The sequence below is a fragment of the Mesoplodon densirostris genome, chromosome 16 (assembly GCF_025265405.1).
Source record: "Mesoplodon densirostris isolate mMesDen1 chromosome 16, mMesDen1 primary haplotype, whole genome shotgun sequence".
NCBI classification, from domain to species: Eukaryota; Metazoa; Chordata; class Mammalia; order Artiodactyla; family Ziphiidae; genus Mesoplodon; species Mesoplodon densirostris.
Window position 1 is genome coordinate 76,996,318 of NC_082676.1, and position 288,358 is coordinate 77,284,675.

Genomic DNA, 288,358 nt, shown 5'->3' on the forward strand with positions numbered 1-288,358 from the left:
AGTATGTGGTGGTTGGTTTTGCAGCAATAGGTAATTGATACACAGAGATTTCCCATGAATGAAATTTTGCTGCCTGATATCAGCAATTCGCTACATTTTTTAATCTTGGGACTGAAACCTAGATAAATGTATGCAACAAAATGAACATGTCAAAGGAGAATTGCAGGCCTGGACTCCATTTCTAATGGAGCTCTCTCATTAGCTCCCTGCAGGACCTTGGACAAGCCCCGATATGTCTTTGGCCTCTGATTTTTCATCTGTTAAAACATGGGGCTGATGTGGACAACTAGAGGGTACTGTCCAGCCAAGTTTTTTGGTCTCTCTTTTCTCATATACTAAACTTCCATGGTTATATTCCACTTCCACAATAGATAACAATGAGAGATTTGTTCATTTTGACATTTTATACTGCAGTTATAGGAAGAAAAAGGTCTCAGCCCACAGGGTGATTAATCATTATACATTTTGATAAGAAAGAACAAATTCTCAGCAATTAAATTCCAAGCTAAGATTTAAGCAAATTGTTTAAAATATTCTAAACTGATCAGGAAGCACCTTTCACTCAGAAAGCATGTTGTCAATCCTTTTTTAAATGTTCTGCTTTGGACAATTACCTGTCACTAATGATTTCCCCTCTACCTTTCTGAAGCTGAGGATGATTTAAATCAAGCTCTGTAATTTCTAAGTCTAAGCTTTCAAAGTTACGAAGCTAAATAAATTTCTGTACTTTTGGCTTTTTATACTCCTCTATATGTAATTTGACCCCTACACACCTTACACAAAAATCAGTTCCAAATGGATTGTAGATCTAAGTATGAAAAGTAAATTAATAAAGCTCTAAAAAAACCATAGAACATCTTCATGACTTTGGGTAGGCAAATTAAAAAATAATAATAATAACAGAATACAAAATACCATAATGGAAAGAAGTGATTAAATTGGACTATATTAAAACCACAAACTTCTGTTCATCAAAAGCCACCAAAAAGGGAATTAAAACACAACCCACAGAAAGAACATTTGCAATACATATATCCAACAAAAGACTTTTATCCAGAATATGTAAAGAACTCCTACAAATCAACAAGAAAAAAAATGGCAATGTGATAGAAATAGGCAAAAGACTTGAACAGATATCTTATCAAAAGAGAATATCTAAAGGGCCAATACACATTTGAAAAGGTGCTCAATTTTATTATTCATTAGTGAAATGCAAATTAAAACCACACACAAATTAAAATCCACCAGAATAACTAATTAAAGGCAGAAAATATCAAATGTTGGGTAGGATGTGGAATAACTGGATCTTTCATGTGGTTAGTTGTGAGTCGCCCTGGCTTTATCTGCTAATGCTGACTATGAGCATACATGTTTCAGCAGTTCCACTCCTAGTTATATACCCCAAAGAAATTCATACATATGTTCACCAAATGACATGTACAAGAATGTTCTTAGCAGCATTATTCATAATAGCCAAAACCTGGAAACAACTCAAATGTCCATCAACAGAAGAATGGATAATAAATAAGTTGTGATCTATTTAGACAACACAATACAAAAATAGCAACAAAAATGAAATATCTATAAATTCACAAAACAACATGGATGAACCTCACAAACGCAATGGTGGGTGAAAGAGGATAGGCATGAATACTGCTTACTGACAGTATGCTGTCCATTGAAGCAAATTTAGAGATAATCACTAAGGTATTTACCTATTACCCATGAAGGGAATCAGGACATGCCAACCCAAAATATGCCGCTAAGGCATATTGATTATTTTGAGCTAAAGGCATTTGAGAAACAGGTGCAGGAAGGGCTCTCTGAATTCTCTTTCTACTTAAACACACTTCATAACATTTCCCACGAGAAAGGTTCCCTCTCTGTACCAGGAAGAGAAGAACATTCTTATCACTGGAGACAGATTTGATGCCAAAATGGATCTGTATAAGACAACCCTACTAAAATAACCCTTATCTCCCATTAGTTTCCCCCATATATTTCCTTGCTCTCCATCCTGGGATACTCAGGCAAATCACTTATCCTCTATGATTCAGTTTTCTTATCCATATTATTATTTGGTGGCGGGGGAGCATGGAACGCGGCCTGTGGGATCTCAGTTCCCTTACCGGTGATTGAACCCTGAGCCACGGCAGTGAAAGCCCGGAATTCTAACCATTAGGCCACCAGGGACCTCCCCCCCATATATTTCCTAGTCCCTTTCCCATAATTTACTACCCCAGCCCAACCCCCTTTGTCTTGTTACTTCTCCAAAAATTTATCATTTCTTTGTTTTAAAAAAGTATTTAAGCTCTTGGTCCTAATTGCTTCTTTGTGTCTTCATTTTTCTTCTGAAGATTCCTGTGTGCACATAAAATTATTAAATAAAATTTGTATGCTTTTCTCCTATGAAAAAAAGTATGATCCCGGGGGCTTCCCTGGTGGCACAGTGGTTAAGGATCCGCCTGCCAATGCAAGGGACACGGTGTTCATGCCCTGGCCTGGGAAGATCCCACATGCCGCGGAGCAACTAAGCCCGTGCACCACAACTACTGAGCCTGAGCTCTAGAACCCACAAGCCACAACTACTGAAGCCTGCACGCCTAGAGCCCATGCTCTGCAACAAGAGAAGCCAAGACAATGAGAAGCCTGTGCACCGCTATGAAGAGTAGCCCCTGCTCACCGCAACTAGAGAAAGCCCACGCACAGCAATGAAGACCCAACACAGCCAAAAATAAATAAATAATAAAATGAATAAATTTATTTAAAAAAAAAGTATGATCCCGTTTATGTAAAGTACAAAAAACAGGTGAAACTCGTCTATGTGTTAGAAGTCAGGATAGTGGTTTCTCTTAGGAGCACGTAGTGACTGAAGGGGACGTAAAGGAGAAGTGTCCTGTTTCTTGATCTGGGTGCTGGTGACATATGGATGTTCAGCTTGCAAATGTTCATCAGTTGTATATTTATGTGCACGTTTCTCTATGTATGTTGCAGTTCAATAAAGAATAAAACAAAACAACAAAAACACTCTCCAATCTTTTACAAAACTGCACCTCAGAATGTAATTAGAGTTATTCTATCTGATGGCTGTGTTCTTAAAAATAATAGAGCTAACTGGATTATTTATTTTAAGTGCTCAAGTGGAAGCAGTTCTCCTAAAGAAGGCTGAGGTGAATCCTTTGGTAACATGAATAATTATGGTTGGTGGCATTTCAGAGTTCAGATGTTCTCCAAGTGAGACTTTTCTAAAATCCCTTTTCACATTCAATTCTCCAATCAATAGGTGCAAAAATAAAATTAAATTTTGTTCTCTTGGGAACCTAATCATATTAAGACCTTTTGAAGATTTCTCCATCATGACTCCACTTTTTAATGTTTATTTCCACCTGCATTGGGCCAGTATGGCTAGAAATATTCTTTTAAACTTCATAAATTATAAAAGCACTTAGACGAGAAGTTTAAATGTATGCTCTGTAAGTATTTTCACGTCAAATATATTATCAGAAATGTGGGAGAATTAACATGGCATTCAGTAATTTAAAAGAAAAAAAGGTTTGAAATTGTTAGGACTTATATAAACTGTTACTGCTCTTCTTGTGACAGCAAAAATATATATATATATGGTATATATTTATGGTATAAATATATATATTAGGTATATACCATATATATATATGGTATATACACACACCATATCTTATTTATCCATTCATCTATTCATGGGCACTTAGGTGCTCAGTGGTGAGTGAAGCCAGGTCCTGCAGCTATTGCCAGCCCACTGGTGGGCAGAGCTGTGCCCTGGGGTCTCTGGCTGCAGTGCCCTGGAAGTCCTGCAGTTGCTGTTGGCCTGCTGGTGGGCAGTGCTGGAACCCAGGTGGTCCCAGGGCTGGTGCTCTCCCACTGGTGGGTGAAGCTTGTCTCGAGGTTGTTGCCATCACACAGATAGTAAGGACTGAGTGCTAGAATCTCTGGCTGTGGGACCAAGGGGTCCCAGAGCTATTGTCAGCTCTCTAATGGGTGGGTCTGGATTCTGGGCCCTCTGGTGGATGGGAGCTGGTCCCCCTGTGACTGGTGGCTCAGGGAGCCCTATGGCAGCTATTCTGCTGGTGGGTGGGACTGTGTCCCCACCCGGCTAGCTGCTTGGCCTGAGGGGTTCCTAGTACTAATGCTTACAGGCTAGCGAGTGGGTCCAAGTCCCAGGGTTAATAAGCTAGAAATAGCCCTTGCCAGCACCAATGTCTTTGTGGTAGAATGAGCTCCCCAAAGTGGCTGCCACCAGTGTCTGTGTCTCCAGAGTGAGTTCCAGTTGCCTCCTGTCTCTTCAAGATCAGTAGGTGGGTCTGACCCAGACTCCTTTCAGATTACTGCTTCTGCCATGGGTCTTGGAGTATGTGAGATTTTGTGTGTGCCCTTTAATAGTGGAGTCTCTATTTCCTACAGCCCTCTGGTGTTCCCCAAAGTATGGCCTGCTGGCCTTCAAAGCCAAAGGTTCTGGAGACTTGTCTTCCTGGCAAAGGACCCCTAGGCTGGGGAGCCTGATGGGGGGTTCAGACCCCTTGCTCCTTGGAGAGAACTTCTGTGACTGTAATTATTCTCCTGTTTGTGGGTCACCCACCGAGAGGTATGGGTCTTGATTATAAGATGTTTCCACCCCTCCCACCTGTCTTGTTGTGGCTCCTTCTTTATATCTTTGGTTGTAGAAGACCTTTTCTGCTGGTCTTCAGGTCATTCTCATCAGTAGTTGCTCTGTAAATAGTTGTAATTCTGGTGTGTCCATGGGAGGAGGTGAGCTCGGGATCTTTCTACTCTGCCATCTTAGCCACTTGCCCTAATAAGTTGTCATTATCTATAGACGGGACATGTGAAAATCATCATAGTTTTATTCATTTTGATATTAAACGTCTATAAAAATTACGCAGTTAGGGGCTTCCCTGGTGGCGCAGTGGTTGGGGGTCCGCCTACCGATGCAGCGGACATGGGTTTGTGCCCCGGTCGGGGAAGATCTCACATGCCGCGGAGCAGCTGGGCCAGTGAGCCATGGCCACGGAGCCTGCGCGTCCGGAGCCTGTGCTCCGCAACGGGAGAGGCCACAGCAGTGAAAGGCCCGCGTACCGCAAAAAAAAAAAAAAAAAAAAAAAAAAAAAAAAAAAAAAAAATTAAGCAGTTTTTCAGACATGTCTGACAATCCTAGGTCAATCAACTGTTTTGCAGATTAATAATGATATATATGTTCTTCATTGATCAGCCTGGTTGACTATATCCTGAATTCATAGCTGCACAATGGTTGTTTAATGTACCTTAGGTAGATTTATTTTTGTAGCAACTGGAAATACAAAAGAAAGACAAAGGCAGTGCTTTCCACTTCACTGTAAATAAAAGCAATATTTATTTTAAGAATAGCGCTCACTAAACTTTACATTATTCTATTTAGATGGCAAGCTGTTGTTAACAGGAAGCAAAATGCTCTTCGCAACACATGCTATAGGGTCATCATTAACTGTGCAAGACTATCATTTTTGTAGCCTTTTAGACATACATGCACTTTAGTTTAGCTTGGCTGTCCCTATTGTTTTCTATGTTTGCTTGATATATTTTAGGATGTAGATCTCCAATGGGAAAACCAAAAAGATCTTGTTTGGAATTGTCATGTCCATGTTATTTCAATAAATTTTTTGAAAATCAATTTAAACAGTAAAACTTAATCTGTTGAGATAGAATAATAATGATGATAAAGCCTATAAACTACATTATTTTATATATTACTCATTTTCAATGTTAATTCAAGCATTTGGGGACACTGTTGAATGATATAACCTTCCCTGTTTCAACATCCCAAAAGGTATATTTCTCATTGACTAGGGAAGGGTATAAACTTGTAAAACTTGGAACATCACAAAAGAAAAGTTCTTTAACTTTAAAAAGTTCTAACTATCCCTCTTACTATTCAAATAGTACTGACAGTCCAAGCCAATGCAGTGAGACCAGAAAAAGGAAAAAAAAAGGGATAAAACTGTTATTGTTTGCTGGTAATATAACTGTTTATCTCCAAAGACCAAGAGGGTCAACTAACTTTTTAGAACTAGTAAGGAAGTTCAGTAAGGAAATTGAATTAAAGTGTAACATACAAAAACCAATGCCGTTCCTGCAGGTTTGTTTTAACCAATTGAGAAATGTGACATACAGATTTCATTCCCTGTAATAAAAAACTTATAAAATATCTAAGAAAAATGAAAGACATATAATGAAACAAAAAACTATAAAGTATGAGAGAACTAAATCAAAGTTAAGTTGGGAGATATACCATTTTTCAGGATAACCAACCTAAATATTACATAGGTGCCAATTACATGCAAATAATGAAATCCCACTTAAAATCCCAAAGAATTGTCATGGGCCTTGTCAAGCTGATTCTAAACTTTATCTGAATCCCCAGAATCTAGAACAGTACCTGGCATATAGTGGCAGTGTGACAAATGTGTGGTGATTGAATAATCAGTGAATGAACAGCTTTTATAACTACCTATATGCAAATTACTCACATATTTAGATTTCTACCCCAGATTCATCCTCTGAGCTTCAGACTTGTACATCTGCCTTTTTAATCTCTTCACTTGATTAGCAAGAAAGCAATTTAGCCTCATTATGTTCAGAACAAAACTACTGTCTCTTGCAAATCCTATCTTATACTAGTCATCAAGATGAGTAAACTAAAAGCAGGGAGTTATATTTAACCATCCAAGTTTCCGTCTGTGATTATCCAAATCATCACAATTCTGTTGAGTTTATGTGCTGAATATTTCTTGAATCTTTCTGTGTCTCTCACCTATACTGCCACCATCACCTGCCATAATTTCTTCCCTATTCTAGTGAATGACTTCCTAACTAATTTCCCCTCCTTGAACTCACTACTTCTCCCTCCCACCTCAATTTAAAGCAGTGTCAGAATTTGCATTGCTTTTGGGATTAATTCCAAACTCTTTGCAATGACTTACAAAGTTTGGCCTGGTCCAGCCTCCACCTATGTCTTCTGAGTCATCTTGCATGGCATTTGCCCTCACTCTATAAGCTTTGGTCACGATGACCTTTCAATTCTTCAAATATGATTTGCTCCCTCCTGCCACAGGGTCTTTGTATATGTTATTCTTTCCACCTGGAATCATCTCATTCTTCCTTATCCAAATTAACTTTAATCCTCCTTAAAATCTCATTTCAATCATCTTGTCCTTATGTAAGAACCTCCTAATTCCCACTATACTCTCTTATATCTCCCTCCTTCAGAGATCAGATTAAGTTTACTCTTATGTGAATGATTTTCAGACTTTAGGCTTAATCAGAACAGACACAATGTCTTTTCATATTTATTATGGTATCCCTAGCTATGGTGCTAGGTAATGAATAAATGGGTGGAAAAATGAAGCTAGATAGGAAAAACATGTGTGACTTGATATGGTCAGACAATCAGTAGGTCTTCATTGAATGAATGAGGAGAAACTTAATTTGGTTTTAAGAAAGTAAGAATCATGGGTCAAAAAACAAACTGCAAATGCTCTATATTTAATTTCGTATTTTGAAGTTGTTCTCACAGCAGAGTCCCAAGATTTACATCAATTCATTCATTAAGATGAAAATAAAACCAGAAAGGATTCAAATATGAGAAGAGAGATTCATCCATGCAGATAATCAGGATTTAATTTATGATAGAAAATGATGACAATATTTCTTGCAATACTCAATAAAAAAAGGAAAAATTGTATTTAAACAAGAACTCGAAATCATCTGTGTTTTAAAGACCTTGGTTTCATGTGCCATAAAGATAAAAATTTCTGTTATACTTCATCATCAAGTGTAACCTAATATGATAAAATATTCATGTATAGGAAATTCATAAGTGAAATAAATAAGAATGGTTGATACTTTCCCTTGAGAAGTTGATAGAAATTTCTGTTTTAGTTTTAATAGTTCCTTTAATTTTCATGAGTAATCTAAGAATTTTCAAGTTGCTTATATAATTGCAAAATAGATTCAAACATACTTCATATATATTTATTCATTTCTTACAGTCAAAACATATATAAATAAAAGTAAAGAGATGCAGAATAGTAGTTTTGAAAATATCTTAAGCACCATTGATAACAAGTGTTAGTAATATGTTGACAAAAATTCAATCCATTTTTCTTAAACTCAGGGAATATTAAATTCTTTTGCAATAAAACCACCTAGTCAATATTCGTAGATGTGTCTGAAGTACTGATAAAAATAATATGTAGCACATTTATCTATGTTTTTAGTGAACCAAGACTGTCAGAGGGATTTAATAAATATGCCCATTGTATGTAGTCCCTGACATAACCTAAGAGAATTAAAAATTATACAGTTACTAAGTCTACAGGAGTACTTGAAAATTAAGCAGATGATTGAATAGCCTTGTGATCACTCTTCCAAACTTTATAAATTTGTAGTTTTGCTTTATCACAATTAAATTAAAACATTTTTTTCTGAGCTTCTAAAATAATGTGGAATTATCAGCCTGTTGGAATCTATTGGAAGATTTTTCCTAGCTCCTGTTTATTGAGTACTGCTTATATGCCAGTTTCTGTGCTCTTAATTAATTATTTAATTTACTCTTCACAACAATCACATGAGGTTAAAAACTCACAAAAAGTAAGAGTTTACTCAAGTATTTAAACCAAGATCTCTCCTTCAAAACACCAGAATTCTCAAAAGCCTATGCCATGCCTCCTTCCATCTATATAGATTGCATAGATACATTTATTTCCTCAAATTCATGAAAGTCTATAAAGCACATCATCAACTTAATAGTAACTACTTTGTGAGGGGGAAAAAGACACCCATATAATGCATACTTTGATTTTAAGACACATTCCAATTTTAGAAAAGTTATATGTGAAACAGAAAAACCCATAGATCGAAAAAGTATCTGATTTATTAGCAGTGAACAGTATTCATGGTATTCCAAAAATGTAGAAATAAAATATTGGGCATTTAGTAATGGAAAATCATTCTATTCAAACTAGCAACAGAACAGTGAAATACTTAAAAATCCATATAAATCCCATCCCCTGACTTCCAAGGAGAGCAAAAGAGCTGGAGGTCCAATCAGTTGACAATGGCCAATGATTTAATCAATCATGCCTATATAGCAAAGCCTCCATAAAAGCCCAAATGGCCAGGACTCTAAGAGCTTCCTGGTTGGTGAACATGTGGCATTTGGGGAGAATAGCCCTCTCCGAGAGAGCATGAAATCCCTGTGTCCTGTCCCCATGACTTGTCATATGTATCTCTTCCATCTGGCTGTTGCTGAGTTATATGCTTTTGTAATAAACTGGTGATCTAGTAAGCAACATGTTTCACTGAGTTCTGTGAGTCACACTAGCAAATCAATCAAACCCAGGGATGGGGTCGTTGGGACCTCCAAATCTATAGGATTTATAGCCAGTTGGTCAAAAGTACAGGTGATATCCTGGGCTTGTGATAGGCGTCTGAAGTTATTTTATTTTAAAGTTTGATTACTAGTGAATTTGAGCATTTAAAATATATATTGTGACTTCTAGTTTCTCATCCAGTATGTAAAGAACTTAGGAGTCACCACTACATCCAAACAAGTAAAAAGCTCAACAAACTCCTCTTAGATCTGTGATAGGTCACTCTGATCACCAAATTTGTGTGAGCGTGTATGTGTGTGTGTGTGTGTGTGTGTGTGTGTGTGTGTGTGTGTGTTGGGGCTGGGAGAGGTCGCTTTCCCCACACCAACAAGCAGTTCTCCAGATATAAGCAGGGTCCTACAATTCAATTCAATTCTTACACTTTCTACCTGGAGAGACAGCATCAGATTCCACAGGTTCAAGGCTTAATCCTACAAGGTTGCTTCTTGTTCTAGCCATCCTTTCACCTAAGGGGAGAAAACCCTAAGAAGCACTGGTGAAGTTCACAGTCCAGGAGCAGAGGCTCACCAAAAGACCAAGACCTAATCATAGGACTATAAAATGCCACCTTTCTCCCCAGAACTTATCACTGCATCACTAAAGACCTATTTGTCACGGTCCCTTCTACACAGTACATCATGTCCGCCTTTCAACACCTGAAGGGTAGTTTATCTGTGACACCTGGGGCAGGAGAGGAAGCATGATGATGGTGCAGATAGAGAAGGGGAGTAACAGAGAATGTCAAGTGTAGGGTAATTTAAGGGGACAAAAGGGGACAAGGAGATAGTACCCTACAAAAAAGTGATTGTTAATTAAAGGACAACAATAAATGGAGACACGATTTGAAATGTTTGGTGGTAAAACCTGGCATTGGTGCTCTCTGTCCAAGGTGGACAAACTTTACTCTCTGTGCAGCTGTAGCCCTGGGGAAGAAGGATTTACATTTTGGCAGCTTTTTACTGTCTGTAATGAGTTGTATGGTGTCCCCCCAAAGCATAGGTCTAAGTCCTATGCCCCATACTGTGAATATGATCTTATTTGGAAATAGGGTCTTGGCAGATGTAATTAAGGATGTTGAGATGAGATCATCCTGAATTTAGGGTAGGCCCTGAATCCAAAGACTGGTGTCCTTATGAGAGAAAGGAGAGCGAGATTTGAGAGACAGAGGTGGGAAGGCCCTGTTAAGATAGAGGCAGAGATGGGAATGATGTGTCTACAAGCCAAGGAATGCCAAGGATTGCTGACAGCTACCAGAAACTGGGAGAGGCAAGGAATGACTGTTCCCTAGAGCCTCTGTAGGCAGCATAACCCTGCCAGCACCTTGATTTCAGACTTCTAGCTTCCAAAACTGTGAGAAAATAAATTTCTGTGAAGCCACCAAGTTTGCGGTATTTGTTATGACAGCCCTAGGAAACTACTACACCATCCCGTTTCATAGATGCTCAAAGAGTTAGATGATAGTAAAAAGTCAGAGGCTACTATTTAAAATTCATCATACTACATGGATGTTTAGTGGCTGCTTGTAAGTGACAAATCAATAGAAATGTACAAAGCTGGGCCATTAAGAAATCACCATGTTTAGCTTGGGCAAGTGAAACTCCTTTCACTTGGGCAAGTGAAATTGAGACCCTAAGAGAGGCTATGCATTTGCTTTAAAATTTTCTCTCTCTACTACATAATATCTTTAATAATCCATATGAGAAAACAAATATAAAAATAAAAATGTGTAAGAGAAAGATAAACTTACTGATAGAAAGTAAGGCTTGGAAGGCCTGTTTTAATATTTGACGAAAAAAAGGAAGACATGGCCAATGATGTATTCCTTATTAATAATTTTGAAAATGCAGATTATAAAAAGGATTTTATTTTCAGCTATTAAATTGGCAAAGATAATAACTAGTGTTGACCAAAGTTCAGAAAAATGAGAGCTTTCACACAGTATAGTTGAAATTTATTGATACTACATTTCTAGAAGACAATTAGACAATATGTTTTAATAGCCTTTCCATTTCAAATATAGCTGGACCCAGGAATCTTAATTCTATTTATTCACTCTGAGAAAATAATCAGGGATCTGGGAAAAGGATATATGCAAGATGTTTGCTGCGTTGTAGCTTATATTAACACAAAAATTGAAAACAGCCTAAAGGTATATTAATAAAAGCTCATTGACTAAATTATGATACACAGGTATGGTATACCTCAAAGATATTGAGGGTTTGATTCCAGTCCACCACAATAAAACAAGAACTGCAATAAAGTAAATTACAGTTTTTTTTTGGTTTCCCAGTGTGTATGAAAATTATGCTTACAGTATACTGTAGTCTATTAAGGGTGCAATAGAATTATGTCTAAAGAAACATTGCATATACCTTAATTAAAAAATACTTTATTGCTAAAAAATGCCAGCCATTATCTGAGCCTTCAGTGAGATGTCTTCTTTTTGCAACAGTGACATTAAAGATCACTGATCACAGATCAACACAGCAAATATAATAATAATGACAAAGCTAGAAATACTGCGAGAATTACCAAAATGTGATACATACAAAGTGAGCAAATGTGGTTGGAAAAGTGGGGCCAATAGAATTGCTCGATGCAGAGTTGCCACAAACTTTGAATTTATGAAAAAACATAATATCTGTGAAGTGCACTAAAGTGAAGGACCATCAAAGAAGGTATGCCTGTAATCTCTACAACTGAAATTTCTTTAGGTATTAAAACTGATGTAATAGAAGAATGTGTAATTATTATACAGGATTATGATGTTCATGACATATTAAGTAAAAAGAATAAATTATAAAACAACATCCTATATGATCACATTTTTGGAAAACTGTACACAGAGGACAAACCAAAAAGATGCATATAAAATGTAAACAGTGGTCATCTCTGGGCAGTAGGACTACTCTTGACTTTGTTTTTGTTTTGTGTGTGTTTGTCAGAGTCATATTTTCCAAATTTTCTACTGTTACAAAATGTTATGAAAGAAGAAAGGAAAATAATACTTAAAAAATATGTCTTGCCGGCCAGATGATCAACTCCTTGAAGTCAGGGATTGTGAACAAATCTTTTTTTTTTTAATCTTCAACACCATTGACTTTTGTGTCTGGCAAACAGAAAGAAATCAATTGACATTTCTCAAAATGAAGTCACAATGCTTCAAACAAAAGCTACAGGGCTAAATAAAATAGGATGTTTATTATAAAGATTTCCCCAATGTGAATTCTTAATAGAATATTGTCAAGTTGCTTCATTTCCCTCTTAAGTCACAATTTATTACAGATAATGGTATTCCACTGCTTTTAATACATCTAGTCTACTAATTCTCCAACAAACGGGTTGATCTACATATACAAATAGTTTTCAGAGATTGCATTCTCTTTTATATGAGTATTACTATATTCTTAATAAAGAAACATATAAATCTACTTGTAATCCAAAAATACAGGCTAACATTGGGTTTAGATGCATCTAAACTCAAATTTTGTAGGTGAATGGCAGACATTTCCAAGGATTATGGGATACTACAGTTACTAAGTTGAAACACTTAACTAATGAAAAAAAATTATAAAGATATCAGATGTTCAAACTTGCCTTTTCCTTCAGATTAAGAGATAGATTTATTTATACAATACAGCTGAAACAGGGACCTATAAGACATGTTTAGTCTCCTTGACTATTCCCCAAAGATCATCAGAAATGATGATTGGATGTTTTGACAGGCCCTGCATTGATTATGAGAGTGATTTTTGTACATGATACTCTTAAATAGTAACCTATATAATTTATGTGACTATAAAAAATATTGTTTTATTTTAAAGTTATACAAAAAACTGTTCAACAATGTAAGAATACAGAATATGCTGGGTCTTATGAGGGTACTTAAAAGTCCTCTTCTATCATGTGAATGCCCCAAAAGTTTTGATTATACAAACTGAGTTCAAGAGTACCTATGATAATAAAAAAAAACTACTACTAATAATTTAAATATCCTGTGGAAAATACTCCACTCTAACAGTTGATTTAAATGTCAAACATATAAAGATTCTCTAATATAAGTATAAATGGAAGAATTAAGGAATTGGGTATTTATAAGATTAAATGAGTATTTTGACTTAAAATGTCTTTTAATTTGTGTTAATTCTCCATTTTTTTTCTATGCTGCCAAAATCCTAACCTCTTTTGATTAAAAAGATGCTAATCCTATGGTTCAAGAAACCTTACTAATTAATAATAATAATAATAATAAAACATGAGACGAGTCCTGTGAGTCCCACAAAAGTATTGAGCAGTGCTGACTTCATTCTTTTCTGCATGACTCTCCTTTTCCTTTTTTTGTAGCTATCAGGGCTCCCTGTTCTGTTGCCCGAAGAAACATAATGCAATATTCAGACTTCAATCTTACTTTGTCAGCAAACAATGCCCAAGGCTTAACTTAGTTGCTATTTTGTTGTTGTTGTTGTTTATTTCTGTCAAAATGAGCTCCTCTGAAATTATTTTCATCAAGAATTTTCATCTCGTATTTTACCATCTGAGTTTGAATGATGATTTTCTTGAACTATTAAGACAGTTTTTTTTTTCCAGTGTTTTCTACTAAGGATTGTATACAACTTCAGGAAACATGAATTTATAAAAATATTTCAACAAATTTATGACATACTCAAAATGAGAGCACTGGTATTTCACCAAGGAATATAATTGAATTTTAAGGCAAAGTTAAAAATGACAAAGCTAAAAATGGCTATCCTGAGAAGTGGAGACCCTTAACTTGTAAGGTCAATTTGAGAGGTTTGCTGTAGCCTCCCTTCTTGGAGTAACTTGGAAATGCAGTAGAGGGCCAAGGAGACCCAGGATAATTCCCATATTTCTATGTGACACCCTTTCTTAAGTGAATATAAAAACCCCATTGTAAACATGTGTGATGAACCCTGCTTTTATGTTTGGAGTGATGGCGAAAATGCAAAGGCATGGCATCAAGAGTGCTTTTTTCCACTTGTGTGATCAAATTTTCAGTCTGTAATTATAAATAAGCTTTACTCTTGCCTTTATTAGGTGTTCACTGCTGCATAACAAATAACATCCAAAACTTGACTTAAAGTTTATTATCTCACAGACTTTGTGGGTCAGGAAATCAATCTAGGAGTGGCTTATCTAGATCCTCTGCTTTAGGGCGTCTCATGAGGCTGCAATGATATAGAGGCTAAACTCATCTTGATGCCTATTAGGGAGGAACTGCTTCCAAATTCACTCTTGTGTTTGTTGCTAGGATTCAGTTCCTTGTGGGCTGCTGGCTGGAGCCTCCCTCAGTCCCTTGCCACGTGGGCCTCTCCTGAGGGTAGCTCCCAACCTGGCAGCTTGTTTCCGTCACAGTGAGCGAGTGTCAGATAAGGAGAGAAGCCTGTGTTTTGACAACCCAATATCGGAAGTGACAGCCCATCACTTCTGCTGTATTCTACTCATTAAGAGCTAGTCATCTGGTCCCAGCCACACCCGAAGTGTGTACGCCAAGAGGCAGGACCATCTTGGAGGCTGCCCGTCCCACACAAGATACATTCACACCTTCCCAGATCCCCCAAATTCTCATGGCGTTACATCAGCTCAAAGTCCAGAATCTCATTACTGAAGTCAGGTCAGGGTGGGTGAGGCTCCCTGTGTGTGATGCTTTAGGTGTAGCTCCTGGAGCACAGTTCCTCTCCACCTGTAGACCCATGAAGACAAGTTATGTCCCAATATACAGTGATAGATCAGGGACAGGATAACTGCCCTAAGACACTCTTGTTCACCAAGTGAGAACTGGAAAACTCAAAGGAGTCACTACATCCAGCCCACACTCAAGAGAGGGGATTAGACAAGGGCCTGAAAACTAGGAGGCAGTGGGTAACTGGGGGCCATCTCAGAGGCTGCCTACCACTCTGTCTGACTGACCCTAATAATAAAAGATATGAAATTTTAGAGAAATATTTTATGAAGCTTGTAGTGTAGCTGATTTTTCAATATATATTGCACTGTTGTGTTTGTACTGCAATTTCTTCTTTGGTTCAGGATAAAAATTCTTTTAGATTACAAGAATACTGGAGGAAATTGCTTAAACATTCTATCTCCCTCTATCATGGCTATAGATCTGATCGTTGACTCTTAGGCTGTTTAATTTTCCCAAACTGTTCAAGATGTTTTCCTAAAGTTTAATATAACATGTTACAGCTCCATACTGATTCTTCTAGCTACATTCTGTATTTCTTCTTCAATTTATCAATACATCTTGCATTTGCATAAAATTCAAATTATATTCCTTGATATGACATGTCTTTACTTTGAATATGAGAGCTGTGCCAGTTTCTTTTTGGCACTCTTGACTAAATTAGAGAAATAGTTTTTCCACTTCTTTTCTCTGTGCTGCTTAGTTACTATATAAATCTATATTTTTCCTTGATTACACATTTCATCAAAATAACAAAAATGAAGAACTGTGATACAAACTGGCAATTGTAGGTAGACCAGCACCTACATCAATTACCCAACCAGTGAATTATATAGTCTCAGTTAAAGAACCCAGAAATTTTACTGAATGTGTAGTTTGAATACTTCTTTTGAATGAGCAGTATGTACTAGATGCTTTTGTGATACTTTGGAATCTAGTTTTAAACATATGTAATTACTATGAACTAAGAAGTATCTGTAATAAGTATATCCGAACAAGAACATAGGATTTAAAAAAATTTCTGTTATGCTCTTAGAATGATGTCAAAATAACGAGAACAGAAATACAGAACAATGTACAGTGGTATCTGTGGAAACCACTAGATAATTACCGTATCTTTAACAATGCTTCATACTTTCATTATTCTGTGGTATAATAATGTGGTATTCAAGAATCAATTCTTTTTTCCTTAAATAAGTGAATCTATACATTTATGAATCATCAATCCCAATACGCAGAACAGGTCTTTGAGAGACAACACATACACGCAATATTTTTCTTTATTGACATGTCACTAGTTTTTCTTTTTGTAATAGAAACATGCTATTCTCTTACATCAGTTTGTATCTTCAATGACATATGAAAGATCCAAAATCAAATTGGCAGTCTCCACAGCCACCTGTAGGCCACTAAGCTTTGCAGTAAAACAGTCCAAGGTCAGGTTGCCGGCTGAGTCCGTGGCTTCACATGGAAGGCAGGTTTGAGGCACAAAAGGAAGATGAGCGCTCCTTAAGAAGGACCAGCTAAGTTCTTCCTGGCTGCTGTAGAGTCCACAGCCACATCTTGAAAGCAAATCTGGCCAGTTCACAACAGAGGGAGAATCAGCCCGAACTGACCAAAAGTGTCCAAACTTCCCGTCAGTGAGAATTTCACCTCCGTCGTGTTCTAAAGAGCCAGCGAGAGATTCGAGTGCGCTGCAGAACGCTTCAGCGATGAGCTGGAGCTCTGTCTGGGTACATCCGTCACCTCTAAGAATGCCTTCTGGCTCGCTACGCGTCTAAAGAATAACAAAACCATTGAAAACACAGAACAGAGCAATTAATATGACAAAAATGTTTCTGAAAAATACTTGATCAAACCCTTATTCATAGGGGTTTGGCACAAGGCTAAAGGGCATGGATGGGCCAGCTGGTCAGGCTAATCCCTTAACCTGGTTGTTGTAGTAAAAATGCTCTCTACCAGTCATGTTATCCGAATGAATAACTCAGAATAGACCCCACCATCAACTTATTCTGAAGGACTGCCCAGTACTGCCTCCTTAATACATGAAGGACAAGGTATAATATGTGAATCACAGGCTTCTGTACATCCGGGAGGAACCTCTGGAAGACAAATGTCCCAGATGAAGTACTTATTTATACTTGGCAAATGTTTGAGATTTGTTTAAAATGCAAATACATGTATTATTATTAAGACAAAAACCATTTAAGCACGTGTCATTTTCACATTAATGTTTAAAAAATAACTATTCTTCTTTTTAAATTAATGACAAGGTTATACAACTTTGCTTCTTTTTCACCATTTTAAAAAGTTTATCCTAGAAATTTCATGATAGAAAAAGTAATATATTAGCAAACTCACACTTGAATGATAGTTAAAAACCCATATCCTAACTACTTAAAAACAGTGACCACTTTTTTCTTATTCTTTCCCCATATTTTCAGTGCTATACTGTTTCTTTAAAATCCTACTCAAAACACCGTCCTTCTCCAAAAGATTTATTCTAGTTTACTCAGTCCCATTTGCAAACCATGTTATTGTCCATTCAGCATCAACAGACTGGCAATGGTTTTGTTTTTCATAATGTAAATTCCAATAACTTTTCATGAATGGGCTTTATCCTCAAACAGATTTTAAATTATTTGGGGAAGCAGTGCAAGGCATGTCTATGAAAAACGTTTACACCCAATCCCAGGCATCCCAGGGAGCTCTGCACTCCTGACTAACCAAAGAGCCAACTGAAAATACTTGGAAAACACATACATTTTTGTATCCATTTTCAAATAGAGTAGGTCAGTGTTAATGAAATAATTAATAAGAACTACAATGCACTAAATTTACTGTCAGGAAATGGAGTTTCATAGATTAATAAAACAATTCTATATAATAGAATCAATATATCATAAATGAATACCAATTTAAAAATTATAATAGAGTCTAATAATTAGCATGCTTTAATAAATGAAATTAAGTTTTTTTCTTGAAGATCCAGAAGGTACTGAAGTATTCTATAGAATCTCAACACTTTCATCGTGAATACCAATTATTACTGTACCACAGCACTTGAGATCTCTAAGATGACAGCTCCCATTAACAGAATGCTCATTTCAACAGACAGTAGAGACAGTACTCAAAGAATGTGATCACCTGCTAAAAGGTTGGATTAATAATCATTGTGATAAAGATATTACCTTATAATTGCAAGTGTTATTTTCCTCAAGTGTTTTCAAATACAATATTTGATTTCAAGACTACTGAGAAATTAAGCATTAAAGGCTCCAGAGTATTATGATTTAGTTTATTATCTCATAAAATGAATGTTGCTGAGAATTCAGATAATTTAAGAAGGACTACCTAACCTACCTTGTGTCTGATATATGCCGCCAAATGAGTTTCAGTACAGCCACCTCCTAATAAAACACATGGTTCCTTGATTGTTAACTGCAAAGCATGCAGTGCTGCTTGACACGTGAGCTAAAAAAGAAACGAATCACCAGTATCTGACACTGACATCAGAAACACAAAGAAATATAACCACGTTTTCAAGGCAACTTAGAGAGTGGTCTCAAAGAGCCTGATTTTAGGGCTTCTCTGGTGGTGCAGTGGTTGAGAGTCTGCCTGCAGATGCAGGGGGCACGGGTTTGTGCCCCAGTGCGGGAAGATCCCACATGCCGTGGAGCGGCTGGGCCCGTGAGCCATGGCCGCTGAGCCTGCGCGTCCGGAGCCTGTGCTCGACAACGGGAGAGGCCACAATAGTGAGAGGCCCGCATACCGCAAAAAAAAAAAAAAAAAAAAAAAAAGAGCCTGATTTTAATTGCAGAAGAACAAAACTGGTGTCACTAAGGTTGTCATGTGATGAATACAATTTGGAATAATAAAGATGAAATAATAAAGAGATGAAAGAAAATACTTTAGCCAGATGTTTGTTTTCATGGTCTGGATTAATATCCTCTTTCATATACATTTAGCTCTCCAAATTGAGATTCACAAATACAATAACTGGATCAGCAAGGTATGCAAATATTTCTACCAAAAAAAATATTTCAGTCTAAATAACTTAGCTGTATAAATGCTACAGAATTTATTTCAAGTTGCTATGGAAATGATCCAACCAAGCAGTAATAAAAACACACAGACCTTGAATATTCACCAAGGATAGATCCTTGAGCATGCATTCTTCAAGTCTGTGACCAATGCCATAGGGCATCGCTTCCATTGTATAACAGCTGCATGTGTTATTGCTGTTCGTGGACAACATGCTGTTAAGAGGTGGATGATGTGTATAACTGGGGAACCTACTGCTAAGTGAATTATTCATACACATTAGCATCAACAAGTACACAATTGAAGTTAATTTCTTAAGAAAAGTCCCCATCAAGGACTTTTAGATTGCTTGTAAAATACTAGAAATAATAAGAGGCAACATGCCAAGTTTCTGTAGTATCACAGGCAATTCAGTCAGCTTACTTGTAATTTTAATTCTCACATTTTTGTTGTTTTTGCTTTCTGTACAACCTAGGGAAGTTATGAAGAAAAAAAAGCGTAGCTCACCGATGTGAAAAAAAATTATAGCACTTGTCTGAGTGATTATTTAATCCCTGCCTCAGCCCCTAGACATGGAATTCAAAGTTTATTACTTACCTTCAGTTCATCCCAGGCTGTGTCATTTCTGTTGCAGAGAAGCAAACTGCAGACAGTTGCTTCATTAGGAATAAGATGAAAAAAATGTTTGAAGCCAAATTTTGCAGTGCACAAATCTTTCACACTTCCATAACTACTGGGAGAGATTGAGTCCAAGGAACCAATAGGCCTTGTTCCTATTTTTAAAAAAAGTTTAGAAAACACAAAATGGATGAGTAAAGATGGAGCATACAATCATTTACAATTATAATATTTATTCCTAGCCAATATAAAAGTCCCACAAGCATATCATTTAAGATATGAAATATAGGATAAAGAAATAAGATGCATCATCTTAAACTTATAAGTAGTATTCTGTCATTAAAATCATATGCAAATAAAGCAGAAGTTCTTTTGGTTTACAGACTTCTTTGAACATGTTAGAAGCTATTTTGTACTCTCCAGAAAAAGACACACACAATTTTGCATACATTTTCAGGAAGTCCAGGAACCTTGGAAGCCCGTGCAGGGATCAGAGACCCCAAATTAACAACCCCACTAATCTGGAATGAGGATGAAGTGAGGAGACAGGCCATTTTTTAAAGGTGTTATGATTTTTACCTTAAAACACGCAAATTAAGCTATGCAAATAGCTGTGTAGTTGAATTCTTTTGGGGCTCCATTTAGTGAACATATAGGAATTTTTTTCTTTTTTCTTTTTGCCTAACAACTGTTTGCATGTAAACAACTACCTAAATTATGCCAAAATAAAGTATGTGACATTCTTATTTCATTTTCTTATTCTTTGATTATATTTTGACCTCCTTCCTGTACAGGTAAAGTAGTAAAATTTTACAAAACATAAATTAATAAAAATATGAATAAATGAGAAGTTAGGATGACTTGAAGGTTTCTAAAAATCTCTAAATGTAGTAGTTATGTAAGAAACAGCACAAACCTTCTATAAGGAGTAACAATACTAGTTTAAAGTCTTCAGATTAAAATTGTAACTCTTAGCAATGTACCTTCTTGGACCAGTCTCCTCTTTGAAACTAATGGGATTAAAATAATTATGTCTAAAAATACGTGCAGCTCAAAAATTTTGTAAAAACCCAGAAAATAATCATGAAAAATTTCCTTCTTTGAATACCCCTTTCTTCTTTACTTCTGAAGTCTCAAAGAATAAGGAATACTTGAGGGATCTAAAATTTAAGGAAAAAAACACAAAACTCTACATCTTGTATAATTTCAAGGGTGGAACCAACAGAGAATTTGTAAGGAGAGGATCCCCTTTCCTGCTGATCATCCTCTGATGTGGAGCAAGTCATTTAACTCTTCTGCGTGGGCTTTCCCAGAATGGGGATAATCATGTCTATTTCACAAATAAATCAAACCAAATGTTAAAAATGCTCTGTAAGCTATGACAAGCTTCATACCCACAAGTCAACCAAGCACAATAACGCCATTACTTAACCTAGATCATCAGTAAAGAGGAATTTTGCTTGAAGGGGGAAAAAGGAGGTAATGTTAACCTAGATACACCAGAGAAGATGGATTACGTCCCAAACATACTTCACCTGTTATTAGTTTACTGCAACCATCGGCCTGGTATAGTTTTTTTCCCCCTTTTCCCTTGTGTCTCAATAAGTTTCTGCTCCCGAGATCCAAGACTGCAGCCCTGGCTTTGCATAATGTTATACATACATAACTTGGGGAAGCAGGGCAGGGCGTGTCTATAAAAAACATTTACACTCTCCCCAATCCTGCTGGCTGCTCTGCAATCTCTTGATAACACTCCTTGATAACACTTGATAACACTCCAAAGAATCAACTGCAAATACTTGGAAAACACATAACTTTTCATATCCATTTTCAAATAAAATAGGTCAGTTCATGTTCTACCATGTTCTAGTTACAAATGGGATAAAATATCAATTGTGGGCTGGTGTGGAAACCCAGTGCCCACTTATAATATTGTTTCTATGGAAAAATGCTTCAGTTTAAAAACTGACTACATAATCTATAATACTCAATATTCACAACTGGAAATCACCTGACTCATGAAAAGCCAGTAAATATTGAAGGATATGGGTCTGACCAACAATATTACCAATGAGTTCCAAAGAACGATTTCTGTTATTTCTTAACAATTTCCACTTTAATGATCATTTGACAGTCTTACAGAGGCAGGGCAATAGCCCAGAGATCTTAGGGATTCAGTCCTGGCACTCATCCTTCTCCTTTTCGATGATTTACAATAAGACCAAAAATAGTTAACTTTAACAGTTTTAACAAAATTTATTAGACTTAAACTTTTAAGTCTAATAACTTACGAATTGAAATTGATCTGAATGAAATGATTGTGTTTCTGATAGCTTGTCAATGTAGTTAAAGAGATACTAAAAAGTGACTCAAATCAGGAACTTTTCAGCCTGTCATTTCTCTTTGGCTCTAGCAGGTAACTACCAACCTTCTATTTGCTTTTTGCTGAGTTTGTGAAATACAGAGAATTTCTTGCCTGTTATAATTCTGTATGTTAATAAACATATTATTGTTAATTCAACAAACATTTTAGAACCCCTACTGTGGATCAGGCTTGTTGTAAGCACTGAAAGTAAAAGATGATCCCAACTCTCAAGGAGCCTAGCTGGAAATATTTGGGATATTGGGATATTGAAGGCTAGCCTGCGGGCACACACACACACACACACACACACACATACACACCCTAAATACGAACCACCATTTAGGCAGAAGTACAGTTCTTTGTTGGAGTTAGATAAAAGTGAATATTCTAGTTGCAAAACTGCCTTCTGAATACAATGTGACTTAAGAGCTTTGTAAAACTCAAGTAGAATTTTGTTCCAAGTATGAAAGACTTCATGTGATTATGAAGATGTTAGATTTCTCAATAATCTGTAAAATGTTTGGGGGTTAATAGTTTTAGATTATGACAGACCCTGCATAATAACTCTGTACATTTTGGGGCTGGAAAATACCTAGAAAATAGTTCTCATCACTCAATTTTTAATAAGTGAACAACGCAGGATCTTTTTCAGAAACCACCTTTGCTGCCAGAAATGATACAAACACACTGTAAGGTTGGCGGCTTCTCAAATTGTTCAAGATGATAACACTGACACACACCAAGACTATCTTTGCTCAAAAGAAGTATGATTTATTAACCATAAGGGGCAAAAGCTGAGAGTGCTTTTTACCTGTGACTTTACTCAGGGGTTCCATCACAGCCACTCCAACTCTGTCTACAGCAATAACATGATGCGTTCTGAGAAATTGCTTCAAAGATGGGTGTATAACTTTTTGGCACAAGACAAGATCTACGTGATCACTAACCAGCTGCCTTCCTAGGTTAAGCAACTGTTCCAGGACTGCATTTTCAAGAGAAACTCCATAACTCACCACCACATTTCCTTCTCCAGTATCAGAAAGGTCTCCGGATAAAGACACACAAAAGAGTGCCACCTTGAAGGAATCTGATTTTTTGATAGGTAATATCTTCATCAATTGAACTTCTGATATTTCAATAAGTATTCCAGGTAACACAGTAGAATCTATAACTCTTTGAGGTTTTAAAGGGATAATTATACTCTTTCCTAAAATGATGTGGTCTTGGGCATTTTCTGGAATTATAAGCAGAAAGGCTCTCAGAATCAAAGTACTGATATGGTCGATTTCCTTTGTGGTGAGCATACAGGCAGGTTTACTTGTTAATATACTGCGCACCAAACAGAGGAGGATCTGAGTGCTACTAAAGTTGACTGGGATTCGACAACCACAGGCCTCGGATTTTAGGTAACTGGTGCAGAGGCTCAAAAGCTGCTTATTTAACTTAATGACAGTGGTGGGTGTCAAACCTATTCTCTGAACATTTTCAACTAAGTTGCAGCAAAGAATGGCTGTGAATAAGCCGCCGTCACTGAAGCAGGACACGTGATTCTGCACAGAAGTTGTCAGTATCTTTAAAATGGGATGGGTGACTGGCAGGTTGGCGAGGAGGGCTGCTGACTGGGAGGTTGTGCACACAGAGCCCCCCAGGCCGTTGTGCAGCTGCTTCAGCCTGCCTGCCGGGCCATAGCAGGATGTGACGATGCCTTTGAAGACAGAGAGGGTGGCCCGCACTCGTTCGCTTGTCAGTGGTTCACTTCTACAGAATGAGGGCTTTTTAGCTTCTAAACGAGACATCTTACTTCAGGTGGTAATTTGTGAAGACAGCTTTTATTTTGTTAACCAGAGTTTTCTATTTATTGTATTGTGGTGGGTTTCAACATTTAACAAGATTATCCTTCAGGAATGAAAGTCTGAATATACAGCGTGTGGCTATAAAATTAAATACTTAGCTCCATGCTTATGATACTAATCGGCACGTAATGGTGTAATGACATATTAGTAATTCCAAGTATTTATTTTAGTTCATTATTCAAACTCTTTTGTTGCCTTCAGGCTGAGACTTTACAGATTGTTTTGCAGCTCTCTGTATAAAATATGTTCCGAGATGGATGCCTGTGAAGGAAATCCCAGCTACAAGAAGCCAGTACTTTCTGATCCAATTGCTATTTTTCATTTCTTCTTTCAAACTCAAGCTCAGACTCAAAGCTGCTTCTTTCTATAAGAAATAAAAATAAAACATTTTAGAGAAATAATTCCAAAACATTTAATAGGTTGTAGTTTAGCAATTACTTTTAATGCCCTGCTCCTTCTTTAGAAAAAGGAACTATCCACTGGCACAAACCCCCAAAAATGAGAAATGTAAATCAACTTAGACTAAACATTCATTTCTTTTTTTTAATTTATTTTTATTTTTTTATTAGTTTCTGCTTTATAACAAAGTGAATCAGTCATACATATACATCTGTTCCCACATCCCTTCCCTCATGCATCTCCCTCCCTCCCACCCTCCCAAACATTCATTTCTTTATTCAAGGAATCCCTACAAGAAAAAGTACTGATATTTTAATCATTTTGGAATGCACAGTAACACAGCTAGAAAGCTTACAGTACAGTTATTCAAATATGATATGCTTCTAGAAGACAAATGCCATGTGAAACTCATAGAATTTGGTCTCTGAGTCCCAAATGTTTTTATTCTCTTACATCAAGATCTAGTGTTGTTTCTTCTCTAACTTTCGTTTGCTTGGAAACCTTAGGTGTGAATACAAGGGCATTTATATCAAATCCTGCTTATAAATAATTATGAAAATGAGATAACTGTTAGGATTCCTAATACAGACACTCTCTAATGTACAGTCTACATCCAGCTAGACAAATCTTCACAACACATCTACCGAAGAATAAACCATGTTTTAATTTTAAATACTTGGCTAAATTCAGAGCAGTTTTCTGTAGTTTTACCCGATCAATCAATGATTTTCAGTTTTGATGTCCTATATCTAACCATCTCCCAAATTTTGGCTAATGACAATAAATACAAAAGCCAGGGAATGTGCTGGATGACAAAGAGAAAAATAGGATCTGATTTGCAATGTGACCTCAAAGGGTGTAAATAATATAAAATGCTATCATTTACCAAGTGTGCTAGTGCTTGTACTAGTTTCCTTAATGAGGTTGGAAGAAGCGTGCCTGAGGCATAAAATTCTGATACTATAATAATATGTGGAAAGGACAAAAATCTCAGGTCACAGACCTTAACTGTTGAGGCTTGGTGCTTTGAAGGTAAAGGTTCAGCCAATTATTAGTTATTTTCAGGAATATGCTAACCACTGGACAGTGTTTAGCACAAATAAAACTAATTGAACTACTCAAACTACAGTACTACCCAGAGCTGTCTACGGCACAATATGATACAGACCAAAAAGGTGATTTGAAGATGTGCAAAGAAGATGTGAAGAGAACAAGGGAATGCTATGCAAAGTGTTCTTTTGGTTATCACTCCTCCCAATTTAGTTAAAGGGCTGTAACCATGGCAACTGGGCCCCAAAAAAGTGAAAGCAATGATGGCCAGCTTTCTCCCTGCAATGATAAAGCTATAGTCATCTCTTTTTATAGCACGAGGAGGAAAAAAAGTTTCTGTTTATCTTATGCAAGGAACAACAAAGGTACTTAAATATTATTTCAAAGGTTATTTTAGATTTGGCAAAATCTGTGAAATACATTTAAATGAAAGCTTAGTGAAGTGACTTCCATACATAAATTTGCACATTACAACACACACACACACAAACCACAAATCATAACACTGTGATTAATAAAGTGATTTCTCTAGTTACTTTTCAATACATAATAGTGACATGCGACTTTTCAAAAGTAGAATGCCAAATTGGCACCTCTAACAGTCTTGTGGTAGTGAGACCAGTAACCACATCTTTTGGCTAATATCTCTATAAAATGAGAAAGAGAGTGTTGGTGACTCCCAAATCATTTTTAGGATGTCAAAACTTGCTGACTTCTGGTCCTATGTCTAGATCTAGACAAAATAAGGTACAATCGAAAAGAAAAGAAACAAAACACAGGGCTGGCTTATAGCATAGGTTTGGAAGTGTCAGTTCAGCTATTTCTTTCTTCCTAACAATGTGACCCATTATTCCAAAAGTTACCATCACATGAATGGCCCTGACTATTCCTGGATGCACTGGCCTGGCAGATGGGCTTTCTGCAGTGATGGATAACAATTAAATAATACTAAAACCTACATGACTATATTCTAAATTCAGAGCTATAAAATATGATTTAAAGAAATATAAACACGTAAAATTTTTTCCTAAAAGGAATCAGGGCTCTTTGGAGAAGTGGCTGATTCTAGGTCTGAGGTAAGAAATAAACTAGATGAGCTGGGGACATTTTTCTGCTAAAAAGTAATAATGTTATTAAAGATCACTTGGATCATATCAAAGGGCACAGGAAAAAAAAAAAACGACACAGGAGTCAACTTGGAAGGAATCTAAGACAGGACAATTTAAGCATTAAAAAGAGTACTGACAGTAATAGACTGAGATAATTCAAATTTATTATAAAAACTGATAAAGGGAAATAAACCATTTATCTTACTTTCCTGTATAAATGCATTTTGAGGGGTAACTGAATAGTTGAGGCAAAGTTGGTCCAGCTAATAAATGGAGAAGAAACGATAGCATTTCAGCAGCATAATTTTGCAACACCTAATGAAGTAATGGACTACACCATCATAGTGGTTGGCAAATTATAGCCCATGGACCATATCCAGCCCACTGCCTATTTTGTAAATAGTTTATTGGCTCACCCTCATGTATTGGGTATGAATGATTTTGTGCTAGAACTAAAAATTAAATAGTAAGAGTTACCATTAATTTTTTCAGTGTGATAATATACTTGTGGTTGTATGTGTTTATCCTCACTGTTAAAGATACATACCAAAACCTGAGACTTGCTTAAAAGTATTCCAGCGATTAAAAAAAAGGGAGGGGATAGATAAAAAGAGATTGGTAAAATGTTGATAACTGTTAAAGTTGGGGGATGGATACTATAGAGTTGAATATACTATTCCCTCTCTATTTGGGGTTTGTTTGCAACTTTCCATAATAAAAGTAAAAAAATTTTAAAATAACAGACAGATACAGCACATACTTTTGATGTACTTCAACCACTAGGACATTATTACTCACCTGAAGGTCAAAATGGTATATTAAAATAGAAAATGTTCCACAGTTGTAGGGTCACAGTTCTCCATCTGGGGCCAAATGAGTTTCATAATTCATTATTTCTTGGATTTTAGAAATACAATATAGTGTATATTATAACACCCATACTCAAAATAATATGGTGTTTAACACCCAGAATCAATATAATCATAATATAGTATAACACTCATCATCAAATATAACAATATTTCTGCAGTGAAACTAAATATTCATATTAAGTGGAATAAAGATTAAATTGCCTCATGTCAGTTAAGATCAACTAGCTAAGGAGTTATGACAAAACCTTTTAGATTTTAGAACTTTCTGGATTTGGGAATTATTGATAGGGGTCTATAGACCTGAATTATATTACTATATGCTCTTATTTCAGTGACTCTGAAAAGTAACAAATTACTTTGAAGCTAAAATATTAGTCATTCTTTGGTAGCCATGGGGGATTCGTTACAGGACCCCCCCCCTCGGATACCAAAATCTGCAGATGCTCAAGTCCCTTATATAAAATGGAGAAGTATTTGCATATAACATAGGCATATCCTCCCAGATACTTTAAATCATCTCTAAATTACTTATAATTACTAATACAATGGAAATGCTATGTAAGTAGTTGCTTTTTGGAACTTTCTGGAATTATTTTTAAAAATATTTTTGGTCCGTGGTTCACTGAATCTGTGGATTTGGAACCTATGGGTACGGTGGGCTGACTGCAGATATTAAGGAATAAATACAATTAGTTTTATTTATCTTGGAAAAATCAGAGAACAATAATAAAGAAAAGAACCTTTTGCAGGTTACATATTTGTAAGTGTGGCATGGATTTATGGCAGGGGAAAAACTGCTCCTTTGGACACAATTATGATCCTGGTGACACTGCTAGTGAAAAGGGCAGGACAAGTAATGGACTGACTGTCCTTTCAGGCAAGTGTCAAAGCTTTCTGTGGAACCAACTTTTCTAGAAGCAACTGAAGGATAATATTTTGCCAGTGGTTCATAATAAAAACAACAGGTTAACTCACCAACTTAGGTTTTTATTGCCAGAGCCCTATACTTTCTTAAAGATTATGTTTCCCATTGTTGGAACATGCCATTTGGTTGACCACATTAAATCAAACTCACCTGAAGCTCTCAAGTCTGCTATTTCCCTGGGATGTGGTTCTTCTCAGGACTTGTGAGTGCCAGACTGCCTGGCTCAGGAAGGTCATCCTTATTAGGAATTTGGAAGACAGGGCTACTTTTGATCCTGTGCCACCCCAAATGTATGAGCCCAACTAGAGGTACCATAACAACCAGAACTTTGTAGTCTCTCCAGAACTTCTGAAAGCTCATAGTGCTTCAGCATTAGTGCACCTAAGAAAAGGCCAACAGTTAAAAGAAACAAAATTTAAAAAATCCCTCAAATTACATCTATATATACTACCACAAGCAGAATATTGCACTCTAATAAAAGCTGCCTGTTAAAAGTTTTTTAGTTACAATACATTGCAATGTTAATTAACAAAAAGAGACGTTGTAGACTTAAAGGGATGGCAGGAAATCAGGCTTGGGAAACTTATAGAGTAATACTAAACGTTTAGTCAGCAACTGTAAAGGAGCAACACTACCTGCTCGGAAAGCCACTGGAATATTTGGAAACACTCATGCATCAAGATCGTTTTCTTCAGCAGTCCCCAACCTTTTGGGCACCAGGGACCGGTTTCATGGAAGACAATTTTTCCACCGACAGGGGTGGGGGGTGGGGGGTGGGGGGTAGATGGTTTAGGAGGTAGTGCGAGCGGTGGGGAGCGGCAGGTGAAGCTTCGCTGGCTGGCCACCGCTCACCTCTTGCTGTGCGGTCCGGTTCCTAACAGGCCCGGACCAGTACTGGTCCACGGCCTGGGGGGTGGGGATCCTTGGTTTTCTTTATATAATTAATTATACTTTCTCTGAACCACAGTGAAGTTAGATTTTTCAAAAAATATATTTAGTCACAATTTTTACAGAAGAATCAAATGGCAATCCTTAAGTATGCAGTAAGAATTCAGATTCTGCATTCGGACAGGATGTGAGCGATGATGTTTCAACTGAGATTGAGTCATGCATGGTTTCCAATTGTAGCAAAAGACTTTTGGTTTGGACTCTATGAATTAATGCCATTTCCACATTTATGTGCTGAACCACTGCATTTTAGAGTGTTTACCCTTATGGCTAATAACTATACCCTGCAGGGGTTACTGTCAATCCAGTTTACATGAAGAAATTGGGGCCAGTAACTTGCCTGGAGTTTCAAAGCTCAGTAGTATTGAGAACAGTCTTTTTGCTCTATCTTTGATTTGGAAAGCATGGAGTGTAGCCCAGGAAGTCTGTTTCTGATGATCCGCTAGGTTGGGGAACTTGAGTCCGTACAACTGGACTCCTTATACTTTTTCACTTAAGGGCACTCACTAGGCTTTAGTGATTAGCTTAGAGACTTGTGATGCTATGAATGGACCTGCTCTCCAAGTTCCTTCCTGGGCACAGGAGAGTAAGGACTGCTCCTTCATCTACGGGATAAACTAAGAATTAGGTTCAACTGCATGTACATGAGTTTCAGTATCATAAAATTTCTTACAGTAATTTTGTGTGAATGCCTTTAGAAAAATGCCTAAACAGAATTTTCACTTATTCCTTCCCCTTTAAATCAAGATTAATATACAGGACTAATGAGCTAAATACCCAAATTGTCTCTGTGTTCTGTATATACATATTAGAAAAACAGAAGGCTTAGAGTTATGCCTATGTACCTATATTACTCCCAGCATTAGAAACCATTTCTCCTTGAGGTCCAAATTCACATTTAATAAGGACTTTGTTGCTAAGCTTAAATAAGTTACTAGATGGAAAAAACATGGCCTACTTTGTCACTCCAAGTATTTTATGCCCTTTTCTTTTCTAAAGTGCTTTGGCATCCTCTACACTTCTTGCAGCCTTTAGAGACCACACCTTTTATTGACATGCTCATGTTCTATCTTCGGAAAAAGTCAATCACAAATAACTGTATCATGATTACATTTCCTTGCGAAGCCCACTGTGCAAAAGCCTTTGGGACGTTTGAGATTTGAGGAAACAATAAAACCACTGGGGAAGGCACCGGGTGACTCGGAGTAAGTAATGAGGGAAGAACTACAGTAAGGATTACTGCCTAGACGGAAGGAGGGACTGAGGGCGCACCAAAGTCAACCGGCTTGTGTTGACTGATAGGTGGCATTTCTACCCATAAAATACCTTGAATTAAAGGTTTAGAAGATACGGTCCTTCACATCCAGTCTCAGTACCTAAAGTGACGTTAACACCTCCAACTCTGTCCCTCTCAACATGAGCTTATCGAGTCACAGTACTTTTCACAGATGGCATCTCTGCTCTTCACTGTTTACTTCTCATGATCGTAACATATCATCACTCATTATTTGTGACTTTTTCCTGAGTTGCAAACTTTTAGGAAAACAGCTTACAGAAAAGAGTCATTTGGATAAAAGGATTTAATAATAAAGTTGACATAACTAACTCAATAATTAAAATTCAGAACAAATTAAAGTACAGGCTATAACAGCAATGTCTGGAAAGTGTGGTACTATTCTCTCCATGTAGGTCACAGGATGAAATGTGATGTATTGAGAACCTTCCTCAGATTAGGATCAAGTTAGCTCCCTGTACTCAATACATCTTTGGGTCATCCCTGGGTTAAGGACAAAGGAGGGCATTCTATTTTATTTATGTTGTGTTTAACAGACTACTATTCTTTTTTTTTTTTTTTGCGGTACGCGGGCCTCTCACTGTTGTGGCCTCTCCAGTTGTGGAGCACAGGCTCCGGATGCGCAGCCTCAGCGGCCATGGCTCACGGGCACAGCCGCTCCACGGCATGTGGGATCTTCCCGGACTGGGGCACGAACCCATGTCCCCTGCATCAGCAGGCGGACTCTCAACCACTGCGCCACCAGGGAAGCCCCAGACTACTATTCTTTTCCACTAGAATAACTTAAAGATCTATGCATCTTTTTGTAGATTTAGGTTTAGTTAAACCTGGGAATTAGTATCTATTTTGGCTGAAAACTCGTATTTGCCAAATTACCACTGAGGCCCAGTAACAGCACGTCCTGGTTAGTAACTGATGTGGACTGATTTAATGATGAATTGCTGTAATATTTGCTCAACACCTACATGCCCCCATTTCCTCTAATTCTCCATATCTCACACATTGATTTGGCTAATGGGGGTGAGTGAGCAGGTAACTATTTTCTGATGATTATCCTGTTGTCCTTTGAGAGGCTTGGAAAACGATTAGGATCAGGATGACAAGGCTTTTTACTTTACAAAGTACTTTTACAGTCTTCACATTTAAATCCACAAAAAAACACTGAGTATCACACCATCTGCATGATAGTCCATCTCCACCAAGCAAAATGGACTATTTTTAAATGGCACAGTAACCATCACCTACTTCATTTCACTTAATAGCTTTCCAGCATTTTACATGTATTCTGTTGCTTAAATAACCCATATTCTAGGGCCAGACAAGTTAGACTTCACTAAATAAGGCTCACTGTTAGTTGTAAGAAGACAAGAAACTAGTTAGTGAAATGATACATTCCTTATTTTCTTCATATCTTCTTGTGGAGCTTTTAAATACAGTCCATATATTTTGGGGATAAAATTTTGATTTAACCCATTTTTTTTTCTTCTAAAGTCTTTTCGTGGGTTTTTTTTCTAAAATGAAAATCAGCATTACTGCCGTTTTCTAAAAAATATAATACTGTCTTACTTTTTTAAGTTAGAAAATACAGATATAAGAAAAAGAAAGCTAAAATATCTGTAATCATTTTGGTTTTCACAAAAATGTGATTAGAATATACATGCTGTTTTGTAATCTTTTCTTCCTGCAAGAATACAAATCTTCATTATGATTTTCAGTGGCTGTATAGCTTTTGATTTATGGCAATACCCTAATTTGACAGATCGCTGATTGATAGACATTTGAGATTTTTTTCAGTGCTTTATTGCTAAACATGTTAAGAATAATAAGTATTCTTGTAAATTCTCCAGAGCCCATGCTCATAGCTGCTACATGCTGCTTCTCAGGATGATACAAAGTCTTACTAGAATTCCTAATAATTAACTCATTTTTCAAATGAACTTATGAGAAGGTTTTTAAAACCTTGACTTTTACAAAGGTTCACGGTGCTGGGCAGCAGGGAGACAGGGAGCTCCAACTTGGGGGATGAAAAATGAAGCTAGATACAGCTTATCTTAGAATGGTCCTTCCCCAAAAACATTTGGCAACAAGTTATTCCAAGTGGTATGGAACTATTTTATGGACTCGAGAGATTCCTGAGTCTGAAACAAAAATTTCTCAAGAATACGCTCAACATGATCAGATTTGTTGGGCAATCAAAGGATGGTTTCTAAAATAAGTTAGTGCTTGTTGTTCATTCACTGAGCTTTTCAAGTTTGCTTGGAGTAAAGCAGCAACAGAAATAACAGCAGGAAGACTTCTTCCCTCTCTTTACCCTCCTTTAGTCTACCTGCCACTGCCCTTATCTTTCCTGAATCTTATTTAAACACACTCCTAAAAAAACCCAAATAAACAAAACCAGAAGGTATGGAACTCTTTTGATGGAGGAAACCAAGAGAAAGGAAATGAGATTAGTAAATTTTACATTAGGTAAAACAGAAAGTAGATGTTTATGGTTTTATCCATTGAAATGCCTTTTGTTTAGAAAATGTTTAGAGGCCATCAACACAGATTATGCTTTCTTATACTCTTCTTTCAAAAATGTATACTTTGCATTATTCAAAAGGTTTCATATTTTTTGTTTTGTTTTCATAGCAATTTTATGAGACCACTTTATACATGAGGAAATTCTAAATGATTGATTCCAAAATTACTGTCAGCTACTTGTGGCACTCATCTTAAATTCTGGAGTCCTAAAAGTCTTGGTTGGTATTCTTAACAGCAATTTTCAAAAGTCAAGAACTAGTATCCCAGCTTTGGCAATAAGAGTCAATCAGAATTTCCAGTGCATGATGATGGATGAGAACATTCTGGGTGCATGGTGCACACTTGTGAGGGTCACTGAAGGCAAGCATCCTGGTGTGTTACACCTGGCATGTTTTTCTTCTCATGTCAGGTACACTGGAGGTTAACAGGTCTTGTGCCACTTGGTCCAAAATGAGAGGGTAAAAAAGCCTATATCCTCCAAAAACACACTCATGATCTACTAATGGTTGAGATTAGTGGGGCTAATTTTAGTTCAGTTTTTTTAGCTTAGTTCTTGGTATGGAATGAACAGCGAGAAATTAATGAACAGAATGCAGAAAAGCTTGCTGTATCTCTGCCTCATTAAAATATCATCATCTTTTTGAGTGCATATAAAGGCCAAGAAAGGAAAACACTGAGAGATATGCTTCAGACCACAAATACTCTTTAAATTTAAGGCACTAATGTGTCTAGGACAGCAACTTTCCCTCCCCTCAATTTGTATTACAGAGATTACTAGCTCTTCAATTTCTACCATTAAGGCCTCTGACAGGCTCACTGCAACTTGTTACATTCCAAGCCAAAGGAGGGTTTCTTGGTGCTAGAACTGGTCAGTAAGGTGAAGGGCAAAGAAGGGCAAAAAAGCAGTTAAGCTCCCTAGAAAATCCTAAACAACCTGGCTCTGGCTATCAGATTACTTTCTATGGAGCATCAGGTCAATTTTAACCACCACATTTTGCTACTGATTAGGCCTACAACAACCTGGATGCAGGAAATACTCTGTGGAAGGTTCTCATTTTGCCTGCTGGGCTTGCTGGACGCCATCTGCTGGTCTTTTGGACACAGTGTAAGGTAACTTCTTTCTGTCTTCATTGCTGCTCTGCTTAAAGTATTTGGGAAAAAACAGTAATGTTTAAAAAATTTTTAAAAACTACTGAAAGTAAATTAAACATGGAGAACGCTAAACAGAACGTTCAACAATTATTTAGCCCAGCTCTTGTGACTGCCATATTCGATGAAGTTTATTGGAATTGTACAATGCCTTTTCTTTTAGCATGGCAATGTTGGTGTTAAGTATTTGAGAATTCTTCATTCCTGAGTTCCAATCAGTAACCCTGAAAATAGTTCTTTTTGTCCTCAGTTGTTAATACAGTTCACATTTTCGCAGTTTTTGTGTACACATTAGAAAGGGCTGCATGTTGTCTTCAGGCCTATTCAACTGACTGGCATGCTAAAGAGAACAATAGCTTCCTTTTTTCTTTTTCTTTTCTAACTACATCACCTAAAATAACAGCTTTGCTGAGCTTTTCCAGTCTCGTAAAAACACAAGTACCAAAAACGTTACTGTCGATTCTTGATGAACTGAATGGACTACACCTGAGTTCTAAAGTTTCCATTCTGCAAAATCCTACCCCTACCTTGACCTACAGGCAGTCGCTGGGCTGCTGACAGCACAGCCTCATCGGGAGCGGGTCAGGAGTACGCACAGAGTACGGTGAAGGTCAAGTTATGTGTAAGCATTTCATGATCTCGGTTATCCCCCACTGTTACTGTGGATTCAATGTACTTATAAATAAATAATATACAGAAAGCATCACATGTTTTATAGGGGAGCTTTACTGTCAACAGCCTAAGATGTGACAAGTGAGTGACTGATTAGCTACTAATGAGGAAGAGACAGTCAGCGTACTGGCAGGCTGTGGTTGACCAGAAAGGTCTGGAGCGTTGTTATAGAGTTTACAGAGCTGTCTGAGAATCCTTCCATCCCCTTTCACTGTCTTTACATCTGGCTGCCATTTGATGTCCAGATTGGTGGAGGAAGGGGACTGGGTACCATGCAGACAGCAGACTGTTCCAGATTAAGCGTGCAGCTGATTGGGCCCTTAGTACTGCAGCATTGACTCTATGTTCCCCTGGTCAGCTCCGAATCCTGAAAGGGTTGGTTTCTGTCTTCATCATTTCTGAGATTTCTATTTTACTCTCCACCTTCGGTTCTGCAGGTAACCTACTGGCCAGAGGAAACCGTGGCTACTGGGTAGGAGCCCCTCCACTTCCGGCTCCCACATGCCCACCTCAGCTCCCATCTTCACCTCCTTCCTCAGTGTCTCAGAGGAAGGCCTGGCACTTCTGTCATCTGTGCTCCAGCCGGCCCCACGTGCTGCTGTGTCTTCATGGTTCCTCCTCCATTAACCCCCCTCTTCTACCTTCCACCTCCCACTTGGAATTGGTCTTCCTCCTATGCAAAAGCTGACCATTTTTCTCCATTGAAAAGAACCAAAAACAAATTCCCCAATGTAGCTGCCCTTTACCAGCCTTCCTTCCAGTACTACACACTGATTCCTTTCAAATAATGCATGTGTCTAGAGCCACTGCCCACTTCCATCTTCAAACCCAAGTAATTTGCTTTTGCCCCACTCTCCATGGAAACTGCCCTGACTATAAAGCTCGCCAATCTCTCCCTTTCTCTGTGATCCCTCTGCACCACTTCTGATGAGTTTTTAAAACTCTTTACATACCTAAGACTAGTCTGATCCTTCTCAGTCTCCTTTAATGACCCTCTGGTTTCCATCCACCTACTCCCCCTTGTCAAGGCTCTGTCCTGGGCCGTCTTCCCCCAATGTTCATTTCCTGGGTGGCCTCATTCACATCCAAAGCTTCTGTTTTAACACATCCACCAATGACTCCCACATCTACATCTCCAGCTTAAACCCACTTATCCCACTGTTATTCCCCACAAGTGTCTAAACTCATCTCATATAAAGACGAATCCTCTTTCCTTCCCAAAATGCTGTTCCTCCTCTGCTTCTTCTTTTGGTTTTTTAAAAAAGGCATTATCAAAAAAATAATAAATAAAAATAAAAAAGGCATTATCTACCATGCAATTCAGTTAGAAAATCTGGATATAGTGGACTCTGCCCTGTTCCTTATACTCCCCATCAAGTCAGTCACTCAACCCTCCATTGGACATGACATTTCTTTTATGTAATTTCTCCGCACAGCTACAGGCCAGACCCTCATTATCTCATGATCTCCTCGCTTCTAGTCCAGTGGTTCTCAAAGTGTGGTCCCCTCACCACAGGCAGTAGCATCATCTGGGAATTTATCAGAAATACAAAATCGTGGGCTGCTCCTGACCTACTGCATCAGAACTCTAGGTTGGGATCCAGTAAACTGTGTTTTAACAAATTCTTTAGGTAATTCTGAAGCTTAAGTCTGAGAACAACTGTTTGAGTCTACTGCCCATTAATCCATTCTCTACCCTCTTAACACAGACATCTTGGGGAAAACGACAACAAATACAACAAATACATTCATGTTTCTGCTTTGCTTAGAAGCCTTCAGTGACATTTTTGACTAGAAGGTGAAACCTACATTTCTTAGTACAGCACAAAAAGCCCACCAGGATCTAGTTCCAGAAGGGAAAGCACAGCAAATTATTTTAGTAAGGATATATTGTTGTGTAGTGATTAAGGGGATGAGTTGTGGAATCCTACTGCCTGGGCTTTCCATCTCTGCCTTACCACTTTGCAACTGGCTGTGACCTTGGATGAGTCACTTAACCTCACAATGCCTCAGTCCCATCACCCATAAAATGAGAATAATATTGACATCCATCACGAGACTGTTGTGCAGTTATCACAATCCCTAGCACTCAGAATGGACTCTGTGACTGTTGGCTATTATTTTGATTATTTCAAAAGGTAAAAAAAAACCATTACTGGTGTCAACCTTGAGTGTAGAAAGAGAGGTCTGGAATGACTCAGGCAAGTGGGTCCATAAACTATAGGCAGTTTCAGTTAGTCTAGGTGTGAATAAAAACCCCAGATTCTCAAGAAAGAGGTTCTGAGGTCTTTGGGGCTATTTTGATTAGAGTAGGGTAGACCTGTAATCAGATTCCAGGATGTTATAGAAAAGATAACAGTCAGGGTCCTAAAGTGAGGGCCAGTAAAGCTAATCATGAAGGAAACCGGAAAACTCAAGGACAGAGTAAAATAGCAAAGACAGGGTGATAGTTTCATATTTATTTCTCTGATAACAGCTAATGAAGTTAAAGTTGCCAGTGATTAAACAAGAGAGTCCTAGTGTGATGAAGCTTTGAGTAATGATGGAAATCAAATTCTAACCTCCTGCACAAGTTACGATCTTAGGCAAATTACTTCTTTCCTGCCTCAATTTCATAGTCTGTAACATGGGACTATATAATGAGGATTCCTAAGTATATATCTATGTATTTATTGCTTAGTCCAGTGTCTAATACATGAGAAGTATTCAATGCATGGTAGTGATTATTATTACTGTATGTACAATATCTTCAATACAAATCATATATAAAAACAGGCACTTCTGGAGATTCCTGTTTGACTAAAGCTCCTGGTAGTGCTGAGACAGATGTCAGTCCCAGCACTGAGTGGATGAAGAGAGTTGAAGTTATGCCCTCCTTCCAGAGCAATGGGTATCCAATGACTGGTCACTGCAGTGGTACAAAGGCCTGGCGGTTCATCCAACTTGGGCCAACTATGAAGGCCCAACCCAGCACCAGAGTTCCTGTGAGACTGGTGGAGACCCTCCTTGGGACTACACTACAGCTCAACTTTTTCTATCCACCCAATCCTGCTTCCTTTCTTCCTTGGTAAGATCCAAAAAGTCCTCCCTAATAAAGGTCCTGCCCACAAATCTCCTTAGAGTCTGCTTCCCAGGGAACCCAACCTAGGACAATCTGGAAACATCTTGTTCATTTATCAGTGTGCTTGTTTATTGTTTCTCCTTCCATCATTGAATATATGCTCCACGTGGTCAGGGACCATGCCTGTCTTGGTCACTGCTGTATCTGCTAACTCAGCACAGTGTGACAAATACGAATATAAATTGATGACGTTAATGAAGGAAAAACTGCAGGTACAAGAGAGCCTCTGAAACAGCAACAGGATTTGTGGATGGTCCAATTTGGGAGGAAGATGCATATGACTTCAGGAGGTCTCTCTCTCAAAAAGATTTCCATCCCCGGAACGTCCAAAGCCCCGAATCCTGCTTCTGCTTTCAGAGTTGGTACTACCACGCTGTACAGAGTTCTGACATCCAGTTCCACGTCAGAGGGTGGCTCTCACCTCCCAGACAGACACAGGTGGCAGCGCAGGTGCAACTGGTGCTTTCACTGGGACACCTTTTCCTTCTACTTTACGGTGTGGCCGCGCAGATGGGAGAAGGAGAAGGGTCTATACCTGGAACTCTACCTACACCACTGGAACACCTCCTCGCCATCTACATTCCTTCCTGCAGCAAGGATTCACTGCCAACAGCTGTTTTAAAGGTAGATCTTCAGCTTTCTAAGGAACCAGCCTCCTCCTATTCCCCGCCCCCAAATATCCTTCAGTGACACCAGTGACCTTTCCGAGCGGGGAGGAGGCGCCCACAAGCCCCCCACCCCTCTCTTCGGCCGGGTAGAGTGCCGGCTTTTTCACCTGCGATCCCGTCACTCTCACCTGCGCACCCGCCGCTGCGCCACCCCGTCAGCCGCCGCCCGCAGGCCCCTGAAGCCGAGCACCAGGCCGCCGCAGCCGTCAGTCCTGGCAACTCGCGCCCCGTGTTTGGAGACGGAGCACGCGCAGCTCTGTGGTTGGCGCCGGTCCCACTCGGATTCCTCTTCTCCGGGTTTTCGTGAAGTTCTCAGCCGAGAACGCGGTGGCTGGGACCGGAAAGAACAGGGGGCGGAGCTTATTCAGGGTCACTCTCAGCAAGTTATTGAAACTGGAAAAATTAAGTAACAGATCAAATTGACTTGTTAAGGCACAGTATCTTCCTTCTGGCGCGCGCTTGAGAGGCACTTATTGAACGAAAAAGTGATCAACCGTTCTCGGCGGCTCTCAGGCCTCCCTCATTTGACCAATCACAGAGCGCCGGATTCCGTTGTTCATCGGCAACTCCCCACCTTGCTTTATGGCTGCCTGGAAAACCTGGAGAAAAGGACTCCACAGCGACCATTTCTGTGGATCGTGTTGGAGAGCGGTCATGCGCAGTGCGAGCTGGTGGCGCTCAATTAACAGCTTCTGCCCTTAGTCCGCCGTCTGGGGGCCTACGGGGAGTTCAGAAGTCCTCTGTTTCTGTGCCCTTCACCAATTAGATAATTTGCCCACTACGTCCCCATCCTGCTTTTTCGTTCGAGGACAAAAATTGTATTCCCCTGTACTATTCAAAAGAATTGTGGGAGAAATTATGTTCCTGGCTATTTTAAAATTTATCCGGCATTGTGAAAGTCACCTTTACTTTCCAACCTGTGTTTTCTATAATCTTCCCCTTCAAAGATGGGGGAGACTTTTCCCATCCTTGTGCTAGTAATTTTACGGGGTCAAGAAACACTCTGTGAATGGACTTGAGGACACGGGGAGGGGGAAGGGTAAGCTGGGGCGAAGTGAGAGAGTGGCGTGGACTTAAATATACTACCAAATGTAAAATAGATAGCTAGTGGGAAGCAGCCGCATAGCACAGGGAGATCAGCTTGGTGCTTTGTGACCACCTAGAGGGGTGGGATAGGGAGGGTGGGAGGGAGACGCAAGACGGAGGAGATATGGGGATATATGTAGGTGTATAGCTGATTCACTTTGTTATAAAGCAGAAACTAACACACCACTGTAAAGCAATTATACTCCAATAAAGATGTTTTTTTTAAAAAAAGAAGAAGAAGCACTCTGTACTACCGGAACACTGCGTTTTATTTTTCCCTCATCACCCCCGCTGTCTAGCACAGTGGGTAACTGATTCTTCATGGACCAATCATGTTCACTTCGTTCTAGGCCCCCTACATAGTCGTCCTTTGCCGCCATTTTTGTTTTGGGCTCTCGTTGAAAGCCGCGAGATCCCGCTCGGCGGCCATTTTTCTTTTGGGCAGATTCCGCGCGCTACCCGGGCCGCTCGCTTAGTATTTCGCCGCCATCTTCAATCCTGGTTGTGGCTTCAAATCCATAGTGAAGCAGCTCAGGTCATCTTGTGTTTGGGCGGTGGCAGAGTTCCTCTACGCGCCGGGAGCCTGGGGAAGCGGGAAGTAAGCCGGAAACGCGAATTCCCAAGCTTCGAAAGGTTGGCTTGAGAGCCTGCTGCACAGCCAGGTACTACTTCACCAGTTACTCTGGACAGTAACAAAATAAATAAAAGCCCGAACCCAAACCCTCTCACCATCATAGGTAAGAACTTGGAAATGCTGACAACCTAAGATATTCCTTCCCTTGAACTAAACTGTTTGCCCATCTCCTCTTCCCCTCTGGTTTTTTCCTTTGATTAGTGAACCTTTTCTGAATCCTTCTCCCTGTGCTTCCACCTCTCTCCATTGTTTTAAACATAAGGGTAAATAAATAAATAAATTTTAAAACAAAACAAAACAAAACATAAGGGTGCGGGAAGCCTGGGCTTGACAGTGGAAGTGTTGGTTTGGAAAATTATTATTATTTTTTTTTGGTGTGGGGAGGGACAAAATGGAGTACAGTGAGTGGGCCAGGTGTTTGTATTAAACACCTATATGTACTGATAGATTCCCCTTCCCAGACATTTTTTGGGTTGTGACATAAATATAGATTGTGTTTGTATATACTTATTCATTCATTTATTCACTACATTTGTTGAGTACCTAGTGTGTACTAGGCCGTGACGATTCTGTGTAAATTAAAATAAAACCCCTTTATCTCATGGGGCTTACATTCTGTCACCCTGACAGCTACTGGGTCGGGGCAAGTAACAGTATTCTATGGTTCTTAGTCCTGCTATGCTATACAAACAAGTAACAAGTATTCGCTTGCTCCTTCCTCTATTCCCCTCCTTTTATTTTCCCCCGGACTAGGAATAAACGTATTGACAGTTATTTCTTGGATCCTAGACATAACTATATTTGTAGGCCAACTGGCTAATTTTACAGCCAATATTCAAGTTACTTAAGGCCTTGTTGCTCCAGGTGTGGTCTATCTATCAGCCGCATCCGCATCACCTGGCAGCTTGTTAGGAACACAGCCTGACTCCATCCCCAGGCCCACTGAGTCAGAATCTTCCCTACGAAGTGCACCTTAAGTTCAGAGACCACTGATTCCTGCATGGACTAAAGACAAAGACTCTCTTTTCAGCTTGTGCTTCTGAAACAATATATGGTCAGTTTATTCCATGCTTTAAATGCAGTGGACATATGGCACGTTTTTTCTGTGCTTTTATCCATCAGCTTGATGTCAAGATGCCAATTTAGCATTCTAAAAAGTTGAGAATGTCAGTCCCGTGTATTGTTATGTAACTTTTGCTGTGATAATATCTCACGTACTTCGTGCATATTTTTAATTTATTTAAAGTTGAACTCAAAATCCTACAGGTAATCAGTAGTTCAATATCAACTTGGAAAATTTTGGGCCATAGTTTACCAGAGCTGTTTTGGCACCTTGCTTTCATCTGTCTTTTTAAAATGAGAACTCTAAATCTAATATGTCTTGGGGTTTCTCAACTTTGGCTGCTCATGAAAATCATGTGGGGCGCTTTAAAAAAAGACTCCAGGCCAGTATCAGTCAGAGGTTGTGATCCTGTGGATGGAATTCAGGAACTAGTAAGGTATTTGAGAAATAGTAAATGACTTTTACATTTTCCACGTTGCTGTATGTTCGGTTTTTCACCCTTACAGATTTACTTAAAATAATTAGGAATTTGAAGACAGTGAAGAGAGTTGAACTGGGAATGTGGTAAACCAACTTCCTAGTTGGTTTGACCAACCAATCAACTTGCCATTTATTCTGTGTCCTAAGCAAGTTGTCCAGCTTTTCTGTCTCTCCTTCCTCCATCTATTAATTGGGAAAAGAAGAATGAAGGTCCTGTTGTGTTTTATTTAGTCTTGTGTATGCTACAAAATGTAGTGGATATTTATATTCAGTGAATATAAGGAAGAAAAGTATTTTGCAAGTGCAATATTCATGGCTTCTGATTTTCCTATACTGTTTCTTATATTGTATATGCCAGTAAGCACAGTGGGTACAGAAACGAACTCTAGAGCCAGACTCTTTGGGTTCAAATCCTAGCTCCTCCAGCTACCAGCTGTATGACCTTGAACTGATTACTTAACCCTTCTGTGCCTCAGTTTCCTCATCTCTAAAATAGTGCTGGTATGAGGGTCAGATAAGTTAATGTAAGAAAAGTGCTTAAAATAGTGCCTGGCACATAGTCACAGCTATGTAAATATTAATTAGCTATTGTTATATTTACGTCTTTGGATTATTAAGGTTTTGTTCATGCATGCAGATCACTTAAGGGGAAAGGTATTGTAGTTTCATGACTTTTCAGGACATATAACTGCTTGGAAAAGAGGGTGGTTTAAAGACAATATACCAAGCCAGGAAGATGTGTTTGTTTTTCTTTTAAATGGTCTTTTCCCCTTTTTCAAACAACTTTATTGAGGTATGGTTGTCATACAGTAAATTGCACATGTTTAAAGTGTATAATTTGGTGTGTTTTACGTGTATACAGCCATGAAACCAGCACACCAGTCAAGATAATGAACATACCCATCATGCCCAGGCAACCACCTATCTGTTTTCTGTCACTCTAGATAAGTTTGCATTTCCTAGGACTTTATCTAAATGGAGTCTTAGAGTATGTGCTATCTTGGGGGGTGGGGTAGTGTCTGGATTCTTTCACTCATCATAATTGAGAGCCATCTTTGTTGTTGCAGGTGTCAGTGGTTCATTCCTTTGTAATTGCTGAGTAGTATTCCATTGCATGGATAGCCTAATTTGTTTGCACATTCGCCAACTGAAGGACATTTGAGTGGTTTTTATTTTCATGGTGCTCATTTTCACATTGGAAAAAAAAGTCTTAATCGTTTGGTGGCCAAGCCTTCCACATATAGAGAAAGCAAGAGGTGCCAGTGGTAAAATGTGTTTGTTTGGGACTTTGTCTTTGCCATTGTAGAGTTTATGAATTCATGTTTTCTGAATGAAACATGTAATAGCTTCTTAAAGGTGCAGAACACATGCATTGAGTTTTTAGTGGATTGCATCTCTTTTATTGAGATATAATTTATATATAACATTATATTAGTTTCAGATGTACAACATAATCGTTGGATATATGTATATATAGTTGGACAACTTGGGCATTAGGGGTGCCGACCCTTTGTGCCGTTGAAAATCTGCATATAACTTTACAGTGCACCCTCCCCTTCCCATATCTGAGGTTCCACATCCTTGGATTCAACCAACTGTGGATCTGTAATACTGTAGTATGTATTTATTGGGAAAAAAATCCAAGTGAAGTGGACTCTCACAGTTCAAACCCATGTTGTTCAAGGGTCATCTGTATACAATACTGTACATTATTATTAGTGGTCACCATACAGTACATTACATTCCCAGGACTTATTTATTTCATAACTGGAAGTTTATACCTTTTGACTCCCTTCACCTATTTCACCACCCCCTACCCCCTAACAACCACCAGTATGTTCTCTGCATTTGAGTTTGGTGTTTTGTTTTGTTTTAGATTTCACATATAAGTGAGATCATATGGTATTTGTCTTTCTCTGTCTTTTTAAAAAATTTTTTTTATTAGTTTCTGCTTTATAACAAAGTGAATCAGTCATACATATACATCTGTTCCCACATCCCTTCCCTCTTGCGTCTCCCTCCCTCCCACCCTCCCTATCCCACCCCTCCAGGCGGTCACAAAGCACCGAGCTGATCTCCCTGTGCTATGCGGCTGCTTCCCACTATCTATCTACCTTACATTTGGTACTGTATATATGTCCATGCCTCTCTTTCGCTTTGTCACAGCTTACCCTTCCCCCTCCCCATATCCTCATGTCCATTCTCAAGTAGGTCTGTGTCTTTATTCCTGTTTTACCCCTAGGTTCTTCATGACATTTTTTTTCTTAAATTCCATATATATGTGTTAGCATACGGTATTTGTCTTCCTCTTTCTGAGTTACTTCACTCTGTATGACAGACTCTAGGTCTATCCACCTCATTACAAATAGCTCAGTTTCGTTTCTTTTTATGGCTGAGTAATATTCCATTGTATATATGTGCCACATCTTCTTTATCCATTCATCCAATGTTGGACACTTAGGTTGTTTCCCTCTCCGGGCTATTGTGAATAGAGCTGTAATGAACATTTTGGTACATATCTCTTTTTGAATTATGGTTTTCTCAGGGTATATGCCTAGTAGTGGGATTGCTGGGTCATATGGTAGTTCTATTTTTAGTTTTTTAAGGAACCTCCATACTGTTCTCCATAGTGGCTGTACCAATTCACATTCCCACCAGCAGTGCAAGAGTGTTCCCTTTTCTCCACACCCTCTCCAGCATTTATTGTTTCTAGATTTCTTGATGATGGCCATTCTGACTGGTGTGAGATGATATCTCATTGTAGTTTTGATTTGCATTTCTCTAATGATTAATGATGTTCAGCATTCTTTCATGTGTTTGTTGGCAGTCTGTATATCTTCTTTGGAGAAATGTCTGTTTAGGTCTTCTGCCCATTTTTGGATTGGGTTGTTTGTTTTTTTGCTATTGAGCTGCATGAGCTGCTTATAAATTTTGGAGATTAATCCTTTGTCAGTTGCTTCATTTGCAAATATTTTCTCCCATTCTGAGGGCTGTCTTTTGGTCCTGTTTATGGTTTCCTTTGCTGTGCAAAAGCTTTTAAGTTTCATTAGGTCCCATTTGTTTATCTTTGTTTTTATTTCCATTTCTCTAGGAGGTGGGTCCAAAAGGATCTTGCTGTGATTTATGTCATAGAGCGTTCTGCCTATGTTTTCCTCTAAGAGTTTGATAGTTTCTGGCCTTAAATTTAGGTCTTTAATCCATTTTGAGCTTATTTTTGTGTATGGTGTTAGGGAATGATCTAATCTCATACTTTTACATGTCCCTGTCCAGTTTTCCCAGCACCACTTATTGAAGAGGCTGTCTTTTCTCCACTGTACATTCCTGCCTCCTTTATCAAAGATAAGGTGACCATAGGTGCGTGGGTTTATCTCTGGGCTTTCTATCCTGATCCATTGATCTATCTTTCTGTTTTTGTGCCAGTACCACACTGTCTTGATTACTGTAGCTTTGTAGTGTAGTCCGAAGTCAGGGAGCCTGATTGCTCCAGCTCCGTTTTTCGTTCTCAAGATTGCTTTGGCTATTCGGGGTCTTTTGTTTTTCCAAACAAATTTTGAAATTTTTTGTTCTAGTTCTGTGAAAAATGCCAGTGGTAGTTTGATAGGGATTGCATTGAATCTGTAGATTGCTTTGTGTAGTAGAGTCATTTTCACAATATTGCTTCTTCCAATCCAGGAGCATGGTATATCTCTCCATCTATTTGTATCATCTTTAATTTCTTTCATCAGTGTCTTATAATTTTGTGCATACAGGTCTTTTGTCTCCTTAGGTAGGTTTATTCCTAGATATTTTATTCTTTTTGTTGCAGTGGTAAATGGGAGTGTTTCCTTGATTTCACTTTCAGATTTTTCATCATTAGGGTACAGGAATGTCAGAGATTTCTGTGCATTAATTTTGTATCCTGCTACTTTACCAAATTCATTGGTTAGCTCTAGTAGTTTTCTGGTAGCATCTTTAGGATTCTCTATGTATAGTATCATGTCATCTGCAAGCAGTGACAGCTTTACTTCTTCTTTTCTGATTTGGATTCCTTTTATTTCCTTTTCTTTTCTGATTGCTGTGGCTAAAACTTCCAAAACTAAGTTGAATAAGAGTGGTGAGAGTGGGCAGCCTTGTCTTGTTCCTGATCTTAGTGGAAATGGTTTCAGTTTTTCACCATTGAGGATGATGTTGGCTGTGGGTTTGTCATATATGGCCTTTATTATGTTAAGGAAAGTTCCCTCTATGCCTACTTTCTGAAGGGTTTTTATCATAAATGGGTGTTGAATTTTGTTGAAAGCTTTCTCTGCATCTATTGAGATGATCTTCTTCAATTTCTTCTTCAATTTGTTAATATGGTGTATCACATTGATTGATTTGCATATATTGAAGAATCCTTGCATTCCTGGAATAAACCCCACTCGATCATGGTGTATGATCCTTTTAATGTGCTGTTGGATTCTGTTTGCTAGTATTTTGTTGAGGGTTTTTGCATCTATGTTCATCAGTGATATTGGCCTGTAGTTTTCTTTGTGACATCCTTGCCTGGTTTTGGTATCAAGGTGATGGTGGCCTCGTAGAATGAGTTTGGGAGTGCTCCTCCCTCTGCTATATTTTGGAAGAGTTTGAGAAGGATAGGTGTTAGCTCTTCTCTAAATGTTTGATAGAATTCGCCTGTGAAGCCATCTGGTCCTGGGCTTTTGTTTGTTGGAAGATTTTTAATCACAGTTTCAATTTCAGTGCTTGTGATTGGTCTATTCATATTTTCTATTTCTTCCTGATTCAGTCTTGGCAGGTTGTGCATTTCTAAGAATTTGTCCATTTCTTCCAGGTTGTTCATTTTATTGGCATAGAGTTTCTTGTAGTAATCTCTCATGATCTTTTGTATTTCTGCAATGTCAGTTGTTACTTCTCCTTTTTCATGTCTAATTCTATTGATTTGAGTCTTCTCTCTTTTTTTCTTGATGAGTCTAATTGTTTATGGATTTTGTTTATCTTCTCAAAGAACCAGCTTTTAGTTTTATTGATCTTTGCTATTGTTTCCCTCATTTCTTTTTCATTTATTTCTGATCTGATCTTTATGATTTCTTTCCTTCTGCTAACTTTGGGGTTTTTTTGTTCTTCTTTCTCTAATTGCTTTAGGTGCAGGGTCAGGTTGTTTACTCGAGATGTTTCCTGTTTCTTAAGGTGGGATTGTATTGCTATAAATTTACCCCTTAGAACTGCTTTTGCTGCGTCCCATAGGTTTTGGGTCATCATGTCTCCCTTGTCATTTGTTTCTAGGTATTTTTTTATTTCCTCTTTGATTTCTTCAGTGATCACTTCGTTATTGAGTAGTGTATTGTTTAGCCTCCATGTGTTTGTATTTTTTCCAGATCTTTTCCTGTAATTGATGTCTAGTCTCATAGCATTGTGGTTGGAAAAGATACTTGATACAATTTCAATTTTCTTAAATTTACCAAGGCTTGATTTGTGACCCAAGATATGATCTATCCTGGAGAATGTTCCATGAACACTTGAGAAAAATGTGTATTCTGTTGTTTTTGGATGGAATGTCCTATAAATATCAATTAAGTCCATCTTGTTTAATGTATCATTTAAAGCTTGTGTTTCCTTATTTATTTTCATTTTGGATGATCTGTCCATTGGTGAAAGTGGGGTGTTAAAGTCCCCTACTATGAGTGTGTTACTGTCGATTCCCCCTTTTATGGCTGTTAGTATTTGCCTTATGTATTGAGGTGCTCCTATGTTGGGTGCATAAATATTTACAATTGTTATATCTTCTTCTTGGATCGATCCCTTTATCATTATGTAGTGTCCTTCTTTGTCTCTTCTAATAGTCTTTATTTTAAAGTCTATTTTGTCTGATATAAGAATTGCTACTCCAGCTTTCTTTTGATTTCCATTTGCATGGAATATCTTTTTCCATCCCCTTACTTTCAATCTGTATGTGTCTCTAGGTCTGAAGTGGGTCTCTTGTAGACAGCATATATATGGGTCTTGTTTTTGTATCCATTCAGCCAGTCCGTGTCTTTTGGTGGGAGCATTTAGTCCATTTACATTTAAGGTAATTATTGATACGTATGTTCCTATTCCCATTTTCTTAATTGTTTTGGGTTCGTTATTGTAGTTCTTTTCCTTCTGTTGTGTTTCTTGCCTAGAGAAGTTCCTTTAGCATTTGTTGTAAAGCTGGTTTGGTGGTGCTGAACTCTCTCAGCTTTTGCTTGTCTGTAAAGGTTTTAATTTCTCCATCAAATTTGAATGAGATCCTTGCTGGGTAGAGCATTCTTGGTTGCAGGTTTTTCTCCTTCATCACTTTAATTATGTCCTGCCACTCTCTTCTGGCTTATAAAGTATCTGCTGAGAGATCAGCTGTTAACCTGATGGGGATTCCCTTGTGTGTTATTTGTTGTTTTTGCCTTGCTGCTTTTAATATGATTTCTTTGTGTTTAATTTTTGACAGTTTGATTAATATGTGTCTTGGCGTATTTCTCCTTGGATTTATTCTGTATGGGACTCTCTGTGCCTCCTGGACTTGATTAACTATTTCCTTTCCCATATTAGGGAAGTTTTCAACTATAATCTCTTCAAATATTTTCTCAGTCCCTTTCTTTTTCTCTTCTTCTTCTGGAGCCCCTATAATTCGAACGTTGGTGCACTTAATGTTGTCCCAGAGGTCTCTGAGACTGTCCTCTGTTCTTTTCATTCTTTTTTCTTTATTTTGCTGTGCAGCAGTTATTTCCACTATTTTATCTTCCACCTCACTTATCCGTTCTTCTGCCTCAGTTATTCTGCTATTGATCCCATCTAGAGTATTTTTTTATTTCATTTATTGTGTTTTTAATCGATGCTTGATTCGTCTTTAGTTCTTCTAGGTCCTTGTTAACTGTTTCTTGCATTTTGTCTATTCTATTTCCAAGATTTTGGATCATCTTTACCATCATTATTCTGAATTCTTTTTCAGGTAGAATGCCTATTTCCTCTTCATTTGTTAGGTCTAGTGGGTTTTTATCTTGCTCCTTCTCCTGCTGTGTGTTTTTCTGTCTTCTCATTTTGCTTATCTTACTGTGTTTGGGGTCTCCTTTTTGCAGGCTGCAGGTTCGTAGTTCCCGTTGTTTTTGGTGTCTGTCCCCAGTGGCTAAGGTTGGTTCAGTGGGTTGTGTAAGCTTCCTGGTGGAGGGGACTAGTGCCTGTGTTCTGGTGGATGAGGCTGGATCTTGTCTTTCTGGTGGACAGGTCCATGTCTGGTGGTGTATTTTGGGGTGTCTGTGGACTTTTTATGATTTTAGGCAGCCTCTCTGCTAATGGGTGGCATTGTGTTCCTATCTTGCTAGTTGTTTGGCATAGGGTGTCCAGCCCTGTAGCTTGCTGGTCGTTGAGTGAAGCTGGGTGCTGGTGTTGAGATGGAGATCTCTGGAAGATTTTCGCCGTTTGATATTATGTGGAGCTGGGAGGTCTCTTGTGGACCAGTGTCCTGAAGTTGGCTCTCCCACCTCAGAGGCACAGCACTGCCTCCTGGCTCCTCAATTTGGGATGATTCGTTGTCTATTCATGTATTCCACAGATGCAGGGTACATCAAGTTGATTGTGGAGCTTTAATCCGCTGCTTCTGAGGCTGCTGGGAGAGATTTCCCTTTCTCTTCTTTGTTCTCACAGCTCCCGGGTCTCAGCTTTGGATTTGGCCCCACCTCTCCATGTAGGTCGCCAGAGGGTGTCTGTTCTTCGTTCAGACAGGACAGGGTTAAAGGAGCAGCCACTTCGGGGACTCTGGCTTACTCAGGCCGGGGGGCAGGGAGGGGCACGAAGTGCGGGTGGAGCCTGCAGCGGCAGAGGCCGGCGTGACGTTGCACCAGCCCGAGGCGCGCCGTGCGTTCTCCCAGGGAAGCCATCCCTGGATCCCGCGACCCCCTCAGTGACGGGCTGCACAGGCTCCCCGGAAGGGGGGCGTGGACAGTGACCTGCGCTCGCACACAGGCCTCACGGCGGCGGCAGCAGCCCCAGCGTCCTACACCCGTCTCTGGGGTCCGCGCTTTCAGCCATGGCTCGCGCCTGTCTCTGGAGCTCCTCCAAGCGGCGCTCTTAATCCCCTCTCCTCGCGCACCAGGAAACAAAGAGGGAAGAAAAAGTCTCTTGCCTCTTCGACAGGTCCAAACTTTTTCCCGGACTCTCTCCCGGCTAGCTGTGGTGCATTAGCCCCTTCCGGCTGTGTTCACACCGCCAGCCTCAGTCCTCTCCCTGCGCTCCGACTGAAGCCCGAGCCTCAGCTCCCAGCACCGCTCGCCCCTGCGGGTGAGCAGACAAGCCTCTTGGGCTGGTGAGTCCCGGTTGGCACCGATCCTCTGTGCGGGAATCTCTCCGCTTTGCCCTACCCAGGTACGTGGGGAATTTCTTGCCTTTTGGGAGGTCTGAGGTCTTCTGCCAGCGTTCAGTAGGTGTTCTGTAGGAGTTGTTCCACGTGTAGATGATTTTCTGGTGTATCTGTGGGGAGGAAGGTGATCTCCGCGTCTTACTCTTCCGCCATCTTCCCCGGAAGTCTTGTCTTTCTCTGTCTTAATGCCCATTCATGTTGTCGCAAATGGCAGGGTTTCCTTCTTTTTTCATTACTGAATAATATTCCATTGTGTGTTTGTGTGTGTGTACACACACCACATTTTCTTTACCCATTCATCTATCATGGACACTGAGGATATTTCCCTGTCTTCGTTATTGTAATTAATGCTGCAGTGAACATGGAGATGCAGATACCTTTTCAAGTTAGTGTTTTCCTTTTCTTCAGATAAATACCCAGAAGTGGAATTGCTGGATCATATGATAGTTGTACTTTTAATTTTTTGAGGAACCTCCATACTGTTTTCCACAATGGCTGCACCAGTTTACATTCCCATCTACAGTGCACGAGGGCTCCCTCTTCTCCACATCCTCACCGACACTTAATGTGTTGTCTTTTTGTTGATGGCCATTCTGACAAGTGTGAGATGACATCTCACGGTGGTTTTGATTTTCGTTTCTCTGATGATGAGTGATTAGTCCATTTCATACATAAGGAAACCTGACATTTAGAGGTGCTGAGTACGCTGTCTGAAGTCACATGAAAAGGTAGGCTTTGCATGCATGTCTGTTTTACTAGAACCTGAGACCGTGACTGCCTCATGGGTCAGTGCCTATGTCCGTTTCTGACAAAGTATTAAATAAAAATTAGATGTTGTTTATTAGCGAAGCATCCCACACAGGGCCAGGTGGGGATTTTCTGTGGGCCTAGCAGGAATGGGAGGCCCAGATCTTGGGCCAGCTGACCAGGTTAAGGATATAGAGTGACTAAAAGGTAGGACTGTTCTGTGGACTTAATCTTGGTGGGAGATTTCAATATTTGACTTACATTTAAAGAAAAGGAAAAGAAAAAAAAAACACCTAATTTTTTTGGTCACTTGTATTGCCCTCCTTTTATTGTTGGCATTTCCCTGTTTGTTTTTTTTGTTTTGTTTTGTTTTTGAGCCCATTTTGGCATTCAAAGTTACCATATGAATAATAGGAAAAGCTGATTCTTTTTTTTTTTTTTTTCACTGCAGTTACCTTTTCAAGTTTTATCTAAGTTGTTGCCAGCAAGATCTTTGCTCATGTGTCATTTTTCCTTGGTATTTTGTTAAAGTTTGTGATTCCTTCCTTGATACTGTCCTTTTGCATGTGTGTGATAAAATTAGATTGGAGGAGTAGGGGCAGCAGGTTATGAAATGATTTCTCATTCTTGAATTACAGTTTTTCCTTCAGAAGTTCTAGGGCCTTTGTTGTTTCTGCTGCCATAGGTAATGAAAGTTTTTTAAGACGATAGAAGGAAGTATAATAATTTTCTTGATAAAAATTGAAATCTGAAGATTAGAAGCCTAAAGTTAATTTCTGATCTTTTTAATCTGGAGTAGTTGCTTTGGCTTGTGACACAGACCAGCAATGCTAGAAGGAAGACAAATGTGAATTTCAGAGTGCCTTGGATTTTCCCACAGAATAATCTAGAAGGTCACTGACTTTCTTTATTAGAGTTTATCTCTGCTTTGTATTTAAATGACAGGACAATCATGTGATATTATTTAATCTACTTCCATTCCCTCCCAAAATTAATTTTCTTAAGGATTTTAGGATCTTTCCCTCTCCAGTAAAGACACACATGCACACTTATTTTTGGTGGGGTCAGACGCTATCAACGTCTCCTCTTTGTGAAAGAATGCCTGTTTTCAGGTCAGAAAAAGTAGGCTCAAGAATGCAGGATATAGGATGAGATGTTATTTGTAAGACTTACATACTTCAGCTTCTCAGTATGCTTATGTAAATTATATGCTTTTAGATATTTGGAAACTTGATCTTTTTGGAGATTGTCCTGAATGTCTTAAAAACAGGGTATAAAGTAAAAATTCCACTGAATGTAGACTCAAATTGGCAGCTCTGATAGGAAGGCTTTTTAACATTTATGCTTTAAACCCTAGGCACTGAGCTTGCTGTTCCCTCTTGAAAGTAACTCTAAGAGCCTAGGAAAGTAATTTTTTAAGGTGCGTGTTTGCTTTCTAAATGTGTGTGGGCACGTCTATCTTTTAATGATCAGAAAACAAGTCCAGAAAAACCTGAAGATGTTTCCAGGGTAAAACTTAATTAATACAGAGGCTAATAATATCTTTTCCATTCAAATGAATGTTAAGATGTCAGTATTTTAAAGACAAAAACAAAAAGCACTGAAAACCTCACATTTATGGCCTTCAACCATGTGTCTGTTGCCTATTATATTCAATGTAAAACGCTTCCATCTTCTCTTTACGTTTATATGCATAAAAGGTCTCTCAACTTTGGCTGCATGGTATGTGTAACTTAAGTGTTATTTATGTATTGAAATAGGACCAGAGTGCTTTGACCTCCTTTTTAGAGGGCTTAATGTGGAATTTGGGATTTGGAGACAGTAAAGATGCATTAGATTAATAGGTATAAATCTAAAAATATAATAACATGGTCCGTAGCCACTGATTTAAGTAACATCAACAGACTCAGGTTAGCAGACTTGATGGATACCTGTGCCGTGCTCCAGGTATCAGAGAGAATGAGAATGGATCCTGTCCTCAGGAAGCTCATGGTCAGACTGAGGAGAGAGAGAGGCTTAGGACCAGACTTAGGTGTGAGAGGATAGGAGGTGTAAGAACACTGCATGTTCAAGGGCTCGTGCTGGCGTTGGCCGTGTGGAGGCCTTGAAGCTGTGAAGGTACCTGAGCTGAGAGGTGGAGGTGTGGGCAGGTGTGGTGCTGTGGGAGACCTTGGTGAAGAGCTTTGAAGAGGGCACACCTGCTCAGATACCTCTAGTGATCGTTCTGGGGATGGAGAGCTGCAAGGATGGAGACAGGAGGTACTTGACGAGGCTCTGGTTGCCGGGGACCTTCAGGATAACCAGCTCTTTGGGATCTGGGACTTCTGGCATCAGCAAGTCATGATTTTTTCTTCCTGTGAGAGGCAGACAGGACCATCTGTGACTGTAATCTGTGCTGTCCCAGACGACAGGCACTGAGAGAAGAGAGCAGTGTGTGCTGTCCCCAGATTCCCTGGCAAATGGTCTTTCTGTATTTAGACTTTAGCTGTCTCAGGTTTTATAAAAGGATAGTGAAGGACATGGCCCTCACCTCCCCAGGGTGGTTGTCAAGGCAGAGGTAATACAAGGGATCAGGAGACTCCCACCTCCACCCCCACCGCCTTGCCAGACCTGTGGAGACTTGGCTGGGAGACAGGGGAGCCTAGCTCTGGGCACCTCCTTTGCCCATTTTTCTATTGGATTGTTTTATTTTGACTACTCATCCTTTGTTTGTCATACCTCTTGCAAATATCTTCTAGTTTGTGACTCTACCGCATAACCCACCCCCATTTCTCTGTGATGTGTCTTTTAAAAAATTTATTTATTTATTTATTTATTTATTTGTGGCTGTGTTGGGTCTTTGTTGCTGCATGCGAGCTTTCTCTAGTTGTGGTGAGCAGGGGCTACTCTTTGTTGCGGTGCGTGGGCTTCTCATTGTGGTGGCTTCTCTTGCTGCAGAGCATGTCCTCTGCATCCCCACCAACATTTGGTATTATCCCTATTTTTTTAGCCATTCTGGTAAGTATGTAGTGATGTGTCATTGAGGTTTATTTTGTATTTCCCTGTTGGCTAATGATATTGAATGTCTTATTTTAATTGAAATATAGTTGGTGTACAATGTTATGTTAGTTTCAGGTTAGTTTCATAATTGTTCGACATTTGCATACGGTATGAAATGATTTGAATATCTTTTCACCTGCTTATTTACTATCTGTTTCTCCTCTTTGGTGAGATACCTGTTCACGTTTTTTGCCCACCTTTCTGCTGGATTGTTTTATATTTTACCGTTGAGTTTTGAGAGTTCTTTATATGTTCTAGTTTATAAGACATTTACTGGATGTGTGGATCGCAAATATTTTATTCCAGTCTGTAGAGAAGTTTTAATATTAATATGGTCAAATCTACGGTTCGTTTTCTTTATGTATTGTAATTTTTGTGTCTAGTTTAAGAACTCCTTCCTTCCTCTGAGTTCATGAAAACATTTTCTAAAAGATTCTAATTTTATTTCAAGTATAAATTTTATTTATTTTATTTTTTTAATTAATTTTTACTGGAGTATGGTTGCTTTATACATTTGAGTTTTTAGCTCAGCTGTAATTGATTTTTCGGTGTTGTGTGAAGTATCAGTCCAGTTTTATTTTTTTCCAAATGGATAAACAGTTGTTGGACCACAATTTGTTGAATGAATAGTCTCTTTATTTCCCACTGATCTGCAGTGCTTCTCCCATCATTCATTTGCATGAACCTGTGGGTTTGTTTCTGGTCTGTGAAGTCTGTTTCTTCGGCCTGTTTGTTTACCCCTTTGCCAGCACATTATTTGATTTACTATAGCATGGTGGTAGTTTTGCTAGAACTGGTAATACAAACTCCCTCCTTTGTTTTCCTGTCTTTTTTTTCTCTCTCTCTCTCATGTATCTTAGTCCTTTTTGCACTTCCTCAGATTCCCTGTTCAAGATTGTGACTGGGATTGCATTAAGTTTGAAGATCAATGTGGCAGGGTCTGGCACATGCCTTACTAAGTTCATTCCTAGGTATTTTATATTTGTGGAATGCTAGTTTAAATGTTATTTTCAGAAATCTACATTTTCTGCTTGTTTCAAAGAAATTGTTTTTAAGATTCATCAGTAAGCACGTTTGCTACATTTTTTTGTAGACGCCTTTTTCACGTTAAGAAATTTCTATTCTTAGATTTCTAATGTTTTTCTTTATTTTTTTCTATTTTCATGAAAATGATCATGTGCTTTTATTCTACTTCAGTTTTTAAGTATGGTCATTTTTCTAGTATTAAACCAACCTTGCACTCTTCAGAGAAACCTCACTTGGTTCTGGAGTATTTTTTGTATATTGCTTGCTTCAGATTGCCTCTGTTTGTTTAGGATTCTCGCTTCTCTGTTCAGGTAGAGAATTGGCTGTGATTTCCCTTTCTTAATCTGCCCTGGTCTGGTTTCGCTCTCAGGGCTTCATAAAATGAGTTGTGTGGTGGGAGGGGGCTCCCTCTCACGCTCTTCTCTGGAATCATTTGTACGTTGGCATTATTTGTTCCCGGAACAGCTGTTGGATTTTGGATCACAGAGGTTTAGAAATGGAGGAGACCGTAGAGGTCAGCCTGTCCAACAACAGCATTGTCCTGCTGAGGCAGAAAGAATTAAATGCTGAGGCTCAAGTCCAGAAGGCATGGTCCGCTGTAGAAAACGTAATCCTGAAGTAAAGGTAACAGCCGTTTTATTACCTAAGACAGAGGGCTTGAAGCCTTCACACCAAAGTCCACGCAAGTCCATGGAGAGACTTGGAAAATATCCCACCACCCTGACAAACTGGTCCCCGAGGTTTCTGGGGTCACTGGATTAAGTTGAAGAATCCAGAGGGGAAAGGGAGCCTGGGGAGGCAGGCCCTCTAACAGCTCATGGAAAGCCGTGGCAAACAGGCAGAGGCCTCCCTGGCTCCACCCTGAGCAGCTCTGTGTAGGCACAGCTCAGCAGGGCATTAACATATATATCGCCCATTGTGACGACAGGTGATAATTTTCATCTGGAATATCAAAGGAATATTCATTGTGTAGTATTTTTTTTTTTTTTTTTTTTTTTTGTGGTATGCGGGCCTCTCACTGTTGTGGCCTCCCCCGTCGCGGAGCACAGGCTCCGGACGCGCAGGCTCCGGACGCGCAGGCTCAGCGGCCATGGCTCACGGGCCCAGCCGCTCCGCGGCATGTGGGATCCTCCCAGACCGGGGCACGAACCCGTATCCCCTGCATCGGCAGGCGGACTCTCAACCACTTGCGCCACCAGGGAGGCCCTGTGTAGTATTTTTTATGAAAGTTGGGAAAGATTCAGTATATTTTTTGGAAAATTTCCCTAAAAACAGCCAAAATAAAATAGTCTCAGTTCCTGTTACCTGGAATATTTCTTCATCCAGCAGACTTTCTTGAGCACCTTCTATTGTTAAGCAGTGCTCGGAGGGCTGGTCACCTTTGATAACTTGCTCCTTCCAGGATGGGTAAGTGTGCTTTTACCATATTTGGAAATAAGCAAATTGGTTTGGATCATTTCAGATTTCAGTTCGTCATGTAGTTCATTTCCAGCACCTGTGCCCAGTGCTGTAATGAAGCCAAGGAAGTATGTCTTCTTTATCTAATATGACTTTAGCAAGTATGCAGGCTCAAGGTCTATGCAACTGCTGTCCAGATGTGTTATGGGCTTTATCTTGGTAGGCTTTATTTTTTATTTATGAAGAAGTGTGCCATGTCACATAGCATAATGGCAAATTAAATGAATTCCAACCATTTACCTTAGCTGTGGAGCCCCTCCCTCCCTCTTCCTTCCTCCCCCCGCCCAGCCTTTCTGTCTCTGTCTTTTCCTCTCTTTCTTTCTTTGATTAGCAGGAGAGACCCACCACTCATGTAGCTTTATTCGAAGTCATGCCCTATGTTAGGAACTTGTGACTTGGCCAGGGGCTCTGGGAGGGAGGGCACACCTACCTTGACAGCCCAGTTAGCGTTTGACCTTAGCAGGGGACAGATGGTGCTGGTTTGCGCTCAGAGAGCTGACCCGACTCTTCTCCAGCCCTTGGCCTTCAGCTGTGAGACCCTGGCCTGGTCCCCCAAGTTCTCATTAGGGGAATAGATGTCAGGCCTGGGAATAGATGGTCTGTAAGGTGTCTTTTAGTCATAAAACTGTTACTTTTTTGAGACTGCAAACACTGTAGGAACAAGTGAAAAAATTTTACATTGAGAGGCAGAATGCCACATGGTATTAAAAATGGGTTAAAAGTATGCAAAATGTATTTTACAGTTCCTTTTTTCATGCAGCCTATTTTACACTAGAGACCATTTTATTTCATCTAAAAATATGCTATTTAGTTCTAGATTCTTACAGATCATATTTTTAAGACTGGGCTTTGATGATACTTTTTGAAGAATCCAGTCCTTAAAAACAAAATGCAGGGACTTCCCTGCAGTGGTTAAGAATCCGCCTGCCAATGCAGGGGACACGGGTTCGAGCCCTGGTCCAGGAAGATCCCACATGCCACGGAGCAACTAAGCCTGTGCGCCACAACTACTGAGCCCACTCTCTAGAGCCCACAAGCCACAACTACTGAGCCCCTGTGCCACAACTACTGAAGCCCGCCTGCCTAGAGCCCGTGCACCTCAATGAAGTGTAGCCCCCACTTGCCGCAACTAGAGAAAGCCTGTGCGCAGCAACGAAGACCCAATGCAGCCAAAAATAAAATAAATAAATTTATAAAAACAAAATAAAGTGAAATGCAGCTGCTCTTGCTTTACTGATTAAAGAAAAAAAAATGAGCATTTTAAATGAGTCAACTGGAACCTTATTGTGAGTTGAAAATATACGTTCACTGTAATATGGCTCATAATCTATCTAACAGCAGATATGGTCTTAAAGCCTCACCACAGCCTTCTGTGTGGTCCACCTGTCCTTTGGGAAAGGAAGGACATATGAGAAGACCAGTGTGTAATTAAAAATAATTAGATCACACATGCTTCAGCTTTGGTTGGGTACTTGCTGGAAAACTCTCTCCCCTGTTTTTCTATCTACCTGAACCACTTAGTACCCTCTAAGTATCCCCAGAGAGGGACTCCCTAAATTCTTAGCAGAGTTATTCAAGCCTGATTTAATATATTTAAGGGGACCGACTGTTTATCAGGCTCAAATAATATAATTTTTAAGATCTAGCTAAAGTTTTCAGAACAACCGTTATGAATGTTGTTTTCAAGTACACGTTCTTGACTTTCTAGAAACTTGTTTATTCTATTTACACCTCTGTCTAAATGGGCTTGCTAAGATGAACATCATTAAAAAGTGTTATAAATCATGTGCATTACATTGTTCAGAGAATAGAGACGAATAAATTAAAATTAAATTAAAATGACTTAGGGTTTGGATAAAGATATTTTTGTCTATTAGAAAAATAGAATCAAAGGTTATCAAATTTCTTAAAAAAATCGTCTTTAACTAAGTAGTAATAACTCTTAACACTCATCCAGGGCCTACTTTTTATAAATGATGATACTGAAGGTTTTCACATGCTTAGTTCTTTCAATAATTTTGAGTTAGGTGTTACTGTTCCTGTTTTATAAATAAGGAATCTGGGGTTCAGAAATAAGTGCTTTTCTTTTTTTTTTTCTTTTCCATTATGGTTTATTACAGGATTTTTAATATAGTTCTCTGTGCTATACAGCAGGATCTTGTTGTTTCTCCATTCTATGTATACCAATTTGCATCTGCTAATCCCAAACTCCCAGTCCATCCCTCCTCCACTCTCTCTCCTGCTTGGCAACCACAGGTCTGTTCTCTATGTCTGTGAGTCTGCTTCTGTTTTGTAGATAAGTTAATTTGTGTCATATTTTAGATTCCATATATAAGTGATATATATATATATATATATATATATATATATATATATATATATATACCACATCTTCTTTATTCATTCATCTGTCAATGGACATTTAGGTTGCTTCCATGTCTTGGCTATAGTAAATAGTGCTGCTGTGAACATAGAGGTGCATGTATCTTTTTGAATTATAGTCCAGATATATACCCAGAAGTGGGATTGCTGGATCATATGGTAGTTCTATTTAAAAATTTTTGAGGAACCTCCATACTGTTTTCCATAGTGGCTGCACTGATTTACATTCCCACCAGCAGTGTAGGAGGGTTCCCTTCTTTTCACACCCTCTCCAGCATTTGTTATTTGTAGACTTTTTAATGATGGCCATTCTGACTGGTGTGAGGTGGTTACCTCATTGAAGTTTTGATTTGCATTTCTCTAGTAATTAGTGATGTTGAGCATCTTTTCATGTGCCTGTTGGCCATCTGTATGTCTTCTTTGGAGAAATGTCTATTTAGGTCTTCTGCCCATTTTTCATTTGGGTTGTTTGTTTTTTTGATATTGAGCTGCATGAGCTGTTTGTATAATAAGCGCTTTTCTTATAATAAAACCAAAACCCCTTAAACTGCACTGTCCATTACAGTTGCCACTAAGTGCAAGTGACTGTTGAGCACTTGGCACGTGGCCAGTCCAAGTTGAGGTGCTAGAAACATAAAATACATACCTGACTTGAAAACTTAGGTAAAACACCAAGAGTGTGAATATTTTTATATTGATTGCATGCTGAAATGGTAACATGATGGATTTATTGGGTTAAATAAGACATATTAGTAAAATTAATTTCACCTGTTTCTGTTTACCTTTTTATTAGATGCAGCTATTAGAAATTTTAAAATTACATCTGTGCTTTGCATTGTATTTCTGTTGGACCGTGCTGCTCTAAAAGTATCCGTACATCCGTACGCCTGATCTAAACGGCAGGTAGTTCCACGCACGAGGCTTGTGAGTTACGGCATCCTTCCCACCCTATTCCTTCCTCCACAGCAGCTCTCTCCAGCTTGCTCTTCAGGTTGGAGCAGAGTTTAGCACTTAAGAATTGGGTCCTTAACAATGGAGAACAGACTTGTGGTTGCCAAGGGGAGGGGGGAGGGGGGGAAGGGATGGAGGGGGAATCTGGGGTTAGCATATGCAAACTATTACATATAGAATGGATAAATAAGAAGGGCCTACTGTATAGCACAGGGAACTATGTTCAATACCCTGTGATAAACCATAATGGAAAAGGATATGAAAAAGAATGTATATATATGTATAACTGAATCACTTTGCTGTCCCGCAGAAATTAACACAACTTTGTAAATCAACTACAATAAAAAAAAAGAATTGGGTCCTTATCACTAAATTTCTTGCTATATTTCTGCTCTTTTACTAGTTGTGGTTGTGTAGGTTGTTGTTGTTGTTATTATTGGTTTTAGGCTTTGCTTCTAAAACATTCAATTAGCATTAAAGGGAGCTCCCTTTAACCCCTGTGTCCCTACTACGTACATACACACACATTTCCTATCCTCTTAATATTGTTGAAAACACAATATTGTTTAGGTCAATATTTAGTGTTTGTGATCATGACTATAAATGCTGAGCTGTCTATGAAATACTCTTTACTTTTTATTTTCTGCATAATTTTTGTTTATCCTGGAATCAGTAATTGCCTCGTATTATTCAGTTGCTTAGCTTTCCGTGCAGCTGTCCTAATTCAATCTCATATTCTGCACTGGTTGTCTAAAATTCATCTGCATGCATGCAGACACTTCCTGAAGAGGCCTCTCCTGGAGCCTCACAACCGGCTCTGTCCTGCACTGATGGTTCTCTGCTTGTCTAGCCCATGAGTCTCATGCAGGGATCTGCTTTCACCAGATCCTGGGGTTTCCTCTGCCTTTTGCCTATCTCAGCCTTCCTTTTTCCTGTATCTTCCCTTTTTTTTTTGGGTCAATTTCCTCCTTTTGGTGCAGCACATCTTTAGTAGCTTCCTGAGAAAGAATGCACAGGACATACATTTTTTAAGACCTTGCATGCCTAAAAATGCTTTTACCCCCGCCTCGTGTTTAAATGCATTTGGGGTTTGAAAACAATTTTCTTCAGTTTTTTTAGGCTATTTTTCCATTGCCTTTTAGATTCCAGAGTTGTTTTAGGTAGTTTGGAGCCAAATATTCTCTTACCACCACCCACTTCCCCAAACTCACCCTCCCACAGATTTTTCAAGATTCTTTTTGTCATCAGTGCCTGAAATGTTACTGTGATATACACCCTTATATGGGTCTGCTTCTATCCTGATTTTTACATGTTGGTTCTCCTGTACTGATCCTTTAATTTTTAATTTATTCTCTCTTATTTTTCATCCTCTTTATTTTTGCTGAAGTTTCTGGATGACTTACTCAATATCATCCTCTGGGCCTTCTATTAAGTTTTTTAATTTCAGCTATCATAGCTTTAATTTGTTGTTTTCTACAAGTTCCTTTTTAAAAAAAATTATGTATTGCCTTATAGATGTAGTATCTCCTATCCCACTGATACTAGTGATTGTTTCTTTAAAAATATTTATTTCTCCTTGCATAGTATAGGTTTCAGCCAAGTAGTTTTTTTCTGTTTGTTTTGTTTCCTTTCATGATAGAGTCTTTCCTTACATGCTAGGTGATTCCTGGTTGCTTAAGTGTATTTGAGAGTGGGACACTAAAGAGATGGGAGTTAGTTCTGCCACAGATGTGGAGCTTGTGGGTGTGGCCTTCACTTTAGAGCCATCTGTCTTGACTGTTTGCTTGGGGAACCCCTGATGTCAGTACTTTTAGATCCAGTTCCCTGAATGAGGAGGTTTCAGTTTCCTATTTGGAGACTAAAGCAGGATAGAGGGGTGTGTTAGTCAAGCTTCTCCAGAGAAACAGAAACGATAGAAGATACAAACACACATACACATATATGTATATGTATATGTGTATTTATGAAAAGAGTTGGCTCATGAGATTTTGGAGGCCTTGAAGTCCCATAATATACTGTTTGCAAGCTGGAGACCCAGAAAAACCAGTGGTGTGATTCAGTCCAAGTCCAAGAGTGCCAGTGTCCAAGGGCAGGAAAGAAGATGGATGTCCCAAATCAGAGAGATCTTGGATTCACCCTTCGTCTCCCTTTTTGTTCTCTTCGGGCCCTCAGTGGATTGAATGATGCTCACCCACATTGGGGAGGGCCATCTGCTTTACTCAGTTCACGAATTCAAATGCTAATCTCTTCTAGAAGCATCCTCACACACACACCTGAAATAATGTTTACTAGTTATCTGGGCATCCCTTAGCCCAGACAAGTCAACACATAAAATTAACCATCGCAAGGGGCGTGTGGGCTGCCCCTTAATTTCTCTTTTTTCAGTAGGATACCCCCCACTTTATGCTGTGCCTGGTGTTTTCCAGACCAGAGATCCTCTGTTTTACCCTCTCCAGAACATTGTTCTCTAGGCTCTGCGAGGTGGGAGAGGGCAGTTGCCTGGCGGAGCTCAGTAAAAGGGAGTATAAGAACTTGATTCCTTTTTATTGCCAGATAGTATTCCATTGTGTGTATATATCACATTTTGTTAAGTACATAGTGACACAGGCTTACCTCAGGAAACAAGAAAAATCTCAAATATCACATTTTGTTTACCCATTCATCATTTGATGGACATTTGGGTTGTCTCCACTTTTTTTGGTTATTATGTATAATGCTGCTATGAAGATTCCTGTATAAATGTTTGTGTGAACATATGTTTTTATTTTCCTTGGGTACATACCTAGGAGTGGAAATGCTAAATCATATGGCAACTCTGTGTTTACCTTTTTGAAGAGCTGCCAAACTGTTTTCCAAAGTGGCTGCAACATTTTATATTCTCACCAACCATGTGTGAGAGTTCTCATCTATCTATATCTTTGTCAACACGTGTTATTGTTTGTCTTTTGTATTTTGCCATCCTAGTGGGTGTAAAGTGGTATATCATTGTGGTTTTGATTTGTATTTCCTTGATGACTAGTAATTTTGAGCATCTCTTTATGTGCTTATTAGCCATTTGTATGTCTTCTTTGGAGAAATGTCTATTCAAATCCTTTGTTCATTTTAAAATTGGGTTATTCATCTTTTTATTGTTGTTTTAAGGTGTTCTTTATGTTTTCTGGACATGAGTCCCTTATTTGTTGTATGATTTGCAGATATTTTCTCCCATTCTGTGGGTTGTCTTTTCAAGTTCTTGATAGTGTCCTTTAAAGCACTGAAGTTTTAAATTTTGATGAAATCTGATTTGCCAATTTTTTCTTTTGTGACTTGTGCCTTTGGTATCGTGTCTAAGAAATTATTGCCTTATGCAAGTTCACAAAAATTTACGCCTATGGTTTCTTCTAAGAGTTTATAGTTTTAGCTCTTACATTTAGGTCTTTGATCCATTTTGAGTTAATTTTTGTATATAATGTGATATAGTGTTCCAGCTTTATTCTTTTGAGTGTGGATATCCAGTTGTAACAGCACCATTTGTAGAAAGAACTGTTTCCCAATTAAATTGTCACAGCACATTGGTTAAAAATCAATTGAACATAAATGTAAGGGTCTGTTTTGGGACTCTCAGTTTTATCCCATTGATCTATGTGTCTGTCTTTTATGTCGGTACCACACTGTCTTGATTACTCTAACTTTGTAGTAAGTGTTCAAATGGGGAAGTATGAATTCTTCAATTTTGTTCTTCTTTTTCAAGATTATTTTGGCTACTATAGATGTATTTTCATATGCATTTTAGGATAAGATTGTCAATTTCTATAAAGTCAGCTGGGGTTTTGATAGAGATTGTGTTATAGATCAATTTGGGGAGTATGGCTATCCTAACAAAATTAAGTGTTAATTTAATCCATGAATATGGGATAACTGTCCATTTACTTAAGTTTTTAATTTCTTTCAGTAATAATTTATGGTTTTTGGTGTATAAATCTTCTGGGGGTTTAAAAAAATTTTTTTCCTAAGTATTCTTTCTGATGTTCTTGTAAACAGAATTGTTTTCTTAAATTCATTTCAGGATTACTCATTGCCAGAATATGGAAATAGAGTTGACTTTTTAATATATTTACATCTTACAACCTTACTTTGTATACTTCATAATTCTATTAGTTTTTTTTTTTTTAATTCTTCAGGATTTTCTGCATATAAGAACATGTCATTTGTGATAGGGACAGTTTTATCGCATCCTTCCCAATCTGGATGCCATTTATTTCTTTTTCTTGCCTAATTGCCCTGGCTAGCACCTCAGTGCAGCGCATACAGTGCTGTGTGGAAGTGACAGAGCAGGTATCTCTGTTTTTTCCTCTTTGAGGAGGAGGCATTCAGTCGTTCATCATTTAGTATGGTTTTAGCTGTGGGTTTTTCTTAGTGGATTTTCTTTTCTTTTTTTTTGGCTGCACTGCGCGGCTTGTGGGATCTTAGTTCCCCGACCAGGGATTGAACCCAGGCCCTTGGCAGTGAAAGCGCCGAGTCCTTACCACTGAACCTCCAGGGAATTCCCTAGCTGTGGGTTCTTCATAGATGCTCTTTATCAGGTTGAGGATGCTTCCTTCTATTCATAGTGTGTTGGATTTTTTTTTTTTTTTAATTAAAAAAAGTGTTGGATTTTGTTAATTTTTTTCTAAATTCGAGATAATCATGTGTTTTCTCTTTTATTCTATTAATATAGTGTATTATACTGATTTTCAGATGTTAAACCAATCATATTCCTGAGATAAATCTAATGTCATGGTGTATAATCCTTTTTATATGTTGCTAGCTTTGGTTTGTAGTATTTTGTTGACTACTAGTGGGTAGTTTTTCTTTCATGTGATGTTTCTGTTTGGTATTGGTATCAGGATGTAACTGGCCTCTTAGAATGATTTGAGTTTTTCTTATGCTTCTTTTAAAGAGTCTGTGAAGGATTGGTATTAATTGTTCCTTAAACATTTGGTAGAATACATCTGGGCCTGTGCTTTTCTTTGTGGGCAGTTTGTAAACTGTTAATTCAATATAATATTTTTGTTAAGACCAGTTATAAGTGAACATTCATCTTGTGAGAATACCTGTTGATATTTGATTATTCAGCCAACCTTTCTCTTATATAATATACAAATTGAAAGAAATTTTGATATACCTACTTTTTAACTTTCTTTTTTCTTCTGTTACAGGTCTGTAATTACTCTGGAATCAGTAAGCCATGGTGTCAAAGAAATTTGCTGTTAAGGTAAGTAATGCTTAATAGCTTTCTTTAAAATGATTAATCACTTTCTAATATAACTGAGTCCTGTGTTAATTGAAAACAGTAGCCCTGAACTTTTCTTCTACTTTTCAAATTTGGGACACTACTGAAAACTTGAAGTAGGTGATTGAAAATTTGCATGTTAAGAATGAGATGGGGGGAGAAAATGAATGGTTCATATGGTCATGGGAGTTTCTTGCTTAAAGTCTTTTGTAAGATGCCTTTGGGGCATAACTTGGTCCTTAATGTTAAAAAGTATCATTCACATTGTATGTCCATGGCGTGATTTTTGATTATGACAAAGCACGTAAAAGTAAAGAAGCAGGCAGCAAATGCTGCACCTGGGTGAATGCCAGGAGCTTGTTCTCCTGCCTGGCTGCCCTCTTCTGCTTTCCTCTTGTAAGCATCTCTTCTCTATCCCTTGATGGCTGGGTCCGAGACCTTCTCAATTTTGGAGGAATGGGAGGGTCACCTGTGAGGGGTGGTGGGGAAGGAAAGGGGAAGAATTGGTAGTGAGTACAGTCGACCCTCCAGGTTCTGCATCCGAGAGTCCTGCATCCAACTAGCTGCAGATCCAGTCTCGAGAGGAACCATTGTATGAAGGATGCTTCACATATGCCTGTTCTTTAGGGCATTTTCCCTGTGCTAGTGTTTAATTAAGCAGAAATTCAAAACACCAAAACAGAGAAATCATAGTGGTTAACCAGATCAGATACTGTTTAGTGTTGTAGTCGTATCTTATCTTTACCAAGTCAGTGCTTTAGATTTACAACATATTTATACATTTCATTACTTACAATTATTTCTAGTATCTGTATATTCTGTATGTAATATTCCTCTCTGTGAGAGATTATAAGTGCTGAATATTCACAATCTGTCTGTCTAAAAATGTCTTTTGGTTTTCCTCTAGAAAGTAAAGTTTGTTTTAGAATTTTAGGTTGCACATCAGTTCCTCTCAGCACTTTAAAGGTATTTTTCCATTGTCTTTTGAAATCTCTTATTGCAACTGAGAAATGTTTTAATTATCAGTTGATGCTTAAAAACCACCTTAAAATATAGTGACTTAAAACAGAAGCCATTTTATTCTCTCTCAGGATTCTGTAGGTCACCTGGTATCAGTTGGGCGGTTTCTCCTCTTGATGTTGGCTGGGGCTGCAGTCATCTGGGGACTCAGTTCAGCCGGCACAACGAAGCTGGCTGCGCATGTGGCTGGCAGTTGATCCTGGCTGTGCTTGGAATCTCACCTGGGGCTGTTAATTGTTGCCCTCAGTTCTCATTCAGGTGGCTGCTCTGTGTGGCTTGGGCTCCTCTCCTAGCTTGGTGGCTGAGTTTTGAGGGATGGTGTCCCAGAGCAAAAGTTGCGGGAAGAAAAAAGTGTAATTTGTCCGTCCCTTGAAGGCCTGAGCTCAGAAGTCCCACGTGCGTTTCCTCTGCATTCTATTGGTCAGAGCACTCAGAGGGTCAGCTCCAGGGAAGCTGCAACTCTCCATGGGAGAAGCAGCTTGTGCTCACAGGGAGGGGGAGAATCTGGGGGTGCATCTGTGGAGACTAGTCAGCAAAGAAGTCTACTGTCAGCCCATCGTGATTTCTTTCTTTGTTATCTTGCTTATCAAGATATCTTGGTTCTCTTTGGTTGCTCTTAAGATTTTGTGTCTTTGATATTCTATAGTTTCACGGTGAAATCTTGAGATACAGACTTTTTATTTATCTGGCTTGGGATGCAACGTACATCTTCATTTGGAAGAGTCAAGTCTTTCATCAATTTTGGAAAATTTCGACCTTTTTCTCTTCAAGTACTGCTCCTCTCTGTTCTCTCTGATCTCTTCTTCTGGAGCTCTTGTACGAAGTTTGTTGAATAGTCCCACGTAACTGTTTATTATGTGCTAGAGGGTGATGTTAACTCATCCAAGACTGAGCGCCTGCAGGCTGTCTGCTCAGAAAGGGACTGGGCCTCTTGCAAAGCTTCGCCCAAACCGGCTATGGTCCATTTGGATAGACAATCCTCGTCAGCCACAAAGCTTAGACCCTAGGCTCCTAATTATGCCAGAGCTGGGTCAATTGATTTCCAAGACATACATACTGATGTGGTAAATTCTGCTACGAGATTGCCTGATCTCACAGCTGCACCAGCAAGACTTGGAACCTAACTCCCAGATCATGCCAGGTGGGGGAGTGACCCCAACCATGGGTGTCAAGCCAGCAGGTTAGGGATAGTCAAAGTTCTGACACATTATATGGAAGATGCTACACATCATGTTGTGTTGGTGTCCCTGCCTCTGTCTGATCACACAGGCAAGGAACAAGTGCTTTCCTAATCATGCAGTTTAAAAGGCCCACAACCCAAGCACTGGGATCCCATTTGGAAGGTCTGACATCCTGCCCAGCCAGATGGCTGTGCACAGCCCTAGGGTGTCATGGGCAACAGGGGACATGCACACCTGCTCTTGCTGCGGTCACCATGTGCCCGCTCTGATGAACTCTGCTTGGCCATTTTCCATTTCCTTTTTCTCTTCTCTTTATGTCTGTATGTTGCATTCAGAGTGCTTTTTATCAGATCTCTTCCAGTTTAGTAAAAGCTTGTCATCAGTATTTATTCTCCTTTTTAATCTGTATTTATTCTATTCTTTGTTTATTTTTAGTGACTGTATTTTTCATTTGAGAATTTGTGTTTTTTTAATTCAAATTCTACCTATTCTTTTTTTATATATATACTTGTCCTTTTTTTCAATATGTTTCCATATCCTTCTTTTATCTCCTTCATAATCTTAAAGTAGTTGATTTTATAGCCTCTTTTAGATTGTTCTGTTATTTCCACTGTTACTTACTAAGTGTGAAATACACGGGTGGAAAGACCTATGAGCTCAGCCCTGCAGAGCAGTGGAGCGGTTTCAAGTTTACTTCTGCTGGAGCCATTGGCATTTTGGTGGTTTTGGACCAGGTTTGTATTCATTTCAGGGCTTGGGATTCCACCACCTTGTGGGTAGTCTGACTTTGCAACCCACAACTGAGTATGGCACAAGCTTAGTGTTTTTAGTTTTTAGTTTGTAGTATTTTAGTATTTTCCTTGCTGTTCTCCCTCCCCTGCCCCCCCACCCCCCACTCCTGCCAAAGCCCTGGGTGGATGGCAGGCTTTCATGCTGCTTCCCTTGGTCAGCGAGCAGAGATTTTTTTTTGCATTTTCATGAAACCCACAGTTTCTCAAGAGGATGGAAGGAAAAGCTCTCTTGAATAGCTCCTGTTCCAAGAAATTGTGGACAAACTTACCCATACGAACCCAAAGAGTATTATATGAGGATATCTACAAATTGAGTACTTATTTCTGTGTCAAGCTTTGTCTTATGTGCTAAGCTGATACAAAGAACTGAAAGTTGAAGTTCTTCACAACTCTGGACTTAACTGGAATGAGTTTATTCCCAACTCCTCTCTCTCTCCTACCCTTTTTAGGCATTAGGATGCCAGCTCTCAGCTATCCTGGCTTCCAAATACTCTGACAACTAGGCTTGAACCTTCCAAAGGGGTGATTATTTTTTTTCCAGCTTGGTTGAAATATCATTGACATTTAACATTGTGTAAGTTTAAGGTGTACAATGTGTTGATTTGATAAATGTATAAATTGCAAAATGTTTTCCACAGTAATTTTAGTTAACACGTCCTTCACTTCACATAATTACCATTTTGTTGTTGTCATGGTGAAAACATTAGAGCTTTACTCTCAAGTATACAGTACAGTGTTGTTAACTCTAGTCACCATGCTGTACATTACATCCCCGGAACTTATTCTTCTTATAACTAAAAGTTTGTACCCTTCAACCAACATCACCCTATTTACCCCACCCCTCAGCCTCTGGCAACCACCATTCTACTCTGTTTCTATGAATTCGATGTTTTAAGATTCCACATATAAGTGAAATCGTACAGTATTTATTTGTCTTTCTCTGTCTGAGTTACTACACTTAGCATAATGTCCTCAGGGTCTATCTGTGTTGCTGCAAATGGCAGAATTTCCTTTTTATGGCTGAATAATATTCCACTGCATGTGTATGCCATATTTTCTTTATTCATTCGCCTGTCAGTGGACACTTAGGTTGTTTCCATGTCTTGGCTATTGTGAATAATGCTGCAGTGAACACGGAGTGCAGATATCTCTTCAAGATAGTGATTTCATATCCTTCAGATATATACCCAGAAGTGGGATTGCTGGATCATATGGCAGTTCTATTTTTAAATTTTTGATTAACCTCCATGCTGTTTTCTATAGTGGCTGCACCAATTTACATTCCCACCAACCATGCAGCAGGGTTCCCTTTTCTCTACAGTCTCACCAGCATTTATCTCTTGTCTTTTTCATAATAGCTATTCTAACAGGTGTGAGGTGATATCTCATTGTGGTTTTCATTTACCTTTCCAAAGGAATGATATTGATTAGTGCTGATAGGGATTTGTTATTTTTAGTAGTCTTTTCAGAGAACCAAATTCGGCTTTCATTTTATTTTCTTGTAGCATACTTGTTTTCTATTTTATTGATTTCTTTATTATTTCCTTCCTTCTACATTCTTTGAGCAAATTTGTCCTTCTTTTTTCAGCTTCTTAAGGGGGAAGCTTAAATCATTGATTTTGGAACCTTTCTTCTTTTCTAGTATATGCACTTAAAGCTATGCATTTCTCTCTAAGTACCTACTTTACTTGTATCCTCTTGTTTTGATAGAGATGCTGTTAAAGTAGGAATTTTGCTTCCATTCAAATCAAAATATTTTCTAATTTTCATTGTTTCATTTTTGATTATGGCTTATTCAGATGTATATTGTATAGTTTCTAAGTATTTGGAAATTTTCTAATAATCATTTTGTTATTAGCGTAATCATTTTGTTTAGCATAATTCCTCTATTGATATTTTGGTTAATGTTCTATAAACACTTGAAAAAAGTGTTGCTTGTCAGGTGCATTGAACTGTATATCCGACTCAGGTCAGGTTTGTTGATTCTATTGTAAAAAATGTGCTTTGTGTTTACTCATATTTTGTCCACTTGTTTGATCAGTTGAGAGAGGTGTGTTAAAATCTCCAACTATGGTTTTAGATTTGTATATTTGTCCTTTTATTGATCTTGGCTTTGTATATCTTAAGGCTATATTAACATGTATATACAAATTTATGATTGCTCTTTCTGTTGAATAGAATCTTTCATTATTATGAAATATCTCTTTTTGTTTCTAGTCATACTTAACCTACAGTCTGATATAAGTAGGGCCTGCATCTGGCATCCCCCAACCAGATATCTAAGTCCCCCACTGGATTCCTGAAGCCCAGCAGTCAGTAAGTTCCACCCATGTACAGAAACTTTCCAGTCAGAGATTTATTGTCTGTTCTTAATTATGAATGGACAAAAGTTACCACCAGAGATTTAAGGAAAACTTGAGAAACAGAAAACCAGAGAACTGAAAAAGAGAGAAAAAAGCAAATGAGCAAAACTGGAGGATCAGAGAGATTCTAGTAAGCAAGAAAATACTTTTAAAAACATTATAATTAGTATCCTCAAAGCAAAAAAGGAGACTATTATAACCATGTGACAAGTTCAGGATTTTATGAATAAGGGAAATTCCTGAAAATAGGTAAGAGCTCTTGTAAATTAAAAATATGATAGAAATAAAAATTTAGTAAAGTATGGGAAGATGGATAAGGAATACTGCCCAGAAAGTAGAGCAAAAAGGTAATAGTTAAAAAAATGGGAAGATAATACAAGAAAATTAGAGGTGTATAGTATTGATATGAAAATTTGATTTTGAAAAAAAATTGATATGAAATTGATATGAAAACGTTCTAGAAAGGAAAACAAAGAAAATGGTGGAGAGGAAAATTATGAAAGAAGTAATATGATAAAATTACTAGAAATGATGGCAAAAAGTTACTATTTGAAAGTTTCTGTGAGAGTGCACCTAAAAAAGGCAAGGAAAACAAGTTGTACTAAGGCGCATCATCCTAAAATTTCATAACACCGGGAACTCAGAGAAGATCCTAAAAGAAAATCAGATCACATACAGAGGATCAGATTCAGAACAGCCTTCCCAGCAGCTGTAGTTGTGGACAGTGGAACAATTCCTTAGATATTCTGAGGATAATAGTTTCTGATCTTGGGTGGCCTCGGCCTGCAGCAGCTTGAAGCAGGGTTTTGGTTCCCCGGCCAGAGATTGAGGCTGGGTTGCGGCAGTGAAGCACAGAAACCTAGCCACTAGACCAGTGGTCAGTGACAAGGCCCTGGCCCTTTGGCTTTGCAGAAGAGAGCTCCCACAGAGACGGAAAGTAGTGAACCAAGTAAAGTGTCTATTAGGAGAAAAAAAAAAGAGTAGAGGATGTGTGGATAGACACACGGGCGGACTCAGAGAGAGTCGCGCCCTCGTGGAAGTTTGAATCACTTTTATGGGGCATTTCTTCCAGGTTTCCTTTGGTCTATCACTTTGCTTTGCCTGGTTCTGAATCCGTATTTGGAACATCTCAGGATCCTCCCATGTGTTCACGTGCATCTCTCAGCCAAGATGGATTCCACCGAAGAGGCCTATGGGTAGTTGGCCTCTTACTGTGGGGTGGCTCCCCCCTCCCTTTTTGACCTCCAAGGAGCTTTCTAGTCGAGAAAGTTTCCTTGACTTGGAGAATGAGAAATATGTGGTCTCTTATCTTCTATCTAGGCAGGGCCCAGCCTCCTCTCTCAATTGTCCTGCTATTCTCATCTTGGAGTATCAGTTCACAGGGAACAAATCTCCAATTGCTTACCCTGGTGCGGGGGGTGGGGGGGGGGCTTGTGGCCCATCTACCTCCTGCCTCAGTTTCCAGCCCTGAATGCTATTCACAGCTCAACTTTCAATCACATGTTAAGGTGGAATAGAGGCATTTTCAGACTTGCAAAGGCTAAAAAAATTTTTCTTCTAATGTACCCTATTTTAGGAAGGATATGATTTTTCCCGGATGGGATGGTGAACAGAGAAAGGGTGAGATTGGGATCCAGGAAATAGGGAATCCAGCAGGTGAGGGCCTAAGCCAATCCTATGATGATCAATTGTGTATAATGCTTAGAGAGTAACCAGTCCAATTGGAACAGGACAGATGGTTCTATGAAAGATGTCTCCAACAAAAAAGGAAATGAATAAAATACCACATGTACTTAAATGTATTGAGGGGAGTTTCTGTAGGTCAGAGTGTGGGAATGATTTAGTGGTAGGAATATGGGAAACTATCCCTTAATTCTAAGCAAACAAAAGATTATGCAAGATAGAAAAGTAAGCATAGTATAACTACATGGCTCAGCTTTGAACACTTCATATTTTGCGATCTTATAATTTTGGAAGTCTGGGGAAGGAGACGTGTGAGCGGGTGGGTTGCAAGCATTATGTTTCCATTTTCCATGGATAGTGTTTAAATCTGAAATAATAAAAGATTACAGTATAAACAAAATATTTAGAACTATTTAGTAAATACCAGATGACATAGATGAAGTTCTCAGTGTGGTGTCTCCTAGTGAGTGAAAGTTGGGGTGAGGGGGGAGCCAGGATGGGGCGGAGGAGGACTGTTTTTGATAGGTCATTTTAGTCTGTGTATATGGATTACTATGATAAAAAAATCACATGAATAAAAGTTAAAAAGAATTAACTTATGCAAATTTTCATATAGATGCATTTACTTTTGACCATCTGGGTTGAAAAATACTTGGATAGAGCACAGTTTCCAAACTAACAGAAAAGCAGATGAATACCCAACAATTTTCCACTTGCACCTCAGTTTATTCTGAGACTTTCCTTGGAATGGTATTAATTATCCATGCAAACAGGTTATTCTTATTCAAATGAAGAAAGGTCTTCTGACCTTCCTGCTTAGAAGAGGGCTTTTTAAAAACAAAGCAAAACAAAACAAAACAAAACACTGCTGTGACCCTGGCCTTCAGCTCTTTCTTATAACTGCCTCCTAGGCCAGAATTTCAGGAAATGGCAGTGGTGTATGAGATAAGTCCTTGGAACCCCAGCTTTCAGGGTCTCTTGACTTCTGGGCCACTGCAGCCCAGGGCAGGAGGATGCGTCCTAAACTCCAGTGAAGGCTTTCTCAGCTCAAAGTAGTAGTGGCAGCAGACACATGTCTCCCCAAGGCTCTTCCGTGATCTTAATTCTAGCTCTGCACCCACCCCAGTGTTTTAGAACTTCCATGATTATAAGTTCTTTGGGGAACAAGGGGTCAGAAAGTTACATCCCACAGATGAGCTGCTTGTTTATGTAAATAAAGTTTTATTGGAACACAGACACTCCCATTTGTTTATATGTTGTGCCTGGCTGCTTTTACGCTACAATGGCAGAGTTGAATAGTTGCAACAGAGACCTTATTGCGTGCAAAGTCTGAAACATTTATATATTACATAAGCAGATTTAAGTATATAAATATATCTCTTAAGGCACATCTCAATTCGTACTGGCCATGTTTCAAGTGCTTAGAGGCACACATAGGTAGTAGTAGTAGTAGCAGCTGAATTGGACAGCATGGGTCTGAATCAGTGAATCCTTCTGTACTCCTGCTTCCTTGCACCTTGTCAGAGTAAGCTTTCAATGAAGTTTACCTTGGGTTAAACCGGCTGTAAGGGCACGGTAAATTAGGAAGGTCAAGGCAACGCCATTTCCTTTGCAAGTAGAAGCAAGAAATAGACATGGACATATAATGTATTCAAGTTTAGTAAGAAGAAAATAAATTTAAATAATAAATTATTGTGGAAAGTGTCAAATCAATATTCATGGTATCTACCTCTGAAAAGTTTATGGGTCCATCCCCCACTTCACAGGTGTTTTAAAAGTGTTGCCAGGTCTCACTCCCATGCAATTATAGTTACAATCTTATGATTTAAAATTTTCGACTTGGGTTCCAGCAGAGCAGTACTGTGTTCCTACTTCATTGTCTGTCTTTGTTTGTAGATCATTTCCTCTGCTTCCTGCATCTGTTTTCTTGGATTAGTTAGGTATTACACCAAAGTCTAGAATTCTTTTGGCTACAAAGCTTGCTCTGCTGCTTTCCCTTCCCACAGCCCACTTTATTGTGGGTGGGAAAATTTTTGTTGGGAGGGCTTGATTAATTAGAAGGGATTCATGGCTTCCCTAGCAGGAAGATTACAGAGCCTGGCTTAGTGACAGGCCAGTCGGTACTTAAGGAAAAACTCAGACCAGCCAGACTTCCCTGGAATGTGGATCTGGCTTTGTCTTCTTCCACAGGGAGTGTGTAATGACCTCCTTCCCACCCACTCCAGGAGACTTGAAGCTTTTACTTTTGCTGTTGATAGTTGTCCACTTTTTATTCCGGGGTTGGGGGGAGTGCGGTGTGCTGGATTTTTGGGGTATGAAGACTGAGTTATTTCCTAAATCTGAAGTAACAGATTTAAGATTTTATTAATGTTAACAAAGAGAGGAGAGATTTTACATTAAAAAAAAAAAAAAATCTCGCCGCATCGCTACTATCTGTTTTTCGTTCCATTCCTTTGTAGCAATTATAGTTTTATCTTCTCTGAATTTCAGTTAACCTTAGTCTCAGCATTCCTTAGAACAACCGCAAAAAGAAATATGCCCAAGAATTGACAGTAATTTCCCCTTTATAAAAAGTGAAGAGCAACTCTTTGAACTTCTAGAGAGAGAAAGTTGAATAGCAAATGGGCTTTTGTCTTGCTGGTTTGCCTCAGTGAATAACTTAAATTCTGTGCCTTAGGTTTTTCCTTTACCTAAAGGGAATGTAGCACTTTGTCATCAGCACTCATTTGGAAATAGATGCATTGATTTTGTGTTTTGAAAAAAAAGATGTATGCAAATATTTTCATATCAGTCGAGTTCTAGTTAATGACTCTATTAAATTTTGAGAAAGACTAAAACTGAAGTGTCCTAACACAATAAATCACAGAAGTTTTAAATGGTTACATTCTTTAGTAGAAATAAATCTGAAGGAAGGGTGTGCAACCTTTAACCCTGAGAATGTTTTTACAAAGGCATTTGTCTTTGTGAGACTTTCCAAGGTGAAAGAAGTAGCTCTGTATTCCTTCCCCTAGAACTTAAACTCTTCATCTTCCAGTTGCTTCTTAATTTTGTCTGTTCGTTGGGCGAGCTTGAAGTTTTAAAGACACACAGGATCCCTACAAGTTTTCCCAGTGGTCATGACACGCACACCAACTACAGTCGGTTGCTCCTCCTTCCCCACTGCATAGTATCTGTTCTGTTACGTTGCTCACGCTGGGAACTATTCAACTAAACGTGTGCTGAGTACTTGATAGATTTGGAATAAAGTTCATAAAAGTGTACCGGCCGTCACCCAGTTAAATGCTGCATCAGGCTTAAAGTTTTCAGGGACCTTCTCACTCCAGTGAGAGCATTTGTTCTGAGTGTTGATGACTTTGAAACAACATTCTTGTTGGACTTGAAATGAAACTTCCTTTTCCAAGTGTTCTCTCTGCTTCTCTGGCCAGACACCCAGTTTTCTGGGCTTTTTCCCCACTCCTTCCCCATGTGGATCATCACATCTATGCTTTTTGGGAATGATTAGAAAGTGTTTAAATACAGCCCTGGCTTCTCACCCGCTTTTCAGTTTCAACTCTCCACCTGCCTCCCTGAAGTCTCTGCCTAAACTGATCCCTAAAACTTTGCACTAAGAATTCAGCTTATCACATTTTCTTCTAAATTGGCTTTTGCTTTGAATGTCCCTGGCTGTACCCTCACATCCTGGGCTCGCCAAATTACGCTGTCTCCCTGTCTTTCCTGCATCCATTCTCAACACAGTATACTGGACTTGCATCTTCTCTCTCCTTTTCTTATAAATTCAAGCCTTTATTATCCTTGTCATTTATGTTTCTGCACTGATCTCTGGATGACCTCTCTGCCTTTCTTGTCCTGCCATTCCAGTACACCCAGACAAGGATAATGTTTTCTTAAAGCCGTTTTCACCCTGTCACTTCCTTGCTTAAGCGATCAGAGTAATTCCTTTTGTTTAATCCGACCTCATCTAAACTCTCCAGCTCGATTCAAGGCACTCTGATAACTATTCTCCCCCTTCCTCTTTAACTTTGACCCATATTTTCATCTTGGAACTTGGGAACATGGCCCACCTATTCCTATGAAAGCGATGCATTTGCATTTCCTGCAGTGATCTGGCCTGTGGTTTTCTCTCTTCCTTTTCCCTCTCACCTTTTCTTCTGTAGTCTATACTCATCAGCTTTTTCCAGGCTTGACCAAAGACTCGCTTTTGTTTTCACACAAGATCTAAACTTTTCCTGCATCGATTACCCTCTCACTTTGTTCCTTTGACTGCTACGCGCAGCTTCTGTTGTCCGTGTTATATATATTCTCCAATTATTTATATCTATATCTACCCATGCTCTTACAACATACTGTTCCCAGCCACATTTCCCAAGAAGAAGGACCTGTGCTCTGCTTGTTATGTATCTACCTTGAGTAATCCGGAGTATTTCTGAGGTGCCTGGTATCCCTCACTTTCCCTATTACAAAGATGAGAAATGTCTTTCCTCGTGGCTTATGGGAAACAGGAAAGTCACTCAAGCTTAGAGTTATTTCTTACTGGTCTTTTTTCAGTCCCAGACAAGGAATGTTGTAATCTTCAATTTGTGGTTTATTTCTTTTGTTAAAAAAAAATTGCATCTCAACCTGTTTCTCCTTTAAGGAGTCCACAGTTTCACTTTGAAAATATTTTAAGTAATTCTTTTGAAAATAGCCAAAATGACAATGTATAGAGTTTGCTTCTATTTGGCCTTCAGGAAAGTAAATTAGTCCAGTATAATGATGTTAATTCTTTGGACATCATCATATTTTAATTAACACCTTAGTGTTAGACCATGATATGCTAATTTTTTCCAACATACATACAAAGCACATGGGTGTTATTAACTTATTCTGGTGTCAAAAATAATTCTTAGTAGGAAAGTAGATTCAGGATCTCTCACAGATGCAAGAACTCAGTACGTTCCTTGGATTCTCTCTGAGGGCTGTAGAGGGCATCATTGTTCTGTGTTTTGTAAAGTACCTCTCTGCAGTGATCCAAGGAAGCACAGCAGCCAGAGTGCTTTTAAAATTGCTGGCTCATTCCTAAATCATCATGACATGCTAAATGCTGGTGTTTGCTTGCCTGGGAGTTGTGTGTGTGCCCTCACCTATAGCCTGTTAGCCTGTGGATGTTTAGATTGCTCTGTCTTATAGTTCTCCTCGCCGGGAAACACCACCGTTAACCACAGCGGAAGAAAACAGAACAACCCAAACTATCCACAGTGGCCTCAGAGGAAGCGTTGTCAGTGACACAGGATTGCCTCGGGCGTGCTTCCCTTCCAGATTCCAGAAGCGGAAGCGAGGGGCTGAGAGTGAGGGTCCCTTTGGTCCTTGCACGGCTTTGGGGCCCCAGCCCAGCCCTGGTCCTAGCAGTTAAAGGCTGGAGGGCTCGACTGGGACAAAGTCCTTGAAGTCAGTGTTATTACAGTTACTGTACTTCCTACTCACCTTTCCTAACTGTTATTGTTACTGTGAGTTTTGGGGATGCATGGTTGAGGAAGTGAGATGTAGGGTGGGGATTAACAGAGGGTCCTTGCATCCCAGAATCCCTAGGAATGGAAATGATATTTCACTGAATGGCGCACACGTGCAACAGTCCAGTCATTAGCCACGTGATGTAAGGATGCACAGTGTTCATTTATTCTTTTTTTTTTTTTTTTGCGGTACGCGGGCCTCTCACTGTTGTGGCCTCTCCCGTTGCGGAGCACAGGCTCCGGACGCGCAGGCTCAGCGGCCATGGCTCACGGGCCCAGCCGCTCCACGGCACGTGAGATCTTCCCAGACCGGGGCACGAACCCATGTCCCCTGCATCGGCAGGCGGACTTTCAACCACTGCGCCACCAGGGAAGCCCAGTGTTCATTTATTCTTATTGGCCTTTTCGATGTGTCTCTGGTAGTAACCTCTTGGAACACCCAGGATTAAGTAATATAGGAAATTAGGCCATTGCATAGGTCGCTTTGTTGCATGTGAGTAGCATGTGACAATAACATTCTGATCTTAAGACTACTAGAAACACCAAGTAAAGAATGAGTTTGTAATAGTGACCATACACAGCACACAGGCACGTGCTGTTTTGCAAGTGTGAGCTGAGATGAGGAAGAATGTTATGCTGTTTGTTTCACAAAGATGTAGTGTTATATAGATTCTGGCAAGGCATGTGCCAGGTCTGGCATCCCACTTTTCATGACCTGAAAAATTCACTGTCTCTTATGGATCAGTATTGAGATCATGTCTTGTTCTAAGTTTCTCTGATTCTCTATATTCTATTCATGTGACTCTAGGTTCTTTTATAGTACTTCTTGAAATTTAGATCCTCAGGTTTTTGAGGAAGGGATTCTAGAAGATGAAATTAGCATCAGACTTTTGATCAGGGTTCCTGATACCATGTTGTGGCTTCACTTGTGAAATGTGGATGACTGGGTGAATTGTGTTACCCCTCTGAGCATCCATTTCTTCAGCTGTGGGGTAGTGCTATTATTCCTATCTGTTTGACAGAGTTTCTTGTGGGTATCAGAGTAATAATAAAAGACAGTGCTGTCAAAGTGTTTGGGAAAAGAACACTTTATGCATGTCATGGGCCGTCAGTAATTATTTAATATTTTACAGTGACATTCTGTATAGTGTTAGAGGGACTTGGCCTGAGCTCTTATTTGTTCTTTGTCTCATAATTCTTTGGCATGAGGACTAGTCTAATTCTTTTCATATGTGAGGTGTCAGCAAATCTTCGTTTATCCCTGGCGTGCAAGGCCCTGGGTTAGGCACTAGAGACACAGACAAGGGTGATGATTGCCTGTCCCTATCCTCAGGGGGTTTGTAATGAGAAATTAATGTGTCAAAATGTAAGCAGCCATAGGTGAGGGGAACACAGAGACGGTCCTGCAGAGCTGAGGTGTGAACAAATGAGTACAGTCATTTTGTTCAGCTCTGTTTCTTTACGGGATATTGTGGCAAACCCCGAAGGTCACTCGGTCTTTGGGGTGCTCCGTTCATGTGTCAGTTTACCTGGTGGGCTACAGTAGCAGGTGGCCAGTGCTAGAATTCCAGGGGCTTAGATTTCAGTCCTTATTATTGATTCTTGACTATGGACAGGTTAGTTAACCTCATATTTCAGTTAGCTATGTAACCAGCAGTTAGCTATGTAACCAGCTAGCCCGAAACTTTTCATAATTCCATGGGTCAGAAAATCTTAGTGGGCAGTTTTTCTGCTTTACATGGCAGTGACTGGGTCACTCATTTGGATGCATTCACATACCCACTGGGCTGGAAAGCTCAAAAGAGGGTTTCACTCCCATGTTCAGTCCTCCTCCACGATGCATATCTCTCTTCACAAGGCATCTTTCATTTAGTTGTCTAGCTTGAGCTCCCTTACAGCATGGTGCTGGCTTTCCAGAGAACATGACACTGGAAGATGCTAGGTTTCCTAAGGGCTGCATCTGGAGCTGGCAGACTCTGTTTGACACCGTGTTCTATTGGTCAGCAAATCACAAGGTCAGGAGAGAAGAAATAGACTCCTCTTCTTTCTTTTTTTTTTTTTTTAAGTAAATTTATTTATTTATTTTTTGGCCGCGTTGGGTCTTTGTTGCTGCGTGCGGGCTTTCTCTAGTTGCAGTGAGCAGGGGTTACTCTTCGTTGCAGTGCACAGGCTTCTCATTGTGGTGGCTTCTCTTGTGGCAGAGCACAGACTCTAGGCACACGGGCTTCAGTAGTTGTGGCTCGCGGGCTCTAGAGCGCAGGCTCCGTAGTTGTGGCGCACGGGCTTAGTTGTTCCGCGGTGTGTGGGATCTTCCCGGACCAGGGCTCGAACCCATGTCCCCTGCATTGGCAGGCGGATTCTTAACCACTGCACCACCAGGGAAGCCCAGCTCCTCATCTTGACGGGACGAGCAGTGTGCTTAAGTGAAGGAGGGGAGGAATTGTTGGTGGCCATCTCTGGGGATTGTTTACCACATATGTTCCTATCTCTTAAATCTTATCTATTAGTATCTATTAAACGAGGTGTTGAATTAGCGCATCTCTAACGACCTGTCTAGTCCTACATTTTGATAATTCCCTAAACTTTTATTGGAGGAATTTTTTGTGTATGATATAGTGGAAAGAATTTGGGCTTTGGAGGCAGAAAAGCCTGGGTTTGAACCAGGGCATCACCATTGACCTGCACTTTGGAAAGTAATTTAAGTACCCACTTGTCAAATAGGAAATAGGGTTAATTAAGTGGTGTTAATATAAACTCCTTTCTGGGATAATCATCCGTCTCAGCACAGAGTCACCACTTAGAAAGTGTTAGCATTTTTCCCTTTTCACTGCCTTGTTACCTGATATGGGTCTTTTCAAAGCCAGTAGTAGTTGAAGACGTTAATTGCCATTCATTTTGCTTAATTCTGATAAGGATGATTAAGTATTTAATCACATTTTGCCAGTGCAAGGATATTTTTCTAGTTCAAATAAGACTGTTCATTTTGTTTATCCATTTTGGTATTATAAATTATTTCTAGAACATTGGTGCTCCTTAAAAATAAGTATTTTGAAAATGTATTTTGGTCTGTGAACAGCTGACTTATTTGGCATTTCTGGTATCTTTTGTCTGGAAGAAAGAAAAAGCCATGTGGGGTGGCCAGCATTCAGTCTGGCTGTTTTGGACTGTGGTGGTGCCTGGCCTGTGAACCAGCACTGGTGTGTGAGACTGGGACATGTGCTTCTACTACTGTCCTACCTGGGTCCAAAATGAAGCTCAGAGACAAAGGGGAGGAAGAGAAAAGACAGACCCTGTAGTCTCTAAAGCACTGGTTCTCAAAGTGTGTTCTCTGGACCAGCAGCATAAGCATAGCCTGTGCTAATTGCACTATTTTTATATTAGTGTTATTGTGAGGGTTAAATGAAATGATGCATATTAAGTGCTTAGCAAAGGTAGCCATTTTAATAAACATTAGGCATTATCTCAATAATCATCATCATAACAAATATTAATTATTGTGATTAACTTTTTTCCTCCAGCGTATTTCATGAAGTAGCTTATTTTGCAATTTTTTTTTAGAGCTACCAGAGTTCTTCATTCTTTTAAAAATTTTGTGAATGATCTGTTGGTCTAACAATACTTCGTGTTGTCAAGTAAATGAAGACTTGTTTAAGCAATGTCTGAAGGTACTTCATAATTCTGAAGAAGATAGTCTTCCGTCTAAAGCGATGTTGAGAGATCATGTAACATAGTTATGCAAATATGTTCAAAGCCTTAATGTCTGTGGGAGTCATTAATGCCACTGAATGAGTCCCCAGGCAATGTCTGAACTCTGGAGTTTGCTTTTAAAAGCTGTTCTCTCTCTAGACCCCTTTTCTTTCTTCATTTAGGTATCTGTGTCCTTAAACAAAAGTCTCTATGTGGAGGTTTTTTCCTTTTCTTTTCTTTCTTTTTTTTTTTCTTTCATTTGTGGTCAAATAAGGATCATGGTTAACCCCAAACGGAAGGCCAACAGGGCTGAGTGGGGCCTGGGTTTTGAGGGGTCTTGAGTGGTGGAGACCCCGATCCTCTACAGCTCAGCCTGCTGCCTTGGTCACTTCCTCTTTCTCCCCTTAACCACTGTGTATAAGCCAAATCCCAAAGTGAAAAGCCGTTTATTGGTCTTTGCAGCCCGCTGATTCAGAGGCATGGGTGCTCTCTGGGGTGTCACTGTCTGACCACTGAGCTGTCGACCGCAGCTCACCTCAGCCTCCCTCTGGCACCTCCGTCCAGGAGTTTGCTCTCGCTGAGGGAGCCTTGGGTTCAGGTCATGGCCATTGCTTGACTGCTGGTCTCGCCCGCGCTTCCTAGTCTCGGCTTGAGTGTGGGTCCTCATCCTCTTGTCTCTCTCCTTCTTCGGGCCAGCATGGGGGGCGGTTCACGTAAAGCTGCTTTTCCCTGGAGGATGGGATCCCAGGCAGAGCCAGGGGCCCCAGAGGACATCGTGCTCAGGGTTTCTGACAGCGTTCCCTGGGAGCACTGCCTTCCACCGGGCCTGAGCCAGATCCCTGTCCCTGCTCCAGCCCGAGTGGCTCAGCTGCCATGGGTCTGATGTATTGGGTCCTGCATAGAATTTAACTGGGGGTGGGGGAGGGAGGAGGGGGAGATGACATAAAACACATTGACAAGCACAGATGTAGTCCAGCTCCTTCACAGACAAGATGAGAATCCTCGTGGGGCACAAGGTGAGGATCTGAAAAATTGCCCAGGAGAACTTAGTGCCTTATTTAGAGAGTAAGGACTGTATCGGGCTGGCAGTAATCAAGGCTGTTTGGAGGAAGAAACAGACCTGTGGAAACTATGGGAACTGAAAAGGGTACCTCATGATAGGGGAGCAGAGTGTCTCAGAGAACCCCGGTGTCGGGCTCTGTGGCTGAGCTTTGGGAACGTCTGGAGCGCCCAGGGCAGCTCCCTGCGGGCCTCTCTCTGAGAAGTGGGGCCTTGTTCTCTGCTTCTCCTTGTTACACTCCCTCTGCCCTCCTGTGCATGGTGTAGATCATGATGGCTCCTCACCTGCCAAGGGACATCTTTTATAAGACCCCTGTGCATTCCACCCCAATAAGCCACCTTCTGGAGGTGAATTTGCACAGGCATCCACCTTTGCTCCAATGACTGTGGCGCAGGGGCAGGGTCACTTAGTGCATGCATGGCTGTCCATGCTCCTGCCTATTCTTGGGCGTGGCAGTTGTCAGGATTAAAGGCACAGACTACCCCCAAAATTGTACGGCAGCATTTATAAGGTTTAGAGACTACTATAAAGTTTCTCCTTGCACTTGCGTAGAAGGCCTTCTTACAGAACATAATGAGTACTCAAAGTGTGGAGAGAGGTCTCTGGGGCATTCAGGAGGTAGCTGGAATAATCTGACCCTTGAGAAGGTTCTCTTGGTTACCGGGGATGAGGACGATCATAATTACTGCTTTACTTCATTTTGCAACTTGCTTTATTGTTGGTGTGCGTGTTGAGGCATCTTAAGGTCGTTCACATCCTCAGTGTACATTATGACAATTAAATCGAAATATTGCAACAATCAAGAAAAGTATCAAAGAGGGTATCGTTCTACTCAAATTTTTGAATATCTACTCTATAGATGACATTCTGAGTCGGGACCCTCAGTAGTATGCATCTGGCCTTAAATCTTGAGTTCTGAAGCACTGAATGCATTCCACGGAACCCCTAGTCAGCTATGAGTCTGCACATTTGCTTCTGACTCAGCATTCCATTGTACTTCCCCCAGTGTGCCAAACTACAGAAACTGCATTGTAGCTTTAGTTTTTTTTTTTTTTCTCTGAAACGCGGGCCTCTCAGTGTCGTGGCCTCTCCCGTGGCGGAGCACAGGCTCCGGACGCGCAGGCTCAGCGGCCACGGCTCACGGGCCCAGCCGCTCCGCGGCATGTGGGATCTTCCCGGACCGGGGCACGAACCCGTGTCCCCTGCATCGGCAGGCGGACTCTCAACCACTGCGCCACCAGGGAAGCCCTAGCTTTCGTATTTTTAATTGTCACCAAGCAGTGCTGCTACCACTGTGCAGTCTCCCAACAGCTGATGAAATGCTTCCTGTTTTAAAGATGGCCTGATGGAATCCAATGGCGCTGCATCAGTTCCAATGCTTCTTGGGCCTGTTTCACTTCCCACAATGACTGATCCTCCATCTGCCATGACAGTGCATTCCTGGGCTGCTGCCCCCTTCCTGGGTTGGTGATTGGAATGTTTATTTTTAGGGAGAGTTAAAATTATCCAGAGAAGGGTATCTTCTGTAAAATTGACATGAATCAGCCTCTCCCTGCAGGGATTTTGGGAGGGGTATGTATATCTGTAGATTCTAAAAAACTTTTTCTGGAAAATTTTAAAACTATTAAAGGGGAAGGAGTATAATGAACATCGAACCCATCTTCAACGTCACAGACAGTTTTAAATTAAGTAATATTTAAGCTGAAGGCTGATTTAAGAAAAGCAAGTGGTACCATGTGACTCCAACACTCACGTGTTTAAGCTGCATTTTCCAAATTTCAGCACTGTTAGTAATTCTCCTCCACAAAACCAAAAGAGCCTTAGCTCTACCTTCAGTCTTCTGTTTAAATGCTAAGAAATAGTATGAGAAGTATAATAAGAGATCTTACTGGGGCATTAGCGTGGGTTTTCCCATGACCAAAGCAGCCACCCAAACTGCTGGTTTTGGTGACCTCGGTTCTGAAGATACCAGTATTCCTTAGATTTCTGAGTTTACTGTGAAGGGAATTCTTGTTGGGGTGTCATTGCACAATAGTCAGATGGACCCCACTGCTTTTCCTACCAGTGGGATCCTGATTCTTCCTCTCCAGTGTGGGAATAATAAATGTCAGCCTTCATAGCGTTGTCACAGAGAAAGTGTCTAATCCAGTGCCTGGCAATTAGTAAACATTCACTAAATTTAGCTCTTAGCAATGAGAGTAAAGATGCCGGCTGGAAAGCAGACCAGCTGAAAGATTATGTAGGCCCCCCCTTATCCTCTTCAAGTATTTCATTTCAAGCCACTTAAGATGTACAGTTCAAGTGGCTTGTGGTGTTTCTTGTAACAGGCTCTCTCTGGAAAGCTTCTGTGACAGCAAAGGAAGGGAGCTAACGTTTACAGACAGCCTACTGAACTGGGTATTTTTCACATATTATCCTGTGTAATGTTCACAGCACCATCAATGACACCTTAATGTTGAAGGGTCACAGAGGTGAGGGCAGTGAGGTCGAGTAATTTGCACAGGTCAGAGCTGGAAAATGGTCAAGGCAGGTTTCAAGCTTGGGGTCGCTTAGTGGAAGTCATATGCTTTGAAGAAGAAGGTGGAAACTCTTAGCTACAGTCTTGTAAAAACTTTGGCTTAGACTCCCCCTTGTCTGGTAATAATACAGCTACCTACGTTATAGTGGTTTATAATTTTTAAAGTTTTCTTAAGACATTACTTTTACTAACCATATTAAAATACGTTGTCTTGGGAAGTCAGCAGGGCAGGTGTAATTATTAAATAGGGGACCTTGGAGCCCCCGATTCTGTTTCTTTATTGCTTCTCCCTCTTAAAAAAAAAAAAAAAGTCTTTTAGGGAAAAAGATGCGTTGAAGACTGTTGGTCAAAGGTCAGTTTTGGGCCCTGTTCTCATTTGTAGACCTTAATAAGTCAGGCCACCTTTGCCAAGCCCTCCTGTGGGTAGGTGGCCCTCTCATGGGAGAGAATCTTGAGCCCCTTTGGCTTATGAAGTAGGTGGAGTGAGAGAGTATTCAAAGCGGAAAAGAGAGAAGGAGGGGGCCAGACCTCAAGAAAAAGGCATGTTACCTCCATGGTCAGGTAGAAGCAAGAGAAAACTGCCCAAGAGCTGGAATTCAGGGACATGTTGGCCAGTCCTCCCCCGACTAAGGCCTCTGCCCAGGTCCTGACCTGGTTTGGGGGAAGAAGTTAGGGAGACCTTGAGAAGTGGGTGGGATCATTGGTTTCCATCTGGAGGCCAGCAGTGACTGTGGCTACATCCCAGATGGCGAACCTGCCTCTAGGAAAGTTGAAGACAATCTGGGTAGTTAGTGTGTATAGATGCAGAATGCGAATCGATGCCATATAACTTGTAGACTCTTTGTATACTTCTTTTTTTCCTTTGAGAAATTAAAAAAAAGTCTGAAATGTATGAAGAGGAAAAATTTCCATATTCCTGCCACTCAAATTCCATGTTTCTATTGCTGTTAACATCTTGCAGTATTACCTCCCAGGCTCTTATTTAAAAACAGGCAAACAGACTTGTAGAAAAACTTGTTCTATTAAAAATGACCCATTCGCATTCTGAAGAATTCAAAGGTAGAAAAAAATCACTCTAAATCTCTTATGATACCTCTTGTTAGCATTTAGGTGAACATCATTCCAGATGGACACCGTGGGATATATATGTACAGATAGAATGATTACAGCAAGAGATAGAAGCACTTTTGTTAAATATTGGATATTATAGCTGTTATTTTCATTAAAAACATAAAATGTAATTTTACTTTAGTAATAGAAAAGGAATCTGAATTGAAACTTAAGGAATTGTTGAGCCTCAATTCTTTTTCCTTATGTAGATTTTATTTCCTAAAAGATTTAAGAATAAAATAGCTTCAAAAGGAAAGAGGTTGGGGCTTCCCTGGTGGCGCAGTGGTTGAGAGTCCGCCTGCCGATGCAGGGGACGCAGGTTCGTGCCTCGGTCCGGGAAGATCCCACATGCCATGGAGTGGCTGGGCCCGTGAGCCATGGCTGCTGAGCCTGCGCGTCCAGAGCCTGTGCTCTGCAACGGGAGAGGCCACAACAGTGAGAGGCCCGTGTACTGCAAAAAATGAAAGAGGTTTAAGTAAGGTTGTTTTTTTTTTTTTTTGGTTTGTTTCGGTTTTAGACAGAATTGATTGACCCCTGGCTGTGAGAGAGGGGACAGCGGCTCCTCCTTCATCCTCTCTCCTGTCTTCTCACCTCCCAAGTTTTGTTGTTGTTGTTATGTGTTCCCATTTTATATTATTCACATTCTTGTCCTGTGCATTTCATGTTCAGTATGGTGACTGCTAGCTGCATGTGGCTATTTAAACTTACCTTTACAGAAAATTAAAAATTTCGTTTTTCAGTCTCAATAGCTACATTTTCAGTGCTCAGTAACCAGAGGTGGCTAGGGGGATAGTGCAGGTATCACAGAAGATTCTATTGGACAAGACTGACTTTCAAGAAGCTGTTATTGATGTTTTACTTCCTGGATTCTTTCACGTTTGAGAATGTCTCTTCTTTGCCTTTGTATTTGAGTGATAGCTTGGCTTATACTTTCCCTCAGCATTTTGTAACAAAATTTTCACCAGTATCTTCTGACGTTCAATATTGCTTTAGAGAAATGTAAAGCCAGCCCAGTATTTCCCCCGCTATGTAGATGACTTGGTTTTTGTTCTTTGGGTACCTGAAAGATTTTATAAATCTCTCTCAGTGTGGAGTATTCTTGCAGCATTTTTTTTTTTTTCTGGAACATGTGCTTTTTTGATTTGCAAAGTTTATTCATTCTACATTCCAGAGAGATTCTTACATTGTCTCATATCTTGGGATCCCTTGTCTATTCCAGTTCTTAAGTTATCTTCTTCAAGGATACGTCTTCCTATTAAGTTATTTTTATTTGCTTTCCATTTTTATTAGCTTTTCTCTAATTGTTTTAATTTCTTTGTTTCTTTTATTTTTCATTCTGACTATCCAAACCGTGTCACCATAAACAACAAGGTCTTACTGTATAGCACAGGGAACTATATTCAATATCTTGTAATAAGCTGTAATGGAAAGGAATATGAAAAATAATATATATATTTAGCTGAATCACTTTGCCGCATACTGGAAACTAACACAACATTGTAAATTAACTACACTTCAATTTAAAAAAATAATAATAACAAACCATATCACCATGATTATCCAAACCTTTTTACTGTCAGTAAATCAATTTTCAGGGTTGTCAACTTCTTGATGATCTTACTTTCACTTATTTATTAATTCCATAATGATACTGATTTTTATTCTCAATTTGTTTTCTTACTTTCCCCATGTTAATTATCTATTAATGTTCACCAAATTACCCCCAGTTTAGAGATTAAAACAACAGCAAACATTTGCTGACGCATGGTTTCTGTGGAACAGGAATATAGGCATAGCTTAGCTGGGTGACTCTTGCTCAGGATCTCTTACAAGGATTCAGTCAAGATGTCAGCTGGGGCCACTGTGTTCTCAAGGCTCGACTGGTGGAGGATTTACTTCTAGGTTCCCTCATGTGATATTGGCAGGGGGTCTCAGGTACTTACTGGCTGTTGACTGGAGACATCTGTTTCTCAACACATGGGCTTCTCCATAAAGCCACTCACAACATGGCAGCTGGCTTTCCTCAGAGAGAGCAAGAGAGGGTGCCCGAGATGGAAGCCACAGTCTTTTTATGACCTTACGTCAAAGTGACATCACATCATCACCTCTGCCACATTCTGTTTGCTAGAAGCAAATCGTTAAGCCTAGCCCACGCTCCAGGGGAGGGAACCATATTGTACAGGAGCGTGAAAACCAAGAGGTGAGGATCATTGGAGGTCATCTTAGATGCTGCCTACCATACCCTCTTTTTCATTTTTTATTATATTGTATCTGTTTTCGGGCTCTTCAGTTAATGAGTTTAGCTCCTAACTCCTATTTCTCACATTGTGTTTTTTTTTTTCAATTTTTATTGGAGTATAATTGATTTACAATGTTGTGTTAGTTTCAGGTATACAGCAAAGTGATTCAGTTATACATATACATATATCCATTGTTTTTTAGATTCTTTGCTTTTATAACTCATTACAGAGTATTGAGTTCCCTGTACTATAGGTTCCCTGTACAGTAGGTCCTTATTAGTTATCTATTTTATATAGAGTAGTGTGTATATGTCAATCCCAATCTCCCAGTTTATCCCTCCCTCCCTCCCTTTCCCCCTGGTAACCATAAGATTGTTTTCTACATCTGTGACTCTATTTCTGTTTTGTAGATAAGTTCATTTGTACCACTTTTTTTAGATTCCACATATAAGTGATATCATATGATATTTGTCCTATTCTCTGTCTGACTTACTTCACCCAGTGTGACAATCTCTAGGTCCATCCATGTTGCTGCAGTCACATTGTGTTTCCTTTCAGGTTGGCCATCTACCTTTTGTTCCCCTTTTATATTGTGTTTTTGATGGAAACACACTTAAAGCCATGCCATTTATTTCAACCTTGGACTTGGGTGGCTGTGCTCAGACATTCTGTTTGCTTCAATGTGGTGTGAGTGATTATTTTATAATCTCCCCTCTGTAACTGAAGCCACTTTGATTTCCCTTCAAGCTACAGTTTGAGAACTAGGTATTTTGGCCAGTTGCTTTCATGTAGCTCTTAAGGATGGTCTCTGGAGGAAGGAAACAGTTGAGGTGAGGAGTTTAAACACCAGAATACCTGGATTCCTACTCTTTTCTGAGGTTGTGTTAATGATCCTGTGTCAGAGTTCACCCTTGGATGGGGAGGGGTTGGGCAGGGCTGGATCCTCGTCTCCTGGGATGTCCTGTTAACTCTGCTTCCAAATGGTCATTTCCCATACTTCATAGAAGGAAAGAAAAGTATATGTGCTGGAGTAGGTAAATGAGCTGGGGAACTTTGGCAGGGTGATAGAATTACTCTAAAACTAAATTATGACGACAGTTGCACAACTCTATAAATTTACTGAAACTCATCAAAGGGGAAACTTAAAACAGGTAAATTTTAAGATATGCAAATTAAACATGCTAATTTGCTACTATTGATTGGATGATATGTAAATGAAGAAGTCCTACCTGAAAATGCAAATTAGATTTTAATTACTTTCTGACTGTGAAAGAAACCACTAGGAAAAAGAAAAAAAAAAAAAGTAATGCTTTCCTAAAAGGATTCTGAGATGAGATAGCCTTTTATTTATTTAATTCTAATAGTAAGACATAGAGTCTAGTAGAGCCAAATCTTGATGGTCTCTAGATTACAAAGATAGATATAGTGTGGCTGAAGGAATTAAAAAATAACCCCCACTTCCTTCAGCAGGAGCATCATTAACATAGCTAAGGAGTATTTACTGGGGGCTCCTTACTCTGGTGATCAATTAGGAAGATACACAAAGAAATATGGCAAGCTTCGCATCAGTCAGCCTTCCAGTAAACAGATGGGCAAAGACTCCTGTGTGCTTGTTACTGTGAGATGTACTGAAATTGTGAGGTTCTTAGGGGAAGGGCTGTGTCTTATGAATTCCTTCTTATATCTGCGACTCTTTGTATATTACAGGTGCTCCGTGAATATTGAATGCATTAGTAAATGAAAGAATAACTAGGTTGTAGTCCTTATCCTCCAGAAAAGTATATTCTAGTTAGGAGACTAAGCCATGCACATATGAAACGGCCCCATATCATTCCCAAGTATCCACATAGGGCCTGAGGAAGAGGAGGAGGATGGTAGGACTGCTCAGAAAAGCCTGTGCAGTTAGTGGTACCCAGGTGTGTACACCTGAATCCCTGACAAAGAATATATTTGAATGCTGTGCACAGACAGGCTCCAAGGTAGAAATGAAGATGGCTTTTGCAGGAGACCTTGAAGAGAAAGAATTGACTCTGGTTGTAGAGGGAAGAACTGGGAAATTGAGTTGGATGGACAGAGTGGCTCTGACTGCTCAGGGGCTTTAAAGCCCCGAAGAGAGATTGGGTTTGTTTTGTTGGGCGTAAGGGAATTGGTGGGTTCTTAAGCCAAGAAGTGTTTAGATTAAAACTTAGAAACTCACTGTTACAGTTACTGATTGACCAACTGGGTAATTTGGCTGGTTTTCATATCTCTTATATGCAAGTTGCTTATATATTTAAGAAGGTTTGTGTACTTGGTTGTTGCATTTTCTTTTTTTTCCTGCAGCTTGAGCAGAATAATCATCAACTGTTCACTTTTGTTTTTTTAATTTTATCAGATAGGAATTCTAACACTGCCTTGCAAATAAGAATAAAAATGTTTTATCTGAAACATTCCGGCAGAAATTCACTGAGGGTGTGTCGTATGCAGGACGCCAGGTGCTCCATGGAGTGTTCAGATGGAGTGATTGTGTGCACAGGTGGTTTAGACCATTAGAAAGGCAGCAATGCGGTGCTGCTGGGGTTGGAGAGGGGTGGGTGCTGCTTTCTGCTTGGGAGCCAGGAAGGAGAGAGGTGTGACCCATGTGTGAGCCAGGAAGGAGAGAGGTGTGGCCCGTGTGTGAGCCAGATGCCTTCCCAAGTCTTCTTTTAATCCTTACAATGTCCTGGTAACATTTTTAATCCCTACATGCAGAGGAGAAATGAGACCGAGAGCTGATGTTTATGGACATGAGCATTTCAGGTATAGGCTTGGATGAATTTGCTGATAGAATGTTGGTAGGAAAGACAGTCAGGTGTTATAAAATAACTCAGTATTGTAACAGCTTTCCATGATCAGGCAGTGTAACCAGGGCAGCTCTATGACCCTATTTACAAAATGTTAAACTCTAACATCATAGTCCTTTAAATATTGCTTAGAATCAAGGTAGTTACACTAAGCATTCAAACCTAGCATTTCTTGGAAGGTTTAAAAATTGCCCTTTGAAAAGATCCTAGTCTGAAAAAAATTTCTCCTATTGGAACAAAGGAATGCCTGAATCTCTACATTCAAACCTTGTTTCTTTTGAATTATCAAATGAAGGGTACAATTAAGTGTTGATTGAGTTCACTTGATCATTGATTTTGATCCACTTAGCCTAGGCCTTAGTTCCTACTTAGTAAACAGAATTTTTAGATTAGAGCAGCCCCCGTGTCCTTCCAGCTCTGGACTCTCTGTCCTGTACTGTAGAAAACTATTTATTCCTCAAGGCAGTAGCTCTTTGTGGGTTAAAAACAAAAACAACAACAACAAGAAGGAAACTGGGCATCCAGTCTAATCCTGCTCTGCTTTTATTTACTGAGACATTTTTGGGAACTGTAATAACTTGTTAGATCTTGTGCGGTAAAACATAATTCCAAATTTTCCAAGGCCAGCTGTAGATCAGGATTCTAAAGGCCTTAATGGAAAAGGGCGGGTGTGTGTTTGTCAGGAGACCACTTAGGGAAATCAGTTCCATGCCATTTTTAATACAGTTCTTTGGATAGACTTTTTTATGACTCAGTGTTACAGATGTCATTAATTTATCATGGAAAATAGTGAGACAATATGACAATTATCTTCAGACTCAAGAATACTTAGGCAGCAGGGTGAGTGATGATTGAATAGTTCGAACAGAGGCTGCTATGAAATGCCACCACCAGGCACCACGCTGAAGGGTGAGCCTGGCCTCTGACCCTACTGGGTTAGCCAGCCACTCATCACTGGATAACTTGGGCGGCAGAAAGAAACTGAGTCCTATTGGAAATCCAAGACTCTCGAGGTTTCTTCTCACCAAGGGAGGTCTACATGAGTTTCCTGCTCTGGGCAGGCTGAGGTGTGTGAGAAGGGCGGTCTCGGACAAAATGGGAGAGTGGATTTAGCTTGTCTTCTTGCGTAGGCATGTGGCACACACTCATCTCCTCTGAGCAGTAGACATTTTAGAGATGAGGGCCAGCCAGCTGCAGAAATATTTCAGGCATCTTTGTGAGGGAGGAAGTTAAAATATATGGTGAACATTGAGTGACCAAAGGGGAAGATGTTTTCTCTTTGCTGGTTTTGAAGGTTTCATAGGTTTTTGCAAAATATCAGCATATTGTGGGTGACTCTGTAAGTAGCGCCTCTCATCTCTGGACCCCACAGCCTGTGCTAGTAGCAGAGAGAATCTTGTGAATAAGAAAGTAAGAAAGGCCGCTGGCCTGGAATTGGGAGACTGGGGTTCAGCTCAGCTCGTGAGCTGAGTTCCCTCTTAGTCCTTGTTATGAGTTGAATTGTGTCCCCCCAAAAAGGTATGTTGAAGTTCTAAGCCCTGGAAACAGGGTCCGTAAAGAGGTAATCCAGTTTAAATGATGTCATGAGGGTGGGCCCTAATCCGGTATATTACTGGTGCTCTTATAAAAAGGGGAAATTTGGAGGCAGTCACACGCAGAGGGAAGGCCACGTGAAGACACTGGGAGAACACCGTCTGCAAGCCCAGGAAAGCCTGCAGCCACCAGAAGCCTGGAGTGAGGCCTGGAACAGCTTCTCATCACAGCCCCCCGAGAGGAACCCACCCTGCGACACCTTCATTTCAGACTTCTAGGCCAAGAACTGTGAGACAATACATGCCTGTTGTTTTAAGCCACGCAGTTTTTGGTACTTTGCTACGGCAGCCCCAGGAAATGAATACAGCCCTGATCCCCTAGAAGGCACAGAACTGTGAGCAAGCCTCTCAGTGTCCTGGGCTTCTGCTTCCTCATTTATAAAATAACAGCCCGGGAGTACATGAACTCAGGACCTTCCTGCTCTGACATTCGGTGATTAGTTCTTCAAAAAGTGCACTCAATTTCTGTTGTTACATTTCCTAATGTAGCTAAAATATGCAAAGAATATGTATTTTTTTTCAGTTCCCGGTTTTGTTCTTTTCATTCAGGAGTCATTGGCGATACTTCCCTTTAAGCGAGATATTGGGTAAGACTGTCCCTTCCAAGTTAACACACTAGACAAATGACAGCATGTCTAGTCTGTATAGAATATATAACCAAAGGACATACCACTTAAAAGCATTTAACTATTGTTGACTGGCTGGGGGTTAGCATATGTTGAATGTCAGTTCATTAGCTTTTCCTCCTTAGATTTGAGGATTGACTTTTAGACACCCACAGGCTTATTCTAGTTTTCCCAAAGGAACCTACCACATAGATACCGGCCACTCCTTTATTTGCTAAATGCCTCACCTCAGTAAACAGTAGTGAAAGCACCATCTGCACCACGGGGTGTTCTTCATACCAAACTTTGCTGTAAGTGAAGGTCTTCTTTCTTGACTTGTCAGTGGGTTACAGTTGGGTCCACTGATGCAGCAAAATCAAGACATTGTATTTGGTGCTGTCTTAGAGGGAAATAGTCACCCGCCTCTTCACCAATAAATATCTTTCCTGATATAGTCAACAGCCAAAACCTACAAGATATGTTTGAAATAATGTTAGCTTTGGACCTTCTCCTTAGATTTTTTTTTTCTCTTTCTTTTCCTTAGTCCCTATATTACAGTGGATAATTTTTTAAAAATGTTCCTTAAACTTTTTAAGGAAAGATAAGTAATGTAAAATTATCTTCCTAGTCTAAAAAAAAAAAAAGATCATTGTGTATTAGGTTCAAAGTATCGAAAGGACACGATAAATGAAATGGTTGATACCACTTGCCCTCCTGTCTGAGGCTCTCTCAGGGTCTTCCTATTTTCCTCAGAACCCTTTTATATCTTCTTCCTCTGCTAAAATATTCCCTGTCCTCAGTCTGCTGGGACAGAAAGACCAAGGGGTCAGGTTAGGCCTAGGGAGAGAGTTTTAAAAGAGAATGGGAGTAGTCCTGGTGGGGTATGGCTGGATGGGCCTTAATGGCTCTATTTTCTTTGTACTCTTTAGTGAAAGGGATAGAGACATGGTTAATAAGGACAGTTTCACTATATTCAGCCAAATTAAAGGTAATGATTTCATTCACATGTTTAATGAAGCTTATCTGGTTCTTCAAGAATTACTGTGCTGTCTTCTGAAGTATTTTAACACATGCATGCCGTGTTTTTTATGCATTATGTCTCACTCTTGGAAATCCAGTCGATTTAAATTTTCTTCTTCATTTAATTCTACTCCACCTATTTATCTTTCATAGGTTAAAACACAGGGAAGGGCCTAAAAATGTCCTTACTGATAGTTTATATTCTAAAGAGGCTCCAGTGAATCACCTGTACGGGTTATAAAGAATGACACACCTTAGAAAAATATTATCACCTTGCGAGGCCTCAGGAAACAACTCTGCCATGTGTGTTTAAAAACTTGTGTTTTAAAATGAGTTATTTTTAATATTTAAAGTAATGAAACTTTCTTTTTTAAAAGATTAAAACTATCTTTGTAAAGTTCTGTGCACAAATTATTTATGACTATAATTTCATTTTGATCCTGAATAAAATATAATAATTAAAATATTCCACTTCTGAATCTGTGCCTGGCTCTCTCTTGGGCTTTCTCTTCATGCTGGTTCTAAGCCTCTGCTCTGCGCTGGCTTCAGCAGAGCAGTGGTAACACAGGAGATGTTCAGCTAAATTGTCCATGTGGTTTCCTGTAACACTTTCTTCTTATGGTGTCAAATGTGGATTAAAAATAAATAAACCTGCCATTTTTAGGTTAAGATTCACAGGCTCCAAGATTCTTCTGACATCACATTGTTGTGACTGGTCGCTCATTTTGTGAATTTTACCAGCTCTTTACTTCCAGTGCCTTTTTTCCTGGAGACCTAGTGTCCTGGCATTTATTTCTTCCTTTTTGCCTTTTCCAAAGGACCCAGAAAAAAAGAAAGGACTTGAGACCCCAACCGATCAGTGTTGCTGCTAGTTAACGGAGGTTGAAAAGATCTGATGGGTTTTCTGCAGTTTAACATTATTGACCAAGTAGTGACTTAGATTATCTTTTTTCATTGCTGTTCGGTCGTTTATTTTAAAGTGTCTCTGTCCGTTTCCCTTCTCCCTGTGAACATAGCTTCTCCTGGTAAGAGTCCAGTTTGCATTCATTATTCGATTTGAATGCTCTGATTCAGTGGTTCTCAACTTGTTGCTTTCTGCTGCCACACAGATGGCTTTCACATGCCTCACACACTCAGAGGGGTGTACCCAGCGTTGTGCAGAATTCCAAGCAAGCTACTTGTAATTCCACCCCTCTCTTTCCCATGCAGGATGGTGCAGTGGGAAGCGGGTGAAAGAGAACGGTTTCGTCACATGGCTCTCAGTTGGCTCCACTTCTTAATAAAGCAAATTGTTACAAACTCTGGTACTTGATTACTGTCTTCTTGCCTTAGTCATTTGTAGATTTAATGGCTTCTTAAAAACAGTTTACTTGTATTCGAAACATTTAATAAAATGAACAATGACAGAAGGGACACCTTTGTCCTCATTCTCCAATTCAAACATTTCATGACATTTTGCCAAACATAGACAGTATCTGCCACCTTCTTTTTCAGATAATGAAGGAATTAATACTTTTTCATTTCCCCCTATTTCTCCCTCAGCTTCCCTATGTTTATATTATTACTTTATGCAGCTAAGATTGTTCATGTTTATCCCCGTAATCCTACTTACAACATTGTTCTTGGTGCTTTGTGTAAAGGGCTTTCATGCTTAACTCTAGTGCCTTCTCCTTCTCTGTTTACCTCTCAGTGGGCTGGGGTTCTTCATGCTAAAGAATCTTCAAGAAGGGTTCCTGGATACCATCTTCCCTGAGGGTTTTTGTTTTTTTTCTTTTTGACATATGCCTTCCTGTCGGGTGCATTCTGGCCCAGCGACTTGGATGGGTGTATGTTCTTGTGTTTAACTTTCTTTCCCTCAGAGCTTTTGGACTTTGTACCATTGTCTTCTCCAATAACTGATGATGTGGAAAAACCCTTGGGACTGAATTTTTCTGAGTGTACCGCTGAAGAATGCCTGAGTTCTGTAACCTAAACAGCTTTTAAGCAGTGATGCTGTATCAGTTTTCCCCAAAACTTGATGTATCTTTTAGATCTGAAGGTTTATTTTTTTCTCAGTTTCATTCATAGGTGGTTTCTTCTATTGAATCTTTAAACTTTTGTATTATGTGATCAGTTGATACACACAAAAGAATACAGCCATACCTTATTTTATTGCACTTTGCAGATATTACGTTTTTTACAAATTGAAGGTTTGTGGCAATCATGTGTTGGGCAAGTCTGTAGGTGCCCTTTTTCTAACAGCGTTTGCTCACTTCGTATTTCTGTGTCACATTTTGGTAATTTTCACAGTATTTCAAACTTTTCATTATTATTATATTTGTTATGGTGATCAGTGATCTTTGATGCTACTACTGCAAAAAGATTACAACTTACTGAAGACTCAGATGATGGTTAGTATTTTTTAATTAAGGTATGTACATTGTTTTTTAGACAATGTTATTGCACACTTTATTGACTACAGTATAGTGTAAACATACCTTTTACATGCTCTGGGAAACCAAAAAATTCACGTGACTCATTTTATTGAGGTCGTCTGGAACCAAACCCACAATATCTCCAAGGTATGCCTGTGTATGTAAATGATGAAGCACTAATTTAACAAAAATCCATAAACTTGTCATCCAGCGTAATAGCTAGTACAGTGCCAGTATCATCGGGTAAAAAATAACTTAGACACTTTTGAATCCCCCTGTGTACGTCTTCTCAACCTGTAACTTTTCACTCACACAGAAATAATAATATTCTGGAATTGGTATTTATTTCTATATATGTTTTTATGCCTTTTTACAAGTGAATGTGTCCATAAACAACATATAGTATGATGGATTTGCACATTTTCAAACTTAATATCAGTGGTGTCCTGCTGTGTGTAGCTTCATCCAGTTGGTTCTACCGTTCGTTCTTATTTTGGTGATCCAGCCATGTTGGGACATGAGCTCTAGCGTTGGATCTACTCTGTATTTTTCTCTTTCTTAACTATATGCCATTTACTTACTCATTTCTCCGTTGAACATTTCAGTTTTTCCCAATTTTGTGCTATTCTTAAGAGTTTGCGATAAACATCCTTGTGTGTTTGGTGGGGATGGGGGCACTGTACACAGGTGCTCATTGCTCTAAGAAGTGCACCCAGGGGCGGAATTGCTGGGCTGCAGAGGAATGCTCATCCTTCACTAGACTCTGCAAATTGCTCTCCACACCCAAGTGCCAGTTTTCCCTCTCATCAGCAGTGGGATTCTTGGTATTGCCAGAAATTTTACTTTTACGAATCTTACAGGTGTGAAGTAATATCTCATGGTTTGTTTTTATTTCTTGTGTAGCTAGCCAGTTTATATCCTTTACTCATTTTTCTGCAGGATTGTTTGTATTTATCTTTTAATATATTCTTTATATACTGATCTTTTGTCATTTATATGTGTTATAGATACTAATCTGTGACTTGGCTTTTTGTCTCTGGTGTCTTTGGTTGAACAGACATTTTTAACTTTAATACAGCCAGATTTACCAGTCTTTTCTTTTTATGGTTTGTGCAATTTTTTAGACTGATTTTTCCACCCCTGGGTGCATTTCTTAGAGCAATATCTTTCTTTCCAACTGTTGGGCTGCACCCCACAGGCCTGCAAGGCCTGTACTTGCCCAGCTTCAAGACCAAAGAAAGAGCCCAGAGGCAGCAACAGAGACATCAGTGGTTTAATGGATAGGGGGGAGCTTACATGTCTGAAGCAGAGTCCTAGAGTGACTCCCACATCTGTGCGTGCAGATGGTTGACAGGACATGGCGGCAGTCTTCACGGGTGTGTGGCGGGATGTTGGATTACCAGGGAAACTAGCAGAGGGGCTCACCCCTCACGGCCCCTTTGATAAGAACACTCACTAGTTGGGGCCTGGGGCAAGTGTGTAGGGAGGTTAGTGTAGTGAGCAGGGTTTAGGTGTAGCAGGCACTGGTCGAGCAGGGGGGTGTACAGAGAGCAAGGGAACAGCCACTTTGAGTGGCCTGACCAGACACCAACCCAAATGTGTTTTTCAAAAATTTCAGGGTTTTGGTTTTTGTATTTATGTCTTTAATCCACCTGGTATTTAGTGGCGTCAGGTAGGTATCTACTTTTATATTATTCCTAATGGATAACCAGTAGTCCCAGACCAACTTATCCTTTTCTCACAAATCTGTAATGCTCTTTTGTCATATATTATGATTCCAAATAAACACAGATGTATTTCTGACCTATGTCTTTATCGTTTGTCTCTTCCTTTGCCAATGCCAACTGTTTTGATTGCTGTAATATTGGAAGTCTTCTGGCAGAACAAATCCTTCTACCTTTTTCATTTTCAAAATTGTCTTGGCTACTCTGGGACCTTTGACCTTCCTTAAAATTTTGGGATTTTTGATTCAAGTGACATTGAGTTTATAAATCAGTTGGAGAGCAGTTATCAGTTATCTTTATAATTCTCAGTCTTTGAACAAAGCCCTTAAAGGCCTTAAGCAGGATCTTTTATTAGGTTTATTTCTAGGCATTTTGTTTTTGTTGCTACTGTAAATAGAATCTTTTATTTTCTTATGTTTTGAAATAGATTATCACAGGGTTTAGGAGAATTATTTACTTTTATAGATTGATGTTGAAACCACCAAATGTACTGAACTCTCTTATTTCAGTAGTTTATTTAAGATAGTTTTATATTTAATAGTTTCTGTAAGATTCTTATAATTTTTTCATGTAAACAGTCATTATTCACAAATAAGGTCAGTTTTGTCTCTTTCATTCACTTCTTATATGTCCCTTTTCTATTTCTTAAATCATTGCGTTGGGTAGAGCCCTGAGTACAGTGAAAATGTAGTGTATACTTGTCTTCTGCCTGATTTTAATGGAAAGAATTTTAAAGTCTCACTATTAAGAACAGTGCTTGCTTTAGGCTTAGATAGATACTGCTTTTCAGATAAAAAAAGTTTCCTACGAGTTTGGTTTGTGACCACGTTGTGTCAGGAATCAGTGTTAGAATTTTATTGAAGATTTTTAAAAAAGCATTTATTGAATATTTTTTCCTTGAATCTTTTTATATGGTATATTATATTAGTATATGTATATAGGTATATAGTATACAGTATAGTATATGTATATAGTATATATGTTCTGATTTTGTCAATATTTTTATTCCTGGGACACACTCTGCTTTGATTTGCCAGTATTATACTTTAGGATCATTGAAACTATTTTAATAAATGAGCTTTATCTTTAATTTTCTTTCTTTTTTTTGACTTTTTTTTACTAATCTCACTAAGTGAATTGAGTAGATCACTTTTTAAAAAATATTTATTATAATTTGCATAAGATTGAGATTATCTATTTCTTGAAGACTTGGTAAAACTCTCTTCTGAAACTGCCTGGACCTGAGTTTTTGGGGTAGAGAATGGGAATATAGCCTTTTTATTATTGGTTCATTTTCTTTAATACTTACTGATTTGTACACATTTTAATATTTCTTTTAGGTTTGTTTTAGTAATTAATATTTATTAAAGAAACAGCCATTTCATCCATGTTTTCAGATATATTGATATAGAGCTGTTATAGTTTTCTCTTTTTATTTTTTAAAAAAACTCTACTCTTAAGATTATGTCATCCTTTTTATCCAATATTATTTATTTATGCAAGAAGTTTGCCTGCTTAGTTTTTCTAGTGAACCAGAATTTGGTTTTGTTAATATTTGCTATTTTTAATTTAATTTCTTTTTTTCTTTTCTTTTAAATTTATTTGTTTATTTTTTGGCTGCATTGGGTATTTGTTGCTGCGCGCGGGCTTTCTCTAATTGCAGTGAATGGGGCTACTCTTCATTGTGGTGCGTGGCCTTCTCATTGCGGTGGCTTCTCTTGTTGCAGAGCATGGGCTCTAGGTGCAGGGGCTTCAGTAGTTGCAGCATACGGGCTCAGTGGTTGTGGCTCATAGGCTCTAGAGCATAGGCTCAGTAGTTGTGGCTCACGGGCTTAGTTGCTCCGCGGCGTGTGGATCTTCCCAGAACAGGGCTCGAACCCCTGTCCCCTGCATTGTCAGGCGGACTCTCAACCACCGCGCCACCAGGGAAGCCCCTTCTGTTTAATTTCTACTTTATCTCTTTCTCACTTTCCCCCCCATATCCTGTTGCCCCCTTTCTTAGGTTTGTTCTGTTTTAAATTGAATTTATTTTAATTCATTCTTGTGTTTTAGAAAATTCAAAAATGGCTGTAAAATTACATCTCTGTATCACTTTAACTGCATATTATACATTTTGATATGTAGTACTTTCATTGTTGTTAATTTCTAAATATTTTGTGATTTTCATTGTTATTTCTTTTTAAATTCCTGGTTTACTTAGGATTACATCTTAAATTTTGCAAATAACTACTTTTAAAGAACATTTTCTATTGTCATTTTCTAATTTGCCTACATTATGGGTTAGAGGATATAGTCTGAACGATAGAAATTTGTTGGAAATTTGAGATTTCCTTTTTGACCGGGCACTTGGTCAGTTTTTGTAAATGTTCCATGTATAATTGAGAAGAATTTGCATTCTGCATTTATTAATTGCAGGATTCTATTTAAATAGCAGATCAAGTTTATTAATTTTATTGCTCAAGTATTCTGCCTGATTCCTCAGCTTCTGATAGTATCTCTCACTGTGGTTAATAGACTTGTCATTTTCTCCTTATAATTTTGTCAATTTTTGTTTTATACATTTTGAAACTGTGCTGTTAAGTATAAACAAATTCATGATTTTCTATTATCCTCACATATTTTTCAGTTTTTATTATCAAGTATTCATCTTTAGTGATATTGATGCTTTTTCTTAAGATAATATTTTATTTGGTATTCATATTTTTTAACCAGTTTTTATTTTGGTTAAATGCTGGACATTTGCTTTTCCAGCTCTTTCTTTGCACCTTCTTTTTTGTAAGCATCAATGTTTGGTTGGTTTGTTTTATTTGCTCAGTGTAATAATCTGTACCTCTGCATTGGTTACATTTATTGAAAATATTGATATATTTAGATGTATTTCAACTACAGTATATTTTGCTTACCATTTATTTTCTGTGTATCTTCCCCTTTCCTGCCTTCTGCTGAATTAATCAACACTTGTTATGTTTCCTTCCCACTTGAAGTCTCTCTTGTGGTCTGGAATACATATACAGTAATTCCGTTCCTATAGAACTTATTCTAAATTCTTTTCATTATCTAGTTAAAATAATATCCAGCTACAAGTAAGAGAAAACCAACTAGATAAGCACAAACAAGCAGGCATTATTTTTCTTACACAGCAAACAACTTGGAGGTGGACCTGCCATCACGGACCCAGCTCTGGTCCATCATCCATAACTCTGGTCCATCATCATCAGCACATCCCACTCATGGACTTTTCCTCATTCTTGCTGCTTCATGGCTGTGAGCTGCCTGCTGCACTTTGGGCATCAGCCTCTGGTGTGCCATGAGCCTCCCATAACCGGAAGGAGGCTAGAGATAAACTGAGAATGGAGTTTGAGGTCAGACCATCTATAGTGTCTCCCACACATATTTCATTCTCAAATTTTCTAACAAATTCTTTGGTCATTCAGTATTTCTGTCCTTTTTGCATATTCCACCATAACTTAGTACATTTTATTGAAACATTGAGCAACTTCCACAATGTTTTCTTAATACAAAATAAATTGGTTATCGATATTTATTTTTTTCAATCAGAGGTTAATTTTTGTGTAAATGTATATAGGTGTTTCTTTTTTAAAAATCAGTATCTAGGGGCTTCCCTGGGGGCGCAGTGGTTGAGAGTCCGCCTGCCGATGCAGGGGACACGGGTTCGCTCCCCAGTCCAGGAAGATCCCACATGCTGCGGAGCAGCTGGGCCCGTGAGCCATGGCCTCTGAGCCTGCGCGTCCAGAGCCTGTGCTCTGCAACGGGAGAGGCCACAACGGTGAGAGGCCTGCGTACCGCAAAAAAAAAAAAAAAAGAAAGAAAATCAGTATCTAGACTGATTAATTATTGCTTCCGGTATCCCATGCCTTTCCTTCAGTTGATGGACATCCTTTTATGAGAGATTGTGGGGGTCTGTGGGTGATACATTGTGTTAGTTGTTTGATGTCAAAAATGTCTTTACTTTGCATTGAATCTTGGATGGTAGTTCACAAGGGTGTAAATTTTTAGGTCAACAGTGATTTTCCCTGAGCATTTTGAAGGTATTACTCTTCCGTTGCCTGCTGATTAGAAATCTTCTGTAAGACTTCATGGTAACTTTTAAGCTTCACAACTTTCTTTTAATCTCTAGTGTTTGTGGTTTCACTATAGTGTGTCTAGGTGTGGACTCATTTTTTGCTTTGTGCCCAAAGGTGTTTTCATCTGAGGGATCACTTCCTCAATTGTGGAACATTCTTCACCATACTCTCTTTAAATATTGTTTTTCACCATTACCTCCACTTTCCTTCCCTGCAACCCTTATTCTAGCCTTAGTGCAGACTTTCAGTTTGTCTTTCATGACATGTGTGTTCTCTCATATGCATGTATTCCTCTGTTTCTCTTTCTCTTTGCTCTGTTCTAGGGAAGTTCCCCAGCACTATCTACCAGCTTACTAAAAAAAAATTTTTTTCTCAACTTACTTTAGTCTAGACTTGATGCGGTCTAAAAATTTTTCAAAATATGTTCCAAAATTTCTTACTTGTTCTTTTGGTATTTTTCATATCAGTTTTCTTTTTTTTTTTTTTTTGTCTCTTTCTGTATTATAATTTCTTCATATTTTAAATGAAAACTATTTTCCTGTATCTCTTTAAAGCTCTCAAACATACATATTTCTAAGTCTACTAGAATTTTCCAGAAAATTATTTTCCTTATTGATTTTGTTGCTCACCTTTCTAAACATTAGAATTCTGTATATATTTTGGGATTTTTGATTTGTAGGCTCACTTTGAGTAGGTGGTGGCAATGGCTGCTGCTACTGCTGTTTCTTCTCTTCCTCCTCTTTCTTCATTGTTTTATTTTCTTCTGTTGCCCTCTGTATGAAACCCTTATCCCTAACCTTGCATTTTCTAAAAAGTTGTCTCTTCTCACTGAGGACGAGCCCTCTCTTCTTGGTTCCTCCAGCATGAGGTCTAGAACCCAGTCATAGAGTATATTTCATTAGTTTCAAAGCTCACATTGTTTTCATGTTTTAAAATCTGTCAGATTGGGATGCATCTATAATTCATGGTGAATCATGATTTAGTTGGCAGCATTTTTTTCTTAGTAGTATGTAAAATAATATTATGCCTTACAATTGATGGCATCGTAGAGTTGAGGAAATAGGTAATATAATTTCAGATCATCTGTCCTGCAGTGGAATAGATGTTGTTAAGCTGAGCCAGTGGGTAGCTCTGTTGAGCTGCCAAGGCTGTGTTTGTGTTCTCCTGCCTCCCTGTGATGGCAGCATCCAGTCATGCTATTGTCTTAGGTCATCCATTAGCAGTTTTCTTCTGGGTAGTCCTTCCTCAAGCCACAGTTCCAACCTCAGGGGTTCTCTTTCCCATTACTCTGCAGGAGTGAAACTCCCCTTGCTTCTGCCTCAGGTCTCTGGCTTCTACCCTGCCCCTAGCTTATTGCACAGTCATTTCTTTCTTTTCTTTAATTTTTTTTAAATTGAAGTATAGTTGACTTACAGTGTTGTGTTAGTTTCAGGTGTACAGCAGAACGATTCAGTTATACATATATATATATATTCTTTTGCAGATTCTTTCCCCATATAGGTTATTACAAAATATTGAGTATAGCTCCCTGTGCTATACAGTAGGTCCTTGTTTATCTCTTATATATAATAGTCTGTATCTTTTAACCCCGAATTGCTAATTTATCACTCCGCCCTTTCCCTTTGGTAACCATAAGTTTGTTTTCTATGTCTGTGAGTCTGTTTCTGTTTTGTAAATAAGTTCATTTGTATCATTTTTTTAGATTTCATATGTAAGTGATATCATATGATATTTGGCTTTCTCTGTTTGATTTACTTCACTTAGTATGATAATCTCTAGGTCCATCCATGTTGCTGCCAATGGCATTATTTCATTCTTTTTTATGGCTAAGTAATATTCCATTGTGTATGTATATATACATATACGTATACATATGCATATACGTATTCATATGCATATACATATATATACACACCACATCTTCTTTATCCATTCATCTTCATGGTCATTTCTTGCCCGTGACATGCTTATCTGAGTTTTGAACTTGGCTTTCTATCTATCATTTTGATAGTTTGTGGACGGTTTAAAAAAATTGATGATTGCCACAGGGATGCCTCAAGGTGAGAACTTACTGTGTAGTCTTGATAAGAGGTTCTTTGGAACTTGTAGCAATTTTTTTTTTGGGGGGGGCAGATTCACAATTGGATCTCACAACTTGGTGTGATTGAGTCTTGGCCCTTATTCTCAGGATTTACATTTTTAGATATCCATATTAAAATTCCTTTTAAAAATCATCTAACTTTTAAAACTTCTTGCAAATTTATTTTGTGATCATATCATTCTACCCTTGAATAGGTTACAATGATTATAGCAATTATAGTCTATGATAATAGATTATAACAATGACAATTCTTATTAGCCTCTTTTCCTCTAAGTAGGAAAAAGGAACTTAAATTGGACAGCATGTTCTTTGCTGAGGGTTTAACTAGATCTAAGAGTAAATATAGCTAATTGTGATGGTGACTGCTATCAAAGATACAGATAAGCTCAGTAACTGAATCGAAGGAAATGGTACATATCACAGATGAAAAAAGAAAAGCTGTGGTTATTGTATGATTCTTAGGTGATTAATTTAAGAAACATGCACCCCTTCCTTGTTCAGGAGACCAGAAGATTATTTATAAATCCTGTCCCTTTATTAGATATTATTATCTGAGCTCTGGGGATAGGAGAGGGTCTTGCATTTATGATATTCTGTGTCAAGATTCTACATGTGGTTTTTTTCATGTGGAGGAAAAGGTAGACTTTTCTGAGGGTCTGCCATTATATTCCTTGCCCCTCCCTATGCCCTCATTTTGGGATTCTGTGTTGTAGCCAACTTTGGTTTATGGGGTAATGTTCTTGGTAAAGATGCTTCTAAACCCAGGCATCAGATTCAGGATGTGTGGTGTGAGCACAGGTTAAGGCCATGTCTGTGGGGGGACAGTGCATCAGAGCTCTCTAGAGCCAGTCAGTCTTTTCATGAGTTTATTTGGCCTGGGCTTCCTTCTCCACTGGCCTGATGATGTTTGATGAGATCAGTTGGTGGTTTTCCTTATATGAATTATGCCTGTGTAAATCAAGAACGTACCCATAGGAAATACTAATTTAGCCGTGTGTACTTGCATTGATGGTGGCTAAAATAGGTGAAACTATTGCAGTTACTATGTAGTAGAAACACTACTGCTGGTGGCAGTAGGCATAATGGTAATGGTAACTAGCATGTATATATATGAGCCCTTTCAATTATCATCCTCCAGTGAGCAAATTAGCATTTTACAGGGAGTATCTCATGTAAGAGCCACAACCAGAGCTGTCTTGTGACCTTTCACTTTTTTTGTGTTTCTCATATGAGAAACTGGGAGTGATAGTTCATTTTCTGTGTCATCTTGCCTAGCCCATAATACCCAGTTTCTGGTCAAACACCAGTCTAAGTGTTGCTGTGAAGGTATTTTTTTTAGAGGAGATTAACATGTAAATCTGTAGATGTTGAGTAATGTGATTATCCTCCATAATGTGGGTGGGTTGCATCCAGTCAGGTGAAGTCTTACAGGAAGGACTGAGGTTCCCTGAGGAAGAAAGAATTCTACTTCCAGACTGCCTTGCAGACCCAAGTTTGCCACACAAACTCCTCCCTGGGTCTCCAGACTGCCAGCTACACCAATCACATGAGCCAGTTTCTTTTTTTTTTTTTTAAACATCTTTATTGAAGTATAATTGCTTTACAATGGTGTGTTAGTTTCTGCTTTCTAACATAGTGAATCAGATATACATACACATATATCCCCATATCTCCTCCCTCTTGCGTCTCCCTCCCACCCTCCCTATCCCACCCCTCTAGGTGGTCAGAAAGCACCAAGCTGATCTCCCTGTGCTATGTGGCTTCTGCCCACTAGGTATCTATTTTACATTTGGTAGTGTATATATGTCCATGCCACTTTCTCACTTCATCCCAGCTTACCCTTCTCCCTCCCCATGTCCTCAAGTCCATTCTCTACATCTGCATCTTTATTCCTGTCCTGCCCCTATGTTCTTCAGAACCTTTTGGTATGTTTGTTTTAGATTCCATATATATGTGTTAGCATACGGTATTTGTTTTTCTCTTTCTGACTTACTTCACTCTGAATGACAGACTCTAGGTCCAACCCCCTCAGTACAAATAACTCAGTTTTGTTCCTTGTTGTGGCTGAGTAATATTCTATTGTATATATGTGCCACATCTTCTTTATCCATTCATCCGATGATGGACACTTAGGTTGCTTTCAGGTCCTGGCTACTGTAAATAGAGCTGCAGTGAACATTGTGGTACATGACTCTTTTTGAATTATGGTTTTCTCAGGATATATGCCCAGTAGTGGGATTGCTGGGTCATAGGGTAGTTCTATTTTCAGTTTTTTAAGGAACCTCCATACTGTTCTCCATAGTGGCTGTATCAATTTGCATTCCCACCAACAGTGCAAGAGGGTTCCCTTTTCTCCACACCCTCTCCAGCATTTATTGTTTGTAGATTTTTTGCTGATGGCCATTCTGACTGGTGTGAGGTGATACCTCATTGTAGTTTTGATTTGCATTTCTCTAATGATTAATGATGTTGAACATTCTTTCATGTGTTTGTTGGCAATCTATATATCTTCTTTGGAGAAATGTCTGTTTAGGTCTTCTGCCCATTTTTGGATTGGGTTGTTTGTTTTTTGATATTGAGCTGCATGATCTGCTTGTATATTTTGGAGATTAATCCTTTGTCAGTTGCTTCATTTGCAAATATTTTCTCCCATTCTGAGGGTTGTCTTTTCGTCTTGTTTATGGTTTCCTTTGCTGTGCAAAAGCTTTTAAGTTTCATTAGGTCCATTTGTTTATTTTTGTTTTTATTTCCATTTCTCTAGGAGGTGGGTCCAAAAGGATCTTGCTGTGATTTATGTCATAGAGTGTTCTGCCTATGTTTTCCTCTAAGAGTTTGATATAGTTTCTGGCCTTACATTTAGGTCTTCAATCCATTTTGAGTTTATTTTTCTGTATGGTGTTAGGGAGTGTTCTAATTTCATTCTTTTACATGTAGCTGTCTAGTTTTCCCAGCACCACTTATTGAAGAGGCTGTCTTTTCTCCACTGTATATTCTTGCCTCCTTTATCAAAAATAAGGTGACCATATGTGCGTGGATTTATCTCTGGGCTTTCTATCGTGTTCCATTGATCTATATTTCTGTTTTTGTGCCAGTACCATGCTGTCTTGATTACTGTAGCATTGTAGTATAGTCTGAAGTCAGGGAGCCTGATTCCTCCAGCTCCATTTTTCTTTCTCAAGATTGCTTTGGCTGTTTGGGGTCTTTTGTGTTTCCATACAAATTGTGAAATTTTTTGTTCTAGTTCTGTGAAAAATGCCATTGGTAGTTTGATAGGGATTGCATTGAATTTGTAGATTGCTTTGGGTAGTAGAGTCATTTTCATAATGTTGATTTTTCCAATCCAAGAACATGGTATATCTCTCCGTCTGTTTGTATCATCTTTAATTTCTTTCATCAGTGTCTTATAGTTTTCTGCATACAGGTCTTTTGTCTCCTTAGGTAGGTTTATTCCTAGGTATTTTATTCTTTTTGTTGTAGTGGTAAATGGGAGTGTTTCCTTAATTTCTCTAAGATTTTTCATCATTAGTGTATAGGAATGCAAGAGGTTTCTGTGCATTAATTTTGTATCCTGCTACTTTACCAAATTCACTAATTAGCTCTAGTAGTTTTCTGGTAGCGTCTTCAGGATTCTCTATGTATAGTATCATGTCATCTGCAAACTGTGACAGCTTTACTTCTTCTTTTCCAATTTGGATTCCTTTTATTTCATTTTCTTCTTTGATTGCTGTGTGAGCCAATTTCTTAAAATAAATCTATCCATCCATCCATCTCTGTCTCTCTCTCTTCCCCTCCCCTACACACACACACACACACACATACACACAAACACAAACACACACACACACCTACTGTTTCTGTTTCTCTGAAGAACCCTAACTAACACACTGAGACAGCTCCCTTGACATCCCAAGTTGTCTAACTCCAGAACCTGTGCTCTGAGCCAGTACAGAAAAATTTCCAGCATACGCTAATGACTCAATTTAAATTTGAATTTTATTTATTCCCCTCTCCCCCATCATTTATCCTCTCAAAAAAGATGCTAATAAGTAGAAGGAACTTGGCCTTAAAAAGAGAGCTGTCTTCATCCATAAAGTCCACCTTCACTGAAGAGTTACGTTGACTGACTGCAGTTGCCAGAAGGCTGGTAGACCCTCTCTGGGGTCCTGGAGATGATGTGCTTGTGTACCACAGCAGATACCCTTCCTTCAGGGGGGTCAGTCTAATGATAAATACTTCTCCCTCCACAGAAGGCTCCTTGCTTTACCACCTTTCCGCTGTTGCCAGTCCACTTGGTCCTTGAGTCTGGTGGGCAGGGTGGCCAAAGACCTCCCCTGTCGGAGAGCTCTAAACTTATTGCATAGCCACAAAGAGATGGCAGTCGTGCCAGGAGGCAAGTTATTCTTGCTTCTACTTACCCAGGCAGACAGAGTTAAGAAGGTCTGTTGATAAAGTGAGAATTTTTGTCACCATCAAGAAAAATTGATGTCTTCATGTATTAATTGCTTCTCATTTTCTTCTGAGACACAGACAATTTATACAACACTTTAACAATGTTTTGTTATTTTAGAAAGTGTACTTCTTCTTTGGGATGTTTTAACTGCCCGTTACATTTTATAAAATGTGTTTACAGAGTTATGATGAATAGGGTAGACCATTTCTCCTTAAATAAATATAGATGTGATCTCTGATTTGCATGTAATTTCACTTAGCAAAGAATGGGCAGGTTTTTCACTGGGTGGAGCTGAGATGACAGCTTCCTATTTTTTCTTTAGGGTAGATACTCAGAGGGGTGTTAACCAGCTGCACCACATTGCCCGGGGTTTATAAGCCTCCGTGCTAGCACAGGTGTGGCAGTTATGACAGGAGCCTCCCCCGCCCCTGCCCCCCAGCCTGCCCTCCATGGAGCAGCCTGGGTGATCTGGTTAAAGAAGCAGTCAGGTTGTGTCAGAGTCGAAGCCCTCTATGACCAGGCTGCTCTCTGCATGCACGGCCACGTGTCCCCTTGGCTCTCACTGACAGGCAGCCTTATTCTTTGAAGGCTCTTGCCCTCATGGCCTTCGCTCTGCTATCCCCCTACCTACAGTGCTCTTCCCCCAGTTATCACCTTCTCTTTGAGCTCTTTCTTGATCACCCCATTTAATCTGATAATCAGCCCCATCCCCACATTTCCTGTTCTCGTCTCTGCTTTATCCTTCTCTGCTACTCAAATCGTTAATGCTGTATATAATACTTTACTTTTTTTTTTTTTTTGGTCTGTCTCCATTACAGGCAGGGATTTTTATCTGGCTTATTCACTGCTGTATTCTTTTTTTTTTTAATTAAAAAAAATTTTTGGCCGCACCATGCAGCATGTGGGATCCTAGTTTTCCAATCAGAGATTGAACCCGCACCCCCTACATTAGGAGCACAGAGTCTCAACCACTGGGCTACCAAGGAAGTCCTTCACTGCTGTATTCTTAATGCCTAAAATACTGCCTGGTCTGCAGTAGGTGTCAGTAAATATTCGGTGAATTTGTAGTACTGCTCTACTAGTCGCCCTTCAGAACGTACCTCTAGATCTTTAGACTTGATGGTTACTACTACCTTTCTTGCTATTTGACCTTGGCATTAGTGGCCATCAGTCTGGTTCTCCTTCTATCTAGTTATAGTGCCTTGGGCTGCTGTAGGCACCCTTCCAGCATTGATACAACCAGGGGCCGTCACCGTTATGGCCTCCCCTACTATCTTTCCCCCACATTCCCTTAACTCATTTATTTAATCCATATCCCCTTAATCCATTCCCTCTGGGTATGAATGGGCCCCTCCATGTGCCAAGGTTTAGGTGGGACCTAAGGCTGCCTATGTTGCAGGCCTCTTGGCAGCTCCTAGGTCTGCAGGCCCACTGTCTTCAGAGCTCCACAGGGGTGAAGTGGCTACTGAGTCTCCTGAACAGCTGGCAGGTGACTGATGGGCGGGAGTATAGGTGGCCTAGAGGCATGGCTGGGGTGGATGGACCGTGGAAACAACCTAGAAAGTGTTGAGCCAAACATTGCCAGATGCTGAGCTGCTCCCTGAGACATAGCCATGCATGCAGTTTTGTATAAAACTACACTTTAGGCCACCTTGCTGCCACCGTGCCACAGGAGGGGCTGATGTGTACGCCCTGTGCTTTCACGTGCAGCTTTGCTTTCATCTGAAGGACAGTTGCATACACAAATGCCAGATTTCCTTTTTTAGCTCAAGACAAATTGCTCTTTGTATTAGCTTCCTGGGGCTGCTGTAACAAAGCACCACAAACTTGGTGGCTTAAAAACAACAGTTTATTGTCTCGCAGTTCTGGAGGCTTGAAGTCCAAAATCAAGGTGTTGGCAGGGCCATGCTGTCTCTCTGAAGGCTCTGGGGAGGACCCTTCTTGCCTCTTCTAGTTTCTGGTGTTTGCTGGCAGTCCTTGGAGCTCCTTCCCTCTAATCTTTCCCTCTGTCGTCACATAGTGGCCTTCTCACTCTGCGTTTCTATCTTTTCTTGTTCTTATAAGGACCTACTAACCTCATCTTAACTTGATTACATCTGCAAAGACCCTATTTCCAAATATGGTCACATTCACAGGTACAGGGAATTAAGACTTTAATATATCTTTTTTTTTTTTTTTTTGGTGGCGGGGGACACAGTTCAACCGGCAACACTCTTTTTGAGGCAGAAGAAGCAACCAGGGAGAAAGCCTGGACATTTTCTAAGGATAGAGAGCAGAGGTGACTTCTTCTGGACAGCCTCGCGATTCCCTAAATTTTTTGCCTTTATTGATCGGTTTATCCTAGGACTGGGGTCTTTCCTTTTCAGACCCTGGAGTGTGTGTGATTCAGTTAAGTGAGTCCCGTGTACCTTCTTTCTTTCTCTGGGGTCCAGGAGCCTTGGGAGTACAGATGAACTGTGAATGGCGAATTCCCTGAAAATACAGTAAGAACCATCCTCCTGTGGGTGTAGTAGCCTGGTCCCTTGTGGGGGCTTTCGGACCTCCAGTGGGGCAGTTGTGGAAGGCTGCAGCAGGACGGCGGGGTGGTGGAAAAGTGGTTGGAGCTTCTTTCATGTAAAGAGCCCCCTTCTCAAGGACTCTCCCATACCCTTTATCCTCCAAAGGTGTCCTTAGGGCTCCTCCTCTTCATCGTTGCTCGTTGCTCTGTGTCGTTATTGTGTGCCGAGTGGGAGGTGCCACAGATGCTTGGCAGGGTTGGAGAGGCAGACATCACCATGCTCCTCTCATCTGAGGCTCTGCATTTGGAGAAGTAGAACATTGGACTCATATTCCTCTCCTGGTAGTGCAGGAGCCCATTACTGACCAGATCTGTGTGGAGGAGACCCATCAGTCAGAGAGGGGCCTCTGAGAGGCTTGTGGGATTTTCCTGGCCAGAAAGATGGCGGCCACAATGGAGGGAGGCCAGTTAAATAGCCGTGATCCTCTGTCTGTGGGGAGGAGTGTGCAACGTCACACACCCAGCAGGGCTTAGGTAGCCAGAAACGTGGCAGCTCCATACCCCCAAAGTGAATTTTAAAGTTGCCTTATTTACACCATTGTCATAGCAACAGGAAAACTCTTCTGACCTATAGCTGTGGAAGACTCCATAAAAGAAACTGTAGAAGGAAAAAAAATAATGCCAGGAAAAAAAAAAAAACAACAACCCTGTAATAACGTACCATTCTTTTACTTATTCAGTCAACTGAGAATAACAGTTTGTGCATATGGCAATCAAATGGGAAATGGCATTGCATGTTATAACATGAACCTGCTTATACTAAGTGATTTTTATTTGTTTGTTTAGACACAGTGTACAGGAACCTTCAAGTGGACAGCTATTAAAAATGTGAGAACCGGCAGTGCTCACTAACCTACAGGAATGATCAATTGAAACAGCCCAGAATCTAGAAACCGTCTTGAGCATCTAACCTCTAGACTCTGGGAATGAGTGTGTGTCTTCAGTCCATCAGCTGTAGGTCATTTTTCTTTCTGTGAGGTCTCTTTTCACTTATATATTGTCTGGACAGGGTGGAGCCCCTGCTTAAAGTCTATTTCTAGCTTGCAGAAAGACTGAATTATTGTAGACCAAAGCCAGTACTACTTGGAAAATGGGAAAGGCGGAGGAAATGGGGCATGTTCTTCTCGTCTGGCCGGGCTGTGAACTTGGCTGGGACCCCTCCTTGGGTGGGTGTTCCTGGGAGGTTGCACAGGGCCTGGGTGAAGCTCCTGGGCCAAGCCTATTAACACCTCTCATCATGTATGAAGGCCAGCGCTTGGGAACTCTTTCTTAAATCTTTCTGCCACTTGACTCTGGGCTCGGCATATTTGTATGTGATCCTGACTAGAAATCTGTAGGCCAAGGACCCTGTGTGCTATTTCTGTCCTCTCTCTCGCCTGTTCTCTCTTTCTCTCTATTTAATATATATATTTTCTATATTATATGTGTGCACAGATAACGCAGTTATATCAAATTATTCTTTATCTTCAAAACTATATTAAAATGAGGTTTTTAAAGCACCCCCCCCTTCCCCGCGCCTTTTCACCAGCCCATTTCTCCCTTAGTCCTTGCATGGTAACATCTCGATTCCCAGTTTGGCGGGAGAACCACATCCACTAGTCGGTTGCATGCTGCTCCAGTCTGTATTCGTGGTTATGATATTGAAACTTCAGGACCACACACAGATAGCAAAGTCTCTGGCCACTTAAGCATGTAAACAGTCTGGCTTTTTATAAAGTGGAAAAATATTTCTTGTGCACTATTTTAACATGATCAGCATGTTGAAACTTGGTGAGCAACTGTGTCAACATTTCTTTGGCTGGAAAGAGCAAACCTGGAGAGCCTCGTGGTAACATATAAAAGTGAAGCTGCTTTGTGTACTACTGGGATTTAGGCAGCAATTACAGCCTGCAATTGACTTTCAAACTTGGGACACAGAATGAGTGAAATCATTATTTTTGCATCGTGATTAGGCTAGTTGAAATAATGATTCCTTTTCAGGCGGCTAAGATTCTTTCAGGGAATCGGAGGAAAATGGGTAGCTGAATTCCCATGAAGTCCTTTTATAGAAAAACTCACATCGGACCCGGCCTGCCAGTGTCTTCTTTGGTTTCAAATATTTACCGAACACCTCAAACGTGTCAGGTTCTCTTTTACGCACTGGGCGAGTGGATTAAACAGGATAGATAGGCTGTTGGCAGGTGGTGCTTGCTCTGGCTGTCTCAGGGGAAACCGTAAATAAGAAATCAGGTAAACAAGAAAGACGATATTCGTGATTGCTCTGAAATGGGTTTGCTCAGCGTCAGATGTTTACTGAGGGCACTTTTGAGGCTCTTAGGATACGTCAGCAGTGATCCTGGAAAGCCTCACCGAGAAGGCTTGAAGAGGTGAGGGGGTCAGCTCAGCGGTGTCTGGGGGAAGAATGTTCTAGGCCTGTGGGGACCAGAGTGTTTGGGAACAACAGGGGGCAAGCATGGCTGGAGTGGAGTGAGTAGGGGGGCGGGGGAAGGACATCCAGATACCGAGGGTGTAAGTGTGAGAGCAGGGTGTGCAGCTGGCGGAGCGGTGGGGCTGCTCTTCTAGACACGAGAGGTCAGGGAAGGCCTTTGGATGAGGTTTTGAGGCTTGAGTTGAAACCTGAAGGATTTGATGAGCCTGTCATGCATGGGAAGAGTTAGGCAGAATGGTCCACGCATGGGAATGGGGGAACGGCAAGGACCAAGGGCCCAAGACAGGAAGGAGCCCCCCCGCCCCGACCCCTGGCCCCTGCTGTCCTGTGAAAGTGGGGAAGGGGAAGATGGGGGAGGAGGGAGGAGACGGCTCAGTATGCACTGTGTGGTCGGGGTGAGGGGTACGGGTTTACTCTGAGTGAAACGAGAGGTAGAATGAGGTGAGATGCTCCCTTACTTGTCTTCTAAGGTTTGAGAGAAGGAAGGAGAAGGCGGCATAACCCACGTGTAAGGAGGGAAAGCTGCACGAGGGCCTGACTTGATCCTCTTCCTTCATCGCCGGCCCTCGAAGCGCAGCCTGTGCCTGGCAGGTGAATGTGGCGCACGAAGCAGGACGTGTCTGAATGGATGGACACGTGGCTGAATGATTTAGTGACACACCTCCTGGGGGGACAGAGGCCTGTTATCTTTTATGTTTTGAGTTATTTGGAGAACACAGACACAAAAATCCTAGAATAATATACCAGCCACCCAGAATTTATAGCACTTAACATTTTGGCATATTTGCTTCCAGCCTTTGTAAAGGTGTGTGTGTGTGTGTGTGTGTGTGTGTGTGTGTGTGTGTGTGTGTGTGTGTGTGTGTGTGTGTGTAAGTTCCTTTCAATTCCCATCCTCAGTGGCTTTCCCCACCCTAGAGGCTGCCATGTCATGAGTTGGCTTAATAGAAAGGAAGGCAGAGAGGAGAGCTGATGTTTCCGAAGAGGCTGTGTGGCAGGTCTTGTGGTCCAGCACTCCCCTGGCTGGAGTTGGGGGAGTGTCTGTGCACAGACCGTGCTCTGGGGTATCAAGCCTGCTCAGTGAGCTTCCCACAGTGCTGGGCACCATGCCAATGTGGGCACAGCCTCTGACAGCCCAGCCCTGAAAACCCTTTCCTTGTCGCTGGCATCCCTTTAGCATGATGTGTCCCGGATCAGCTTGTCCCGGCTCCTGACACCATCAGTACATGCGGCGCTCAGTGTGGGCAACTTTTCCAGATAGCCAAAGCTAATCCCTTTTTTCTTTGAGACATGGTGGAAATTATCCTCAAATGTCTTGCAGATTTAGATTTTCTGAGCTTCGTAAATGAGGTCTCTTGATCTTTAGTGTGAATTGATCAGGGTCATTCTTCTGAGCATCAGCAGCTATATCCACTGGTGCTCCCGGGGCCACGTGCAGCTTCCTGCAACAGTGCATGACCCAAGACCGCCCTGCTAAAGCTCTGCTGCCTGCTTTCGCTACCTTGCAGCCCTCCCTCTTGCTGTTGTCAGTCGGCCTGCCTCCAGCTCTCCCCCAGTCCCACTTCTCACTCCTTACCCAGGAGTTCCTGTCTGCTTTGGCCTGGGAAGCAGATAGTCAAAGGAAGAAAATTCCAGGTAAAGCCAAAGAAGGCTCCAAGGGAGTGCTCCCCACTGAGGCCTCTCTAAGTCAGGGTGTCTGTTAGACTGCACAGCCTGCCATCATGAGACTGGCCAGCAGACATGGTTGGACACATGGTCTCTTCCACATGGCCAATACTGAGAGCAGTGCCGCCATCTGAGGCCCATGGCTCCATTTCTCCCTTACATGACAAGCCGGGGTCTCACTCACTTTGCCTTCCCTGAAATTCTTCCCTACCTTCCCTGACCAAGAGCTTGGGGCGCAGGGCCTCTCACGAGCTGCTGTGGTGGCTGCCCTCAAGCTGTAATTCAGCATTAGAGAAATCTGACTGTAAAATTGTTGAGGAAAGTCACTACTGGGTCTGTAAAGCTTCTTCTTTATTCTAGAACCAGTTGTTCAGTTATAAAGGCAGCAGGGAACATTGAGATAATCTCATTCTAGCTCCTAGTTTTACAGCTGAAGAAAGCAAAGCCCCATATGAAAAATGACATGACGGAGACCACTAAGTCCCTAGTTGCTAACTGAGCAGCACTTCCATCTTGGAACAGTCTGGCCGCCGCGGTCAGAGGTGCCCTGTTGTTGGATGTCAGGAATCTGAGCACAGAGGCTGGTAAGTGCTTTGGCTGGGGGGGAAAAGTGCCTCATTCCCAAGCTTGGTGGGATGTTGTCTCAGTGCAGACCAGATTTTCTAGTGGTTAAAAAAAGTGGTTGAGAACTTACTCACTGTATGGACAAAGGCTTATCCAGAAAGATGTTCATTGCAGCATTATTTGCAGTAGTGAAAAATTGGAGACACCTGGTCCACCATGGGGCTGATGAATAAATTTTGAAATAGCTATGTAGTTGAATATTATGCAGTTATTAAAACTACATGTACAGAGTTATTAATAATAAGGGTATTGACAAAGTCACTGGTTGTTTTTGAGCGTACTAAGTCAAACAGGCAAAATTAAGTAATAAGGAAAATAGTATAAAAATTATGTACCATATCACCTTAACTGTATAAAAACTTTAAAGAGAAAAAAGACTGGCGAGGAAATATTCCAAAATGAGACTGTCTTTTTTTGTGAAAGTCTTTTTTTTTAATTATTTTTTTCCTGTACTTTACAGAGTTTCTAGAATACCCGTCTACTCTTTTTATAAATTAAAAAATATTCCTTAATGATATAATGTGCAGAGTGGGGTACAGAAACAGCTCTGGTTAGGGAGACAAGGTGAGAACCCATATTTAAACATCCCTGGACACAGTAGGAGAAGCTGCATGGCCCACCTTTGTGGCATCACACCTCACCATGCCGAGCGTGGTGCCATCAAACAGATACACGGGGTGGACTTTTCTTACAGTGTCATCCCTAAATGTAATCGTCTAGTACTTAACCAGAGAAACAGAGATTTGTTCCAACACTGGAGGGGAGAAAGGAAAAATTGGACACATTAGACTGATTTATACACAGACAGCCCCACACAGTGTTTTATTTATTTTTGTGTTTAAGATGTTTTCAGGAATAATTTTTAATACAGTCATTTATTGGTGAATTTTAGAACCCAGTTGTCATATAAGCTCTGATTCCACTCTGTGTGCCTGATAACACATGTCGTTGTTAGTGATGTGCCCCTGTAGGCCTGTGAGGCCTTGCCACACGGTCTTTGCCCTTGTGTGTTGCATTGATCAACCTCCGAAGTGGGACCTGAGAAGGAAAGAGAAAAGGAGTGACAGGGTGGAGAGGCAGAGGGAGGAGAGGGGTGTTACCTGTGTGCCCCTCATCCTGCCAGGCCAGCCCACCTCCTCAGTATTGGCTGGAGAGGGAGGAAGTAAAGAGAGCTAATGTTTATTCACTAGCTGCCATGTGGTAGACGGAAAGTACCAGATTCTAGCAGATGCAATCTCAGTGAATCTTTACTGCAACCTGTTGAGATAAGAATCATCACCCCCATTTTTCAGATAAGGCAACTGAGACTCAGCTAGCACTTGGTAGAGTCGGAATTTGTACCCAGGTCTGCAGAGGTCAAAGCCCAGATCGTTCCTCTGCCTACAGCACTTTCAGGCAGCTCTCACTCCAGGAAAGTCAGGAGAGAGCCCCTGGCCGAGGACCGTGCCAAGGTGGCCGTTTGTCGCCATGACGGATGTCAGTGTGGCCATAGGAGCTGCCAGGTTCATTGTGCCCCACCCTGCTGTCCTCACTGCCCTTGTTGTCTGCCTGGGAAGGAAGACGTGGAACTGGGCTTCAAAAACCTCCAACAGGGGCTTCCCTGGTGGCACAGTGGTTGAGAATCCGCCTGCCAATATAGGGGACACGGGTTCAATCCCTGGTCCGGGAAGATCCCACAAGCTGTGGAGCAACTAAGCCCGGGCGCCACAACTACTGAGCCTGCACTCTAGAGCCCGCGAGCCACAGCTACTGAAGTCCATGAGCCACAACTACTGAACCTGCGCTCTAGAGCCTGCGAGCCACAACTACTGAAGTCTGTGAGCCACAACTACTGAGCTTGTGCTCTAGAGCCCGCGAGCCACAGCTACTGAAGTCCGTGAGCCACAATTACTGAGCCTGCGCTCTAGAGCCCGCGAGCCACAGCTACTGAAGTCCGTGAGCCACAACTACTGAGCCTGCGCTCTAGAGCCCGCGAGCCACAGCTACTGAAGTCCGTGAGCCACAACTACTGAGCTTGCGCTCTAGAGCCTGCGAGCCAAAACTACTGAAGCCCGTGCGCCTAGAGCCTGTGCTCCGCGACAAGAGAAGACACCACAACGAGAAGCCCACACACGGCAACAAAGACCTAACACAGCCAAAAATAAATAAATAAAATAAATGAATTAAAAAAAAAAAAAACTCCAACAGATGTTCAAACCCTAGTCTTTTCCTCTTGCCCATTTTCTGGAAATATCTGCAAAGAACAAGGCCACAGGTCTCTGAGGGGTCAGGACAGCTCTCCAGGTGGCAGTGGGTGGATGGGCAGGGCATAGGGGTGGAGAGGAGGGCAGCTGCAGCTTCAGCAGCTGGTAAGTTGCTTTTGCTTCCTTAGAGTTGAATGTCTTCCTCTTTCCACCCAATCAAAGACCAACCTGCAAGGCACCATCTCCTTTCAGGCTGGCTCTCTAGCCCACCTGCTGAGGTAGGGGAACCCGCACCTGAGGTCATGGAGGAGACCCGGTGCCAGGTCCTCCCGGCCCGCTCAGCGTTCCACTCTCCTCCTGCCCCCACCCTCACCCCCTTTCCTTCTTCCTCGAGACTCCTTGGCCCCCTGGCCAGCTCTCACTATGTGCCCCTGCTGCTGTTCCGGCCTGGGCTCTGGCACCGCATTCCCTGAGGCTGGCGAGCAGCTCATCCTCGTGCAGACGTGCCACTGCCAGTGCCGCCCCCAGTGTTTCTCCTGCCCTGATGCCTCCACACCTGCTCTCCAGGCAGCCTTGAGGTGGGGAAACGGCCTGGAGTTAGTACTGTCAGCTGGTCCTGGTGTGATCTTCAACTTGAGCCCTCTGGGTTCACTTGCCACGTTGAGGAAACTCATCCACACCCAGCAGGGCTGGCGTGAGGATGGCGTGAGGAGATAACATGTGAGAAAGGACCTCGCCATTCTCCTTCCCCCTGTCCCCGCTTCATTCTCCTCCCACCCAGTCTGCGGATCCTCGCTCTGAAAAGCTGCTTAATTGACAAAAGGGCTTTGGATGGGCAGACTGAAGTCTTTTTTAGCTGTGGGATATTGGCCAAGTCACTTGCCTTTTTGAGCCTGTTTCCTCATCTGCAAGAATGAGTGTAGAACTACCCACCATACTATTTTCTGCCTGTGGATGTGCTTTATAAACTGTAAAGTACCATGTGAAGGCGGGGCATTTGTTACGCATTCCATGCCTCTCCGACCTGAGAGGACTTGAGATGGACCGAAGATTCAGTCACCTTATGAAAAGGCATTTCACGCTAATAATTCATGAGGCAAACATGGACTGTGTGTGTTCCAGCAGTATGCTTGCCTTCATCCATTTATCCCCCCCCCCGGACTCAGTGGCCTTATTCTCAGCGTCTCACCTGTAACTTCCTATAGCACACCCATGCTTTCCCCTCCTCCTTCGGCTCCTCTGTACTTGTAAACTCTTGATTTGTATTCAGGTTATGAACAAATGACCCTTAGGACCCTAGGGCGTTAAGGAGTGCTTGAGTCTGTGCTCTATGGCCATACTTGCATCCTGGGTAATGGGCAGCCGCGGCTGCAGGCCCATTATGCAATCGGCTGTCCTCTCAGGTGCCGTGATCAGTGGGTCAGGGCTTGTCCACTAAAGATAAGGTGGCTACAGTGAGAGGGAGCCTGGGCTTAGCCTCAGGCACCTGGCAAATGAATTGGGCACAGTGTGCCTTTGCAGGAGGATCCTGCCAGCCCAACCCACTGGGTCTGTTGTTGGGGACCGGCCACTTCCTGGGTTAATCCATCAGCTTCGTGCGTTCATTGGTGCCCTGGTCTTGCCCCTCCATTCACCTTTCTGGCAAAATGGAGCCGGCGTGTTTTCTTATCCGGTTTTGAGTCCTTTAAAACTTACACGTTTGCAATACACTGTCCTCATAACCCGCCGACATCTACTTAACCTTTGGTGTGTCATACTCCCTATCAAGAAGATGATATGTACTCGTTTTTTCAGGGACACATAAAACGTTCTGAAACATAATCACAGAGGAAAAAAAAAACATTGAAGTCATTCAGTGCAAATCATCCCCCTTCTGCAGTGCCCACTGCATCTGCCCTGGTTTGTGCCGCCTCCTGGGGCAGTGTCAGGGGTTTTGAACCTCTGTGAATGGTCTGTTCATCTGACTGTCTGCAGGCAGTTCAGGTGATAGTCTCTTCTTGTGTTGAGCTGAAATCTGCCTACTTGAAACTCAGTATAACAATTATTGTTATAATTTGGTCAACGGAATATGTCTACCAGCCTTTCAACAAAAATAACAATAATACAAACGATTAATTTAATAAAAGCAACAACAGCAATGGCACTTTCCATTCCACCTGATGGTCACCATCTTTCTGTGAGGAAGGTATTGTTACTGCCCCAGCTTCACAGATGAGGCTCAGAGAAGGTGAGGACCCCAGGTAGGACGCCACTCAGGAACAGAGCTCTGAGTCCCCACAGCACTGTGGCTCCCACCTTGCCTGTGTGCCAAGACCAGGTCCTATCCTTCCCACCCCAAATCTTTTCTTCTTCTTCCATATTAAGTAGTTGATGCTTTTGAGCATCCCATATAGAATGAGGTTCTCAGACCTGACACCCAGATTATTCCTACTTCTTTTTATCCTTTCTAGTTTGACAGAATCCTCTGAAAATTTGGTGCCCCCCCCGGAAGCTGTATTTTGATAAATTTTAGTTTCATTTGAAATCTAGAATTGCCACATAGTGGAAACCCATGCGTAGGAGAAATAATTTGCTATCATATTCTTGTCAGAGAATAGCACACAAATGTGACCGTAGTCTTGGGAGGCAGTGTCTCTGAGTTCCGTGAGCCGAGAACAGGGGCTGGCAGATATTTTTCAGTAAAGAGCCAGATGCTAAATATCTTGGGCTTTGTGGACCATACAGTCTCTGCTGCATGAACTTAACTCTGCCATCATTGACGAAAGCAGACAAAGGCAATGTGTAAACAAAGGAGCACGGCTATGTTCTAGTAAAACTTTATTTACAGGAACAGGCAGCAGCTGGGTTTGGACTTTGGCTCAGTCTGCATTAACGGGATTTTCCTTGATGGTGAGGAAGGGTTTACAAGTGCGTGTGAAGTAGGACAGTCATAGTTATTTTGCACTACTTATTAATAGCACCCCCTTTTAGTTTCAAAGGTATCGTGATCAATAAATAATATACTGTCACCCTAGTATTATGTCACTTTAAGGTTATTAATGAGACTACGATGAAGTAGAAACTCTGCTTTCTGTGCTCACTAGTCAGGACCTTTCTGTATCAGGTGACCTTTCCATAGATTCCTATGCTTTTCCAGTCCAGGAAGAGGGCTGGCGATGGAGGGAAGCACTTGGAGCGGGGGATACAGAGACTTTCCAGAGGAGTAGCCATAGCTCAGCTTTGTGCAGAACTTCCTGTGTGCAGGGCTTCATGTGGACGGTGTCAGGAAATACACACTAATCCCATGAGTTAAGTATGATTATTACCCCCATTTTACTGATGAGGAACCTGAGGCACAGAAAGTTAGGAACTTGGCCCAGGTTCACAGAGCTAGTGGTTGGATTTGGATTCGAACCTGGACTATCTGACCTCAGAACCCAAGCTCTAAGGCTGAGCAAGCATGGAATAATTAAATCAAATAAATCAGCCAAATGGAAGCAGGACAAGATTGGGATGAGGTGGAACCATGCTCTTTTCCCAGGTAGAAGAGGTGGCAGATATCACCTCCCACCTTACCCATCTTAGGTATAAACATCACCGAGGTCAGCGAGTGTTAGGTGGGCCCTTTCACGGGGAGTAAAGGAAGTACAGAATCCTTAGTCCTTCTGGTTGGAAGAAGCCTCAAGGGCACTGAAAGGACTTGAGGTCAGAAGCTGCCCCATGGGCTGAGGGCATCCTTGGACTTCGAGGGAGAGGATTTGAGGAGGGCCTGAGGGCTGCTTTTTGCATCAGATCTGCCTCTGGCCTACTCAGGGCTTTGTCTGGCTGGGCCCAAGGGCAAGAGGGATGGGGGAGTCCTGGCTGTGCTTCTCACTGGTCACTGCCCTGAGCAGAGTGAAAAGTCCTCGTGCAGCACAGCATCTGCCTGGCATTCTGATGTGCATCTCCCTGGGTTGCATGTGGCTTCCAGCTGGGACAGTGGAGAGAGCATGGCCCCCACCTGTTTCTGGACTCTTACAGGTTAGACCCCCACATTTATAGCTCAGGGACTTAAAGAGAGCATCAGGTTGAATATAATTTTCAAGGGGAGTTGCCTTCTTTAGATAAACCTGTGCCAAAAGGAAATCTTTCAAAATAATTCCTATCAACTCTTAGGATTTCTGGGTGGTATTTTTTTGTACAGTTTCCAAAGCAGTGACCCTAACCACAGCGAGGACAGTCCTTTGGAGCTTTTGCAAACTACTCACTCAGAGAAAAGCGCAAAAAAGGGTGCCTGTAGGTTTGGTTAGAAAACTCCTCCCAGGGGTGGGAGGTGAGAGGAGAACAAGGGGTTCTGCCTCCTGGCTCCCGCTTTTCAGCATGTATTCTTTGAGGTGTATTATACTTGGTGTACTTTCCCAGACGTTCAATGCTGCCCCAGGAAAATTGTCTAAGTTCATTTTGGCATCAGGACAAATAAGAGGATGTTTCCTGTTTGCCTGACTCTTGCCCCAACTTCTTTCTCTGTTCAGTTAAGCTGTTGGCTAAGTTCTTTCCTCTTGTATTCCACATTTTAACTGATGTTAGGGCACCAAGCACAAAAATCTGCAAACAGTTAGCTTTCATGTTTGAGCATTCTGGTTGGAGTATCCCAAAGTTAAAGTTCACATACCACGGAAAGATCACCCTCTGTATAGTGCATTAAACATTTAATAACTGTACAGTAATCCCGGACACTTAATGGGCCACATGGGAGCCTTAATGTGGTAAAAATGTATTTCTTCACTGTCAAGTTAACTTGCATCAAGTTGAGAGAAGTTCTTCGAAGCAACTTTGAGCCTAGAAACAAATAGCATATTCTGAAAGTAATTTTCATGTAAAAAGAGATAATAGAAATAGAGTATTAGCCCAGAGCTTTGTGCATTTCTTTGCAGTTCAGTACTTTTTAGGTTGGAGAGAAGTGTCCCTCCGCGATGGTGCAGAGAGATGATGAATAGGGCTGACAGCTAGACCAGCATCAGAACACAGGTCTCTCTGGGCCCAAGACCTTGCTCTTTGATTGGGAATGTGGACTGTTTGAATTTGGCCCCTCTTGATGTATTTTTTAGAATACTACACTTTTGGAGGAAAAAAGTCAAAGGTCGATGTGTGTTGTTATTAAATTGAATTCATATTTATTTCTAAGTTGAAGCGTTTTTTAAGAAAGTTTTCTCTGGTGAAACAGGTGTGCATTTGAAATGATACAGTTGTTTTCAGAGGCTCAGAAAGGACTGAGTGAAACAGGGATCGAGTCCAACAATGTAATTACCGGTTTTCCTCTGTTTTGTTATATTTAAAATAGTCTTGACTCCTTACTCCAAATGAAATCCAAAACACTTACAATTATAATGTGCATACATTAAGGACTTAGGAAACTGATATTTCTCAGCTATTTGGGAGGAAGTGATGTCTTCTGAATAAAATTCATGACATAAGCCTAGCTCATCACTTCACTTGCCTGAATACTATACTTGAATGCTATTTTTTTTTTAATTTGAAAACTTTGTCGTCATTTGGTTGAAAATGTAAGATGTTGGCATATGTTACTGTCATTTTAGGTCTACTTGTATGGTTGGTATCGGAATATCAATTAGTTTGTTCTTTAAAGCCGATACTATTTTAAGAGCAGTAATGTCTTTACACCTGATTTTGCTGTGTAGTTACCTGCAGTCTCTCTCTTGCTTCTTGAGGCTATTTTTATCCACACCATGGTACCTGGCCTAGTGCCTTCTCTTCCATGGTTAGTACACACACACATGCGTGCACGCATACACACACACACACACACACACACAATGTAGATCCTGGAAAGTCTTTAATCTTTGAGGGGAGATTTAGATTTTCAATTCAGAGAAAATGACAGGCTCTTGACTATAGTAGATAAGGTGGTTATTGAGCAAAACTGAGGTATGGCTGTGAGGCTTGCAAATTGACTTGGGGGAAGTCAATCTGAAAACTTGAAAGTTTTCAGAAGAAAACTTCTCGGTGTTGGCAGCGCTCAGGAATGAACATTATGCTTCTAGGATGTGTGTTTGTTTGCATGTGTCAGTACTGGGATGTTTTATAACAAGTCAGATTCTTGCTTAATGGCCCTTCTCCATCAAGATGGGTCTAACAAGGAGAAACTCCCAAGCTCACCCCAAGAAAGACAGCCGTGAAACAAACATCAAGTAGTAAGTCGGCTGCCGTGTTTTTAAGAAGGAATTTGCTGGCATTAACCAAGAAAACCCCAAAGTGGCTCAGGTTGTCTCCATTGGCTTTTAGTCGTCTTCCCCTTTAACAGAGTGAAAAATGTCTGGGCAGTTACAGCTTTGTTCTAAAGTGGCCCATAATTTTGTCTATGGTTTACATCCCAGTGGATTCCTAAGACCAAATATGGTATTGCTTCTCAGAGAGGTCTCCTATTCTTTCTCTTCAATCTATACAATATTTAATAGACTTATTTTGAGGTCAAGATTATCTTTTAGGTCAGCCTGCAACTTAAAACCTGATAGACTAAAGTGGTTAGTAACACAGTAACTCAGAGCGACCACTGGAGGAACTGTGTGTGTCCATTCTGATCACTTTAAATCAAAAGCCATCACGTTTGAGAAAGCATTTGTAAGAACGTATGAAATTGTTCAAACCAGTCTTTTCTCTCCACTACATGCCATCAGCTCTTACTGGGTTTTTTGTTTCTGTATATACCACACACAAAAAGACTGTGCTTCTGTTATATCCACCGTCATGTGGTCGATGCCACGCTGGGTTTTGTTGCACTGCGGAAGGTCAGGGGTACTGCCATGCCCCTGAGTCTGGCTTGACAAGGGGGAAACCAGAGAGAAGAGAGGGAAGGAGGGACTAGATTTGAGGCAAAAGATAGACATCGGCCAGAACTCTGTGTGAGGTAGAGATAAACAGCGTTCTGGCAGAAATGATGTCAGTGAGTATCTTCCCACATATAGGAAATGAAAAATGCTAACATTTATGAAAAGAAATGAACTTATAAAATGTGTACTTTAGGGAAGTGGGCATATCTTATTGGCTGGAAGTTCAGGTTCTGGAGACATGACGGCCGATGTGGGACTCCTGGCTCTGTTTCTTACAGCTCTGTGACTGTAGGTTTTGGACTAAGCGCTTGGTGCCTAATTTCTCATCAGTAAACTGGAGGGTGGCAGAGGGTCCCCGCCTCACAGGGTCAATCTGAGGAGGGAGTAGGAGAGCATTCATTCCCCGGGCTAGCTCGGCGCCTGGCACTCAGCAAGCCCTGCATGCCCGCTGACCTGGGACCGCTATCCCTGGGCTGCTGGGAAGTGACCCGTGCTGGGGCCCATCCACAGGGAGGCTGGGTGCAGCTGTGTCAGTTCACGTCCGTGTGATCCTGAGCAAATCTCTTAACTTCTCTAGGCCTCGGTCCATTGCCAGGTCTGTCAAAGAAGGGATTTGCTCTCCAACATCCTTCCAGAATGAAAATTTTATTGTTTTTTGAACTGAAAGTAAATAGTACTTTAATATTTAAGAGTTCTGTTTAGAAAAACAAATAGTTCTGCTAGGAAGGCACACTCGCTAACTTCAGGAAAATGTTGATTAAAACGACATTGTTGCTTTCCTGCTGGGAATTGGATCTTGTCACTCTGACAGATGGCCGCTCTCCGAGCAGCACTACAGACCTTTCTAAGGAAGGCAGAGCAGAGGATGGTTAATGCTGGCCATAGAAAGGTAGTAATGAGTTTGATATTTTTTCCTGCTCGGGGTTCTGAAAGTAACATTTGTATAAATTCACTGTACTAAAGCCATTGCATTAGACACATTTTTTTTAAGTCCACTTTTTGGAGATGTAATTTATGTGCAATAAAATGTACCCATTGATGTGTACAGTTGGATGAGTTTTGACAAATGTTTACATCTGTGTAATAACCACTGTGCTATAGACATTTAAAAACAGCTTTATTGAGATACAACTCACATACCCTAAAACTCCCTCATGAGAAGGAAGGGTATTTAAATCCAGCGGGTGTTAGTATATTCACAGAGCTGTGCAGCCTTACCACACTGTAATTTTAGAGCATTGTCCTCCCACTAAAAAGAAACGCCATACCATTAGCAGTCACTGCCAGTCCCCCCTCACCCCATCCCCCAGTCCTAGCCCTAGGCAACTGTCAGTCTACTTCCTATCTTTATAAATTTGCCTGTTTTGGACATTTCAAGTAAGTAGAACTGTTCATACAATATGTGGTCTTTGTGACTGGCTTTTTTCACTTTGCAAATTGTTTTCAAGGTTCATCCATGTTGTAGTATATATCACTACTTCATTCCTTTCTATGATGAATACTCCATTGTATGAATATACTGTCTTTTGTTTATTTATCAGTTAATGAATATCTGGGTTGTTTCCACTTTTTGGGTATTATGAGTAATGCTATTATAAACATTTATATAGAAGTTTTTGTGTACACTTGTATGTTTTCATTTCTCTTGAGTATACACCTAGGAGTGGAATTGCTAAATCATATGGTAACTGTTATGTTTAACTTTTTGAGGAACTGTTTTCCAAAGTGGCTCTATCATTTTACAATGTCACCAGCAATGTAGAAGGGTTCCAACTTACCCCACATCCTCATTAACACTTACTGTTGTCTGTCTTCTTGACTATAGCCATCCTAGTGGTGTGAAGTGGCATCTCATTGTGATTTTAATTTGTATTTCCTTGATGACTAATGATGTTGAATGTCTTTTCATGTGCTTATTGGACATGTGTTTATCTTCTTTGGAGAAATGTCTGTTGAAATCTTGTGCGTTTTTAAGTTTGGTCATGTGTCTTTTTGTTATTGTTGTAAGAATTCTTTATATATTCCGATCAGATATATGATTTGCAAATATTATCTCCCATTTTGTGAATTGTCTCTTTGCTTTCTTGATGGTGTACTTTGAAGCACAAGTTTTAATTTTGGTAAAGACTACCTTATTTTTTCTTTTGTTGCTTGTGTTTTTGGTATCATGTCTAAGAAATCTTTGCCTAACCAAGGTCATGGAGGTTTACACCTATGTTTTCTTCTAAGAGTTTCATAGTTTTAGCTCTAACATTTGGGTCTGTGATCCATTTTGAGGTAATTTCGGACACGGTTTGAGGAATAGATCCAACTTCATTCTTTTGCATGTGGTATCCAATTGTCCCAACACCATCTGTGTTACATGTGGGAACGTGTATTTTCTTTTCTTTCCTTTTTTAATTCTTTCCCCTGTTTAATTATCTTGGCATCACATTATAGACTTTGAAAGAAAAGCAGTAGTTCCCTGCTATACCCCCTCCATCCTCTGTTCTCACTCCTCAAAGGTGATCACTCTAAACCCTTTTAGCTGTTTTTTCTGATTTTTACCTCCATATTTCTAAATACCATGCTTACCTGGCAATTTCTTGAGTATTATGATAAAACTCAATATATTTAAATTTGAACCATTTTGATATAAATCCATATTGTGTTTCATTATTATGATGATATTTTATATTATCATGACAGTGTTTACTGCTGAGCCAAGTAGTGTACTCTGAGTACATTTCTGTTTTTTCTGTATCATTTTTGTTTTCCTTTGCGTTAATTCCCGGCCTCCCCCCCACCCCCATTTTGTTTGCATTTGCTTGCTGTCTCCTGCAGTCTGGTCGATCTCTCCCCCACCCCCCCAGCAGGTCTTTAAAGTGCCTGCCAGTCCCATTCTCCACATGATCAGACCCCACGGGTAATCTTTCTATTCTGTTTTTCCCCTTTGTCTTTCTGTCTTCTTTGTTCTGGGGTTCATCCTTCCTGGAGTCCTCTCTTGCTTTGTTCATTCCAAGCTGGCTGCTCTGTGGATTGCTGTCTGCCAGAGACTCCTTTTGCTCTTCTTTTAGGAGTTCCCTTCACTTCTCCTCTATTCTCTGCCTGGGATCCCTGCTTCCTGGACTAGCCAGGGATCCTTTACATACACCTGAGGAACCTAATGTCCAGATTAATGAAATTCCTTACTAATATCCTGTTTCTTTTACTGCTCATGGCTACTGAAAATGAATTAAAAGCAGTTAAGAATCCTGAGTCAAGAACACCTTCCTTACCCAGAACAAAAGTCTTATCCATCAGAACCCTAATTCTAGGAGCCAGGAGGTTACCTGGAGATACAGAAGTGGTGCTGTGTCCCCAGACATGGCCACTGAAGTCAGACACTTTCCTCACCATGCCTGTCTTCATCGAATCTGCTTCTCTTTTATATACAGTTCTAAGGTGCTTGGCTGTTTGGCTTTCTAGGGCACATCAGAGAAGAAGTTGAAAGCATTTTCAATTAGGAGCAAAGGGAATGCTAGAAACAGGCACACGGTGAGCTGTAAGAAGTGCCAGTTAGCAAGGGACAGAAGGTGGAATTACTTTAAAAATCAGCATCTAATTGGTAGAGACCTGAATTATACGTCGTTTAATACATAATTTAATGTGATTACCGAAAGTCCTGTAAGAGTCAGGCTCACACAGAGGCGTCGCTTCATTATGGTGCTCCTCAGTGGCTGGCCTCCTCCCTCCCCGCCCCCTTCCCTCCCCCTTTCCTTTAAAGGAATAAGTTTTAATTTTATGGAAAGTAATTTTATGTAGAACAATCCATTTGTCACGATTACAAATAAAAAATTACCGTATATCCTTATGAGAATAGAGTACCCGCTTGGACTTAACCCGCTTTCTCTGCTTTTAAAAGCACAGCCTAATGACTGTCCTTATAAATGGTATTTCTATCACTAAAACTATTTATGTTCAATCCGTTAAAAAGAAGTATGTTTGTGCATATATATGTATATAAGTATATCAGTGATATTTTAAAAAATCTTCTGATCTCTCTCTCCCTTCCCCCCTCTCCTTTTCTCCTTATGTCTTATTGTAACATCATCTTACTTAACCAGGAAATCTATCATTAGAGCATGTCAAGATTCTAAAAAAGAAAGTTTTGCACAACATATTGAAATAAAAGCATACTGAATGTGTCCTTTGGGGTACTATCTTTAAGTCTGGCCACTTCTTAGAACCAAAAGTCTGGAAGTGGTTTTAGCCAGTAGCAGGACCGACCCCTTCGATTGTCCAAAGGAGGAGATTGAGGTTAAGATTTTTTGAGAGAATTCGGGACGGAAGTGGAACCAGAACCTCCCTGACTACGCCAGCTCTCTGTGACATCAAGAGGGTGCAGCCTCCTTCTGGGGGCTGATCAAATCCCTGCAAAGTAAATGGAACTAATCAGCGCTTCCATGAACCACATTCACAAACACGGAGGAGCCACTGTGGCAAGTGACAGAGATCACAAGGTAGAGTGAGCAGCGGCCACAGGCTGGGGAGAGGCGTGCTTTGTAGTGCAGAGACGCGGAATAGCTGTTTGATTCAATGTGTGGTGACTTGCAAGCCTTAGAAATGATTATTAGTAAGAAAAAAAAATGGAAAATGTTTTGATCTTTTGCTGAATAGAAAATGCAGGTTGTGTTGCAGTCAATGGGAAAGGATTATTAGTTCTCCCTTAGTGTTGCATTTCTCTTGGCATCTTAGATCTTTTGTAAAGGCTTATTAAAGCCCCCTCCCCCAAAGCTCAGTGATCCAAATGGATGTTTTTCATACCTCTTCTCTGTGTCCCCCCGCCCCAGTAGAGTGGAGGTGCCCTGTGGGTGGGAGCTTGTCCTCTCTTTCCCCCCTCCCCCAGGCACCTCAACGGGGGGCAAAGGGGAGTATGAGGGAGGGAGGGAGGGAGGGACGAGGTTCCTGGCCTCCTGGGCCTGTGGGTGAAACCACATGATAGCGTGTGAAACTAAAACCTGGATTTTGCTGATCCGTTGGTCTTCACCCACATGCCTCCCCCCATTAAAATGTCCTTCCCCCACCCGCTCCGGGTGTTCCAGGGGAGGCAGGGTCATCTCACATGTGCTGTGTATCAGCCCAGGCGGCTGTTAACTGGTCTTCCCCATAGAGCATCCTCCTTGTTCTTGTTCGCTGCCACTGATGCTCTTAACCTCCCCCCACCGCCGTGCCACCTCAGCCCAGGTGCAGTGACGCAGGGAGCATCTCTCCTGCTCCGTGGCGCCGCCCGTTGGTGGGGAGCAGGTCCCACCGCAGGGTTGTTTGGGTCTTTTGTGAACACAGTTTGCTAGAATGGCAGGTCACAGCCACCAGACTGAGCACACAACCCGCTTCCCTTCTGCTGCAAACTCCCACCCAGCCCTGCAGTCTTTCCTGCCGTTTGGCCTCTAAGTCTACGGCCCTCCGTCCCTCCCTAATCTTGCTAGAAGTTCCTGTGTGTGTTTAAACCCCAAGTGCAAGCAGAGCTCAGATCTTTCCTCTGCACCAGACCTCTCGGCGGGACCTCTTGGGATAGTCAGTGGGTACAAGCATATGGAGAAGGTGGCAGTCACTGCCTTCCTGGCCAGGTGGATCTCAGCTCAGTTCCACCTGGAAGAGACACTCTGCCAAAAGATGCCGTGAGAGTCCCTGAGAGGTGGAAATGGTTGATAGCTTTCTCCTCATGGTAGCCGTTTATATTAGATTTGTTTCTAATGATGAAGTTGAACTTAAGCCAGTTTATGGGGAAGTTGAATTCATTCAAGTCACGTTTAACTGGTTTTTATGATACTTGTTAGATTATCTTTTAACCCCCTCTTTTAACTGACCTCTGTATGTGGACATGGCGAAATGCTTTTGTATTTATCTCTCCAAACCTATAGAGGTATGGTTATGTGGAGAGAGATTAATTAATTGTAGGATAAATCAAGTAATAGCCCCTTCACCTTTTTAAATGTTACGTTAAACTTTCTAAAATTTGACTCTTAAGCATCAGGGAAGTCGGGGACCACAACTGCCTATCCCCTTCATCCTCCCCAGCACCTGTCACGATGCCTGGCACCAAGGACCCAGTGCTGCCTTAGCGAACGAATGAAGAATTTACTGCAGGAGATGCTACGTTGGAGCCGTCTGCTAGAGGATGTATTTTGTGAGAAGCTCATGTGAAGCTTTAAAGTCATGAGCAGATTAAGTAGGTGAAGTATTTTTTTAAAAGTGAATCAGTAGGAGGAGGCTGTGATGTTGGGTGATTTGTTTCTGTTCCTGCCTGACACAGGCCCAGGAGGGCCGGCTGGCTGGTCTAAGGTAGAGATCCAGCAGGCCCACAACCCACAGCAGGCCCATGGGTTGGGAGGTCGGAGGAAGCCCAGTGGCAGGAGGCTGAGGCTAGTCCCAGGGCTGTGCAAGGGAAGAGGGCTGCAGGCCTTGTGGGTGTGGTAAAGGGGACTGGCCAAGTCCACTTGGCATTGATTACACAGTTATAGGGCTGGTTCACAGAACTCCGGGCGGGGGATGGAGGGACCCTCTGCATCGTTTCTCATGTCTACTTCTCTGTGGGCATCAGCTTGGTCCTTCCCAGACTCTGATGCAGCCCCAACGGTTCCCAGGTTTACATGTTACAGGCGTGGCCATGGTGGGAGATGCTCTTGACTGCCCGCCTTGCCCTACTTCCACGTTTCTGAGCAACATGAAATGATTGTTCCATCCGCTACGGCCAGGCCTGGGGCTGAAGTCAGAAACACACAGGGCTCCCAGGGGCCCACTCAGTGGTGATGAGTAAATAGTCATAGGGAAGAGATTTAATTGGAAATTCAGTTAACTATATACATACAAATGTCTTTGAGTCTAAAATAATTAATATATATATATATATATATATATATATATATATATATTTTTTTTTTTTTTTTTTTTTTTTTTGCGGTACGCGGGCCTCTCGCTGTTGTGGCCTCTCCCGTTGCGGAGCACAGGCTCCGGACGCACAGGCTCAGTGGCCATGGCTCATGGGCCTAGCCGCTCCGCGGCATGTGGGATCTTCCCGGACCGGGGCACGAACCCGTGTCCCTTGCATCGGCAGGCGGACTCTCAACTACTGCGCCACCAGGGAAGCCCTAAAATAATTAATATTTTTGCGAGTTGCTTTCAAGTTTTTATTTGACCCATGGAGGCACAGGATGGTAGTAGAGCTACAGAAGTGTTAGGAAAGATACGTACGCTCAGAAGGCAACAAAACACAGGGTCAAGAAGGAAAAGTGGGGATCCACCAATTACTCACCATTTGATCTTTTCAAAGCCTCCATATTGTAAGATTCTGGTGAAGATTAGGTGGACGTTTTGCCTCAAACTCTCATCTTCTCTCATTCTGTATCCTGTCCCTAGATGTCTTATGTTACCAGCTTCTATCATTACCTACACACGATGACCTCAAGTGAGTTCATCAAGCCTAAATTCTCAGGTGAAGCCTTTCCATCAAACATCTGAAGCACAGTGTGTCCAGAAATCAGATCTCCTGCCTTGTTGCACTTGCTTGTTTCTTGGACATTTCTCCCTTCCCCTCTCTTTATTTCTGCTATCATTGTCTTAGTTCAGGCCATCATCTTCTGTTTCCAGTCTCTCTTGTAGCCACTTAACTAGTTTCATGCCTTCAGTTTCTCCCTTTGGCACCAATTCTCACCTTTGGAGTCAGGGTGATCTTTGTTATTTATCTGTGTGTGTGTGTGCATGTTTATCCTGTGTGATAAAAAGTCCTTAGCACGTTATTTAAAATAAAAGGAAAGAAAGAAAATGAGAAAATCTTTACGATCTTGTCCACCCTACCTTGTTTTTTTTCTTTCAAATGTGGTTTCTTTATTGTTGATATTTTTATCATTTCATATATGTATATAGTTTCAAATATCAAATAGCAGTACTACGATTTTATTGAAAAGTACCAGGCCCCTGTTCCCCCATTTCTATCCATCCCCAAATCTTGTACCCCAGAAGGTACTTCTTTTTGGTGGTTTATATTGTAATTTCTTGATTTTCCAGATTTTGACATTATCTATTCACTTCTGTAGATGGGAATTAGGACTGTTATACCTCTCGCTTCCCACTTACCCACATGGAAACTTCCCCTCTTGGTGTCCTCCATAGTTGTATCAAAATGTTTAGTTAGATCTGTCTTTAATGTTTATATTATTATAACTATACAAGTATTTTCATTGCTGTGCCAAACTGTGTTCCATGAATATTTTCTTATTGTTATAATGTTTTGTTTTTCCTGGAGTTTAGAATTGCTTCTTTTTTTTTTTTTTGGTTGTTGTTGATATAGTTTTCTTTGTCTCTGTCACTGTTTATATCCACAATTATCCAAATGAACTATGAAGTCCTTCCAAAGAGTGTTTTCCCACAATCCACTGGGCCAGGTAGTGTGTCAGGGCATTTCTTTGTCTCTTCCTGCAGTTGTCACCCTGCTGCTTTCTCTGGACTGGTGGCGTGTAAGGCTCAACACACAGGCATCATCCTCGATTTATCTTCACCCCTCTCCTATGTTAGGTCCTCTCTTTTCCACTTTCTTGGTTTATTGTTTGTTTGGTGCAACACATTTCTAATAACTTCCTGAGGAAGAACTGCGGATGTAGCGGGTAAGGACTCAGGGGTCTTGTGGTAAATGCCTCACTGCCAGGATTCCTGGAGCTGAGCATCCAAAGGGTCTCACTGTTCACTGAAGTCCTCTCCCCGACTCTTTGCCAGACCCACTGGCTTGTCCTGTTTGTTCTTGCTTACATTTAGAGCCTCGTCTTTCCCACCGTACCCTCCTGCATGGTTCGACATCACTGTGTACGTTCACACCTTTGCATTTGTTGGTGCTATTCCCTTAGCCTGGAGGGCTCTTCTCCAATTTTATACCTGGTAAAAAAGTATAGTCATCAAACCAGATATCTATTCAGATGATACCGATAAAATTGTAGTTGAGAAAGAACATTTCTACTTTTATTGGGCAAAGCATGAAACAACAGTTTTATAGCAGGTGTATGGCAATTGTTGGGTTTGGGTTTGTCAACTACCTTGATCCTTTTTGGAATGAACTAGGGTATAGTTCACTAATAAACACAGTTAATAATGTTTCCTCAAATAAGATAATTTCAGTGTAGCAGGTAACTTCGGAGACAGTAAGCAGCAAACTAACAAATGCTGACTGTTTGTCTGAAATGTATCTTCAAGGTTGCTATTCAGGGGTTGTTTCCATCAAATTATTTTTGATCTTCTGAGATGTTTTTAGTAGACCTCTGTTTATTCTCTCTCAGTTCTGGAAGCCAAACATCTGAAATCAAGCCTGAAGTTGGTAGGGCCATGCTCCCTCTGGAGGCTTTGAGGGAGAATCCTTCCTTTGCCTATACCAGCTTCTGGTGGGGGCCAGCTTCCTTGTCTCGTGGCCACATCTTTCTGCTTTGTCTCTTTGTCACCTTCTCATCTGTGTGTCTGTATACTCTTCTATGTGTTTCTTTTAAAAAGACACTTATGTTTGGATTAGGGCCTGTTTGGATCATGCAGGATGATCTCGTCATCTCAAGATCCTCAACTTAATAACATCTGCAGAGACCCTTTTTCTAAAATAGGGTAACAGTCACAGGTTCTGGCAATTAGTCCATGCGCAAGGGGGGGCCACCATTCAACCCACGATAGCCTCTGAGGCGAGGTGCCCTTTGAGATATGTGGTGTCCGACGATAATCAAAAAATACATTGTTCTTTGGTCATAGTGACCACACCTCAATCAATATGTTGCAGGTTCATTGACAGATAAACAATACCACGAACCAGGCCCCGTGCCAGGTCCTGGCTTTATAAACACCAACACAGACAGAACCCTGCCCTTCAGTAGCACACAGCGTTGCGGGAAAGGACAGCTTTCCCCAAGGATCCTCATCTATTATTTGGATACATTTCTCAATAACAAGAGAAATAAGGAGTTAGAAATACAAAGAGAAACTCTGGCAAGTATACTATTATTTATTTATTTATTTAATAAATGTGTTTGTTTGTTTGTTTATGGCTGCTTTGGGTCTTTGTTGCTGCACGCAGGCTTTCTCTTGTCGCGGCGAGCGGGGGCTACTGTTTGTCGCAGTGTGCAGGCTTCTCATTGCGGTGGCTTCTCTTCTTGCGGAGCACGGGCTCTAGGCACGTGGGCTTCCGTAGTCGTGGCTCGCCGGCTCTAGAGCGCAGGCTCAGTAGTTGTGGCGCACGGGCTTAGGTGCTCTTCTGCATGCAGGGATCGAACCCGTGTCCCCTGCATTGGCAGGCAGATTCTTAACCACTGGGCCACCAGGGAAGTCCTCTGGCAAGTATTTTAGACACATGGAGAAGGTGCAAGAGGGGACTAGTCAAAGGACTAATTTCATGCTTTACCAACCAGAGATGTCCTGAGCAGAACTCTAGTGTGCAAAGTGGCTTTGAGATAGAAACCCAAGCTCTTTGATAAACCCAGATGATGAACTCTCTACAGAATCCTCTCAGTTTATTTAACATGAGCCCCTTGACTTCTTGCCCTAAAAATTTACTCCATTCTATTCCCAAGGAAGATGTTTTTATAAGGTGCAAAGGAAATGGAAGTTAGTCTTCAGCCTTTGGAAATGCTTTATTGCTTTCATTTGTTTTAGGATACTTGATTGCACTCAAAGTGATTTCTCTCAGTTATTCTTATAAGGCTGTTTTGGACTCAGGTAATAAGGAAGAATAACTGACAAATCCAAAATTATCACTTCTATTAGAGGTTCTAATCCAAGGTTTCTTTACAGTGCAATGTGTTTTAGACAAGTTGTTATCACAAATAAAGGACCTAAGTTTGTCAGTGATTTCTTTACTAGGGAAAAAAAAAGATTGATACACATTTAAGGTTATCCATTAATATAATCACTTATTTTCATTTGCTCTCCATCCTGCATTTTCATTTGGGAAAGAAAAGGGTGGAGGGACAGCTGGTGCCTCTGTAATTGAACATAGCCCCCATCCTGCCTATCTGTGCACTCCTGGGAGTAGGGGTCACAAATGTCACCCTCTGCCTTGCATGTTCCAATAAAGCAAAAAGGCTGACAGACCTGGTGGTTCTACCTTCCCTGAGTAATTGATCATTATGGGTTCTGTAGCCATTTATCAGGTAAGAGTAGAACTGATTTTATATTTACTTTTTGAAATATGTGTTGGGCTTCCCTGGTGGCGCAGTGGTTGAGAATCTGCCTGCTAATGCAGGAGACACGGGTTCGAGCTCTGGTCTGGGAGGATCCCACATGCCGCGGAGCAACTAGGCCCGTGAGCCACAACTACTGAGCCTGCGCGTCTGGAGCCTGTGCTCCGCAACAAGAGAGGCCGCGATAGTGAGAGGCCCGCGCACCACGATGAAGAGTGGCCCCCGCTTGCCACAACTAGAGAAAGCCCTTGCACAGAAACAAAGAACCAACACAGCAAAAATAAATTAATAAACTCCTACCCCCAACATCTTCTTAAAAAAAAAATAGTGTTAAGTTCTTAGAAGATAATTTTAAATGTGCTATTAGGAAATTTTCCAACTTTGTACTGTTCTCACAACTTTTCTAAAGTTTGAAATGATATCAAAACAAAAGCGCATCAAAGCAATTTGTAGAGTCTTTGTGCATATTGCAAGAGCTGGACCCTTCATGGGAATATGACATTAGTCTCATAAACATCATCATTTTTGAAATGGAATTGATTTTCATGGTGAGAGTCATTCAAGTAGGATTTGTACCTTCCATTGTCACTCATCCTCTTGCCCCTCTTTTTCCCTCTCCTTCATCTGATATTGATGAGTAATAACAAAAGCACCAATTACATTTAGGAAGTGGGAAATAATTTTACTAGGTCACCTGGGAGGGTTAAGAGGCTTGTGGACTTAAGCTTCACTGGCCTTGCTCTATTTGTGGATTTTTCTTTCTTTTTTTTTTAACTCCTGGGAACTTGCATTATTGTATCAGACTAGGTCTTTAGAGTGAGCCCTCCTTACATCTCAGAACAAGGGAGTAGGGCCCAGACTCCTCAGCCTCAGTCTGAAGACCCAGAAGAGAGAACCCTTGAATCCAGGTTATGACCCACACCTGCTATAGTGGCTGGCCAGTATTTGCCCCACTGATCCTGTTGCCCTGGTCTGGACATGTTTGCCTGGTCATGTTAGATGTTCTTGCAATTTGGGATTTTCCTTTTAAACATAGATGTAAACATCTCAATACCCTTAAACTATGTGGCCAAATGCAGCCCAGCTCAAAGCTGAAGCTGTTGGAGATGCCTGGAGCTTTCTGTTATGTTGTGTGACTTACAAAGAGGGTGCTCTTTATTATTTCATTTTGAGCTGTGCAAAGAAGATACCTGGTGATACATTCGTGATTTGTTTGGATGGATTTCTGAGTCTCTTTGCTTTGAAGTAATAAGTTTAGGATGGTGCCTAACCAAAAGTAGATTCAGATTTTGTTCACTGCTTTAACTTTATTAAAAGTCCAGCTTTGGGAGGAGTAGGTGAATCTAATTTTCCTTATCATGCTAATAAGAGATATTTAATTTTTATGTTTAGATCATATATTTTGCTCTTTAGCCCGTGGAAGAAGAAGGTAAAATAAATGGCTCGTTGTTGAAAAGTGATCCTGATCACTCACATTGTTTTTTTTTAATCCTAGCTTTGTTAGAATTCCATATCACTATGAAAGGAGGAACCAAAGCCTTTGAAAATTCAAAGAACCTTTCCCACAATTGCCGTCATGTAAAATGTTCTTTTCAGTTCTAGTCCACCGGGATATAAATTAACTTAAGCCAACATTAGCAATATTCTTGATGCCAGGAGAATTTCATGAGTTCGGGAAGCCTTTTTGAGTCTCTGCCCTCGGAAAAGTCTCATTTTGGCAGGTGTTTTATTTCTCCACTAATGGAAAGCCCAAGACCACGTGAAGTCCACAGAGCTTTCACCTATGGGATGGGAGTTGGGAGTCAACCAGCAGAGCTGGCGTGTGAAGATGCTGGGTCTCTCTGTCACAGTTTTGGCTGCCTTGGCAGTGCTCAGCCACAAAGCATGGTGGTTCTCAGAAGTTTTGGGAATCCATACTGGGGATCCAGTTATGAACAGGCTGACACTCTTGTCTACTTAATATTTAATTTAAGTGAAGCCACTTTGTAAAGTCCAAAAAAAAAAAAAAAAACGGGGGTCAAGAAGCTTTGCAGGGGGGTGAATAAAGACTGTTTTTGGAAACAAAAATAGCATAGAAAGACTTTCCTGTGTTACCTGCCCCAGAGTAAGGCAATGAATACAGTCCTGGAGGTACGACTTTGGAGATTTGAAGCACACTACTCCACTGGTCGGTACTTTGCTTTATTATGTCTTTATGTTTCTGGTATGAGTTTGTGTGTTTAGATGATTCAGTGAATCTTTGAGCTTTTTTCTTTGTGAGGTCTGTTTCCACATTTGGAAGTATCAGTGAACATAGTACCCTTGGTGTTTTGTGGCTTTGAGCTTTTGATTTTTTTTCTGAGACTGCCGCCATGACGTTAACGTTTGATGAAGTCAAGAGCATCAGAGGGTAGAAGAAAATGATTACCAGTGGTTAATAGCATCTCGGAGTTTTAGGAGTTTGGGAAGAGTGCCCATTTCCATGAAGGAATCTGAGAGCTCACATGGTGAGAAGCTCCCTGACCACATGTAAATTGAGAAATAGATTTCAAAATCAGTTTTGATTAAAATGGGAATTTGAGCCTGCCACTGAGAAGCAACCCTCTTACTATAAATTATTTATGGCATGAGCATAAGGGTTTGGTATAGAGGCTGTAAGCCCTTTTTCCATCTTGCTTCAGAAACTGGTTTGATTATAAAAAGAAAATAATTAATTTTGGTGTTGAAACATTTTTTAAAGGGGGATTCTGTTCCTACAGTGACTCTAAGGTCGAAAAATAAAGAACAATTACTAATACTTTTCTAAAGAACCAATGTTGGTAAGCTGCCTTCTACCTGAAAATGTAAATGGCAGGGTCCTGATTAACACAGTTTACCATGTTAGATACTTGATGAGATGTTTTTTAAAGTGGCTTAAGGAGCATATGTTTGCAGAGTCCTCGGCTTTAAACACATCTTTAGGTTGATTCCTAGCTAACTAGGTTCTAGCGTGTCTGTCTCCCTGTTTAGACTGTATGTGGAAAGTCTGCTGAGCAACGTGACACTAGGGTGGAGGGGCCTAGTAGACGGGTATCGGGCAGCGGCCCAGCCTTTGGCAATGACCCCCCTTTCTGGGATCAGACCCCCCACCTCTGGCTGCTGTATCTTGCTATGGGATCACACTCTCGCCCTCACCTCCTGCCTACAGGGAAGTTCAGATATTTTTTGAAAACTGGAAGTTAAGACTGACAGATCCAGAGACCATTTTGTGAATGTTTCAAAAGATGATGTATTCTCAGCTTTCATTGTATAGGGTTTGATATATATATATGTATATATATATATATATATATAAAATCAGATATGTGTGTGTGTGTGTATATATATATATATATATATATATATATATATATATATATATATTTCAGATCAACATTATGTTTATAAGTCCTTTTTGGTTGTATTTATGTTTGCTTCCTTGATCCAGTGTGGGCTGAAAGAAGTGGATTCAATCTCCTACAACTCTGGGGTTTCTCTTGTTTTTAAACATTTTATTTATTCATTAAATATTTACCGCTTGCCTCCCACGTACCAGGAATGGTTCTCAGCCGTGGGGACACAGTTTTGAGTAAGACCGACAAGGTCCCTGGTCTCATGGAGGTGACCTTGCAGTCGGGGGAAGACAGACGCCGCACAAGGAAAGAAACCGGATAATTTCAGATACTGAGGAGAGTGATGAAGAGAATGAAAGATGGTAGTTTGATGGCAAGGGACTCGAGGTGGTTCCAGTTTAAGCAGGCAGGTCAGAGAGCCTCTCCCAGGGAGTAGCATTTGAGGAGAAGTCTGAGTAGAAAGAGGGAGGCACCTCCCCTGGGAGTTGTAGCCGAGAGACCTGAGGTGCAAAGGCATCAAGACAGAAACAAATGAGGCGTTTTAGATGAGCAGGTTTTGTGGGGTTTTCTATCTGCATTTGTGCGCTGTGTGTGACACTGGATTCTCAGGGGAGCTTTCATTTCCTTGTAGCCTTTATCCTCTGTCACTATCACTGTCCTCCCCGGGCTCATTTCATCTTCCTGCTACGATTTAGCGGTTGCGCGGGCATTGCTGGGTTTGCCCCTGCCGGCAGGGCTGTGCCCGTACTGACTCCCCGGGCCCCTCCGAGTCATCCAGATGTTGCTGCAGTTGACCGCAGCGGTCTCCAGAGTTACGTGTGCACGCGCCAAGGTGGGACTCGGAGGGAGGGAAATGGTCCACCTAATAGGGAAAATATTAGAACTCTTCTCTACATTTAGCATGATAAAAAAGTAATCAAAAGATTACCACGAGGGTTTCCCTAGTGGCGCAGTGGTTGAGAGTCCGCCTGCCGATGCAGGGGACACGGGTTCGTGCCCCGGTCCGGGAGGATCCCACGTGCTGCGGAGCGGCTGGACCCGTGAGCCATGGCCACTGAGCCTGCGCGTCCGGAGCCTGTGCTCCGCAATGGGAGAGGCCACAACAGTGAGAGGCCCGCGTACCGCAAAAAAAAAAAAAAAAAAAAAGATTACCACGAGGACCCTCACTAGGCGGGTGCATCCGAGGCTCCTCTGTCTGGGAAGGTGGTGTGACGGAGGAAGGGGGCCCCTGTGGAGGGTGTGCCTGCGGGGCCCTCACCTGCTGTCACTCTCCTGGCTGGACGCCGTGCGGCACGGGCTTCGGGTGCTGTCGGTGTGGTTGTTTCGTAAAACACAACCAGTCCCCACCTCACCCCACCCGCCTTGGTGGGATATTGTGGTGAAAATAACCAATGTATTGCTTTCACATTGAATAGAGCTTCACACTGTTTAAGTGACACCCCCTCCCCCGCCCTCCCCTGCAGGTGGGTGGGTGTACCAAGCTGAAATTTGCACTCAGATTTTAATCTATAATGGGTAGAAGTGGAAGGAAAAAAATGGACTTTTATAAGCCACAAGCAATGTCTTTCTGTCAAGAGAGGGAAACTTCAATATTTCTCTTTGGTCAGATGAGCCTCATATTTGTGCAAATAAAGCAGAGATCTACTTTGAAATGGAGAGAAGTTTGAGATCACTCTGGTAGGGAGAAGGGCACTGTTCGGTGCCTGAAGCTTGTGACTCGTGGCTTCTGGATGGATTGATCGTTTTAAATGAAACATCTCTCAGTTTCTTTGAATGATTTTCACCTTTGATGCTACCTTGTCCGATTTTCATCTTGCTATCCCTTTTTCCTTTGGCTACTGTTTGCCAGGCAGCCCTCTGCTGGGCATGAGAGTCTGTGCAGACCGCAGAGTGCGTCTCAGCTGAGGAGGGGTGACGGTGATGGAGGGGGTGGGGGGCTTCTGCTCCCTGCCCTCCCCCACAAATAGACGCAGACTTCATCATCTCTTGGAAGAATCTGGCAGTCAGATGAATCACACAGGAGCAGGAAAAATTGCAGCCTTGGACCATTGTTCCAAAGAGAGGCAAGGTGAAGGGTGGGATGCCCTGGGCCTCAGAAGGTTTCCGCAACAAAGAGGCTGAAGGACACGCCCTTGTGAGCCCAGGGGCAGGTGGGTGCAGGCTGGCTGGGGCCGAGGTCCTGCGTCTTCCGTTCCCTGCCCTGTGTTCAGCTCCTGGCACAGGGCTGGCGTCTGGTGTACAATCAACAAATAAGAATTAGTGAATAAACGAAGGCCAGCAGAGAGTGCAGGGGGCAGTGGAGTGACATGGGGCTGGAGACGCTGGCAGGGGCCAGGCCTCACAGAGGCTCATTGCTAAAGAGATCATCTGGGTTGCTGTGAAATTTGGGACAGCTTTTAGATGAAAAGAGGGTACTATTAATAATTATGTTTGAACAGTAGGACGTAAAATGAGACCAACCTGGGCAAACTAGGATGTGTGGTCAGCCTCTTACAGGCCACCACAGGGAGTTTAGTCTTCTTTCGGAGAACAGCGCAAGGCCTCTCGAAGGGGTTTTAGCTTGGGTGCAAGTGTGGAGGAAAGGCAAGACGCGATCGCTCTGGCCATGGGCTGTAGGGCTCTAACAGACGGAAAGTGACTTAAAGACTTAGGAGATCATGGGACTGTTGCATTTAAGGGTCAGGCAGGGGAGGGTGCTGGCCCAGACTGGAGGCCGCGATGGCGAGGGGAATGGACCGCAGGACGTGGTGATGGGTTGCCCGTGGCTGCTGAGCCAAGAGCGGTGTCAAGGTCTCAGAACTGGACAGGTTTCGGTGCCTCTGGTGGAGCTAGAACAGGGAGGAGGAACAGGTCTGGGGAGAATGTGTAGTTTGGGACAGGTGGGGAAGTCAAAGTATGAACTTGAGTTTTCACCCTTAGGCTTGTGAATTCCCAAATGAGGAGAAAATAACCTAACTCCACCCGTGCTGCTGGACTCATGTCCCACCTCTGTTAAAACTACCGCAGCCCCTCGTACCCATCCAGTACTCGCTTACGCCTAAAATTTTATTAACCAAAAACAAATCCTTTGCTTCATAAAAAGCAAATATTGAGTAAGTCCACACAACAGAATGAATAGTTTATCAGGGAGAGGAGGTTGGAGAATGCTCTTTCCCGAAAAGATCAAAGACGCTGAGCTGGAAAAGCACCGTTTCGGAAGATGAACTCAGAAACATGGTGAGGGAGAGCAGGTAGCAGAGCTGAGAGTCCAGCAAAGGGGGTCTAAAACGCCAGGGTACCGCAAGTAAACTGGAGTCTGTATTTAGAACGGCTCTTATGGTCTCTCTAATTTACGGACTTCTAATGTATTATTTACATAATATTCATCTTCATTCAAAGATCTTTAAAGCACCCTCTTGTTTTTAGAATGTGAAGAGTTTTATGGTTGGTATGACCAGAAAGAGATGGTAACTTTAAAATGCTTTGGTTGGGTTGCAGTGAACCGTACTTCGGCATCATCAGTTGGAAATACTGGAATGGTTTGGTCTTGCAGCTGCCTGTTAATTCATCCCAGGAAAAGGAAAGGCAACAAGCCTGTATCTTTGCATGCGTGATACGTAGAAGCCTGTGCTTCTGCAGGCTGTTTCCTGAGGTCTGATTCCCTTGGCAAGTTATTACCTTGACTGCAGGTAACTGCCAGCGCTTTGTGTAATGCCAGCTGGGCCGCCATTGCCCTCTTCTGGTAAGGGGCTAACGCTACAAATGTCCTGAGTTTTACAAGGAAGGAAAACTCAAGCTCATTTTTCACTTTTGGTCAACTACACTTTGCCAGCTGGCAGAAATCCCTATAATGAAATGAATGTTTGGTTTAAAATGTTGTAACATATACTCAGACCATGGAACCATGCGAGGGTCTAACCTTATTTACAGTTTTGGCTTGCGGGGTCTACCTTAGACATCCATATCATTTTCCACAGTTGGGCCACTTTCTATTTGGCAAAAAAAGATTTCTTTCAGCCTTTTCTCTGCCTATGAAACCCTGTCTGACTGCTTCATTAGCTCACACACGTGTGAATTAGGATACTGATAATGGCAGCAAATGCAAGGAATATGGTTTTAATAAAATTTTAGTATCTAGTATCTCTGGAGCATTAGGGCACAGAACATTATAGGCCTGGGGTAAACAATTCATATGCAATAGGGGCATTTTAGCATTTCTTGGTGACATATTTACACAGTTTATAATTTAGAGATGAGTTTAAGTTACATGGGAAAACTTAAGAATATATTAAAATAACTAACTCTATTGGGAAGGGGCAATGAGAATATGGGGTTACCGTATACGGTGGTTTAGGCCGTAACTAAAAGACAGTTCCTGTTGTCCTACTGGTGCTTGTTCTTTTCTGATCAATCTTTGATTGGCAACCTGTCTTTCCCTCCCCAACTGGGAAGGAGGTAAGCCCTTGAGTGAGCCACGTGGCCTTTGCTGTTTAAAGGAAGCCTGTCCTGAGTACCTGGAATGGAAATACTATTTTGTGAGGCATTTAAGTACTTCCTTACTATAACACCATTTAATAGATTTTTAAATGACCCAGTAAGTAGCTATTTGCCATTTAAAACGTGAAGAGTGTCCCAAATCAGAGCTAGCTACCATACTTGTTTTGGTTGTTGACCAGTGTAATTTTTCAAGGAAGTTAATGGTGACAGGACATGCATCTAATAGTCATGATCTCAGTATGATATTAATGATGCGTGAGAAAACTCCTTCACTGTTACCCCATCTACCCTATGCTGAGACCCTCTGTAAATCGCCCCAAATAAAAATGTCTCTCCAGAGAATGGGCAGTACTTCTGTTTAGATTTTTACAAAAGTAGTGATATAGTCGATTTCTAAAATGATACCTGTTCAGAATTCCTGCATTTTTTCATTCATTCATTCATTCCTTAGTTTAGGCCTTTTTCAAAGTTAGGAATGATACAGAATGCTTTATAGAGTGGAGGTAGTCTGTCAGTTGGCCATGTGATGAATCACGGAACAGAATAGTTACCAAACTAAATCTTTAACCTCATTGAAAAAAGCCCTCATTGACCACGTCTGGCAAGGTCAAGGCTGAGAAGACCGGTTCTGTGTTGTTCAGGGCAGTTGGGAGGATGAGCAGTGGCCCCAGCTCTCTCCTCGGCTGGGCATTTTGTAGGACTTCTTCAGCTCTGGACCCTCAGGCCCTCTCTCTGTTCCTCCTCCCGGCTGGCCTGAGATCCCTGCCAGTTCTCCAGTGGCTGAGAAGTCAGCTGACTTCACGTAGCAGTTTCCAGAGCAGGGTTTCTCTACTTAGGCACCAATGACATCATGAACCAGATGATGCTTTGTTGTGGGCTCTCCTGCCTATTGTAGAATGTTTAGCAGCTTTCCTGCACTCTACCCCACTAGATGCCAGTCGTGACAACCCTAAATGTTTCCAGACGTTGCACATTGCGGGGGTAGAGGGGAAGCGGGGGTGGTTTGGCCTCAGAACCAGTTCTAGATTGTGAACTGTATATTCCTTCATCTTTAGCTTTAGTACTGGGAGGTAAATGGCACTGTTACACTTTCTCCGTAGGTGCTGATGTATGGCACATGTTATGTTTTAGCCTGAGGATTCATTAATTTGAATTCAGGATGGGGAATAGGTTTCCTGTTGAGTGCTAATGCTCAAGGCAGAGTTAATCAGGGGGTACATACCAAAAATAATTCAATTTAGCTTTCTTATTCTCACCAAAAAAAATTATTTAGTTCCCCAGTTTGTTAAAGGAGGAACAGGCATCATAAGACATTATTTCACAGGAATAACTAACTGTAAACTTCATCCTTGCCATATTACGCCAGAGATGAGGAGGGAAGAGTAGAAGCAGGCAGATGACATGTAGAGACGAGGAAGAGGAGAATCTGATTTGAAAGAAGGGAAAGGAATTCGATGAGAAGAGAAAAGAGATCTGAGGAAGAAACGTTACAAGATTTTGAATGTCTTAAAAATCATTACCTCCTCCTCATCTAGCTGTAGGGTTCTCATTTCAAAATTTATTACCTGTTACCTACTCTGTTTTCAAACGATTAGTAGGTTTATCAGTGTTCATAGATCTTCAGTTGCTCTCATTAGTAAATCTTCAGAGAATTCTTGGAGAGAGAGAGAGAGAGAGAGAGAGAGAGAGAGAGTGTGTGTGTGTGTGTGTGTGTGTGTTTTGCTAGTACCATGAGGATCATATTTTGGTTTGTAGAAAAAAATAAATGAACGGTGAAATATCACCTCCAAGAGCTGGTGGAATCAAGCGGATGCCAGGATCTGCCTCCCTGTGTCTAGTTTGTAAGGGTGGATGTAGTCTCCAAATTCAAATGGTTTGAGGCTGATCTCTTCTGCGTTGGTTCTCAACCCAGCCAGCATTATTACAATCAGGTAGGGAGATTTTAAAAGAATACTGATATCCAGGCCCCATCCCGCTCTCTCCCGGGTCTGATTTAATTGGTCTGGGGTAGAATTAGAACATAGGCTTTCAACATTCCCCAGGTGATGCTGATGTGCTGCCAGGGTTGCAAACCCCTGTTCTTAGGCTGATGGTTCTCAAAGTGTGGTCTCCAGCAGCAGAAGCAGCAGCAGCATCACCTGGCAGTGTTAGAAATGCACCTTCTCTGCCCCACCTCCAGCCTGTGAAATAAGAAACTCTGGGGCTGAGCCTTGGCAATCTGCATCTGTAACCTGCTCCTCTGGGGAATCTGATGCACGCTCAAGTTTGAGAAACACTGTTTCAGGCAGTGGGTGGCGGTGCTTGGAAGACATTGAATCCTGAGAATCAAGGGTATGGAATAGTGGCTGGTGGAGATACTACCCTACGTCGATGAGACCATCTTCAGAGTTCAGTCACCTCAGGAGACTCTTCACTTATCCAGGGAGGACCACCTGGAAGCTGTAACTTTCTATCGAGCCTTCATAAGGCTTAATTGCTAACATGTAGGTAGCAGCTGAGACTGAGCTGTCCCCCCCCCCAACTCGTTTTCAACCTTGCTCTCAATATTTTTTTTTAAATTTATTTATTTATTTTTGGCTGCATTGGGTCTTCGTCGCTGCGCACAGGCTTTCTCTAGTTGTGGCGAGCAGGGGCTACTCTTCGTTGGGGTGCCAGCTTCTCATTGCGGTGGCTTCTCTTGTTGAGGAACATGGGTTCTAGGCGCACAGGCTTCAGTATTTGCGGCACTTGGGCTCAGCTGTGGCTCACGGGCTTAGTTGCTCCACAGCATGTGGGATCTTCCCAGACCAGGGCTCGAACCTGCATCCCCTGCTTTGGTAGGCAGATTCTTAACCACTGTGCCACCAGGGAAGTCCCTCAATATTTTTATTTAATGATCTTCAGTTTCTGAAGCCATTTCATCAGTGGTCTCCTGTCCCAGCACGTTGCCCTTTGACCAGTCCTTGAAGACGGTGTTCTTCCCGGCAGTCAATTAGAAGAAGAAAGTCCAGGTGGCTCTAAACAAGTCCTGTGACCAATTAACAGCCTCCCTTCATTGCCCTTTGTAGTTCTCTAAAAACGGGTCGGGAAAGAGAAACTCCGGCTCCCGCCCCAGCAGACCTCGCTTGTGTTTGTCTAACATCCTTCTGTCGCATTTGCTGTTTCAATTTCCTGCCTTAGCCATGAATGGGTTGAAAATTCCCTTTGAACTCGTGTTCATTTTGTAGAAACCTGATGAAGCAGTGATGAAAGTCGTTAGAGGGTTGTTTCCTGAGTCCTGAGACGCAGGGCAGAGTTGGAAGGGAAATCCAAGCACCAAATTTTAAGGTTCATTCTCAGTGAAAGCCAAGGGATTAGGAGCGATTATAGTGGCTGCAATAATAACTTTAAGAATTCTCCTTGAATTTTGCTTTCTGATTTGATAAAGCAGGGTCACGGTGAAAGGGGTGAAAGGTGAAGGGAAACTTAAACTTCTTAATCCTCTAATTGGCAGTAACAGCTTTTATGGCTTCATTTTCTCTTTACAAGGAAAACACCTTGAACTAAAACAGTTCTATTGGACCAGCACCGTCCTTGGTAAAGTTCAGAGAAATTTCCCAGGTTAGTCCCTATCATTCCCTCACAGGCCATCCTGAGGAGCCTTCTGGAGTTCCCTGCGGGATGGGAATCCCCTCGCATCACCGGGCACTTCCTATTACAGGTTTCCTGATGTTGTTTGCTCTTTTGGTTTTAGTCTCTCATTAAAATTATGGAACCAGGACTTCCCTGGTGGTCCAGTGGTTAAGACTCTGTGCTTCCACTGCTGGGGGCACAGGTTCGATCCCTGGTCAGGGAAGTTCCACAGACCACGTGGTGTGGCCCCCCCCAAACATTATAGAACCAGGAGTCACTTTAGGGAAGTATCTACGCTGTTCAGTAGAGTAGCCACTAGCTACATGTAGCAATTCAAGTTAATTAATAAATTAATTGCTAGTAAACCAACTTAAACTAGAATTAAATCAAACTCCAAAGTCACACAAGCCTCAATGCAGGTGCTCAGTAGCCACATGTGGCTTGTGGCCAAGGTGTTGGACAGCGAAGATAGAGAACATTTCCATCATCGCAGGAAGTTATCAGGCAGCACTGGTCAATTTCGTCACCCCCATTATAGTTGGAGTACTGGGACTGCAAATGATGTCATTATTTGTTAACTACTCCCAATTTATTAGTTAACTACTCTTTGTTAACTACTACTGTACTCTATTTTTCCTCTTTGAATCTAATCCTAAGGACATCTGAGGACATAAGGCCCGAGGCCTTATGGCCAGTAAAAGGTACAGCCAGGGGTTGGACACACACCTGCTTGATTCCAAAAGCCCATGCTTTGTATGTTTAATTGTTTCCGAAGGTAACTTCTCAGATTCTTGAGGTCAGTAAGCCCACATCCTTAGGGATACACTAAGAAACAAAAACCAGTAACCAGTGTTGCACTGGATGATTGCAGTGGCCAATTAATAAAATGCAGCAAGTCAGTAGCATACCCTTTCCTGTGTCATTTTCATAACTCCTCACAACTAGACCAGTGCCCTGTGATAAGAAGGCAATATTTATACAGTTGTCCATTTTCATGTGTTTTATGTCAATACAGTGTGATCTCCTGGCTTGGCTGGTGAACATACCACCTCCCATGGCAGATCATTTCCTGGTTGAAAAGCCTGCCGGCCAGGAAGTCTTCTTTATGTGGAGGCAATACCTGTCTCCTCGGGCTTTCTCTGCTCTGTATCCCTTAAGGCCCTGAAGAACTAAAAAGGATCATTCTTCCACCTTTAAATGTCCTGGTAACATTATTTTATCCTGGTGGTTTTCTTTTTTAGGTAAATCATTCCACTTTTTTCAACTGATCCTCATAACATGATTTTAAGTGTTGGTCTTACCCTGGTCACTCTTATTCTAATACATGATTGTTTGTTTCTGTTTGTATGTTGAGACTCATTGAGTACTAAATGCCTAAAAAGCATAGCCACCGTAATGCTTATTCTGGCTGCTACTGTTAAGGCAGCCTAAAATGACATTTCCATCATCGACCACAGCATTTTGCTGCCCACTCACAGAGCTTTCTCTTGACCAAGACAACCTCTGTGCTCAGGCTGTTAGTTTTTTTGGAGCCAGATGTTGACCTTTACATATATTCTTGTTAAATTCCATCTTCTTAGGTTGATCTCATCTTTCTGAGTCACAGAGATCCAGATGTTTTGTTTGTTTCTTGTATTTGTGCCAGATTCAGTTTTTGCTATTCCAGATATTCACTCTCCCCTCCTGTGCAACTTCATCCATCTATTTTGTGGCATGTCCACCTTCATCATGTCACTGCTAAGAATGTGGACCAAGATCAGGGTCAAGGGAAGAACTCTTCACTGTCTCCCTCCATGCTGTGGTTTGGCCATTAATGACTCTGGGGGTTACGGTTGTTGAACTAGTTATGAATCCATCTGATTGTTATTTTCACCCATGATGAAAATTTTCTGTTTTATGATGATATTTTTCTGTTTTTTCTTTACTAGGATTCACTTGTGCATTCACAGATTTGTCCAGTTAATATTTATTGAGCTCCTGCTGTGTACCAGGCAGGCTGTCTTGAAGGTAGAACTGTTAGGGTTTGTTAACAGAAAAGCTGTAGAATATGAGAGAAAGAGAGGCATCGAAGGTGACTCCAAGGTTTTGACCTGAACAGTTGGAAGAGTGGAGTTGTCATTTACCAAGCCATTTCAGCTAAACCTGCTGGGAGCACATTTGAGGGTAAAACAGTAGTAGTTTGGGTTTTGAACTTGTAAAATCATAAATGTCTATTTCACATCTAAGTGGAGATGTAGAGTAGGCAGTTGGATATGTGCATCTGGAGCTGGGAGGAGGTCCAGGCTGGAGCAGAAACACTGGGCATGATCAGTATCTGAAACCTTGAGACTAACAGGAGTGTAGGTGAAGACAAAGAGGTCGAAGGCTTGAGCTCTGTTTGGATGTTGGTGCAGTGGGGACGAGCCTGCACAGGAGACTGAGGAAGAGTGGCCAGTGAGGAGGGAGGAGAACCAGGAAAGCACAGTGGCCCAGAAGCGAGGGTTTCAAGGATCAAGTGAATAAACCACTTTGTTAGGATGGTGCCGAGAGGTCATGTAATGTGAGGACTGAAACCTGTTCATTGGATTGGCTACGTGAAGGTCATAGGTAACCTTGACAAAAGCTGCTGTGGTGCAGTGGTTTGGACAAAAGGATGTCATGGGAGAGTCTGCCTGATTCCTGGCTGAGGTTCATGTCTTCTTTGTCAATCACATTTCACCAGGTGTCGTAGTCTAGGAACCTCAGCAAAGAAGAAAATGAGATTAGTTTTCCATAATTTGAGTTTTTTTCTGGATCCCATCTAATAATCTATCAGGGGTTAAGTTGACTGTTGCAAAATCTATCTTCCTCCCCCTTTTGCAAAGAGCAATGTCGTTTGCCTCTCTCAAGGATCCCATTGCATCTCATCATCCCAGTGGCCAAGCCACGTGCAAAGCCCATCCTCTTTATGCTTTGGGGTGGGTTCCCCTGAGCCCAGTGATCTGAGCTCATTTCAAGGACTTAAGTGCAGTTGTGTGACCTCCCTGTCTGTTTTGGGCTTACAACTTCCTTCCTTTCCATTTCTGGCCTTTCCTTTCCATTTCTTCCTAAGGCTCTACCTTGATCCAGTAGGTAGATTTCCTTTTCCCTTTGGACCATCATCCTAGTCCAGAGGGCAGTTTTTAAGATGCTTAGGGAGGCATTATTATATCTGTGGTTCTCAACCCTGGCTGCACATCACATTTACCTTTGGAGGGTGTTTGTTTTTTTCTTTTTAAAGAAAATCATAATTTGAGTTTCTTACAACTCTAAGAGAATTATTTTCTTATCATCATGGTAAAATTGTGATGTGTTTTCCTAATGGATTTTAGAATTGTAGTATATTCTGGAGAGCTGTCGCCTTCTCTTGTGGTATATTATGAAACCTAATCAGATTTTTCCCCCTTTTCTAATGTAACCTCCAAAAAATTTCCTGTATTGTACAGAGCATGCCAGAATAGTCCTCAGCAGTGGTTCTTAGACTTGAACCTGCACCAAAATCATCTGGAGGGCTTGTTAAAACACAGGATACCGAACTCCACACCTAAAATTTCTGATTGGCTAGGTCTGAATTTGCATATCAAACAAGCTCCAGGAGATACTGATGCTGCAGATACTTTGAGAGCTACATCTCCAGACTCTAGTGGCAAATATCCTTAAGGTTGTACACACAGAGCTTTCCTGAACTGGCAGAACCAGGATGATAACCATGGCCAAGCACAGAGAGAGGGCTGGCACTTGAGTTGGTTGGGTCTCTCTGAGACGTTGGTAACCCTGAGCCCTGCAGAAGTGGAAACTCTTCAGGTGCAGTAGGCCTCAGGAGGTCCTCACTCTGAGGTGATGTTTTGGTTGCAGCCATATGCTTGGATTCTCTTTGCTTTCCTGAAAAAGGTTACACGTAGCCTTGTCTTTGGCCTGTCAGAGTTGGCTTGGAAAACACTACCCTTACACAGTTTAGAAGAGCAAATGTAAGCCCCCTTTATCAATAGTACCTACACAATATCAATACTCCAGAGGGTGTCTGTCGTAGCTCTATTGGGCAAGCCCTTTGTTATATTTGAACATAGACAGGAGGATTCCAGAGGAAAAAATACTGATCGTGGGGGATTCCTTAAACTATTTTACATTAACCATACGAACAGAATTCCTCTAAGTCATCCAGAATCTCCAAAGTACTCATCAAAGATTCTTTGGTTCACCACCCCCTGCTCCCCAGAGAGGTAGGAAAATTGTGCCCCCTGTCTTTTATCTCCCTTCGTCTTTCAAGAAATCTCCCTCCAGGACCAACCACCCTTTAGAATGATCCACAGATTCTAAGCATTGATCACTAAGGGAATATTTACAGGGTTTTTGTTTGTATTTGATTTATTTATAATTTGTCATAAATTTCTTTAACTCATAGGCTGTACTGCTTTTCTTTTTCTTTTCTTTCTTTTTTTTTTTTTGTGGTACACGGGCCTCTCACTGTTGTGGCCTCTCCCATTGCGGGGCACAGGCTCCGGACACGCAGGCTCAGCGGCCATGGCTCACGGGCCCAGCCGCTCCGCGGCATGTGGGATCTTCCCGGTCCGGGGCACGAAGCCGTGTCCCTTGCCTCAGCAGGCGGGCTCTCAAGCACTGCGCCACCAGGGAAGCCCAGATTTTATTTTTTTAACATGTTAATTTTTAGAATTTCAATTGAAACCCACATTCCACAGCTTCTTGATGACACATGCTGGGTAAAATTATGAGCAGAATTTGTAGGGACCAACACCCCTGGTGTCCACCAGATTCCATTTTCAGATTCCTATAGATGGTTGGCCGTACTTGTTCCTTAACACGCTCCTGAGCAGCCGAAATGTTGCTAACCTGTGAATGCTGCTTGTTTTTCTAGCCACTTAAGACCCTCTCAAGACAAGTTCCCTATAGACAAGTACAGAATAATTTCTGTCAGATTATCTTTTCCTTTCATGTTCTCTGTTGCAGAAGTGTGTGGCAGGAGGTCTCGTTGTAATCTGGTGTGATTACAAGCCATCTGCTGTTCTTCTGAGAAGCAGCGTGTGGCCAGAGTAAAACAGCGGAAAAGAATTAGGAGGCATTTATTAGCTCTTAGGAGAAACAAGGGGAAACCTGCGCCCGACCTATTTGTCAACGTTAATGGAACTGACAGTTCAGAGTTCATTGAAAATTCTCTGGAATTTGAAACAAATTCTACCTTTGGAGAGAAACAAAACAAAACGACCCATATTTCTTTCTTGAGCCCTTCGGATGTGCTGAAGGCTTGTACCTGAATTCTCTCATTTAATCCTCAAAACGGCTCCGTGAAGCATCTTGCATTATTGTCCCATTGTGCACTGCAGGGACTTACCCAGGGCCTGAGGGTCTGAGGCGCAGGCAGGGGGCTGCGTCAGGTCTGTCCTGCCCCCTTGTCATCCCCACTTCTCACTGCTCACATGCTCTGGACGTGCCACAGGCCGGTCTCCTAGGAATAGTGGCCTGGGGGTTACATTTAAAAGGATACTTTTTGGAAAAATCACTAGGGTTAGTATCTAAAGAAATGAAGGCCGTTCTTATCTTTCAAAGGGAGTGACTGAGAGCCTTTTCCTCACTGCGCTCTTCATGCAGTGATGGGTTGTAGAGGCTGTGGTTTGGCCTCGAATACGACTTAAAGGTTCCAGGGGGCATGTGGGAAACTTGAGCGTCGCTTCGTAAGACCGCTTTGTTGGCCTTCGCTTCATTCCCAGCAGCACTTTGCTTCCCTTCTCAGATCCTATCCGTAGCTTATGTGAAGCACTGTGTGAGCATTTTAGGCAAAGTAAACCCCCAAAACTCTTTCTGAGCAGGAGACCAGAGACAGCTTACTGAAGGACATCAGCCCCTGACTCTGAGCAGGAGACCAGAGACAGCTTACTGAAGGACATCAGCCCCTGACTCTGAGCAGGAGACCAGAGACAGCTTACTGAAGGACATCAGCCCCTGACTCTGTTTGTTTCTCCTTTTAGAAGTTGTCATCACACTCAGTAACTCTGCTTTTCTGCCATCTTTTTCTCTCATTCCTTTGTGATTTGCTCCCTGCCCGTGTAGAACCTTTTCCCAACCATAGCAATAAATCTGTTAAGGAAAACAAACAAATGACTGAAAAGGCGTACATCCCTGACCTGTAGTCAAATGTCCCAGAGCAGAAACCAAACAGAGAGAAACTCCCTCCCCTCCTGATTCCTTTCCACTTGAGAAAAGTCACACCCTTCCCTGCATCCCTTTCAACCAGAAAAACTTGACCTCAAAGCACTAGCCATTCATTTGCAACCAAGGAAGCCCTATGTAGGTTCCTTCTAATGGATCTGGATTCATATAATCAGCCAGGGTTTGATTTCAAGATGGGACACTAACCACCTAGCATGCGGTAGTGGCCACCTCTGCCCGTTTTCCCGGGTGATTGTGTCTTGTGCATGTATGAGGCAACCTTAGTTGTAAACCATGAGCTTGATTCTGTTCTGAGGACGAGGTGCAGGTGAGAGGGTGGGAATCCCTCCTAGAGAGAGAACAGGGCAGACACTTAAGTAATTTTCATCACTGATGTATTATTTTCATTTATTGAACAAACACTCTTCCCGGCCATCTCTGTGCCAGGCCCAGTACTAGGCATTGATAACCCAAAGGTAACGGAAAGCAGCTCCTTCTCGCAAGCAGCCCTCGGGAGCCAGGAAACATGCAGTCCTGTGCGGACAGCCTGTAAGGGGTCCCACAAGAGGAGCAGAAATAAAATGCTATGGCGACAGAGAAGAGCTCAGTCTCGCCTGCATCTGGTCGGAGAGTGCTCTGTGGGGAACAGCTCGTTGGTTGCTAAGATTTTTCCCTCAGCCAACTCCACTGAGCTTCTCCATTTCCTGTGGTTTATGCTGTGATTTCTAGCCATGAGACTGGTATTTTCTGTCATTGGTTGCCAAGACTAAATCCTGCCCACAGAGGTCAGCCCAGCAGGACATGTGCTCTCCTGTTGTCCATTCCAAAATGACGGTGGACTTGCCTGCTGTGCTTGCAGGGCCCATTGTGAACCGATGGAGGATGGTACCAGGTGCCAGACTCAGGGTGGCTCTTTCAGAAGCTTTACAGGAGGGCAGATGTGACATGGGCCAATGGAGTCCAGGCAAATGGTTGCAAATCAAAACCCTAAGAGATGGGATCTTAGAGCATAAGGCACCTTGAAGGAGACCTAGTTGTGTCACTTTACAAAGAGGGAAACTGACACCCAGAGAGGGCAGGTGGGACACCCCTCCTAAACTGGGGTGTCACCAGAAGAGATCGTGGCCTTGGACTCCCTGTGCTAGGCCATTCTCCTATTTGTCAGCAGAAGGCTTTCTCCAGGCCCTCTCTGTGTGCTGTGCTCTTGACTTCAGGCTGTGTCTCGTTCTGTGACTAAGAATATAGAGTGTTCCTCCTACCTGTCCTGACGAGTGTTGCCAGGTTGGCAGACACCACTCCAAACAAAACCCAGCCATGATCACCAGGGATCTTTGATGAGAGAGAGGGAGAGCTCTTAAGCTTCTCAGTGTCTCTAGAATGCTGAGTGGTAATTGTTTGTGCCTCTCCGGGGCACAATAAGTGCAGTAATGCACTGAGAGGGCTTGATGCAGGGCCTGGCACACAGTAAGTGCTCAGCAAATCTTAACTGTTGTGATTGCCAACTTATTTCCCCTTTGGAAGTTTTTGCAATTAGATGAAGGGTGTCGTGTATTCCGATAGTACAACTGTTTATTCTCCTGTCCCCTGACCTAACTGTCTGCGTGTTTATGGCATATGCCATCCTGAAGGTATGCTGGTTTCTTTTCTCGAATGTAAACTCCAAGCTTGGATTTCTTGGGCAAGTATTTTAAGGAAGAACAGGGGGGTGAAATTGACAAAATATTTGCGTTGACTTTTCTTCAGCCTGAGCTCCCTGGATGGGGCTGTTCATGTCAGGAGACCTCTTTTCCTGCCCTGCCACCCGACCCCACCTTTGGCGTGACGTGTCACTCTTCTCCTCCTTCCTTGTCCCCACAGCCCCCTTGCCCCACTCTCTCTGCAGTGGGGCTTTCACCTCCATGCTGCACTCTTCTCCAGCAGCGTACCTACCCCAGTGGCAGCTTTAGGATCTGAGCCCTCAGGGCCTCGCTTCAGCCCAGGGAAGGGAGCTGTGGGACCCCGTTCAGAATCCTTGGTTCCGTCACCAGGCACCGATGGGGTGGGCCCGCGCAGCTGCCATCAACCACCTTAGAGGGGACACGAGGCCAGTTCCCAAGTAGAGTGGAGGGGGTTCCAGGCCAGGCAGCCTTAAACGTGCCTCCACGTGGGGTCAGGAAATGAGACCCGAGGGGCCTTCCACAGGGGGGATAGCTCTTCCAAGTAGTGCACACAAGTTGGCTTTGAGGGGTAAAAGGTTAGGATTTGTTTCCTGGGTCTGTCCTTCACTGCCTGCATAATCTTGGACTTGGCCTTTACCGTCTCTGACTCCGCTTCCCTACCTATAAAATGCGAGCAATGGTCGTGCTCCTTCACAGCTTAGTGGCTGAGATTAAATTGAATACTGTGAATTAAAGTCAGTATTTTTAACTGTGCTCTTTCTTGCAAAATCATGGGACTTTTAAATTTTGTGCTGTAACCTATATGCGGTTCGTTTGGATATGAAAATATTTAATTTTTTTTTTTTTTTTTTTTTTTTTTGCGGTATGTGGGCCTCACGCTGTTGTGGCCTCTCCCGTTGCGGAGCACAGGCTCTGGACGTGCACGCTCAACGGCCATGGCTCACGGGCCCAGCCGCTCCACGGCATGTGGGATCTTCCCGGACCGGGGCACCAACCCGTGTCCCCTGCATCGGCAGGCGGGCTCTCAACCACTGCGCCACCAGGGAAGCCCCCGAAAATATTTAATATTTTGCTAGAGCCTTTGAGTCAAGTTGATGCTCCCGGAGGATAATTGCCATGTGTTTTCATGAAGATATTCAGGAGAAATGTCTTTCTAGACTGAGTATCGGGATTGATTGAGTTATCCTCAGCACCGATTTGTTCTCATCTGGCGGCCTCTGGCCTCTTGTCTTTCACATTGGTAACTAGCAAACTGAGAGCAGACTGTTGCAGAGACTTCGGACATGGTGGGGCTTTTGTACAGACCTGTGAGACCTAGCCCTGGCTTCATTTTATCTTTTTACCCTTGTTTTTCTGACTTATTCCCCCATTTTAAATCTTTGCCTTGTTAATCCAGGCTGCCTTAAATCTTTAATAATAGGTGGGTGTACAATGCCGGTGACAGTGCGACAGACCCATATGGGGGAAACTGCCCGTGGGCCCTGGGGTCACCCTTGCCCCTCCCCCTCCGCACCCAACCACAGGCTCTTGACTCTGTCTTCCGAGTATCCCTCAAATCTGCTCCTTCCTCCCCACCTCAGGATCACCTTCTACTGCCTCTTGTTTGGGCTCTTGTGGTGGCTTTAAACCTGGATGCCTGGCTCGGGTCATTTCCACCCTCCAGCCTGCAGTCTCCTTGGCCCCTCAGCCAGTCCGGGGCTGCTCTGTGCTCTGAGCCCTCCTGCCCTGTTTCCGTGTCGTCAGACTCCACCATCCTCAGAGCATATACCGAGCTCCTTCCTTGGGCCTCTCTCTGGACCACTTGCCACCCTGTTCCTCAGGACTCAGCTGCAACATCACACCCTCCTCCCTGGCCTCCCTCAGGGGGAGTTGACACTCAGCTCCCTTGGGTATGCACTGTGGTCACACTGCCTGCAGTGCTCTGATACGCACCCGCCCCGCACCGGCTCTGGCCCAGGGCTCCTGTGAAACTCAGTGGGGAATGAATAAATGAATGAACGAACGAATGAGAGAATGTGGAGAGCCTTCCACGTAACTCAGAGTTTTGAACCTGCATCTGAGAGAGCTACACGTATGAGAAGTGTTAGCAGTTTCTCCTTTATTTTACACTTAATGTACAATTAGAGGACAAGATCTCCCACCCCTGAAGACTTGGTAACAGTTAAGTTTCGGCTTTGGAATTCTTAGGAAAGAAATAGGAAAAATCACCAACATGCTTGGTTGGCAGTGAGTTTGGGGTGAGGTAATCCTAGGATCCTTGAATTCCCTTTTTCCAAAATATGGAAAATGAGTGGTTGTCACTGGTGATGGTATAGTTGTCGCCGCTCCAGAATAAGGAGGGAGAAAGTTGTTCTATGACACATCAGTGTCCTGGGCTCAGTCAGAGTGACCTTGTCCCCAGAGTGATGTCGGAGCCCCCAGTTTGCAGATAAGGCTGTGATTGCCCCCCCCTCCCTCCCTCCTTCCCTCCTTCCTTCCTCCCTCCTTCCCTCCTTCCTTCCTTCCTTCTTTCCTTCCTTCCTTCCCTCCTCCCTTCCCTCCCTCCCTCCTTCCCTCCTTCCCTCCTTCCTTCCTTCTTTCCTTCCTTCCTTCCCTCCTCCCTTCCCTCCCTCCCTCCTTCCCTCCTTCCTTCCTTCCCTCCTCCCTTCCCTCCCTCCTTCCCTCCTTCCCTCCTTCCCTCCTTCCTTCCTTCTTTCCTTCCTTCCTTCCCTCCTCCCTTCCCTCCCTCCCTCCTTCCCTCCTTCCTTCCTTCCCTCCTCCCTTCCCTCCCTCCCTCCTTCCCTCCTTCCCTCCTTCCCTCCTTCCTTCCTTCCTTCTTTCCTTCCTTCCTTCCCTCCTCCCTTCCCTCCCTCCCTCCTTCCCTCCTTCCCTCCTTCCCTCCTTCCTTCCTTCTTTCCTTCCTTCCTTCCCTCCTCCCTTCCCTCCCTCCCTCCTTCCCTCCTTCCCTCCTTCCTTCCTTCTTTCCTTCCTTCCTTCCCTCCTCCCTTCCCTCCCTCCCTCCTTCCCTCCTTCCCTCCTTCCTTCCTTCCTTCTTTCCTTCCTTCCTTCCCTCCTCCCTTCCCTCCCTCCCTCCTTCCCTCCTTCCCTCCCTCCTTCCCTCCTTCCTTCCTTCCTTCCTTCCTTCCCTCCTCCCTTCCCTCCCTCCCTCCTTCCCTCCTTCCCTCCTTCCTTCCTCCCTTCCTCCCTCCCTCCCTCCCTTCCTTCCTTCTTTCCTCCCTCCCTCCCTTCCTTCCTCCCTCCCTCCCTCCCTCCCTTCGTCCCTCCCTTCCTTCCACTAAATATTAAGCATTTACTGTGAGCTGGCCCTGTGCTGATCCCTGGGATGCAGAGGGACTGAGGTGTGGACCCTGTCACCACTGAGGAGCTGACAGTCTGGCAGCCGAGGCCCCTACATGGACCAGCCACTGAATGCAGAAATAAGCACGGGAAGCACTGCTGATCCGGAGGAGGGAGTGGCAAACTGTTCAGAAAAGCTCCATGGGGATGGCCGCACTCCTGCGAGGGTTTGAGGATGCGTGAGAGCCCACCGGGCATGGGGGCATCGAGGTGCTCTGGAAGCAAAGGGCAGAGAGCATGTGCCCAGGAGCAGCGGGAGACAGTGGGGAGCGGGCCTCATCAGAGACTTGGAGCCTCGGCATCCTCTCTGCGGCAGGCGTGGCTCTGGTGGAGGCTGGGGAGTTCATCCAGGACTCCGAGAAGTGGCCCTGATGCTCCAAGTGGGAGATGACGTGAGCTGGAGAGCCAGAGAGGAGGGGTGTGTTTAGCTCTTGAAGAAGCCAAATCTACCAGGCGTGGTGACTGAGGGTGAGGGAAGGGAGGAGTTAGGGGTGACTCCCAGGTTTTTGGCCGAAACCTCTGGGTGGAGGAGGAGGAAGCCGGACCGGCCCCCAGCCGGTTGGTTCCCAGCCCAGGCGTGGGATGCTGAGCTTCCTCTCGTAGCTGCTGGGCTGTGAGGGAGGTAACGTGGCCTGTGTAGCGTGAGCAGCTCTGGCCTGAGAGCCCAGTGATGCTGACTGTGCTGCTCTGCCTGGAAGAGTAGAGAAGAAATGGCCCCTAATTAAGGGGCAGGAGGGGCTGTGCTGCCAGCAGCAGTCAGGGGTGGTGTTCTTTTTCTTTCTTTCTTTCTTTCTTTTTTTTCACTTCTGTTTACTCATGGGAGAAAAGAAGCAAAGCTTTGAGAGCAGGGAACTTCAGAAAGGCAAAATATCTCTGATTACTGTGGGAGCTGGAGAGAGCTCTTGCTGGAAAACTCAGAAGGCTGGCTGCAGAGGGAGAGCCCCGCTGGGGAGCGGGGAGTCTGGCGGGAAGCCCGGGAAGGTTTGAGCACCAGAGTGAGATTCAATGATTTATTAAAAAAAAAAAAAAAAAAGACATTCTAATCAGTCTTCTTATAATCAAACAGACTAGCTTCTTTGTGATCAGAGCTAAAATGATGAAAAATACCAAATTGGACCTTATCATTCAATTTTTTAGAAGGATACTATTACATAGTATCAGTTCAGGTTGTTCAAACGTCACTTTTTTTTTAATTTAAAAAATCATCTTTGCTGATGACAAAGGGGTAGCAGAGAACTTGGTCTGACTGAACAGTCAGGGTGGAACACCCACAGGAAACCCAGTAGAATGTGCATGAGGCATGTCTCACCTCTTTGGAGGGGCTCTTGTTCTGGGATCCGTGGAGCCTCAACAGGCCTGTGAGAGAATTCAGAGGGTCAGTGAACTTGGATGGGAAAAAAGTTGCATCTTTACTTTGACCAAGTTCTAATAAATTTTGTTTTTATTATGAACGAAATACTCAGAACACAATAGTATTAGCAATGTTTGTTACCATTAGAAATCACAGCTCTTTTCATATTGCATTATAATTGTGGCAGATATCTGAAAATGTCATTTATGCTTATCACTACTTTGGATTTATAGTAGTTTTTAGATCCACCACTGTGTGACAAGGTCCAATGCCTTATTGAACAAGTACATCCATTACTATATTACAATTTTTTTTAATATGGGTAACTGTACTTCAGTATAATTGGCTTTCTTTTTACTCCTATGCATTGTGTCTCCATGCATTTAAAAACATTATTATGCACAGGTTTCATCAGCTTCACAACTGAACAAAGAGGTCCGTGGCACATGAAAGGTTAATAATCCCTGGCTAAGATCCTGTAGTTGTGACATGAGACCTCCACCTGGTGGCAGCATACTCCTTAAAGGTTAAATCGATAATCAACATGGAAGAAACTTTTAAAATAACAGTGTATTTGAATATGGTTTTCACACATTTTTGACCACAACCCACAGTGAGAAATAGGCTTTATATCATAACTCAGTACACTCATACCTAAGTTTCACAAAACAAGACTTAACTTTACCATGTGACACATTGGTATTTTTTTTATCCCATTTCTCTTTCCTTAAAATAAAATGCTGGTTGCAGCTCACTAAACTGTAGTTCTGTGGGTGACATTGCACTGTTTGACATTGTAGGAGACCATTTTTCATTATATTTTATGATTTATTACCCAGGGAAGTTCACTTTGTTCTCCCCCCAAATACCCACACATTTTCAAGGACATAATACTTACATTTTAAATATCTGTCAACAAATAAGAGTGTATTTTCACACAGTACTTAAAAAGTCATTTATTATTGATATGTAACGTATATACAGGGAAACGAACTGATCTTAATTGTATAACAAGACATAGAACATTCCCCAGTCAGTTTCTCCCTGAGCAATCACTGTGCTGATTTCTTTGACCATAGATTTAATTTTGCTTTTCTAGAACTTTATATAAATGGAATCATGCAGTATGTGTTTTAGCCTGGCTTTGCTCAGTGCAATGTTAATGATATTAGTCTGTGTTGAGCGGATCAGTAGTTTGGTGAGGAGGGTTCCATTGCATGAATATACCACAGTTTGTTTGTTCTCCTGGTGAGAGGCTTTCGGGTTGTCTTCCATTTCGATTCTTGCAAATAAAACATCCACGCACGTTTGTGTACATTTCTTTGTGTGCACATATGTTTCATCTCTCGCAGGTAAATACCTGAGGTGGAGTTGCTGGCTTAGATGGTAAAATAAATATGTGTTTAACTGTAGGAAACTGACAAATATTTGCCAGGGTGGTTGAACCGTTTTCCATTGCCACTAGCAGTGTGTGAGTTTGGGTCACTCCCCATCCTTACCAACATTTGGTGTGCGTCAGTCTTTTTCACTGCAGTTGTTGTAGTAGGTGTGTAGTTGTATCTCTTGGCAGTGTTAATTTGTATTTGCTTGATAAGCGATGATGTTGTACACTTTTTTTCATGTACCTGTTCACCAGTTGTTTATCTTAATTGTGAATTGTCTGTCCAAGCTTGTGTTGTTTTGTTTTTTTAACGTCAATTTGTAGAAGTATTTTTTACATATTTTAGACACCAGTCCTTTATGTCAGACACGTGCATTTATGGATATTTTCTCACAGTCTATGGCATACATATCCATTTTATTAATGGTGTCTTTTGATGAGCAGAAGTTTTTAATTTTGATCAAGTCCAGCGTGCTGATTTTTTTCTTTTATAATTAGTGCTTTCTGGATCCTGTCTAAGAAATCTTTTTCTACCCCAAGTTTGGGAAGATAGATTTGGTTTTTTACATTTAGGTCTGTGATTCATCTCAAATCAACTTCTGTGTACGGTGTGAGGTAGGTGTCGAGTTTCATTTTCTTTCCATATTATATCTGGTATTCTCACACCGTTTGTTGAAAAAATATATTTTTTTCACCACTGAATTATAGCACAGAATTTTAAAAAAATTGTTTAGCCAAAGAGGTACAAAAATGACTTCCCCTGCTGGCCATAAAGCAACCCACGGTGCTTTTCTAAGTTAGTTCATCCACAGTTATCTTGAGATTCTCAGATTACTTTACTCATACGGTATGAGGGTTTATGAAGCTACACGTTTTTACAGGGTCTGTAGCCATGCCTCAGAGCTGCTAGCTACATGTGGCTGTTTAAATTAGATTGAAATTAAATAAAATAAAAAGTTCAGCTTCTCAGTCACCATAGCCACATTTCAAGTGCACAGTAACCACATAAGGCTATTGGCTTCCCTGTTGAACAGTGCAGATAGAGAAGATTTCCATTTTTTCCAAAGTGCTAGACAGCTCTAGCCTACCAAATAAGAAAGGAGACAGGCTTTGTACAGTTTTGTAGCATATTTTAATAAAACTCATGTAGTTTTCATAACTGTCGCTCAGCATCTACCTTCTGCTCTTTGGTTCTTTTTCATTTGTCCGTGCTTCTAGTTCTAGTCCAAGATGTACGGTCCCAGCCAGTCCTTTTGTCTGTCTAAAAATGCAGTAACTTCTGTCTGTTCTCGCCTATCTGGAAGAAAGAATTCCCCTGGCCATCCACGGACTCATTCTTTTCTGGAGCCTACCTCGTACTGACCTATTTAACTTTTCTCAGTGTTTAATAGCCTTCCAACTGCTGCCAGATTTCTGGGCATCCTCCTTGAAGGTGCGGCCCAGAGATAGATATTTTGTCTTTCCTATCCTGATTAAATTTCTCCCTAGCATTTCTAGCATAAATTATAAACTTGCAGAAAGCATCGGGTTATGAGTTTTACCCCGCCCCATATTAACGTTTCTGTCCAGTAGTGAACTTTGTTGCCGTTTCATCATGAGCAACCACATAGGAATTTGTGAGATTTTCTCTCATTGTTTGCTGGGCGTGAGCTAACTCTGCCATTAATGTCTTTCAGTGTGGGAATTTTGCTGTCCTGGTGGATCTTCATATATCTCCGCAAGGTTCAAACAAAGATACCAGCTGGTTTTCTGAACAGAAGAAAGAGGTACCAGAAAACTTTTCACTATTTTTTAAAATTGAAGTATAGTTGATTTAAGGTGTTTCAGTTGTACAGCAAAGTGATTCAGTTATACATACAGACACACACACACACACACACACACGTATTCTTTTTCAGATTCTTTTCCGTTATAGGTTATTACATGATTTTTTTAAATAAATTCTTTCAGGATTTGTTTATTTCATTAGTAGCGGAATTAGTTCATTCTTTTTTCTTTTTTTTTCCTTCTTTTTTGGCTGCATTGGGTCTTTGTTGCTGTGTGCAGGCTTTCTCTAGTTGTGGCAAACGGGAGGTACTCTTCGTTGAGGTGCATGGGCTTCTCATTGCAGTGGCTTCTCTTGTCGCGGAGCACAGGCTCTAGGAGCATGGGCTTCAGTAGTTGTGGCACTCGGGCTTCAGTAGTTGCAGCACGCGGGCTCTAAAGCTCAGGCTCTGTAGTTGTGGCGCACGGGCTTAGTTGCTCCGCGGCACATGGGATCTTCTTGGACCAGGGATTGAACCCATGTCCCCTGCTTGACAGGCGAAGTCTTAACCACTGCGCCACCAGGGAAGTCCTATTACATGATACTGAATATAGTTCCCTGTGCTGTCCTTAAAACTTTTCACTATTTTAAATGCAAGGAGCTGCTCTTAAAAGGAATATTAGCTCTTTTTCCAGCTTTCATTTTCATTAATGGACAATAAATCTTGAGTGCTATTTAATCCTTGAAAAGCAGTTGTGTTCCCCACAACAGACATACACCTGCTTTTTTGTTGTTGCTGTTTCTTCGGAAATGGACACATCTATCTATTTCCTTTGCTATTCTAGTATTTAAACCAGAAATTTCCTACCTCTTTGTTTGGGGGAAAGGGTTCTTTGTATTAAAAAAAGAAGAAGTCGGGGCTTCCCTGGTGGCGCAGTGGTTGAGAGTCCGCCTGTTGATGCAGGGGACATGGGTTCGTGCCCCGGTCTCGGAGGATCCCACATGCCGCGGAGCGGCTGGGCCCGTGAGTCATGGCCACATGACTCGCGTCCGGAGCCTGTGCTCCGCAACGGGAGAGGCCACAGCAGTGAGAGGCCCGCGTACCGCAAAAGGAAAAAAAAAAAAAGAAGTTAAAGTGACTTTTCCAGGTAAGCAGGGACTGTAATCCTGGCTGGCCGTAAAGGATGGACTGAGCACCTGGAGCAGGTGTGGGGTTGACACAAAGCTGGTCTTTCTCACCGGTCTGAAATCCTCTTCTGCACCGTGTGATCCTTTGACAAAGTGTAGAGATGGTTGATCACGGCCCTCCTCTCGCCGTGGCCAGTCACTAAGCTGATGCTCAGTCAGTAAAGGGAGTGGTCATGTGACAGGGTGGCGATGTTGGACCTCCTGGGCCCCAGCCTCCTCCTCTGTAGATGAAGGGGTTCTCCCAGACCCTGGCTGAGTCACTCCCGGCTCTCAGTTTCCAAGGTCCCACCCAAGTGCCACTGTGGCAGAGGGTGAGAAGGTGCCTCTAGCTCTCAGCATGTGCTTGGCTCCCTTCTCCAGATCCCTGCTTACAGGAGAGCAGGACAGTGAGCCTGTGGCTTTCACATAACTTTCCAGAAGTTAGAGCCCTTGGTGTCTTCCATGATATTCGTTGGTCACAACAGCTTTTTAGAGCTAGAAATAAAAATGCATTTTACTAAAAGGTAGTATATGGAGAAGAAACTAGTGATAGTGGTACTTTTTTATACCACTTTTTTACACCTTTACTGTGATAACTGTTTTCAGTCAGCTTTTGGAGATAACTAGAAAAGAAAACTCCCAAAAGAAAATTTATAAGTGATACATTTTCAGTCAGGAGATAATAATATTATCAGGACTTTTTTGTCCTAATTTTGCGAAGGATATCCAGTGGCCTGAAGCTGGAGCAAGAAGGCACAAGGTTCTGTATGATGGGATTTTCATTCAAGTAAATAGCCGTGAACCGTACTCTTCAGGGCTTAACGTTTGATAGGCCAGCATCTCCTTCTACAACTCACCTTCATGTCATTCCAAGCTTTGGCTTCTCAACACACGTCCCTATGATTCAAAACAGTTAATTCGTTTCCCCAAAGTGACTAATATGCACCCCAGGGGACCCCACCCAAAAAGTTTGACTTACATTAACAGCATCCTAGAATCCACCATTCCATTTTCCTCTATTCTCTCCCAGCTCTGCCACCGCGGCCTTAAACCTTTTTTGTTGATATTTAGTCAATTTTGCCAAGATTCAGTTGATTTGGAAGGCTTTACAATAAATCTGTGGGTATGTGACTCACTTCCTAGCCAAAGCGTAAGGCTAGAATTTTCCAGAGTGCCACAAGCAACTGTGCTGCTCCACCTCGTACCTATGTCCGGGCAGCAGGGCGTGACTTAGCAAGATGCTCAGAGCACGATTAGACCTGCAGAGCTCCGATGCAGTGCCAGCAAGCTGAGTTTCCCTCTCAAAGCAAAGTAGATAGTTTGTGGCTTTTACTGAATTTGTTCCTTCAAAGTGTGTTCACTGACGTTAAAATCGCTCTGGGATAATTTGTGTGTGTGTGTATAAGAAAGGAGAAAAGCTAGTTGAGGATATGACTTTAGCCTATGTTCAGTTTTTTTAATCATTAGATTATCTCGAGACTGGGATTTCATGAGCAATCAGTTTGATTGCATTTTAACAGTCGCTTTGCATAGTGAAAGTCTTAAGAATATCCAGTTCCTTTTCAGGAAAAGGAACTAATTACATGTATTAAACATGTGTTTATTTTGAGTCCAGCATGAGTAGTCTTTGTACCCAAACAATTGAACTCAAACCGTTCCGTTTGTAAACCTGGGGAAGCACACATGGACCCCTGTTAGCCTGGAGATGTTGGGCACATCTCTCTCTTGCTCCTTGATTCGAACTTGGCCTTCTTGCCACGCCTCCAATTTAGCTGGGAATTTGTCTTTTCTCCCCTTGCTCTGGTTCTGAAGAGGACACTTCGCCAAGTGCAGTGTGGTCAGTTACTAGGGTATCTCGACCACAGCGCACACTGTCTACCTTCCATTTGTCAAACCTGACTCATGGAAGGAAAGCTCCGTAACTCTAGGGAGAGAGTTTGTGTGTATGGGCCTTGGCTTTATTTTTGTCATACTATTTTTAGTTCTGGCCTTATAGGGCATTTATGGCCAAATTTTAACAATCCTTGTTTCCATGTATGTCTTTCACATAGTTTCTAGCTCAGTCATCGTTGAACCCTGCATGTGAAGCAGAATTCTTTAATTGTTAAAACAACAGTATGAGACAAGGCTGCCTTTCTATTGCATGAACAATGCCAAAACTCTAACTGTAAACGAATACGGCTGTATTCCACAAGGCACTGCATCTTTGGGCCACAAAATGAGAGCAGGAGAGAGGAGACCCGTGTTTGTATTTTGTCAAGAAACTCATGTTTGTCAATTAAGTCAAGGGTCCTCTGTACTGTGTGAGGCGTACACGTATTTGCAACGAAAGAAAAGTTTGGCTCTCGTTGCCCTTTGAAGGAGCTTACAACTCTGTCCTCATTTTAATTTATGAAGATTCTAAGAGATCAACCTGAGATGGCATCGCCAGAAACCAGTGAAACAGGTTTGAGGCGACCTGGAAACTCTGAGTCTTCTGCAGAGTCCTTGGGAACTGAACCAGAATTACCCATCCTTACGCATCAGCTCTTAATCTCAGTTAAGAAATTTAGATTTGTGGGCAATTTTTTCCTTTCCCTACATCAGGTAACATTTTTCTTCTAGTGTAGCTGGAATGGGCAGTGTCATCCCATTGTGTGGTTGGACTTTTAAAGTTTTGTTTTTCTTTTTATCAATAACCGATACGTAAAACGGTAGCTCCAGAAATTTGCTAGTCATATGGGATGCTGACATTGAAGTAAAACCCTGTGTTTCTGTTGCCTAATAAATATTAGTCTCCTTTTGAGCAATATAAGAAGTTAAATTATTTTTATGATGAATAGGTGAACATAGTGCAGTTTTCACAAAAGTATATACAGTATCATCAACAAGTATGAGAAGAAAATCAGACTCCTGATTTCCAGTTCTCTATTCAACCCACCACTCGGTGCTATTCCTTTTTAGTAGATTTGTAAATCCCAGAAACTAATGAATTATGGCGGTTGGGTATTAAAAGTTTTTTGAACCAAGTTTGAAAAGTGGGAAATTTTTGTATAAAAATCACTGTCTCTAGTTCCTCTTAAACAAATTGGAAGATCTGGTATCACTGTGCCTTGTGTCCCCATATGAAAGCACGGGGGGCTGCCCCCTGTTGACTGCTTTGGGGTCAGGGTTCCCTCTGACTGTGCCTTGGTTCCCAGCCTCTCCCGGTCCACAGTCCCCACCCAGTGGACCTGGCTCTGGGGCTACCATCTCCATCCAGAGTTGGCTCTGTTTGACTTCTCTCTTCTGTTTGTCACAATCCCACGGCTTGATATTTACACGAAAACAGTCTTTACCTCTCTGATTTTGTCACCTCCTCGCCCTGATTTTTACATTTAAGTGCTTTTATCTTCCTTTTAGAAATGTGAAACTGAAGCAGAGAGAAATGAAATGTATTTCTTATATCACAGAGTAAGCCAACATCATGGTTTCCAGCAAAGCTCAGTGGCAAATTTAAATCTGCAGTGTTATCCATGAGCACATATAAGATTCCTTTATTCATTCATAGCTAATTTAAAAAGCAAACAAAATGAAATGTTCGATTTTGGCTTTTAAATATGCATGACATTGACTTTTTGTGCATTGCATTACATTAGAAAGTTATATCTAATTTTCTGATTTACTTTAGGAAGTCTGTTTACTGTTAAAAGAAACCATTGATTCAAGAGTGAAGGAATACTTAGGAGTTCGTAAACAGCACAGGCCGTCAAATACAGAATTCACAAGATCCAGTCCCTTGTCCTTAAAAGGTAGGAATGGAGTACTTTGATTTTGGATGAAATTTCTGCTTTGTAGAGATGGCAGTTATGTTTGACTCTGACTGTCACGTTAGTACAGTGATTTTTTAAAAATATGTTCTATTGAAGATGCTTTCATTAGGTAAAGAAAATTAACCAGAAAGCCCTGAAGGGCTTTTAATGGTAGGCAAAATACATAAAAATAGAAAATAAAACATTCCTAAGGAAGCTATAAATTCTTTAAAGGAATTTTTTTTTTTTTGACAAGTAGTCTTACAGCTGGGTTTACGTTAACACTGACTTGGTTTGGGGCTTTATGCTTTTCTAAATGCTTTCATTTATGTCACCCTATTTCAGAAGTTCTCACCTGGGGGTGCTTTTGCCCCAGGGGACATTTGGAAATGTCTGTGACAGTCTGGGTTGTCATAACTATGGTGGGGAGCTACTGGCATCTGGTGGGTAGAGGCCAGGGACGCCACTATATATCCTACAGTGCCCAGGGCAGCTCCCCACAGCAAGACACTATCCCCCGAAATGTCAAGGGTACTGAGGTTGAAATATCCCACCCTGTTATCCTAATAACACTTGGAGAATGGTCATATCCTCGAGTTATGGGTGAAGAAGCTGAGGTTGCGAGATTAAGGGGGTTGCCCAAATAAAAGACCATCTTCTCAAGAACAAAGGTTATGTCGTGTATCTGGCATCTCCCCTTCTCCTCTCCCTGCCTCCAGCACTTAGCTCGGTGCCTGATGCATAGGTTCATATTCAGCATATTCAGGGATACGTTGAATATGTAGGAGGACTTGGGTGACAAGCAGCAGAACCTGACCCCCCCGCCCAGTGTTCTCTCCACTCTGTCATTGTGGTGTTTTAAATTTTTTTATTTTAAGTTAGCATTTCACGGCACTCTTTGTAGTACACTTACAGTCAACCCATGTTAATCCTCAGAGGACAGCACTGTAGTGCTGTGAACTAGATTATGCTAATGCAACACCTCTTTAGGGAAAGAATGGCGTCACGTCCTCCCCTTTGAAGGCATACTTAATCTGCGCTGTTTACTTGGGCACGACTGATAAGTGGGCAGATAGGTTGAGTTTATTCAAACCGAAAGCCTCAGACAAATAGAATTTTCAGTCCAAACAATATTGTATTAGATGACGCTTGCTGGCGTTTTGCTTAGTAATACTGTAAGTCTTCTTGAGAAAAGCCGTAGGAGCTTGCATCCTTTGTACTCCAGCAGACCTGGCTAGTGTCGCTTTCTAACTGGTACGGAAGGAAAAGGAGCAGAGAAAGTTCCAAGACCTCTGTCTCCACTGTGGTAGTGGCTTAGTCAGTCCCGATCCTTAACTGGCCCCTCCCCTGGCCTCCACTCCTACTGAGGGAAGAGCTAAATACTCACTTTCCCAGCCTCTCTCACAGGCAGGGCACACATGGTGTTCTGGCCCCAAGATGAAACTCAAAGCCTTTCTTGGGCTCACGTGGGCAAGAAGTTTGTTTTTAAACAGAAAAGTGATCTTACTGTACATACAATTTTGTAATCTGTTTTTTTCCCACCTAACATAATATGAAAGTCCTTTGAAACACGTACATCACCATTTTTAAAATTTAACAGATGTGAAGTGGTATCACACTGTGGTTTGGGTTTGCATTTCTTTAATGATTAGTGATGTTGACCATCTTTTCATGTGCTTATTAACTATTTCTGTATCTTTGGAGAAATGACTGTTGATGTCCTTGGCCCATTTTTTAATTAGGTTGTTTGTTTATTTTTTTGAGTTGTAGGAATTCTTTATATATTCTGGATATTAATCTTTTATCAGATATGGTTTGCAGATATTTTCTCCCTCCTGAGAGAAATGGAGAAAACAAAGCCTTTGACAATGTCCTTTGACACAAACGTTTTTAATTTTGATGTAGCCAGTTGATGTCATATCCAATAAATCATTGCTGGATTCAGTGTCACGAAGCTTTTCCCTATTTTTTTCTTCTAAGAGTTTTTATGGACTTAGCTCTTACATTTAGGTCTTTGATTCATTTTGAGTTAATCTTTTATATGGTTTAAGTTAAGGGTCCAACTTTGTTCTTCCACATGTGGACATCCAGTTTTCCCAGTGCCATTTGTTGAAAAGCCTGTCCTTTGCCCCATTGAGTGGCCTTGGCGCCATTATTAAAAACCATTTGACCATAAATATGAGAGTTTACTTCTGGGCTCTCTCTTCTATTCTGTTGGTCTATATGTCTGTCTTTATGCCAATACCACACTGTATTGATTACCATAGCTTTATAGTAGGTTTTGAAATTAGAAAGTGTGACTCTTCCAACTTTGTTCTTGTTTTTCAAGATTGTTTTGGCCATTCAGGGTCCACATCACTGTTTTTAATGACTGCATAGAATTCCATTGTGTCCATAGTTTGATTTATCAGTGGGACATTTAGGTCGCATCTAATATTTTCACTGTTGTAAACAGTGGTACAGTGGACACCTTGATGATCTAGATATTTGCACACTTCAATTTCTTTATAATATTTCTCTCTAATGTTCATACATTGTAAGAGCTCCTTAAGGATATTCAAGCTCTGTGTGTTGTGTGTTGCAAGAGATTTTTCTCAGTTTGTCATTTGCCTCTGACTTGGTTTATTTAACATACAACCACAAACGAGAAGCCTTTTTTTGCCCCTGGAGCCTCCGATGCCCGCTAGTGGGGGTGAATGCCGGGCTTCTCTGTCGGAGATAAGCAGCGCCGTTGATTGCCCAAGAAAGCAGGAGGGTGCTGATGCAATGGTGTGCTGCTCACTCCTCTCCCTCTTCGAAAGCCAACTCGGTGTGAAAGCAGCATCTTCCTTCTTTCTGCTTCTGAGAACAGTTAACCTTTGACTGAGCATGTCTTTCAATGTCCCCACCTGAGCTAGTCCTCTTCTCTGTTGCCACCAAGCAGTCCATGGTCCCGCCTCAGCTGGACACTCAAACACCTGCAGCAGCACGCTCGCTGGCGCCCTTGCGCTCGCTCTGGCCGATGCCCCACCTGCTGTCAACACTTGAGTTAGTGTAATCCCTTCACGTCACAGGTCTGATCTTTGTGCTGAAAGCCCTTTAGGATTTCCCCAGGGCTCCTGGGCGAAGGCCAAGATCTCTGGGGTAGACGCCTCTCCAGCCTCATCTTGTGCCCCTTGTTCCTTCTCTCATGCTTCAGCCACAGCAGTCTCAGTTCCTCTCTTTCAAAGCCCCGTTCTTCCACTCATCCTGGGGCCTCTGCCTGTGTTGGAGTGCTGGTCCTCCCCTGCCCTCTGCCACCTTCAGCTCTCCGCTCAAAGTCCACACCCCAGGGAAGTGTATCCTGTCCACAGGTCCCCTGTTTCCAGGCCCAGGAGCATCCTGCACTTTGGTTCACACCATTTGATTAATGATCTCTCCACAAATGTGCCAGTCGCCAGAAGACAGGTTCTGCCTCTTTTATGATCCGTGGTATCCCCGGCATGGAGCATATTTTCCGGTTTGCAGTAGGTTCTTCATAAATGTTTGTACAAGTGATTAATTACACACATGGATACATCTTTCCTCTTCCTTAGTAAGGTCAAGGCCTGCTGTAACTTACCTCGCCTGCCTTGTCCCTTCCTGCTACTCACTTTTCTATTTCCTGCAAACCTGCCTTCTTTATACCTCTGTGCTTTTACATTTTCAGGTTTCTCTTTTGTCCGGAAATCTCCTAGTATTCAGCTTTTAAGACCTAACTCAAATATTACTTCTACAAAGTCTTCCTCAATTTCCTGTCTTCCTTGCTCAGAGCACTTTTATAACATTGGTCACATTGTATTATAATTGTTTTATAATCAGTTTACCTGCCTTTCTCCCTTTCTTTGTTGGTAAAGATTGAGGGGTTGGGCTTCCCTGGTGGCGCAGTGGTTGAGAGTCCGCCTGCCGATGCAGGGGACACGGGTTCGTGCCCCGATCCCGGAAGATCCCACATGCCGCGGAGCGGCTGGGCCCGCGAGCCATGGCCGCGGAGCCTGTGTGTCCGGAGCCTGTGCTCCGCAACGGGAGAGGCCACAGCAGTGAGAGGCCCGCGTACAGCAAAAAAAGAAAAAAAAAAAAAAAAAAAAAAAAAAGATTGAGGGGTTGCCACCCCAGAGCCTCTTTTTTTTCTTTTTTTTTCCTCCAAATGACCGTGCTGCTTAATTCAAGAGAAACCAGTAACTCTGCTTCACCTCATACTAAACTGTTAATTTCCTAAGGGTCAGAGCGCTGTTCGCCCATCTCTACCCCAGGGCTGCCTTCCATAGAGGGCCGAGGTGCATCATCTTCTAGGACATGCACACCCACAGGGATGAAGCAGACATACATAGTGATGCCGCCCATCCCAGACTGTTTATTATCAGCATCACTAAAAATGGAAACTGCCTCTTCTCGGCTGCTCCCATAGTCTTACTTTAAATGCCTTTTTCTTCAAAAGGAATTTCAGAGCCACGAACTGTAACGAAGGCCTTGCCTATTTCCTCCTCACTGTTTAGTTCTGTGTCTCATGTTCCCTGAAAATAGAGTTGCTCTTACTGTCTTGGTGACTAGGGTGAATGTGTGTGGTTTTCGCTTTTGTGTAAATTGGGTATCTTCCTTATTTGTGTGAGTTTCTTACCTTTCCCGTTTCCATATCTGAGTAACGATAACATACTTCATCATGGGATAGACACTTAACACATGATGCTGGGTGAGCTGAAGTCACCAGGCTGGTAACTGCTGATTGCTTTAATAAAATTAATATATTTCATCCTCTGAGTTACCTTTATTAAAAAATAACATAAATGAGTTTTAAGCCATTTCCTTAATCATGTAATATTGAGGAATACAAAGAGTACCGGCAAAAACTCAGTCAGCGAACAGCATAGCACAGACATTTGCCAGTAGCCTCAGCCTTCTTAAGTCACCTGGAATTGTTATTTCAGTGGATTTAGTAAACATTAATGTTGTAGGAAATTTTCTGCTTTAAAGACTTCGCTTCAGATTCTGTCAACTCTACCTCATTAATATTTTTCCCCTTAGCCTTGCCAATATTGAGTGTTACTGGTATTTTTAATTTTTGCCAGTCTGACAGGCCAAAAATCAAACAAAGAGATGTCATGCCCTTTGATTTTTATCTTTCTGTTTTTATGTGTTTATTGACTGAACTGCATATTTACAACTATTGCTTACCTTTGTATTGGGTTGTTGGCCTTTTTTTTTTTTTTTTTTTTTTTTTTTTTTTTGCGGTACGCGGGCCTCTCACTGTTGTGGCCTCTCCCGCTGCGGAGCACAGGCTCCGGACGCGCAGGCTCCGCGGCCGTGGCTCACGGGCCCAGCCGCTCCGCGGCATGTGGGATCTTCCCGGACCGGGGCACGAACCCGCGTCCCCTGCATCGGCAGGCGGACCCTCAACCACTGCGCCCCCAGGGAAGCCCAGGTTGTTTGCCTTTTTCGTCTTAAATTTTTGTTTTTCCCTGTGTCATTCACTTGGTCAAGGCCCTTCTTATGAATCAGCTCTTGAGTCACTGCCACAGCCTCCTGATTTCCCTCCCAATTCATCCATGCCTCTGCTGCCAGAGGGGCCTTTTGAAAACAAACATGTGATCGTCTCCCGCTTAAAACCTTTTGTGGTCAGGAACCTTAGTGACCTCATATCCTTCGTTGAATGTCATTTCTGCTTGAGGCTAGCTGGAATTGGTCTGGCTCTTCAGCAGAGAAGAAGTTGATTAAAGATATTAGGTAGTTCAACAGAATCTACCTGTAGGAGGGCCAGGAAGCCCGATTCTGAGTCTACACACACAGCACAGCCTCAGCCTCAAGATGGGGGAACGACTCTGGTTCATGAGCCCTTTCAGCTGCCGTCTGCAGAGCCCAGCACTGAGCCTGCAGGAGCCTGACGGCCTGGCCTGTGGCCTTGGCGCTGTGCTCATCCCATGGGGAGGATCCCATGGCTGTATCCTGGTTGCAGGTGAGCCAGGGAGTGCAAAATGTTTGGCTTTTACCTTGGGAAAGTGGGACTTTAAAAATGTGGGAAGTTACCAAAACGCAGGGAGGATGGGCAGAAGTTTTGGGTGGGTGGATACGAGTTACAAATATCCAGTGAAGTTTTCCTGTTGGCTTCCTTCTTCCATAAACTTCCAAACAATAGCAACAAGCTTTTGCCTGACAATACAACTCTCCCAACTACAGACAAAATATGCTCAGCACCTCCTCCAAGAGAGAGAACCCCAAGTCTCACATCCTAGCTCCAAGCCCGAGATTTCTGAGTGATGTTTATTCCTCCTTTGGTTGTTTATTCACAGCCCATATTGTTTTACTTATTGACTAAATGACAAAGCTAACTATTGCCAACATACCTTGAATAAAAAAAACAAAAAACTTAGTTAATATATAAATATATATGTGGTACAGCAAGGAAGACAATATAGGAAGATGCTATCGTTCTAACTTCTGTAGTCGTTTACATGAAATAAATAGTTGGTGTTTGTATATTCCCTCCTCTAATATTTATTTCATATTCCCTTTGTCTTTAGCCAGTAACTCAGCTGATCAGGTTTCTTGACCTGGCGAGGTGACCGAAACGTTCCTTCCTAAGGGACTTGAGCCCTCAGTGGTCCTGCCTTTCTGAGGTTGCCATAGTTTGAGTTAAGTTTTGGCACTGGATGTGCTCTGCTAGGTCGAATGCATTATATTCCTTCTGTGTTACCCGTATACCTTGTTGCTCTTCTTGTACCATCGTGAGCCAACGTTTCAGCCGCCCTTTGGTCTGTTTGTCTAGTGGCATGAAGAGCCTGAAACAGTTACACGGCGCTTTGAACTTTCAGCCTGACTCATGTTTTCCTCTCTGTTCTAGTCTTTTCTCGAGTACTAAAGAAGCAGAGTCATGAGGATGGAAGGCACACTTTTTGCTGAGGTGGTCACTTCCCACTTCCACTCCCTGGTTCCAGGAAACACATATTCTGGCCAAGGGAATGTGTTGGTCTGCTGGTCAGAGCACATAATACATCTTATAGGGCTTCACCCCAGCTCCACAAGCTCTCCTGCCTTGCAGTTTGTATCATAACTGAATTTTCAGTAGACCTTTTCACCATCGTATAAGGCCAGCTGCATTTGAGCCTGGCTTGATTGCTTGGTAGGACCACTGAATTTTATGAACCCACTGCCTTATTTTGCAAAATGAGTTTCTTGGTCAGAATCACTGCACTGGTGATGGTGAATGAGGCCTTCAGGAAGTGCATGGGTGGTGTGACTGGCAGAAACATGGCAGACATAGAGGGTACATCCAAATCCTGAATCAGGGTCTATTCCAATGAAGGTAAGCTGTTGCCGCCTCTGTGATGAAAGAGGTCTAATATAATCCACCCTCCACGGCTAGCCCATCTCCCTGCGATATGAGAGTTGGTGGGGAGGCTCAGATTAATTGGGCATTTGGCAGGGCTCGGCCTTGATGCAGTTAAGTCTGTGCTGTTGAGCCCAAGCATAATGTTCATCCTTGCCCCCGTGGCCGCATCACTCCTGGGTCCTTGAGCAGGTACTTGGGCAGCTGGGGAAAGAGGCTGGCGAGCACGCATGGGGGCAGGTCATCTGGTCCAGCTTATTGTAAGAACCTCTTAATGGGGCCTTTCAGAGAACATTCACATCAGATGCAAATATTCTCACACTCTGTATAACTTTTCCCCAAATGTCCTTGTCCCAATCCTTCTGTCATTTGCCGAGTAAATCTATTTCAGTCATATACTCAACAGCTGAGAAGACAACTACAGATTTTCACAGACCTGCTGGGCCCTTTGTCAGATGAATTGAAGCCAGGTTTCTATTTATCCCCCTCTGGTGGGTCACAGTGGCAACCAGAAACCCCAAGGCTTAGCACAGTCTCAGAGCTAGCGTCCAGTCATCCTCAAAAGTTCTGGCTATTTCCCTTTTCTCACTGTGCAGGTACCCTAGTAAACAACTGCAGAAACCCAAGGGGAAAATTTATAGAATGTACTTGTAATATTTTTGAGGGCACCTTACTTGGGTGCCTGGCTGTCTGTTCAAAGAGGTTGGGTCAGCGAACCGACTCAGTTCTGGGTCTGATGAGAAGCTGTGGCTGTCTTTCAAGGTAGCCCAAGTCAGACCCCTATTCACCAGACCTAGATTCTTTTCTATTATACAGTGTACTAGCTTGCTAAGGCTGTCATAACAAAATAACACAGACTGCTAAACAACAGAAATTTATTTTCTCACACTTCTGGGGGTTGGAAGTTCGAGATCAAGGTGTCAGCAGGGTTGGTTCTTCTGAGGCCTCTCTCCTCAGCTCGCAGATGGCCTTTTTCTCTGTGTCTTCATGCGGTTTTCCCTCTACATATCTGTGTTCTAAATTCCTCCTCGTATAAAGTCCACCTCTTATACAGTCATATTGGATTAGGGCCCACCCTAATGACCTCATTTTAATTATCTCTTTAAAAATGCTATTTCCAAATATAGTCACCTTTTGAGTACCTCTAGGGTGAGGGCTTCAACATAAGAATTTCGGAGAGACACGGTTCAGCCCATAACGTACAGTTTAAGTAGGGCCCAGGTATCTTCTCCATTTCATTTGGAGTCATGGACGTATTAGTTAACCAATAAGCCAAAGATGTCTGTCGGTCAAGCCACTGACAGCATTCCTACCAAGGCTACCACTGGCTCATGGCCCTCTAGTGGACCAAGTGACTCACCCAGCCACAGGCTTTAGTGGACGACAAATTTCTGGCCCCCCTGTCACCAGGTGACCCATCCACTCTTCGGCTGTGGTGGTCTACAGATGCCATGTCTGTCCTGCTCATTAGTTCTCCCAGCAACTAGCTCTCAGTCCCCTAAGGGTGTCCCTCAACCCCAGGGTCCACTCAGAAAGAGCCATGGTGGCAGTGTCCTCCCCATGTTGGGCCCCCACCTGTGCGGAGGGTTCTAGGGAATGCAGGGCATCACTTGGCACAGGCTGACAGTCTCACACGGGATCCTGTGCTCTCTTGCCGTCCTGTGGCTTTGTGTGCTTAGCCAGGGGTACAGCTTTATGTACCTTGTAGCTGCATTCCAGCAGAGGGACTCCAGTTCTCCCACGATCAACCTTTTTATTAAGCAAGCACGAAAATGACCTTGTGGGGATGGCGGGGAGCAGGGTGGGACATTTTAATCCCAGTTTCAGGCACTGAGCAGTCGGGCTGTTTGGGAGAACGCTGGGTAAGCCAACCGCCTGGTACCTGGAGACTTGGGCGGCCCATCCAGACCTGTGGGAAGCTGGGTTCCGGAGGAGCGTCTCTCCTCTAGGGGCAGGGGAGTCACTGGTCCCAGATGGCTTTGGTCAGGGGGCATAAATGATAAACCCTCATTTATCAGCTTGGCACCGTAGCCTAACTGACAGGCCCCCAGAACATCATGTTTTCTCGCCTCTGGGCCTTTGCACGTGCTGCTTTCTCTTGCCTCTGGGCCTTTGCACATGCTGCTTCCTCTCCCCACAACTCTCTCTTCTCCTTGTTCGCCGCTGGGCCAGCTCTGCATCACCCTGCAGGCCTGTGCTCCCGCGTCATTTCCCTTAAGGAACCTTATCTGACTTGGTGCGTCTTCCCTCTCAGGGAGCTGCTCCTCCCTTTTCCAGCGGCCTGGACAGTGGCACAGTCATCGTTTCCTCCTCCTGGAGGGCAAGGGTCCTGTCCTGGGCAGCACCCAGTGCAGAGCCTGTCACTCAGGAGGAGCACACGCGTTGGAAGGAGTGAAGGAACGAACTGTAGCTGTGCTCACCGGCCACATTTCATTTGCCAGGGCTTTGTGCTCTGCCGCCATCGTAGCCTTCTCTTGCCCCTTCAACGAAAGGCAGAGGTAAAAGTGGTCTGCGAGTTACGAATTATTAGATGGTTTTCCTCATTTGGTTTTGAGAAAGTCAAAACCACATCCTACCCCAGTGTCAGGTGAGCTGCAGTGTTTTCTGCCTCTTCTGCACATTCCTGCCCTCCAGCCCCGCCCACCACAAGTGCCCTCCAACGTTACCACTCCTACTAGTTACTGTTACCAAGATGCAGCCTGATGGGTGCCAGCACTGTGCTGGGGCTTCCGTGTACCCACGGTGGATCCTTGGGGCAGCCCTTTCTAGCAGCATCCTTAACCCTGGTTTTAAGGATGAGAACCAAGCTCAGAGTTCAGGCAACTTGCCCGAGGTCACATAACTAGGAAGTGTCAGAGGCATCATGAAAACATGGCTGTCAAGATGCCTGGCTTCTCTTCACTGCTTCAGCATCCCTATTAAGGGGGGAGGGAGAGAGAGAGAGAGGGAGGGAGAGAGAGTGGGGGAGAGTGTGTGTGTGTGTGTGTGTGTGTGTGTTTTCTTTTTTAATAAAATTTTCCTCTAATCATGAAAACAAAGCTGTGTTTAACCATGTGGAAGCCAGGAATAGCATTCTGCTCGAGCTACCATGTGGGTGTCTTTGTTTTAGATTTTGTACGCCCTCCTCTCTGCTCACAAGATAGAAGAGGAGAACTAGACCCCCAAACAGAGCTCATCTTCCAGCTCCAAGCACTTCCCACAATACACTGTCTAAATATTAGGGCTTTAAGACATCTTTGTTTGTAGAGCAGTAATCTTTCTTTCTTTCTTTTTTTTTTTTTTTTTTTACTGCCTATTATTCCATTCTGTGTAACCTTTTTCTTGCAGTTAACATGTAAGAAACCCAGCCCTTTGGAAAATGCCGTAAAATAGATTAAATTTTCCCGGGCACTGTGGTTTCTGTCTGCCTTGGCTTTCTATTTGGCTTTTCTTCTAAGCCGAAGGCTCCTATAAAATCTTAGCTTAAATCTCCAGCCAGCGTGCAGCTCGTTCTCTTGTGGCATCTGAGGCATCTTCTGTGAATGTTCGGGGCCAGATGAACAGACCTCCTATCTGTCCATCGACACCCACTCAGCATCCTGGGGAGTGGGGGGGCACTTTACCACCATGTTAGGAAATCAGCGGGTGTGCACACAACAGGAGGAGCACAAGAAAAAGACGAGAATTGCCAAAACAAGCAAGTTCTTCCTATTCTTCCCTCCGTCTGAGAAACGTGCCTCTCCTTTCCCCATCGCCCGATGCGCCTACCTGCCAAAAAAAGCTTTCCCTCTGCTCTCCAGACACAGGCCCGATTGTGAGCCCTGCTCCCCAGGGGCCCCAGGAGCGCACATTCGCATATTGTGCTGTTTGTTTTGCTTTGTATTTATTTTCCCAGCCCATTGAAAAAAGGGCCTTTTCCTATTTAAAAGAAATTTTGGAAGTGGAAACCTTTTCCGTTTGAGCCCAGCCCTTCCTCCATGTAAACCATCGGGCGTTTGCGGAGAAAACAGTGAAAGCTTGCTCCGAAACACCGTCCTTACGCAGTCACGTGACCATCCTTTCCTTAGACATTAGGGACAATGAAAGTTACCGTCTCTCCAACAGCTGTCAGCCCTGATGAAACATAGGCCCTTGGCAGAGAGTCCCAGCTTCGGAGTCACTTTGGCTGTGTGTCAGCACCCGCCCCTGCCCTCCCCGGCCCTTGAGGTGGAGCCGTGGGCGGCCGCCGACGCTGCCATGGAAGGGCTTCTCGGCCTGAAACGGGAGGAGCTGGGAGCTCCTGCGCTTTGATACACAGTAAAAAGCACAGCACATTTAAAACAATCTGCCATGCTGCTAAATATTCTTAATATGGAGACATTGTTTTTTTCTATTCACAGCCCTTTACAAAGAGAAATGGATTTCCCTAGATGTGTCCTAGGGCACCATGGAAACATGTGTTTTCTCTTTACACATGTGTTTAAATAGCTTTGGTTATTATTTACATTTCTTCCCATAATGTACTCCATCAAAACATTTGCTCGGCTTTCATCCACACGAGAAGCTTACAAGGGCAGTAATGGAAGCAAGTGCCCACAAGGCCTCTGGTGAACGTGCCGCAATTTCAGCAAAGATGATTTTTCCAGGAATTGGAAATTTGTGAAACTTTAAGTTTTATACTTTTTACCGTAACTGTGCTAAAGCAGCAATGACAACACGGGAGACTCTGCGTCCTCAAAAACTGGGGAGACTTGTCTAATCATTTATTGCAATAACTGGAAAGGAAAGCAAAATCTGTAAACTTTTATGCATCATGTTTCCACTTGTTATAGTCACCTGTTATGGACATTGCTGAAGTGGCAATAACTGATCTTTTGTTTATTTTTTTAATTTTATAAGAAATTAAAACACACAAAAAAACCCGATGTGCAAAGCTTCAAAAAAAGGTTAGGATTCTTTTCACCACACCAAGAGGTTGTCGAGCGCCAGTTTGAACCACCTAGAAGGGCTTTTCGTTGTTAGTATAAACCTTATTAAATCCACCCTGCTGGCTGGTGAGTCAGCTGCTTCCTCTCCCACCCTGGCCTTCTCCTGAAAGCCCCTGCCCGGCACATAACAAACAAAGATTTTTCCTCATAAAATGAAGTCTGCGTTGCCATTGCTGAGGTTCAAATTACAATGCCAATTCTCTTGGGGCTTTTATGGTGATGCAACTCCATTTATACTTTAGAGTCGGCTGGTTCACATTTACATCCAGACTTTTTGCTCCCAAATTTCTGCATATTCAGGAACTGGGAAGTTCAAAACAACCTTACCAAATCCCCCGGGACTCTTGGATTCTAGAAAGATCTTTGTCATCAGATGGTGGTTGCAAGACTTTTGTAAAAGGAGTTGTCCCAATGGGCTGAGAGCCCTGCCCATTTACCAGCTCTATGAAGACCGACTGTTTATTACTAGATCTTCCAAAGACGAGTCCTGCTTGGTGGCAGGTGGGACTGGCTGGCACTCCTGCCCTGCTGGCAGAGAAAGTCACTGCCTTACATTGATAATCGGCGTGAGATAGCGCCATTCCAGTAGTGATCTGTGTGTTTTGTCACAGTGTTTCTAATGGTGACAACTGGATGGGGGACCTATAGTTCTCACGGTTTACCCAGTGAAAACTGTGGCTTATTCTAGCACGTAGCAAATGTGACCCTTGGGACACTGGCCTTATACTGTTCAAATGGTTTAGCTGCCACATAACATATGTGTGTGTGTGTGTGTGTGTGTGTGTGTGTGTGTGTTGGGAGGGGTGGGGGGCAGAAGGAGATGGTGAGACCCTCCCCCCCGACAAAGCTGTACTTTCCTTTGGCAAATCACAGATGAAGTCTTAAAGATAGTGGCACCTCTCCTATGTTTGACAGATACTAACGAGGAAAGTTAACACACACATATCCCCTACCTCCCCCACCCCCGTTTCTCAGAAAGCAGTGGCCTTTTCTCACAGGAGTTGCATATAATTTTTTAATGTGTGAGATGACAAGGTATAGTGGAAACTATTTACCTTGGCATGTACTGTACATTTCTTGGGAGTTTTATGTCCGTTGCCCTATAGTAATAGCCTTTCCTATGTATGGGAAGCGCTTATGGCTTTTACCAGCCTGTCTGTCCCCTTTAAATTCTTTTCCTTTGGCCAGGCCCTCTGATCACAATGCCAAGATTTTAAAAATCATAGTAATTGAGTTTCACATCACTAATATTAATAGCCATTGTGAAGCTTGAGAGAGAAAATAGATAGTAGTTATCTAACTGATTAAATGTCTAAGAATTCTTTGACTTTGAAGGGTACGGAGGACGTGTGAAGAGGCTCTGTCTAGTGGAGGGTAACGTGCTGAGGTTTAATGCTTTGGGACTGGGATTTGCTAGTTAGTTATCTTGGGAATTTGGGGGCCAGTAGCCCAAGTGATGATTAAAAACCGGAGCGCTTTCGTTTTCAAATTCCCTAACATGACACCCTTTTATTTAGGATAAAAGTGGAGAATCTAAAATTACGGTTGTTGTAGTTAGTATTTTCATCTTACCACTGCAATTGTCTATAATGAGAACAATTTTATATTCGCTGTAATAACGTCTATAAACTGGGCAGGGACTACCTGCTCCCTTTGGTACAGTGGCCATTTATATCACCTCTAAATGAATCCACCACCGTTTTCTGAAGGAGGTGTGCATTTGTGAAGCATTGCAAACCCCTGGGCTATTCCCAGGGAGTTGAGTAGAGGCGTGTTTAATACCTGCTCAGCTACACTTAATTGTGGAGCTGGTTTATATTTGTTGTTGTAGCACAGTGCCGTGACTACTTAGAGCCTAAACTCCAGTCAGCTTCAAATGGATCTCAGATATTTGATCATGAACTATTTCACTAATGGGAAACTTGGCTTAACCTATTGTGTGGAATGTCTTGAGAAAATCATCCATGTCTACATTAAGCAAAACCCAGACTAGGTCCACACGATCTCAAACCTAAAAAAATGAATGCCTGGGAAGAGATGCGAGTTTTAACTTTGAGGCCAAGATCGAATTGCAATTCTGAGGTCATAGGTTGGTGCATATGTGCCTGTAATTGTGTATGTTTGTGTGTTTCTGAGTGTCTTTAATGAATAATATAGATACATAAACTGCTAAGGAAAATAAAAAGTTACAAGGCCAGAAAGGAGACACCAAAAATATGATTTCCTTCCAAATATTTGCAGGAATTTTACTTAATTGCAACCAGAAGTCTGACCTGGAAGTGTAGTGTTTTGACCTCCTAGCTGTCTGGTTTCCTATTTGCGGTGTTTTGCTCTCCCCCAACTGTGAGAAAATCTATTTTACACGGTTTTAACCCTGTGTATTCTTAGAAACACTGAAGTAGGAATTATTCCCCTGGGGGAAAAGAAATGCTCATTATTTACAAGAATGACTCTTAAAGGTTTCTTTTAAATAGAAAACATTTTTGAAACGCTTAACAAATCTTTCTGTATAAGATATATTTGAAAATAAAACAGCTTCTAGACTTCCTTTCAAGGTAATGTGAAGTTTTGGAAGACTGTAAGGTTGTTGCATTGTGTAAGTTTATCCTTATTTTAGTAAAATACTAGTTAATAACAAAAGTGTACACTTTAGAAGTAGTCCTCTTGTGAAGAGGTTTTTCATACTTTTTTTTTCCTTTTTCCAGTTCTAACTTATTAAATCTTTTTTCTCTAGCCTTTTAGAAAAGTGAAAATTAGGCTGAATAAGCTCTGGGGACCTGTAGTAATATGTGGTACTCTGATGGACCAGAATACACCAATGACATTTAATTAGGATAACTGTAGGTCTAGGAGGCCTACTGTTGAAAAACTATAGAATTCACACATCCGATGGTCATCGATGCATTTGCTGAATCTAGTAAAACGATGGACTATTGTTTCTGTGTAGCCTTTTAGAATTGGCCAGCATGTCAGCCAGTCATTATTTCCCATTTGGAAAGTCTCAGACATTTCAGCCAGAGGAAAGCATCATTCTTCCTACTTGATTTAGGGATTTAAGAATGAGAGATACTGACAGTTCCCATCCATTTAGCTGAAGAACATTTCATCCCGTTCTCTTTTTTTTTTTTTTTTTTGAATAATAACTTTCTTGAGATGTAATTCGCATACCATATGATTCACTCATTTAACACATACGATTCAGTGGTTTTTATATATTCACAAAGCTGTGTAACCATCACCAGAATAAATTTGAGAACATTTTTGTCACTCTATAAAGAAGCCCTGTACCCACTAGCCTTTAAAATACCCACAAGGTATTGGGGGAACCACTTTCCCCCAATACTTTTCTTACCCTCAGCCTAGGGAACCACCAATTTATGTGTTGTTTCTATCAATTTGCCTATTTTGGACATTTCATATAAACTGAGTCACACAATACGTTGTTTTTGTAACTGAGTTTTTAAATTTAGCATAATGTTTTCAAGGTTCATCCATGTTGTAGCATTTATCAGTAGTGTTTTGTTTCTTTTTTGCTGTCAAATAATACTCTATTGTATGGATATGTCACATTTCATTTATCCATTCATCAGTTGATAGACATTTGGACTGTTTCTCCTATTTGGCTATTATGAATAATGCTGCTATGAACATTTGTATACGTTTTTGAGTGGCTATTTATTTTAATTTCTTACAAGTATATACCCAAGAAAGGAGTTTCTGGATAATTTGATACCTCTATGTTTAGTATATTGAGGAACTTCTAGCCTGTTTTCCAAAGTGGCTGCACCATTTTATATTCCCACCAGAAGTGCATGAGGTTTCCTTTTTCTCCACATCCTGTCAACACTTGTTATTATCTGTCATTTTGATTATAGCCATCCTGCTGGTTATGAAGTGGTATCTCATTGTGGTTTTGATTTTTCCATCTCCCTGATGGCTCATGATGTTTTCCATCTATTCAAATACTTATTAGCCATTTGTGTACCTTCTCTGGAGAAATGTCTTCAAATCCTTTGCCCATTTTTAAAATTGAGTTGCCTTTTTATTAGTGAGTTGTTGTAGGAGTTCCTTACATATCTCAGGTACAAGCCCCTTATCAGATACATGGTTTGCAAACTTTTTCTTCTCTTCTCAGGACTGTCTTCTCACTCGCTTAATGGTATCCTTTGAAACACTAAAGTTTTAAATTTTGATAATGTCCAATTTATCTATTTTTTTTCTTTTCGTTGCTTGTGCCTTTGGTGTCACATCTAAGAAACAATTACATCATCAAAATCCACAAAGATTTACAAGTATCTGTGTTTTTTTCTAAGACTTCTATAGTTTTAGCTTTTCCATTTAGGTCATTGATCCATTTGGAATTAATTTTGTATCTGACGTGAGGTAAGGGTTCAACTTCTTTCTTTTACATGGGGCCATCCAGTTATCCCAGGACCACTTGTCGAAAAGACTATTCTATCCCCATTTAATTGTCTCGGCACACTTGTCGGAAATCAGTTGACAGTAAATAAGAGGGTTCATTTCTAGACTCTCAATTCTATTTCTACACGTCTGTCCTTATGCCAGTGTCACACTATTTTAATTACTGTAGCTTTGTAGTAAATTTTAACTCATCCTCCCATTCTTTTAACAGAACTATTTTCTCATCTTCCCAGCAGGGTTAATGCTGGCATTTACTAGTCAGGATCAAGAGTCTGTTTTATACCAACTTAGTTGGTATAAACTTCACTTTTAAATTGTTATAAACACCTGACTTTTAATGAATTAATTAAATGCTATTGAATCTGCCAAAGGATTTCTAGAGTTTTAGATTAAATCTTTTACAGATGTATCAACTCTAATTATTTCATTTTAACTAAATCGATGTAGAGAAAAATGACTCTTGTTATGGTCAAGTCTTCATATTAATGGAAAAGCCTTAGTGAGTTCACGGTATTTGTAAGGTATGACTGGGGACACTCATGGGTCTCAATAACTCATTAAAATCCTTTACTTTAGGTTGAAAAGTTGACTGTGGGTTAAAGTCTGACCTTTGCTTATCCGTCCAACCTCATCCTTCATCTCTCCCTTTCCTTCTGTTATTCTGAACCCTAAGTCTCGGTCTACTCTACCAGGGTTCCCAGGAGCCAACAGGAGTCGCCTGTGGTTTTACACGAACATGGGTGTGATGCCCTCCGATTCTCAGTCCTCTTAGCAGAATCCTCCTGACGCTTCCAGACTCTGCTTGGATATTTCCCTTCCTTGGGGATCTCTCTCCTCCCAGTTGAGTTTGTTACTCTCCCTTGTTTAATTAGACACACCCTTTCTTGGCATCCCCAGTTCCCGCACATGTCTTTGTTGTAGCACTTGCATTGTCCCTGTCCTCCTTCAACTCTTCTGTCTCTTCTCTGTAGTAGGTGCACGAGCAGCATGAGTTGGATGCCTCTGGTTTGGTTATTACTATTAGAGGAACATCCAGCTTTTGACAGAATAAAAGAATGTATATTTCCTGTTCACACTGATCCCTATAACCCCTCTCCTGAGATCATTTTCAGGGTCAGAAAGAGTAAGATCCCGCTCAGTAGAATGCCTCACTAATATGGGAAAACTCCAGTGTGCTGCCAGCCTGCCCACTCTGTGACAGCTCATCATCAGTGTGACATGTACTGTCGTGTTTAACTTCTGTTATATAACTAACATAGAATTCCCAAGCTCGTTTAACCCTGTTGGCCTTACTGCCATTTCTAAGGAATGTTTTCTTTTTCCTGAGCTCAGTAAAGTTTTTTGTTTGTTTGTTTGTTTGTTTGTTTGTTTTAGAAAAGCTGTGTTTTGAGAAGAGAGCAGAGAAAAAAATTGTCTTGCTCCGATGCCCTGGGAAGGGGTTTTAATGATGGAAATGAGCAGAGTGGAGGGTGCAGGCACAGGTGGATAGGGAAGAGGTGGCCCTCAGAGCATAAGCTTGGGACCGCAGGGCAAGACCAGGGGCGAGGGGTGATGACAGCAGGCATGGGTGGGGCTGGCATGTCGAGGAAAACCCTGAGCGGGGCTAGAACTTCTTGAAGAACCTGGGCGCTGTAGAGCTGGTGGGAGAGGTGTGCCACGGAGAAAGGACGAAGACAACTAGTAAACCAGCGAGAAGCGGCAAGGCCAGGGAGGGGCATGGGAGGGACGGCGCATGGCTTGAGGCAGAAGGAAACACATGTGTTCATGCCCTTGCTTGGGTAGCCATTGCTTTGAGACTCACACCCACCCCAGGACACCGCTGAGATCCGCAGGACTCCCCGTCTGAGACTCCAAAGCCCTGCAGAGGGTCTAGTACCTTCCAATACCAGGGGGAAAGGCCTCTTATCATGTGGAACTTCTAATAAAACCAATTAAAGGTAGAGAGAAAGTTGCTATGAAGAGAGCGGAGAACTGTGTCTGGAAACATCTCAGATCTCAGTCAAGTGAGTTCAAGCGTGACCTTGAAAATGTGTGCATTTGGAAGGTGGCGATAGAGAAAGGGCAGGGCAGGAAAGTGGTTCTGTGGGAGGGTTAGGCAGGAAGCTGGGAGGTTTGGGATAATGAAATGTTATGGGAGGCTTTGTGGAGCCTCAGGGGATGGTCAGTTCTCAGCATTCAACAAAAGGAAAATATACAAGTCCGGCGAGAGTGGGGTTTTCATGGAATGATGGAGCAGTGTCTCCTCCCAGGGCTGGGTGGCAACCGGGATATGGTCAGGGCACAGCTTTAGTGCTCGCCTGGGTTCGTCTGACCTTCTCCAGAGGCCCTTAGGGTGTCTGCCCATTGGTTTTCTACGCTTGCCTTCTCCATTCCTTGATATTTCCATTTGTCTCGAGCTCAGCGATGTATCAATATTTAAACACGTTTTTTCCTTTACCTGGATTCTGTGTTTTTAGTGGGAAGGTCTCCTTTATCTCAGACTGCCAGATTCCTCAGATTCAGTTTTTAGCAATGTGCTCTTTTTACTGCAAAGCTGTATTTTTTAATACTGGTGCCCTTTTTACTCCATACTTAACAGGTTGGTAATGTGGCTAGAGTCTGCAAAAGATATGTCTCTGTGTCTATACCTATCCCTATAACTATATCTGTAATCAGTTATATTTTCAACTTGGACTGCTAATAGTTAAAGAATCTCGAGGTGACGTTACGATTCCTGTTGTAAGTCTAGTAGTGTGCTTATTGAGGCTTCAGGAAGATAAGAGCTTTACCATCACCTGTTGGACCATTTTTGCTTAGGTTGCCTTGTAATCGTTCTCTCCTCAGAAAAGATGATTCTAAAGATTATGACTAAATTTCACCAACGTAATAAAGAATACTTTTGCATTCTTTATAAAACCTTATTTCCAAAGTTAGCACATTACCTAGAAAATGAAGCTTTAATCAAGATTTATGTTCTGGAGACTTTGGACGAAGGACTTTCTTTAAAACACAAATATTTAAAAGAAGAAAAGTGCATCCTTTTTTAAGATTCTTGAATATTTTCATCAAATGATGGTGTTTCTTTTTAAAAATTAAGCCTTCTTTAAAAGAATCTTCACTTTCATTTTGTAACTTAGAAATTTCAAATAGGCACAACAATAGAATCATACAACGAACCCCCACTTATGCATCAGCCAGTATTACATTTTTAACACGTAGCCAATGTTATTTCATGTATGCTTTTTCCTGCCCCCTCCCCCCAATTTTTTTAAAGTAAATGCTGAATATCGTATTATTTTACACACAAATGATTCAATATGCACAGCTCTAAAAGATGAGATTGTTTGTTTGTTTGTTTTTTAATTAATTTACTTTTGGCTGCGTTGGGTCTTCGTTGCTGTGCGTGGACTTTCTTTTTAGTTGGGGTGAGCGGGGTCTACTCTTCATTGCCGTGCGTGGGCCTCTCATTGTGGTGGCCTCTCTTGTCTTGGAACACTGCCTGTAGGTGCACGGGCTCTAGAGCACAGGCTCAGTAGTTGTGGCGCACGGGCCCAGCTGTTCTGCAGCATGTGGGATCCTCCTGAACCAGGGATCGAACCCTTGTTCCCTTCATTGGCAGGCGGATTCCTAACCACTGTGCCACCAGGGAAGACCCTGTTTGCTTTTTTTTTTTTTTTTTTTTTTTTGCGGTACGCAGGCCTCTCACTGCCGCGGCCCCTCCGGGGCCTCTCCGGTTGCGGAGCACAGGCTCCGGACGCGCAGGCTCAGCGGCCATGGCTCTCGGACCCAGCCGCTCCGCGGCATGTGGGACCCTCCCAGACCAGGGCACGAACCCATGACTCCTGCATCGGCAGGCGGACTCCCAACCACTGTGCCACCAGGGAAGCCCCCTGTTTGCTTTTTTAAATGATCAAAGTGCCGTTAAGGAAAAAAAAAGAATTCTTGATGTCATCAGGTATATAATCTGTCTTCAGAGTTCTCTGAATATCTCTTCAATTCTCTTATAGTTGAATTGTTCAAATCAGGGTACAAACAAGGTTGGTCCACACCCTGATTGCATTTGGATGATTCTCTTTACCTTAGATAAATATCTCTTTGAACCTATGGGAACACCCCTCCCAGTTTTTTTTTTTTTTCTTGCTGTTTACTTGTTGAAGAAACTGGGTCAAGTATCCTCTGGAACTTCCCACAGTTTGGGTTTGACTGTATCTGCATGGTGATGTTAACATGCTCTTCCAGCCCTGTATTTCCTGTAACCTGGTAGTGACGGCTTGATGAGGTCTGGTCCCCTGTTGTTGTTTCTTGTGCAAGAATCCTTTGTGGTGTAGGGGGTGTACTTCCCACTGCATCTCACTGGGCAGCATGTGATGCCTGGTTTTATCTCATAATCTCATGTGAACAATGTGTATATGGTGAAAATGGAGTTTCTTATGATATTTTTATCAATCAGTATTTTTGATTGGTTCATTTGATATTTATATTATCAGTAAATATTGTGTCAGCAAAACAAAATTTAAAAGACCCCTTTACATATTCTTCTGAACTTTGCCGATAGCATCCATAGCTGGTTCCTTTTTTAACCTGAGCCTATATGAGATCTGATTTAACGTCTTAATTAAGATCATAAGTCATTGCATACCTATCACTTTAATTTTTTACACATCCAAATGATGTACATTTTATGTGAACTCTAAGGACTTGTGGAAGATAAGAAAAGGAAAAGCATGTGGTGTGTTTTTTTTTTTTCTTCTGTGAAAAAGTTTATCAGCAGGCAGTTAAAAAAGAGAGAGAGAAGAAAACAAAGAAGGCATGAGAGCTGTTCTTTGAAATCCTCCAGAGGTGCGATAATAATAGAGCTAATATGCATTGGCTTCTCATCAATTGCCTTGGTAGTTTGAGCCTTGAGTGCTTTAGAAATTAGCTTTCTCCCCATGCCTCTTCGCTGTTGCTATAGTATTCTTGCCAAAGGCCTATCTGTTTGTGTTTAAGGAACTCGTGTAATTTCTCTCTTACATTCACTTACAGAACTCGAATTTTGTTTTTGTCTTCCAACAACTCTGTAAAGTACCACCATTACTCTAACGAGACTCTTGCTACTAATTTCATTATAACAGACCAGTAAATCAACAAAATAAGATTTAGAGCAGTGACTTCCAAACCTCAGCTGTGCATCAGAATCCCCTGGAGCTTTTTAAAAAGAATACAGTTCTCTGGCACCCACCTCAGATCTACATCGGGTTCTCGGATGCGGGGGATACAGGAATCCTATGCATTTGTAAAAGACCCTAGCGTGGAGATTCAAATTCCTCGAGTGATTTAGATATGGGCAGGGAGCTCATGCTTGGGAGTTGGAAAGACTCTAGACCAGTAGGTAGTCACTTGAACTTCACAGTGGTTTATTTAATAGCTAGAATAAACAGTAGGATTGATCATAAACTTTGGGCATATTTGGTGTTTTCATCCATGGCTTGAGTGAATGCATCAAAAATGGCAAAAGGACCTAGCACCTTGTAAAATGGGATACAAATCCCAAATGACAGTGACAATCCTGAGAGGAATGTTTGTTACAGACAAATGCTGACTAGCAAACATAGAACAGAAAACAGACTACGTCAACACGGAGGAGAAAGCAGTGACCGCATGTCACGAAGGACAGAGCCACGGTAAGGTCCTAACAGAACTCAGTGAGACAGTGCCTGTCCAGAAAGCCAGCACGAGCCTGGGGAACGGGAACAGGAGTGTGGTCCCAGAGGGACAAACGACGGTTTGCCTTTACTTCAGTAGTTTCCCCTGACACTCCTGTGCTGCCTCCTGTTTGCAGAGCTCCTGGAACAGATGTTTGTCTCTTCGTGCCCTCTTTCTCACCCTCATTCACTCATTCACTCTTCTACCATGAAGCCACCTCAGAAGTGCTGTCGACCACCTCTTAATTGTCAACTCCTAGTGTTTTCTACTTCCACCTTTACTAATGTATTTGACCTTGAAACTCTCTTTACCCTTAACTTCCGAGACCTCACTCCCATGGTTATCCCTCTTCCCGTCTGACCACTCCTGTGGGCGCCTCTTTCTCTGCTGACCCTCATCCGCTTCATTTCTTGCTTGGCATGCTCCACCATGGACCTCTTTTCCCTTTGGTCAGAGTTGCCTCAGTATATATCTCCAGACATCACTTCTCCTCTGAAGTCCACACCTTATTTCCATTTGCTTCCCAGACAGCCGTTCCCAGATATCTCATAGGTCCTTCTGTCTAAAGCTTGGTTCATTGTCTTACCAATTCTCCCCACCCTCCCTCTTCCTTAGCAAGCCCCCATTCACCAAGTCAACAAAGCTGGAAACACCGTCGTTGGAATTCACCCTCTCTATGCATGTTGTTTGTTGACCACCAAACCTGTCTCTGCTTCTGTCTCTGAAGTGTCCCTTGAATGTGTCCCTTTCTCATTAGTTCTATCACGACCGATAATCCTCACCTTCCCCCACTTGGCTTGCTGTAGCTTCTACCAATTTTAGCCAGTCTGTGCCACTGTGGAAATGTAGGCCCATGTGCTACATATTCTGATTTTTCAAGTAAAGCTGAAAATACATATTTTCATGTAAACTTGCCCAATCCTTAAAATGTTTGTAACTAATTAAAAAACTTTTATAACACCACGTGCACCTTCGTAGGCCACTAGTTTGTGATTTTTTATTTAAACATAAGATAAAAATATTATAAGAAAATGATAATGTAAGTGATTTTGTTGTCTTTTGGCATGGGCAAAAGCTTTATGTCAGAATTTCAGAACAATATGTGTGTTTTACTAAATAAAAGTGGAAAATACTTTGGCAAAATAAAAAACACTATAAACAAAGTTAATATATAAATGATAATATGGGAAGAAAACATTTTCAGATAAAAGATTAATGTAATTATTGTAAAATTATGCTTACAAATCAGTGAAAAAAAATAAACTAAAAAACGCTCTGCACCCTAATAGAAATGAACAAAGGACATATAGAAATACAAATGTATCTGAAGTAAAGTTTGTCCTTACTTGCAGTTAAAGAACTGGAAATTAAAAAGCCATGAGCCGTGAGCATTAACCTATTAGGCAGTTAAAGGCAGATTGCTCAATGTTGGTATGAATATGGGGAAATGGACATGATGTTATACTCTTGGTGGGAATGTGAATTAGAATTTTTTTTTCTGGAATGGAATGTGGCAATATCACATCAGTCAGAGTTTCAACAGGATCCCGGCAAATTAGGAAAAGAGAAAATGGATTCATCATAAGAAAAATCAAAGTTCTAGGAGAACAGTGAAAAAGGCATTGGAGGCGGGAATTAAAGTGAAAAAGACTGACAAATTTCTAAAATGAGTGAAGGATGTATTCTCTGATTTAAGAAATCTCAGCAGATCACAGCAGGATAAACTTTTCAAAAGATCTTAGATATATTGCAGTAAATTCCCAAATGCCAAAGACTTAAAAGAGGTCTTAAAAGCTGCCAGAAGGAAAAGACAGATCATCTTTTTAAAATCAATCAATTAATTAACAGCAAAAATGTAATCCAAGGTACTGGAATGATTGTTTTCAGAGTCCTGAGAAAAAAATAATTGTCAACCTAGGATTCTATATTCTGTGAAGTTGTTTTTCAAAACTGAAGGTGAAATAAAGGCATTTCAAACAGAGAGACAACTGAAAAAGCTTGCTATTCACAAAATGTCATTATAAGGACTTCCAAAGGCTCTTCTTTAGGAAGCAGGGCATGATCCCAGGAAAGAGGCCGGAGGAGCAGTCAGATGTGAACAAAGAAAATGATTACTATGTGGGTGCAACAAAGCAACAGAAGTGAATAATTTATAGGATTTATAAAAATCAAGATAAAGCTAAAATCCTGGAAAGCATTGGCAGATATGTAGTGGAAGAGGGGCATGGGTGATTAGTAGGTCTTGACTTTTTGGAAGGAGGTAAAAAGGTAGACTAGCTTTAGACTTGTTAGGTTAAATGTTCATTTGAAAAATTATAGTGTGACACTGCAAGAAGGAAGAAGGGAAATGGAAATAAGGGAGGAAAAACAAATCAATCAATCCAAGATGGCAATGAAGCTTTACAAAGCAAACAGAGAGAAAGTGAAGCAAATAAAAAAAATAATAGCTATTAATCCATATCTATTGATAAGTGTGGTCAAATATTTTAAAGACTAGACTGTTAAAGATTTTATTCATATGCTATTTATAAGAGATATTCCTAAAACAGAAGACATCAGAAAAGTCAAAAGTAAGAGGAAGGAAAAGGGTATACTAGATAAATACCACTGAAAAGCAAGCTGGAGCAGGTATATTAGTATCAAATCAAGAAATATTTAAGGCAGAGAACATTACTCAAGTTAAAGAAGACCACTGACTATTGAGTAAAGGTTCAGTTTATGTTGAACAAATAAAAATTCTAAACCTCTGTGTACATAATACAGTTCCCCAAAATATCATGCAAAATGGACAGAACTGAAAAGAAATGGATAAATGCACCATCATAAAGAGAGATCTTAACCCACCATTCTCATTAATAAATTGATCAAAAAGATGAAAAGATAAGAAGGATATGAAAGATTTGACCAAAACAAATAACAAGCTTGAACCAGTGGACATATTTTATATCCAGAGAATACTCATATTTATCAAAACATACAGAGAACATTTACGAAACTAGATCACATTAGATTGTTAAGCAAGCCTCAAAAAATTTCACAGAATATGATCATGCAAGATAAATCACATTCTGGGCACTTCCCTGCTGGCACAGGGACTTAAGAATCTGCCTGCCAGTGCAGGGAACACGGGTTTGTGTCCTGGTCTGGGAAGATCCCACATGCCACAGAGCAACTAAGCCTGTGTGCCACAACTACTGAGCCTGTGCTCTAGAGCCTGCAAGCCACAACTACTGAGCCCGCATGCCACAACTACTGAAACCCGCACGCCTAGAGCCTGTGCTCCACAACAAGAGAAGCCACCACAATGAGAAGCCCATTCACCGCAACGAAAAGTAGCCCTCGCTCACCACAACTAGAGAAAGCCCACATGCAGCAACGAAGACTCAATGCAGCCAAAAATAAATAAATAAAAATTTTTTAAAAAGATAAATCACATTCTCTAATTTAGAAATTAGTAACAAAGAGATACTTTTGGAAATTAAAAATCATAGTTTTACATAATATGTGGGACAGAAAGGAAATCTGAATTGAAATCAGAAAATATTTAAAGCGAATGATAATTAAAAGACTACTTTCCAGAAGTTGTAGGGCACACCTACATAGAGCAATTTGTAGCTTATATTAGAAAAGGAGAAAGGCTGAAAATGAATAAGTTAAGCATCTAGCTTAAGAAGTTAAAGAACAAATTAATAAACTCAAGGAAAATAGAGGAGAGAAATAAAAGAATATAAAGAAATTATACAGGAAATGTATAGTAGAAAGGATTTTTTAAATAGCTCAAATTAAGTATTTTTAAATAAATTTTCAAGAATAAAAGTGGTCAAAATCAAGGGTGAAAAAGGCGAACAGAATTACTAGATGTAGAAATACTAGTAATGACCAAAAGATGTAATTAGATGTCAGTGGAAATTAAAAGACTAATTAAAGACTATTAAGAACAACTTCATGCTAATAAATTTGAAAACTTAGATGAAAGGAAAAAAAATCATAGAAAAAGATAAACTGCAAAGTTGAGCTAAGGATAAAGAGAAAACCTGAATAGATTCAATTAAACAATTTAGACCACTACTTCAGAAAGTACCAGGTCTGGATATTTTACCAAGGAATTCCCTCAAAATTTAAGAAATAGATAATTCCAGTTTTATATAATCGAATAAGAGTTAACATTTCCAACTCATTTTATGAGGTTAGTATGATTTGACACTAAAACCAGATAAGGACAATAAAAGAGAGGAAAATTACAAGTCAATTTCATTCAAACATAAAAGCAGAAATCCTAAACTAAATGTCAGCAAACCAAATTTTGCAATGTAGAAAAAAATCATGACATCATGCTAAGTTGGTTCATCATTAGAAAGCCTGTTAGTAGTATTTACAGCATTAAAACGTTAGAGGAGAACAATGCATATGATAACTAGATGCAGAAAAAGCAGCTGTCATTCATGATAAAAACTCTTGGAAAGATTAGGATTGCGTCTATAAAAAGTCTACAGCAGGGCTTCCCTGGTGGCGCAGTGGTTGAGAGTCCACCTGCTGATGCAGGGGACACTGGTTCATGCCCCGGTCTGGGAGGATCCCACATGCCGCGGAGCGGCTGGGCCTGTGAGCCATGGCTGCTGAGCCTGTGCGTCCGGAACCTGTGCTCCGCAACGGGAGAGGCCACAACAGTGAGAGGCCCGCGTACCGCAAAAAAGGAAAAAAAAAAAAAAAGTCTACAGCAAATATTGTTCTCAGTGGTGAAACATTAAAAGCATTCCTTTTACAACTGAGAGCACCACAAAGATGCCTACTACAATATTCAGTAATTACTGGAGGTTCCAGCCCAAACAATAAACAGGGAAGATAATACAGATGAAATATTGGAAATAAAGAACAAAAGGATCATTTTGGGGGTAAATGAATACATAGAAAAGTCTAAAGGATATATGCAGACTAATTATTAGAATTAATAAGAGAATTTCATAGGTTTTTCAGCTGCAGGTCCATACACAGAAATCAATTACAATAGCAGACAGTTGGAAAATGTAATTTTTAGGAACTAACATGTACAATGGCAACATAAAAAAAATAGGAAGTACCTCATAATAAACCTAATAAAGTATGCAGTAAATTTATATAGAAAAATGTTACACTTTATTGAAAGACATTTTAAAAGTCCTTAAAAATAATTGGGAGATTTACCATGTTAAATGCATAGGAAGTCTCATTATCATCAAGTTGTTAGTTTTCTTCACCTTGATCTATAGATTCAAGGCCTTTTCTAATCAGACTCCCAACAGGGTTTTTTTATGCAGCTTGACAAGCTAATAATACTAATGTTCTATGACAGCATGGAGGGCAAGAATAACTCCAGGTAATCCTGATGAAGACTAGAAACAGTGTTGGGGACCAGGAGAAGAATGTGCACTCCTGGATATTAAGATTTATTATAAATAAAGCTCAGGTAATTAACACAGTGTGCATTGACTGATAAGTCAATGGAGTAAAATAACTCAGGTCTATGTATGACAGAGCTGGCATTTCAGATCAGTAGGGACTTTCTATTGACTATTCTATTGGTTATTCATTGGAGTAAGAATGAAAGTGGATTCCTCACAGATACCATACACAAAGTCAATGCACACAACATTGAGATTTTTTAAAAAATCAGATTATAAAGCAGCATTAAAAGATCATGTCTCCATCTTTGTAAAGAGAGAAAAGAATATATGTGTGATTATATATCTTGAGAAAAATCTGGAGGGTATCAAAGGCAAGGTGACAAAGTGACTATTTCTGGGTGGTTGGATGGTTGATGATTTAACCTTCTCTTTATGTCTCCTTTTTGTTTTTGTTTAGTTTTTTTTAATACATTAAGTATACATTACCTTTAATTTGAAAAAAAAAATTTTCGTTTTCAATTTTTCCCCTATTTTTACTAGTTTAGTCTTCTTTTAGACTATTTTTTTAGAATTCTTTTTGGCAACTTCCAAACTGCCTCTTCCCTTCACACACAAAAATAACATTTTCATTGTGAGTTTGGTTGGAATTGTCTGGTGCATAACAGGCACTCAGTATGTTTGTTAAGTAAATAAATACGGGAACGATTCACATCTTTATACTGGTTAGCCCTTAAAACCAGGAACATGGTATGTTACTCAAATCTTTTCAAGTCCTTTTTTTTTTAATTAATATAAACTTTGTGATTTTTTGAAATACAGATCTCACACATTCATACAATTATTGTTTTCTAAAATAGTATAATCTTTCCATTTTTCCCCCACCTTGAGTCAAACCCTTAACTGTATATCTTTACCGTCAGGACTTAGAAGTGTCAGAAAGATGATTTAAACGTAGATAAATACATCCTGTGTCGTGAGATTAAGGACCAGGGTTTATTTAGCTTAAAATAAATGACTGTATTGCAACTGAATACCTATCTCCAAGCACGTGGTAGTGGCCAGCTTTCCTTCAGCTCTGCCAAAGACAGGACACAAGAAAATGAACTTCAACTGAAGTGTGAGCAATTCAGATTAGAGATTGCAAACTGGCAGTGCGAAGCTGAAGTGGCCCTCAGAAGCATTATTTTGGACTGCACGGCAGAGTTTAAAAATTTGAATTCATTGCTAATTTAAAATTTGGGACATCTCACGTAAAAATTTAGATGTCCAGCTTTTCTGGCAAGGCTTAAAATCTGGTACCCTGCACCCGAGTTTCCAGCAGCAGCTGACGGCTGGAGTTCAGTAGCAGCTGTCCCCTTTAAACCAGGTGTGTGCTTTCTCCAGTTCACCTCTGTCAGAACCCAGCCCTTTCCTGTTACCTGTCTTGCCCCTTAAGCATTTAAGTGTACAACCTCAATTCAAGTGGTAAAGGAAGAACTGAGTTGTACATGTATAGGTGTGGCATTTTTCATTCAGCCTTTCAGTACTGTTTTTTAAATATGGTTTAAACGAAATTGAGTTATTTGTAGCGAGGTGGATGGACCTAGAGTCTGTCATACAGAGTGAAGTAAGTCATAAAGAGAAAAACAAACACCATATGCTAACACATATATATGGAATCTAAAAAAATAAAAGGTTCTGATGAACCTAGGGGCAGGACAGGAATAAAGACACAGATGTAGAGAATGGACTTCAGGACATGGGGAGGGAGAAGGGTAAGCTGGGACGAAGTGAGAGAGGCATGGACATATATACACTACCAAATGTAACATAGATAGCTAGTGGGAAGCAGCTGCATAGCACAGGGAGATCAGCTCTGTGCTTTCTGACCACCTAGAGGGGTGGGATAGGGAGGGTGGGAGGGAGACGCAAGAAGGAGGGGATATAGGGATATATGTATACATATAGCTGATTCACTTTGTTATACAGCAGAAACTAACACAACATTGTTAAGCAATTATACTCCAATAAAGATGTTAAATAAATAAATAAATATGGTCCTAATAAGCGGGAAGTAGAATAGGTGACTTCTCAAAGATCTTTCTTGTCCTGTGAGTGTGCAATCCTGTTGGAATAAATCCCATGGTTCAAGAACTCTTTTTCTCAGTGTACATGGTCGTCGAAGCTGCAGTGGGCCCTGTGTAAGACAGGGAGCCCACAGAGGTCATGCTTCATCTGGCATCCTCGTCTTGGGCACAGGAAGTTTGACAGCTATTGCAGAGGGACCTGCTTCAACAACCAGCAGTTCAAACAACTAACTACCTCATTTAGAAGGTTTGTTAAAACTCTGTGTTGCTTTTATGCATAGTTATATAAATGTGAGTGAAGGATTTTATAGGTAACTTTGAATTTTATAAGTACTCAGTATCACATCATTCCCATGATTACCGTGGGGACCATCGTCTTGAATATCATTTCATCTGTGCTTGAATGTTATCTAATCACGGTTTTCGTATTTAACGTTAAGGGCATATTTTTATAAACAAAATAGTGGGAAAGTGGTATGCGAAAGAAATCTAAAGTGATAGTTTCTCAGTATGTTTTATTTTCATTTTTGTCCGCCCCGAGAAGCTTTCTCATTCAGTGTTAACAATCTCTGATAGATCCTGTAGATAATAAAATTAATAGCACATGTGGCCTGTGGTACTACATACAAAGTCAGTGAGGTTACAGGTAGAAAATTTGTTTTTTTCTAAGTTAATTTGGCCTCAAGTAATTATTTTGTTCACAGGTTTTTTTTGTTTGTTTGTTTTTTTAATGGAACTAACCAGTTTGCCCATTTGTTTTGGCATCAAATAGACATAGTTTTATTGTGACTCAGAGTCCAGTTCTGTCCTTATTTAAAGACATGAAATGTTATCTCAAGGGAACTTTTTTGGAGTCTCTAAATGTCTTGGGTAATAAGTGAAACTTTTAGCCCAGGATCAAATATTCCACTTACCCACCCAAATTGTTTCCCAGTTGTGGTCTTAGACTGGGATCCTGTGTGTGTCTTCTTAAACTTAGGACAGGACACTTGTTTTTTGGTTCCCACAGAACAGTTTCTTTCTACAACCCCACTGACATCAGCAATGGTAAAGGTCGCACTTAGACCTACAAAATGTTTCAACGGGCTCCATAAAGGCTTTTCAAAGCCGGTGTCTTATACTTAGTTTTTCCTTTATGTTTCAAGAGATGGCATCAAACTTATGATTTCTCTACCCTTGACTGTCTGATAAGGACTGGTATGACTTTCCAAATAGGCACAGTTTCAGAAGTCATGAGTTATAACTTCATTTCTCCTGAACTAAATAGCTTTAAAACACACATATTACCCATCTTTTAAATATATTATGTGCTCCTGGCCTAGTCTAGCACCGAGACATTGTCAATACTTGATAGGTATCAGACCCTTCCTTCCTGCTGTCTTATTAAATCTCACCCAAGTCTTCAGCTAGTGAATGAGCACTGACTCATGACCTCAGACTGGAAAGAGTCATAAGTCTGAACTGGTACACAGTATGGAGCTGCTTCTAGTTCAGCCCATAGTCATCTGATTGCCACCAAGTCCCCTTTCTTAAAACAAATGTAGACCAATATGAGACCACTATCACACCTGCTTAGGTAAGCGTATCTTTGCTGAAAATTGAAGTGTCTATAAATTTAAGATTTGGTTTCTTCAAAATCAACTTTAGGACTGAATCTTCAAGTCGTGTGTGTTTCAGACTTGGAATTGTAATTATAACTTTAGTCTGAACCTGCAATTTCCTGCAGCAGCTAAAGAAGCCATCAAAATTAATAAATGACTGGCATTCTAAAATAGCATGCAGGTTGAAAATTTGTATTTAGGCAACTGAGATATTTTCTTTAAAGTTCAAACCCTGAATGGGGGTCATTCTCCAGAAAAACTAGCCTGATCTCTTTAAAAGGTCAGAGTTATGGAAAAAAGGAAGAGATTATTTTATTATTCTAGGTGTAAGAGAAATAACCAGATGCAATGCATGACCTTTGGTTGGATTCTAGTTCAGGAGGAAAGTCAGTGATATACATTTTGGGGGCATTTTGAGAATTTGAACATGGACTGTCTATTAGAGCAATAATGTCATGTCAGTTATGATCATAGTATTTTGTGATATAGGAAAATGTCATTGTCTGGGGGTCTGTGCTTGCATATTTAGGAGTAAAACGTCATGATGTCTACTCTGAAATGGTATAGCAAGTGGGTGTATGAAATATGATACAATATTAACCATTACTGAGTATAGATGGTAGGCTTCTGGGTGTTCATGGCACTGTTTTTCCTCTTTCTGGGTGTTTGAAATTTTTCATGCTTGTGCGTGATGATACTAAGGAGGCAGTCACCTCTGGGAGAGAAGTGTTGTGGGACACAGTATGTCTTGCTGAGGCTGCCCTGTGGTTTGGGAGAAGGCTTTGCTGGAGGGGAGCCATGAAGTAGTGGGCGGAGCTCACTGTGAAGGGTGCTTACCTGCCCGGCTGTCCAGGGGCTCAGCAGGCTGACCCAAGGCAGTTTCCCAGGCTCCCCATGAATTGGTCTCCTAGTCGCCGTGGGAGAGGGCTTCCCACCATGATGCACTGGACCACAGCTTCCCCTTGGCAGTTTTGGGGAAGCTCAAGTCATGTTAGCCAGGAATCCCCTGGAAAACAAGAGAAGCCGGATAGTTTTACAGTAAAAACTCCATGTTGGATATTTGCTCTTAGTGTCTTGGGACTATGAAATGTAACAACCCAAATAAACGACCACTCCCTTCAAAAGTATTACTCATTGGAGCACAGTACTACTTAAAACTAATCTATTGCCTTGCTAAGCCAGGATGGAATATGTTCAACTCATACTTGATTTTTTTTGTTTGTTTTTTCCTTTCTATTCATGAAATCTCTGAATTTCTAATAAAGCCACTTGGAACAGTTTATTTTAGACAGAATGTGAAATGAAATAGTAGCAGAACTCTGTCCTTAAAACATGGACCACCCTTTCTTTCTCTCACAAATATTACTGACCCCTGCCTCCTTTTTTTCTTGGATACTTAATGTTCTTTGGTGAAGAACAGAAGGAAGTACATGTGGTAACAAGTCATCATCTGGGGCTTCATTGCAAGGTTGTCTGTAGAAAGGTAGCCAGAAGTGCAGCAGCTCTTTATAAAGTACGGAATGCGGGAGGCACAGGGATGGGAGACTTTTGGGGCTGCTTGGGAGCCATGGGAGACGATGGCCTCCTGCTGGTACTGGATGTCTCATGACATTAAGCAACGCAGAAATATAGATTATTTCTAGAAGTAGACGTACCTGAAGACTCCTGGTGGAAAGGTGCTCCCACTACAAAGCAGTCCTCTCTCTAACCCCAATCTCTTTCTGTGGCTACAGACAGTTTTTTCAAATTAAGGAGGCCCACAGTAGCTCAAAGGAAACAGGCATCCTTAAGTGTGATTTATAAGTGCCTCTGGATCTTGGAATACCATTGTCATGTAGTTTTCAGATGAATATCACTTTATGATTTCCATTTTGCTTCTTCCCCGGCTGGCCCTGACCCTGGTTCCGGGCATTTAGAACATCAGTGTTGCAAGCTGGTGCCCAAGAAAGGAAAGCAGAGGGCCTCCTGGATTCTTTGCCAAGCTGCTACTTAGCTTTCGAGAGTCGTGGAGCTTTACATTAACCCTGGAGAATACAGAATCTCAGTAGCCTGCTCAAGTCTGTGAAGCCAGTTTCATTGAAGAGCAAAGATAATGTAGTCTTTGTCACTGCCTATTATCTATGGATACATGAAGTACAACTCCCTAAGCATTTCAGTTCAGTATATTTCAACAGCAGTGAGTTTCTTCGTTTACATATCAAAACTAGTTTGCCGTAAGAACTGACACAAATACTTCTTGTGTCTTCTCTCTCTTCAAGTTTCTCTTTAAACAATAAGGTTTCCGACAGCCAGTAGAATTTGAACTAAGCAGGTACAAATCTCTTTTACATGGCGAACTTACCATTTCTCTTATAGGTGCCATTCGACAGGGTCTTCCACTAAAACCATAACAAGACACCAGCTGAGGAATGATTGCCTTTAACATAATCCTGTCCGGGAGGGTGGGGCACAGAAGAGGAAGGATTTCAATAAACTCATTTCTCCTAGTAATGTCCATAGTAAAACAGTCAGAATTTGACTTATACTGCTTTATTTTTCTATAGGGGAAGGTGTCCTACTGAGACAGCTGACCAAGCAGGATTTAGTTATTACTCAAGTGGTATCTCCAGATACCAGGCTTCCTGAGCTCGAGCTCCAGCTTTCCTAGTCGACTTCAGATTTAGCGCCTTCCTACTAATAACACTTTATCGCTGGAGATTTTGTACAGGGAAAAGAGTTTTGAAGATTTGAGCATGCCATCTGACTCTTGAGCACCTGGAACTATAAGCATTAAGTGTGATCCACCAGCAAAGGCAGAATGACTTCGATATTGCATTTTTGTTGCTGTTGTCAGCCCTTTGGAAGCCTCACATGATAAATCGTTACTTTGAAAATCACCTTTCTTTGTGTGTTTGTAAATCCCAAATTGTTAAGGACTCCTCTCTTACCATCCCCCTCCCCCAGCAGTAGGACAAATAAACAGATGTGGATATCACTTCCACTCTCTCGGTGACCTAAGGGCTGAAGTATTTGTTTTAAAGCACTCAGAATAATGCCAGTGGTGTGCGTATTTTGTTTGACACTTTAAGCAGAAGAAAGCCACATGACCAAAGTGCAAGCCACTTCAAGTATGTAAGGAAAACATATATTTCATCTCAGTAAATCTGGAGATTATCCCATCATAGATGTCACTGTTATTTCGAAATCCCCGTGACTGAAGCGGTTGTGTTGTCAGAGCCGTAGCTTGTATAGACAGAACATCGAGTCTGTGGTCACGGATGTTCTGGATCTTTCTACGAGGATGACAGAAGGATACTTGAATGTAAAACTGGAAACTTTAATTGTGTTCTTTATGTACAAGTTATTTCAAAACAATCATAATGATAGTCTTTGGAGGACCCAGTGGGCCTGGAGACCACCTCTTTTAACTCCTCGACCTTCCAATTTCATGAATAAAATACTGTCTTTAAGAGTTAGCAATTTTCTGAGGTTGTTTTAGAACCTGGGAACCCTCACCAATCTTTGGTGGGCCTTTCACTTCTGATTCTTCCACCAAGTACTGGACTGTGTTAACCGGACGATTTTACTTGATTATTTCAGGAGAGTCATGAGGAGAGTAGTTTATACCTGGAGGGGGGCTGGAAGGAAGGAAGGAAGGAACTATGCTGGTACTTCCTGTGAGCCACCTGAAATTCCATTGCCACCCTGTAAGGTGAATAGTAATGTCTCCATCATCACAGATGGAATGCACTCCTTTGGACCAGGCTTCTTTCACTTAACATCATGTTTGTGAGATTCAGTTCTGATATTGCCTCTAGTTGTAGCTTATTCACTTTTAGGGGCAGAGTAGGATTGCACTGTGTGACTATTACCTCCTCCCTTTTTTTCAATTAAAAATTCTACTTTTGGGCTTCCCTGGTGGCGCAGTGGTTGAGAGTCTGCCTGCTGATGCAGAGGACATGGGTTCGTGCCCCGGCCTGGGGGGATCCCACATGCCGCGGAGCAGCTGGGCCTGTGAGCCATGGCCGCTGGGCTTGCGCGTCCGGAGCCTGTGCTCTGCAGCAGGAGAGGCCACAGCAGTGAGAGGCCCGTGTACCACAGAAAAAAAAAAAAAAGTCTACTTTTGTTGGGTATTTACATTGGTTCCAGTTTGGGACTTTTGTGAAAAGTGCTATTAATGTTCTGTGTGTTTATGCTTAAGTTCAGCTTTAGATGCTGAAGGAAGCTGTACCATTTCATACTTCCACCAGCAGTGCATGAGAATTCCCATTTGCCCACATTATTGCCAACACTTGGTACTCTTGGCCTTTTTCAGTTTGGCCATTCTGGTGGATTGGAGAGTTTTCTTTCTGCCTCTTCTCTTTTCTTGGGTTGTGGGGGGAGGTTCATGTCCTATTTCTTTTCATCTCATCCTATATAAAGGCTTTACTGCACTTGAATTAGAATAACTTACTTACAGGCGAAATACACCCATCTTCAAAAAGGTATTCAACTCTTCTTTCTGTGAGCTGATAAGTAATGAGCGTCAGAAGGTGGCCAAGATTGGTGCACCAGCTCAGCCTGAATTAATCCTCCAACCTGGAGGGACTGGTTGTTAGGCCTGTTTGGTCAGACCTCATTTATTCCAATTTACAGATAAAGTAACTGAGCTGCTTCAGGGACTGGAGGCTCTTCCAGGTGCCGTGGCCGGTCCTCCTGGAAGAGCTAAGCGTACACTGTTCACCCCTTCCTCTAAGCGAGGCCCTTTATGGATTCTCTTCATCTTTTGCTCACTAGGTGATCATTGAATGCTTACTGGATGGCAGGCACTGGGCTGGGCCCGTGGGATTCAGTCACAAACAAGATTATTATCTAATGCTGTCTTCTTTCACTTTACAGGTTCGTTTGTTTGTTTGTTTGTTTTAATGGGGTATACTTGATTTACAAAGCTGTGTTAGTTTCAGGTGTACAGCAAAGTGATTCAGTTACACATATACACATATTCATTCTTTTTCAGATTCTTTCCCCATATAGTTCATTAAAGAGTATTGAGTAGAGTTCCCTGTGCTGTACAGTAGGTCCTTGTTGGTTATCTATTTTATGTATAGTAGTGTGTGTATGTTAATCCCAAGCTCCTAATTTATCCCTCCCCCTCCACATTTGCCCTTTGGTAACCATGGGTTTGTTTTAGAAATCTGTGAGTCTGTTTCTGTTTTGTAAATACGTTCATTTGTATCATTTTTTAAATTAGATTCCACATATGAGTGATATCATATGATATTCACTTTACAGGTTATGGCTTTCACATCACAGCCTATTTCCTCAAGAGAGGGATACGTCTCCGCTGCCTCGTGGGCTCACAGAATGCAGGTGAGAAGCTGATTTCTCGGGTCATCAGGCATTCTGCACAATTAACGTGTCCTTAGAGAAGGGGTGAAAACTAAGGAATGAAGATTCCTAGTTGCCTCATAGCCGTCATGACACTTAGTATTTGCAAGCACTTGTGATTATTTGTGTTTCATCTTGCACTGTTTACTGCCTGCCTGAGCGCAGTGAGTGGTGCCACGCTCCACTTTCCTTTCCTGCTGCATCTTGGCACTTTCCTTGAGCTTCCAGGGTGACTGTCAGGCAGTTAAACTGTGACTCACTTCACCATTGTCTGTGCACACCAAGGCCCAGGAGTACAGAGCAAGCACGTGCACAAGAAACTGCTTTCCTAGGTGTGTGATGAGGCCTGCTTTCCCCCCGCCCTGGCCCCCGTTTCCCCAAGTCAAGACGTCCACTGAGGAAATGATTTCAGACGTGTCCAGCCAACAACAACAGAGTCAGATGCTAACAACTGGAAAGAAAATCTAGCTCAGCTTCCTTGGATGATTTTAGTACATAAGACATGAAACAGGGACTTTAAAAAGTAACTGTGTGGAGGTTTGCTCTTGGAATCTTCAGTTACCTGCATTTTCTTTTTTTTTTTTTAATGAATCTTTATTGGAGTATAATTACTTCACAATACTGTGTTAGTTTCTGTTGTACAACAAAGTGAATCAGCTATATGTATACATATATCCCCATATTCCCTCGCTCTTGAGCCTCCCTCCCACCCTCCCTATCCCACCTCTCTAAGTCATTGCAAAGCACCGAGCTGATCTCCCTGTGCTATGCTGCTGCTTCCCACTAGCTGACTGTTTTACATTTGGTAGTGTATATATGTCGATGTTTTGCCCCAGCTTCCCCCTCCACCCACCCCCCTCCATGTCCTCAAGTCCGTTCTCTATGTCTGCATCTTTATTCCTGCCCTGCCACTAGGTTCATCAGTGCCATTTTTTTTTTAGATCCCATATATATACGTTAGCATACGGTATTTGTTTTTCTCTTTCTGACTTAACTTCACTCCATATGACAGACTGTAGGTCCATCCACCTCACTACAAATAACTCAATTTCATTTCTTTTTAATGGTAATATTCCATTGTATATATGTGCCACATCTTCTTTATCCATTCATCTGTCGATGGACATTTAGGTTGCTTCCATGTCCTGGCTATTGTAAATAGTGCTGCAATGAACACTGTGGTACATGTCTCTTTTTGAATTATGGTTTTCTCAGGGTATATGCCCAGTACTGGGATTCCTGGGTCATACGATGGTTCTATCTTTAATTTTTTAAGGAACCACCATACTGTTCTCCATAGTGGTTGTATCAATTTACATTTCCACCAACAGTGCAGGAGGATTCCCTTTTCACCTCAAACTATACTACAAAGCTACAGTAATCAAGACAGTATGGTACTGGCACAAAAATAGAAATATAGCTCAATGGTACAGGATAGAATGCCCAGAGATAAACCCATGCACCCACACACATATCGTCACCTAATTTATGACAAAGGAAGCAAGAATATACAATGGAAAAAGTCAGCCTCTTCAATAAGTGGTGCTGGGAAAACTGGACAAGTACATGTAAAAGAATGAAATTAGGACACTGCCTAACACCATACACGAAAATAAACTCCAAGTGGATTAAAGACTTAAATGACCAGACACTATAAAACTCTTAGGGGAAAACATAGGAAAAACACTCTTTGACATAAACCACAGCAAGATCTTTTTTGACCCACCTCCTAGAGTAATGAAAATAAAAAAAATAAACAAATGGGACCTAATGAAACTTAAAAGCTTTTGCACAGCAGAGGAAACCATAAACAAGATGAAAAGACAACCCTCAGAATGGGAGAAAATATTTGCAAACAAAACAACAGACAACAGATTAATCTCCAAAAGTATGCAAACAGCTCATGGAGCTCAATATCAAAAAAAACAAACAATCCACTTAAAAAATGGGTGGAAGACCTAAATAAACATTTCACCAAAGAAGACATACAGATGGCCAAGAGGCACATGGAAAGATGCTCAACATCACTAATTATTAGAGAAATGCAAATCAAAACTACAATAAGGTATCACCTCACACCGGTCAGAATGGCCATTATCAAAAAATCTAGAAACAGTAAGTTCTGGAACGGGTGTGGTGAAATGGGAAGCCTCCTGCACTTTCCTAACTTTAAGTGTCAGTTGACTATGTTACTCTCACAGTGGGGCCTTCCACTCTGTTCAGTTCTCTTAGTAAAATAAGCCAGTTAACTTTGTATCTGTTAAAATACAGCCTAGCTACCCTTCCTGGTAGGGACTGCCATTGCCTAAATCTTTACTTTATTTAAATATTGACATAATATAAATCTCAGTTATAACCTAAGCAGAGTGAAAGGGTACATAAGTGGCTTTCTGTTTATATAATACCTGGCACCAAATTGTTTAAAATCTGCCATTCTAGCATTCTTATTTTATTTTCTTTTTTTTTAATTTATTTATTTTTGGCTGCATTGGGTCTTTGTTGCTGTGCGCAGGCTTTCTCTAGTAGTGGCGAGTGGGGTCTACTCTTTGTTGGAGTGTGCTGGCTTCTCATTGCAGTGGTCTCTCTTGTTGCAGAGCACGGGCTCTAGGCGCACGGGCTCCAGTGGCTATGGCTCGCGGGCTCCAGACGCGCAGGCTCAGTAGTTGTGGTGCACAGGCTTAGTTGCTCCGTGGCATGTGGTATCTTCCCGGGCCAGGGCTCGAACCCGTGTCCCCTGCATTGGCAGGCGGATTTTTAACCACTGCGCCACCAGGGAAGCCCTAGCGTTCTTATTTTCAAGAGGAATCATTTGATAGAACTGATCATTTTGAATTCTAGTTCTGATCCACTAATGAACTATGTTTGAAGATTGTGATATTGGGGGGCAGGGGTGCAAATAATGAATTCTGAGGCTCAGTTTCCCCTTCCATAAAGCAGGAAGTGGACTGTTTACCTTTTATCTCAATAAGGTATTGGAAGAATTAGTGAATAAATACTAACTGCTATGTTAACTTTGTTTTTCTGCCTTTTCAATGTCCACCCTAGCCACCTAGCCAGATATAGCACCCATGTGGGTCAAAGTTTAAACACACTGGACCCCCTGAAATGGGGGTTTCTGCATGAGAAGGACTGGAGGGAGTCAGATCAGAATTAGCAGGTTAGGCCCCAGTCGCTGAGACTGAATGTTCGCAAGTCGCGTGGTGCGGAGCCAGGGTGGGGTTCTGAGCAGGGTAAGCGGAGCTCTTGTTGGAACTCCTGCCCCGCTTGCCCTGAGTAGAATGAATTGGAATAGAGAAGAGTGACCCCCCAAGGAGACAACAGTAATCCCGGTGAGGAGAGAGCAGATCCCGGAACATCAGCTCGCTAGGCCTTCTGGTATCATTTAACCTCCCCGAGAGGTGTGAGGCGTTAACTGTGCAGAAGTTGTGTGTCTGTGGAACTGACACCTTCACGCTTGGCTTCCGTCACTACCTCAGTGCTCTCCCGTTGTCATCCGTTGTTGGAAATGTGCTGTGTATGTAAAAGGCTTCACTTTCATGACTCATAATAAAAATTGGTCCCATCTAAGAGGAAGGTTTTCTCTTTTAGAAAAAGATGGCTTTATTTCTGTTATAAATATGATACGTCTTATAAAAAATATGCAGGCAATACAACCAAGTAGAAGAAGGGGAGAGGAGACCCTCCCACCCCCACCCCCCAGAATGTACACTGTTCACATCAGCTAAGCATCCCTCCAAAGGTAGGTGGAGGCTGCATGAATGAATGGAGAGATGGATAGACAGATGGAGAAGGAGGCACACAGGTAGCATTTACCATTTTATAGTCCTTGCATTGAGTGTTGAGAAGTCTGGTTCTGTGATTCATTCAGTCTTCCCCACCCAGAAGTCAGTGGTTTTGCTTTAAGAAGTTGTAATAATAGATCACTGCAACTGTGGTATTGTTGTATCAGCTTTACTATTGCACATTTAACCATTTCCGTAAGTTTGATCATTAATTCCTAATCAGTGACACTGCTGTTTTCATAGCCTGGTTCAGATCAGTTGTAGGAGAACCTCTCCAAGACCAGGTGACCGAGGAGAGGATAAGTAAACTAGTAAGAACATTGTCGAGTCACGTTTTCAGATTTTCGTCACCTTCCTGTGTACGTCTGAACACTCACTAGTTAATGTCGACCCTATTTCCTAAATGTGAGTTCTGAACAGAAAACAGCAAACTGACACAGAGGGAAAGCTGTAAAGGCCCTGCCTGGGGGTTTCATGTGATATAATGGCCTAGGGGCTCAGGTGGACCCATCTGCAGCCTCCTCGGCCATCCCTAGAGCTTTGTGCTTGCCCCGCAGTATTGATGACAAACACTGAAATGAGGGGAGGGGGGAAGACACGTGTCTGATACATACATGCTTATTGCTGTAACTCAAAAGTCTGGGACCAAGCATTTCTGTGTTTAGTCTTTTGATACCTTTAGTAATGTTATTTCCTTCATTTTGTACAGAACTCCGGGTATTTCCCGACAGATTTGTGGTCTGCGTAAGTCAGCTTGCATTCAGTCATGATCTTTTGGCAAGTCAGAGTGAAGAGCTGGTATGTATGAAAAAAATTCTGTAAGCAAATAAATCTGCTTAAATGATGAGTTATTATGAAAAATAGAAAAGAGTATTGTCGTCTATTCTCATTCAGCTGTTGAGCCCTCAGTGCATGTTTTAAGGGACCAAAAAGTCTTACCTATTTTGCATGATAATATTGATTAATTGATGTGCTGCTTCTTTTCTTGAAGACCCCTTGAAAATTTAGCATGATCAGTAGTATCTCTTCCGTAGCAATGTAAAAATGAGAAAACATATCACAAAAACCGTGAAAATGCTTATCATAGTATTTAAATGAAATATAAAGCATTCTTTAAATGAAATGAAGCAAAATCCACATGTTTCCACTAGAAGCTTTCATTGGGGTCAGTGGCTTTTGAATTTTATTCCATGGTGAATCACTGACATTTTCATGAGAACCAGTACTTTTCCCCAGTGTGTTATTTCTTAGCTGATAGGGTTTGTTTTCTCTCTCTTTTCTCGTGCTAAGTTTTGAGCTCCATCAGTCCTATTTCTGTTTCGCTGGAGTCCTCTATGCAGACAAATGGATACTGAAAATTCACTCCTAATGTTATAGCTTACAGCTTTGTCTTTTAAGCTTAGCATATACGTTTGAGAGTCTCCTTGGTGTGTGTGTGTGTGTGTGTGTGTGTGTGTATATCTTGCTGCAGTCACAGCTCAATCTATCAGAATTTACCTCTGTACCAATTTTTTTTTTCATATTTTTGGACTTGGACTTGTGACTTGAAACTTTAACAAAGGGAAAAAAATCTAGCAGACGTTAAACATGGACATGAAGTATGACATGATTATTATGCTTCTAAAATAATTTATAGGGATATTAGATTATCCCTTATGTTTATTATTTTTTAATCCATTTGAAATTTGGCCCACATGGTCTAAAAACAGCTTCTTATCTTATCTTAAATAAATACATAGGAAAAGTGTTTTAGAGACTAGAAGGGTGAACAGAGACCCAGCAAAAGTAAAGAGCAGAGAATGCAGATTCAAATTTAGATACCTTCGTCTGTAGCAGATGAGCCCTTCAGAAAAGCCAGTGAGACCCGTATTTCATCTATCAATTAAACGCTAAGTATACATATTAAGTGAAATAAATGGGGCAAATCTGGTGAAAAGTATTGAAAGTTTATTTGTGAAGTATTTGTAGGATGTTAAGTTATCTTAGTAAATTAATAAATACTAAAGTCATAATGCTGTTGGCAAACAACTATAATGTAATATAGCTTAACTGATTCTCAGACCAATGAAGAAATTGACTTGTGGTTTGAGAAAACAACAATTAATTGTACCACAAAGTACTACTCTTTTCAGATGGCATACAGAAGAAATTAGATCTTGTATGATATGTTATATTAATATGTAATATTTTAAATTATTAAGGGTGAGTTAAAATGTCTCCATACAAATGAAATATTATCCTCCTTAGGGGCATTGGTATTTATACAGATGTAAGTTTCCTATAGCTGCTGTCATATAAATCTTATAATCTGGAGGACATCCTAAATGTTAAGAATTGTCATTCTGAAAAGTTGACCGGTCTGAGCCTTTTGCGTGAGCCAGTTCCGTGTTCTCATATTCAAAATGTTCTGACATCCAAGGATAACAGTGTCAGACTTAACCACGTTAGCTTATGAGAAAAGTGTCATTTACATCATGAGGATCTTTCACTGTTTGGAGTGCTTCTCTTTAGATGTGGTCAGTCTCTGTCTCTTGAGCTTCCCTTTTCCCCACCTCTGACCATCCTTTACATACACGCTTTCCCAGCCACACGTCTACAAGTCAGCTAACGCCTGGCACTGGCAGATGGCTCCATCCCAGGCACAGGCTCCGTGCGCCCCTCTGCATGGCCAGCCTGCCTGTACGGCACCCCTCCTCACAGGCCTGTCCACCGCTTCCTCCAGCTCCTTCTCCCAGAACCGATAACATACCCAGGTCGAGCAGAGGGCCCGCTCTCCCACAAATGGCCCATCCAGCCAAGGCCACGGTCCTTCCGTTACAAGTGCCTTGGACTCTGTCCTCACTGATATTTGATGTCTACAGATCCCTCCAGTCTCAGCTACTTAAGGATCAATAAACAATCCTTCCCTCCCAGAATTGCCTTCTGCCAGAGAGAAGGTAAAGTTACTCCGTTATTCTTACTCTCTCTCAGATGCCCAAAGCCAGTGAGGTCTGGCTCTCCTCTGAGTATCCCTTGAACTTCCTTACATTCCTTAAAGCTTTGAATTCTTTTATCAGTTTACACTGATACTCACCAAAGGGCCGATCCATCTCATTTTCTCTTGGTAGTTACTCTCCAGGAATGTCTGACTGAGTGAGGCCTGGGGAATGGGCTTCCTGAGCAGCTGTATCAGAGGGACTTCTTTGGTATAAATGTCAATTATTTTTCCTATAACTGTCTACTGAACTCCCTCTTCCCCAGCCACGGAAGTGATGGAGGTGAGTCAGTACCTGGGCAGCAGCCAGGGTGCCTTTTACTCGTGCTGTTGCCTTGAGTAGAGATGCCCTTTCTCCTGCCTTTTTCCCTTTCCTTTCCTTTCCTTTCCTTGATCCTCAGTGACTAAATAATAGTCAGCTAGGGGCTTCCCTGGTGGCGCAGTGGTTGAGAATCTACCTGCCAATGCGGGGGACACGAGTTCGTGCCCTGGTCTGGGAAGATCCCACATGCCGCGGAGCAACAGGCCCGTGAGCCACAACTACTGAGCCTGTGTGTCTGGAGCCTGTGCTCCGCAACAAGAGAGGCCGCAATAGTGAGAGGCCCGTGCACCGCGATAAAGAGTGGCCCCTGCTTGCCACAACTGGAGAAAGCCCTCTCACAGAAATGAAGACCCAACACAGCCAGCCAGCCAGCCAGCCAGCCAGCCAGCCAGCCAGCCATAAATAAATAAATAAATAAATAAATAAATAAATAAATAAATAAATAAATAAATAAATAAATAAGAAAGAAAGAAAGAAAGAAAGAAAGAAAGAAAGAAGCAAGCAATCAAGGAAATCTGCGAGTGCCTATTCAGAGCTGCTCCGCCTGACACAGGGAAGCCAGATGCACTCAGCTCCCAGGTTCCTAAAGGTGGGCGCACAAAAGAACCACTCTTCCTGATCAGGCGGCCCAGAGGGAGTAATCCCCCTCCTTTGGGGGCAGAACGAATGCAGTCAGTACTGCCCCCCAGCACCAGGGAGGTCTGTTACACGCACACCCCCATGCACGAGGGACTCCGTGCGGGGAGGGGCTCCGTGTTGTTGCAATAGCTCTGCCCTGAGTGCCCACGTGCCAGGGATGTGGGAATCATGATGTGTACTTTGGGAAGAAAGGGCATGATTACGAGATGAGTCATTGTATTTTTCTTACTACAGTTTCTCATAAGAAATCTTGAAGCCCTTATAGCCTGAGTTTGGGACCTATTGCTAGAAATGGAGCTGGGAAACCTTTTTGCAAGTGTTTAACCTTTAGTTTCATAGTTTTGTTTTCCCTTCACCTTCTTTTCCTTAGAAATACCAAGAGCAGAAAGTAAATTTGTGTCGTGCTCAGTGTATCCCATTCCAGCAAATGTTTTCTTTCGTGTTTACAAACCCAGGTCCCCATGTAAAGACTGCTTTCTTCCTCAGATGTAAAGCCCGGGGGGGCTTTGGGAAATTTAAAATTGTTTATCATTTTATCATTCCTTTATTAAAGGAAATAACAAATCATAACCAAAGTCATAGCTTTACTTTCCAAAGTAATAACTTTATGGTGTAAATAATCACAGAACTCTGTGTGTATCTGGGACATTTCAGAGTCAGCACAAAGCTGCCGTCTCATAGAACATTGGTTACAGCGGCTCCTAGTCTCTGGAGAGCCTTCCCATCTGCTCTCACCATCACATTTTAACAAAGTTTCCTGAGTACTGGCTCTGTGCCAGGAGCTCTGGTAGGCACTGGGGAAACAAAGAAAAAGAAAAACAGTGCTCTTACCCTCAAGGAGCTTACAGTTTGGCAGATCAAGGGTACTGAAGGTGAGGCAGGTGACCTAAAAGTTGTCCTTCTAATAGAACCTCCTCTTTTCTTAAAGACGTACCCGTTCTGTACTTTAATGGTTCAGTCAGCTCCTCTCTACAATTCGGGAAGGGAAGTCCAAAATTCTAAGTTACTCTCTTTTAAACCTAAGCTGTAAAAGTCTGTGATTGTTTGGGAAATTAAAAAATGGCATTTAGCACTAGAGCTGCAGAAACGTGGATGTGTACGTTAAGATATTCAGACACCCTGCCTCACCTTCATTTGATTTGTGGCCAAGCTGTGAAAACAGCTGTTAAGATTCTTCACAAAGCGCTAGGCCCTCGCCCAGAGTAGAAGGATTGCTGGCACGCCCTGACAAGAGACAATATTTCAGCACTAAACTGAACGCTTCTCTTAAGTCAAGCTACTGTTTAATGTTAGAGAATCCTCCTTCTAGTTTATGAGTATAAAACTGAAATGCAAATGAGTCTAAAGAAGCAATAAACTGCCCTAGCCTGGGTTATTTTTAGCTCGGCTGTCGTATTTCTCAGCTGTGCGTAACTGAACCTCTGTGGGCCTTATTAGCCCTCCTCTCAGTCAAGGGGGAGGATATCAGATTATCTCAAAAATACTTTCTCACACTGAATTTCTATCAGAGAAAGCAGATGAAAATGTAGCTAAATAAAAACCACAAAATGATTTTGCACAAAAGAGCATTTTACTCATAGCTTTAAAAATTGTGATTGAAAACAAAAATTCAGGGGAGAGTTATAGTTTAATCTTAGGAAAGATAAATAGAAATTATAAGGAAACATTTCAGTCCTTAAGTTTTTAGACTAGAAGAAATAAACAACAATTTGACTGTGCACTAACTTCTGTACCCTGATGACAGAATTATTTCGCTTCCTTGAGGAAATTTCTGTGTAAGTTTAAAACACATTATTCAAGAGAGGAACTCTTTTTTTTTTTGTACCAAAAAAATTAAATTAGTGGATGATTTCTCTAGGTTTTTCTTACTGTATCGTAGACTTTAAGAATCCATTCTTCTTATCTTATTGTATTTCCTAAACAATGCTAGTGGTAAATTACATGGAAGCCATTAACAAGAGATTCCTGTAGCACTAGGAAAATTTCCTTGAGTGGGAAGAGGTCATTTCCATATTTCGCATTTCCCACAGTGTTCTGAACTTAGTTTTTTACTTAATAACTGCTTACCAAAATTGTACATGTTCATTGTACAAAAGATTTTAGAAACTAAAAATTACCCACAACTCCCAACCCAAAGATAACCTTTGTTAATGATCTAGTCTGTACTCCTCTGTAGTTCATACTTGATAACTAAGTTTGGTCTGTATTTATTTTAACTAGTACCCACTCATTTGTGAATTGTCTGTTTATGTCAGTTTTTCTATTGGTATTTTTGTATTTCACAAACTCCTTACTATAGAAAAACTTCTTACATAGTAAGGAAAATAACTTTCAGTGAGTTTATCATTTACTTTTCAATTACATGACATTTTGGCTGTGTGGTAGGTGTCTGTGTCCTCGGCCGGGCCTGTGGATGGGCTGGATAAGGATGGGAACTATAGCGGCATCCATCACCTGCCTGCCCTCCCCTTGTGTGGACTGGCAGGTGGATGATGCTAACGAAAATGCTGCAGGGCGGGGGCCGCGGGCGATGAAGATGCTCTTGGTTGGTCTGGTCTGTCTAGAATAGTTTTTCTAGACAATGACAGAGATCATAAGAAAATTTTTTCTCAGGGGCAATCATTTTCTTTTAAGATCAACTATCCTTTGCTTGTATGTTACAGTAAATGGAGGTTTTGTTCTCCCTTCCTAATAATAAAATTCTCCCTGGGCTTCCCTGGTGGCGCAGTGGTTGAGAGTCCGCCTGCCAATGCAGGGGACGCGGGTTCATGCCCCGGTCCAGGAAGATCCCACATGTCGCGGAGCGGCTGGGCCCGTGAGCCATGGCCGCTGAGCCTGCACGTCCGGAGCCTGTGTTCCGCAACGGGAGAGGCTACAACAGTGAGAGGCCCACGTACTGCCAAAAAAAAAAAAAATTCTCCCAAATGATTAGCCAGCAGTACTTGTGAATGAGATGTCTCCTGGCCCCCATCTCCAGCCCTCCAAAGGAACCTGCCCTTTGCTGAGTTAGAACAGATAGAATAGATAAGTTAGGGTAGGGCGTATCTCGGTTAGAATAGTTAGATAGGGTACGTTAGAATAGGATGTATCTGGGGCCTCTAATCCTTTGTGCCTTTTCCCCATAATGTACCTTTCCTGTGAGAGGCCTATAATCTCCCTTTGATGACTACTTAGATGATCGATTGAATTAAGTAAAACATGGCAGGGAATAGAACAGGTGAAAAAGGAATCAAACGTGAAATTATAAGACTTGACTTTGACCACTGCCTCTCCCCTCGCTCACTTGATGACCTTGGACAAGTCATTTGGCTTCTTGGAGCATCCATCCCCAGACTTATTAAGCAGAAGTAAAAGTGATGCCTGCCATGCAAGCCTTCCCAATGATCAAGTGAGATGATGAATACAAAAATGTAAATTCTAAAGGGCCAATGCAATACTAGTTGTTATTATCACCATCATTCCCATTCTTCCCCAAAGAGGAGTTAATGTAAATGCCATTAACACCAGAGTGGCAGATAGCTAAACACCTTACCCCCTGTGCCAGAAATGAGAAACATACGTGCACATGTGATTTTCTCAAGAAGCTCAGCACTCTCATTTTTCATCTCCATTTGCCAACCCAGCTTCATTTTGCAACTATAAAAACTGAAGTACCAAAGAGTTAAGTGACCAAGCCCCATTTTGGCAGCAAGTCAGTGACAGACAAAGGGATACAACAAGAGCATAAACTCAAGGCCTCCTGTGGGAGCTCTGTTAACCACCATCCAGGGGAGGAGGAGGTAGAGACCACCGGTTAAAACGCCTTTCATTTCCAGTAGCTGCCAGTATACTCCCAGTGAGACATTGCTTTGGAGGAAGGACCCAGTCACTGCTCTGAGGTACAGAGGAGTTGGGAACCAGCAGATCTCTCAGGCCGACTTCCTAAAAGCCACACGGCCATCAGAACACCCACGGTCATAGCACAGACGGAGTCGACGTGCAAGGGTATTATGTTGGGAAAGTTCACTAGTACTCAGATGATTTAGACTTCGGTGCTCATTTTCCCAAGGAAGCAATGCCATAAATGGGGTGAGGTTCCCAGACGAGTCCACAGAAGTCTGTCACTATCACGAGACTGGAGACTTGGAAAGGGGGGGTCTCACTGTCTGTGTTTGAGGGAGATGGGGAGAGCTGTTCCTTCTGCATCCCTGGGCAGAGAGCCAGTTCTGAGCAGAATTGTGAAATCAGACAGTCATCTGTGGTGTCCTTGCTCTGACTCTCACGCCTCTTCCCACCGGCAACCAGGGCCACAGTGGGCCCTCCCTGGCCAGTCCTGCCACCTGCCTGGCTGCCCTGAACATTTACCCACCTCTCTCCTCTCCCATCCTGTCCAGACCCACATGCTCGGCCATGGGAGATGTCAGGGAAAAGATCACCACCACGAACGAAGGGCTGGCAACCTTCCTGTGGCTGTTGGCATTTTTCAACCACAGGCCTCTGAGGGAAGGTATTTTTGAATAAGGAGACCTCCAAGGGTTAGGGTAGTTCTGCCTGAGGTAATTGCCATTAAGTTTCTCTCTATTTTTCACAGCTATTTCCCTTCAACTTTTAAACTGGGCATTATTATCCTATGATTCATGAATCATCTGAAATTTTTTTAAAGAGTGGTATGTATTTTTATGTTTTTCTGGCCAAAGTGAAAGAGCTCTCTTCAATTCTCAGAGTGGTCAGTGAGTGGTCTCCCTTCTTGAGAAGCACTGGTCCCAAACCTACAAATTCTTTCAAGCACCCAAGTTTTCTCACAGTTGTGTGGCACCAGAGACTCAACTATGGGGCCCGGGGCTGTTCAGGATTTATTTTTAGGTTCTCGAGGGTTAGGTAAGTGTACACTGGAAAATCCCTATGAAATGTGTACTTCCTACAAGATCACTTCCTTGATTTTTTTTTTTTGTTTGTTTTCACTGATTTCATTTTCAGGTTAACATTCTTTTCAGCTATTTTATTGGTACTTCCCTTGATCTGCACAAGATAGTTTCACAGTCCTCAATTCAGAAGGAATGAAAACTTAAAAAAGATTATTTTAAAAAAACACACTAGGGTCTCTTAGGGTATCTGCTGCTAACCCGCGTGGCAGCAACATCAGCAAGGCTGGGCTTCTCTTCCCCTTAGAGACTTGCCCTTGCGTGGGAGGGCAGAGAGATGGAGGGCCTGGGGGCCAGAGGACCCTAGTGAAGCGCCAAGGCCTGTCCCTTGGGAATTGGGCAGGTGACATGGCCTCTTGGGTATCACTTTCCTCATCTCTGTGATGGGGGAGGTCATGTCTGCCTGGTGGGTGTCTCATGAGGACTGGTCCCTATACCGGGTGCTTTGTCTGCAGCATCTCAGTACAGACGTCCTCCGTCGTTATCACCTGCAGAGAAAAGGCCTTCAGGCCACGGTGGGATTCTTGAGATACCACTTTCCTTTTCATGTACCTCTTTTTGCTTTGGTTCCTTTGAGCCAATACACACATGTATGTTTCTCTACTTTAATTGTTCGTGACTTCTCTGTCCCATCTGTTTTGGCCTTTTCACTCCCTTCACTTATTAAATATCAAATAATTTAAGAAAATCTTAGAAGTCAAATTTGGGAAAGAGAGACCTCTTCATTTTAAGACGTGTGGTTTCTTCATGACCAGGTTGCGTCACCGTCTAAGACTGTGGTCGCTGTTGTATTTCATGCTCTACTTGGGCTGCTTTTCTGTGAGCAGCTCCTTTTGTGTCAGGTCACATTTCACCATGCTGACGCTCCTGGAAGTCATCAGGCATCACACCGAACTAGGAGGAACACTTTTCTTTCTGCCTTATTATTACAAAATCATGAAGAACTGAAAGTAGTTCCAGTTTTTTACTTTAATATTAGTATTTGCCCCTCCCCCCAAATAAGCTGATAATATATTACCTCTGTGCTGCTTTTATTGTTTGCAAAAGGCTTTTAGTTTTGTCGAGTGTTGTCACATACAATCACTTGTTAAGTGCAACAGACCTGAGAAGAGCTGGTATCGGTCTTGAACCTTTTAGTTTTCAAGGGACAGGAAGGCCAACTCTAAATGGCTTAGGCAGAAAAGGGAGGTTTTTGGCTCATGTGCCTCAAAAGCCCAGACTTAGGTATGTTGATCAGAGGACAGAGACGTTCATCAGGACTGTTTCTCACCATCTGTCAGCATTGCCTTCCACTGTTGGGCTTCACGGTCAGCCTCCATGTGGTGGTTAGTCCTGGTGGCTGCAGGTTCATGGGAAAAGAGAGAAGGCTCCTTCCTGGGCCACTGTAGCCCGTGCATCTCTACGAGGCTCATGAATTCTGAACTCCACTTCGCCTGGCCTGGGTCACAGGCCCACTTCTGGAGTCAGGCTTGAAGATGAGTCCTCCTGAAAGGCATGGACTTTGGATGGACAGTGGGGACATGACTCCCTAAAAGAAAATCTGTGTATTGTTTCCAGGAGATGGGTGAGGGCCCACTATATAGCTATTATAACCTCCCCCCCACCCCCGTTTTTAAAAATAGATGAGGAAACTGATGTTCAGAGAAGATACGGGGCTTGTCTAGACGCCACAGTGAGATAGTGACCGAGGGAAGCTGGACCCACGGACTTTGGGCTCAGTATTCTGTACTCTTCCTCCATCTCCGTCTCTAACCAAGATGGCACACTGACCCCCTGGGCACAGTGGGGAGAGTGCTGCACCAGGGCCAGGCCTTCTCGACTCAGTCCTGCCCCCAGCTAAATGTGTGGCCTTAGACACTTAATCTCCTGGGTCTCGTTCTGTCAAATAGGGACACTACCTGTCTGCCAAATACTCAGTGAGGCCCCAGTGAGATGTGGGGAAAGAAGTTAATCATGTAAGTTTCCTACAGATGCAAAGCGTCCTTCGCATTCTTATAAACCCACGTGGTCTGCGCGGGTGTCAGATTTTCTTTCACAACAATGTCAAGAAAACGTGCTCAACGCTTTCCAGTTTCCAAAGTGTGTTTCTTTCATACCTCTTGCTGCATTTAAATTCCCCAAATAATCATGGACCAACTATGAGGGGCTTAAGGAACTGGCTCTGGGACAAGCCACCAAGGGGTGCCATTCCTTGGCCTCTGTCCCCGTCACCTCTGTGCTCCACCTTGCATCCCAGGAGCATTAACCCGATCTGATCAATTCTGGGTGTGTCGTTCTGAGCAGATGTGATCACAAGGAATTCAGATACAGTCACATTATGAATGTGATTTAACAGCTATGTATTCTAATATTCTGTGGATTACTTTTAAAATATCCTGGTTGGGTTATTAGCTGTTTTCATTCGGAGTAAACAAAAGAGAATCAGAAGAAACTCATGTATATAACCATGAGAAAATAGATCCAACTCTCAAAAGATAAAGACTGAAAGTACCATATTACTGCATTAAGTGCTTCTGTGAGAAAAATCTTAACAGCATCGAGGATCTTTTTTTTTGCCCCTTCTCCCGTTACTGCCTTCATATCTGGCAGGATGTTCTACAATCCTGGAAACAAGAGTTTGGAAGGATAACTTCTGCCATACCTTCCACCCATGGCTGTAAGGGGGGGGCAGTGCACCAGGCTGCAGCAGGTGGTAGCTGGCCTGAACTGTGACACTGGTGCCCACGCAGGGTCAGCCGACATCATGGCCCCCAGGACCTATCCACCCTGGACTGATACTGATATCCCGGGGGCCTGCATCCTGGTGCCAGGGGACTGGCAGCAACATGTTCCCAGGAAGCTATGCTGTCCGATGAGCAGTGGGATTGCATTCGTGCTACTTGTCCACGAATGCGGCACGGTAATAAGAAAACTCCCTGCCTCCCCAAGTTGTTTTGAGGGTGACGTTGGTGAATACGTGCAAAGCTTCTGAAACAGTGCCTGGAACTCAGTTGCAGGTTGACACATGGTGGCTGATCACCTCCCACCAAATAGGCCTGTTGCAGAGTCATCCCAGACTCACCCTCCATTACCCACCATGCCCAGTCCAGCTACCACCCAGTTTCTCCGCTCCCCTTTTACTGCAGAGCTCTTCAAAAGTGTTGTCCGCACCCATGCTGGCCAGTACTGTGGCCACTGGCCACATCTGGCTATTGAGCATTTGAAGTGTGGCGGGTCAGAAGTGTAGAATCCACCCCAGATTTCAAAGGCAGTACGAAAATATAAACTCTCTCAATAATTGTATATGGATCACACGTTGTAAAGGTAACATTTGGAGTTGAATAATGCATTATTGAAGTCTAATGTCACCAGTTTCCTGTTACTTTTTCATGGGTCCCTGGAAGATTTAAGGTCACCTGTACAGCACAGGTCATATATCCACTGGAGAGTGCTGGTCTCCACTCTGCCTCCACTTCACTCTTGGACACATTCCAGGTATGCCTGGGTCCCAGCGCTTCACCAAAAATAGCTTTCATCAAGTCACCTTCCACTGGTCAGTTTTCACTCCTGAAGGCTCAGCAGCTTTTGACACGGTTGTCACTTTTTTTTTTTTTTTTTTTTTTTGCGGTACACGGGCCTCTCACTGTTGTGGCCTCTCCCGTTGCGCAACACAGGCTCCAGACACGCAGACTCAGTGGCCATGGCTCACGGGCCCAGCCGCTCCACGGCACATGGGATCTTCCCGGACCGGGGTTCGAACCCGTGTCCCCTGCATTGGCAGGCGGACTCTCAACCACTGCACCACTAGGGAAGCCCATGGTTGTCAGTTTTAAGGAAGCCATTTCTCCTCTTGCCTCCAGGGACACCATGTCATGTTGACTCTTCTCTTTCCTCACTAATGATTCCCTCTTAAGTCTTCCTTTCTGAATCCTCCTCGTCTTCTCAACTTCTTTTTCCTCATCCAAACACACTCCCCCCAGAACTCATCCAGACAGATGCCTTTAAATACCGTCTCTGTGGACTTCCCAGCTTTGTGTCTGCAGACAGAACTCTCTCTCTCTTCCGAAAAGCTGTAGCTTAGCCACCTGCTCAGCATCTCCATTCTTCATCCAGGACAGCTCTTAAAGCTTACATACCTAAAATGGATTTCTTGGTTTCACTTCCCCAAGCCCGCCTCTCCCCCAGTACTTCCTGTATTGGTAAAGGGTAACTTCCTTCGTCCAGTTGTTTAAAGCACGGATCGTGGAGTTATCCTTGACTTTTTTCTTCCGCTCACTCTCTGTATCCAAGCCATCAGCTTATTCTGTTGGGTCTCCCTTCAAATTGTATTTCCAGTCAAACTACTATTCACCACCACCTGCCTCCTCCAAGACCCACCGTCCTTGAATGGACCATTGCAGTATCCTCATCACTGGTCTCCCTGCTTCCACCCTTGGCCCTCTGTTATACCCAAGGCGATCCACTTAAAATACCAAGTCACTTTTCTTCTTGGAACCTTCCAATGGCCTTACCATCATCGACACACACGCACACACACACACACACACACACGCACGCACGCACCTCTTACCTGCTGCCTGACCCCTCCCCAGGTTTGAAATGCTCTTCTCAGGTGCTTGTGCGGCCCATCCTCCACTCAGCTCTGTGGGTAGAGCTTACCTTGTTACCTCCCACAGCCTTCCCTGACCACCGTATGTAAAACTGCACCCCAGCAACCCTTTAGAGGTTCATTTCTCCTCATAACATCATCACCACCTGACATTGTATGGTGTTTTGTTTGTTGTCTTCCCCACTGGGATGGAGACTCCATGACAGGAAGAACATTTTCTGTGGGTCCATGTCCATCTCTGCAAGGACCTCAGACAATGCCTGATGCAGAGTTCAGTGGTGCCTGATGGGATGACTCTGCTTGGTTTTCAATTCCATGCCCCTAAGAACAGAAGTTTATTAACTCCGCCGGGTATCACAGTCACTGGGGAACTTGCTAAAATGTGCGTGCCCTGATACCGCCACCCCCTCAGCCCCGAAACCCAAATGCAGTAGATTCTGGGGTAGAATCCTGGACGTTTCTGAACAAGCTCCCCAGGTGGTTTTGATGCTGCATATGTGGGCCGCTCTCTGCCAGGTGCTGCCTTGGTGTGCCAGTCTACATTTGTGTACCTGCTGCTCTGCTCTGTTGAGCTTTGTTTCGTGCACATCCGTAGTCCTTGAATCACCTGGGAGCCTAAATATAGATCTAGCCCCACCCCAGCTCTTGTGACTCAGAACTTCCAGGGATGGGTCCCGAGAATCAATATTTTTGAAAAGCTCCCTCTGTGCCTCTGATAACAGCTAATCTTCCCACTAGCCTTTGGGAGGCCTGGGTATGTTTTATGGACTCCTTGAGGAGGATATAACCTTGAGAGCGGGTATTTTTAATGTCTTTTTTAGGCCACCTTCACTCCCCATCCCTCATTAATCCAACAGTGTTCTGTTCAAAAGTAGTACTCAGTAAGTCACTGTGGAGTGAATAAATCCTTGATTTATCCACAATTGCAACTTGCTTTGTAACTTGAACATCCACTAGTATGTCTCACTACGTTTCAACCCAGCTCATTCTGGTGGGTATTCTCTTTGTAGTCCTTTCTGTCCAGGAATTTAAAATATGTTTCCCAGGTCAGACCAGACAGCATTGGGGGTAATACCCACCCCCATCATACTTAGACACTCACCTGCTGTGCCTCCCCATTGGACCTGTGCTGGGGCGCGTGGGCTTTGGCTGTCCTTGACGTACGGTGCATCCACTTGTCTCCAGAGCATCCCCAGGAATGGAGGCGGGCCTGACCCCTTGCTCTGGGTGCCTGCCTGGGCTGCTCAAGCTGCTGGGGAGGGTATCTCCCTAATTAGACTTCTGGGGCCGGTAACCTTGCTCCACTTCGGTTTCGTTGCTCCCTGGAACTGTATATAGACACACCTTTGCAGGTGGACGTTTTTATTTTATTTTATTTTATTTTTCATTTATTTATTTTTGGCTGTGTTGGGTCTTCGTTGCTGCGCACGGGTTTTCTCTAGTTGTGGCGAGCGGGGGCTACTCTTCGTTGTGGTGCGCGGGCTTCTCATTGCAGTGGCTTCTCTTGTTGTGGAGCACGGGCTCTAGGCGTGCGGGCTTCAGTATTTGTGGCTCACAGGCTCTAGAGCACAGGCTCAGTAGTTGTGGTGCCTGGGCTTAGTTGCTCCACGGCATGTGGGATCTTCCCGGACCAGGGATCAAACCCATGTCCCCTACATTGGCAGGTGGATTCTTAACCACTGTGCCACCAGGGAAGTCCCTACAGGTGGACATTTTTAAAACCAAAATCCTCAAAGTATTACCAAAGGTAAATAAATAAATGGGGGGGAGAGGTGACCAGGGAAAGATAGTTGCAGCATTTTCTTCCTTAGCTAGACTCAGAGCTAGCGTCCAGGTTGTGAAGGATCATTGATGATTGATGATGATCCATAGCAATCCTCTTGGTTAACCTGTTTCTTAAATCTTGAGTCCCCCTGCAGTGCCCACTCTGGACTTTGGATGGCCTGCCCGTAGCCTTCTTGAATATGTTGGGTTTGTCTGTATTCTTTGCAGAAGATGTCAGGGTCGTTAGTCACACAGAATCTGAAAAGCAGCAGTGTCATCCGGGTAAGCCCTGGAGGCACTTGCCACCTCAGCCTTAAGACTTTTGCCTCTGGATAAGCCACGGTTGCATTTTGATGCCAGATGTGAGAAGCCATTAGTAATCAGGACAAGTCCCTTGGGAAGTCCTGCTCGCAGGTGGTAGCTGCTTCCTCTGGAATACTTGTTTGGGGGGCACCGGAGGCTGTGATTTAGTGACAAAGGGGAGTGAATTAACCCTAAAATGTAAGAGTGAGAGGTTTCTAATGAGATCTGACAGTTCAAGGGCTGAAGGAGTCTAATCTCTTTTCTCCCCTGCCCACCCAGTCTTCATACAAATGTAAATATGCCTCCTTCAACAAATTGCCAAATGTGGTTTTAATTTGGAAGCGGGAGACCCTGCCTCACCTTTTTCTTTGTTCTTTTTCTTTTCTTTCCTTCTTTCTTTCTTTCTTTCTTTCTTTTTTCTTTTTTTAACACGAAGTCACAGGTTTTGCATTTTTTGAGCTGGACATTTCCTTCTGTCACTCTGTCACTCTTTCTGTTGTTGTTTTCTTCCAAGGACATTTCCCCCATTGTTTGTTGTCAGAGGACTTCGGGAGGAGAGTCGATTGTCCTGTGTTTTTTAGAGATATTTTTGAAGTTCCCATAGGAAATGCAGAGTGATCTTTAAGCTTAAAAAATAAATAAATAAAGGCAGCGGTTGAATCGAGCATGAGATGCAAAGAGTGTCACTATCGCAGCATCATATGTTATGTGGTCTGTGCAGTATCCATTGTTGTTATTTATGACTCTGTCTGCCTCCATTGTGGACTTCTTCCAGCCTTGGGGAATTTACATCATTCCTAATAGCAAAAGGCTTTCTGGTTCCCACAGAGTTGTTCAAAGCCTGACTCATGCTCCTTATGTTAATTGTTCAGCTCTGAAAATACAGCACTTACAGGGTGTGGTTGTAAGGGGGAGATCTACTGTACTTATAGGGCATGTTTAGAAGTGTTTCACACATAAATCTCAATCTCTCTCTGTCATTTAACTTTTAAACTAGCCCTTTTTGGTCATCTAGTAAGTCTTAGGGGAAAGAAAAGGGACAAGCATCAAAATGCAGTATAATCCAATAAAACCTATTGTATTCTATTCACTGACTCTTCAAACTGACTTGGGTCATAACTGGACATGACTCTGAGTGACATTGGTCCAAGTCTGAACCGTAGGCAGAGTTAGTGAGAGCTAACGGCTGGTACTCAGTGGCGCAGGGCAGTGATTGTACGAAGCTCATGACATGGCTCTGTGGGACACCCGGGCAACACACTGATGGCTGCCGCCTACCAGGCTCTCTGGGGCTGTCATTCTTAATCCAGTGTAGGTCTAAAGCAAGGACCTACTGGTACCTTACCAACACCATTCCTTGGGGCAGCAACATTTTACTGTGGAATTGGCTGGAGAAGGGTACTTGGAAATGTACCAGAAAATAAAAGAAGTTAACACCTTTTCTGAATGATCTACATGCTAACAAAAAGGAAACAACTTTCCAAAATTAAGAAATGGGTCAATGTTGGTGATGGTTGGGAGGTTTTTACGTTTTATAATTGCTTCCTTATGAAGCTTCCATGGGAATATATAAGGATAGATAGATAGATCACTTAAGAGTTATCTAAAACCATGTTAGTGCTGTCAGTTTAAGGAAAAAAAAAAAAAAACTCCCAGTTTTTTAGTAACCAAGATTACAAACTCCAGTTTCCAAAGTACCCGTATTGAAAGGCTTAACTCTTGACACTGTCTTGAGTATTGCAAAAGCCATATTTTGCATTTTTGTCAATAGAGAAAATGTAAGAATTCTGAGGCTAATCAGGGTACAGACCACTGTGCCACCAGGTCTCTCCGGAAGGTCAGGCCCACAGTCACACGGCTGCCTGGCTCCTGGCTCTGGGCGTCGTCACAGGGCCACAGAGATATCAGATAGTGGCCGAGCGTTCCCAGATGGCTTGGAATCACCATCTTGCACGTTTGTGGTGCACGTTTATGTATGAAGCGTGTGCTGGGAAGCCAAGGGAAGTGACAATTTACCAAAAATTTCTAAACTAAAAAACATTAGAATGGCTTAACACGACGTAGTTACATCCAGTCCTCACCAAATGAAATCTGTTCACCGGGGCATTTGGAGTGGAACTGTTTTTCCTCCTGATCAGCTAATAGATTTCTGGTTGAACTTTTGTTATCTTTTGGAATAGCCGGGAAGAGCTCTCCAAGGAGCATCGGAGGATCGTGCTGCGTGCGTGGAGAGGCCGCTTCTTCCTGGCGCAGAGCTCAGGAGAAACGCTCTGCAAGACCTGTAGGTCCCACGAGTTTCCTTTTCCTCCCTCTGGACTGTCTGTATGGACTGGCACATAACACGAGGCCTAGAATTCAGCAGGAGTGCTCGGACCCTAATCACAGAAGCCCCTCTGGCGCTGACCCTACTCTAAGTTACAGACTGGCTTTTCCTCCTTCCAAACTCCTTTTCTCTCGCTTTCTGGACAGTGGGGAGCAAGGCCTTGCTTCACAGGTGTGTTGCAGAGAGTAATTAATGACAAGCGCTTTGAAGATGAAAACACCTGTTGAGGGTATTTTGTACAACCTTCCGAGCAACCCCAGACAGATCTGAAAAAATACACTCTTTTCCTAAGGTGCCTGTTCTGACCCTCGTGTCATTGTGATAACCCTCGGGCCCCTCAAAGCAACAGTAAGAACACAGACATACGTATTGGTTCCCAGACTAAAGCTTAGGCTAAAGAAATATTTTAGTCTCAATAGAATGGCTCCAGTCTCTGAATTCTCCCCGGGCAGCTTCTATCCCGCTCCTCCAAGTGAATTTCACACTTACTTAGAGTGCAGTTTGCATTATCAGTTGTATGTGTGTTGTAGAAAGGGGGTTTGTGTAGTTACAAGCATGTTCTTATACATACACACACACACACACACACACACACACACACAGAGCCTGTGCTTTGGATGTATTTGAGCATTTACTTCTGGGGAAAAAATCAATGTATTAAATGTAGGCAATATTGATCTTTAACATCTGAAATGAATGCCTCTCAGCCTTAGTTAAAGTATGAACTCCATCATAACTCCATTGATAAACCAGTGATCGATAAATAAAGTGTGTCCTTGGGTACTGGACAATGTGATGGCTCTTGCTTGATCTGGTCTTCATGTAAATATACACTTGGGGATTTCCCTAGATTGGCCGAGGGGTGAGGAGAAGGGAGAGTAGCACATGCGTCCTGCTTCAAGTGTAAGAAGTGTGACAAGGGGGATCTGGAGGAAACCTGGCCATTACAGCTTTACAAGACAAAAAAATCTTTCTTTGTTTTAGTGTGAACACAACTGAAACAAAAAGGAGCGTCGTGAGCAAATCACAGAGCAGCAGGAACAGTGTGGGAACATCCAGTGACTCAGTGATTGCGGAGGTAGCACGGAAGAGGGGGGACAGCCAGGCCCCATCCGGTCCCCCGTCCACGGGACAGGCGAAGGCTTACATAAAGGCAGCTGAGAGCTACCGGGGGCTTCCCGTTCCAAAGCTGGAGAAAGTTCATCAGCCCCCGCCAGAAGGCACCAGCAGCCAGCAGAAACCTCATCCTGGGGCGCGGTTAGAGACGGGGCTTCTACGCGGGAGCCCTGTCTGTAGCTGTGAGTCAGCATCCCCGGGTCCAAAACAAAGTCCACGAGGAGCCAGAGCACAGCAGAAACGCAGGAACCACGGCTCTGTGGAAGACGCCGACCACCGCAAGAGAGCTGCTCTTGCAAGTGACCGATTAGTCCCGAGGGAAATAATGGTGGAAAAAAAGCAAAGCTGTCAAGGTTTTGCCAACTTCAGATCTGTCAGATCCGGGGTTACTTTTGAAACGAGATTTGGCAGAAACCGCGTCTAATGAAGAGTTGCATGCTTTGGAAAATCTCTCCTCCAGACATCTTAGGAAAAATAAGCCAGGGCAGGCACGGCACACTGGCTCAGCCACAAACACTGAAAGATTAGCTACGACTCAGGGCAGCCTGAGCAAGAAAAGAAAGAGCACGAAAGAGGCCACTAACGTACGGAAGACAATTGCAAACGCGTAGTTGAGGATGTAGTGGCCAAGCCTGTGACAAACGAGCAGTGTGTCCAGATGCCGTGATTTTAAAGGAATTCGGAGGATTGTTTCACATAGAAAATATATACCTGCGTTGGGGTCAGCTGTCAAAGCAGTGGCCCCCAGGAGCCTACGTGCTTGTTCTGACAGCATTGCTACTTTCCCATTCACACTTTATAACTGTCTTCAGAAATGTACTTTAATGATAAATAGCCACTCACTTTGTTGTCAGTGACAGTGTCCATGAAGGAACCGCATGAAGAGACCAATCTTGTGCCTCCTTGTCACATCCCTGGACGGCCCACACGACGGGCCACAGTGCTGCTGGTCAGTTCTCCTACCCTTCAGCCCGAGGAGGGCAGCACTGGAGGAACAGGCTAGCGGTTCACACTGTCTGCCTGTGGCACCAGCATCAGGGTCTGAATCTGTGGAAGAAATGCAGAGCCTGGGTCCCACCCAGACCTACAGAATGAGAAACTCTGGGGGATTCTGAAACCTGCCCACGTTCGAGAACCACCGGACTAATTGGAGACTCCCTAGGGTTGATTCCCTCCAGCCTGGCAATTCTGGCCTCCAGCGCATCGGCAGGGGCCCACGTGTGGACATGCACCCGTCATGCCCCCTCAAACCTGTAAAGCACCTGGGTTCAGTGTATGAGTCACTCTGTTCCCAGGTTCTTAAGCAGGGCGGCCACAGAGCCCAGGGAGCTGTGACTTTATCCTAAGAGTTGCAGGACATTTACATATAATTCAGCTCAACATTAGAGGAAGATGTGGGAGAAGCTTGTTCTTGCTTGTAGCTCAGGCATGTCCCTGCCCTTGCCGCCACCTCTGAGATGCTGGTTTAAGTTCAGGACAGACCAGAACCCAAGTGGAACTCAGCGGCCAGAGTTTGCGGTTTTCCACTTGGAAGGCTTCACAGGCAGTTTAAGTTTCAAACCAGGAGCCTTCCATTTGCAGTATCACCCACTGTTGTCTCCAGTGGACTTGCTGAAATGTCCTGTAGTGAATCATAGCAATGACTTATTTTGGGTGGACACCTACAGTAGATTTTCTTAACCCAGTTTCATTCTAAAATAAGGAAGAAACCATACGCAAAGGCCACCCATCAAATGTATCTTTTTTCCTGCTCAACATTGGGTGGTCCTTTGAAGTAGTACCTCCCTAGTAACAAGGTAAATCAAGTATATTCCCCAAAGTGTAGGAGTTAGCAAAAATTAACCCAGAAAAAAACCCAACAATATAAAAGAATATGGAAGCAGACACAGTGTAAGTTCGTGCTTAAGATTAATTAGTGGCTTCTCCCAGCTCATTGTGTCCTTCCCCACTCTCCTTTCCCCTCTTAGATTGCAGGGCAAGGCTCATTAAGAGGCAGCCATATTTCATGGCATCATTTTGTGTCATGAAGCTAAGTCTTGCTTGCCATACCTGGCCGTGGATACAGGTGCTAGCCCTCTGATGTTCCAGACTCTCCTGGTAGCCTGTTCCCTTCCTATGGTCCCAGCCTCACCACCCCGACCAGGAACATGGCCCCGCCCGCTGATACCCCCTCCTCTTCCCACTTAGCTTTTTTCCTGCCCCAGGTGATTCCAGGCAGAGGATTCTATAGGAGAGGGAGCCCAACAGAATACCAACCACAGCGGAGCAGATTCTGTTCCTCCAGTAGGGGCAGACTACCCAGGTGGAAACCTCCCGAGAAGGTGGTCGGACATGGCCCATCCTGGGCCCCTCTCTCAGAGCGATGTGTATTCTCGGTGTGCTCTTCATTAAAGACAGGACCACAGTGTGTCACTGACTCTTCTTAAACCATTATTGGAACAGTTTAAGCAGAGAGGGCACAAATAATAACCCAGGGAATAGGCCAAGAAACAATGAGCTCCCTGGAAGAGTCTGGAATTAAAAAGAGCCATTCCAATAGCTGCTGCCTACCCCAGAACTAGGAGGTATTTGAACTGGAGGCACCAGAGAAAGTTTTTATCGAGTTTTTATTTCATTAGTTAACCTAGGCCTGGTGGTTAAAGCCAATACTTACACGCTTAGTGATCGTCCTTCAAGAAAAGTCTTGTTTTAGAGTTTGGTATATTTGTGGAAAAAACAATGACTGTGAGCTAGAGGGAAAATAGCACCTTTGGCTGTAGATAGATAGGGTCTTTCTCACAGCCATCATGTACGTGGGATTTTTATCAGGATTGACAGAGGGAACAGCTCTCTGCTTCCGCAATAGGGCATGTGTTTGAGGAATTTCACCTTTAAGCATTTTCCTTCCACATGTCTGAAACATCCCTGGATCTCTTGTTACTTGAGTGGTTCTTTGATTCTTTGGATATTTGGAAGTACGGAGTGGAAAAGGGCTGCCAGGTTTTTTTTGTTGTTGCTTATTAGGTGGGAAATGAAGAGTTGGTTCTTTACTGCCAGAAGTGGGTGTGTTTTGATATTCTTAATAATCTTAATAATTTCCAGCATCTGAAAATCTGAGACCCTGTCAGTATTCTTAGTTAAAAAGAATAAGTTCTTCAACCACTTACTTAATAAAGCAAATTAAATGTATAGTCAAGTTCCCGTAAGCCTAATGCTTGGAATCCAAGTCTGATGCTATGGATCCAATTTGATTAATGTTATAACTTTGAACTCCCTAACTTTCTCGATGTCATGGCTTCTACGTCACCTCCAAGTGCTTTCAAATGACTTTTTAATAGACTGGTGTTGGTTTTTTGTTGTTGTTGTTGTTTTTTAATGTTTGCAAATGTCTGAGAACAGTCAGTGTGACTTTTCTTAAACATTTTTCTTTTCTTTGCCTCTGGAGGTTAACTGTCATCCAGATATGCATATAAATTGCTAAATGCAAAGGAGCAAACATTTGGGGAGAGAGGAGTAAACGCTGCAGCTTTTGTGCTCACTTATTTTAAATGAAAAAAATAGGAAAAATGTATTTCATTTTATAAAAAGCAAGCATCACGAAAACCCTCTGTATTTTGATTTTTGGAGAATATAGCTTCTTTCTGAATGAGATATCTCAGGGTATATCTTGGGGACAACAACGGGATCACAGTTAATTTGTTTGCTCTCAGTTTCATGTTTGGACTTTAGGATGAATTGTTGTGCCTATCAGTGGCTTTTGATTTCAGAAAGAGCTCAGAGAGAGCAGAGTACGTAAGGGAAGGAAACCTCTGTACCCAAGAGAGTGGCCTGGGATCACGGTGTCGCCGTTCCCAGTTTCCTTGAATTCCTTCTTGGCAGGACCCACTGTAATTTCTCCACAAAATTCTGGTGAGTGGCCTTCCTTTGGCTTTCCTAAGAGCCAAAACCTCTCTATTCAGTGTGCTGTGCTATGGCTTGAGTATGGAAATCCTTTTAATTTCTTCTTTTATGAGGAAATTTCCATGCTTCGTTTGTCAAGACAAGAGAGTTCAAACGTTGTTATTGAAACACAAATGAATTGAAACACGTTGCAACAAGTAAGAAATCAAAGTTAAGCTGATTTCTGTTAAACAGTTTAAAGTCTTCCTTGGTACAAAATAAATTAAGCATTGTAAAATGAAGTTAATTCAGAAAATCACTCAGGGCAGAAGTCTAACCATGTATATCATTGGTATTACAATTTATGATGTAATTAAATTCTCAGAAATCTGCAGAACTCCCTCTAATTTGGTTCCTGTGTTTACTTAACAAGACAAGGAACAAATACATGTCACCGTGTAGCTTAACAGAGGGAACTTGAGTGGATGAAATTATTGCCTTTAATTGTCGAGAACTGCTCAGTACCAGGGTTGGATTTAATCACATAAGTTGTATTATGCAGCATGATATTATTACCTGATGATTGCTGTTACAGTTACTTATCAAAAATCTTGTTAATTAAACAAAAATCAGTGAAACCATACATTTGATCCCCAAGCACCTGACCAGGCAACTAAAGGTATGGATTTGACAGATCCCCAGAATAAACTTTCTTCAGTCAAGGTAGAAAGCCAAACACTGCAGGCATCACCAGGAGAGCTCCCTTCTCCCATTAGCCGTATCCTCGCATTTGTTTTGTTTAAACTGCTAAGATAGTTCAAATAGTTGTGCATGCCTAGGGGATGAAACTAGTATGTAGTGTCAATGAGCCTGTTTTATGAATAAAAAGTAAAATTGTTTTAAAAAAGTAAATTAGTATATGTCACTTTTCTTTAAAGCAAGTGAATTAACCCCAAGGAATATACATTCAAAATGCCCTTTTCTGAACATGCTGTCTATAACATTATGTTCTATTGGTTGGAGACTTTTTCCTCCTTGAAGCAATTCTGAGGTTTTGAAGACTGTGTTAAAATAATCAAAGGGGCTCTTCATTTGAACCATTGGCCCTAAAGATTTAGGTCTGGAACACCCTGTGCGGGATGTTGTGGTTAAATTGGCCCGTAAGACTTGGGGCGGCCTCTACACTGCAGCTATGTTACCACTTCTGCTCCCAGTGTGAGTCAAGATAGACCCCTCTCGTGAGGGGTTAAAGGATGTGACCTTGACTCCTTTCCAGAGAAGCTTGACATTTCCCAAGTGGATTCATTTCCATTTTCGAAGTGAATTTACTCCTAGTTCAGCACCGAATGAAGCCCTGGGCTGACTGTTTCTCTGCACTGCCTTTTATGACAGGATCCCAGGCCTCTCTGGTTGCTTGTAAATATATTTCCCCTCAGATCCCGTACATAATTTTTCAGAAGCATTTCAATATCAGGTTGGAATAATACATCTGAATAGCTGTACGTGAAATGCTGAGAACTGCTGCCCTCGACAAAGCAAAGCCCATTTCTTCTGGACGTTTTGGTCATGGGTGCCATGTGACCGGCCCAGGAAAGCTGCCCTGCCCTGCCTGGGGCTACTGACAGCCCTGCTGTTTTACCACCAATTGGCTCATGTATTTGGGGACAAGTCTCTTAACCTCCCGGGCCTCAGTTTCTTCATCTGTCAAATAATCTCTGATAGTTTAAGTACCACACTTGGCTCCATAGAGCCCCGAGGTAAGCGTACCACTCCGTGTATTAATTTCACCATCCGTTTAAAAATGGGTTCTTGAAATTGGACTTACCTGGGTAGCTCCTATTGGCCTAGGCATCGGCAGTTTTAAAAGCTCCTCCAGTTCTCATGAGATGCCACAGTTAAGAACTATTGTTTAAAAGCCGGGGTAGGGACTTCCCTGGCCATTCAGTGGTTAAGACTCCGCGCTTCCACTGCAGGGGTCACGGGTTGGACCCCTGGTTGGGGAACTAAGATCCCTCAAGCCGTGAGTCGTGGCCAAAAAATAAGTAAAAGTGGGGGGTGGAGGTTTGAGTGTGTTTAACTGGATGTTAAAAGGGTCTTCGCAGGGTCTGCGAAGAGCTGAGTATCCTTTAGGAGAGAGGCTTTCTGCAGATGAGAAATGGGCCTACTTTCAAACAAATGGGAAGGGCTTAGGTGACAGGGTATCAATAGGCATAAGTTTTAATCCTACAAGAGACGTGTTCTCTTTTCTCCCAAAGGCCCCCAACGTTACTTCTGCTGATTTAGACCCGACACGTGAGGCTACCTTCATCTTTGCCAGCACTGAGAAACTGTTACCCTCCTACAGAAGATGAGTTTTTAAAGCACCTAAATAATTGTCTGGGGTTTGCCTTTGATCCATGATCATTAATATCGTTAATAAGCTCTCGGAAAGTGCGTGTGAATCTCAAGTTCACATTTGGCAGGGTAGTGGAAGAAAGAACGCTTTTAAAATAGTTTGGCTCAAAAAAGCGCATCTGAAATAACCCTGTGGGAAAATCAGGAGAATTTCTCATCCTCTAAAGGATTACCTAGGATGAGATGCTGACCTTGTATTTTAAGTTCAGTTACATTTCTTAAAACCTCATTCATTACCCACCCTGATTTATTTGAGGTGGTGAAGCAGGCTGTGGGAGGAGACTCTGATGATGTACAGTTTTCATGTTTGCTTTCTGTTTTTTCCACAGTTCCCCAAAGATCATAACGTGCATATATTTCTTTAAAAAAAAAAAAAAAAAAAAAAAAGCACAGCTTCTTCACGAGATTTACTATAGTTTTTTCTCTCAGAAATTAGAGCTGAAGAATTCTCTCTTCTATGGGCTTCCAAGGCGATCCAGCCCCAGAAGGCGAGGTGCCCAGGGTGAGCAGAGCCCTGACCTCTGTGGGGGGAGAGGTCAGTTCAGCAAGAAGACTCAAAAGGGAGGAAGAAAAAGCAGCTCCTCAGCAGGGAGTTTGACTTGCTTCAGGGCAGAAGAGCTTTTATAAATAAGGGCCCAGTCTCCCACGCCCTCTCGCCTGTTCTTCTGTTACCAGCCCTGTCTCTGCGCTTAGACACACACACACACGTCGACGCACACACTCATGGACACACACAGACACACTTGTGGACACACGCACTCATAGACATACGCACGGACACGGACACGTATCGACGCACACTCGACACACAGACACACACACTGGTGGACACACACTCATGGACACACACACTCACTTCCCCCACTGCCTCACACCCCTCTCTCCACCTGCCCCTGGATTTGCGGGATGGACAGGCAGACCCTTCTCCGGAGGAGGCAGGTGATGGATTGGCTGGGGTTTTTCTGGGCCCAGTGGCTCCTAAGGCCTTTTCAGTTCCTCCTTCACATGCTCAGCTGGTGAGAAGAATGCGGAGGGCTCTTTCCCAAACCCACTGTGGGTGCCTGGGAGGACTAAGACCAGCTCATCCGTTCCTGTTGTCAGTGGGAGGAGGGGGAATGGTAAATTAGGGCGACCTCCAGCCCTGACGTGACACGCGGGCTGTGCCTCTGGGATGTGTCCCGCTGGGAGGGGCCTGGAAGACCTTCCCCAAATGATGTCAGCGCGAATGGGGGCTTGTGAAACAGCAGCCCTGCTTTGCTTTGTGTAATATATTCTCCTGAAAATGCTTGCCTGTGAACCTTTCCCCAGCGCTTTCTGCTCAGCTCAGCGACCTGTAGAGCAGGGTGGAGCCTACCTGGGCAGAGCCCGGGGCAGCTAGAAAAGCATCCTCAGGTAGCTCTCCAGTGGGGGGAAGTGCTCTCTGTGTCAGAACTGCAGGGGGTGTGCTGTTGGAGTTCTTGTTTTGATGCTAACAAGAATCTCCAGCTGGAAGAACCTCTGGATCTCACCTGAAGTCTCTGTACAGGCTCAAAGACAAGCAGAGTCTCGGTCCGTCTGTGAATTTTCTACATCAAATTGGCCTTCCTTTCTCTTGAAGACAGTGTTTCTCGGTACCAGTTTATCAAATCGCATGTTCTGGGTCCTGGTTGTAGAAACAACTGTGGCTGTTGTTGCTCATGTTTGTAAGGTCTAATTCTAGGTCCTAGTAATATTTTAGAAAAGCGCACCATACTTGAGAGAATCTTCACTTTCTGCCACTGGCTTTGAATGCCCGCCCAGGCCAGCGCCCACCATAAGAGCACAAACTTAGGAGAGAAGAGATGGTGGGAGAGTAAGTTGGGCTCGACATTTAGCCCCTTTCAGTGCAGAGGAGATAGTCACAGCTCAGTGAGGGCAGCCAGGGAAGGAATATCCCTATAGGGAAAGGCATTACAAAGTGATTCTGAGACGTCCAGCCCACTGAAAGCATCAGCAAGAAAACAGGAGTCAAACATTATCACGTTTCCTGAGGAGAGAAAACTGGCCCAAGACTGTGTGTCCTGGAGTCCTCCAAGGCCAGGCACCTGAGCTTACCTTGTTTGGCCTTAATTTTTTAAAACAGTGAAGAGGATGGATATGGAAGAACTGTGTTCTATTAGTATCATTTAGAGGCTATAGCAAGTCATCTACATTCTCAGACCACACACTGTTGTAGAATTTAATTGGGCACCAAGATTTTTTGTGATCCTGTAGTTCATTCTTGTCTTAAATGAGCTTTTCTATCTGCAACACTGGTAGCAGGCACTGAATTGATCCAGGAAAAAGTCCACGATTTATATAGTCAGAACCAAATACGGTATAGCACCCACACCAGACACAGCCTGGTGCCACCCCCTTTACAAGAGGCCTGCATTGGTTTGCTATTGCTGTGTAACAAATTACCACAAACTAGCAGCTTCAAACAACACATAGGTATTATCTCGGTTCCTGACACCTTTTAGCTGGCTCCTCCGCTTTGGGTCTCAGAAGGCTGGAATCAAGATGTCAGCTGGGCTGTGTCCTCATCTGGAGGCTCAACTAGTGAAAGGCCCACTTCCAGGCTCCTTTGGGTTGTTGGCAGCTGTGAGAGTAAGAGCCCTGGGGTCCTGCTGGTGGTTGGCCGGGGGGGTTGCTCAGCATCTCCTGCTGTTCTCAGGACCTTGCCACATGCCTACCCCTCCATCTCAGTAATGGAGAAACCCCTTGTGCTGAATCTCTTTCATATTTTGAATCTCTCTGACTTCTCCTTCTGTGACCAGCCTGAGAAAACTCCCTGCTTTTAAAGCTCCTGTGATTAGGTCAGCCCCACTGGGATAATCTCCATATTTTAAGGCTAACTGAATTTGGGACTTTAATTAGGTCTGAAAAATCCCTTCACAGCAGGACTTAGATTAGGGTTTGGTCAAAGAACCAGGAACCAGGAGTCTTTGGGAGCCATCTACCACCAGATCCAGCAGCCCTTGGCTCTTCTCTGACAGGGGCCCAGTTCAATGGTGAGAGCGGAGGCTGTCACTGAAATCTAGCTGGATTCCTTCATCTTTTAATGGACTCTCTGGTCTCACGGGATGCTAAGAGAAATACCGAGAGCAGCGTTCTTTCTTCCTGTGGCCCTTTTTCATGAATACTAATGGTGGCACACATTTCTTATCACCATCTCACAGATGGGGAAACTGAGGCACAGAGAATTTTGGAAACTTTCCCCGAGTTGGTAAGTGGCAGAGCCTAGAATCCAGGCCTGTCCAAACCCAAAGCCCAGAAATTGCTGTGTGCGCCTAACGCCGCCCCAGAAATTGCTGTGTGCGCCTAACGCCGCCCAGGTAGAAAATACTAACGCCAGGAGTTGGGATGGAATAGCTGCAGGGGAATCAAGGAAATGCGGCTTCAGAGTGCAGGCCCTTGACGGCTCAGTGCTCAGCCTGGCCCTGTGCCCGAGAAGGTGAAAGTGACAAGCCCAGTTGGAGGCAGGGTACCCAGGAGGAGATGTTTGGGCCTTTCTATCTATTTAAATTGAACTATAGTTGACTTATAATATTGTGTTAGTTTCAGGTGTACAGCTTCAGATGCTTTTCCATTATAGGTTATTACAAGATATTGAATATAGTTCCCTGTGCTATACAGTAAATCCTTGTTGTTTATCTACTTTATATATAGTGGTATGTTTCTTTTAATCGTATACTCCTAATTTATCCCTCCCTCTTCCCTTTCACCTTTAGTAACCATACGTTTCTTTTCTGTCTGTGAGTCTGTTTTGCAAATAAGTTGACTTGTATTATTGTTTTTAGATTTCACATATAAGTGATATCATATGATATTTGTCTTTCTCTGTCTGACTTCACTTAGTATGATAATCTCTAGGTCCATCCATGTTGCTGCAAATGACAATATTTCATTCTTTTTTTGTGGCTGAGTAATATCCCATTGCATATATATATATATACCACATCTGCTTTATCCATTCATCTGTTGTTGGACACTTAGGTTGCTTCCATGTCTTGGATGTTGTGAATAGCGCTGCTGTGAACATTTGGGTGCATGTATCTTTTCGAATTAGAGTTTTCATCTTTTTCAGATGTACGCCCAGGAGTAAGATTGCTGGACCATATGGTTAGCTCTATTTTTAGTTTTTTAAGGAACCTCCAGACTGTTTTCCATAGTGGCTGCATCAATTTACATTGTGTTCAGGGCCTCTTTTGTTGAGTGTTGGACTGAGAACGCACAGGAAGCAAATGCAGAGATACCGGCCTTGGGTGCTGTGAGAGCAGAGGGGGTGGGGCCTGACTCGCCCCTTCCACTCCCTTTCCTTCACATCTCAGCCACCATGTCCTTAGTTTTGTGCAAAACTGTAGCTGTTTCACATTTGTGCTCTTCCTTTCTGTTTTGTGCCTTGGATTCTTTCAAAAGCACTTCCAAAAACCATCCCTGCCAAGCCAGAGGGCCCCGTGAGGGTATCTGATTGTCCGTGTCCTGAACTTGGAGGGCTGACCTTTCTGTCCCCAGGATGGAGTTTTCCCAGATTGGTCGGCGCTGGTGCCTCAGCGCATAGGAAACTTTAGCATACTACGCCTAATTCTGGCCTCCCCAACGTGACCAACAGGTTAGAGATGTGGGACCCGCTCCCATCCCTCCTCAGCGGGTGGGGAGAGCACAGGTGTTGGTGGAGGAGGCAGAGTGGCCCACGGGCGGTTCCAGGAACTCCCAGGTGCGTCTGTGCCAGCCCCGCTGCATCCCGTCATGGCGTGGCTGCACCCTGTCGTGGCGTGGCATCACGTTCAACCGCCTTGGCTTTTCATCTTTTGAGCTGCTCAGGGGATTTTTGCTCCATAACCTGGACGTAGCCTGCCCAGGAGGCGAGCGTGGTTAGGGGGCGTGAGAGGACGCCTGTTGTAATTGCCAATCACCTGACACTGGTCGGCGCCCTCCGAACTGCCTCAGACACGGAGAGCGTCGTGATCATCCTGAAAAGCCCTGTGGAAGGGTGTGCACGTGTGTGCGACGCACAGGAGTAGGATGTAGGGGGCTGTCACTTGCTTTCCTTTCTGAGCCTCTTTTCCTGCGATTCATCTTCTAATTCTATGAAGCAGAAACTAAAAAGGACATGTGAAGCTGCCCAAAAACAAGGAAATCACCTCCGAAGGGATACGTCTTCATCTCCCTTTGGTTTGGAAAATATCTGTTGCTCACGGATTTATAAAGATGTCACTTTCTAGGCAAAGCCCAGAGGAGGCACAGCTCAGATCAACGCCACTGTCTTTACAGCAGCTTCCTGCGGTCTCCCTTTTTGTTAATTGCTGATCTCCCAACTCTTTACCTTTGAAAATCACATCAAGGGCAGGATCTGGACATAAACCTGGCAAATCCCCAGAAGACGGCAGAAAACGCAGCAGCCCAGCTAGCAGGAGCCCCAGGTTTTGGTCCTGGCTGTCGCGAACTCTGTGTGGCCTGGGACAGGTCCCTGATCCTCTCTAGGCCTCAGCTTCCCCTTCTGGGAAAGTAAGGAGGGGTGGATCCTTTCACTGGTAACGTCACCGATTGCATTAATACCCGGGCGAGTCTCCAATGAAGGCTTTTCAACTGCACATTTCTCCAAAAGGATGAAGTAAAGCAGCTTTTCACTCTTCAGGTGCAAAACAGAGCCGGGGGCCAACCCGTCTGGGTGCTGAGTAGTCATTAGGAAGCCAGCTGCTAACTTGTGTTCCCCTGGGGACCGTGGAGGAGCCCCACTGGCCCTGCCAGGAGAGCATCTCTTTGAAACAAAGCTGTTACTTTCGTGTTGCTGGCATCTGCTTTTGCTCTCGGAGTAATTCGACCCTTGGGTGCCCTGATGTGGACAGTTGCGGCGGGGGGGTGGGGGTGGGGGGTGGCGGGGCGCCGCGGCGGGGAGGCCTCGATTTAAGGTTCTCATTGGGTTTAAGAACTTTTACTCTCCAAGTTAATTTCCCCAACTTTCATATCACAGGTTAATACTGGGCCCGTGCATAATGATACAGAATTTAAGACTTGTAAAAGCTGCCTGGGACTTGAAAGAAACACACTGTAAGCCAGGAGGCTGTGCCTGGCATGTGGGAGCAAGTGACACAGGTAGAATTCATGTCCAAAGCCAGGGAGCCGCACCCTCGTGACACGGTCACAGAGGGTGCCATGCAGGTGTGCAGGCCCGTCTGTGCCAGGCAGCGGTACCCACAGCCCCTGCGAGCATCACCCGCCACTTGCCCTTACTTTTAACCACCATCAGAAGGCAGTTGTTCACAAAGGGAAATTCGTTATTCTTAATAGACCCAGGACTATCTCATGGACTTAAAAGTACTTAAAGTGACACAACACGATTGCCCTAATGGTTTCTAAACTTTGTTTTTAAGACTTCTGGGGCCAGAACCCCACAGAACGGCCTTGGGGCACCCTTCCACCTCTGATGACCAAGCTGTCTGTTGGCATAGTTGGAGCCTGACATAGCCCGAGCCGGCATGTTTAGCTGCTTGTGGGATGGAAAAAAAAAATGTTAAGAAAAATAATTGTTGTTTTTGCAAACTATCTATTTAAAAACAGAACCTCAGGAAGCAGATTTCTGTTTCAATGCTCAGATGAATCAGAGTTGACAAAGTATAAATACACATTAGCAGGAGGAGACTTCCCATAACCCAGTACTTGTGTGTCTTCCCAGCCCGGGAACCTCTGAACTCCTGTGTCTCATTCCCAGTAGAGGCAAGAAAGAAAGCCGCCGTCGAAGCGGAAACTTTGCTGGAACTTTGCTCAGCCCAAGTTGCAAACCTCTGCAGGCCGGTGGGACTTTTTTTTTTTTTTCTTTCTTTAAAGGTAACTGGTTTTTAGTCGCACACTTGCTCACTTTGGGATCGACAGGTGTATGCCGTTCAGAAATGTGGGAAACCCACAATCTGTTTCCTTGGGCTCTTTGCTACCTAAGAAATATTACCAAATAAGTTAACTTTGACTCACTGACCCCCTCAGATCAGCCAGAAAAATGAAGCTCTTACACCACAACTTGTTCAAGGGGCGGTGTCGTTAATTTACTTAAAAATGATGTCAGGTGGCAATTGAGCAACAAACCGGCTTCCAGAATACTTAATTCAGTTTAACAAAGAGGAAAAACCTTGTAATTAATGGAAGAGCTTGTACTTTAGTACTTTAGTGAAGCTGTTCTCAAAGTTTGCTGTACCTAAACCAGGGAGGATTGGGGGAGGAGGGGACAGCTTGTTGAAAATACAGGTTCCCAGGCCCCGCTTATGAATCATGGGCCGGGCCTGGGACTCTGCATTTAAGAGAACCCCCCCCCCCCGGCCCCAGCTTACAAGTTCCACTTCTGCTCATCACCCAGTCTCACTGGGCTTTTACTCAAGATATACCGCCCTGTTCTAACTCCGCATTACGTAAGTCTAGAATCCCAGGACAGTGTCCCATCCTAAAGCAACCAACTTTGAGCTGATGCTTTCCCGGAGTTTCATGGTATATATATGTTCTAATGCTGGAGTTCTAGTTAGCCATGTTTCTGGACGGAAAATTCTTCCTTTTCCAGGGCCTGCTTACAGAGGGCACAGAACATTCCCAGGGGATGGGGAATGTTTGAAGTCCCTTCTTTTGCACATTCCTGCCCCCAGGATAACCAGGGCCTGGAGAGAGGGGACCACGGCCCTTAACGCCCAAGGTGGTGGCTTTGAGCCCTGTCCCGATGAGACCATCTCAGCCTTCCCACTACCCAGCGTGTCCTGCATAGAAGGCTCCTTAAAATAACAATCACAAGATCACTTCCCTCCTGGAATAAAGAATTGCAGAGGCTCATTAAACTTTTTTCTTGGCACACAAGCCTTTGGCAACTACCCAGGGAATTCTGGGTCCTGCAGAATCCAAGTTTACAAACCACCAGGGCAAGGTAGCATTTGAACTCAGACTGTCCTGCTCGTCAGGTCTGTACCGGGAAGGCACTGCTCCCTCCCTCTGACCCGACCCCCGCAGAGCAGTGATACAGGGGCCATTCCAGGACAGGGGGACATCGTGGAAACCCAGACCCGTCACAGTCCAGGTCCTTCGCACTCCCTCCCCAAGCCAAAACGCTGTCCCGGACTGATTTCCCTGATGGCCTCCACTCGTGCACAAGGAACCAGGGACACTTCAACCCGCCATCCATTCTTAACCAAGATGTCCATCGGAACACACCTCCTAGCCTGGTAAAAAGAGAAGCTTCCCGAGAATGAAGAAAGATAAACATCCCCGTAGCTTTTCCTCCACTCAGTTTGTCACTCCAGCTGGAGTTATACTATGAAGACTGGAGGTGGGTGACAGCCTGGGTGTCAGAGCTCCGAGGAGGATAAGCTATAGCTTCCTAACCAGAGGAGGGAACTCCTGGCAACTCCTCAAAGCTGCTGGAAGCTGTCCACGTGCCTGTCACTGGTGGTTCATCCCTCAGTGCCGAGATGCCAGAGGCAAAGCTTCCCCAACTCCACCCCGCCCCGCCATGTGGGGCAGGCTTGTTGGCCTCTGGCCCCAGCAGCCACGAGCAACAACCACAGCTCACCTGCTCTTTACAGGTAGGAGCAGCCCGGCTCTGGCACCCCAAGGGTGCACAGGCGGCCAGCCACTCGCGCACTCCCTAGGAGCAAGGTGGTGAGGGGCAGGAGGGCCCTCACCCCAGAAGCCTGTAGCCACCACCTCCTGCGGAGACCAGCCCAGAGGCACAAGGTGCACAAAAGCCACAAGGGTGTGGTCTGCAGTGACGGCAGGACATCCACATTCATCCAAACAGCCAGGGGAAAAATAAAAAGAGAAAGCATCCAGTCTCCCTCCTAACCCCCCAGCACCAATTCCAAGCTATTTAAAACCCTTTTACTACGGTGGTGGGCGTTCCCCGCAAGTGCTCAAAACAATTCAGTCCACACTGCAGGCCATTAATCCAGTGGTGTTTATTCAAGCAGTATTCACACTTGCTGTCGAATAACAAGGGCACCTAGGCCCCCAAGACGGGGCTCACAGCTCCAGCTTCACAGCAGCCCCTCGGGGTTTCGAGCATGTTATGGCTGAAAAGGCTCTCCGTTCTTGATGGGCGCCCCTGTCAAGCACAGCCTACTTCTCACACCCCGGTCACCAGGACAGGCCCAGGGCGGTGGCAAAGGCACAAGGCAGAGCCAGGCAGAACTAGGTAAGCTCAGAAGAGGCCACACGGGTCCGTGTTTTCGTACAAAAAAATTTAATAAATATGACTTTTCAAAATGTATTGCCAGGAACAACACATCAAAGATGTATATTTATGTTCGTATAACGCTAAGAGGACAATACAAAGGATCTTCACGGTCTGAACGGTGAACCAACGAAATCAGTTTTTAATAAGTCTTTTTGATCTTAAATTTCGTCATAGCATTTTGATTTCCTCACTTAAGGCAGGCAGTGGACTCTGGCAAATCTAAACAGTGACCTTTCTGGACATTTTACGGTTCAAGTATTCAACTAGCTTATGAGAATACTCCCTAAATGCAGTAGATAACAACAAAAAATCAAATCTACAAGTGGTTCAGTCTTACATTACGAATGGTGAAAAGAAATCAGAATTTACAAGATAAGATTGGTGTGCTTCCAACTTCACACAATTAATTTGATATCTTTAATGATCTTCAACCACTCACGTTTTGGCTACGTTTAGTCATAGCTCAGCTTGTTCCCTTAAACTGCTCGGTAGCAGATCACCTGCCTGTCTCTTTCAAGTCTAAAGCAAAAAACAAAAAAAACCCAAAAAAAAACAAAAAAAAAACAAACCAAAAAAAACCTTGTTCTAGACTAACTCTCAAACTGCCTCAGTCGGGGTTTTAAACATCTGACGTCGTACGAAAAAAAAAAAAAAAAAAAAAAAAAATTCCACCAGTATTCCAGGCACAGAAGGCCATCCTATTGTCTTAAAATAAACTATTTTCAAACACCTTAATTTTGGCTTATAGGCAACACGTAATAAGAAAATAAGGTCAAAAAAATAAAGCCATACGCTTACAACGCTATCAAAAACCTTCAATTCTAAACACGTACATATAAATAAAAAGGAATGATGTCTTAAGGCTCTTGATTATTAAGTTAATAAATCAAATATACACAGTGATTAATAAAAAAGAATTATTTACAGAACTATACAAAATTCTACTTTTGACACATTTTTCCTCTTTAAATTCTTCATTTTACCAGCAACTGCTGACATCAAAGTTCCCCTCCCCCAACAACAACAAAATACAATAAAAAAAATAAATAATAAACTCATTTGTGATAGTTGCTGTGGTTCTGAGCTGCAAAGGCACTTTTCAAATACAGAACTACTTGGACGTCATCATAAAACCAATATACAAAAACAACTCAAGAGTCAATAAATATAAATAAAAACTATGATCCTAAGACTGCATCACCATCGGGACATCTGGCAGAAGTGGAGGCTGGAGGCCTCGGGGGGGCCGGGTGTTCTCCTGGGAGCCTGATCCGACAGGTGCGGGGCTCCGGGGCCCCGGGGCCTGGTGTTTGCATAGCTGTGCGATGCAGTGCTGCCCAGCCAACCACAGAAACTACCATTGCCAGTGTAAGCCAGCTTGTCAGAACTTAAATTAACACAGGGATTCTACGTCAAGGACAGCCTGGGACCGGAACACGACAGGACAGACATCTGGAGAAGCTTCAGGAACCCGGGCGCCCTCAGACTCCGCCCACCGTCTGCTATACGATGTACTCCATGCGGTTCAGGCTCTGCGCGCTCTCCAGGTCTCTGTTGTCCTGTTTGTTTGTCCAGTTCGGGTGTTTGGCCGGCGTGCCGTGGGGGGACTTCTCCTCTCTGTCAACCAGCGTGTACGTGGCCTGCCTGGCGAAGCGGGCTTTCTGCTGGTGCTTGTCCATGTCGTCCTCTTCCACCTCCGAGTTGTGTGTCCTTATTTTGGACATTTTGGAGTTCTTGTTCTCGTAGTCCTTGATGGGGACCGTGTTGGCCCCGTGCTTCTCAATGGGGTTCTTGATCTGGTTCAGCTGCTCCCGTACGTTGTTGGTGGTGCTCTCCTCAGAGGCCGAGCGCGCGTGGCTGCCGGGCTTCCGCCGCTTGCGCACGCACCAGTAGAAGGCGGTCACCAGGCAGCAGACCCAGGCCACGGTCAGGACCGAGCTCAGCAGGGGCACCAGGAAATCTGCAAGGCAGGGGCACCCCCGTGAGCCCCACGCCCACGGCTCCCCTGTCCTTGGTCCCTAAGAGGGCGCATGGGGACGGGTCCCTTTCCCAACCACACATCATCACCTCCCAGCATCCCTGGAGAGACCAGGCCGAGCAGCAGCCCGTAGAGGCTCCCGCCTGGGTGTGGAGCAGTATCTGGGCCGGTCACGGGGAGTCTGGCTACTTAGGCAGCTCATTAGAGGAGCCGGTTTTCAGAACCATCAGAAAGAGGGTCCCGGCATGGACGGCTCAAATGCCCCCAGTGGTCCTGCGCCCGGCAAGTCGCTTCACTAGAACGGTGATACTTGGGGCATCCACGGGGGACTCTGGACATCCTGCAAGGCCACCGAGCCATCTATCAAACCCGTGTCTCTGCTTAGGACGGGCTGTCCCCCGATACCGGAGCACAGGACAGGCTCCGCACAGACACGCGCTCAAGGCACAGCCATGCTCTTCCCGGGACCCGGAGACAATGTGTGCCTGGAAGGGCACCCGCCTGCCGGAGCACAGCTTGCAGGCAGGGGAACAAGTCAGGGCCGCCTCTGCCCTTTGCCATGTGAACTTGGTCACGTCAGCCGGCCTCTGTTTTCTCAGTTAAAAATGGGGGGTCCTTGAGTAGGGAACCGTCAAGTAACTCCCCACCCTGGCGGTTTTACTGGACGCCGGGTGTGTTGGTCTTATTGATGAGATGGACGTGACAGTCCTCACAGAAAGGGACCACTGCCCCCGCCACCTACCTGTTCTGTTCTTCAGAGGACGCCTCTGAACTCTCACTTCCGCAACGGCGGCAATCAGTGAGCTGTTCCCTTCACGTTTACTAACAAGATCTATAATTTTGTCGGTGATTTCCTTGATTGGGTTTCCATCATCCCGGATGTCTTCAGCAGACTGGAAAAGGAAGACTCATCAGACCGGAGGGTCAGGGACACTCCACAGTCACCTTTATTCAAAATTATCTGACCACACGTGTATGTCAATGTATCTGCTTATCTGGACACTGGCTAAGTGAAGTTTCTGAGCTACTTGGCAATCAAACAACTAAGCGTGCATGGGTCTCATACTCACAATGGCCACGTGTATTTCATTGTTTGCAGAAGGGGAAGGCTCGCAAGCTATGTAGATTGAATATTCAGCAGAAACATTCTTCAGAATATTCAAATTCCGCAATTCACTGCAAATATGCTCTGTGGTGAGACCCTAGAACGAGATTTTTAAATCCACACACATGTAAAAGAGCGGAAGGAAAAAAGGCTGCTGTTTGCTTGAAGCTGAGCTCTGGTGTAAGACAAGAATCTGGGCTGAGGAGGAGGAGATCCGAGCTCGTGACGCCCCTGCTTTAGGGCAAAAGCAGACACACCCCACCTCTCCAAAGCCAGCAAGGTGTTCCGTACCGGCGACATCATCTCCTTGTTGAAGGTGAACGTGATGTTGGCACAGTTGTCCTGGTAGTAGGGGTCGGAGGCACACTTGGTCTTCACGGGCTGGAGGCTGGAGGACCGGCACTCACCCACACCAGTGCAGGGGCGCACGAAACACTGGGCGTCCAGGATGGGGATGCAGCTCTGCCCGCTGGGGCACTCGCTGTGCCCTTTGTGCAGCGAACAAGGGCGGGGGCCACACCACACCTGCAGAGACAGAGTAGAGCTCAGGAGACGCTGGCTCGTTGGCAGCTCCAGAACAAGAACGAACGCCGGCGGCTGGGGCCACGCCTACCTTCGAGCAGGCGATCCTCCCGTCCAGGCACTGGCAGGTGTTGCAGTCATCGTCCCACTTGGCCCCATCAGGTATCACGCTCCCCACGGTGACGCAAGATCTCCCTGAAACTGAGGTGGAGACTCGTGAGTGGGAGGAGCTGCCTTTTCTGGAGACGGTTCTCCTGATACTTCACTCCCTGCCCGTCGGGAAGTGATTACACCTGTTGCCCCTTGTCCCGTGACAACACAGTTGCTCCCACGACGGGCAAGCATCCCTCCCTCCCCGGTGGCCTTTGCACCCGGCCACATGACCGGCTTTGGTCAGTGCAGTGCGTTGGGATGCGATGTGAGCAGAGTCTCTCCCGGGTGGGCTTGGCCCCTTGAGAGCCTGCTGTTTGCCGGGAAAAGGACATGCCCTGGATACAGTGCCGGTCCAAGGAGGAGGGGGTGGCACACAGACCTGGGCACCCAAGCCGAGGCATCCATCGCTCTGCTTGCGCCCTTGTGCCCACGAGCAACACCAATACTTGTCGTACGCACGGAGATCGGGGATGGTTGTCACACAGCACAGTTGTGGCAACAGCTGGCTAAAACCAACAGCTACCCTGTTTTCACGGGACCCCCCCTCAGGTTTCCCCTTCCCCGTGGTCCCAAGTGGATGTCCCCTCCGTGTTCTCTCCCTGAGCACAGTGTCCACTCACGAACAGTCAAAACAGTGACTGCAGTGCCCGCTCAGCCCGCAGGACACACGGGCAGCTGGGCCCGGCCCACGTACCTTCCTGGCATTTAGCACCACTGTGCCCTGGGGGGCAGACACACCGGTACCCATTGATCTCATCCACACAGGTTGCCCCGAAGGCACAAGGTGAAGACTGGCATTCGTTGATGTCTAGGAAAAACGGAGTTCGAGCTTAGGCCCCAGTGGGAGGTAGCAACGTCTTTCTAAGTTTTTACTGACAAAACGTACAGATAAGCTGTCTGAGTATAAGCTTAACGCATTTTCATCACATGACCAGCACCCAGATAAAGAAGCAGATCATCAGTGCTCCCAAAGTCTCCAGTCACTGCCCCGCAAGGATCACCGCTCGCCTGATTTCTAACAGCTGAGAATCATATGGGGAAGCCTCAACTTTTAACTGAGGTTCGTTTTTCTCTGATAGTACAATTTAGAACAAGGGCCGGCAAAGATCTTGAAAAGGGTCAGCTAGTAAGTATTTTAGGCTTTGCAGGCCATGTAGTCTCCGTGAGGACTGCTCAACGCTGTTGCAGCATGAAAGCAGCCCTAGACCGTACATCAACAAGGGTGTGGCTGTGTGTCAATAAAACTTTATTTTGGCCCCCAGGCCATAATTTGCCGACTCCTGATTCAGAAACATGAAACAGATACACAGTTCCCCCATCTAGCAGTTCTTGAAGTCCCAGACTTGGGGACCTCAAGGACCAGTAAAACTTTAAATACTTTAGGGACAAGAACACCAAGAAGTACAACTAATCTATCGCCTTTTTTGGCAAAAGAAACGGCATGTAAAAAAAGTAGGGAAAAGGCTCAAAATAAAGAATAAACTGTGAACTTCCTGAAAAACTGCACTGCCTGCCTCCATTTTGTTTAATCATTTCACCGGGGCCTGATCAAGCCCTGGAAACCGCAGCCCCAGTGTCCCTTCTGTGGCCTTAGCTCTGTCCCCCACCAGCATGGCTGTGGCAACGTCCGCTTGCCCATTCTTTCATGTGAGTCACGGGGACAGGCACACTCTTTCCTTAGGACCTTAGAGTAGATTAATCACCAAATTCTGTGGCTGACGCTCTCTCCCCTAGAGCAAGGAGGGCTGTGTCCCCCAGGGAGGGGCCGGCCAGGGCCATCTTAATCCCAGCTGGAGGCAGGAGATTACTTGTCAAGGCTACTTAGAACCATGGCCATAATTATTTTAAAGATGAAAACTCTCAGGCTGAGGGTTTGGAGTGGGGAGACCCAGTCGGAGGTGGTCCTTACTTATCCTGCAGTCGGGCCCGGCGAAGCCGGGGGCGCACTCACAGCGGTACCAGTTCTCTCCATCCACGCACGTGCCACTGTTGTAACTAGGAAAGCAAAGACCCCTCGGTCACCACCAGTCCACCACTCCCCCTGCCAGTTCAAAGGTAGCCATGCCAGTTACGATCAGCGGCTCTCACCCCTGCTCACACGCACCACTGCCTGGGAGCTTTAAAAATACTGATGCCTGGGTCCCACCCCCAGAGAGTCTAACATCACAGGTCTCGGTTGCAGCCCAGGCACTGGAACTTATAAATGCTCCCCGGATAATTCTCGCGTGCAGCCAAGGTTGAGAATCACTGCTCTAAATGAGGACACAACCTGACTAATTAAAGTGTGGTCCACGGACCAGCAGGATCGGCATTGCCTGGGAGCTTGTCAGAGAGGAGAAATGTGCAGCAGCCCCCAGACTTCCTGCATCTGAACCTGCACTTTAAACAAGGTCCCCGGGAGATGCCCACACGTGTCACAGCCAACAAGTGCCAGCTTAAAAGGTGGCCATGCTTACCAGGGATGAGGACTGCAGTCATTGGTATCTGCAAAGTAAAAACAAGACAACTTAACAGCGAGGCCTTCTTAGCCCTAAGTAAAAACACCAGTGATTTCCACGATACCCAGAGGATAAAGCTGTCGTTAACACCGGCAGAAGGAGCTTAAGACCTCTGCTCAATTGGAAGCAGGCCCACACCACACTTGATCCCGTTCGCCGTGGGACACGTGTACACAGGAAGAGGCCCTGGGTGGGGTGGGCAGGGGGTGTGAGAATGGATGGAGACAGGCTGCTGGTCAGACCAGAGCTGGGAACCACGCCGCCATCTGTCTCCACTTATCTCCTCGGCGACTTTCTCATGCCCAGGTCAGGGCTGCATCCCATCAAGTCATTAGAACAGACCCAGGTGACGCAGAAGCAGACATCAAACGGCTCTGCTGCTGGTTTGCATTGCCAGTCCCTGGGGGTGTCAGGATGGACTCCTGCAGCCCTCAGAGAGTTCAAGGTGGCAAGCGGGGGCGGGAAACACTCACTCTGCGTACAGATGGGCCCCTCCCAGCCTTCTTTGCAGACACACGTGAAGGACTCGCCATTGACCACACAGGTGCCCCCATTGTGGCAGGGGTTAGGCAGGCAGCTACTGTTTCGGGCTACGAGACAAGAGCAGACAAGGCCACCCTCCCTGAGGATCCAGCGACAGTCTGGAGGGGCAGAAACCAGGTCCCAGGAAACAGTCACAGGCTCACAGGCCCATGGCCCCTGTGAAGCCCAGGGAGGGCAGAAAGGTACCTATGTTACAGGTCGTTCCTTCCCAGCCTCCGGGACACATGCACTTGAAAGCGTCCCCCTCGTCATAGCAGGTGCCACCATTGTTGCACGTAGCCTCGTCACACTGGCTGTCACCTGGAGGAGAAGATCCCGGCGTGAGCACCTGGCTGGCCCTGCTCATGGAAGACAGGGTAGGATCCCAGCCGGCCACCACTTACGTGAGTGGCAGGTCTTGCCTTTCCACCCGTTTTTACAGTCGCAGTAAAAGTCGTTGACCAGGTCGCGACACGAGCCCCCGTTGTGGCAGGGGTTCTGGCTGCAGTCGTTAATATCTGCAATCAGAGGAGACAGCCGGCTGAAGACGCTCCCAGGTCCATCCACGCCCCGCGACGCCTGAGGACTGCATCTCTCCACCCCCAGCCCCTGCTTTCCACGCCCAGTTCAAACCCAGCAGAGACACCCGGGGGCTTAAACACGGTCACCCTTTCCCAGGAATAAAGGAGCCCCCGACAGGCCACCGAAGTTAAAGTCAGGATGGGCAGAAATGACAACCCAAACAGAAAGTTGATCACTTTGCCTGCAAGCAGGGATATCTATCATCCTAATTACAGGGTCTAATTCTATAAGCTCCTCCGCAGAAGTTCCTTCCCGCTGGCTGGCGTCAGCATCAACACAGGCAAAGAGGACACAGGCCATGCCGTCCCAGGGCAGGAACTGTCGGGGTCTCACTCCCAGATATTTCCACGAAGAAGAACGGCTTCCCATGTGGATTCTATCCTGCCCACACCCCCCAGAGCTGTCTGTCCCCAGAGGACCCCTGAACTCACTGGTCTCACAGTAGGCGCCCTCCCAGCCACCACTGCAGATACACTTGTAGGAGTTGACACCATCGATGCAAGTGCCACCATTTTTACAGGGGTTGCTCTCACAGTCGTTAATATCTGTGAAAGGAAAAACAGAAACACAGGTAAACGAAGGAAAAGTAATGCCACCGCCAAGCACTGTTCTATGGGTTTCCCTGCCCCTCCTGAGAAAATACACTGGGCACCTCAACATTTAACTCCGTCAGGACTGTTTCTGAATCCGGTGGGCAGTTTTATCAAGCAGGAGCCTCCAGAGAGCACCCCGTCCCTTTTATTTAATGTCCTCACACTAAGCTACTTGGCGAGAGCGGGGAGGAAACTCCTAGGGAAAGCGGACCACCCGATCTAGTAAGGTTCCAGAACATTCTAAAATAAACGTGCTGAAGACTTAAGAGGCGTCAGTGATCTCGTAAGTTAAACATGACCTCAGTCTTAGATTGTAGATGGTAAACCTGGACTGGTCTCTCCTGAAATGATTCCAGATGCCCCCCAGCTGGGCCGGGGCAGGGTTTGGGGGACCTCAGCCCGTTCCCCGAGGATGTGGGGTCTTACTTTCATGGCAGTACGTTCCAGTGAAGCCTTTGTTACAGTCACAGGTGAATTTGCCTCCCGACTGACTCTTGCATTTCCCGTGGGGACCGCAGACGTTGGAGGAAATGTAGCGCACCCCTTCAGGCGTGTCATTGGAGGCCATGGCCACCGTGCAGCTGTCAATCACTGCGAGACAGACTTGGGGTCAGATCCCCGCCAGGGACCCGAAGACCTGGTGTTCCTGAGCCCAGGACCCACGCCACGCCTGCTCTCCTGGAGCCAGGCACCTTAGCCAGGCTAATGAGGGTAAGAAGCCAGCACCTCAGGGGCCAAGACTGGCAACGTGCCGTGTCATGCAGTGACAGGCAAAGCCGAGACCCCAGGCGGAGAGTTTTTTTTTTTTTTTAGGCATTTTCTCCCTATGGAGCCAGGAGCCCACGTGTCTGCAGGCCCTGTTCATCCTCCCTCTACTGATACATCTACCGAATTTGCTGGAAGCTGGCTAAGGAGGAGGAACAGCCTTTCCCTCGATGTAAGGGCACTTACAGCTGCAGGACAAACTTAACAGAACCTGGAAGCCTGAGCCATCTCACACAGCAGCCACAGGCGGCCGTTTAAGTTTAAGTGAATGAAAAGTAAGTAAATCAGGGCTTCTAGTTGCCCTGGTCATACACTAAACGCTCTGGACCACACGTGTCCCGAGGCTACTGTACCTGACGGTGCAGGTATCACCATGGCAGAAAGTTCTACTGGCAGAGGTGCCCTGAGGAATCCATCTCGGCCTTGCATGTCAGCGTCCCCCGGAATGGGGATGCTAAATGAATTCCCTTCTCTGCCCTGGGCTACTTGCAGGTATGGTCCCCCCGAACTGGTGGGCCTGAATAGGTTGTTTCCAAGTGTTCTGGCTTCCCTCCGAGTGTCACGGGGCGGTGACAAAGGGGCAGAGGACAGCAGCCTTGAAGACAAGCCAGAAGCCTGGCGGGGAGGGAGGTACCTTCACAGGGGGTGGTGCGGCAGTGGTCTTTAAGGTGGGAGCAGTTCTTGCCTTCATAGTCCTCGGGACACTTGCAGAAATAGTCGCTGGCACGGTTGTAGCACTGGGCACCGTTCTGGCAGGGATTGGGCTCGCAATAATCGATGTCCAGCTGCAAGGACCAGGGGCAGGGGAGGGGGGACACAAAGTAAAACAAAGGCGTGATTATGACTCCTCTGGGGCAGCGGCCACTGGAATGTGACCCTTCCGTCTGCTTCTGTTAGGAGAACACCCAGCATGATTTACGGTTGTGTCCTAGCGACTGTCCAGGTACGCATTTGAGACAACAGAGCAGAATGAGAGAATGCTGGGTCTGGGTTGAAACGGACAAAGAGAAATCGACAGGCTACCGGACAACGGGAAGAAAATCACTCATCTCCCTCCTTCCACGGCGTGTGTCTAGCAGAGATCCCTAGTCAATAGGAGGCTCCAGACAGTGTCGGGAATGGGAAGGGAGTGGGGGGAGACTGCCTGTGAAAACTTGGCCATCGGACGCTCTAGCTCGGCTCACCTGACAGAGGTTTCCAGAGAAACCAGTGGGACACAGACACTGGAATCTGTTGATTTCGTTCTGACAGTGACCCCCGTTGAGACAGGGGTTGCTGGCACACTCATCGATGTCTGTCTCACAGTGATCGCCTGCATAGCCAGGTGGACAGATACAGCGATAACCATTAACCAAATCCTGGAGGGAGGAGAAGGAGGGTGAGAAACACATGCTTTTTTTCTAGGTGCTCCACAAACACAGGGCTTCAGTGGTTCAGCGTGACTGCTGCGCTTCAGCTGATTCACTGAAAGAGATGCCAAACCTCTCCAAATGTGAGAGAGGAATTTCTATGTGCATGCCTTCAAGATGACTCCCGGGAGGCTGGGGTAACATGAGCCTGAGTGAAACTTCCAGAGACTCACTTTTCACCTGCATTTTAAAATCGCTCAGGGACAGAGCTTTCCCAGGGTCACATAAATCTTAAGGCTTGTTGTCAATCACTAAGGTTTTGATATAAGCAAAGATTTACATACCCGACAGGAGGCGTCATTCTGACATTGGCCGAGGCAGTCATTAATATCTAAAAAATAAACAAGTCACCGTATTGGAGGGGCAATTTACATTGAAATTGGGCTTAACTGAAAAGCCTTCTCTGCTCAGGACAGATAAAAACCTCCAATCAGATTTCTTGTGTGCGTCTTGTGAAATAAGGTGATTGGTGGGAACACTCCTTAGTTCTTCCAGGCTGAGGTACTGAAACTTCACATCATTGTTTCAGCCACCTTATCAGAGTACAGCCGTGTTTTACCAGCTAATGAGCCTGATAACGTGTATGTTTTCATTTCTGTGCCCATCACTCCCTCTCCAAAAACATTCCCTCTATAAGGTTCTCCTTCCACTACTCAAGTCTTAGACCTGGAGCCTGAGTACGGCTGGCAAACGCCTTCAACACCCCAGTTCCATGAAAATCAAAATTGAAACAGTCTCACACTCACTTATGTCACAATTCTGACCCATCCAGCCCGGGAGGCAATCACAGTAGTAGCTGGCAATCAGATTCTTACAGGATTTGGCATTTACACAAGGTTTGGCCTCGCATTCATTTGCATCTGAAAAACAGAGAGGATGAACAGTGAGAGATGGGGTCCTACCCCACCTCCCCCCTCAAAAAAACCCCACCATACCAATAGTTTGTCTGAAACGAGACATTTTAATAAGCTAGCTAAATAAGAGATACTACTTTGAACATCTGAACCGTCTCCCCTAGCCATGCTCCAGTAAGGAATGCTAATTGATAACATTCCAGCTGCTGTTAACAACTAGCCCCCGACAGGACAGCAGAAAGCCACTAGGCACTTCTGTGCAAAACCCAGCGCAGCCTAGTTGCTGGGATTTAATAGTGGCAAAAAAGAATGCAGACAGCTCATTCCTCATGAGATCATCCCCGTTTGGAACCCAGCTGAACACTCCTCGGACAGACGATTGACATGGTTCAAGGAATCCCACGACTTTCCCACAGGGCCTCAAAGAGCCAGGCCATTTGCATGCGAGTTATTTCTTCCAGGCCCGCTGGCTGGACCCCTGGATAATAAATGACTTCTCGGTACGATGGCACGCAAACTTGCACCACTGGCCACATGCATATCTCCCTTAATCGCTCGGATCAAGCCAGGCCCGGTGCAGGAATTCTCTTACCTAACTGGCACGTTTTGCCCGTCCACTGGGGCGGGCACACGCACTTAAATCCGTTAACCAAGTCCTGGCAGGTGCCCCCGTGGGAACAGTTATTTGGAGAACAGTCATCAATGTCTGTTCGACAAAAAGAGGAGAGGGTTGGCAATTTAATCTCAATCCATTTGACAATTAGATAATTTAATACCACCCCTCACATGAGGGGCCTTCACTTAAGAGCCAGACACCTGCTGCAAGTGACTGCTACGATGACGATAAGGCCTGATTTTAGCTTTAAATCCCCCACTGGCCCAGTTCATTTAATCCGCAACCTGAGCGGGCGGGAGACCAGCTGGATCCCCGGAGCATCAGCCCTGGGTAACTCAGGACATCTCTCTCTGCCTACCCTTTATTTTTAAAGAAAAGTTTCATCATGGCACAGAGGTAACTAAGGAGAGGTAAGGAAAAATAACTTCTTCGCTGGTGAAGAAAAAATCGTATTCTTGTTTACTCACAGACTTTTCCCAAAATCACATGCCTGGGGTGCCCAACCTCCCCCTTCTGCACTAGACTCCCGAGGCCTCTTAGCGATTCATCTCCTGCCCGTGTAGGAGGTGCCAGGCTCTCCTCATGAACCTGCTCACCGAGCCTTCCCACCCCTAGGAGATGGGAATTGCTACTCTCCCGTTTAAACAGGGCACAGGTTGGCAGTGACCACAGTCCCACAATGGTGACAGGTGGCGGGGCCATGGTGCCAGCCCAGGTGATCCAACCCTGGAACCCAGCTCCTTAACCGTGCTGCATGCTGTTCTCAGGGGGCTGATGACCGTGGACCTCGGGCCTGGCTGCACCTCTGAAATCCAGGAGCTTGTATGTGTTTTGTTTTTTGTTTTTGCTGTGCTGCATGGCATGTGGGAGCCTAGTTCCCCGACCGGGGATCGAACCTGCATCCCCTGCACTGGAAGCCCGGAGTCCTAACTGTTGCACCACCAGGGAAGTCCCCAGGAGCCTGTGGAAGGTACGAACTCCCCAATTCCAAAGGAAAACCGTAGGACCCAGAGACCTGTACTGGGAAGCACTGGGGTAGTCCTTGTGTGCAGCCAAGTCCCGCAGCCACTGTCACTCTGTAGCCCTGGGTCCCTCTTTCAAAATTTGTCCCCACCATGAAATTCAGTAGTGACGACCTCCCCCGCAGGCATCCTCTGTACAGCTTCGAGGAGAATAACCGTGATTCAGTTCAGAGGAGGCACAAGTCCAGGGAGAAAGACGCAGCTACCCCACGAGCGAGTTTCTTCCAGTCAGAGATGCATGTGCTAACTTAGCGGGGTGCCTTAGGATGGGGATGCCAGGAGACTTCCAAGGGCAGAGGCCAGAAGCTCAGGCCAGCCTCCCCACCAGACCCCCTCCCACCGAGACAGACCCATCACTGAGACGGACGTGGGACCCACAACCCTGTATCTTGACACGATACCCCCCTCCCCCCGCCAAGAAAGGACACAGGCCAAAACGCAGACTTACTTGTGGAGCACGTGGGGCCGGTCCAGCCCGGAGAACACTCACACTCAAACCCCAGGGAGGTCTCCTTGCAGCTGCCTCTGTTGTGGCAGGGATCAGAGAGGCAGGCGTGTTCCGCTGTGGACACCAGCACAGCAGTCAGCAAGGGGCACCCACCGAGAGGCTACCTAACTCTCCCCGGCAACCAAATCCCACACCTGGGCCACCAGCTCCAGCTCGTTTCAAGAAATCAAAGCAGGTGTGGGACGTAACCCCGCTGTGTCTGGGGCGGAAAGGAAGTCATCTTTCTTGCTAAGCTCTCCGGCCCCATTTCTCCAAGCTTCTAACCTGAGAGCTGGGTCACTGCCCTGTACACGCTGCCCCCGATGCAATCAGCAGCACCCAAACCACCTGAGCAACTAGACAGAGGTTTCAAAGACCCACGGAACAGCTGGGAGGACAGGTCTTAACGTTGGAGGATATTTTCATCTTTTTACGAGTCCCTAAGGGTATTTAAGCTGAGTGTACAGAAAAATTAGACAAAGGGATCTCACTGTGCCTGGACCACTTACCAATTTCACAGTTGGGTCCTGAGTACCCCTCGGGGCATGAACACTGATATTTGTCAGGCCCCGTGTTGCTACAAGTTCCCCCGTTGAGACACGGCTGGTGGGTCCCGCAGTAGTTGAGATCTGCCAAAAAGACCCCAAAGAAGTCACTCAAAGACCAGAAACACTGTGTTCCTAGACCCATTCCTCTTTTAAAAACTAAAACCGAGAGAAACTGACCCAGATTCACAGGGTTAAAGGCAAATTCAAACAGATTTAGAATAAAAGCCCCTGCAAATAAAAATAAATGAAAGTACAAACCAAATCACCCACACCCCACCCCCGACCTCCAGCTCCGCCCAGGCCCTCCCCAGACATACCTTTGTCGCAGAGCTGGCCACCCCAGTTGGTCTCACAGAGGCACTGCCAGGGCTCGTTACAGGTGCCGTGGACGCACCCTGGGTGTGGGATGCACTTGTCACAGTACAGGCCCTGCCAGCCATACTGGCACCTGGGGACACACAGCAAACCCTGCTTTAACCCTTTAGAACTTGCAGGGAGATTGGAGCCAGAAAAACACAAGGATGCAAAGCCCAGGCTTGCTGTTTCTGGTGACAGGATGGTAGACGGTTCAGGTCTGTCCGGGGGTTCCCTCTAAGCAAACGTTTTCCCAGTTGGACTGAGGTCCCCTCCCAGGTGACTCCCAACAAAAGGAGGGCTGTTTGGGGAGAGGCCAGCACTGGGCTGCCCTCCACAAAGCCCCTCTCTCTTCTCAGGCTCCCCCATGAGCCCAGGGTGGAGGCTTGGAATAAATCAACCCCTGGGGGGAAGGAAAGGGCTCTCCCTGCAGTGAGAACAATAGCCATGCGAAAGCCTCTGCAGACGCAGCCCTTTGGGCAAGTTTTACACAGCAGCTCGGCTGGGCTGTGTCTCGGCAGCAAGTCAGGACCCCAGCGCACAAAAATGCACCAAGACACCAAGTGCGGCAGCAAACTGCCTCCCAAGGAGGCTCCCTGAAATCTGACAAGGAGGGAGAGGGGCACACTTCCTTGGAGAGATGGGGTAGGATCTCTGGACCCATTTCTGCAGGGAGGACGAGGAAAGCAACAGCGCTTGGAACCATTTCCGTACATGATTTATGACCCGCCGCCCTCGTGGCTACTTAGGCTAATTTATTTTATAGTTATTTCTCACTTTGCACACACACACACACAAAGTCAACTTGGTTTATCTCATATTGGGGAAGGGAGTCGAGTTTCCTTTATAAGCGCCTCATTAATCGGACTCTTTAGAGGCCAAATGGTGCCTTTGATCCCCAAACAAAAACACAAACATACACCTTCACCTGGGGCAGGGGCTCAGATACTCTCCCCTCAAGTTTCAAGCCCTCTGAAACTCTAACTGCCTTCTCAGAAATCAAGCTCTAGCAAACAGGAGCTGGTCTCGGGGCACGGGGGCCAGCCCACAGTGGAGTGAAGGTGGGGTGAGCCAGAAACGGCGACCAGCAAATATTTCCATGACGGGACCCGGGAAAGCCATGGTCAGAATCGCCTCCCCCGCAAAGAAGGAAAGGCTTTCTGCGTCCAGAGAGCTGGAGGTGGGCTAAAAATCCTTGTCATGGGAAAATTACAGGGATCCAGCTAATCGCTAATCATCCACGGCCCGGCCGAGAGTCAACTCAGCCCCTGAGAATTCTGACTCACCACTTCCTAACTTCTAAAAGCAAGCCATCCACGCCCCAATACAAAGAACCACCAGGCTGTGTGGTTTAAAAATCAGAGGATTCTGGTTTATCTAAAAACGAAACTCTGGTCTAAAGGACAAGGCACTGTTAAAGGAGTAAAATAAGAACAAAGTAAATCCTCTGGTAGAAGTTTTTTTAAAAAGTGGACACTCAAGTTAGCGGGAGGTCACGGGGATGCCTTTGGTAAAAGACTGATGTTCTTAGTTTGAAAGGTAGATATTAAGAAGGAAGGGATTGGGAAATAGCATTATTCGTAGTCTTTCCCTCATTCCCTTCCAGATGAAGGATCACGACACCTCTTCAATTTGCTTGATAAAAGGAATAAGAGGCAGCTGAGGACCCGCCTCAGCTCTTAATTAGCAAGAGCTGGATACCCAAGCATAAGAAAGGAACCCCAAGAGGCCCTGGATGACTTCAAAAGAAAACAAATAAAAATACTGACCCTAAAAGAGGCATCCACAAGGTTATCCCAGTTTAATAATATATGATTAAGGTTCTCATGAGAAATTGAAGTGACTTTCCTCATAGGATGATTCATAACTGAGTCTGATATTATTGGCAGGCTCGCAATAAGGCAAGACTGTGCACCCAGAAAAAGGGATTCCAGGTCGACCTGGGAGCAAGAGAAGCAGTAAAGTCTTCTCATGTGGGGGAAAAAACAAGACAAAACACACCTCTGTAATACACGATCCAAAGGACAACTTACAGGTAACTTGCCATCAGCTATTTCTGGAGCAGGACGCAACCAGAACTTCCTTGGCGAGAAGGTTCTGTTTTGATTTTTCTTTCAAGGGAAGGAGAAGGAGATGGTCTGGGAGACCATGCAAATGATGTGTGGGAAAGTCACACCTTAAGTAAATAAGGGCCTGCGAGTCCAGGCAGGGAGTGGGAGGGAGACTTCGAAAGAGAAAGGCCTAAACTCTGGAAACAAAGCCTGCTGTTCTGGCTGGGAGGGCCCTCCCCAGGCAGCAGTGTGTTTATTCTGATGACAGGAGCAGAAATCGAGGTCGCCCTCGGCTGATACTCATCTGAGCTGAGCACCCGCGTGCTGAGCACGGAGCGGGCGCAGCAGAGTCCCTGAGAGCACGGCTGATCTGACTCTGGGGAACAACCTTCACAAAGAAGCGCCTGCCCCCAAGCTTGACAGTAACGCTGTTAAATACCACAGTCTGCTGCCACCAGCGATGGGGGTTCGCAGGAGAAGCCCTTCAGTCTTGCAGAAAGTAAACTTATCTTTCTGAAGGGCAGGAAGAGACAATGTCAGGCCAGCCTGGTTTTGTTTTACTTCCAGCTGCCTTGATTCCCACTTCAGCTTCAAGCCCCAGAGCTCAGAGCTCCCCGCTGCATGGGAGGGGCGCTGCGGTGGCGGGTGCACAAAGGTACGGAGGACCACAGGGGTCTTCAGGATTTTGGGAGTGGCAAAATCCTGTGGCTGTGCTCAGCCTGTCGAAATGCAGATTTCTGGGCCCAGCCTAGGGACTGGGGTTCCGTGGGTGTGGGGTGGCACCCAGCAACCTGCATTTCCACATGTCCCTGGTTAACTCAGGGAATGACACTCTGAGTACTGAGGTTTGGGGGCAGTGAATCCCAAAGTACGGTCCCCCCCCACCAGCAAGAGCAGCACTGCTGGGGGCTTGTTAGAAATGCAGAGACTTGAGTCCACCCCAAGCTATGGAATCAGGATCTGCGTCATCACTAGAGCCCCAGGTAACGTCAGTTTGAGATGCACTGGTTTAGACTAAGGATTCGTAAGCTTCCCTGGGCTCAAACTGGGGTAGCTTTGGGGGAAAACATGACAGGCCCAAAGGAACCATTGAGTGTCACATTAAATCTGCTAATCCTTCAGATTTGGGAGGAGAGTAAAGTGGGCGATCATGTCAAAATGCCACAGACACCAACAGTATTTCCTGAAACAAGCCTTTCCCAGATTGGCATGATGTACATTTCAAGAAGTTCCAAAACCTGTAATCGGGAAGCCGTGGGGGAGGTCTCCATTTGGCTTCTTGCATTGTCCGGGACCATAAAAGAACAGACTTCAAAGGCCAGCAGCAAAAGTCTACATTCATCAGGCTCAACTGACAAGATTCCATCGCAGCCATTAACCTCTCAGCACCGGCCAGGCTCCCGCCTGCAAAGGGGCCAGGAGATTGTCCTAATCCCATTCTAAAGAATGCTCCACTTTCCCCTATTGATGGGAAAAGTGGGGGAGGGCTGGGAGACAGAAAACCAGGCGGGGGCTGGGGGGTGGAGGAGGAGAGAGACCGCCGCAAAAACCAAACCCACAGCCCTCCATCTAGTCCATTAGCACTTTAAGGGGAAGATTATAAAAACGAGTTATCAATTTACAGAACCGTTAATACATGAAGTCACTGACTATGCCCAGAAGAGTTTTTTTTTTTTCCCCAAGAGAAAAGCGTGTGCATTTCACTGGACAGCTGGTATAATTTAATAAGCTTCGGATGTGCCTACTTGAAAAAAAAAATTTTTTTTTTTTTTTTGGTAACGCTTTCTTGTCCTCCAAAGTAAAAGAGCCGTATTCACAATCAAGTCAGTCCTCCTCTTGTATTAAAGGGATCATTATTAGGAAAAAAATGAGTTTAGTTGTTTACCTGCAGTCACCTGGGAGTTTGCAAGACCCATGCTTGGGGCTGCAGCCCTGCCGGCAAATAGCTGTAAAAAAACAAAAAACACAGAAGGATGTGTCAGCACACTGCCAGTTTCTTGCACTGTCACCATCATGAGAATGGCCTTGTCCATTAAGCCAACAAAATCCACTATTTTAAGAGATCTCGTATCAAGCCCACTGTAAGGAGAGGAAGACGGGAGGTGCCCCCAGAACAAACCCAGCTTTAAACTTCAAGGCCATGCTAGCAGATCCTCAAACATGATAGCATTTGGGGACAAAATGCAGGCAAGCAGGTGGGGCAAGGGGAGCTTTACGGAGTCTCTGCACAATAGCTGCGCTGCTCCCGGTCAATTCCCACCCTCGCCAAAAGCAGAAAGGAGGTCTAATCCTTCCTCAACTCTGTCATCTTCCCCACTCTTTACCCCAGCTTCCTCAGAACCCTCTGACCAAATGCCTGGTATCTCAAAAATCCCATGGGACTCACAAAGCCAACCAGGCCGGCTTCACTTGGCAGGCTAATCCACGGGCCAGATCTGGTGGTACTTTTGTTTTGTTTTTTCTTTTTTTTTTTGCAAAGTATCCACACAAAACCATTCTGCTTCCTTTACTGAAAAAAGTTTTTGAACAGACATTAAAAAATAGTAGGCAGATACTTTTTAAGTAATTGTTACTGATTTTTAGGATACCAACTATCTAAAATACGTTTTATCAATCCTTTCATTTGGATCCCAGAAAGGCCATCCTTTTCACTCTTGTCTCTAATTATTTAGGAAAGCAATATTGCCCAGGAGACCTGCAAATTCCTCTCTTTGCCTTACCCTTCAGTCACAGTTCAAAAATTCGTTTTTCAACTTGAGTTTATCTTAAAGGAATTTACCAAATTATGTGAACTAAGCAGAGTGCGTTAATGTTCGTGAGGGCCTATTACATGGTTGACTAGAATTATACACCAATTTGCTATGAATTAGAAGCTTTGTAAAGGTAAAGACCACAGATGATTCTGTGAACATCTGTGAATATGTGATAACTCCCTGTATTCCAATAGACGGGGCTGGGACAGTAGACAGGAGGTCTGGAAGTTTATCCCACTGTGGAGGCGTTCAGTTCACCACTCGCCCTCAATACCACGGCCCCCAGAGATGCCCAGTGAAAGCTGCCGTAAGCTGCCGTAAGGCCACCCTGAGCCAAGGGCTGTCATTTTTCACAAGCTGTTCAGACATTGGCTGGGCTAACCCAGTCCACCTGGCATCTGTTTCGCATTGGATGCCTTAAAACGCAGAGCCTGAGAAGGGGGTTCGGGTACAGAGAAAGAGGTAGAGGGCAGCAGATGGGCAGGGCAAGAAGCTGAGCAAGAATGTGGTCTCAGCGGGAGCCTGGCCTCAGCCTGATCCCAGGGGAAACTCCGGAGTGTGAACTGTAGCCCAGGGTTAACGCAAAGGGGGCTGTGGCCTTCTTATGCCCATGTCAGCCATTCACAGACTGTGAGCTGGCGGGACGGGGCGTGGAGTGGCACCTGTTTGGCCAAGGACAACGCTCCAGAGAAGGAGATGTTGTTAGCAGCCAACGCTCAAAGCATCTGGGGGGATGGGGTACCAACAGCATCTTCGTGCTTCAGGCCTAGAAAACAGCCCAAATCTCACTATACCCAAGAAAGCCACCTGATGGCAGGGGGGTGAGAACATGACGCCCAAAGTGACAGCCATCAGGAGCTGGTGAACCCACCAGGCACGCCCACACACACCTTTGTTACATTCAGGGCCCATCCAGCCTTCCATGCACGTTTTGTTGCCATTCTGGTCACAGGCATAGTGGCCAAAGAAGTCGTCTCTGGGTCGGCAGAACTTATTGCAGCCGAAGCCATAGTAATAGTCGTCACAGGTCACACGGATCTGATACTCAAAGTGGGCAACCCCCGTGTTCTGCTTCAGCGTCTGCCACTGCCGGCTGGGGTTGATCATGCCTGAGTGAGAAGCCTTTTCAATGATGCTGTCGGGTTCTAGAGGCAAAAAAAAAAAAAAAAAAAAAAAAAGGATTCATCACACCAACATTTACATCAGATATCAGAGCTTTCTCCCCCGACCATTTTGACGCCTTTTAATAACAACAAATGCACATGGCACAAAATTCAAACAACACAAAAGGGCAAAAAATGAGCCATTCATCTCCCTCCCCATCATACATTTACCCTTTTTACTGGGCATGTGGTATTTCTTCGTCTGGAAATAAAGTGAAATCATTTACCTAGTTCCCAACATGTGCACTGAGGTTGTTTTGGCCTTTGGCTATTAAGCAAAGCCACAGGGAACATCCTTGAACATATTTACCTGTATGTGGTTCTAGAAGAAAGAAATATCCCAGAAATGGAAGTGCTGGACACACACAACCAACACACTTCTGCCCAGAAAACCCAAACCACCAGGAACAAAAGCCCCATCTGTCTGCCCTCCCACCAGCAAAGGAAACTGTTTCCCAACAGCAGTGCCAACACTGCGTTATCAGACTTTCTGATTTAATGGGTATTTAATTAAGTGATGGTGAGGACCCTTTTGACAAAACCATGTGTATAGGCTCCTCTGAACTTCAATCTGTTTCTCTCCTTTGCCAACTTTTCTATTGCGCTGTTTGGTCATACTGGTTTGCAAAAGCTCTTTACATGTGATAGAAAGTGGCCCCTTATGGAAGGCTATTCTTGAGGAAATTTCACTATTCCAGGTAAAGGTTAGCAATCTTTCTTTTCTGGTTTTAGAGTTTTGTGTCTTGCTCTAGAAAGGCTGTGTCTATTTCCAAACTTCACTGGAAGCCAAAGAGTAATTTTTTTTTAATTATAAACTTTGCCACCTCTTAAGCTGGCATTTAAATAACAAGACCACGAACTTGATGCATTTCACCTTTCACCTTTGCCCAGAAGGCATATGGGAAAAGCATTCATCCCAGTTTACAGACAGGTAGACTAAGGGTTTTTTGGAGTCAAGTCAGGCTCCTTAAAGAGTGCCTACTGAGGAAAAGAGACACACCTGGGGCCCAAACAGCTCCAGGAGGAAGAAGTGGTCCCTGCCCTGGGGTCACCTATCACTTAGTATGAGAAGAGACAGGTACAAAAATAGCTCCAAACTCCAGGTGCCAGGAGTTCAGGGGAGGGGCGTGAAAAGGAAACGAGGCCCCGAGTCAGCACCCACCCTGGTCCTGTGTTTGTTTTCTTAAACCTGCCAGCACCAACCCTTGACACCTTGTCAAATTCAAGGCCACCTTGGAGAGACCGTTAGGAACTGCTTGCAGTGTCTTTGTGATTCTTATCCACCTACACCCCTGATTTTCTAGGCCTAGGGCCTGTGCTCATCTGCAAGGCTAGGCAAACCCCACAGGTGACCAGGAGACGGGCACTCCTGGGCAGCTTCAGCCACACTCCACTTCCAACAGCGCCCCAGCCCTCATCCTCTGGGCTCTTTACCTGTGGGCAAGACGGGCCTTGAACAAGCCCGCATACCTGCAGACCTACACCCTGGCATGCACGAAGCACTTGCAGAGGACGCTTTCCTAACCTGAGTTTTGCAAATAAACACAGGCCAAAGAATGACAAAAATGTCCTTGCATTAACTGTGTGCTTCCTCTGCTGGTTCAATGAAAAAGTGTAGTGAGCTATTACCATGTGATGATGAGATCTTAATAAAGGGATTACTTAAACACACTAGCCATGGCTCCTTCTCAGGCAGGCTGCAACAACAAACAATTCAGACAAGAGTCCGGGGTAATCCTAAAGGCACAGGCTGACATGTCAGTCAGTGGTTTGGTATGCTTTCTATTTCCGGGAAATGTTGTGAAGACATCATTTCAGAATCCTCAATGGGGCTAACAGGTCTGTATAACCAACTTCACACCTGTGTGACAGATTTTTCCTAAGGGCCCAGAGGGAGTTGAGTGTGTCTGTGACACGCTTTCTGGCATCTGGGTTACAGAGATGCTTCTTTTAAGCTGCTGTCGCCTGAATCACACTTCCTATCAGCTCAGGGCATTACCAGTGTTTCTGGGGTAGTTCAGTTGATAGCCCAGCTTTAAGATTGGAAGGGGATATTGCCAGGCCTTCCTACAACCTTGAACTGCATGAAGATGGAGCACAAAGAACCCACAACAGCCTTGCAGGCCAAGGAGGAGGGGATGAGAGGCAAGTCTGAGCAGAATCCTGGAACCACGCCAACCACAAACCTTAACCAAGAAGGCTACAGTATAAGGAAAACCTGGACCTAAGTATGCCAACCTGTGTTTACATATCTATTGATCAGAACGAGAAACTGAAATAATTTGCTCTGGGGGAGAGAGTAAAATCTGCATCCTTATATAGTGCAGTCCTGAAATGCAATAGCAACGACCTTGGAGGGCTGGCCTCAGAAAATACTTTCTAAAACGTACATCACTTGGGCCAGGCTCTGCTCCCGAGGGTTCATTGCAGAGCTGACGTGAGAAGGAATTCTCTGTTCCCAAGCTCAGGGCTCTGCCTCTAATCTGAAGCCTTGTTTGGTCCCCAAAGAGCAGCCAACCCCAGTTGGGTTGCTACACATCCTTAGCGTCTGCTCTCATGGAGGACAGTGCCTTGGGAGGGACAGAGGGTGAAGAGAGTAAAAGCAAAACATTCCAGGCAGTGTGAACAGCATGTGCAAAGGCCCTGAGGCAGGAGAGAATGTGATGCATTTGAGGACAGAAAGTTGACTGGTGGGGTTTGAGAGAATACAGGTATGACAGATGACAACATGGCATGTGAGATGGAGCTGGCAGGGAGACAAGACTGGGCCATGCAAGGGGCTTTGGGGCCACACAAAGATCTGTCCCAAGGGCAACAGGAAGTTACCAAGTGGCTCTCAGTAAAGGTGACACTCAAACGTTATGTTCTGAAAAGATCAAGATGGCAGGAGAATGGAGAAAGTGCTGGAGGTGGACCAGAGTAGATGGGGGTGCATTAATTCAGCCGCTACTGTAAGAATTCGGGCGTAAGCAGATGGTGACATGGACCATGGTAGCAGCAGGGCAGCTAGAGGGAGGCAAACCCAATCAGGACTGGGTGTGGAGCACTGAACATACGATTTTCAGAACTTGGAGGTGGATTAGATACTGATGCTAAGAGGGGGTGGTACACAGGGGGTGCTGTCCAGATTTCTGGCTTCTGGTACTGGGCATTCAAATGCTGGTGCCAGTCATCCATAAAGGGCCCTAGGCAGGCTCTGCTTTGGGGGAGGGAAGATGACACATTTGGTTCTGAATACGCTGGAATCCGAGGTACCTTGGAAGCATCGCAAAAGGGAGGCTGGACAAGCACGTGGATAAGCCACTCCCAGCAAACCCCCGTTCCTCCTCACCAGGGTCACAAAAGTGAGGCTCAATGCCCTGCAGTGGGCATTCCGTGACTTTGAGGCAACCCCTCTCTTCAAGAGTAGAGGTCTGAAAGCCCTTTATCTCTACCCCAAGTCTTCCTGCATCCTTCCAGTGATTTTACCTCCCAGCAAGAGAGGAGAGGCTCCAGAACCCCAAAATGGGGCACACGACCATGGGCAGCTCTGGAGGGGCACCAGCTTCCCGGAGGAACAGCTACCTGACCCGTGGGCTGGTGGAAGGCCCAGGAAGGGCCCTGCAAACACTAGGGGCCCCTTGCACACCCTGGCAGGTGTCCTAACCCAGCCTTGCCAGGAGCCAGGGTCAACCTCAAGGATGCTCATGCCACCAGCCAGCCTGTGTTAATATCTGCACCAGGACATCTGAAGAGCCTGTTTCCCCCTCCCCATCCCCCATCTTCCCAATGTACAGTTACCATCGTAAGCAGGTCAGTGACATAACGCTCACCCAGCCCACAACGCGTGTGGCAGGGGAGGAAACAGAGAACAAACAGGTGCCCATGACCCTGACTGGCATCAGCCACAGCCCAGGCAGGCCACTGCCTCCCCTCCCTCCACCAACAGCGGGACGGGGGTATCACTCAGGGAGGAAGGTCCACAGATCTGGACTTCAGATGCCAAAGCACAAGGAGTGACCCAAACGGCCTGGAGCTTCTGGCAACCGGGGCTCAGCAGGGATCGAGCGGCTCAAGGTGGTCCAGCAAGACAATTGGGCAGTGACTGCCTCTTGGATTCCAGGCCCTCACTGTGCCCTCTCTGCTTATTCACCAGTCCCAGAGTCGGGAAGAAAAAAGCAAGGTGAGAACAGCGGGAAATGTTCTTAGCAGCAAACACACCAAGGGTCAGAGAGGATGAGACACGCAGAGGGATGGGATGGGGGGCGCACACAGAGACACCAGGCCGGTCAACCCCTCCTCTTGTGCAGACTCAGATTTCAGCGTGAATCAAGTTTTCCCATGACAACCACCCAGATCCTGCTGGCAAAAAGGGAACTGGCTGGCAGTCTCAGCGAGGGAGGGGAAATGTATTTTGAAGCTACAATCCAAGAGCAAAGACTCCGTTCTAAGCCAGACAGATGCTGCCGTTTCTACTGGCATCCTCTAGGGCTTCCCCGGACCCCAGCACCCGCCCACCCCCAGCAGCCCTGAAAAGCAGCTTGCGCTGAGAACAGAGCCACCTTTCAGAAGGGGACAAGGGCAGTGTGATGGCCATGAGGCACTGGAACACCTGTCATGCACAGTGTGGGAAACCCTGACAGGCTGGGGGCTCACCTGCCCAAGGAGTGAAATTCAAGGTCGGTCTTTAGAGCCCAAAGCCACCTCTTCGGGCTTTATCTTTCCGATGAGAGATTAAATGCTCACTTAAAGTTTAAATGGACTTTTAAAAAGTCACTACTTTGATCCTTTCGCAAGTCTACAAGGTTTTAGAGTTGTAAAACCATTAAGATCTCTATCCCAAAGATAATCTAGGGGCCTTATTCAGGGACTGAGTTAACTGGCCATCTGTCCTGGCCACTTAATATTCCAAGCGAAAATTCTAGGGGAAGTGATGGAAAAAGACTCCACAGAGAGGTCTGGGCGGGGAGGGTGGCAGGAGAGCTCTGAAGTAGCCTGGGGACAGGTCTGACAAGCACCGGGTGCCAAGCTCTGTGCTTCCCAACTCACGCGCTCAGCCCATGGCGGTGATACTTACGGACAGTGTCATTGCTGGAATCCCACGCCTCCACAAGCAAAGTGTAGGACCTCTGTAACACAGATAAACAACAGCTCAGTATTCAGAAACGGGGGTCAGCTCTCAAAGGTCGGGCCTTCTCGGCCTCCCTGCACGCCCTGCCAAACAAAACCATGCAGCCAACATGGAAACTGTATTTACTGTCGAAGGGAGGTCTTGGGTGTTTAGGTCCAGACCGACTCCCCACCCCTCCCCCTAGCACCCACCCCAGGGTGGCAAAAGACACCGGCCCCCCCGTGGTCCTCATGCAGGCAGCCTAAAGTCCCGACCAAGAAATGCCATCTCCCTAGACTTGTGCACACTTTGCGTAATGCTTTTCCCAAACTTTCCAGACTCTAACCCTGGTGGCTTGAGAAAACCACACAAAGAATTGATTCTAAGCTAACCTAACCAGGTGTTTGTACCTGGGAGTGGAGGCGCTCACCCAGTGAGGAGGGCTAGGGATTGCTGTTACACTCTGGGCCCTGGTGGGGAGGTCCCCAGGGAGGCCCCTTTTCCTTTGCAGAACCCCTTTGAAAGCCCTGTCTGTGTGAGACCATCTCGGCTCCCACAAGTATCAGGTGACTCCAGGAAGCAGGGCGGGGGCGGGGGGGGGTAGGTGCAAATAGACTCTGAAGACAAAGGCGGTAACCTAACTTGGGGGTGCAGGGGGGGCGGACTCTAGGGACCAAAGTATAAAAGGAAGAAAGAGCTGCACCCCATGGGTTGTATTTATTGATAAACTTATCTGTCAATAAGATCTAACATTCCAGGAATAATCAGAGTCCACTAACTAAACAAATTCCCTGGACACTGGCGGGATGCCAGCCATTCTACTGAAGGTACCTTTTATCTTCCAGGCTTATCTCAGAATTCCACCTCCTCCCCGCGCCACCCCCTCCCCCAAATCCAAGCCCATTAGCAAATTCCCACTTTTACTCAAATCTTCATTTGTAATTTAGAATGAGGTCAGTCTCACAAAACACCAGGGTTTCAAGAAAACTTCTGCTATCTTGGTGCTGGGGAAATGTATCCAAAGGGGTAGAGAGTAGGGAAGAAAGGCACATGAACCCTTTTATGTATCCCTGCCTTGTCAAAGGCAGGTACCAGTATGTCGGAAATAGTAGCGTATATTGATCAAATAATATGGTGCCACCTACAAGGTGAAGGCAAAAACAGAGGGGGGAAGTTAAAAAAAAAAAAAAAAAAAGAACTTCATTCATAACTCAGAGCAAGCTTACTGCTCACACAGCGACCCAGCAGGTCTCTGAACATAAAAATATCTTGTGATAGACCCCGCCTTGGAATTCAGCCGAAATATGTTTCATACTCAAAGCAGAGGAGGATTCCATTTCGCTCACTGATAACTGTGGGAAAATGCTCAGAAAAGCAAGCAAAACCGGGCAAGCCGGGGCACATACCCAGCCCTCTCCTGCAAGTGGCCAGAGGTCCAAATTCATTGCTGTCGTCACTGGTGTTTTTTTATTAGTGAAAGTTACACCTTATTTACTGCCTCTGTGTTTCTTAGGACTTCCTACAAATTACCGGACTCTTCCCCGAGAGCACCAAGAAGTTAGAGGTTTCTCTACTGATCTGACATGACAGCCAAGTCCAAATGAGGCCAGATGTGGGTCTGATTCTGGATAATGAAGCCCTTCATTTGCTGGTCACGTCGAGACCCACGTTCTCCACTTCCACATATTGTTGTAATTAATCCTCTGATTAAATGCACCGGTACCCGGGAGTTTGTTCGGACTTGTACAAGCACTAAACACACAATATGCCCACAACCCCACGGAAAGGGAAGGCATCCCGGGACCGAGCTGGCCTGACAGTAGCAACTCTGCTTAAAGCTCAAGGGAGAGGGCATCCTTGGTTCTTGCACAAGATCCTAGAAGGCCAGGCTCTCTCCCGGACTCATCCTCCCAGAACTGGGAGACCTCAGAAGTCGCTGACCAACACGCCCCACCTTGAGGGGAAAGAGGAGTACAGAGCCCTTGACACCAGCTGGCATCAGGATTTCCCCATGAACGAACAGCCTTCTAGGAGGTGAAGGTGGGGCAGGGGCTGGGGGCTGCAGCACTGGCAACGAGGTGCTGGTAGAAAAATATAGCAGCAGCCCTGGACCGTCTCTCTCTCCCTTGTTTCAGAGAAGGGACTGTGGTTCTAGGACTAGCCTCCTGGGGCGGGAGGATTCCTCCCACCCAGCCTTCAGAGAAAAGGATTCTCTCCAAGGCTCCTATTTGGAGGTATTCTTAAGCTCCCACTCCAACCTCACACTATAGATCAACAATCGAGATAATTTGGCAATGATTATTAGTTGCTAGGGAACTTTAAGTTTTCCCAGGCCCACGCTTGACCTCTATACATCCCAGAATGTACATCCCGACTCTGGGATCCAGACCATGTGCACCTTATGCCGTCAAGCCCGGGTACAAGGCCCCAAACTGGCATTCCGCTACAATCACATCACACCCAAGTGGCCACTGCAAACCTAACCCTAGAGAGGCCAAGTCCCAGGGCCCTTCTCACGGCTTGGGAGGGGGTGCAGGCGAGATGACGGGCAGGTGTTTCAACTTATTAACAAGTTCATACAAAAAAAAAAAAACAACCCGCAAAAAACATAAAAGATAGCAAACACCTGGATTTTTCTTGGTTTCAAACTATGAGAAGAGGATTCTTATAAAAAGCTACCTGGCATTCATCTCTTTTTCCTTACATTTTTCCCGAAAAATGGCCTGGGGGTAAAGCACGAGGGACGGGCAGCCAGCAGATCTTCAGTCTGGGTTCACAGTGTGAATCGCTTCTGTCTTCCCAGCTCCAGGGAAACCTGGCAACACGGCAGCTGGTTCTCACTCTCGTGCAGCAGGGAGGAGCAATGGTCAGCTTTCAGGAGGACCTCTGGGGAGGACGCCCCTGGAATTCTACCTCGAGGAGGGTCCTGGCATCGAAGGGCCCCCGGCGCCTCCTCCCACCTGTGGCGCTGGGGCTGCAGGAGGCCTGTGTTCCGCGCCCATCCAGCCCCATGGTGGTTACCTTGGCACCAGGCGGGTTGGGAAGCACTTAATTGCCGTATTAAGAAGGGGGGACGTGAGACACAAAGGTAAGTGTGCTGGCAGCGGAGAGCTTCCTCTTCCTGGCAACAGTGGCAACCAAACCAAGCCCTGAGAAGCTGCTGCTTCCCCTTCTGCCAAGCTGATGGACACAAACAGCCCACCGTGCAGACGGCACACGTGCGGCATCCAAAAGCCTGGGCTGCAGGGCAGGCGGCAGGGAGCGCGCCCTGGGAGCGCCCACAGGGCCATTGTACAGAGTCATCGGCCCCAGGTCGGTCTGGGGCCCTGTGCTCTGCTGACTCAACTGTCGCTTCCTGTGGCTGGCCCTGTATCTGCATTATTTGTGCAGCGGCTGCATTATTCCCCGTAATCCTCATTTCAGTCAATTCGGCCACACTATTGTCCTGCCTGCGTCTGGGTGGCCCGAGTATAAAACATTCCAAGCACAAACATATTCAGTAAAGGCTCCAGAGATGTCATGAGTGGGTACATGCACGCTCGCCCTGACGATTCATGTGTGGCACGGTTTGGGCAAGGTGAGGCACGGAGGGAGGACAACCACCCCATGGCATCCCGGCTGAGACCTCAGTCACAGAAAGCAATTTAGTCTGCAGGGCTTGACGTTTCAATAGAGTCTGATCTGGTTACAAAGGGTGATTTTCTCATGAAAGCCCACCTCAAAGACTCACCAAGCGGGGCCCCGAAGCTCATATCCAGATTTGAGACTCTCAATGAGAAGCCCCCCACCCCCTTTCCCATCATTACCCCTACCTGTTTGAAAAGCATCCCACTGATAATTAAATGCACCAGTTACAAAAGGGTGGCGAGGTTAATAGATAGAATACCGAGAAACCAGCCAAGCACAACCGTCCAGTTCACACAGAGCAAGCCTGAACAAGATGCCTTTCTACTCGTTTACCAGAAGCGCATAAAGACTGGGCTGAACTGATAGAGGGCCCTGAACGTTTGACTATTTATGTGCCACTTTTAACCACCGCGAGCCACGTTGTCGTGTCCTCCCAGCACACGCAATGCACCAGAGACAAATGTCACTGGTGCCCTAGAAACAAGGGCCACAGGGCAGGGTAGTGCACGCGGTGATCAGAAACCAGCAAGAAGTCACAACACAGCCACTCACCCCCGCCCCATGCCAAGCTAGAGGCAGGACATTTCTGAACCCAGAACCCTACCCCTCCGCCTCTACCATTCTAGAAAACACAAGAATCATCACTTCCCACGCATACTAAAACAAACATCTTCCTAAAGTTGAAAACTAGGTTAGGTTTGTTTAGGGCTAATTTTTTTTTTTTTTTTAATGTATTTAAAAGCTGGAGCAGCTTGGAACCTCACCCTGGGGGTTGAACGGGCAGAGTGTAGGAACATGCCTCTGAACGTTTACCAAGGGAGAGTTCTCAGGAATATTTGCCTTTATGGACTACCATGCTGATTGTATGCACATCCAGAGATTACGCATTCTTACACTGTAACTAGTCTTGAAAGCCTGGCATTGGAACCAGGTTCTGGCCCTCCTACAATGAGCCAGTGGCTGCTATGAATCCGGCCAAGGCCTCTGTTTGCATTCCTGTTTTCAGATCAGGACGTGAAGACTCCCTGTTGCCTTGGCTTCATTTTTTCATGAATCACATTTTTCCTCTATGCTAAACTTTCCACATACCTTCCATCCAAAAGGTCCCTTGCAACTATTTGCTGTAAAGATTTTAGACAGCATTCAGGTTGCTGGCTTTCTGGGAGGCTACAGGCTTTGTAAGTGGCTGCTGCCGCTCCTCCTTAACCATCCAACTCCCCCAAACAGCCTCCATGCCAAAAGCTTCACCATTCTTGAAAAATGTTTGAAGTCCCTGTAGAATTATGGGTGTGGAGCTGGTGGGTTGTAAACTCCTATAAGTACTGGAGGTTTGAATAAGTTGCTAAGAAACAAGACAACAAGGAGGAAGAACACACAGAGGTTACACCTGGAAGAGGAAAGAACTATTAGAGACCAAGTACCTTGAATAGGGATTCCATGTGGGGAGTAGCCATGCTGCAGACACTCAGTACAAAGCAGGCATAGCTCAACTTTCTCTCCAGCCTGGTTTTGCAACGCAGACATATCATTTCATCACTTTAGTTCGAGGTAGGTATCTTAGGGCAAAGGGTGTTTTCCCCATACACAGAAAGTCCCTTGCTCTGAGCACGTACACACGTGTGCTATTTGTATGCACGCATGCTGACCACGTGGGTGGCACATTCTGACTGCAGAGAGGAGCCAGTCTAAATGAGAATCACATCCCTCCACGTGGCCACCCATCTGCGGAGGCCTAGGGACCCGAAAGCACAGAGGAAGGCATAAAGGCAAGGGCATGTCAGTTATGGTCTGCGACTAACCTTATAGCATCCGATTTACCCAAACCCCTGGCCGTTGGTCATTCAGGCCTCAAGTGTGAAGGGGGCCAAAGCTGGCATCCCTCTGGTATGCAAGAATCACACTTCACTGGGTTTTCCTAAAAGATGGAAGTTGATCTCATCAAGCCTTTTATCAATGTCAATGGCATTTAAATATGAGGCCGAGAGACCAGGTACCTCAACTGCTTCCCCCCAGATTTCTCCAGATTCACTTCACTCCAGGGCCAGCAAAGCATCAGTACAGCTAACTGGAGTTCTGGAGTTCCTAAAAAGCTTTTGGGGCTGGCTAGTGGTAATTACACTAATGTACTTTTAATTATCAGGCACTCCTGGGATTTAGTACTAATTTTGGAAAGGGCAACTTAACCATTTCAGTGATTTCTAAATGGTTATTCCCCAATCATTTCCCATTGAGCCTAATTACCTCCGATAATGTATGGTCTTATCACTGGGTCCCCTGATTGGAGGATCATAAATCAGGCTAGTTGCTTCAAGGCAAGCCCCTCTGAGCAGCACTGCTATGCTTATTAGAAGCCACGAAAGAAAACCATCACCAGGCTGCGGCTGGGACAGTAGACCCCAAGTGGGACACAATCAGATACTGTCTGGAGGGCAGGCCCACACCACAGAGCTTCTCACAAGGACACTGGCCTGTGGATTACACTTCATATCTGACCAAATCGTTTTCTCCTCTTCCTCTTCAGAACACAAGCAGTTGTTTGATTGGGGTCATAACTCCAGACAAAACACATAATTATACCACCTTCTAAAGTGACCTTCTTTTGTGCACCCCGAACCACCTCTCTGCCACTGTCAGCTAACTTGGGAGGAACCACGTGGACGCTAATTGTGGCTGCCTAAGGGTTAGAAACTTAGGGGCCAGGAAGTTCAAGGTGGTTTGATTTTTTTTTTTTAAACCCTGTATCCTCCTTGTTCCATCTTGAATTCTATACCAAGTTCAGCTCTTACCTATTTAGGATATCAGCTTTAAATAGACACGCTCATTAATATTTAATTACCAAACTGAATGAAGCTGTGCGATCTACTTCGGTACTAATCCAGCTACCTAAGTGCTTTCACTTCAGTTAACACTCACACTGGAATCATTCTTGAAAGTTACAGACTGTGGTGTTTCTCCAACCGTGCTGGGGAAAATAACATGGCACACCCCACCCTCCGCTCTCTCTTGGGAAGTCAAGCTTACGCTGCACAGCAGGCCTTTTTGGGGCGGTGGGGTGGGGACTTGTTGAGGAGGGACGCAGGCATTTGGCCCAGCTTCAAAAGAACCACACTCTCAGTGTGAGCTCCAGCCGTCTCCCCCATTCTAGAAAAGCCGAGAGTCTATTTCATGGTTGGTGACCCGCGGGGCCTGAAACCACAGACGAGCACCAGCAAATCAATCGTCTCCCTGCCCTCACACACCACTGCCGCTCATCCCCATCTCGGGCTCTCTGCCAAGTGTCAAAAGGAGGCAGACACACCTTCTGGGTCACTTTCCCCGGCCAGCCAGGGGAGCAAGGCTCCCTGTGTTCATCCCAGCCGTTTCTCTGACCCTCCTCTCCAAGATGAACCTCAGCCAGCCCTGCAGCTTTTCCACATCAGTAATAAGATTCCTTTTATGGTCTTGTGAAAAGCGAGGGGCTCCGGACTGATCCTCCAGGCGGGTGTAACCACCTGCAGGCCCCTTCCCCCTACCTCCAAACACACGGGCAAGGGCAAGGGCAGTCAGTCGTCACAGTCAACTTGGGCCCAGCCAGATTAAAAAGCGGCCAACCTCTTTAGCTTAAAGTTCTCCCTAAAGGGGATTAACGAACAAGATAAACACTCTTTGTAAAAATGAGATCCCACAACAGACTCAGTCCTCCACTCTCAGAGAATTCCACAAACCACAGGTCTTTATAAGCCCCTTTTAATGGCATGTTCTGATAAATGTCTCATCCCACCCAGGCAGAGGGCATTTTATAACGCCAGCCCCAGTCAACGCGGGCCTTGAGAGGCACCCCGAGCTTCTCACACACTCCAAGGCCGACTCTCTCCCCTGCCTTCTCACAGCTGCGACTGCAGCCGTAGCCCGCGATAGGAGGCAGCAGAGTGCGCCCCATCAGAGCACGTTGCGAAGAGTATTCCCCAGGGCACCGACCTCCCCCTCTCACCACCCACCCGCCCAGCACAGGCCGGGCCAAGCCCCAGTCCTGGTACTGAGTCACGCCTCCTGGACGGCAGGAGCGGGGCAGAGGGCACCAACACTTTCCCCTTTCCTCCCCTTCTGCAATCACACTCATCTTCCTTCCACCCATTTCGAGACGTTGCCAGGGCCTCGCTGCAGGGTCGGCCAGCGGGGCCCGGACCTCGAGCGGCTCCGGAGTCGTGGGTCTGCGCACTTGCACCCGCAGGGGCTGCCTCGCTCGGGCCGCCCCTTCCAGGCCTCGGCACGCCCCCCCAACGCTCGAGGGGCCCGCGCGCCCACCGGACAAGGGCGCACCCCCGCCCTTCCCGGGAAGTTTGCAAACACAGCTGTTCCAGAGCCCGGGAACCGCTGTTAGTGAGGCCACAAGGGCTACGCCGCGCGGGGGCGAGAGCAGGAAGGGGCCGGCAGGGGGCGGGTGGCTCCCGCTCCCACAGCTCTGGGGAAAGCCCGGCCGCCCCCCGGCGGCGGCCGCCCCCCCGGCCTTACTCAGCCCAGAGCGCGCCCCCGCACGCACCGAAATCTCCCGGGGAGCAGCGGGAAGTGGGCTCCCCCCACCCTACAGGAAGGACACACCCGCCCTCCCGGCTGCTCACGGGAAACGCGAGGGTGCCAATTTGGACGGCGTTCGGAGGCCAGAACTGTGCCGAGCCGCCTTCCCCGGCGCATCAGGTTTAATAAGGTTGAGCAAAGATCATCTATAATGACCTCCTGCCTCGGGCGGTTACTCTCGGGCCTTCACGCTGTAAGTTTCAACCGGCCTTCCTAGGAGCGTTGCCCCACCATCCGCTCTGGGGTCCCACTTTCGTGCGCTTAGCAAAAAGCACTGGGGCCGGGGCCTGCCGAGATCTAGCTACAGAGCCTCAGCTCCCTAACCCCGCCACCACAGAGACATCCCTGGTTAGCGCCGAGCTTCCAGCCAAGGCCCTTTAAATCCCTCTCCTCTCGCAAGAGAAAGCAGAGCTCGGCCCACGGGTGCAAACCACGGCCCGGCCGCCCCCGGCCGTCACTCACCGGCCAGGCAAAACTGAAAGGCAGCACGATGCGGTTGCGTTCGTTGCCGCGACTGGCCTTGAGGTTGAAGGTGTTGCCCCCGATGACAGGCGTGGACCCCGAGCCAAAGCTGCAGGGCCCCCCGGCCGTGACGCGCGACTGGTACTCCTTGAGGCACACTTTGAAGTACGTGTCACACTCGTCGCGGGAGCACTTGCGGTCCCCCGGGTTCCGGGCGCCGCCGCAGCAGTTCCCGTTTTGCAGCTCCCCGTTCACGTTCTGCATGGAAAGGATCTCCAACTCGAACTGGCCGGAGGCCCCGCACACCTGCCGGCGAGAGAGGGAGGGAGGGAGGTCAGCGCAGGGGAAAATTGTTTTCTTCGAGGGTGGAAGTGGCGACTCCGTCCCCGCCCGCCCCAACGAGCCCTTGGCGCCAAGTGAAAATAATTTTACAAAACTGGGCGCAAGGACTCAACGTGATTCCCGGGCTTGAGAGGCTAGAGTGGGAGCAAACCGATACGACTGCCCCCCCCCCCCGCCCCGGGAGCAAGAGCGGAGCGAACGCGCGCTCTGCCCAGCCTGGAGGGTACATTTAGGAGCCCGGGGGCTCCCCCAGCCCAAGTGCAGCTTCTTGGGCGCAGGGGCCGGGGCGGGAGCCGGCGCCCCAGGGCTACCGAGCCCGCTCCAAACGCTCAACCGCAGGCGTCCGGGGCGCCGCGAGGGAAAGAAGAGGACGGGTCGGGAGAGTGGCCCGGCGGGCTCTTACCTTGGCTCGTAGGGCGCAGAGCAGGGCGAGCAGGAGGCTCAGGGGGCGCCCGGGCCGGCCGCGCGTCCGTGGGGACCGCATCGCTGCACCGCGCGCCGCGGGCACTCGGGACGCCGCCGCCGCCGCCGCTGCTGCTCGCGCTGGTGCTGCCGCTGGTGCTGCCGCCGGTGCTGCCGTCGCCGCTGCCCCTGCGGCCGCCGCGTCCCGGCTCTAATATACTCCGCCGATTGGAGCATGCACGACTGGAAAACAACACCACTTTTCAAAAGCCCTTTCAAGAGCGGCCCGTTCCAGAAGGCAAAGAGCCCGGCCTCCTTTTATTATTCTGATCGCTTCTTTGAGGCGCTCCCCCTCCTCTTCCACCTCCCGGCTTTCTTTCCTTCTCTCGAGCTCCCCTTCTTTTATTATTATGATTATGCGCAGCCTTTTATTCCCTTTCAGATCAGCTGCTTAGAGAGGAGGGAGGGAGGGAGGGGAGGAAAAAAAAAAAAACAACCCGAACCCAGCTCGCGGGCCGGTCGCAGGTAACACAATGACGCGTGCCCGCCCGGCTCTCGGAGAGGGACTCAGAGAGCCCGTCTGGGAGCCGCGGCCGGGGCTAGCCACCTCTACCCAGCGCGCCTGGCAGGCGCATGCGCGCTTATTAATATTCATGAGGGGCGTGTTCACCACCGACACGCCCCTTCCCTCCCGTTGGATGGGGTGGGGGAGTACAGGGAGGAACTTGGAAGGGGCAGGGGGCTCAGGGACGCGCAGGGACGTGTAGACGTCTGGGGGCCCAAAGCAGACCCCCGCCCTCGGGCGCTTTGGGCCAGGCGGGAAGTGGGTAGGGGGTAGGGCGCGGGGAGGAACGGGAGGTCTCCGTTGCTCTGGGACGCGCTAAGCCACTTAGACGCCCGGGGCCCCCCGCGCGGACCGCCCCCTCGGGCACCTCGGGCCGGCCGCCTCTGGCCGCCCGTCGGGGCCCCAGGTGTAGGCCCCGCGGCGCTGCCTGAGCAGTCGGAGCGGGGCAGCTTCCGCCTTCCGAGCCGCCTGCGTCAGCTGCGGCTTTCGCCCCGGGAGGAGGGCCTGCCCGCCGGGAGCCGGGCCGGCTTCCCGCGAGCGAGCGAGCGAGAGAGTCGCCCAGAGCGCGCGGCTGGCGGCGGCGGCGAGGCTGGCGCGCTGGCCGCCGTCTGCTCGCCCCGCGGAGGCGACCTGGGCAGGCGCTGCTGGGAACTTTGAAAAACTTTCCCGGAGCCAGGCTGGCCGCAGATTCGAGGGGAAGCCTCGGCCGCGCCCTACCCTCTTCCAAACCCGAGTCTGCGGAGCCTCGGAGGGCTCCCAGCTTCCTTTCCAAACCGCGCCGGGGCAGAGGAGGGGAAGCCGGGGGCAGAGGGCGGCTGGCACGAGGGGCGGGGGAGGGAGGGCCCTGCGCAGGCTTTGCAAGAGGCAGGCAGAGATGCAGATGGGCTGGGGCTCGCACCCTCCCCGTCCCGCTGCCCAGGCCGCAGTGCCGGGATTGCACCTGTAGGCGGCCTCCGAGCAGCTCTGGGTGGCCGGAGACTAGCCTGGAAAACTGTCTCACCGCCGTCGCCCGGCAGCAGAACTTGGCTTCTCTGGGGTGGCAGTGGAAACCGATGCTATTTTCTACCTTGAGGCGAGCCTCGCAATTAACAGCGACACTCTAGGTCACAACCAAGGTCGAAGGAAACCTGCGGGCTGGCAGACGCCTCTGCCAACCCCTCTGCGGGAGGACCTGCTGCTGTGTTGGAGGAGATCTCTTTAGGGAAAAGACTGATTTCCCCTAAAATGTGGACAAAGTTTTGGCCCCTATATTGGGTACGTCCTGAGAAAAAGGGGCCGGATCGTGGCTCAAACCCTCCGAAACTGTGGGGCATGATGGGCTGCAAGGGTGAAAGGAAAATATTTTCCAACGTACTGAGTTATGAGAAAATAAAACGGTGGCTAATTTGTGGTTATTTATTGCATTTAATGGGTGGATCAACATGGACAATATTTTCAGTACTAGATCTCATCATGCTAGGGAATAAAAGAAAGCAGCTAACTGACCTCTTGACATTGGTTCAAAGTCACCAAGGGTGGTTTAGGAATTTTGGCATTTTAACAGCCTAAAAAAGGCACCTTCTCTCTTTGTTGTTATTTACTTATTTATTGACCATTCCACGTGGCTTGCAGGATCTTAGTTCCCAGACCAGGGATTGAACCCCGGCGACCACAGTGAAAGCACCAAGGCCTAACCGCTGGGCTGCCAGGGAATTCCCAGAAAGGCACCTTCTTAATGGTGATGTGTCCCATCTTGATGATCATTGATGAGAGAATTAGTCCATATTTGGGAAAGGACATATCCAAGAGAAGAACCATAAGCAGTAGCAACCTGGGTGTTTTGTCTTAATGTACCCCAGTCCCCACTCTTCCCAATTATACTAAATGCAAGACATCCAGTTGTCATATGTAATCCCATCTAGACTTTTCTCACCAACCTTTCCATACAAACCAATCTCCCCTACCTCCTATCTGCCCCTTCTCACCTCTACCCCCAAATTTTCACTAATTAGGGTGCTAAGGAATGGTTAAAAGCAAAATGCTGGTACTGGAAAAAACAAATTCACGAAGGGCTGGTAAGGTCTTCAAATGTGCACTCCTTGGAGTTCCCCATATTTGAACCTGTTTTGATTCTGCGCCCCTGTGGCCTGTTCCCCACACACCCCTCAGGAAGCAGCCAGGCCGTTAGCTGAAGAGTTTAGCTCCAGCCACCTGACTTAACTCGAGAGGGCTACCTGAGATGGCAGATGCCTCCAGGTAGGGATCTGGTGTGCATGTAAGCCGAGGTCAGCTCCAGGCCAGAGGTGAGTTTAGCCCCCTTGAATAATAAGAGAACATAGATTTCTGAGGGATGGAAACTATCTGATTAACCCTAATCGAAATGTCAAATCACTAATAAACACGAAATTCTCATGCCAAAGAGCATGGTGCCCCTCACCCTTCCTGAGCTTGGGAACCTACTTTTGGAGAAGACAGTTGTGGGCTAGAGGGGATTCTTTGGAAAATTTTCAGTTGAGACTCTTGCAACTAGTTGGTACTCCCCCAAAAAGCCAGTCACGTTTCCCACAACAGACATCAAGTGGACACTCTACCCTCTACTTCCTCCCAGCCAGTTCTCAGCCTCCCTCCCTGGAGAATGGGGAACTACTGCAGAAAAAACTCAAATATGCACACTCCTCCTTGGCCACTTTGCATCCTGCCTTTGGGTGTAGCCTATAGTAAGTGACCATTCCAGAAAAATGTTCCTGTGAAAACTGCTACGTTTAGGCATCACACTTATACCTGCAAGAAGGACAGAGGCTGGTGGCCAGTTCCTGTCTAGCCTGTCTCACGTGTTGAAATTGTAAGCGTCTTTGGGTATCTTTCTTCTTTAATTTTAAAAAGATGATGCCTCATTTTTCTTTTCCTACAAAACTTGCCCTACCTTTGCTGAATCATCAACACACAGCAGTGCTGAACACCCCCCCTCAACCAAGGCATAATAAAAGACATTCAACTCTACTAACTGTATTTAAATACATTTAGTTGACTTAAATCTCTAGTTAATAAAATCTGTGATAAAAACCAGCAAATCAATATTTATTGAGAACTTTGTGACACGCAACAACATGGATGATCTCAAAAATATCATGCTGAGTGAAAGAGGCCAGACACAAAAGACTACATCCTGTCTGAATCCATTTCTATGAAGTTCTAGAACAGGCAAAACTAATCTATGGTCAAAAAAAGATCAAAAGACTGATTGCTTGGGGAGATGGGAGGGTGGAGAAGAGCTGGGATGGGCTTGAGGCCTCTTCTTGGGGATGGATAAGGTTCTGTCTCTTGATAAGGCTTTGGGCTACACAGGTGTCTGCACTTGTCAGAATTCATTAAACAGCACACTTAAGATTGGTGCATTTCATTGCATGTTCAAAAGAGAAAAAAATGTAATACTTGAGTTAGTAGTTACATGAGTGCTGAAGTATTCACAGGGAAGAGAAATGATATTTTCAACTTGGAAATGCATAAAAAATTAGACGGACTGATGAATGGATAAAGGATGGCTGTATCAATAGGTATAGGCAGAAGCGAAATAGTAAAGTGTTAGTGATAGGATCTAGGTGGTGGGCATACAGGTGTTCATGTAAAATTCTTTCAAACTTCTCTATGTTTAAAATTTTTCACTATAAAATGTTGAGGAAAATAGTTATTGATGTGCCAGGTATTGTGTAGGGTGACAATAATATAGTGGATAACACAGAATAATGGGCTTAATAAAGTAGAGGGCATGCTTGTAAGTGATGATGATAGTTTAGATTGTAGTAGTGAACCCAAGGAAGGTAGTTCCCTTCCCCCACACCTTTTCTCCCTAATTCCTTTCTTCTTTCCAATAAGTAAGAGAGAAAGGTCCAAATATAGAGAAGGGACATTAACATATCCTTCAATATCTTCCTTTTTCTTTGAAGATGAAGTTAGTGCAAGTTCACGAGCCCTCTTCCACGGAAAAACAGATGTGATAGCTTTCTGTCCCTTTCCAGCAGGGCCAAAGGACACTTTTTTTCTTATTTATTTATTTTTTATACAGCAGGTTCTTATTAGTTACCTATTTTATACATATTAGGGTATATATATCCAAAGGACACTTCTGTGTCCTACAAGCTCTCTACCATATTACTATGTGAGAAAATGTAAGCCTCTGTAAACTCTGTCTAGCCAACTCCCCAGAGAAGCTCAGCATCTGAATATACAGCCACCTCCGTGGATTATTCTTATTCTTCCACATCACAAGAAGTCATGAAAAATAAAAAAACAAGAACCACCTATGGGCAACAAATTAGACATTAAAAAATCAGGGACTTCCCTGGTGGTGCAGTGGTTGAGAGTCCGCCTGCCGATGCAGGGGATGACACGGGTTCGTGCCCCAGTCCGGGAAGATCTCACATGCCACGGAGCGGCTGGGCCCGTGAGCCATGGCCTCTGAGCCTGCGTGTCCGGAGCCTGTGCTCCGCAACGGGAGAGGCCACAACAGTGAGAGGTCCGCATACAGCAAAAAAAAAAAAAAAAAAAAAAAAAATCAGGATAAAGTTACAGCTCCCACAGCCACCATAACCAGGCCACAGGTTTATACGTCCAAGTATGAATTGACTAGATCCAACCATTTTTTTTTCAAAGTTTTATTTTACATACAAAAGAGATCTGAATTAATTTCCTTTGGAAACTAGAACTATGAATTTCTTGCATTTTCAACAGTAATTTTGTATGAGCTTCGTTTTAAACATTGTTCTGGTTTTGCCTTGAGTTCAGGTATTTATAATTTTGCCTGTTTTGCCCCAGCCCTGTTTCACAGTTATTATCTGGAAATCTATCAGGACAAACACGTCCCCTTTAACAAGCCAATCACAGAAAGTCACAAAAAACCCAAGATGCAAAATCCAGGAACCGTGGGACTAATTTCCTCATTTCACTCCTTGAATTAAAACCAAAGATTTTTTAAATGACCTTTCATAGTTTTATATAGTTTTATAGTTTCATAATTTACTGGGAAGAAAAGAGTACTTATAAAATGCCCTCTTTTCTTACAGTGGAGAGTCTTCTCTGAAAATAAAAATCTTGGGTGTAAATTCCTGTTAAATTGGCATTCTCAAACAACTGTAAATGATTCATCCACCCTCCTTTTTGTGGTGATGACGTAGTGAGTTTTCTGTTCTATGAATGACACCTGAATGACTTGACCCACTGATATTCTGGGATCATATTTTTGAAACCAAATTGGCCCATTTGTACAGTTGACTGATCTAAATGAAACTAACAATTTTCTATAATTTGAAAGTGTGACTGAACTCTTGCAAACCTTTTCATCTCCTAAAAGGCTCTGGAAATTACACTTCTAGAAGGAGGTAGCATTTGGAAAGTACCACAATACAATTCACTCTTGAGCAACGTTTCATCTTGTTTGCACTCAGCTTTCCAAACCTGTGCAAACCCAAATCTGCCTCCAGATCTCAAAAAAAGAAAAAAAAAATCAAAGTAGTTGTTGAAACTCAAGAAAAGGAGAGCTAAATATATCCAGTTATCTGAGAAAATTTCAAAACACACATAAGTGTGAGAGTCAAAGACAGGTGATTACCCTGCCAACAGCACGCAAGCCACAGGGCTTCTAATCCCAGTATTTCATGTTTGGGTTAATGGTTCTCAATAAATTACAAGAATGTGTCTGTGTTTGACATTTTTGTTCTCAAGCCAGTGATTTCTTTCCCGATGGCTTTCTTGAAATTAGAAGTTACTAAGGACATAAAATGTGGATGATTGCAATGCTTAAGCTTTTTTTTTATTTGGAAGGTAAATAGTTGTTGTTTTTCATATTGTTTTTATGTCAAGAGCAGTCCACGATGGCTAAAGAAACATTAGCTTGAGCACAGAAATACTGGCGCAAGGGCTACCTATAAATTTCTAAATCCTTATATACTGATCATAACATAGGTTACTGATACACAGATTTTCATAAGCATCATTCAGAAACGATTTCAGAACCTATCAAAGATGATCTTTTCTTTTGGAAATAAAACTAGGACATAGAAAACTTCAAATGATTATAAAGGTGAAAGTTTAATTTCCAAAAGATGCATCCAGTTAAGTGGGAATTTTTTTCAAAGGCAGGTAAAAGCTAGGGAAGCCAATTACATTATTTTAGGATAATTTGGCAGTAATTCATGTGCAGAGGAGGTGGGGATTTTCATAGACCACACCTGTGACATGCCTAATTGTATAATCAGGCTACTAAGAAGGGCAGGGCCACAGTATGAGGCTGAATTACTAGAAATGCAGGGGGTTAGTGATCATGGAGAAATCATAGCCTCAGCATATTCTGCACTAGCATTAACACGACTGAAGGATTCTGACCAGCTCTGGGCGCCATCTTTTAAAAACTGCGGTAAAATACACATAACCTAAAATTTGCCATCTTAAACGCTTTTAAGTGTACAGTTCAAAGGTGTTAATTACCTTCACATTGTTGTGAAACCAATCTTTAGAACATTTTCATCTTCTCAAACTGAAACTCTGTACCCATTAAAAAATTACCCATTTCTCCCCTCCCCCAGCCCCTGTCAATCACCACTCTACTTTCGGTCCACAAATTTGACTACTCTAGGTACTTCATGTAAGTGGAATCATACAGCATTTGTCTTTTTGTGACTGTCTTATTTCATTTAGCATAATGTCCTCAAGGTTCATCCGTGTTGTAGCATGTGTCAGAATTTCCTTCCTTGTAAGGCTGAATAATGGCCCATTGTATGTGTATGCTACATTTTGTTTATCCATTCATCCACTGATGGACACTTGGGTCATTTTGGCTATTGTGAATGATGCTGCTATGAACATGGGTCTACAAATACCTCTTCAAGACCCTTCAAATCTGTTGGGTATATGCTGGGAACCATTTTAAGAGGTATATTGACCAATTGGGTCATACCCAGAAGGTGGTGAAAGGCCAAAAAATGCAGATCTTTAAGCAGAGCAATTGAAGGACTTGGTGGGGGGTGTCTAGTTGGAGAAGAGGGAATAGGGGGCATAGCAGCTGTCTGCAATATTGGAAAAGGCTGACGAGTCAGAGGGAGCAGACTTGGGATGCTGTAAATGGCAGAGTCAGCTTAGTGGGTGGAGGTTACAAGGAAGTTGGTTTTGACTCAGCAGAAAGACAGACTTTGTTTCCATGAAAGCTATTCCGCAATGTAACAAGCTGCCTTGGAAGTAGTGGGTCCCTACTATTGAAGGTAATTAAACAGAGGCTGCTGGGACCACGTGTCAGCAGCAGGAGAGAGGGGGATTCCCCATCCTGGATGGGACATTGAACTAGGTGGTTTCCTAGGAACCTCATCTCTAGGAGGCAATGACAAAATAAACAGATAGGGTGGGAATTCAGGTCTCTACTTGAGAATCTAGGAGCCGGTTTTAGACAAATATGATGTTGATACCACTGATTGGGGATCAGCAGAGACTGGTGTGCAAGGGTGAAAACGGCGTGGACCCATCTGCTTTCCTGAACTGACTTTTTGAGACTCAATCACACCCATGTTTACATAATGGCTGCAGTAAATAAGTCAACTGTGGCACAGAGTTGGTCATCTTAGCCCTGCCCCGTGACTGTACTCTCTCCCTTGCTACTCTGAAAGCCGTCTGAGGCCAGCAGCATTGGCTTCACCTGGGAGCTTGAGAGACCGTCGAACTCTCAGGCCCCTGCCCCAGACCCTCTGAATCAGCATCTGCAATTTCACAAGATCCCCAGGTAATTCGTCTGCACATTAAGGTCTAACCCACACTGAAACCGAAACAGTCTACACATTAGTTAAGCAGAAGTTATCAGATGTTCTTTCCACTGAATGGTGGCAATATTGTGTCATTGGGTGGAAGTGTTGGTTAGTCAAATCTACATTTTGGTGGTCCCATCATGAGCTCAGAGTCATAATGGGAATTTCTCTCACTTATTTATCCAAATATGTATACAACAGCCTAGTCTTACAAAAAGATTTCAGGTGACTTTCAGGTAAAATATATAATAGTATCAGGACCTGATACTAAATATCAGGACCAAGGAAAATGGAGCTGAAGGTAGGAGACCAAGATCAGGAAGGAAAACTAATAAATGAAGACAGGTGGGTCAAGCACAACTACCTGAGTTGAGCTGAGAATTGGATGATGAGCTTGCCAACAGCCAAAGTGATCAAGAAAACAGAGTCAGGTCTTCCCTGGTGGTACAGTGGTTGAGAGTCTGCCTGCCGATGCAGGGGACATGGGTTCGTGCCCCGGTCCGGGAAGATCCCACATGCTGTGGAGCAGCTGGGCCCGTGAGCCATGGCTGCTGAGGCTGCGCGTCCGGAGCCTGTGCTCCGCAACGGGAGAGGCCACAACAGTGAGAGGCCCGCGTGCTGCAAAAAAAAAAAAAAAAAAAAAAAAAAAAACAGAGTCAGCTACAAGATTAACTTTAACCTCAGAGTGCCAAAAAGCTGATCCCTCAGATGTTGCCAAGCTTTTCCTGGCATTTTGTGATGAAAGATATCCCCATAGGTGGATGTGTATGATTGCAAATATCTAGGGGGGCTTGGGTCTTGCATTAATGGAGCTCTGAAAAATTGGACTGTTTCTCAGAACAAAGCACCTGAAAATTGAGGGCCTGACACCAAAGCACTGCTCAGAGAAAGTGGTATGGGGGTGGGGCCAGGGAGGAAGATGACATGGTTCCAAGTGTACGTCTTTCTGAGAGTTTTGCTTAATCCAAAGATGATCTCCAACTATCTAGTGCGGTGGCTTTTTGGTTTGTTTTTGTTTTTTAATAGCTGCTCAGCAACGATTATTGAATCATCGAATAAACTCTCATGTGTGGGAAATGATTACAGATTAAATTCCTAGCAATTTAATTGTTCTTGTTCAAAAAAACGTTCACAAAACGCCCTGCCCAAAGATTGACCCAATGTAGGCTCTAACAACACAGCTTTCTGAGATCTCTGATCTTCCAGTTTGCATGGCTGTAATTACCCAGGTCAGTAGCACGGTGGATTTTTTTTTTTCTTTCAGTGGAGTTCTCCTCTCATGTAAATGTGCTGATTTTGATGAACTCAATAAGCTTTTTCTGGGAATTAAAACTAATGGGATATAAGCACCTTTTTTTGTGAAGGACGTTACTTATAAAAAGCCTGTTAAAAAAAATAAGTAGTGAAATAAGCCATTCAGCTTCCTCAAAAATGTAAGTTTTATGAGAAGAAATGATAATATGACTAATCTTCTATCAAAAGGTAGTAGACTTCATGTTTTTTAAATATCTTGATTTCCTCCCCCTGTCCCCACCTTGGATCGCCACTCCACAGACAATAGTAATAAGGTTATAAGCTTAGACCCAGGGAGTTTAAATTTACTTCTCTAACGCATGTGTGTGGAATCCAGAAAAATGGTACAGATGAACCTACTTGCAGGGCAGGAATAGAGACGCAGATATAAAGAACGGACGTGTGGACATGGGGCGGGGAGTGGGTGGTGGGATGAATTGGAAGATTGGGGTTGACATATATACTCTACCATGTATAAAATAGATAGCTAGTGGGAACCTGGTGTATAGTGCAGGGAGCTCAGCCTGGTGCTCTGTGACGACCTAGATGGGTAGGATAACGGGGGTGGGTGGGAGGGAGACCCAAGAGGGAGAGATATATGTATACATATAGCTGATTCACTTTGTTGTACAGCAGAAACTAACACAACATTGTAAAGCAACTATACACCAATACAAAGAAAAAAAATTTACTTCTCAAGCTTTCTTCATCTACCCTTTCCTGCTCTCAAAATTGCATTATACTTCACCTGGCACAAATCCAACATTATATATTATGTCCAGTTCTGTTTTTCTTTTTTTT

At 43.4% G+C, this 288,358-nt stretch overlaps 5 protein-coding genes across 5 annotated transcripts; 1 reads left to right on the top strand and 4 right to left on the bottom strand.

The window, feature by feature from the left end:
• Window positions 1–16,443: 16,443 nt before the first annotated feature.
• MKKS (MKKS centrosomal shuttling protein) lies at window positions 16,444–23,980 on the bottom strand. The gene is made up of 4 exons (XM_060077758.1): window positions 22,983–23,980; window positions 19,786–19,961; window positions 18,508–18,618; window positions 16,444–16,921 (listed from the first exon to the last, which is right to left on the bottom strand). Exons 1-4 carry the CDS (start codon window positions 23,965–23,967, stop codon window positions 16,481–16,483), a joined length of 1,713 nt encoding a protein of 570 aa, XP_059933741.1. The 5' UTR covers window positions 23,968–23,980; the 3' UTR covers window positions 16,444–16,480.
• Window positions 23,981–24,168: 188 nt separating this feature from the next.
• LOC132476058 (uncharacterized) lies at window positions 24,169–24,362 on the bottom strand. The gene has a single exon (XM_060077760.1). It carries the CDS (start codon window positions 24,344–24,346, stop codon window positions 24,203–24,205), a length of 144 nt encoding a protein of 47 aa, XP_059933743.1. The 5' UTR covers window positions 24,347–24,362; the 3' UTR covers window positions 24,169–24,202.
• Window positions 24,363–27,380: 3,018 nt separating this feature from the next.
• Window positions 27,381–39,013, bottom strand: LOC132476057 (uncharacterized). Its single transcript, XM_060077759.1, has 3 exons — window positions 38,883–39,013; window positions 28,530–28,760; window positions 27,381–27,445 (listed from the first exon to the last, which is right to left on the bottom strand). Exon 2 carries the CDS (start codon window positions 28,737–28,739, stop codon window positions 28,548–28,550), a length of 192 nt encoding a protein of 63 aa, XP_059933742.1. The 5' UTR covers window positions 28,740–28,760; window positions 38,883–39,013; the 3' UTR covers window positions 27,381–27,445; window positions 28,530–28,547.
• Window positions 39,014–40,437: 1,424 nt separating this feature from the next.
• Window positions 40,438–232,754, top strand: SLX4IP (SLX4 interacting protein). Its single transcript, XM_060078396.1, is given in 9 exon segments — window positions 40,438–40,577; window positions 65,142–65,197; window positions 163,568–163,657; window positions 168,452–168,572; window positions 205,221–205,298; window positions 209,808–209,896; window positions 226,770–226,870; window positions 227,897–228,362; window positions 228,364–232,754. Coding segments are annotated over 8 exon segments (1,248 nt in total). The 5' UTR covers window positions 40,438–40,577; window positions 65,142–65,170; the 3' UTR covers window positions 228,640–232,754.
• A 12,145-nt stretch (window positions 232,755–244,899) lies between these two features.
• On the bottom strand, window positions 244,900–278,552 carry JAG1 (jagged canonical Notch ligand 1). The gene is made up of 26 exons (XM_060120078.1): window positions 277,938–278,552; window positions 277,193–277,498; window positions 268,517–268,568; window positions 263,188–263,442; window positions 261,430–261,490; window positions 257,457–257,587; window positions 257,101–257,220; window positions 256,553–256,666; window positions 255,059–255,172; window positions 254,359–254,472; window positions 253,897–253,943; window positions 253,388–253,561; window positions 252,838–252,988; window positions 251,865–252,029; window positions 251,277–251,390; window positions 250,668–250,781; window positions 250,471–250,584; window positions 250,215–250,331; window positions 249,700–249,727; window positions 249,153–249,238; window positions 247,938–248,051; window positions 247,182–247,291; window positions 246,860–247,093; window positions 246,534–246,665; window positions 246,206–246,356; window positions 244,900–245,445 (listed from the first exon to the last, which is right to left on the bottom strand). The coding sequence occupies exons 1-26, from the start codon at window positions 278,016–278,018 to the stop codon at window positions 244,988–244,990; spliced, it is 3,657 nt and encodes a 1,218-aa protein (XP_059976061.1). The 5' UTR covers window positions 278,019–278,552; the 3' UTR covers window positions 244,900–244,987.
• Window positions 278,553–288,358: the final 9,806 nt, after the last annotated feature.

Excerpts from the sequence above, each read along its gene's own strand:
- JAG1 (XM_060120078.1), bottom strand. The coding sequence starts at position 278,018 with ATGCGGTCCCCACGGACGCGCGGCCGGCCCGGGCGCCCCCTGAGCCTC. Across the intron at positions 277,499-277,937 it reads TCTGCGCCCTACGAGCCAAG|GTGTGCGGGGCCTCCGGCCA; the intron begins GTAAGAGCCCGC and ends TCTCGCCGGCAG. Across the intron at positions 254,473-255,058 it reads GGGCAAAACGTGCCAGTTAG|ATGCAAATGAATGCGAGGCC; the intron begins GTAAGAGAATTC and ends TCTGTTTTTCAG.
- LOC132476057 (XM_060077759.1), bottom strand. The coding sequence starts at position 28,739 with ATGAGCTTTCAGAAGTTCTGGAGAGACTACAAAGTTCTGGTTGTTATG.
- MKKS (XM_060077758.1), bottom strand. The coding sequence starts at position 23,967 with ATGTCTCGTTTAGAAGCTAAAAAGCCCTCATTCTGTAGAAGTGAACCA. Across the intron at positions 19,962-22,982 it reads ACCCCTGAGTAAAGTCACAG|GAACAAGGCCTATTGGTTCC; the intron begins GTAAAAAGCACT and ends TTTTAAAAATAG. Across the intron at positions 16,922-18,507 it reads CGGCATATATCAGACACAAG|ACGCGTAGCGAGCCAGAAGG; the intron begins GTAGGTTAGGTA and ends GTTATTCTTTAG.
- LOC132476058 (XM_060077760.1), bottom strand. The coding sequence starts at position 24,346 with ATGAAAAATAGCAATTGGATCAGAAAGTACTGGCTTCTTGTAGCTGGG.